At 42.7% G+C, this 288,358-nt stretch overlaps 4 protein-coding genes across 19 annotated transcripts; all 4 read left to right on the top strand.

Moving 5' to 3' along the window:
• The first annotated feature begins 42,003 nt into the window (after positions 1–42,003).
• On the top strand, positions 42,004–86,937 carry BDNF (brain derived neurotrophic factor). Of its 4 annotated transcripts, none has more exons than XM_009461407.2 (2): positions 42,004–42,182; positions 83,008–86,937. In XM_009461407.2, the coding sequence occupies exons 1-2, from the start codon at positions 42,180–42,182 to the stop codon at positions 83,767–83,769; spliced, it is 765 nt and encodes a 254-aa protein (XP_009459682.1). In that variant the 5' UTR covers positions 42,004–42,179; the 3' UTR covers positions 83,770–86,937. The 4 variants fall into 4 exon arrangements, with proteins under 4 accessions (XP_009459682.1, XP_087599649.1, XP_087599658.1 ...); XM_087743523.1 differs by lacking the exon at positions 42,004–42,182 and adding an exon at positions 42,964–43,082; XM_087743532.1 differs by lacking the exon at positions 42,004–42,182 and adding an exon at positions 43,831–43,842.
• A 35,696-nt stretch (positions 86,938–122,633) lies between these two features.
• LIN7C (lin-7 cell polarity scaffold C) lies at positions 122,634–144,089 on the top strand. 5 transcript variants are annotated; one of them, XR_015701287.1, is made up of 6 exons: positions 122,638–122,700; positions 128,087–128,205; positions 129,372–129,443; positions 129,793–130,002; positions 130,819–131,182; positions 131,666–131,724. XR_015701287.1 is itself a non-coding variant. In XM_087743491.1 (5 exons), exons 1-5 carry the CDS (start codon positions 122,664–122,666, stop codon positions 132,725–132,727), a joined length of 594 nt encoding a protein of 197 aa, XP_087599617.1. In that variant the 5' UTR covers positions 122,634–122,663; the 3' UTR covers positions 132,728–136,170. The 5 variants fall into 5 exon arrangements, 3 of the variants coding, with proteins under 3 accessions (XP_087599617.1, XP_087599605.1, XP_087599591.1); XR_015701288.1 differs by having other exon boundaries at positions 130,819–131,002; positions 131,666–131,693; XM_087743491.1 differs by lacking the exons at positions 130,819–131,182; positions 131,666–131,724 and adding an exon at positions 132,572–136,170 and having other exon boundaries at positions 122,634–122,700.
• A 206-nt stretch (positions 144,090–144,295) lies between these two features.
• LGR4 (leucine rich repeat containing G protein-coupled receptor 4) lies at positions 144,296–229,150 on the top strand. Of its 6 annotated transcripts, none has more exons than XM_087743424.1 (20): positions 148,962–149,097; positions 160,961–161,097; positions 163,153–163,302; positions 183,683–183,754; positions 198,556–198,627; positions 200,267–200,338; positions 211,977–212,192; positions 212,968–213,039; positions 214,787–214,855; positions 215,445–215,516; positions 215,603–215,674; positions 216,362–216,430; positions 216,843–216,914; positions 218,527–218,592; positions 219,688–219,759; positions 220,721–220,792; positions 220,984–221,109; positions 222,499–222,620; positions 223,098–223,172; positions 226,192–229,150. In XM_087743424.1, exons 4-20 carry the CDS (start codon positions 183,693–183,695, stop codon positions 227,466–227,468), a joined length of 2,658 nt encoding a protein of 885 aa, XP_087599550.1. In that variant the 5' UTR covers positions 148,962–149,097; positions 160,961–161,097; positions 163,153–163,302; positions 183,683–183,692; the 3' UTR covers positions 227,469–229,150. The 6 variants fall into 6 exon arrangements, with proteins under 6 accessions (XP_087599561.1, XP_087599531.1, XP_087599550.1 ...); XM_087743413.1 differs by having other exon boundaries at positions 163,150–163,302; XM_087743452.1 differs by lacking the exons at positions 160,961–161,097; positions 163,153–163,302 and adding exons at positions 184,296–184,504; positions 185,873–186,006 and having other exon boundaries at positions 149,066–149,097.
• Positions 229,151–236,118: 6,968 nt separating this feature from the next.
• On the top strand, positions 236,119–288,038 carry CCDC34 (coiled-coil domain containing 34). 4 transcript variants are annotated; one of them, XR_015701279.1, is made up of 14 exons: positions 236,119–236,424; positions 240,823–240,955; positions 244,543–244,650; positions 257,907–258,065; positions 259,746–259,887; positions 261,524–261,678; positions 263,281–263,428; positions 266,393–266,571; positions 268,299–268,476; positions 269,099–269,200; positions 269,685–269,738; positions 272,752–272,838; positions 278,389–278,521; positions 284,823–288,038. XR_015701279.1 is itself a non-coding variant. In XM_087743390.1 (6 exons), exons 1-6 carry the CDS (start codon positions 236,222–236,224, stop codon positions 261,736–261,738), a joined length of 960 nt encoding a protein of 319 aa, XP_087599516.1. In that variant the 5' UTR covers positions 236,119–236,221; the 3' UTR covers positions 261,739–262,021. The 4 variants fall into 4 exon arrangements, 1 of the variants encoding a protein (XP_087599516.1); XR_015701277.1 differs by lacking the exon at positions 268,299–268,476; XR_015701280.1 differs by lacking the exons at positions 266,393–266,571; positions 268,299–268,476.
• Positions 288,039–288,358: the final 320 nt, after the last annotated feature.

Genomic DNA, 288,358 nt, shown 5'->3' with positions numbered 1-288,358 from the left:
ACTGAAACATTTATGTGTTCTCGGAGATTACAACTCTATGCCAGGAAATAGGCTGAGACAACATAAGAGGTATTTCATGTGACCTTTGACATTAGAAAATGATGGTTCCGGATCCTACATGTAAAATGTTTTGCTTTTATGTTGTTAAATTAGCTGGAACGCAGTTATATGTTCTTGTACCCCTGTGTTGGGGGAAGGGAAAAACCTGTGCTTTGATCTGGTTTGCTCAATAGATTATCTCACTGGATATCATGGCGATAGGTAAGGGATAAAAATCTGAAAATAATGGAACTACTTTGGTGTAAAATTCGAAGAAGTGAAAGTCCGGTGTACACAGCATCCAAGGAGAAGCGTATTTGCTTAATGCACAGCCTCAATTCCACAACATTTGCCAGGAAATAAATACAGAAGGTGAAGAGAGAAAAGGAGATGGAAGGAGGCAAATGTGCTGTTGCTTTGAAACTGCAGTGGAGAGAAGGATGTCTTTCTCCTTCACCATGGTTTGGGAGATGCTCCTTTGAGCTCTGATGCTTCTTATTTGGTTAAAATGTGGGAAGCCACTGCTGAACCTCGTAAGCAGGTGGGGAAGAAATTTGTGTAAGAAATAGGCTTATTTCCATTCATCTTAATGGCCTAGTCATCTAATGACCTAGGACGGTGTGCCTTCTTTTCTTTTCTTTTCTTTAACGATTGCTCTGTGTCAGCGCTATTACTGGCTCTGCCTTTTCTGGTGCTACTGCTGGCGCTGCGTGAGGAGCGGGGACTCCACCTCTGGGCAGCTTAACCCTGGGAGGTGGGAATGAACCTGGGTACCAGGCTGCAGACGCCGGGTGGGCTGGGGGGCTTCTCCCCTGCGCTGTTATTCCTATGCTGAACTGTAACGTTAATGAGCAAGGAGTGACTAAGGCTTGGCAGTCTTCTGAAAATCTCCGGAATAAGCAGCTAATTTTTCCTCTTATATTTGAACACTGGAGCAACATGACTATGTATCTCCTAAATTTAATCAGAGAATAGATTGCCCAAGAGGACTGCAGGTTGAGCAAGACTGTGCCAAAGAGAAGACACGCTTAGGGAAAATGTTTTGGCGTCCATCTTCAGAGCCCTCACCTGACCCCAAAGCATTTGCATAGTCTGCAAAGGCACATATGCAGGTGTTTTTGTGTGTATTTTTACCTGAGGTAAAAAAAAAATATTGCTTTTAGGTCACTTAGACAATCTGGGAACACTTGCTTTACATCTTCTCTGCCTTGCACATCCCCTTGGAAAAGATAAGTTGTACCTTGAGGAGGTTGGTTCTGGAGTTGCTGGCCCCCTAAAAAAAAATAAAATAAAAATCAAAGGACCGCAAAGTTAATACGTTTCATACTGGACAGAATATTTCTCTCAACAAGAAACTTTTCATTTTGATGTTGAGCTTTTTAAAGCCTCTACAAATAAAATTTTCTGACCCTGGAATGGTTTCTTTTGAACTTGGATGAAAAATCTGGCAAAAGTGAGAGTCATCTGAGAGCATTTTGGGAACACAGCTCTGCAGTTTTCGCTGATACAAGTTTTAACCCGAAATGTCACCCAGCCTTTCTCGGGAGGGTGTGGTAGGTGGCCACGTCGTCCATATCCAGATGTTGTCATTGAAAATGTTGCAGAAACATAGAGTGTTGAAACCTGCCCAGAAAAACTCTTAGCAAGATGATGCTGTGCCTGTAGGCACCCGGAAAAATGTGTTCAACATGCACTCACACTGTGTGGTATCACTTCTAGCTCTTTGGGAAAGTCAGCCAATGCCAATATGAAATGCAACTGTTTGGGGGTAGAAAAAAGTTTTGCCTGTTGGGGGAAAAAAAATCAGTTACTAACTAAAATCTCCATGTTATTTAAAATACTGTTCATCAAAATACTTTGGTTTTGATCAAAACAAGAAAATATCACAGGATCATTTCTTCAGCACATCTCGACGTCTTTGTTTTCATCCAGTTTTCTGACCTGTTCTTCAGGTAGCTGAAGTTATGTACTCATTGTTGAGGCAGATATCCAGCATATTTTGGGGAATCCATAAACTAGGGAAGACTACTTTCTTTCACAGGAATATGTGAGACCTCAGGAGTTATTGTTGATCATAGAGAATGGGGACTTTCTGAAGGAGCAAGTATGAAGTTGTTACATCTTTGTTTGCAGATATGTCCTACTCGTTGTGACAAAATGTTTGTAATATGTTGAAACTGAGAAGAAGTGTTGAGCCTGCCCCATCTTATGAGAAACTGCAGGCAAAGACCTAGCAGACCGTCTACTCCTAAAACCACAGGGCAAAAGGTTTCAGGCCCCAGCTCACCTCCCATGACACTCCTCAGTTTTGGACTGTAAAATATAAAGAGCTCAATGATTAATAACTAGGACTGACCTTTCCCAGAGGTAGTGTCAGATTGATTTATTATGGCAACTACTGGTCTTTTTGTGGTGAAAACACAGTAATGTATATGAGGGGTCCAGGGCAAAAGACAGAAGTTAGTCTGATATATATTTCAGACACCTGTGAAGCAAAATGTGAGGGTAATGGAAGTTAAACACTAAAAAATCAGTAAAACTTGTCCACTTGTGTTAATTAACAATGATATCTAATTTGGACTCGGTGTTAAGTATAGCTGGATATGCATATAGAAAGTTTTTGTTCTGCTTTCTTGCCTATTCAAATATCCTACTTTCAGTACCATTATGAGGTTTTGTTGTTATATCAGTTTGAAATCCGGAATTATTATTAAATATAGCACGCAGCGTAGTTACCTCCAAGCCATGAACATCAGGGCTCTTACCTAGGGCATCATTCAGTCACAGGAGAATTCGGAGCAAAACCGCGTTGCAGCCTTGCTCTCAGATTGCATGGACAGTGTGGTGCATAGAGAGTTTAGCAAGGTGTAAGAACCATATACCAAATACATTGGTATTTACATTATTCACTTCTTCAATTAGGCATTTCACTTATGACCTTATCCAGCCCAGCCCTCAGAGGTTGTGGTAGTCGCTGCTTGCAGGTACCGCATCGCAGTGGAGCAGGTGACAGGGTCAGCCTGTTGCCATCTCTTTGTCAATACTGAATTTTGCCCTTTTTAAATGAATGGCCTCTTCCTTCTGCTTTTCAGAGCTGTGGCAATGTGGCAGTGCTAAAATGCAAAGAGGAGGGACTAGCTTGTGAGAACACGCGCCTGACTGAAACTCACTGGGAGCTCCTGGTAAACAAAATGCAAATGAAATATTCAAACTAAAAGTTCTTTTGCAAAACAGCTAAAGCAATCTACTTTACTTTTTTGTTTAATTGGTCTTACAAGCCAGCATAGCTTCCTCATAAATTCACTGCGCTCCATGACCTGAATTCATACTACTTGCATGTGAAGTATCCAGAAATTATATGATTCACTGTTTTGTGTTTATTTGGGTATTATTCACATAAGGTCCTTGAAGCAATGCGAAAAATGTATTCACATTGCAATAATATTAAAAATAGGCAACAGGGATTCTAACACTGGGAATTAAGAGGGCTCAGGGACTCCTAATAAACACACCAAGTACAATAGAAATTTTAATTACTAAAAAAGCATATGTAATTCTCCATTTCTGTAATCTCACATCCAGTGATGCCAGCATGTGTATACATGATTTAGACTACTTAGGCACCAATCCAAAGAAGCAAATACCACCAAATCTACCATTATTCACTGACCTACTCACATTTTCCATGCCACTTACACACAGAAGAAAACAATGTGATTTAAAACAAAACAAAACAAACTCAAAACAAAACAAAAAAAAACAAAACAAAACTACTTTTATTTATATCTATTGTAAAAAGTCCCAAAGACTGTGCCTTTTCGAAAGCTTTCACCTGAATGTTTATTTACAGTAAACCTCATTTCATCCTTTCACAAAGTAAAGGGGCTTTATAATAGCCATAATTTCTATTTACAGCTACCTGAAGACCTAGTTTAGATGACAACTAAGACCCAAAGGGCTGTGACTGATAAGCAGGGATGACTTAATCTATGATGAATAGTGATTCCTCAGGCAGAGGTCCGTGCTGCTCTTCTTCCCACCCATGTTAGGGCGGTGTCTCATCTCTCGGTGTGGCAACTACTGACAGTCTGGAGTTTATGTTGAGGTAAACCAGGACCAAGTGTAGGTTCCTTGCGTACACTGAACTCCAAACTGGCGACTCAGCAGCTATGTTGTGAATAGCTGAGGTATCTCTGCAGAGAGATGCTTGAAGGACAGCTGGAGGCAGCAGCCACAAAAGGCATCACAAGATAAATCACTCCCTCTTGTCATTCAGACCCCTAAGCGTATTTTAGGGAGTATTTGTTGCGTAGACAAACAGGGCTACAAATACATTACAGTGTTTTAAGTACTAGCCCAAACATGTGAAAAGGTTTTTTTGTTACATAAGGCCATTAAAATGGGTAGAAGTTATGTGGCTGAAATCCTGTGTATAGAAAAACTTTAAAAAGCAGCAACCACAGTTTATTACCTTGTGATTTTTCTTTCTTTTTTTTACCAGCCTGCCGGATGGTCATCACCAAAAAGCCCGTACAATGCTGTACAGTTTACTCTAATATCATCAGAACACAGCAAAAATACTTCAAATTAAATATATCTGAAAAGAGACACACTAATGAAATTACAGAGCATTCAACTACTATAACGGCTCTTACACTGTTGGGATTGATCTGAAGCCTTTGTGAATCAGAAAGAGAGCATTTATTTAAATTTGAGCTTTTGTAAAGTTTTGGGAGCGTGAAGCTAGTAGCAGTGAAACAGTCCATGTTTCAGTTCAATTTAGTTCATTATTAGCTTTGAGTACCTGTGTAGAGGTCTCACTGAAAAGCATTTCTGTCACCGTGCTCAAGCTCCAGGATAAAAGGAAGCTCCCTGTGGGATGTAGCATCCAGTTCTCCATCCTGCTAAACACCGCTGGTGTGAGCTAGAAACACGGGCTGGCCCCCCTCACCCACAGACGTTTGTGGTCTCGTTCCCCCAGGAGGGTGGCCAGCTGGTAGTTTTGCTCAAACCAGCAAGTTTAAGCGAAGAAGCACAAACAGAGATTCTTCTTACTAAGAAAGTAAATAAACCAGTGCTTGTGAAACAGAAGTGGAGACTTGGCCAGAGTGCTAGCTGGTGTAAATCACACCACGCTCCAGGAGTCAGTGGAGTGCCCTGCTGGCAAGCTCTCCGAACTTTTGTTTTTCTGTTTCAATTTTTTTGTGGAGGAATTTCAAACAGAGCTAGGACCATAACCCAGGGGTCACAGCTCCTTGTTTCTTGCTGTAATCATTAGATGAGCTCTTCTAAAGGTGAAGTGCTGCAGTGGGATCAGTGCTACATATGGTATACATGCAGAACGATGAAGAATTATTTGATCTGAGGTGTAACAAGCTGAGTATTTTCTGCTCTGTTGGGTTTAATTTCAAAATAAACAAAAACCTGTGGATATGTTTTGAGTTCCCTCTGGTGCATGGTGCTCTGTGACTCCTGAGCCCCTGGCTGGGCTGCAGTGCCTCCGGAGGGTCCTGCCTCTCACTTGGCCACTGATCTCCTGCAGAAGTGGAACAGTCAGAAACTGCTGGGTCTAAAGCTGCTGCAGTTCAGCTCACTTTTATGTTAGCCCTTATTTTCTCCTTATGTGCATTTTATGGATGTGTGGAAGAAAAAGCTAACTCTGAGGTTAGAGGCTGTTGTGTAAATCAGAGACAGGTGGTTTTTAACTGGGACACTATAGTACATGCAAATAACAATAAAATCAGTGGCACAGAGATCACTTTGCAGCTTTGAGTCCAGATTTTCCTCTATTATTGTGATGTAAATCTGGAATAATTGGGAACTACTTGGTACTTTTGAATATTTTGATCTTATACTGAACTTTAGGACAGAATGTTAAACATGAGAGAAACCAGGTCCCCGGAACAGGTAAAGTGAAAAGGTTCTGAAATAGTAGTTTAAAGGCAAAACTTAAAAATAGGAATAGGAAACCTAGATTCTTTATCTAACTTGGACAGAAATGCTGACTGAGTTTGAAAAAAAAGCTTATCTTTTATACTGGAGTTACTCTGCTGATTGGATGGAGGGGAGGAAGGGGTGGAGAATGGATAAGAGGAGAGAAAGAGGTATTTTTTAAGGTAAACTATTGCTGCAGACTGAGTTGGGCTCTTTGAAAGGAACATGCCATGGGAGGAAAAAAGAGCTGTTAGGTGGATGGCACATAGAGAAAAGATGTTGGAATCCCACCACTGGCTACGAAAACAGAGAGCGGGTGACTCAGGTCAGTTCAAGAGAGGATTTGAATCAAGAAGGAAACTAATATGCTCTTAAGGGGAAAAAAAAAGTGATGGAAGAATGGAAGAAAGTGGCATGTTTGTTAAGAACATCTCCTTTTGGCGAGGGTGAACTTGTGCTGCAAAAATCAGTCCTGAGTATGGATCCTCAAGAAAATGATGCTGACTGAAGTTCACTGACAGCTTCTGATGATTGCTACCTGCAACTGCAGCTGAAGGCTAACACGGGGATGAAAGAGTGTGTATTTTATGGCCACTCTTCTGAACTGCCTGCAATATGTATTTGTAGGAGTTAATCAAAAAATAGCCAATCTGGAAGAGATTTTTTTCTTTTGGACTCCTCTGAAGTTCATTCCTGAAACCTGTTAGTCACCAAGACAGAAAGAAAGCAGGAGGGAGAGAGTGGCTAAGACAAGTCTGAGGAAGGAGAAATTATGACTAAGAAGAAAAAAAGGAAGAGAATATTTTCAAGATGGAAAAGTTAACAGCTTTCAGTAAGAGATTTATTTTCTTTTAAAAGATTCTATTTGATTTCCAATTACCCAAAACAAACAAAAAAATTGCTATAAGTCAGTGTGTGCATATGTGGGTGTGTACAGTGATGATAACAACACGGTCTTAAAAATTCTGAATTATTTGTGGTTTCCACTTGCTCCAGTCATGGATCTGGATCCCTACAGGTCCTGGCCCTTGTCTTTAACCAGTGACTCACTTTCCAAACCAAAGACAGATATATATAACTTCACAAGATTTATAGTATATGCATTTTATATGAACTTAATAGGCAGGCATATTTTGCTTGGTTTTGCCTTGTATGTGCCATACCTAGCACAGCTTGTAGTCGTATCAGCAACCAGCTTCCACCAAGCTCAACTATCAATTGTTCCTAATACCAGCTACAGAGATTAATATTATTTTTCATCATCTTTCTCTTATAAAGTTATTTATAAGGAATGTTCTTATACATAGCAGTATTCTGGAAAACACCTTTCCAAAGCTTCCCACAATGTGAGTTAAGCATGCTCTAGTTTATACCACACTTCATATATCTGCACTGATTGGGGAAGGAGATTAAAGTGGTCTTTCATGTGCCTCTCAGTCTCTTCTGTCTGGAGATGTTTGTTTTTAAGCAGGATAAATAGAAACACATTAAAACTTGAATATGGGTCTGTATATGAATGGCTGGATGGTTCACTGGAAAACTTTACCCAGAAAAATTCCCAGTGATAGAATTGCTAATGTTTGTTATGGAACATAATTTGGAATAATAGCATATAATTATATGAATATATAAATACATGTCTAAATAAATCTGTCCCATTACGGAAAATACAAGCCACACAAGATAACTAGGAAAAAAGTATTATCAAAACATGAGAAGGGTTTTTTCTCGTTTTTAATACACTGTATTAACATACTTTATTCTTTCCATAATGACACAAGGTTAGAGAGACAAACAAGGCAGTAGCCCAACAAGAAAACAAATATGTATTTACTGCATCTGGATGTATAAGCTTTTTTCAAAAAAAATCTGTGTTTTTTTCTTTATTATCTTCCCATTCTAGATCAAAATAGACCAGCCACTACATTTCATATCAGAGGAAGTGTGACGGGGCTAAATTCTGACACGTACACAAGTGATTTAAGGTATAATAAACTCTGTTACACTCTCTGTTAGATCATCAAGAGCCTAGAGTATTTCACCATTATAGACAGTTTAGTTCAAACCCTTTCATGTATAGAGGTAACATCTACTTTTTAAGTTATGCTTAGAATTCTATTAGATATTATCCTTTAAAAATATGATAATTATTTCAATATGACAAACTTATTTGTTTTGCTAAACGGGTTATAAATTATGGCTAGCTAGTGCATTGGCTCGTTTGACAGCTTCAGTCTACATGTATTGCAGAGTTCAAGCCCGGACAGCATTGATTAATTTTTCTGTTCTAGCAACAGTAAAGGATAAAGTAATTTGATTAGTGGCTTTTATTTTGAAGAACTATTTTATTTTGTTCATATCATGTTTTATAGGCATGTTGCTTGATATGCACATTTTGTATCTCTTAAACAGAGTTTTATCAACTTTTATTTTAAAAGAAGTTGAATTTTTAAGCGATTCTTTCCACCAAAGTTAGTAGATCTTTACTGTGTATTTTACTATAACCACAGCAAAACCTTTACACTCTACCTTCAGAGAAACAAAGCTTCTAATCAGGATTAGGATTTTGCTTTTTTTAGTACAGTTCATGATATTTAATTTCTCTGGCAGCAGTTTTCCATAAGTCATGTCATCTGAAGATTCAGTCCCTCTCCTGCAGGTACTAAACCCACCAGGCAGAGTGATGCGTCTCTCCTCAAACAGTGGCAGTGGCCATTGCTAACCAGAAAAGCAGCGAACCAAAGATCTGTTCCTTTTTCTTCATATAAAATCAGATAAGCATCCTGAAGGCTGATGGGATTGGGAATGTTGTTTGACCACAAGTACGAGATCAAGCTACAAAAATGTTACTGAGCAAAAGCTTTTAAATAAAAGCAAATTATATCTACTTTACCTCTGATGAGACTTGTGTGTGTTAGTAGCAGCCATAGCATGGCTGCTATCATCCATCAGCACCATGATTAATTAGAAAATCCTTGGAAAAAACATCAGACGAAAAGCAAAAATACCGTACCAAGAATGTTTCCCTAGCGAAGAAATGTGCTGCTGAACACCACAATCTGTTTCAGTTTTGACAGAAAGATGTTTCTTGAGAGTTTGCATCTGTAGAATGAAAAAAAAAGTGTTTTACAGCTATTTTTATAACAGTCTCTTTTATGCATTTCCTTTGCAGTTTAATAATATATTTGTAGGTCTCCATATATTCCAACTGCTGCGCAAAGATTTCCAATGATATGCGGGGTGGGGGTGTGTGGGAGGGGGAAATTCCTCGTTTGATTTTTGGTTTCCCTTGATTCTTAAAAGAGAAGGGAGGCCTGAAAACTTTTCAGAAAGGAAATTTTTAAGGGTGTATTCAACATTTGGCATTCAGGTTGTCTAGCCATTTTTTTTTTCCTGGAAGACTCTATGGATCACTGGAGAGCTATTAGGCTTATGACATCAAAGGTGCCATGGAAACAAAACCTGATTAAGAGTGATTTTGGTTAGACTGTTTTAAGCTCTTTTTTTTTTTTTTTTATGCTAACTCAAATGTTTGAATGAACATCTGGATGAAAAAAACCTAGAAGGGTTTCCTTCTCTTGTTATAGATTCAGTTCTGTTTGTCTTCCTCATCAGAGGATGTAAGTTCCATCCCTCTACATCTTACGAGGAACGCCTCCAGAAACCAAACAACAACAAGCTTCCCCAGTATTTCTCAAGTAAGGGAGAACAAGCGCACAAAACAGCACCATTGCTGTGGCCCAAAACTGTCACTTTTTTTTCTGATTCAACCAGAAGGAAGACCAGTTTTGCTCTCTCTGACTCCCTAGAATGGATGGGCTAAATTAGCTCTAGGGAGAGATGCCCATTCATCACTTCCTGACATGAAACCCAAGTCCTGCTTCTTACGTGGAGTCTCAGGCCAAGACAAATAGCCTGAGTGCCTACTCCACCGAAATCAGTGGGTGCTCTGCAAGTACCTTGGGAAAAATGCAGATTTAACTTGTAATGAAGTCTTCTTTTGCCTTCATATAGTTTTGGATTTCCTAAAGATTTTTCTAATATTTTTATGCTTTGTGCATACTCAATTGGAAGATTTGTTATTATTTTTGGTCTGAAAACTAGCATCAAGCTTCAGTGATATCTGATTATGGCTTGGTATTTAACAGCTATTTGTCATTCCTTATGCCTTAGTTTCAGTCACTCTCCGGCTTTTCCCAAACCCTCCTTACGGAGTCATTATAACCACATCTCTTCTCAAGCCAGAGATCTGTTTCCCACATACCTGAAACTGATTTTCCTCTGAGCTTTAGGTGGTTCACAGCTCCCTCTTTCCATTGTGAATATCTTTGTTTGTTTATTTTCTCTCTTTTCTTATGGAATATTCTACATTACCCTGATGCCAGCTTCAGCTATCCCTCATGCCCTTCCTTTTGAATAAAACACTGAGTTGGTTAAATTCCAGTTTGTTGTTCAAGTATTTACTTTAAGCTTACAATCCCCAAATACAAGCCCTCGTCCTTGTGCTCCACTAGTGTCCTATAGGCTCTCAATAATGCTCCTCCAGGTTGTTTAAATGGGTGGTTGAGTATTTGCACTTTCGCATACATTTCTGATTTGCATGACATGAGACACACGCATTGAAAGGACTCTGTTGCATGTTCCTGTTCTGCTGGAAAGAGACAATGCTCTTCACAGCCTTGCCCAAAGCACTGACCAAAGCCAGCAAACAGTAATGAAGATCCAGTCCCAGTTCAGGTTCCATCGTCATTAAGGGTGTAAGTCTGGAGACTGTAAGTCTCACACTGAGGTGAGAAGAGTTATACCTGTACAAATTCTGTATTTACTAGTATTTCACTCTGTTTTCCTGCTACGGACAGAAGGACTTGCTCCATTGGCCAAGAGCAGCTCTGGAAACACACTGTCCAAGAAAGAGCCACCAAAAATCTGGCCTGAGAAATGTGTGATATGAAGACTGAAAATTTGGAGAAATTTGTTCTCCTGCGAAAGTACCTTAAAGCATTGTCCCATCCTACCATTACAGTAGCTACATTTTAGCCACTTTGCTCTCAAATGCATGAGAAAAGTTTGCTTCATTAGTTTTGTCAACTTGACCATGCTTATCCCCGAGCTTTGCGCTCATCTACTACTGCATCTCCTGTAGCATCTAGCAAAGAGCAGGTTTATTTGGACTCATCGTCACAATCAATTTTCTTCTCTCCCCTCTCAGCCAAAACCATTGTGTTGCTTTATTATTTTTTTTATGATGAATGGAAGGGGTTGTATGACTCCAACCCTGTTAGCAACCATGGGGCTGAAGCCTGGAGCAGGCAGCTGACCCTGAAGAGGTGGAAACAAGAGTGAGATGATGGTGTTAACATGCTACTCGATTCCTTCCCACACTGTTAGGTGGGCACTGGCTAGTCAGAGTGATGTCTGAAGCATAACAGGTGAGGACCTGAGGATGCAAGGACTATTCCTAGTTATGGCTCATATAGGGCCAGCTGATCTCTAATCTGCTTGACTATAGAAGTGTGTGAGCACAACCACCAGCTTTACAGGAACCAGGTGTGAGTGCTTACAGGGAAAAGGCTCAACTGTGCACTGTTGACAAGAGTAAATGAGCACTGGTGGTGAGAGCATTCATGGGTATAAGCAGATAGAGCAATACCCTACCAGGAATGCTCTTTTCTGCAGGAGATGAACCTTCAGGCTTTTAGCGTAACCACCAGCAGGTATGTCGAGTGTTGCCCTACCTCCTCATCTCTGTCAGTGCTTGACTTTCTTTCTTAAGTATTAGTTTAAGCAATGAGCCAAAAACTGCAACTTTCACTGTTGGGAGTCTTTTGCCTTGACTCCACTCTATTTTACCTGCTCTATTTTATATCCTTAGGATTTTTTTTTTTTTCTTTTAAAACTACTTTAGTTTCCTCTGTGTTTCTGTGTTCAGCTGTTGCTTGCGTGTGCTTCCCTCAGCTTAGCATTGCAAACCAGTCCTGGTTCTTTTGAAAGCTGTCACTTCTGAAATGGCAGCAGCAGCAGCGTGAGCTGAGTGGTTGGACTAGCCTGTATGGAGGAAGGATGAGAGGATATTTTTCTCTCTAAATTTCATTCAGGCTAATCTTTCCTCTATCCATATTGATTATTCTAACAAAGTCTGACTGTCCTATCTTTTTTACTGCTTTGTTTTTTTGAGGTTTTAGCTGTTGAGTAGTGCTTTGACTGGAAGGGAACAAACAAATAACTCCACCTTGTTCTGTGCCTAGCGCCTTTTCACTGAACAAAATGAGAAATTAAGGTGTTACCTGTCTTCCACATTCTTCTCCATTCACAGGTCAAAAGTAGGTATTGGTTATGACTCTAGTCTGCAGTACAGGGTTGCAAAAGAAAGGAGGCAGAAAAAGGAAATCTCTGAAGCCTATTGCGTAGCTCTCATTGCTCTGGTCCCTGAAGAAAATTAATGTAGGAGAAGGTGCAAAGTGGCTGAGGCAGTACATGTTAAATCCGTGGCTCAACTCCGAGGATCTTAGAGATGTGACGTCTGTAGTGACAACTTCTGCTTGTGTGATTGTTTTTGTGAAATCTCTTCACCTTTTGCCTGTGCGCTTTTGTAACGGTCTTCACAATTCACAAGAAACAATGAAGTTGCGCTGTTACATGTTCCTAAAAAATGTCTCCCTGAGACTGGGCTATCAAACGATGCGAGCAGAAAAGGGAAGGAGAAGCAGCAGTTACAGAATTAAGCTCAGCTCCCAGCCAGAGGTAATTTAAGTCACTAGCACTGCTTGAGGTTCAAGGATGTAGAGGCTGTTTTTCTTGACTCTTCTGGTTCAGCTTTGATCAAGAAGGCTTCCTGTGATGTTAGAGATGTGTGGCCAGACTCTTTCTTGTATAAACTGCTTGCGTAATCCACACGCAAAGCTTGTGTGAGGCTTTCTTGGGTAAAGCAGGAGTTGCTTTAAATGGCACTTAAACCCATCTGTTTCACTGGAAGAGCCTTTCTTTTATAGGGTACGAGATACATAAGTACATCTGTTTCCACTACCTTTAGCTAATTTGTTTCCCTCCCTTCTCTAAGAAGAAGCAGAGAAGACCTCTGCTCTCTGGTGCCCTTATGCTCAAGTCTTCCTCCCTGCACAGGGCTATCCAAGTGACAACATCCCCGGAGGGTTTGGCTGGTTGCACATAGTCCCGATGCTTGGTGCATTCTGGGTTGCTCTTGTGAAGCCAGGCAGGATATAAGCGGCAGAAGGGCTTTGCCCACGTGTGCATCTCAAACACATGCGCAGGGGCTTGCCTTAATTTTGACCACACGCACGCAAGCGCTCGGGTGAGCTGTGTGCCAGCAGCGCCCTTCCCACACTAGCCAGCACCGGAGGAGGAGCTCCTGCAGACATGCAGTGCAGCTGAGATATTTGGCTTCGTGATTTGTGGTGGGAGAAAGAGCCTCAGCACAGTCGCCTACTCATTCAGAGGCTCTAAAAACTGCCAGTTCTGATGCCCAAAAAGCGTCTGCCCCCACACCCTCTGCTGCTGGTGTGACTCTTTTTCTGCTGGGGGGACAAACAGCCCGCTCTGGGGAGTCACATATCAAGGGCAGGGGGGAAGAAAGCCTTCTTGGTGACCATAAAAGGCAACAGTAATACAGCAAAAAATAGGGGGACGGAGTGGCTGTTCAGTCCAGGTCTTGGTTTGGGTTTCCAAGGACGTGGGCACAACTCCTCTTCCAGCCGCAGGCTTTCAGCTTGAACCCAAGCCTGGATGCAGTCCTGAGCCAGTAACTCAAACCTGGATTAACCCTACTTAACTAACACATCTAAACCAGGAGGGTCATTGCTATAAGGAGTTATGTAGGAGTTATATAGGCTCATCTGGAATTGACTGGATGGTCGCGCTCAAAGAGTTGCGGTCAATGGTTTGATGTCCAAGGGAGACCAGTGACAAGTGGCGTTCCTCAGTGGTAGGTATTAGGACCGGCGTTGTTTAACATCTTTGTTGGCAACATGGACAGTGGGATTGAGTGCACCCTCAGCAAGTTTGCCGATGACACCAAGCTGCGTGGTGCGGTTGACGCGCTGGAGGGAAGGGATACCATCCAGAGGGACCTTGACAGGCTTGAGAGGTGGGCCCGTGCGAACCTCATGAAATTCAACGAGGCCAAGTGCAAGGTCCTGCACATGGGTCAGGGCAATCCCAAGCACAAATACAGGCTGGGCAGAGAATGGGTTGAGAGCTGCCCTGCGGAGAAGGACTTAGGGGTATTGGTTGATGAGAAGCTCAACATGACCTGGCAATGTGCACTTGCAGTCTGGAAAGCCAACTGTATCCTGGGCTGCATCAAAAGAAGCGTGACCAGCAGGTTGAGGGAGGTAATTATCCCCCTCTCCTCTACTCTCACGAGACCCCACCTGGAGTACTGCGTTCAGCTCTGGGGCCCCGAACATAAGAAAGACATGGACCTGTTGAAGCGAGTCCAGAGGAGGGCCATGAAGATGATCAGTGGCCTGGAGCACCTCTCCTATGAGGACAGGCTGAGACAGTTGGGGTTGTTCAGCCTGAAGAAGAGAAGGCTCCAGAGAGACCTTATAGCAGCTTTCCAGTACCTGAAGGGGGCCTACAAGAAAGCTGGAGAGGGACTTTTGACAAGGGCACATAGTGATAGGACAAGGGGTAACAGCTTTAAACTGAAAGAGGGTAGATGTAAATTAGATACAAGGAAGAAGTTCTTCACTATGAGGGGGTGAGGCACTGGAACAGGTTGCCCAGAGAAGCTGTGAATGCCCCATCCCTGGAAGTGTTCAAGGTCAGGCTGGATGGGGCTTTCAGCAACCTGGTCTAGTGGAAGGTGTCTCTGCCCATGGCAGGGGGGTTGGAACCAGATGATTTTTAAGGTCCCTTCCAACCCAAACCATTCTATGATTCTGTCATCTCCAGGGCATTTAGTCCATCTTGGTTTGGATCACCCTAGAGGTATCTGTATTTCCCTATTGACCAAAAGGAGCTGGAGGCAATTAAATAAAATTAACCAGGATCTTAATCTTCCTACATAATGAGGACATAAATATTTTCTTTGCCTGGCTTGTCTCCCCAGGCTATGAGCTCTTTGCGTCGTTGCTGTCCCTCACTATGTACTTGTGGGGCTCTAATGTGACACATTCCCCAGCAAGCCAGAGTGCCTCAGTGCCATGGCAGCATAACTATGGCCACTTACCCTGAGCCTCCAGAGAAACTCCTCTAGGATCAAAATTAATAAACATAGTGGAGTTTTTGGCTTAGGGAAGTGTAAAACAAACAAAGTAAAGAGGAAAAAGGAATAATAAAAATAGGTTAGTTTTCCTAGACGTGGGCACAGGGACCCCTTCCAATGTTCCCGGACCTGGGGGACGTGAGGAGATGCAGCCTCGTCCCAGCCTGAGCTCTGTGTTATGGGAGCAAAGAGACGCTGCTGACAACATGGGCTCAGGGCTTGCTGCCATCCATGCCTACCTGTTCACTTGGGTTTGTCTGACCATGGTCTTGTAAGGTGCCTCTGGCTCCATCTGCTCTTCATCATGTGTATGCCCCAAACAGGATAGGGAAAATACTTTTTTTTTCACTGGGGTACAGTAATTTTGCAGGAAACGAGCAACTCTACCTGCACTGATGGCTTTTTTTCCACCAGGCTTCTGGCCTGAAATCCTTCCTAAGAAAAATGTCTCATAGGTCCCTGGGACTCACCAGCCACTTGTCCCCAAGGGTGGGCTGTGCTGGCAGCACCGCGGGGTGCAGTAGGCTGGGGAGCCAGGCTGCGAAGGCACCAGACCTGTTGGGGAGCTGTCTGCCAGTGCTGTGCACCATTCCTGACCTCCCAAAAGATGTGGCAATTATTTTTCTAGCTTTTTCCCCCCTCTCTGAAAGCTGGAGGTGATTGATTTTGCATGATTGTTCAAAGTTTCTCCTGAAGCCTGTTTCCCAAAGCCCCGGAGAAAGGGGCAGGGGTAAGAGGAATTAAAAGGGATATATATTTCTTTGGGTTTTCTTGACATCAATCATATATTTTCTGAATGAAAACTGCTGTATGGTGACATTTATGGCATCGGCATTATGTGTCTGACATCCTACAGAGTAGCAATTCCCTTAGAAAAGGCTTGTGTGTCTGGAAAGCATTTCCTCCCCTTAAACTCTTTAATAGGCAGTGTTTGTTCGACACTTGGGCGCACAGATTGAATCCTTTACAATGTCATTCACCAGGGAGCTCTCAGAGGCACCAAATAACTTTGAGAGGTGCCTCCTAAGCTCCTGGCACACCAGGTCTCGTGTGCTTTCCCACTAAATGGAAGGATTAGCAAAGCCCAAGCAGGTCTGGATCTTTCTCCCTGAAAGAGGGGTGTTTTGTAGTGGGGAAACCAAATCTTTCTGAATCCGTGAGTTTCAGAGGCTTGAAGAGGAAGCTGTGACTCTGAGCTGTCTCTCTTCCCAGCAGAAACTCCTTCTTGCACAGCACACCTCCTTTCATTGTGTAATGCTGGTAGACTAGTCTAGATGTGACTCCTCTCTGGCAGAATTTGTCTTAGCTCCCAATATACGGGGTGAAGGGATAACTGGAGACTCGGCTCAAGTTAGAGAAGCCTTAGCTTCACTCCCTCTAAACAGAGTTCAGGAGGAACCTGGCACTTTTGGAGGGGGGGGGAGGGGGGAGAAATCTGAATTTCTAGAGGACTGTCAGGCATAATTAGAACTTGGCATATATTTGCAGACATCAAATGGATGTTGAGACAGCATGTGAGCAGCGTCCCGGGCCTGACTGCTGGTGAGGGCGAGTACTGGGAGGAGCAGAGCTGCTCAACAGGAGTCCGCATTTGCCAGCTCTTGGGAGTCTGGTTTCTGCTTAAATGATCCCTCTCGGGGTATATGAGCAATGAGGACTGCAGCCGGGTGAAAATTTCAATGATAGAGGTTTCTTAGTGAAAATGCCAGTATAGCAAAAATCAAAATATCAGATAAATTCATAGGGATTTTGCTGCCTGTGTCAGTTTATGGGGTTATGAACTAGGGAAGAAAATAAATCTCTGTTTCATTCTGACAATTAAAAATAAATGTGCCAAGTTTATTTTAAAATAAATGTGTCGTTGTTCTTTTATACTTTTTTTTTTTAAATACAGTCACATCTTAGCCAGCTGAAGGTTTCATTATTGAGCTGAAATACATACTATAGGCCAATTTAAAACTGATTATGTGGGCTTAACCTGATCTGCAAGCCATATCTTGGGTGACTGCTTGATAAAGAAAGAATTTGAGTCTCATGCGCCACTTCAGTCAGTTGTACATTTCTGTTGGTTTCTGATTAAGCAAATGTGTGAAATTCAAAACAGGAGTGCTGACAGCTATTGTACCGATTGGGGAATAGTGAGACACACAGGCTCTGAAAATAACAATATAACGTCTTTCTGCACTTGTTTAGGTGGAGGCTGCCAATTGACAGCCTGTGGCCCAGACGCAGCCTGTTCTTGAACGTTTTTCTGCTGTTATATCGTAGTATAAGGTTTTTTTGTTGTTTTGGGGTTTTTTTTTTGTCCATTAAAGTAGTCAATAAGTTGAGCATCCTGGCTTGGTTGGTTAGAAGTAAATCCAAACTTCTGTATACTCTTTGGTATGTAACACAGCTTCTGTAAGTATTGGAATATGTCAACGTTTTCTGGCAAACAGTGTTTTCAAATGGAAGTTATTCTTGCAATTGCAGTAAAAACATCTTAACACAGAAGAAAAATATAAAACTGTAAAATATTAAAAAAATACTGTGCATTAAGATTTTTTTCTTATAAAGGAAAGCCCAAGAAACTTGGATAAAACAGGAATGTAAAGGATTTAAAGGAGTATAAAGCAGAGGTCTGCCCTACCTCTGTTTCTGGGTGGTAAGACTCTGCCCTAGCCAGGGTGGCTGGTTGCCTGTGCCTCCAGAAGCGGTGGTCCCCATCACAGGCGATCCACTTGTTTGTGCGCACACACATGACATCTGTCCCACTCTTGTGCTGCTGCCCACCTGCCAGCATTTCTGACCCTTTCTTAACGCATTTTAAGAAAGATCCAATGGATCTAAAGTGCTAATGTGTAAAATTTGCCACTGCACTATCATCTCTCCCAGGGAGAGCGTGGTCTCTCCCTGGTCCCCTCCCTGGCATTGCCCTGACATGCCTGGGCAGCAGGAGAGATGGTAGCGGCTGACTTTTTGTTGGCTGATGTCTTTCCTGGATGCTGATAACTCCCAGAATTCCCAGAACAGATATTGTCTAGTGTTTTGCACAGGGTAAAAGCCCAAGAAGGTGACCGTATTTACTGACCAGTTATCCCTTGTACAATGCGCCTGGAGCTGTAAAGTGAACTCTTGATCCTGGCCTCTCCAAATGCTATTTTGGAAAAGATCCCTATATTTTAGAGGTGCCCCAGCCTGAGTGCTCTGCTGGGCAGCTCGCTCACCCTTTGCAGATGGCTGTGCACATCGCACAGCATGCAAACCACGGGCACACCAGTAAGCATCAATAACCTAAATAAATCCCTGTTGGGGTGAGTTTGCAGTGCCACAGGGCTCAGGACACAGCCTGCCTCATTGGGGTCTGGATCCTGGGCAGGTTTTGCCGGGACCCCAAAGGGTGTTTGCAGCACATGGCTGCTGCAAGGTATCTCCACCACAGATGAGGGAGTAGGGTGGCCAAGCAGGCACTGCCTTGCCTCCTTGGAGGGGTGAGACCTGCCGCCTCTGCCCGGGACCCCTCTTCTCCCGCAGGTTAGGGACACCCCTCCCAACATAACCACTGAGTCTGGGAAGAAACTCCAGTCCACGGCACTGGAGTGAGCCGAGCTGGCCCAGAGAGAGGAGTAAAAGCTCTAAACACAGGACTTTCCAACCTTCAGTCTGCCTTAAGTACTGGCAGGATGATCAAACAAGGAATTGTTTGGGTTTTGGTTTTTAAGTATAAAATATGCCTACGTCTAGAATTACATTTTTAAGACATTAAAAAGTGATGCTGTCAAATCCTATAATTTGCCTCTGTTGAGACAAACAGTGCACCTTCCCATCTTAGAGTTGCTATTTTTTGCTTTTACTACTGACACTTAAGCCTCCTTGTTTGTAAACTGTGCCCCTTTATTTCCTGGTATCCTGTTTCCTTTCCCCACTAGCCAGCTAGCCCCTCTCCCCTTGCCGGTGTTCCAGCTGTGGTGGGTGCCCTTGCACAGGGCAACCATGGCCAGCTCCTGCTCCTCTGCTCTTCTGTCCTGCTCAAGGAGGTCACGGCTTCAAGACCCCACTCTACTTCAGAGAGGAACCTTTGGGAAATCTGGTTTCACTGAATTAAAACACTATGAGCAAAACATCCTTTAAGAAGGAGAGTACTCTGTGTAAATCTAAGATTTTCTGATAACTAGAACCTTTTAAGGTGTCTTACGTATTAAAACTTGTATGGAACTTGAAGGGGCTGTGTATTAGCTTCTCGGCTGATGCTAGATGGCTGTGCTGCACTGACATGGCTGAAGCTAAACTGCTTTCCACCAGCTGAAGGTCTGGGAGGTTTCTGTGCAGGAATGTAATGGTCTCACCTAGAGCCCCGTGCGGAAACACAGCCCTCTCCAGCAGAAGTGGGAAGGGGAGCCCAATTGATGTAGCTGCAGCGACGAGCAGCCCTTCCCTCCTGAAAGGCTGCCTCGTACCCTTAATTACAAGCAATTGGAGCTCATACTACAAAGTTGTTAGAAGCAAACTTTGTAAATGTGCATTGTCATGGAGACAGTATAGATCAGCTGAAGGAGCATATGGTTCTTTACTCCTTCGAGCTATCACTGGAAGGAGTAGACTGAGGAATATATTTAGTGTTTTCTTTTCAACAGATGACTAAAGATAAGGAAATAAAATTAGTTTGAGAAAATCCTCCTCCTTTTCTATGGGAAGTTGGCTGCTCTTCACTCTGCATTAGAAAAATATTACTGAGATCTCTTGTTTTATAGCTGATCATTGACAGGCATTTTGGAAAGGTCATATCTGAGAGACTCTCTTCACAAGTGCACAAAGAAAAACACGAGTACTTTTTTCTTTAAAATTATATGAATTTGCTGCTCTTAAAAGAAGGGTCTGTGTGTGATTTTTCAGAGATAGAAGACAATTCTTCCTTAAAAGAAGACTCTTTTGATCATAACTATATGCTCACATCCACTTTAAGACCACTTCATCGCCTCAGGGACAATGAGAGCCTGGCTCAAAAGTCCTTCAGCAGCCACAGACGAGCTAACGCTGGCATCGGTGGAACGTGTAGTTCCCTGCAGCCCTGTGGACTTGCCTCTTCCCTGGCCTGGAAAAGCCCTTGGCTGCCCCTCTGCCCTTCTATCGAGAATGCCAGTTGCTTTAATAGTGGGGTTTGTAACGTGATTAAAGCCATGGTGGAAATAAGGAAGCCCTTTGTCTCACGGGGTTGGAGAGAGATGCATTCAGCTAAAAAAAGACAGTGAAATTGTTGATGATATCACCATTTCTCAAGAAAAGCTTTGTTTTAAGGGAAAAAAGACACTTTTGTTCAAGAAACAAACAAAAGCATCGTGCAAAAATATTTGACCAGCTTTATGGTCTCTATTCACTAGCAACTGGACCACTGCAGTTCATATGAGTTGGACAACAGATGCAAATAACTAATTACACTTCTTTAGCAGCCGGTCTTTAGACAGGAACAGCATTAGTATAATTCCTCAATTAACGGTTCAGGCGAACAGTGGATTGTTCTATGCCTTTATGATACTTGTGCTCAGAAAGGGCGGCCTGACTGTGGTGTCCCAGCTGGAATTACTTGAGGGAAAATGTTCCCCTTGCCATGGTGAACCTCATGTCTCCTCCCAGAGTCCAGGTGGAAGAGGAAGATAGGAAATTCTTTCCACCTGGTTGTGGTCTGCTTGGGGAATACTTATAATCTTCCCCATAATGTATTAGTTAGCATGGTATCTTAGGAATTTTGGGGTTGATGCTATTGGGTGTCTCTGGAGGCAAGAGCACAGGCAAAGATGAAAGGGACATCAGCTGGGTGAGCAGCCTGGTGGGAACACAGGAGGTATCACGTTGCTTGGGCCCCTTGATCCCCTGCTGCCATGGCCAAGGATGGGCTGGCTGAAAAGGCTTCAACACTTGGTTCTTGGGTGACAGAAGTGCCTTTTAATTCTTTCCGTATTATTTATGTTCAGCAAGACAGCAAGTTGCCTCCTAAAGGGAGCAGTGTCAGTCACGTGGTGGTAGGAGGTTGCGTTAATATTTGAGAATTTAATTGGCAGCTGTGCCAGGCAGCGTAAGCAGAAAGGGGGTCGGCTGCAGCTTTTCAGCCATTGGGAGGCTTTGTTTCTTTGATGTTTCTGCTGTTTCTCTGGCAGGTAGGTGACCTGGGGTCCAGGGGAAGGGGATCAGAACAAAGTTGCTCAGACTTGCTTTCTGCTTCCTTCCTCTGGGTCCATGGTCCTGAGTGAGCTACTTCTCAGGGCAAGATCTTGTTTCCCTGTCTGAGCATGGGTCTGTCAGACTGGAGGGGGGAAAAAAGACACACCACACCACCCCCCAAAAAAAAAAAAAATTGGCCATGATTGAGCACATGCAAATTTGACTTTGCTGGTACTAAATGTTGGGGTGAATTGTGATCACCTTCTGCCTCAAAACTGTATCCATTTTGTACTTGGTAGAGGGTTTTTTAACACAAAACTGTCTATTTTGTTTTAAATTGTGCTATGGAGTGCTAAACCAGAACCCTAAATGGGACATTCATAAGCCTGCAAAGTTGAGCAACCAAATGAGGGGAGATGTTTGAATTAAGACGGCCAAACAGTTGAAGTTTGGCAAAATTTCTAGCGCCTGAAAGCTAGTGTTTTTAATGGGACACACTGAACAGCTTCATAATGGGGGATGCTATATGCCAAACAAAATGCGCATACTACGCGACATATAATGTAACTTGACAGTTTTAACCATGTGTATAATTAGTGATATTGACTCGGTAACGCCAAGAACGACTTTTTGCTGGCACTTCATCCCATAAATTGAATCTTTCCCAAGGAGGAAAATCTATGAGGCACTAGTCAGTCACTGACTCACTATCAGCTGCCTCCTTGCTAAAGCCTGAATGTATTCCATAGTAAGTTATTTGTCACAGTGACTCAGCATTGTAGGCTCCTTTTTAATTTCTCTCTCTCACCACAGAGCCAAGAAAATCTCCCACCTCCCCATGCCGTATGCTACTGAGATAGCAGTTTGTATCATCGGCCAAAGGATAACACATTTAAATGTGTGCAAGGAGCCTTATAAGGGCATTAACACTTGCCTCCAGGTTGGACGTCACGACGGCGAGCCAAGGAGAGGCGCCAATAATAGATTCCTTGTGTTTGTACATGCCGCGGTGACTATTTGTGCCGTTCGTGGGAAACGGAGTGATATGCCAGACGGCAAAGTGTTTCATTTATCCAGAGTCACGGGGGTTGATCCTGAGTGAGTCTTCACTCAGACATGCAGCCCCGTTCCTGGAAAGGTCAGCAAGCGGATCCTGCCAGCCCAGGGGCCGGCTGCAGGAGGGGAGCTGGGGATCAACCCCATAGCCTCTCCCTTCGGTGGGTAGCTCCCCTTCAGCCCAGAAAAATCAAGACTAAATGATAGTAACTCTGAGCTGCGGCAATACGTGTGCCTTGACTTGCACATCTATACCTCGGCTTCCCCTGTGCAAATCAGGGATGAAGAGATTTACCATCCTCTGCAAACCGCCCTGTGTTCTCTATATCAAAATGCTGGTCCCGTTAATTGCAGGTGTTCCCCAGCTGGTGCCTCAAAGCGGTGGGGGAAAAGCTGTCGAGCCCAAATTCCTGCTCTGATTACGTCATTCCCTAAAACACCGCTTCACCCATAGGGGATGGGGGAGGACAGTTGTATGAAGTGAAAAATGGCTGGTGGTGCCCACCTTGACGAAGAAACAGAGAAAAACAGAATAACGCTGCTGTTTCTCTCTGCCGCCTGGTGAGCCGAACCCTTCCTCATGGCATTATCTCATGTTTACTCAACTAATGACCTGCTTTCGTATTGCTTTATCCCTCAGGCCCTATTGGCCACAGGTGTAATCTGTGGAGAATTTATAATTCGGGCAAAAAAGTCACTCGCTTTTGTACTAACTAAGAAACACTATTTATTTCGCTAGGAATTGATCTGTGTTTAGCCAGCATGAGCAGTGTGGGAACCAGACCAAGTAACCAAGAGCTGCAGGGGGAAAAGGTGGGTCTTATCTGCGAAGTTCTCCAAACAAACTGAATGGGGAATGCGTTGCATAGATCACTTCTTTTATTTTAGTCTAAACTAATATAAAGCACTTGAAGCTCAGTCAAAGGATGCTTTAGTGATGTTTGAAGCAAATCCATCTGTCTTCTTGGTGTAAGAGCATGGCTTTCAATTAAAAATTAACGCTGCTGAGATCCAAAGGCAGGCAAAAACCATTTCCACTTTGCACCCTATGAGATGGGCGACAGTCGAAAGGGGAGGAAAAAAAAAAAAGATGAATTGGATTACAGTAGTATTTGAATGCCTACAAAGGGAAGTCTAAACAACACTGACCTCATTTCCAAGCTGTTTTATGAAATCAGTCATTCTCGCAGGTAGGAATGCACTGTACTCCCACAACTGTAAGAAGCAGCATCACCCCCTCTGACCGGTTTGCTGCCAGGTAGGAAGAGCCCTGCACACGAGGAGTTTGGGAGCCCCTGTATACAGATGTACTTGTCAGTACAAATAGGAGTGCCACACAGTAAGCCAGGCACCGGCTGCTACTTCATGGCCAAGAGTTTTGCACAAACAAAACGATTGTGACGTGCTCATCATTTGGGCTCCTGCGCCGGCCAAGCGGGTGGGTGGATGGCTGTGTTCCTCTCCCTGACGGATGGCAGGGCTTCAGCTGCTGGAATTTTAAGGACCTCTTTCTGTGCTGGCAACTACAGACAGAGCTCTTGCGAATGACATGTCATCCATCACAAAACCTCCCCAATCACCTTTGTGTCAGGATGCAATGACCAGACAGCTCAATCGAGTTTTGCGTATGCTATTTTTCCCCTGAATCCTTCCGTCTCCTCCTTCCTCGTTACTCGAAAATTTATTTATGAAGATATTTGCAGTGGGTGCAAAGGTCAAGTGGAACCCTAGGGGTTAAAAGCTGATGTTTACTTAACATCAGCTGGAAAGGGAGGTGAGCTGGAGGCTGTGGGAAGAGACTCAAGGTGGGTGCATTCCCCAGCCTGAGCCCTCTCAGAGGAGGGCAGGTTACAAGCTCCATGAAAAATCTTCCAAGGCTGGGAAAAGGGTAAATAACATGTCAGCCCAGAAAATCCAGGCTGCCTGTGCTCACCTGAATGGCAGACTGTGTGTGTATATATAGCTATAGACGTGCATGTGTCACTACCGCATTTTTTCCATTGCATATGCAGCACTCTTTTGGTGCCTGTCCGTGACGCTGCATATTGCAAGCGTCTGGCTATGCTGTACCGCCTTTGAGGTTAAGAAGTGAAGCAAAACATCTGAGGCATGTTACTGAAATACTAACCAAACCAAAACAAAAAAATGTCTGGCTCCCAGGTCATTAAAATATTAGAAATACTCGTATGGCAGATCTTGGAATCTGCTGTTTTCCAAAGCTGCTTACTTGTCCCCTTCTGGAGAGCAGGGAAATAAGTGAAAAGTCAGAGTTTCTCCAGGATGGAAGTGCTAAGCTGATAGATAGTTTGGAGCATCACAGCCCACAGCATCACTGGCGTCCTTGTATCTTTGCAAAACTCTCCTCAAGCCACCAAGTCACCAGGCAATACCTTGACAACATCAGGTTTTTTTCTCTCTTTCAAAGGTTCAGTCATCTTACCCCAGGAACCACTGTCATTACTAAGAATCTTCTGTGTTCAAAAATCCCAACGGAGGTGACATTTTTGAACTTGTCCATTTTTTCTCATCTTTCAGTTGGAAATGTATAGAGCTTAGGAATTAGCTGTGTAAACAGGCATCTTGCACATATAGAGGCAACACTGCAGGAAATTCTTTTTTGCAGGAAAACAGTAGAATAATGTTTCACATCACTGTAGGAAATTCAAAGATACTGTTGGCTTGTTATTTTTACTTTCTCCTAATTTCTAAGCATTTGTTTGATACTGTTCTGTTTTATATAGGTGCCAAAATATTTCTAGTGTTTTTCTCTGGTAACTGACTATGGCCACAGTAATGATTTGGAAGATAGTTCTCGTCTCTTCCATCAGTGATGGGAAAAAATCGCATCCCTGGGGTAACATCCTCAGAAGTAACACTCAGTCTTGCTTATGTGGCAAGTGGAAGTGACCTATTGCAGAAGTGAATGTAGAAGTAATGTTACGCCAACACTATAAGCTCCAGTAATGCTCATGTCTGGGACTTTTCTCTGTGAGGATGCTTCCATACAGAAATTTCAGTGGTGGTTCTGGCTGCTGATGCTGCCTCTCCAAATGATTAGAGCTCAAGAAAAAATAGCAGTATTTCCTAATGAAATGGTAAATGTATGTCATGAGGATTCAACAAAATCTCAAGTGGTTGATCAGTCTCTCTTTCCCCCTGCCCCTGCAAATTTCAAATTTCTGATCACCCTTGAAAGCAAATGAAGACTAGTAGGAGAGTGTTATTACAAATGACCCCAAAGCTCTGAGCTGGTTGCCCTTTCTCGGAAGGAGGCAGGGTTGTTGCTTGATCTCCTGCCAATTAACGATAGCCCTGTCAATTATCACTGAGTGAGAAGTGGCAGCCTCCAGCAGCTCTGGGAGCGGTGACCCTCCTCTTCCCAAGCCTTCCTCAGAGACAGCAACGCAGGCGCTGCAGGAGCATAATGGGCTTCGTGTAGGATTTCACGTCCTCGCCTCTGAAGAAAAACGTCTTGGCGTTGCCTTTGCAGCACTAGGTGACCCTTATCCTGTATCAGCACTCAGCTCCACAGATAGATAGTATCTCTAAATTAAATGTGTTGTCCGTATGGTTCGTGATGACAAAATGGGCATCGGCTTGTGAACGCAACCTTACTTTTGACTTCACTTTCTGCAAAGAACTGCAGGATGTGCAGTCAGAAAGCAACCATTTGAGCTCTTTTTTGTTTGTTTGGTTTTTTTTCCTTTGATTATTTGTGCTGTTTTTACAGCTACTGAAAACTGAAATCAAACAGACAAATCAACCAGCCCTAAACTACCCTGATGGGACACTGTAACGGCCACCTCAGCAGCCGTGTGGCTCAGTCCTCGCAGCAGGTATGGGCTGACACATCTTGATTAATCGAGTGTTTGTGGGCTGGAAAGGCTCGCAGCTTTAAGTGATTCAAACAGGGCTGGAAAAGGGGCACAATTCCTGTAGAAATTTCTTTGATGCTAGAAGGCAGGTATCGCCTTTGCTGGAGCAGTTCAGTCTGGGAGTGGGCTCTGCAAAAGGGTCCGTTGTGCCTCTCCACCACGCGGCAGCAGCTGCAGGGCAGGTCCCTCCACTAAAATAAAGTACATTTCTTGGCTTTTACAGAATGTTGTCTGGTAGGTGATATAAAAGCATGCAGTATGTCCGCCTTTTAGTTCTTTCTTTGTATTTCTAGGTGTAAGCAGGCCACAGCTGCTGCCCGTACTAGCGCTTCGCACTTTTATGTCTCCACCCGGCTGAAAGCCTCAAATCCCTTTTTGTGAATAAACACTCCAGAGAGGCAGCTTTTCCATTTCAGAGATGGAGAAACCGAGTCACACAGATAAGGAAACTATTCACCTGCACCTGTGAGTGTTGTAAGGGACAATAGAGCCCAGCTCTCTTAATTTCTAGTTATCTGCTCCAGCTGCAAGTTCTGAAGGGAAGCTTTCATTTTTGCATGACCTGTAGGGATTGCTGCTTTTAGAGAGGACCCAGCTGTTTGTGGTAGAGGAGAAGTGCGGCTGCGGAGGGAGCATCAGTCTGTTATGTAAAACATGATGTGGACACTGAACTGTTCATCTAAAACAGCAGAGGGGGTGTAAAAAGGTCTCTGTGAAGGTGGAGCAGGGAAACACAGTGGCCATGCAGGGATGGCAGCGGGGCTGGGGGATGCTCCACGGCTAATCGCTGTTTACAAGGTACCAGCACTAAACTCTACGCTGCTTCGTGTCTGTGATAAAACGGGCAGCTCAACACTCTGAAAGGCAAGATTACCTTAGCTAGGGATGAGCTTACAGATGGATCCTTAGGCCATCGAAAAGCTTTCAGTTCAGATTGATTTTTCTGTGGGTGAAGCAGGGTTGCTCTCTCACGTGGCAGCTTTGTTCTGGGGGGCGGTTGGTTGCTCAACCCTTCACCATTAATGCTGTCACTTTCTAATAAAAGCATTGATTTGTAGATTTGGGTTGGAATACCTGGGACAGCTGTCACTCTGCCCCAAAGTCATAAATCCTCATGGTGTTCCTCATCTGCCAGTCCTCTGTGATTAAAGCAAGAGCTCCTTGGAACGATGAATCACCGAGGCTCATAGGTATTCGCTTGGCGCGTTACCGCTGCAGCCCACTCTGTGTGTTGTCCAGGCACTGTTTGCCTGACATAAACAATAGATAAGATGTCAAACATGCGGAATTGCTCTGGAAGGAAACAGCAATGATCTCCAGAGCTCCGGGTTTCTTATTTCCTTTTAAGCTTGGATATTAAATGTGGAGGTTCTCTAAAACTAACACAAACACTGGGGTGGTTGGCAGTCTCCTTTATTTGTGCATATAAAATATGTTTTGGTGCAGCAGGGAGAGAGATGCCATTAATACCTAATACCAAGCATGCAAATTACTACTGGATTTTGTGTAAGTAATTTAGATCCCCCTGGTTTTTTTCCATAGCGTTCTCTTCTATTTATGAATTTCTTCCCTGTATCTCCCGGTTTGCCCGCGTCTTCATTCATCATTCATTTACAAAGCCATTCAGAGCATCAGAAACCAATTTCCTCCCTGAACCTGGTCCTGTAACAAAACAAGGCTACCCCGCATGAAAGTGATGTTAGGAAGATGTGCGCTGTTTTGAACAGCGGAGTGTGTAGCAGGAGGTGGATTAAGACTAAAAAGAAGCCAAAACTGGGTTTCACAAACTAAGTCTTGTCTTCAGCTCAGCATCTCTCCACAACATAAAAATAATGCTTGCCGCTTTGTTCTCTTGCACAGGTCTGTAAACTGTCATGAAATCACACATCAAGCTAACGGACACTGAAGTTTGATTTGCACTTTTTTCTCTTTTCCTTCCTGAATCCTTGATTCCTTTCTCCAACCAGACAGCTTAATTAGCCCAAGCCCACCCAACAAGTAGCTGGCTAGCAGCTACCCATCCCGCGCGTGCTGCTCTGCCTCTGAATCACCGCCTTGACTGAGATCCAAGGGCTCTGCTTTACTCTCCCTCCGGGGTGTGCATGTACGAGCGTGCAAGTGCACTGCAGGCAACCCGCGTTTCATCCCTATCTGCAGATAGCAAATGTAAATCACCGGGGCTGTTACACAACCGCTACCTTACATCGGTACAAATTTGTTGGTCTGTTCACTCACACAAGTGTTTGCTCCAGTGCCTCTGCCTGGTGAATCCCCACGCCAGCAGGACCCGCGTGCACTGCGGACGGAGGATTGCATCCTCCCAACATCTCCAGAAGGTAAGGAGCTCAGGCGGCTCTTTGTGTTTTCTCAGAGGTAGGATCAGGTGGTGGGTGGCTTGTCCGGGAGGGCATGGGGAACTGTGAAGTAAGTTGAGTTTAGAGTAGAGTTTTCCCAGGGTGTCCGGGCTTGCATTGCATGCTCCTGCCTATCTCACCAATACCTGCGTCCTCCATAGACCATGCGTGTGTACAAGGCGAAGGTGAGGGAGCCTGAGATTTGCACAGCTGCGATGGCTCTGACACCCTGCACTGCTCTAAGTTTATTGGGAGAAGCATTGTAACTTCTTAGTACTTGGCCATTGAACTGCGTATTGCCCATGAGAGTGGTTAAGTAAGAACGCTTTCGACAATCTAGCCATAAATTATGTGTGGGAAATAACGGTTACGTATTAAAATTATTTCTGTCAGCTTCAGTATTTTGATGTTGCTTCACTTTTGATAAGACTGAGGAAAAATACTGCCCACACATTTCAGATCCTGCTCTCACAGTCTCACTTACTCCTGTAAACCAAGGAGAGCCATCCACGCGAAAGGGTCGCATCCGTAGGAAAGCATGCCACAGACATGAAGTCCTCCTGACTTTTTTTACCCTATCTCATACAAATAATCTTCCCAGCCATGTTCTCACTGTAGCACCCCTGATGGCACCCTTCCTCCAGTGTACCTCCAGGGAAAAGGCTTCAGATAGCTTGTTCCAACTTACAGGGCCTCAGGAGCTGAGGAAGACCATTTCTTGTGCTGTTGCTCTCAGTCATTCTCTAATCTCTAGTTTTTTATTCTATAAATTGCCATATTTCCATTCTGGTTTATAGTCAGTCTTTGTGCGCATGTAAATGCATACAGGTGCATGTAAATATGTGTTACTCATATACGCGTATGTGTACGGAAAGGTTGGGAAGCAGTAGGTCAATACGATGCCCAAGCTTTTACTCTGGGACACGACATCGCTGCTGTACGTAGCCACAGTCCTCAGATCAATAAAAGCCTTTTCACTTGCCAGAGCTCTTTTGCCATCTCTGCAGATGTTAGCCCATCCTCTCCTCTGCCCAGCGTCCCTGGCATTGATGGGGGTGCACAGTGGTGAAGGGTGGCCACGCTCTGACTGCCTCCCCTCCCGCGAGCGGGCTGTAGGACTCACCAGAGCACGGTGCACGACCACCAGCCGTGTCTCCATAAGGTAAACTTGGAAAGTCTTGTCTGAACCCCAGCCTTGACTGCTCTGGGAGGAGAAGGGGATGAGATCCAAGCAAGAGGCTCTGATTTTAATCTCTTCCTAAGAATTTCAGCCTGTACTGGAGGCAACACCTGGAGACGCCTCCTCTTGCCTGCAGCCCAGATGCACCTGGGATATCTGAGCTCTGGTGCCTTTGTGGCACCAGCATCTCCCTAGGTGCTTCTGTACTGGACTGGCATGGCACTTCCCACTGGGGCCTTCTTGGTGTCATCTCTCCTGGGCCCCATCACTGCTCTCTCTGCTGCTGAACCCCAACAAATAACTCCTCGCCTATTAGCAATTCCTGCCTTCCACCCAGAAACCTGCAGAGCAGGTGCTGCCTGTATCTAATCCCTCCTGGCTCCATGTGCTCCAACCCTACCCTGTTTCCTCTGGAGAAGCTAGAGAGAGCCTGTGTGCTCCCACCAGCTCCTCTGGTTGGCCCAGGAAGAGCAGGTTTTCTACCTTCCTCCATAAAACACAGCAGAATAAAAGGCAGCATCTCCACTGCCAGCCCATGCTCCAGGACAGGCACTGCCTCCCCGGGCTTAGCGTGTGCCCTGACATCAAGGCACGCTTGTCGCTGCCTGCTTATCTCAGGTGCTGCTTCTTTTGATGGTGCCTATGTAGCTGCAATGGGAAGAATCACTTAAGACATCAAACGTACAAAATGGCGCATATAAGGATGGTGAATGTTAGTGAAGGAGGTTAGAATATCGTAGTTATTTACTGCACGTGACTACGAGCATAGACCTCTCCATACTGCTGGATTTCAGTCTGTGGGTTATTCATCAGCACTTTTTGGCTATTTATATTGGTAAATGTAAATGACAGGGAATAAGCTGTACTAATGAGTTTGCACAACAAAAAGCCTTTATCATAATAAAGAATTAGGTGGGAAAAAAGTTTTTAATTAGCTTCATTTAGTTATTAATATACACAAGCAATCGTTAGAGTGATTTGAAAAGTTTTTGGTTGGTTTTCTTCTTTACTGTTTCTGTAAGGGGCCCAAGGCATGGGAGACAGATCCTGGTCTGATGCAAGGTGGCTCAGCTACACAAAACCATGGAGCTATGTCAATTTAAGCAGCTAGGAATCCAGCCTGCACTTTTCAAATTGCATTCAGGGTTTTTTAGGTAGCTTTATGTTGTTAATTAACTATATAAATTTTGTTTCAATTGTTTCATCTTACCATCATTTTTGCTTCTGTTGCTCTACTCGCTGAGAACACTCTTTAGGCCAATATCCAAAATACATTTTTTGAGAGAGGCTTAGGGGTACAGGAAGGTGTCATGTTAAGATACGGTGATTTATATGCTGCTGATTACATTTAAATAATTGAGAAGTACTGGTATTCTAAGACTTTCTTCTTACCTACTTACTTGTGATGAATCATTTGTTTTTCAGCCTATGGTTTTCCTTCTAGATTTTACTCCCAGATTTTTTTCCTTCAGAGTACCACCACATACTTTAGATTTAGTGGGGATTACTCCCAAGCAAGGAATGCTGAAAGATTTGTGAGAAACCTGAGAATAAGATAAATGCGAGATTATGAGAGACAGCATCTTCACAGCAACTGCATCTTTAAGCCAACAGTGAAACCCACTGAAAGGCAGGGAAACCTTAGGCCAAGTTTCATTTCAGTCTCACGTAACTGTGCAAACATCAGAGACTGAAATTATTAATGATAGTCATCTTGAGTTTTCCCGACAAATAATTTGGAATTATCTTTATTGTAGTTATCTGAATCTTCACACCTCCCTTCCCTGGTAGTATCTGGGTTGCCTTCTCCTCCTCATGGAAAACAGGCTGCACAAAAAAAATGAGTCACTAATAAAAGATCGGAAAATATTGGCATATATCATCTGCTCTTCAGGCCCATGCTTTGTCTCAAGTGCTGATTGATTAAAAGGCTGATTAAAGAGGGAAGACTGGCAGTGCAGCATGGGACAGCTGGCGCGGCACGGAGGGCCCCCTGCATCACGGGGCGTGCAGGTGAGGCTCGCTGCCAGCACCCGCCTGGGCACGCGTGCTTCCAGCCGCCCCGGCACGGCACACCCCGGCACGGTGGGGGCTCAGGGCATGAGCCACACGTTCGTCTTGCTACCCAGCTCCTCTAGCTCTGAGGCAAGGTAGGGCTCAGAAGGGTACCCAGCCACAAACAGAGAGCAGGCACCAGGTGAGTAGCACAATCACTGTAGGCTCACAAACAGTGACATCCCCTGCCTCCATGGCCAAGTGCTCCCAGAGCATTTAACTTCATCTCCTTCTATGACAAGATGACCCACTTAGTGGATGAGGGAAAGGCTGTGGGTGTTATCTACCTGGACTTTAGTAAAGCCTTTGACACCGTTTCCCACACCATTCTCCTGGAGAAATTGGCTACTCATGGCTTGGACGGGTGTATGCTTCGCTGGGTAAAAAACTGGCTGGGTGGCTGGGCCCAAAGAGTGGTGGTGAATGGAGTTAAATCCAGCTGGTGGCCGGTCACAAGTGGTGTTCCCCAGGGCACAGTACTGGGGCCAGTTCTGTTTAATATCTTTATCAATGATCTGGACAAGGGGATCGAGTGCACCCTCAGTAAGTTTGCAGATGACACCAAGTTGGGTGGGAGTGTCGATCTGCTGGAGGGTAGGAAGGCCCTACAGAGGGATCTGGACAAGCTGGATCGACAGGCCGAGGCCAACTGTATGAGGTTCAACACGGCTCAGTGCCGGGTCCTGCACTTGGGTCACAACAACCCCATGCAACGCTACAGGCTTGGGGAAGAGTGGCTGGAGAGCCGCCTGGCGGAAAAGGACCTGGGGGTGTTGGTCGACAGCCGGCTGAACATGAGCCAGTAGTGTGCCCAGGTGGCCAAGAGGGCCAATAGCATCCTGGCTTGTATCAGGAATAGTGTGGCCAGCAGGACTAGGGAAGTGATCGTCTCCCTGTACTCGGCACTGGTGAGGCCGCACCTCGAGTACTGTGTTCAGTTTTGGGCCCCTCACTACAAGAAGGACATGGAGGTGCTGGAGCGTGTCCAGAGAAGGGCAACGAAGTTGGTGAAGGGTCTGGAGCACAAGTCTTAGGAGGAGCGGCTGAGGGAGCTGGGGCTGTTTAGCTTGGAGAAGAGGCGGCTGAGGGGAGACCTTATTGCTCTCTGCAACTACCTGAAAGGAGGCTGTAGCGAGGTGGGGGTCGGTCTCTTCTCCCAAGTAACAAGGGATAGGACGAGAGGAAACGTCCTCAAGTTGCAGCCGGGGAGGTTTACATTGGATATTAGGAAAAATTTCTTCACTGAAAGGGTAGTCAGGCACTGGAACCAGCTGCCCAGGGAGGTGGCTGAGTCCCCATCCCTGGAGGTATTTAAAAGATGGGTAGATGTGGTGCTTAGGGACATGGTTTAGTGGTGGGCTTGGCAGTGCTAGGTTAACAGCTGGACTCAATGATCTTAAGCATCTTTTCCAATCTAAATGATTCTATGATTCTATTCTATGATTTCACAGCTCTGCCATAAAACCTCTTCCAAATTTACTATCCCAGGGTGCAGGCCACGGAGTAAATGCACAAGAAACATGTTGTAACCCACAGGTGAATATTAACTTTTAGGGCAGACGGTGCGAGTCCAAGAAGGCTTAAGAGCTGAAAAATCTGATTGCTGTTCTCTTGCTGTTTGCCTAAGTCCTCTGCTTTTTCTTGTGATTTATGTACAAATTGAACAACTGAAGTAATTTTACCCCCAAATTAATAATTGCTCCTCACCAGTGTTTTGCTGTTAGACGATATGAATGAATGCATATCCTTGATATTATGATACAAATATTTTTATGTGGATCTTTTCCCAGTGTCAAAGTAATATACCCAGCGGGCACAGGAGAAGAGTCATTATATACTTCTTAGAAAAAAAGTGTTGGGACTGCCAAATCTTGACCGGCATTATTATTGTGGGCAAACTGCTTAGGGACCGAGCTGCAATATCAGTCATTTACTGGCAGTTTAAATGCTCTCTGCCTCAGTTTTTCTTTTTGTAAAATGGACACAAAAATGTCCCTCAAAGCTGTAAAGATTAACTCAGGTTTCTGAAAGATTTGAGATCTTTGCCTGAAACAAAATAATTGAATGTGATGTTTCTGCTGATGACGGGTATATGCTGTACAGACCCAGGGATAAGTTATTTGCATAGTTTTGTGGAATTAGGTTTAGCAGTGTTATTACCCACCAGTAATCAGACTGGTAAACTAAACTAGGACATGATCTAACCCATACCAAGAGAGAGGCTCATTAAATCAGGGAGATTTGTTTTGTGTTTTTCCTATATTTCTGTAGTTATACAATTTTCATTGAAAAGATCTCAATTTGCAGTTATGCTTCAAAGTATTTGTTCTTAACTATAGAAGCTGTACTGTTCTGCGTTTTATCTTTGTTTCTCCAAGAAAGCTGGTATATGGTAGTTTCTGACATTTCCATTGTGAAAGATCCTTAACATTAAACAGTTATTTAGAACCAAAAGCCCTTGCCCTAAGATACATATGGTTGTACTTAAGCTGAAATCACCACTTTATGTTAGAAAATACTGTTTTCATCATAAAAGGTAAGTGTTCCCAGAAGTGTATTAAAATGCTCAGAGATACAAAAGAGAAATATTGGAATTCAATCTTGGGTACCAATGTAAAAATATTTAAATACACTATAAATTGTGCAGATCCAGCACTGTTCATGGAAGAATCTTTCAGGTTATTAAAATACTTTCTGTTCAATAAGAGACACTAAAAGTAATCATGCAGTTTGTGTGCTGTTCAGTGTTAGAAACACTTCTAGATATACTTATTCAATAAAGTTCCCTCAGTCACAAACAAAAGTTACTTCGGCTCCTATGAGGAGCAAATAGAATAGGAGAGTGCATCAGAAAAGAAAGTGGAAGGGAAAATGCGTAGATTATATTTAGTTCAACTCCAGTAGAGGTGATGAAAGACAGAAAGGACTTAGGTGGCTGAAGTGGATTAATTCACAATGATATCTGCACACCTAAAGGCTTCGTATATACGTTGCATGTAAGGAAGGTACTGACTCACAGAGCCCATGCAGAAGAACATCTTTAAGGTAAGCGGGCAGCATTACAGGGGGCACTAAATGAAAATAATGGCCCTTCTTTGCCATTCTAGTTCCAAGTCTTGGAAAAACAAAAGCCAGTTTTGTCATCTCTGCTGGAACAGAAGACTTGCTAATTGCCGCTCAGGGGAGGTTTTGCTAACCTTTTTGACGGGTTAACAGGTAGAGCAAAAGGAAGGATGCTACAGCAGTATGTGGGCTGCAAATGGAACAAACCCAACTTCAAATCTATGATGCAAATAGTAGGAGTAGCAATAATATTTTTACCAACAACCTCTAACACTGCTGAGTTTGATGCACTTACTTACAATAAAATCCTAAATAAGCCTCCACAAAATCTTCCTCTAGACTTGCCCCTATCTTTGGACAGCTTGATTTTGGAAAGGCATCTCAGCTCTACCACTTCAGATTGATTAAGAACAACGGATCTAATTCACTTTAATGAACAGTGCATCTAAAGAGATCTATTTTGTTAAGTGTGTAACTGCTCTCATTAACAGCAACGAATGACCCTATCTAAAAGTTAAGCAGGAGTAATAGCACCACCTGAGGCAGAAAACATCATGCAAATCGTCTTAAGACAATGCACGTAGTTAAAGCTGCGTACGTGTCAACACCCCTTAGCTCAAAACCATGCTCATAACTCCCCAAAATATTTTTTTTCCATGGAAATTCATCTGTGCTCTAACTGAAAGGTCTACCAGTCAAATTCAGGACCTTCTAATTTGGCATCAGAAGTCTTACCCTGAGTACCGCTGTTTTCTTCAGCAGTGTATTTATAAAGCTCTCAGCCTCGCTTGCCAAATTGGGATAGTGAGACCATAGTGTCTAGCAGGTTGTTTGTCCCCCAGGGTTTTATATGCATTTTGCAGTAAATGTTTTCAAAGTACCTTGTGTTAAAGGATCCTTGCAGGAATTCTTCTGCAGGAGAAGCTTTATTTATTTAGGTCAACATTAGCACTATTTCCTGGCTGTTGTGAATACCGTCTCAGGGGAGAATTTGTTTGTCATTTTAGTCAGAAAATGACAGGATAAAAATATACCGGACAGTTGCAAACATAGCTGGTATAGGTTTTTTTCAGTTAACTCAATGCAAGAGCCTGGATGGAGGTTATTATTTTACTAAATGCCCTTAGTTCGGTGGTAGCCTCATAAGAGTTTCTCTGTATTTCTACTTTCCTTCAGTGTTTTTCTCCTCCATTACTATTACCCTGTTCCCCTCTTCTTCTGTTGTCATCTCACCTTCTTCTCTTTTTACCCAGGGGACTTAAAAAGAACACAGTTATATTTGAAAGAGTTGATCATAAAAATGCCGAGACAAAATCAAGGGTCGCTCTTACTCATAGGTCACCAGCATCCCTTAATAATCTTTACATTATATGCACTCGGTTCCTCTTGCTCTCTGCTAACTCAGTGTATAATTTCTCCAACAGATATTTTGTTCTTAACAATAACACGTTTCCATCATGCTCAATGAGGTTCAAATACGCAGCTGTTAGTGAGAACTCCCATGGAAGCTGATAGGGTATTTGAGTGCTGAGAAGTAGATTAATATGGCTTGGGAGATAGTTTCCTTTTAAACATTAACTTAGAAAGGAACTAAAGTATGTGTTTACTTTTCACTCATAAGTACAATTAAGGCTAATCCTCTTTAGTTTTTTTATAAGGGTATTTCTGTACTGGAAGTGCTGGAGGTCTTTACCAACTCAGGACTGTACAGACCAGCATTTCAAAATGTGATGAGGTGGTGGTGTAGCTTATTTTGTTCACGGTCAGGTAGTATGTTTGCTCTTTTTAAAGGAAACTGAAGAAATAATCCATTTTAAAAGTTGACGTGTCCGCAAACACTTTCCCTGTGGTTACATGAAGCAAGACGTATTCTTCATTGCCAAAAGAAAGGCTCCCTCGCCATGCCAATGAATCCCATAATCAGGTTGCAATAGTAACAGATTATTGGCTGTCGTGTTTCTTTTTTCTCCAGGTTCTGATTTCTCTCCCTATCTCTGGTTTTATTCTAGTAAGAGATACCCGGTGGCTCATTTTGCTCAGGTCATCCAGGAGAACTTACATGGGCCAATAGTTTCCATTACATTTATCTCATCTCCTGTCTTTTGCAGCTAGCCTAAATGAGTGCCACACAAGCAGATAAGATATAGTCTGAACTACATTTGCATCAGTGGTAGTTTGAGAAAAGCAAAACCTTAATTCTAGAAGTTTTCCTGAAACATGTCTTTTCCATAAATAATCAAAATAGTTTAAGCAGAACTTTTTACAATGGTTGACGGCAAATAAATACTTAATGCAAAACTCTCAGACTGGTTCTTAAACCCTCGCTACAGCCCCAGTGTTCTGTGAGAGCGACGTAGGGGGAGCTAGAGCCAACCAAAAGTGCAGAGCAAAGGATTTCCCCAGCATGAGCAAATCAGTGGCTGACACAACGCTGGTAGACCCAGTCTTACCTCTGCCACGTTTCCTCCCACTCTAGCCTGCGCTGTTGCTTCTACAGCGAGGAACACTGGCCAAGGTGCCCGTCTCAAGGTGTTTTCTCCAAACACCTTGGATGATGGAAACCCTGATGTTATCCTGACTTATATCAGGTCTGGGTTTCCTTGGGCATACTGAGCTTGAGCTGCCCTTAGGTCTCTCTCCTGGTTTTACCAAGCGTGAACATGAGCTTGGCACAATTTGTGATTTTTAAAAGAAGTCAATGTGCAAAATTCCTCCCGTTGATGCTGAAGCCCCTCTCCTTGGCGCTGAGCTGAGGTGGGCAGGAGCCAAGGCTCTGTGCTGGCTATGGACTCACCACTCCACCTCAGGGGTCTCGCCCTCTCTTCCCTTCAAATGCATGCTTGGAGGCGAGTCTGGGCCGAGCTGTTCTCTGAGGTACAAACACAGCAAGCACACTTGCTGCTGCCTGCCTACTCCAGAGGATTTCCTGGTGCTTTCAAGAGACTGAAAGCAAGCTGAAATGTTCTAGCACTTTAAAGGAGGACTAGGCATTGGTGGGAGGCTTGTTTAGTATCTGAGTGGGATCATGACTACGATGTTCATCTGCATGTTACCAGCATGGAATATACGCAGTTGGGAGCAGTTTGAAGATGAGTAGGCTTGGAAAGAAAGGAAAACTCCTCCAGGGAGGGAGGAGGCAGAGTGAAAGACTGCTAATACTTGCAGCATGAAGATCCGGGAAAAGATGGAGATATCAGAGCGGGATAATCTCCAGGAGGAGATCAGGCACAGAAAATCAACACTTGATGGGAGGCTACCCTAAATATGTACTGGAAGGATTGTATTTACCCTGCGGGCAGTAGCAGGTGAGGTGCCAAATTTGCCTGTTGAAGAAGCAGGAGATTACCAGCCAAACTAGCACACAATGACCCTGAGGGACCTTTCTTTCAAACACACCATTAGATTGCTGGCATGGAGAGAAGCTGGCAGCCCCATTTCACACCAGCAATGATGTAATATAGCTCTTATTTCAGAAGCATCTCCATAAAGTTAACAGCTAGTGTTACCGTCTGATTCTGCTCGGATTGCTAACGCTGGTGTTTCAGGCGGGTTTTCAGTGATCTCTGAAGGAGCAACCCGTGCATAATGGATGTAAGGTGTCTCTTAGCATGTGCTTAGCAGTCATCCACACATTTTGGTAGCCTTTCAAGCATGTGAAAAAGCCAACCAGTAACAGCTCATTGTTTTCAATGATGTTTTAGGGCAGGGAACCAACGTTTGCAGCTCACTTAGAATTTGGGGGGGGTTGGCAGGTTGGTCCAAGGCACTGTGACTTTCTAGCAATGCTCCTGCAGTATTCTTCGCATTCTTTTGTCTAAGAGAGGGAAAAATGTATGACTGATTCTGGCTTAATTAGGCCTCATCTGCTAAACAGTTATGTCACTATTTACATCTGAGTAGTCCTACTGAAGTCAAGTCCTACAGCTGTATACTTCATCTGGTAACAATGTAAATCCAAGATAAACAGACTTGGAACAAGAGATGTACATTGCCTTATATGTATGAACTACCTGAATATAGCAAATGCTGTGCCGCTCTGGCAAAAGCTAACAGCTATCTTGTTTCAACACCCTGTAAACAGATCACCTGATTATTAGCTTTAAACGGTGGATCAAACTCTACTCAATAGTCCCAACTTTTACTGAAGTAACTTGTCAAATGAGTAACTTTGAATCAGTTGTGCCCCTCTACGGTAAATAGAAAAAAAAAAATCCTCCACACCTACTCACATGAAGTGATTTTTCATGGCCGGGTCTCCCATGGCCGAGCGATCAGCCCCTCTAGAGATAAAAACCATAGTCGGAAACAAGACATAGGGAAAGGAAATGGCTGGAACCTCAAAAGATATCTGGGTTTAATTCTACTCCATCCCCTTTCTAATGCCTTTCTTGCAGGAATCCCTCTCAGCCATCTGTCAGTGACTCTCCTCCATCACTTTTGTGCATTGACTGATGCCCCATCTTCAGCTCTGGTCCATCAGAACGACTTAGGCTGTTCTTTCACCAGTGAATGGCAGTACAAGGAAAGGACTGTGATTGCTTTATACTACCTCCTCCTCTTCTGCCAGATAATTCCCATGCACTATAGCATCCCGTATTACCCTACCAATGACCTTTTGTTCTTCCAAACACTTTGGTGCCATTCTCTTGATTATTGTGCCTGTTTTTTCATAAGTTACTTCAGACTGACATGGTTGAAGCAACGTAAAACAAACTATCGCCTCAGCAAACGTGCTTAATTTGGTCTAACAAGCATGAGGTGGGTTATCAGCGGTCGCCTATCCCCAGTGAAGTGGGTGGGGTCATGTTGTTATCTTAAGCAGAAGACTTGGCTCTTCTAGTTCTTTAAAGGAGTATCTTTGCTTGTGGTTCTGTCAGCATGAACCTGCCTTAGTGTTACTGGCAAACCCCATCGATATGCTCCGCAAAATGCAGCTGGACAGGACTGAAATGATAGCATGTCCAGTTCCTGCTGTGAATCTCCTGGGAAGCTTCTGTGGAAGTTTTTTTCGTAAGTTTAACATGACTACATTGAGGTAATACTATGACCTGGCAAAGGTTTCCTCTGGACATCTCTAATGACCGAGATCTTAATCAGAAAAGGAAAATATCTAGAAGTTAATGAGGTGAGAAGTAGGGGAGGAACAGTGCTATAGGTAAGATATTTTCTTACAAGTGATATAGCTGGAATTACTTCCTCAATGAAAGACTGTGTTTCTTGAGCTATGAAATAAGTATGTAGAAATATTTTTTTTCACTGATATTGCATCTTTATAAAGGTCTCTCTACCCAAAACCACTGAGGACTCCATGGAGTCAGAAACTTTTAAGACTTGGATACAGATTTGTGTAGTCAAAATATGAATCATGTGACTTACTACCCAAAGTAGATACTACCATAGTTATTTTACTCCCCTGAGGGAGAGGCAGGAGCTATTTGCTTAGAGGACTTGGAGAAAGCAGAACCCACTGCAAGCCCACGTATTGGAACACTTGTGCTTTTTTTTTTTTTCGTTTAATGTAATTTTAAAAGTAGTATTCCCGACTACTATTAACACTAACTATGAGTACTTCCAACTGTTGGAAGAAAATTTCAGCTTCCTGATTGAAGATCAGTACTTAAGGATGGGGATGGGGTGACAACTGATGGGGTGATCTGTTGGGTGCAGCCTTACATCAGCAACAGCCTTTCTGAAGGGCTCTGCCTGTTACATGTCATACAGCAAGTATGTGATGCCGGCGAAGGGATTCAGCAGTGCTCCTCGGGGCAGCTTTGCTGAAGACCACTTGACTTTTCTTCTAACACCTTGCCCCCAGGACAGGCGAGGCAGGAAAGTACCAGCTGTACCAGTCTTAGGGCAGCATCTGCTGGTTATTGCATGGATCAACATAGATGGTTGTCATGGAAGAGGCTGCTTGCTTTGGCTCCCAGGCAGAGGTACCTGGGACTCAGCGGGGCGGGGGAAAACAGGGGTGCTCTGGAGAGAAACGACCGGTAAATGCAATTGTAAGAGTCAATCAGGAGCGAAGGGGAGCGGGCAAGGAGCTTCTGGGTCTTGGTCTGGCTTTTTCCTATTCTCAGAGGCAGCACCCACAAACTTTGGAGAGTCCGGGTTCAGTTGGCTGCAGTTCGCCCCCAAAGGCGGAGACCCGCACCGCCATCGCCCTCCTCCCCGCCCCACACACGCTCTTCGCGCCGGGGATAAATAAATTCGAGATACGGAGACAAAACGGGGGAAGGAGGACTTTGGGAGACTTGGCAGGAATCGTACCGGGGCTCGACCACCTCTTTGGGGGAAAGAGAGCGCAGCGGTGCCCAGGCGGGTGGTTTCGCACCGCAAGCGGGGCGAAACGGATCAAGCGACAGAAATAACGCCCGGGAGGCGGGCGGGCGGGCGGCGGGGTCGGGGGCAGGGGAGAGGGGGAAGGCAGGTCCCCGGGATGCGGCCCCCCTCCCCTCCTCCTTCTCCTCCTCCTCCTCCTCGGCGCGGGGCTGGCGGGGCAGCCCGCCCCCGGGCTGCGCCTCCCGGCGAGGGCAGAGCGGGGAGGGGGAGGAAAAGTGTGCTGGGAAGTTGCGGCTCGGGAAGAGGCAGGGGTTTCCGAGGGAGCTCGCTCGTCTTGGCAACTGTGCCATGTTCCTCTTGTGGCAGGAGCTTGTATGCAACAAGTCCCTGGAGCACTTCCCGCGTGAGCGAGAGTGAACGTGACATTTAAAAAAAAAAAAAAGCCAAATGTTTACTTACCTGTCACCAATGCAAATCTCCAGAGCCGGCTCGTCTTGCACGGCCCCAGGTGCGAGCCGGGAGGTGGAAGGAGAGCGGCCGGGAGTCAGGGCTCATTACCCAGCGCGCCCGGCCGGGAGGACTTTCCTCGGGAACTTTCTGTCCCGCTCCGGTTTCCTGGGAGGCGGCTGCGATCACGTTTTATACCGTGTTAGTTGGTAACCCCTCTCATTCATTAAGATCACGTAAGAACTCAAAGGGAAACGTGACTCTGAGCTAAGGCGTTTGCGTAAATCTATAGGTTTTTAAAACTCCCTGCCAGTTGCTTTCTGTCTTCTGTAGGCACCAAGGTGGTGGAGAGTTTAAGCTTGCGGATATTGCAAAGGGTTATTAGATTCATAAGTCACACCAAGTGGTGGGCGATCCACTGAGCAAAGCAGAAGTTCTCACATGATGACTTCAAACAAGACACATTACCTTCCAGCATCTGTTGGAGAGACTGGATTTTAAGACACTTCTGTCTCCAGGACAGCAAAGAAACAATGGTGAGTACCAATAAAAAAGCCTATTTTTATAACTGGAGAGAGGGGGAAAAAAAAAAAGCAACAAAAAAAAAAAAAGCTTGAGATGTTGCTTAACGACAGTATCTAATATCACGGGCTCGGCTTTCTAGTACTTAATATACCGAAGCACGTAACCCGCGGAGGCCGGAAGAATTGTGCTTCAGACAGTGTAACTTTAATTGCAACGCTCTTTGATTTAGGGCTGCGATGGAAACACCGCGTTTGAGAAACTTGGAGCTGCCGGCGACTTGGCTGCAGCCGCCCGCCCGCCGCTGCCGGCTCTCCCCGGCGGCACGGCAGGCGGCTGACGGCCGCCGTCGGGGGGGGTGCGGGGGGTGCGTGCAGCTCCGCGCCCCGCCGCGGAGCCCGGGCCGGTTGGGTGCGGAGCGGCGCGGCCGCGGCACGTGACGGGGGCCGGGGGCGCGGAGCGGGGCGCGGCGGCGGAGCGGCGGCGGCGGCGGCAGCACCTTGGACAGAGGCGGGGACGGGGCGGGGGGCGGCCCGCGGGGGGGGCGGCGGAGGCCCCGCACCGCTCCGCGCCCCGCTCCGCGCCCCTGCGGGCTCGGGGAGCCGCTGGCACTTGGTACCGGCTGCCCCCCCCCCCCCTCCCGCCATCCCGGTCCTTCCCTTCCCTTCCCCTCCCCTCCCCGCCCGCCGCCCTCTCGCCCCAGCTGGAGCTGGGCGAAGTTGAATTCCTAGCGGTGCGGGCTGGAATAGGAAAAGGAGGAAAAGAAAAAAAAAAAAAAAACCCACAACCAAAAAACAACAAACCACCCAGAGTCTTGCAAGCTCCGGGGGTTGGTTTGACGGTGTCAACTTTGGGAAATGCCAGTGTTTATCTCCGCGATCTAGCCACTGCCCGTGGTGTTAGCTGTGACTAAGGTAAGCGGAGGGGCGACCCCCCCGGCGGCCCCCTCCGGCTCCTGCCTCTCTCGCTGTGGCGCGGGGATGGGTGCCTGCTCCTTGCCTAGTTTTGTTACCTTGCTGGCTGCTCGGTGTGTTGGAGGCTAGAAAAGGTAGGAGAAGCTTGATGAGATTGCACTACGAGTTGAGTTAAGTTGCGACTGATTTAATCTGGGAATCTCGTCTCTCTATGTGCGTGTGCATGCTTTGGGCAGAGATGCAACTGATCTTTACCTAGATAAGCAGATGCGACGGCGTTTTTTTTCCTAGCTAAGGATGCAAGTTGATTTTGAATAGCTAAAGAGATGCAGCTGAGCTCTAGCTGGCACTGTGCACAACTGATTTTACATAGATAAAGAGACGCAGCTGATCTTTACCTACATGGAGATTAGCTGGTCCCCAGCTTGAGGGATCACTGATGGCCCCTCTGTGTACGCAACCTACGACTGAACGGGAGAGCCGTGCATGTATTGCTGATGATCCAATATCCGCATCTACTTTGCTATAATTAAAAGGGGGGGGGGGAGGTGTTTGACAAGCCTGAAGCCCAAACGCAGCCCCCCCACCTGGAGATCATTCGGATAAGCTTTCTGCTCCTCTCCCTCTCTCTAGTGCCTCCCCCCCTTCCGATCCTTCCTACGTAGAAATGTAGCTAATAATATTTAGTCTGCGGGCTAAAAATAAGCTGTGGAAAGTCAGCAGTTTGGCGGAGCAGCGGCGGGAGCAGCAGTGCTCGCAGGTAGAGAAGCTCTGGGGGTCTCCGGCTCTGCACGGAGACTGTGCATGGATCCCCCCCGCGCTGCCGGGGAGGGCTGCGCTCCCGCGGAGGAGGGGTCCGCACGCAGCCGCGCTGCCTCCGCCGCCCCGCTCCAGCCAGCGTGCGCCTCCCCGCCCGGGGCGGGGGGGATCCCGGCCGCCGGGAGCCACCCCTCCTCCCCGCCCCGGGGGAGCCGAGGGGCCGCCAGCCGAGCCGGCCGGCTCCGGCGCCCCCCACCCCGCCAGGGCGCGGGGGCGGCGGGCGCTCCCTGCGGCAGAGCCGGCGGCGCCCCGCGGCCGGCCCCGCTGCAGCGCCGGGCCCCGGCGGGAGGGAGCGGGCGAGGGAGGGAGGGAGGGAGGGAGGGAGGATCCCGCGGCCCCGCCGCCCCCGCCTCCCGCCGGGCTCCCGCTCCGGCTCGCACGTAGCGGCGGCGAGGAGGGAAACCCCCCGGCAGGCGGGGGGCTGGCACCGCCGGGGCCGCCCGCCGCGGGGGAGGGGGCGGCATCCCCACCGCGCAGCCGGGCGGAGCCGCCGCGCAGGGCGCTGCGCGCCCCGGCCGGGCCGGAGCCGACCCAACCGGGTGCCGGGCTCCCCCCGCCGGTGTGGGTCCCCCCCGCCGCCGTTGCTACGGCGACCGCCTCCCCCCGGGGGGCACCGTCCTGCGGAGATGGGGGGGGGGGAGCGGGGATGCCGCCCCTCTCCCGCCCGCTCCGTCCCCGTCCCCCCCCCCCCGGGGGAGGGACGGCGTCCACAGCCCCCGGACGGTGCCGCTGGCAGCACCGGAGCCGGGCCGGGCAGCGGCACCGGCGCGCACAGCCAAAATGGAGGTGCTGCAGGACGGCACCGGAGGGGTGCCGCCGCGGAGCTCCCCCGAAAGTCGGTCACCTGGAGTCTCTTCTGCGTTAGTATCTATTTCTGGGGAGGTTTGGGGTTTTTATCATTAAAGACAAGACAACCGTCCTCCTCTCCCGGCGATGCGCTAACCCCGGCCTGGGCTCCCCGCCGGCCCCCCCGCCCGCGGGCCCGGCCGCGCCGCTGGGTGGGAGCCCGGAGAAGGGGCCGGGCAGGATCCCGCCCTGTATTTTTCCATTTCCACTTGGAACTCTTGCGTTTGCTGGGGATGCCTGCCTGGGCGCGATGAGAGGCGTTTCTCGGGAGCTCTAAGGCGAGGAGAATCCAGCCCGGGAAGAGATGGGTCTCGGAAGCATCCCCCATCGGCAGGCTGGATAAAACTCAAACACACCTAGTTTGCAGTACCGGTTTCATTAAATTCATACTGAAACGTCCTCTGACCTTTTTTCACTTGGGAAAAAGTCAGGTGGTAGAGCTAATATTTGAATACATCTACTGTGGTCTAGTGGTGATGAGCCCTACTAAAACCCATCCCCTTCCCAAAATAAGTGCTTCTGTTATATAGGAGGTTGCCAAGGAGCTTCTATTTATATGAATTTTCCACTCCATGGATAATTTTGTATATCTTCCTATATTTTAATTTTACACCCATTACTTTCTTACCAGCTCTTAAAAAACTCTTGGTTCCGATATTTCCCTTTCTGCCTCTGTTGCCGTGTTTGTGTTGAATTCTAATCGTTCTCTGCAGAGGCGCATGGGACGGACGGCTGCTAACAAATGACACTGGGCCATATTTGGTCACATTTGCTCACGGTGACTCATACCTTAATCTGCAAGTAGCTTTATTATTTTAGTATCTACTATTTCTCCAAGAGCTGTCACCGCTTTGGTGGTGGTTCGTCACCACCTTTCATCTCTTATGGTTACGACACTGTAAAATGTCCGATCTCCTTCGAATATCTCTTCATCCTGCAAAGTTTTGATGTGGCAGTCTTTCATGCTCCTTTTTTATAGTTTTATTTTACCTGATACCACGAGTGTCGTCTTCAGTGGTTTGGTGGCTGTCAGGTGTCTGTGTCCAGCATGAGATGTTTTTTTAATGTGGTATTTGACGTAGGCACGGTCTCTCTCCAAGTTTGTCATTCTCAGCACCTCTCCATTTAGATAACTGCTTGATTTTCAGCATCGTTCAATAATTTCCTATTTCAAATGGTCTGACAGTTCTCACAATTTATTTTTAGTGGCCACCATTCACAGGCATGTATACTGGAGGATTATGTCTAGCATTTCATTAATCTGAGGTGGCTGGATGCACGCGTTTGCCTTGGTACGGCAAGTCCTTTATGCTGTTTCTTTATCACACCGATATTGTTGAGCTCTCAGAAATGCCCAAAGAAAATGCAGACTGGCTGCCATTTAGTAACCATACGTTGCTTCCTAAATACAGTGGCATACGATTGCCCTGCCATGAGAAATTCTGGAAAGGTGGATGAATCCCGAGGGACAAATTTTCCTCAGAGCTGTAAGTCTTACCATGAATCACTGTAGTAAATCACCGCTCAGCACTCGAAGATGTAGCTGCTAGAATTTTTTTAATCAGATACGCAAACAAAGAGAGCATCCATAAAATTTTGGGAGATCTAGTTCATTCCTCTAGCAAAAAATAGTCATGTCAAGTGCTGTAAACAGCATCTGTAAGAAACAGTACCTCTCAAAGTTGTTGAAAATTAGTAGGTTCCCTAGAGCTGGGAAAGAGACAGGTAGCATAAGGTAAAATACAGATGGATAGACACTTTCACAGCTCCCTCCCCTTTGAGCTAACATTAGATTGGGGCTAAGAAACTGGGGCTAGCAAAACCAGGCTTGTCAAAGTGGCCCTTAAAATGGAGATGATGGCTTTTGGGGCATGAAGAACTAGAAAGAAGGAACTGAGAAACACGGGACTGGTTTTGTAATCCTCATTGCCATTCGTGGTCAGCAAGTCCAGCTGGTAATAGGGACCACAGAATATGGGAAGATGATATGTGAAAAAAAGGTAATACTTGTATGCCTGGAAGTTAAGAGCTTGAAACAAGTGTGAGTATGCCATGTTTCCCTCGTGTTTGGGTTTCCAAACGTTTTTACACCTCCTTTCTGCGTCTCTCCCACCACAACATTAGGAGTACTAAAATGCCCCGGCAGGGAAACGTCAGGGGACGTCCCGCAGCGCCTGGGGCGCGTGATGAGCAGTTTTGCGTACAAACCACTCGCCAACTTCAGTGAATCCCTACGCCCACACGCCAGCAAGGTGCAGGGCAGGGCACCGACTTCTCCGATTAACTGAAAATATCTCTGAGACATACTCCTGCAAAATTATAGCCAGGAAAACATATCGACTGACATGGAGTTCATATAACAACTGCCCACCCATATCATTATTTCACAAATGTGTGATTCGTGCTTGTGAGCTGTCACCGTTAACATTTCCATCTGTCTCAATATTGCTTCTATTCTTAGTTGCTATGTGATAGATGTAGGTGTATGAAAAGGATTTTTCCCCCCCTCCCTGTGTCATGAAACAAAATAAATGAAAGCCACATATATGTATCCACGCATTTCATGCAGGCAGCAAGAAATCCAGGCACCTTCATGGCACTCCTATTACTAGAAGTAGAGGTGGAGTAAGAAGCACGTGCCTGTGGCCTCTCAGTGCTGCTAGAACATGTACTCCATGGGGAAAAACATAAATAAGTCAAAATCTAACCGCAAAAGAACAATATTGCTTTGATCTCCTTTTGAACGTGCAGTTTGAGAGACCTATTTTCCTAATCATGTAAGTATGGGAGTAATTTTACTTAACACGTAATCCTAATTGGTCTTTTCCTGAGGCAATCTCAAAGGGAAAATAGCTGCGACACGCTTTGGTGTTCAAAGGATCGGGCCCTCAGCTGTGTAGGTATTTCCAAACTCGGAGCTTTCAAGGTACTCATCGCTTGGACAAACAGAAAACTCTTTGCATAACACAGGCAAAACCCGCATTTCTTAGTACCTCTATGCCAAAACTCGATTCGATGGGATACCTGTAGAAGTGAACAGACATTTCACAACAGCCTCCAGCAAAAGCAAAATCTGGCTCCAGTCACTTTATTCCCGTTGTCATTTGAACTTCATGGCAGAGTGCAAACTCATAGTCTCCTGATGAAAAATGTCTTTTGAAGTCGCTAATGGATGTGACTGATTTTCACCCCTGGCGCAGCTCGATGCTTCCCTGGGAGGCAGGGATTAGTTGGGTCCGGTCCATGGCGTAAGCTGGGCTGCGGGGGGTTGGCCCCTGCTCCACCTTGGCTAGCGGAGAGCCTCGGGGCCGGGGCATTCGCCATAGAGCCAACTCTGCTGCCGGTAAGTGGTTTCCCCACTGTTGTATGATTTCCCACAGGGAATATTAGCGGTGGGACTGTAATGGATCAAGGTCTTGCCGTAAGCGGCCAAGTGTCTACTTTCTCTTTCCCCTACCTTTTCGTGGTCTGGTCTGTCTGTCAGGTTTTTTTTCCTTCCCAAAATAGCACACAAAACCCCAATTTAACAAGCGTAAACCGTACACTCTGGCCTCCAATTTATTTTGACATTTGGCAAGAATGATTACGCAACATGTTCATTAAGTCATAACATTTTCGCTACTTTCCCATTTTAGATCCTTATTGACTGTAGCACATGCAAAAATAATGAAGTTATTTATTCTCCAAACGGACAGTAGACCCCAAACCTCCCAAGAAAATGCATTGTTTAGGGATGCAATGTATGCAGAGACTTTTAAAGCCCTAGGTCTCACCTGACTGTAAAAAATTAAGGGTTCATTTCTGAAAGGGGTGAGGAGGGGTTTATCATCCACTAAAATGTTTAGAGGGTTGTGCAGCTAGGGAGGTCTCATCAGACAAGTTGTTTCCTTTTTCTTAAACAGAGCCCCTTCCTCCTTTGTGGGACTCAGGAATCAGGCAGTAAGCAGCTACGGTAATAGACAATTAGGTGGACCAGCTAAAAGCAATATGAAAGGGGGCTGGTAGCACAAGGATTACAGAAGGTGTGTGGGCATTTTGACATCCAGAAAACATTATAGATCTGGTCTCAGCTACCTCAGTCTCATGATGATAATTAAGAAATGTGGGTGTAGAAAAGCTCTTTGCATGGTTTGGTTGGATTATTGCTGCAGTTCAAAATACAATTGGCACAGACACCCACATTGGACATGATTGCCCTTTGATGAGGCAGATACTGACTTTTTAAAGCTGACACAGTTAAAATTATGTCTAAAGTTTATGGGGCCACAAGCTTCTGACTAGGCTCCATTATTATAACAAATGGTAAAATAAAAGTTGAAGCAGTTTAAAAAAAAAAGGTTGAGGCATGTTGAGGGGGAAGGGACCCTGGCAGTGGGAAGGCTTCAGGATTAACCCTTCTCTCATCTGTTTGGCAAGAGTAGAAGAATACGGGCAGTGTCCAGGGGGTTTGCTTTGTACGCGTGGTCGTACATCCTCTTTAAAGACAAACTGGAGGGAAGACCAGCGAGGCTCGTTCCTCAGCTGCTCCCATCAATAACTTGCAGAGAGCCAAGTCTAGTTCCTCTACAGCTTGTGTCTTGCATGGCAGATCTTCCCAGGTTTTTTGCCTCTGTTTGTCCATCAATAATACAGGTGTTACTGAACTCCCCTCTAAGACTGCATAAGGTGAAAAATACTATAGATTTAAAAAAAGAAATTATGTTCAACCTGCTTTATAAGTGGAATTTTTTTAAGAAGCACTTGTGAATGGTAGGAGAGTGATGGAGGCTGTCTAGATGGGGACTGCTCGTGCCTAAGATAAGACATAACAGTAGAGCTTAACGTACTCACTTTTGCAGCATGTTATTCTAATATTAGAGACACTAAACCTGTACAGCTATGGAAATGTCAAAGTATCGACTTCAGGCCTGATCCTGCGTTCAGGTTTATTTATTCTTTTACACATTTGACTCCTTAAAACAACAGCAATGGGGAGAAGGCTGTATGGTGGCCCAGTGGTCACTCTATATTTATCACAGCTCCCATTCAGGTTTTCCCTGAGAAACCAGAAAAGGCCACATGTTGACAAGGTAGACAGATTTGCAAAAGTATTTGACATTTCAAAATTATCTTTTTTTTTTTTCCAATATTTTCAATACAAACTCCGTTCTGTATTATTCTACAGAGTGTTCAAAAAGGCTTTCAGTATTTCCCTCTAAAGCTATCATCAAAAGTCCGACAATGACATTTGATAAAATATTCAGATTCAAAACAAAATAGATCATGAAAAGACAAAGGATTTCAGGGAAACAGGTGGTTACCAAAAGAAAGAAAAAAAAAAAAAGGGGGAGCTGATTTCTGACAGCAAATACCTTTTAAAGCCTGACCAACTCTACGGAGAATGGGATGCAGTGAGAGTCATGAGCAGGGGTCAAGAGACTGGAGCTGCTTAGGCGCTTAATTGGCTCTGTGAAATACGTGTTCATTCACATCTGCCGAAAGTTTATAAAGCCGTCTGAGAGGATATTTGGCTGAATTTTGTAAACAGATATCTGATAAAATAGTATTGGCCAAGAAAACAAAAAGCCCTGGCAGTTTTTAAGTGAGGTTAATTCTGGGTTTGGAATTTTCCAGTGGATGACACTGACAATACATTTCAAATGTTTTTTGCTTCTGTACGTGTCACTTGATGTAGCTTAAAGTGTGATACCTCTTATTCTATTGCTGAAAATTTATTGCATCAGAGAAAAAAAAAAAGAATAATGTATCTATTGGTTATGGAAAGAGTCATCCATACAAGGAGTGAATCTCTCAGAATTTCCCATATGAATTTCTTTTTGCGTCCCAAATTTGGTTTATTGACTAAGTTATTCTAAGTCCTTATACCACACTCATCATTCATCGTGGTATTTGAACACCTTTCTAAGTGACATGAGTAATATCTGTCACATGTTTTGCTCTCGTCCTCTTCCGAGGGAACAAGCACTTGAAGTCTAGGGTTTTTCCTTAGTTGTTGTTTTTTTATTCTGAGTAAGTCTTTCACAAAGGCCTTGGTGGCACAAAAGGTAAGAGTTTAATCATAGATTCACCTGATTCTTCTCTTTCTCCATGGTATTCGCTCCTGCATCAGCAGTCGGTCACTCTATCCACCACCTATTCCCCAGGCAGATCTGATTCTTGTGCTTTTTTCCGCCCACCACCTGTTGTTTTCCTCTTCCCAAATCCTTCACCTAGACTCAGTCGTCAGCTGCCCAACCATGGTCCGAGCCCAGGATACCCACTGCTTTTCTTGCCTCTATTTTTTGAACTCTTTCAAAGACTGGAACATGTCTGACTTCAGAGGGGCTTTTAATCCCCAGCCTACTGCCTTTAGTACCAAATAGTTATTTTTATCATCTACTTTCCCATCACAGATTTCCTGCAGCATTCCCTAAAGAAAATTCTGCTGGCTCCCAAATTTTAAGGAAACAAAAATAGCTGACAAGAAGGCTAAGCCCTTTTTAAGGCAGAGCTAGAAAGTTAATTTGAAATGGTCAGAATTTCATATTAATTCATCTCTAGGGATTTTGCAGACAAAGCAGGGAAGAAATTCAGACTAGTGCAAGGCATGCACTTCAGGACAGGAGAAAAGCCAAAGATGATGGACCATTTAAAATTGTTTTCTTTTGGGTCTGTACCGTCCCCTGGCAAGTCAGCCTGTCCAGGAGCAATAGGGCAAGACCAAGGCAATGTACTGACTCGCCTCCTTGACCACCAGAGGCCATTTCACCAGCTGCTGCTTGTGTGTGACACCTGCCTGGGGCTCTGATTAGCAGCAGAACTTCGCAGCTCGCCTCTGCCAGGGCTGCAAACACGATGATGATGATGTGCATTATGCCAGCTCCCTCTTGGAAACAGAGAGTCGGGCAGACTTCGGTGCCCAACTCTCCCCAGGACATACTGGGGATGGTACAGCCACAGAGCCAAGTCTCGTTTGGATCAGTTTGTCTTTCTACCTCTCTCAGTTTGGGTTTTCAATGTGAATTCCAGGCTGGGGTAACCCCCGAGACCCTGCACATAGGATCAGCCATCCTCACGAAGCCATGAATTGCCTTCAGCTCACGGAGCTGATCGTGGGTGGATATTAATACCTCCCTGCCTAGCAATAGCTTCCCGCTTGCCCTCGCTGCAGACCTGTAAGGGGTAACGAGCCATGCGCTGTTCCCGCAGCCAGAGAAATGGAGAGAAGAGGGATGGGGGATTGTGCAAGAAGGTGGTGTGGAGGGCGTAGAGCCCCTGATCCGAGCAAGCATGAGGAAAGGGTGGGAAAGACATGGAGAGCCCCTGGAAGAGGAGGTGGGTTGTGTGGCCTGAAGGAAGGAGGCCCATGGAGGGGTCTCTGGGGGGAGAAGTGAGGCAGGTGCCTGGCATGGTCCAGGTGCTCGGCCTGAACGCTCATCATCGCTGCGGGTTTTGTCAACCTCTTCTCAAGCCTTGTCCAACCCCACCTTTGACTCCTCCTAGAAAAAGGCAATGTAGTCTCTCAGACACAGGCTCTCAGAGACTTTGGGCCAGGACACAGCACCACTGCTGTGGTGGGATCTAGCCGTGGCCACGAGTCCTCCCCGCACCCCCAAGTACCGCTCCCACGGTGACAGCCCAGTTGTACCCTCGGAGAGGAGGCACCTGGGCTGTGGCTGAGTTAGTTTTCCATTGTCCATTCTCATGGGCACTGTCACCGCTTGGCAAGGCAGAGACTACATGGAGGTATGGTAACATAGATAGGCAAGTGATAGGGAAGTAAAATTACAGGGTTGCGTGGTTCAAGCATGTACGGAAGGGATGTGCTTTAGGTACCTGAGAATACTCCCAAAGCTCTGTTTATTACACTAACACAAAAAAATGTGATGGGAGGCTGTGTTTATCTGAAGACTCTAGCAGGTTATTTATAAAGATTAATTTTAACGTACCTCTCTCTTTGGGAAATGAGGAGAGAGAAAGCACTGGATCAGAAAGCAGCCCAGATCAGGAGCCTACAACACACTTACACAGGCACTTTAAACCATCATAAATGCTTATCCCTGTCCCTGCTGGGTTAGCACTGGGCTGGAGCAGGTCCCTGGGCTGACCGGTTGTGTGGCCGGAGGGTGGCCCCACGGGGCTCCTGGGGACCACCACAGAGCCCCTGCCAGCGAGGAGGTGTGGGAGCACCAGGAGATGATGGATGAGCAGAAATGACGGATGGCGCTGGAGCCCTGGCAGCTCCAGGCTGGCCCACGTCAGGGAGCAGTGCTCGGGTGGAAAAGAAATAGCAATGCATCTTGCCCAGTATGGGGGAACGTGGGATGAAAGGTCCATCTGCCTGGCTATGGGGGAACACGGGATGACAGGTCCATCTTCCTGGCAAGCTGGCTTAGCCATCCCTCGGCCACCTGTGAGCGTGTCCTGCCTGGCTGGATCTGAAACCTTGATGGGGGAAGCTGTCCGCCTTCTTCTGAGTCCGTGCTTTTTGTGGGATGTTAGTCAAGATCAATGGTTAGCTAAAAATCAATCCACTAAATTCAGATGGAGGTCTAGGACCAGTTTGTCAAACAGACAGTGAGAATGTGTTTTTTGTACGCTTGTCTTTCATTTGTGTTAGTACTTGGGCTCAGCCTTTTTTCCTGAGTCTCTCGAAGCCCATCAGTACATGGAATTGACACAACGTTCACTTACTGCGAGGGTGAGGGCCTGACAAAAGCGCCGCAAACCCCAAACTGCAAAATAAACTGTTATCAGTTATGCTTCCCCAAGTCTGGTAGCTGGTGCAATTTTCTGGCAGTTAACAGGGTCTAAATTAAGAAACTAATCAGAAATAAGCGTCTAAATTATACCGGTTCTTATTTACTTTCTTTTATCTTGATACAACTTCTTAAAAGAATATTTTTAACAGATCTTTTAAACATTTCTAGTAAGAGGCAATAGACAAAATGTCATAATTTCCATATGAAGGAGTTTCTCGCAGTGCAATTCCTATCTAAAAAGCCATTTTACCCTAATATGGTACCAGAGTCTAAGTAACATATTCTGTCGCAATGACTTTTGCATCAAAACAATTTTTCTGTTTCATATCTGAGAAAAAATGTTGAATATTTAAATTCCATATCCTTTTTGATCTTAATTCCCATCACAGAAGAGCTCTTTAGGCCTCATCAATGTGCTCTAGGTGCAATAGCAGAGTATTTTTTTCACATTATGGGATCTAACCCAAATTAAGAAACCAAAGGGGAAGAAGCTATACATGCCTGGAAGGGAAAGGGATTCTGCTCGGAGCACATAGCGGGGTAAAGCATCAAACAGAAACGTAATGAAAGTCTAAAATAATGGTTTAGATGCCTTGCTGCAGAGTCGTTGCTGAAAATCTAGCACTCAGCTCTCTTCTGATTTAAATACTTTGCATTCCTGTTGACTTCAGTGGTGTTTATATTCAAATAAGGCACTATAAGGCCATATAGTACAACTGCGGGTTGCAATAAATTACAGCAGATTAAACAGGCTAACTAATGAAATACAAAGATGTGTTTAAAGCCACCGCTCCCTTGTAAGCATTTACGTTTCAGCTGTATAAACTACATGAAAAATAAACAGTGTCCAGGAAATAAATGTAGATAATGTTGTTTATGAATTTATATTCTAATGGCACGAGTCCTGAACCACCAAGAGGAGGCCCCACTAAATGTCTCGCCAAACCAGGGGCAGATGTTACTTGAGTAGTCTTTGAGTCGCATCCAACCCTAAAAATAGAGAGGCCTTGGGCATGTTGGGTAGAAGGAAAAGACAGGAGAGGAGGCAGCACTAAGGCATCGTGGGTCAGCCCATTCGTGAGATGTTGGATGGTGGGAGCAGGCTGCCGTGCTTTGGGAACACGTATTGGATGTGAGCGATTGCTTCCCTCCTGCTTGCTGTTCTGGTCAGGTGGGTTTTGTGGTGGCAGCCGTGTCCCTGCTGGCGGATGCTCCTGCCATGCCACCACCCCTTCAGAGCCACCCCATCCTTGCACAGGATGGCTTCTTCCTGGGACAGAGAAATCGATATGTTTTCCCATTTGAGAAATGGTGTAGAATTAGAGGCAAGCTATTTTAAAATATCTTAGAATTTCTATTGATTTTCTGAATCAATATTTCAGGATTTTTGAATTCCGGAGTAGCCGTACATCCGCCCCATGTTTCGTTCCCATCTCTCTGCATCTATAAATGACAGTCCAAGCACGTCACGTGCTGCAGAGAGAACTGGCTGCGCATCCAATTACTCCCGTACTGTACTTGCAAGGAGGAAAATAATATTTTTTAATAGGAGCATCACAACTACAACTATACCAGTACTAATTACTATTTAAAGCAATTCTGCAGCGCAGGTGAATTAAATAATTTCATCTGGCCAATGCAGAGAAATCAAGGCCCCTGTGCAGATCCCGCTCCCTGGGGCTGGGCTGGGCGTGAGGGTGGAAGGAAAGAGGGAGCGGGGACCGCACCCTCTTTGTTGGCAACGTGCCCCGGGGACTGGGTGGGCACATAACCTGATGGTGGCCCAAAGCTTGACTCTTTTGCCGCCGTCAGTGCTCGCACACCGCCCGGGCGCTCCTCCGCCATGGATAAACAGACGATTCGTTTTATCCGGAGAAGTCAAAACTGCCGGACTGACACATGGCTGCCTATTAATCTCCAAAGTGGAATGTAGTAACGTTTATACTCAACGTGGTTCCAGTCATTAAATTAGTGGAAGATTAAGAATCCCAAGTGTTCAATAAACAGAAAAGACAGCAAACAAATGAAATGTGTTAGTCAAGGGAAATTTTGGCTTTAATGAGACTAATCCAGTACCTGTTTCTTGAGCCACAAGTCACAGTAACTGGAGGAGGAGAACATAATGTGGTCTGGGTTTCATTTTGAGGACTCTATTTAATTTTTATTGCTGCACTGCTAATTTTAGTTTGCAATTACCAAAAATATCTACTGTTCCTCAGATACTTCTCTCTTTAACACGTTAGGTTGTTAATGTGGAAAATGTTTTGAACTCTAGAGTTACTTCTTAGGTAAAATAGCTCAATACCCTATTTAAAAAAAAGTATCTTGAGTTCATCTTTAAACACATTGGCTCATTAAAAGTATTGACGTGGCTGTGCTTTAAAGAGGGACGGAACCAAAGCACCTTAACCTCTTTGGGAAGATGAAGGCAGCGATCTAAGTGCAGCGTAAAATGCCTTAATATGAAAGTAGCACTGGGCAGGAGAGCTAGAAGAACTATTTAATGTTTACACATGCTTTTCATTCCCAAGGATCTCCGCGTACCCAAGGAGGATCCCTCCTGCCAGCTCCGGGTCGGAGCGGGGCCTCGCGGGCAGTGGGCACCCTGGCACAGCTACCGGTCCCCGGCGCCAAACGCCATCCTCCATCTCCCCTCCCTGACTGTTTGCTTTAGATCTCTTATCACCCATCACCCTCCGGGCAATATCACTGAGCGGCCGCACCTGGCGAACGGAGTGCTTGAGCTTGATGTCAGAGGAGATTTTAGTTGCTTAAATAGAAATAAACTACGAAGGAGCATTCGCAGGGCTGCAAACCTGGGGGTTGGGGGCTTGCTTATTTTTAGGACATACCCAAAATAGGCTCACCACAGTTATGCACTGAGGAGAGTTTGGTAAAGCACATACCTACTTTGACAAGGTGCCTGGCTAAGTTTATTAAACCCCTGGAATCTGATCCCTTTAAATATTAAAAATAATCCACTGTATTGCATTTAATTGAAACCCACTGAATACTTAGAGGAAAGGAGAGATGAGTCAATCCCAACACCTTTCACCCACAAGTGCACCAACAGTTTTCTGATCTTCTTTAATCATAGAGCTCCAATGGCCGGATTCGTCACAGGAGTGCATCTCTAGCCATCTAATCTTTCCCCACTCGGCTCAGGTTTCCCCATCCCGAGGAATCACACACAACCTCTTTGGGGGAGAGGGGATTGTCTTTTCCCTTCCCATGTCTGCGGCTCACTCGGAGCCTGCTTTTTTGTTGTTGTTGTTTCATGCCCTCTTTTCTGTCTGCTGCGACGGAGCCATGGCCGGGCTGTTAGCGGGGAGGTCAGGGGCGAGCGGGGAAGGGCTCGGACACTGTACGCCAGACAGCCGGTACACTGGATACTCTCAGGCACAACCCAGATACTTTGCTTTTTGCCCAGACGCCGGGTGTTTAATGCCTCCAAAACTACAGCAGTAAGGCAGAGATACTTGGGAGATGAATTCCCAGTTTTAGCCAGTGTGGAAGCATCAGGGAATGATAAACCCAACTTTTAATTTTGCTGCTGGGTTGGATTCATTCTCTCCTTTCTTTTCTCTGGTTCTCACCTTTTCGGCTGTGCTACAGTGCTCAATAGCCACCCTCCACCCAGCAGTGCCTGGTTGGCCTTGCACGGCTGCGCACTGGCCATGGGACCGAGCGGTCAGGACGAAGGGTGAATTATCCTCCCGGCTACCCCTAGCCCTTCTGCACGGGGAAGAGGGATTTCATGTCTGGTTTAGGAGTCCCGCTGTCCAAGCAGCGTGTGGACTTCATGCAAAACCCCAAAAGGGAAGCCTAGAGATTTGGATGGGGAGGAGCGTGTGTGTGTGTGTGTGTGCGTGTGTGTGTGTGTGTGTGTTCATCACTCGATCTATGTGGTAATTGTCACGTATGACTCATATTCCACCTCTGTGACAGTTGATGCCAGTAGAGACAACTACACGAGTGGTGGCAAGGAACAAACACAGAAGGGGCGTGCTCGCTGAACAAGTATGTTCATGAGCAGCTTAATAAATTTATATATAATAAACACATGCATTTCCTCGTTTGCAAAAGACTAATCTGCACCTACCACAGAGCTCTGTTATATAGAAGCAGTTCCATGCACATAAATTGTGCTGAAATCCCTGACTAGAAGGCATGGGACAAGATCCAGGGTGCAGATCCCCCCATGTGACGGAAAGCTGGCATACCTCTAGCAGACATGAGAAGAGACCAATTATTTTAATTGTTTGTTGGAGTTTTAAATTCACTTTTGCTGTAGCTGCAGGGTGACAATTCTGAGCTATTAGGTGATATTTTCTTCAGCAAAAATGTTGTGGTTTTGGTGCCTGTGATTGAAAGGGTAGGTCTCACCGCTTTATCCTCTACACATGCAGCCTACAAACTATGTCTAATGAAAGATCTTTGGGTGTGTATTCCCATCTTTGCTGTTTCACATAATACTTTCCCTGCTAAAATGAGGCTGAAAGGCCTCTCGGCAGACGTTCACTGAAGGCGAAATTATGCTCGATATTAAGAGCAAGTACCCTGTGCTATTTAAGGCACAGGGTATATTCTGGCCACCCAGCAAGCTTCTTGCAGGCCAGAACCACAGCAACTATTTGCGGGCTGGACGCAAGGTAAACCTGGAGGGTGCGAGATCCAAGTGACTCCAACCCCAGGGCATTAACACGCAACCCAGACGCCTGGGAGAGGCCGTGGCTACAGTTTGGCCAATGCCTGGGTGCAAGGGGTGGGCTGGGGAAGCGCTCGCCACCCTCCTTCTCTCTTCGTCTTGCTCAGCCACAGCCTGGCCGATTACGAAGACTTTACGTAGTTGAGCAGAATTTGGGTTTGGTCCTCGAAGATGCTGAGGGTTTTCTAGTCGCGCTGATGTTAGTGTGGAGCATCAGTGGTTCCGCTGTATGTGCTGCGATCGCTGAATCATCGGAGAGTGGCGTCACAGCCCAGTCATCTTCTTACAAATGCGATGTGCCTGCAGCCTCCAATTGTGTTTATAATCCATTGCAATTTTTAGCATTACTTGAGTTGGAAAAGTTTATTTCCATGAACTTTCCAGCCCTTTAATGTGAAAAAATAGCAAAGATAGGTAACTAGGAAACATGAATAAACATAATTAAATATAAAATGCTTGTAGTGATATAAGAACTGACCTCAGCCAATTAAAATTATTAATAGAAAAAATACTCTAGTGTCAAAACCCGAGTACATCAACAGCGTTCTCATTTGTGTAATCAGGGTTAGTTTATATTTCCTGACAACCGAGTGAGAGGTAGTCCAAATTGTAGCTTCTTGACCTTTTTCTCGTTCAAAAACAGGTCGAGATACTACGTGAATAAAATGGGGAGTGTAAAGATACATTTGTGGGGGGAGACTGAATCACCAGTTATGTATTGACTAACTATGGACCTTTTAAGAATGTTACTCTTTTCAAATATTGACTTTTTTATTGCTTCTCTTACAATGGCAATGGGGGAATTTAAGAGCCCCACAAACTACTTTATCATATAATTAGTTTATCAGTAAATTTGGACCTTGTACATCAATCACTATAATGCATAACCTCCACCGAGACAGAAACCAGATGTGCGTGCTTCTGCTTTCTTCTTTATAGTATCTACAGCATCATTAGTGCCTATGCTACAGTTTAAATTGAATTCAGCAAAAAGCAATGGTCTTACCCCCCTGCAAGCAGTCTGATATTGCTGCAGGAATAAATCAACATTACGTTGATTGACAGCTCGGCCTCTTTCTTACTCCTTCCCTGTCGCTGTACAGAAAAGAGTGAAGTGTAATTTGTGTATGCAAAAAAGAATTTTAACTAGTTAGGTATAGGAAAAAGATACTCAGTTTCAAGGTGAATGCTGTAAGGCGGGCATCCACCTGGGAATCCATGGGAACCATCAGGACATCTGATGATTGCATCCTACGTATCCCACAAATTTTGAAGGCGAGGGTGTATGTACGTCTTGTGGACAAAGGAGTGGAGCTCTGACCAGGGCAGCGTCTCCATGTGATGACTATCGGTTTCTTCACAAACTGATACCTTGTGGGCCCAATCTTTTGGGGCTCATTCATACAAAATTCTCCTTGAAGTCAGAGTCTGATTGAAGAATAAGGAGCCCGGCTTGTATGTGTATTAAAAATCCAAACAGATCATTATTTACACTATTTTTTCATTTTCCCAGTAATCAAGCACTGGCTGGTAAAAATCCCCAAAGGGCTGATTATACCGGCTAGATACAGCAGCTCTCTGATCACACCTCTTCCGCGGGAAAACCTCTATACTGGGGCAAAAGGCAGAGTGTTTGCAGCGGAGCAAAATGGGAATTTCGGCGCACGGTTGCCTGGAACTGATGGTTCTCACGTTCTTAGCAGAGCCGAGCTGAAAGCGCGTACCACAGAGCGAGGACTTGTCAGGCGGTCTGTAACACGCTTCCTTTCCAAAATTAAAAAACTTATTCTGATTGCAAGCAGACTTTTTCAGAATATGTGCCTTCTCCTTCGCTCCTGAGAAGAAGCCAGCAGATGCTTCAGTGTCTCTAAAGCATGATACTCGCTGCTGCTCATCTGCATGTCTAGTGTACCAGGAGAGGAGTCCTTCCTCCAGGAATAACATGTGTGTAATGTATTACGTTACAGCTAATTAAAGTAGCCTCTGCTGCTGCTGTTACACTTGACTGATAGATCATCCAAATATTTGCAGGCATCATCTTATGAACACAGAATATTAAAACTGTGCTGTCTTCTCACTGTGCAAAAAGGCCGCTGAAAACGTGTTGCCCTGGTGAAATCAGGCAGCCACACCAATGCTGTCGTACCTGGAAAGCTGAATGGCACCGTGGAGAGAAGTCCAAAACTGTAAAATAAAAGGCACACGTTAGCTTAGCAAGTTCCAGTTACGATCCCCATGTCTGAAATCGCACTCAAACATCCACCTGGCAGTGTCGCTGAGAGATACAAGGTTATACCGGTATATTAGAGTGGGAAAAGAAATGTCTGATGTATTCCTAATGGCAGAATTTGAATATTCCAGGAACAGCCAAGCAGGACTCGGCCTGAAGAGCTACCTTTATTAGTGACTACGCATCAGGCAGCAAGAGCTGGGCGTGATTCCTCGGGCCCAGGCTGTTAGCAAGGACTTTGAAAAACCATCTCCTTTCTTGTAAGTTGAGTAGATTTGGACTGGAAATCACTGGGACAAAAGAGGTGGAACTGTCTTCACAGCTCAGTGACGCTTTTAGTTCAAACATGCGAAACCAAACCCCCAAGTGCAAGAAGGATGGTAATGTGGTGCTGGAACACAATTTTTAAAGAAGTTCTTAAAGCTGCAAAGGATATTAACCACCAGGATTGTTTCCCTTAATATATATTAAAAGCTGTTTTATATGGAAGGCCTTAGGTGTACTCAAATTTCAAACGCCTGGGATATTTTATTACTTTACTGATCTAATAAATGCAGGTGTTTCATAGCAAAAGCACACAGGCAATCAGACTGTCTGAAGGCAGCAATGAGTTGCACACATTTCTGCTAGTATAAATAAACATCCACGAGCGCGCTGAAGCGGACGGGCCTTTGGCGTTAATTGCAATTAGATGGCAGTCAGGCTTTGAGGTGTAGAAAGATGCTTGTTTTAACCGATTCATAAAAGAGATGGGGTATCTTCTTCTGAAAATCGACCGCCTCCAGTTTTACCAGTGAGGGGACAGGGAGGGCGGAGGCGAGGCCAGGACGGCCTGTGCCAGGCTGGGGGCAAAGCGGGCACCTCTGCCACGCTGGCTCTCGCCGCGGGACGTGGACGTGGACGTGGCGCAAGGCGCCCGCCGCTGTGCCCCACCGGCACACGCGTCCGCTCCCGCTCGCCGCAGCCAGCCCGGCCGGGGAGCGTGCCATCTCTCTGTCTTTACCAAGATCAAATGGAGCTACTCAATCAGGGGATGCCATTATTGCCTCCACCATGCAATTTCCACTATCAATAATTTACTGTATTTGCTGCACGGGCAGAAGGGGGAAAAGGCAAGACAGATTTTTGACGGGAGGGAAGGAGAACCCAGCCCGCGGGCGCCGGGCAGAGCCGAGCGGGGCCTTTCGCCCGGGGTCCCGCGGGCACCGCGGCCGCCCCCGGCTTCTCCGGCGAGCGGCGGCGGGACGGGCGGCCCCGGCGGTCGGGCCCGGTCCCCGGCCCGGTCCCCGGCCGGGCAGAGCCGCCTCCGGGCCGCCTGGATTGAGCACCCGCGCCCGCTGCGCGCCTCCAGAAAGTCACCGGTGTAACGTTACCTGGGGCGCTCATTAATAAGCAATGCCTGCTATTATCTTGATTGCATTCTTAATAGGCAAACTACGGAGAGGTCAGCGCGGGAGCGATATTTAAATGGATCGGGCTTGCTTAATACCCGGCGGAGTAAACCAATATCCCGCGGCGGGCGGGCGGACCGATCCCCCCCCCCCGCCCGCCCCGCTCCCCGCCCGGCCCGGCCCCTCCGCGCCCTGCCCGCCGCTCGGGGGGCGCCGGGGGAGCGGGGGCCGGGCCGGGCGGGCGGGGCGGGGGCGGCGGCGGCGGGGCCAGGGAGGCGGCGCGGAGGCTTTAAGCGGGGCAGCGCGGGGCGGCGCGGTGCCTGCGGCCGCCGCAGCCGCTGGCCGGAGGCGCCCGGGCGGGGGACGAAGCCGCTCCGCGGGGAGGCGGCGGGGCCGGGCCGGGCCGGGCCGGGCCGGGAGGCTCCCGTTGGGCGGCGGGGGTGTGGGATCCGGCTCCGCTGCCCTCCCGCCCCTCATAAAGCTTTGATGAGACACTTGAGCCGCCGCCCGTGTTGCCGGGGCGGCGGGAGGCGGCCGGTGGGACTGGGCGCCCGGGAGAGGATGTGACTTCCCGGAGGGGACCCGGACAGGCTTTGTGTGGACGAGGAGGTACGCGGCGCCCCGCCGGGAAACTTGAGGGCCCGGGGGCGGGCGGGCGCGGGCCGGTGCGGGGCGCCCGGGGAGCGGGAAGGGCGGCGGCGGGGCGGGGAGGGGGGGGCCGGGGCAGCCCCGCGCCCCTTTGTTCCCGCACCTGTCGGCCCGGCCGGCGCCCGGCGGGGCGGGCGGCCCGGCGGGGCTGTTGCGGGGCCCGGCCCCGCCGCGGCGGGGGCAGCGGCGCCCTCCCGCCGGCCTGAGGGGAGCGCGGGGCCGGCCGAGGCGGGGCCGGGCGCGGGGCGCGCTGCCCGCGTGGCGGCGCCCTGCGCGGGGCGCGGCCGTTGGGCGGCGCCCCCTGGCGGCGGGCGCGCGGCGGGGCGGCGGCCCCGGGCCCTCGCTCCCCTCGGCGGCGGCGGCGGCGGCGGCGTCCCGGGGCCGGGGCGGGCGGGGAGACCCCGCCGCGGGGCGGGCGGGCCGCGGCGGCCGCCAGGGCAGCGGTGGGCGGGGAGGGACGGGGCCGGGCGGGCGCCGCCCCGGCGCTGGCGGGCGAGGTGCCGTCAGGGAGGGGAGCGATGCACTTGTCGGAGCGCAGCCGTCGCCGGAATGTGAAGCACGCCGGGCGCCCTCACCGGGATTCCGGTGCCGTGGGGGCTTTGTCCTCCGCCTCTCCCGCCGGCCGCCGGGCGTGGGGAGCCCGCCGTGCGCGGCGGGGAGGGCGGGAAGGCGGCGCGGAGAGGGAGCCGAGCGGCTGCGGGTCCGCGCCCGCGCCCGGCGGTGCGCGGGGAGGCGGAGCGGCGGGGGCCGGTCCTGCCCTGCTTCGGCTTCCCACCGGGGCGGACAGCGCCTTCCCTCCAGCCAGAGAGGAGCTGGCGTTAGACGGTAAATTGGGTTGGCGGAGGTTTAATTAATACTTCGGAAGCCTTGCGCTATCCCACTGATTTTTATCTTTTTTTTTCTTGTATAGGATTAAAAGCATAAGGTGTTACAACTGTGGGCCGCGCTGGCTTTGCTTGTTTTTTTTTAAGAGCTGCTGTTGGTATCTTGGTTTGTACGTTACGGTTAAAACATGAACTTTTCCGTTCAGTTTATTGTAGTTTGCTGTTCTGAGGTTATGACTATTGTGAGATCAATAGTCATTACTTATTTATGTTTCTAGTAACACAGTGCTAATGAATGCAAAGAGTCTATCCTGGCGATACATTTTTCTTCAGCGACTATTTCTGTAATCTTTAATTCATGGTGTGATAAGTACATAAAATGAATTTCCTTGGTCGTCTTTAGATCCGAGCAAAGGGCCGGGCAGCGAGCCGCCTGCTTGCGGACAGGAGCGGCTTTCGCGTCGCTAAGTTTGAGCGGCTGTTGGGCAGCAGAAGTGAAGGGTTTGCTCTGTGCGTGGTCCCGAGCGAGAAGTCGTCATATCGTCCTGCTCGGTTGCGTCAGGTAGTGCCTTGGCGCGAGTCCATGGCTCTGCTTGCAGAGCAGGAGCGCTGCCTGCGAGCGCTTGGGTGAAGACTTGACCGCAGTGATGGCCCAGAGTAGGTCTAGGTACGGAAGAACGTAAACAGAGGGGACACTCTTGGCTCTCTCCGAGCTGTGAATCCCGTGGTTTGGCACACGAGAGGAGGTGGCAGCTGTCAGGGGGATGCTACAGCTCCCTGCGTGCGGAGCGGCAGGGCACTGGCTGTGTAAACAAACCCGGGGCGAGGGGACGGGAGAAGGCAAACTGCGACGTTCTCCTGCCTGCTCTGGGAGCAGCAGGACGGAGTGCTCTCCCTCACCGGGGTCTCAGGGCAAAGCAACGGCTCCATTTCAACTCTAAAATACCTTGAAGGAGCTGGTAGACATTTCAGCTATTTACTTAATGTAACTAGATGCAGGAGCCTTTCTGCAGGGCTCTGTAACTCTCAACAATTTTCTGCTGTAGTACTACCACTTAATGTTCAGCTTCACTGAACCTCGGCTGGGAAAACCCATTTGTAAGCAGCGTGCCTTCTGTTCATGTCACCAGTGCTCTCTGCTTTCCGGAGCTGCAAGGTAGATCCTGTCGTTATATGGCTACGAAATCAGGGTAAACCAGGTCACAAGCATCAAGAACACTTTATCTGAATAATCCAGGTATAACAGTGGAGGAAAATGGGAAAGGACTTTTATCGTGGAGGGAGTAAGGCTAACTGAAAAATGTTTAATTTCAAGCAGTGTGCTTTTAAACACGAAGGCATTATGTTGTAGTGTACTGCTCTGGGAGTACTACAATATGCTGGAATACTACGAAACGTAGTGCACAGATGCAAAGGATTTTAAAGACTCATTAAAATGTGAAAGAATGTAGTGGAAAATAAGGATCTGGGCTTTTGCCTGAAAGCTCTGCATACAGTGACAGTGCTGAGCTGAAAGTAGCTGCAGTTAAGAGTCCTTGCAGTACCTGTAGCACTTTCTGCAACTGTTAGTCTGCTGTCACAGTGAGGAGAACACAAGAAGCTGCATGTTTAGCTCAGATAATTGTTCTCTGCTGGGTGCAAGTATAAAAGCAGGTCACAGAAGCTCGTAGTAGGAGTGGGAGACCCTCTCATCCCTCTATGGGTAAGCCTGCATGAAGATGAGGAACAATTCACTCTGAGTGAATTGTGTAATAAGTGCGGCCCCATTAAAAAAAAAAAAATCCCATATCTGCCTTCCTGGTTTATATAAAAGGCTAAAATGTTGTTCTAAGAATGTGCCCCATGCCTACGCTAGAAATCTCACGTTAGGCATTGTGTGAACTGGTGGAGGCTCCACTAGAACAGGATATATGCTTTTAATAGGTTAATTACCAACTTGCCTTGACCTGTTTTCAAGCATATGTTGCGCGCACTTCGTTCCTCCTAAATAGCTAAAACGCTGCTTAATTAGGAAGCTCTCAATCATTTCTTAGATCACTTCATACACTGGCATTCTTGGTAACACTTAGCTGTGAAAAGCTTTAAAACGAAGCTTTTAAAAGCACTGAAGCTAAGCTATTTTTGCGTATTGCCAAAATGAAGTGGTAACTCAATAACCTCCTGTCTTCAGTTCCAGCTGGGAAGGTGCCGTGCGTAACAACTCTTTTGTTCCCTGCAGTACACCGTGAGGAAGCAGTACAGGTGTGTACTGAGCAAACTGCCTGATGCACAAGCTGGGATGGGGCTGGTAGGCTGTGCCTGCTGTCTGGCAGCTCACCAATCTTACTGGTTCCCTTCTTTATCCGTACCTATTATTCAGTCTTATCTTTGACTGTAAGTTGTTTGGGGCTGAGATCGTCTTGCCTGTCATCTATTCTTGGGACCTGACAAGGACTCCTCAGCGCTTTTCTAATACAAACAATAAATAACAGATTTTGCTACGCAGTGCATACTGGCAACTCTGCTATGGTGCCTTAAACTTATGTGTTATCAACATAAATCCTCATGCTGCTTGATTTGGAAACACTAGAATATACAATAACAGAAGAATAAAATGCTTTAGTTTTGGAGATACACGGGTGAGTTAACAGGGTAGCCATCATACTGTGGCCTACGTCCTCTGAGGATACAATCGTATGTTGGCCGTGTTGCTCACAATTCCAGGCTCTGAGCAGTCCGATGTGGAACGCTGGTTGCAGGAGCTGTTCATGAAGAACAGGACAGCCACATGCATAAAGGGTAGGTTATCCGTAGGGTCAGGCTTATATTTTCCTCCTTTGCAACATTCAGGATGTAATTATCGGGCAACTGTAGGCCAGTGGAGTTCAACTGCTACACCCAACAGTAACAGTCAGCATGGAACAGTCTGAAATACTGAAGATGCTGTGGACTTGACTGAGTAGGCAACAGTTTTACCAAAAAAAAAAAAAAGCCAGCCTCGTCTCAGGCACATTTTCTGCCCTTTATGAACAGAGGATTGGCTGGGATGATGCTGATTTGACGTGATTGTAATCCTTCAGTAACACCGATACTAGTGGTAGCAGAACGTCCCATTACAGCATAATTTAGGCATCACAAATGGCTACAGCTGTCTGAAGATGAGTCCCATGGACAACCAGAAGAAGCAAAAGGAAACTTCATTTAGTGAATTTTCATGCCCTGGTGACAGCTGCCATAAGGCTGTAGCAGTTGTATACTTTCCTCGGTAAGAATATTGTGTCTTTCAGAGAACTCATTTTCTGAAACCAGTTAATTAGGACAGTTATTTCTGGCCATGGCATTTGTAGAGAACAGAAGGCACGATTGTTCTTATGTTTGTTTCTCTGAGTCCTTTGATCGACCAGAATCTCTCAATGCTTTACGCTATAAAATACCTCAATGCTTCGGCAGTTCGTTTCTTTTCTTGCCTACTTGGTTAGGAAAATGCAGAAATCCTTGTGACTCAGCTTCAGACTACTATAAATTATGAAGAAATGGGGGAGGGGGTCACATTTCAAATTAGGAAAGGCAATTCTAGGAGGATGGGAGGAATACTGGTTGCTAAATTTGAGATAAGCATCTCTTGGTATCTCAAAATCTGAGCAGCTACCGCCACCTAGAGATGCACGAACCACACACGCTGCTATGGCTGGCTCTTGCAAGCGAAGCTGGGCAATTAAAATGAGCGAGGCTGCTGATCCCAGTCATTCCTACTGGCAGCTGTAAGTTTAGTGTATGCATGCGGGCTTTTGTTAACCCTGTAACTGAGGTGGTACCTGTGAATCCTGTTCCAGCGGTGCAGGTAACTAATCTTCATACAGTCTTCCTCGTGTGGCTCAAATAGGTAAACAAGAAGGATCACTTCCAGTAAATCATTTGCTGACTGAACTTTAGACTACACCTAAAGAAGTATTTGCAAGTCAAATTTATACTGGCTTGTTACAGCTGTCGGTGAGACTTGATAGTGCGTTCAAAGCTTGCACCAAAGAAGTGCAATGTAGAACCAGTCCCTTAAGGATCTGAGTTGGTTTGGGGGGAGAGGGGGGTTTCTTCCCCCACCCCATCATTGAAGTCTACTTGGCAGGGGGTGTCCTTTAGCAGATATTTGGTGGAATAGAAAAAAATCCTCATTTTCTTAATGTATCAACTCAGCAGCCTTTAGCTTGGTTTCACTAGATCCAGGGTTTTCCCAATTTCAAAATTAAGTATCAAAGTTAAACTGGGTATGTGGGTATTTGTTGCTGCCTAACAACACAGAATACACTTTTTATAACTGCCCCTTGGTTCTTAGGATCTAGTTTCCTGGTTTGATTTGAGCTCACAACTTCTGATTTCGATGTTTTGTACATCAGTCTTTGGCTGTAGCAGGTTCTTCCTCTGCATTTGGGGGAGAAGAATAAGCACTGTTCCCTATTTAATTTGTGAGGAACTGCTTATAAAGAGAGACAATGTGCCTTTTTTACCCACTGAACTCATAATCTCATGTGCAATTATTTCTGTTTGACTCTTACAGACACAGTATGTTTTGGGGGCTTTTATATTAACTGCTAGCTGATGGCTATCAAATGCCTGGTGGAATTAGAAAGCCAACACAACTGAACCTCAGTGGGAGTTGAGAACTTCCAGGTCTCAGAGCCTCGAAAAAGCAAGCTGCTAGTTGGTGGCATGTACTGCATATCTTTCCAAGTGATGGTTTTGATAATTTCTTAAGATACTTGAAATCTGTCAGTGTAAAGTATATCGGGATAAGTGCTTAGTGTATCGCTTCTGAGGGAACAGAGTTTTCCTGGGAGAAACTGAGGAGCTGTGACACAGGGGCATTTGCCGTTCAAGTCGGGAGGCAACTGCGGACTGTTTATACCATACGAGGGTGTATGAGGAGAGAGCCATTGTACCAAACTAGTGTTTGAAAAACTACCCTTGCCTTAGGTGGAGTTCCACATCCAGCCTCTGCCTCTCCAGTACAAGTAGGCTTGTAGTCCTTTGCATGCATGTAGCATAGCAGGAGGAGTCTGGAAAAAGATGGAACTAGGCGAAGTCTCGAGCAAAATGCTGTTATATGCTCTTTAGTAACTCAGCATGCAAAAGACTTGGAGCATGTTGCTGCAGTTAAGGCTGTAACAACAAGAACAGGACTAGATTCTCTCCGCTCCCTCCCCCAATCCTGTAGTACCTATCTTATAAAAGAGAGTTAAGCATAATCTTGTGCCAATTCTAGCACATGTTATGCCTTATCTAATGTGATCAAAACACTGCTTTCTTTAAACCTAACAGCTTCTGGAGAAATGCAGCTTTGTCTAGATCAAGGAATTAAAGGTTGTGATCTCTGGATTCCTTAGTCTGTTATGCCATTTACTTTCTAAGCTTGGTGCAATGTTTAGTATCCATATGGTTTAGTTTACCCTTCTTTACGCTGGCCGTGGCGCTCTCAATGAGTGCTCAGTACTTGATATACTGAGATGAAAAGAAATGAAATCTAAACTTTATTCAAGGGTTGGATTAGTAAGTAAACCAACCTCCCCTTAGTTATAGCTGTCACTGTACTACAGAAGTGTATGGGCACTGTTGGGATGAGCGACAGGACTTGTTTTGCGGTATTTCTAGATAATTGTGCCTGCTGGCTGCCTGCATTAAGACTTGGATCTTCGCTTGCTATTTACATTCCTTTTGAGTTGATAATCCAGTTTGACTGAGCCGTAAATGCCAAGAGAGAAATGCTATTTGATAGAATTTGTACTGAAAGCCAGTGTGAGTCCAAGGGGGAAGCAAAGCCACTAACAAGTTCAAGCTGGCAAGGGTAACTTAACCAGCACCCGTGCCAGGAAACTGTGGTGAAGTACAAATTTGCTGCTGAACATCATGACTGCCCTTTATCTTTTTAATGGGTTGAACCAAAACTGGAAATAAACACATCTGAAGTTCTCCATTTTTGCTTTTCCAGATATAAACATCACAGTTTATGTCAATGTCATGATTTTTTTTTTTGTTGGCAGCTAATGTCCTGCAGACTGGTGAAGGATTGTTTTTATTTTATGGGGGGCAAAAAAGGATGTTTCATGTCTCATTACAACAGCAGGGTACTTACTGGTATGGCGTCTGCAGGTTGCTGCCAATGAAATGGTGCAAAGAGAGGATAAGCAGGTGCTTTTTTAAATCTCACAGAAATACAAATTTTGTGTAATGACAAGCAAAAGAAAGTCTGAAAATGAGTTTTCCCCTTAAAAGCTAATGATTCGTACCTGAATTTAAAACAAAGAACAACGCTGCCTTCCTTGGAAGACTAATGATTAATTTCTGCTGCCCCCTGTGTGAAACTTTTCTGTCATTGAAACTGCAAAAGTAGCAGAAGCATTAATGATGAGCAGGGATGTTGCAAAAGGAAAGTGAGTCAAAAAAAACAAACAACAAAAAACCAACAGCAAAAAAACCCCAACAACCTCATCAGAAATAAGATTTAAGAAACTACTTAGAGGTCTAAATCTCCAAAGAAGTCTACCTCTGAGGCTGACAAACCTAAATGCAACATCTTGAATTCCTTAATCCGCAAGCATGGAGTCATATCACCTGGTTCTTAATCAGTTTTGTTCAACATAGATATTGTTGTACATTTTTTTTTTCCTTGCTCTGATTCCTGTAACTGCTATGAAAATTATAGAATCATAGAATGCTTTTGGATGGAAGGGACCTTTAAAGGTCATCTAGTCCATCCCCCTTGCAATTGGCAGGGACATCAACAACTAGATCAGGTTGCTCAGAGCCCCATTCAGCCTGGCCTTGAATGTTTCCAAGGATGGGGCATCTACAACCTCTCTGGGCGGTAACCCGTTCCAGTGTTTCACTGCCCTCATCATTGTAAAAAATTTCTTCCTTATATCCAGTCTGAATCTATCCTCTTTTAGTTTAAAACCATTACCCCTTATCTTATCGCTACTGGCCCTGCTACAAAGTCTGTCCCCATCTTTCTTATAAGCCTCCTTTAAGTACTGAAAGGCTGCAATAAGGTTTCCCCGCAGCCTTCTCTTCTCCAGGCTGAACAGCCCCAGCTCTTTCAGCCTTTCCTCATAAAAGAGGTGCTCCATCATCCCTTTGATAATTTTTGTGGCCCTCCTCTGGACCCTCTCCAACAGGTCTACGTCCTTCTTGTACTGAGGACCACAGAGCTGGATGCAGTACTCCAGGTGGGGTCTCACCAGAGCAGAGTAGAGGGGCAGAATCACCTCTCTCGACCTGCTGGCCACACTTCTTTTGATGCAGCCCAGGATACGGTTGGCCATTGCTGCCTCATGTCCTATCATCTGTCAGTTCCCCCAAGTCCTTCTTGGCAGGGCTGCACACAATCCCTTCATCCTCCAGCCTGTACTGATACCAGGGATTACCCCGACCCAAGTGCAGGACCCTGTACTTGTCCTTGTTGAACCTCATGAGGTTCACACAGGCCCATTTCTCCAGCCTGTCCAGATCCCTCTGGATGGCATCCCGTCCTTCAGGTGTGTCGACTGCACCACTCCGCTTGGTGTCATCTGCAAACTTGCTGAGGGTGCACTCGATCCTGCTGTCTGTGTCACTGATGAAGATATTGAACAGCACTGGCCCCAGAATGGACCCCTGAGGGACACCACTCGCAACTGTTCTCCATCTGGACACTGAGCCATTGACCATTACCCTTTGGATGCGACCATCCAGCCAATTCCTTATCCACCGAACAGTCCATCCATCAAATCTATATATTTCCAATTTAGAGAGAAGGATATTGTGGGGGACTGTGTCAAAGGCCTTACAGAAGTCCAGATAGATGACATCCGTAGCTCTTCCCTCATCCACTGATGTAGTTACTCCATCATAGAAGGCCACTAGGTTGGTCAGGCAGGACTTCCCCTTGGTGAAGCTGTGCTGATTGTCCCGAATCACTTCCCTGTCCTCCATGTGCCTTAGCATAGATTCCAGGAGGATCTGTTCCATGATCTCCAGGCACAGAGGTGAGGCTGACAGATCGGTAGTTCCCAGGGTCCTCCTTTTTACCCTTTTTAAAAATGGCTGCAATATTTCCCTTTTTCCAGTCCCCAGGGACTTTGCTTGACTGCCATGACTTTTCAAGTATCATGGTGAGTGGCTTAGCAACTACATCAGCCAATTCCCTCAGGACTGTGGGATGCATCTCATTGGGACCCATAGACTTATATACGTTCAGGTTCCTCAGGTGGTCACAAACCTGATTTTCTCTTGCAGTGGGAGGACCTCTGTCCTCCCGATCCCCATCAAGTGGCCCGTTGACTTGGGAGGTGTGAGGAGAGAAATTGCCAGTGAAGACTGAGGCAAAAAAGTTGTTGAGTACCTCAGCCTTCTCCTCGTCTGTTGTTATAAGCTTGCCACTACTGCTCATCAGAGGGGGTACGCTTTCCTTAACCTCCCTTTTCTGGTTAATGTACCTGTAGAAGCCCTTACTACTTTTCGCATCCCTCACCAGGTTCAGCTCCAGCCGAGCCTTGGCCTTCCTGATCCCATCCTTACACAACTGGGCAGCGTCCCTGTACTCTTCCCAAGATACCAGTCCCTTCTTCCACTGCCTGTGCAATCTCTTTTTGGCCTTTAGTTTGACCCCCAGGTCGTGGCTCAGCCATGCCTGCCTCTTCCCTTCCTTGCCTGAATTCCTGCACCTGGGGATCGAGAGCTTTTGTGCCCTATGCAAAGCATCCTTGAAGACCTGCCAGCTCTGTTCTGCTCCCTTGTCCCTGAGAGCCATTTCCCAGGGAGTCCTGTTGATTAACTCCTTGAAGAGCTGGAAGTTTGCTTTCCTAAAATTCAGGGTTCTGACTAAACTCTTCACCCGACCCTTACCTCTCTAGACTGTGAACTCAAGAATCTTATGCTTGGAAATACCAGAAATCATTTCCCCTGCCTCTAGCTAATGGAAGGACAGGTATGCAATGAGAGCTAGAAAACACAATAAATAACTTTCATGTCTACTCTAAATTAAACACTTTGGAGCAAGTCTTCAGTTGGTAAGGACCACAAGACCTGTTAGTATTCAAGTTGTACTCACTAGAAAATGACTGCAGGGGAACTGCTCATACTCTCCGTATCTTGTAGTTAGTCATGTTCAGGCATACTTCAAAACATGACTCGTAGTTTTGTTGAGGACAGTCCTGAGCCATTTGTATTTTTAACAAAAAGATACATCTGTGGAGATGCATTGGAAAAAAAAAAAAAAAAAGATGACTAGAACTCAGTCATCTTTTTTCCTTTCATTGTTTCGATGGGGATGGTGCTGCTACCCTGGCTTCATCCCCTGTAAGGGCTCAGCACCCATGTTATGAGTAGGCATAGCCTTGCTCTTCTCCATTTTATACACGTTAAGGCTGACCTTTGGTCCCTGGCAAGCTGCCTGGTTTGCATTTATAGGGCTGGTGAATACCTACTTGTGCAGTAGTAGTGCTCCATGGGAATAGGTCTTTCCTGACTTTTGTAGCAAATTTGCTGTGGGTAAAAGCAGCCTCTGGATGAGATGGGAAGTTGTGTTGCATTTCAAATCCAACCTCTTAGAGCTTTTAATGGTGAAGAATGGTTCTATTTTAACACTAGTTTTGCTTTTCTTATTGTTCTTTGTTATATAATGGTTGAGCCCACAAATTAGAAGCATGAGGCTAAAAGCTGAAGAATGAAGGAAGAAACAGAAAGCCATATGGCAATAGCAGGAGGTCCTGCCACCCCACCTTAGGCTCATGACAACATGCCCTACATTTAACCTACAGTCAGAAACTAATTAACGACACAGATGGAAGTGAGCTAGCATATGTATTCAAAATAATACCCCTAAGGTTTTAATCAGCTGCCCTGCCTCTTTCTGGGTTAGACATCTAAGTTACCATAGAGAGATTTGCAAAATATGTGAACGATACATATGGTTAAGGCAGCTTTGTGTAGTGGCTGAAGCGAGGGATTGGGAGCGGGGGCTCCCCTCTTCTCCTCTGGTTCAGCAGCGACTTGCTGTGCAGTCCAGGGTGAGTTGCTTAAACGTCTTTATGGGCTTCAGCCTACCCAGAAGGAAAATAGGATTTCTGATGCTGTTTCTCCTCACCTACGGATGTTGAGATTCAGTGGTTGCAAAGCACTTTGGAAGCTTTGATAGTGTGTCCTCCAAGAAATGTTGTGCAAGTGGAGAGTCACAGCGGCATAAGTACCAGGTCTCTCTGCTCTTGCAACTTCTAAGTGTTTTTTTTCCTCTCTAGAACTACTAATTAGCTCTGATAAGGCAGCTCTGCTTTTGATTTTGAATAGGATGGTGACTTCTAGATAATGTATCATGTTGTGTGGAGATTTGAGAGAGGGAGAACACTTAGCTGTTTTCAACAGACTAATTGGGTAATTCAATGTTTCTTGCTTTAACTTTCTCTTTCCTCCGCCCACCCCCAGCTAGCTGAAGAGAGGCTCTCTTTCCCTCCAGGGCAGTAGGATCTGCTTATGTAAAGGGACAGGTATTGAAGTTTTTCTAGAGAAGTGTTTATTTAATGACCAAAGTCCCATATATAAACCTTCCCTTTGGAGCTTAAGGGCTCTTAGAGTGCGAACAGGACGCTGGCAGCAAAGCCACTTTCTTCAACGGGGATGTCTGCGCATGAAACAAGACACCCAAGCGCCGAGCGGAGGAAAGTCAGGTGGTGTTGGGCTGGATTTTGCATACTTCTGTTTATAGGCATGTCTGGGCTATTTATGTGCTTATATCGGTGGGGGAAGGGAGGAGCTAGTCTGCACACCTAGAAAGCTTTTTTTTTTCCTTCCTCTTTACAGTTGTAAGTATTACCAAATATGCATGTATCCCTCAGGAGTCCTGAGTGTGAGGACTGTTTTGCTGAAACCTGTCATGTTTTGTTCTGATACAGCTATTAGCTATAGCTTAGGTGTTGGCCCCATCTGATTTTTATGACCACATAAGTACTGGGCCACCTTCAGAGCTGGTATAAATCCATGAACAGAGCACTATGGATTTACACCAGGCGGTGACTGTGTACACCAGAATGGGGTCTGCTGGAACATACTGCTTCAATGAACCTCAGCGGTTTTTGTGGAAATAATTTCCCATGATCCCACAATCTGTAGTTCTATCTGGTGGCAAGTATGAAAAGTCAGGAACCAGGTAAACTGCATTTTTAATTGGGGAGGGGGAGGACCCAATGTCCATGTAATTCACAGGAATCACAGTGTAATACTGTGAAAGAAAGTACACCATTGTATGACTAGGAGAAGGCAGGAGCCTGATAAATTAATTGTTTCTGCAAGGCTGCAAGTTTTTCTTTATGTTCCATTAAACGTTTGTACCTTGAGCAGTACAACTAATGAAGCTTGTTTTCAGACACTTGCATCTTTGCCAGACGTACCTCTTCACCCCTTCTAGTCATTCCAAACCCTTTTCCTCTGTGGAGCTTGTGAAATGAAAGCAACACTACAGTGTTTTAGGTCTGTAAGTGGGTAAGCCCGTACACTGGTGTTTGCCTGACTGAGGATGGAGGATGGGGGGAGCTTATTTGGGTGGGTCTCAGCTACTCGCATGCCAGTTACAACACGCGACCGTTGAAATAGTGGTGTCTGTGAAACTTGGATCCCTCTATTGAATCCAGTTGAAGTTGGCCCCCAAATTGTTAAGATAGATTAGGGATAGAGACCCAGGCGTAGCAATTGCAAAGGTCTTGTTTCAACATGAAACCACTTAGAAGGTGGGAAAAAAGCTGAAGACTATCATGCTTTGAAATCTGTGGTGTGCTGCGTTGTCATAGTAGAATACCAGTGGTGAAAGACACTTCTTGCCAAAGTGTTTTCAATACAGTTATGTTAACATATTAACATAATTTTCCACCAGTGTTATCTCCAAAGATAAAGCCATTGTCACAGCAGGACACATGCAGGGCTAGCTGCCCAGTGAGGTGGGTTAGATTCCGAATGAGTACATCCTTGTTAAATGCAAATTCCTCATTATTCCATTAATGTAGGTGGCTTTGCAAATTTACAAACTTCTGCTCCTGGTCTGGTTGTTCCCATGTAACTTTGGACTTGAGTACTCCGAGAAGCTGCTCTGGTACCTCAGTGTAAGCTTTTATCCCTTGCCCCTCTACGGAAAGTATTTCCATGGAGATGCCGTGCTAACAACTGGCCGGAGCGTGTGTTGAGAGAAATTTGCACACGAGGGCGGGCAGCCGAGATGACTGATAACACCACTGGCAAATGCAGGCATATTGTTAATACCTGTCAGGGCTCTGACAACAGGCATTTCCAGTTTCTGGTTCACGCACATCACAACCTACTGATCTGCTTTGTTTCAAGGACTGACTATGGCTAAAAGCGAGGTATTCTCTTACAGCAATGCCACACAGAGTCAGGGTCCCAGCAAAGGTAAGAGTCTTGCCAACAAATGGGTATAGCCCTTGCTCTCCTCCCTTGCCCTAGAGAAAGCCCTGGCTGCCCAAACCATGGGTAACTGCTCCATCTGATGCTTATGCTTTTTAACCATTGATTTTCCTTGGCTAAGCTTCACTTATGTTCCTGTTGAGTGCATAATGTTCTATAGGTCCTAGGAAGTTTGCCACTTGCAGCAGAACCGATGGGTGCGTGGGATGTTTTACATGCTGTTCGGTAGTTTATAGGCACTCGTAAGATCCACGCTCAACTGGTACAGCAGCTTCTGGGTTGTTCCAGGGCTGCTGGACACATGTCACAGTACAAGGGATCCAACTCACGCTAGTTTGCACGCAACGTGCTCCGTTCTGTTCCAGCTCTCGGGTGCCAATTATCCTTGACTTCAGTGGGAGCTTCATGTGTACTTGGCAGAATAGCTAAGCCCTGTGACGATCCAGTACAGTATTTCGTACCAAAGAGCCCTAGTGAAATGGAAGACAAACCACAGATGCTGCTCAAAGGTCGGAGGTTCTGCCCTAACATTCTTCTGTGCACAGGTTGAATTAGCATTATATAAAGCTCTAGTGGCCATCGAAGCAAATGATTTCGGAGAACTGTAATTATCTGCTCCCAGGGAGGAACCAGATAGCATCTTGGCACGGAGTAATTATTTCATGGAATGGTTTTGTGGTTGTTTTTCTGGTTTTGTGGGGGGTTTTAGGTAGCCTATTCTATAAGTGAACTTTCCTTTCACAGAAGTTGCATAATGTTACTTCTGAATGAACACAGTAATGGCATGAATGTATCTTGACAAATACTCTAAAACAGGTTAATGCAGTTTTCTAAGCCTGAAGTCAATTTTGAAATTGGAATTTGCTGATACTTAGGTTTTAGGCTTGGAAGTTACGTCCTTACTGTACAGTATTTCTGGCATGGCAATAGGAATATGGCATGTTACCCTACCTCTGATACTTCCGAGGAGCAAAAACAAACCTGCAGGTAGCGCGTTTATTTGAGCGGGACTTTCACTGCACACTTTGGTATGTCCACGTGAAATTTTGGCACAAAATGTTGCGGTAAAGCATATTGTGTTTGATATGTGTAGTGGCATGCACACAAGTACCCTTTTGGAGCTGAGTTTCTTTGTTTACAGCAGGGATCGCAAACCCCCGCGCAGTTTGAGTGCCCCGTGTGCAGGATGCTGTACAAACAGCTGGAAAGGCAGTATGTGTGTCACTGGCTCAGCAATCAGTTCCTATTGTAAAAGTATAAAAATAGTGCACATCTGTTCTCTTCCATGGGTGTTGTCCCTCTGAAAGCTCTGATACCATCTGTGAGTCTGGCCTGCCATTCCTTCACTCGCGCATACTGCCAAAACTCATCCTGCCTGTTTCCTGGTATGGGCAGAATGGGTCTGAGCTCTGTCCGACAGAAATCCTACTGGGAACTCTTCGTAGTCCTGCACTTGGCCAATTTAAGTATAAGCATGCTTGTAATGAGGAGACTGTCTGGTCTGTGCCCATTAGAGCAGCTGTATTCTCTTTCCCGGAGCTTAGAAGCGAGCGTGCCCTTTGTATGGCTATTTGAGTGCCCAGAAAGGTATGATGAAAGTTTGTAGGAAACTCTGATATGTAACTCTGTGAAAGATCGGGGATGTAATCTCATGGCATTATTGCTTTGCCATTATTTTGAGTTCTTTCCCACCTCTGGTCGACCGGAGAAGTTCTGATTTTTTTGTACGCATTGGGGAGAGAGTCTGATAAAACCTTGGAACGCCACAAAAACTCCTTGCAGTGCTTCAAACAGATGCATACTTCTCCGGAGCCAGTGTAGGCATTGCTGGAGTTTCTTTGCTCTCAGAAGCTGTACCACAGGCAATATTTAGCAACACAAGATGAAAGCAAATTTCTTATGTTAAAAGTTGTAGTTTACAAACTACTTGTAAATTTGCTTGATATTTATCTTAGTCTTCAAAATGGTTCTTCATCTCTGCTGTCTCTGGCATTATGGCTAAGTAGATTTTATTACCTCAGGGAAAACCAACACGAGAATAAAAATAAAATGGGTTTCTTCCTCCTGACATGAAGAACTGACTTACAAGAATACAAATTGGATGTGGGTGTGCATGTGTATGTATTGGGGGGGAGGGAGCTTTATTTTCAGTAATAAAAAGTAATTATATAGTTTGCTGCATAAATAGCCGCAAGGATAACCAGAGTGCGTCAGACATCCAGTTATGCATGTGTTAAAGGTTAATACTATTTGTTCTCAGTACATTTAGTCTTTGCAAATCATGTGCTGACATGCATCCCATTTTGGTATCTGTTCACACACTCCGGTAATGATGCGTGGAGCAGGGGCTCATGCCTGTGCCATTCAGTAGTATTTAGTAAATTAAACTTTTTTATAAAGGTTTTAGAAAATAGCAAGGCAGAAAATGAATGTCTTCTTGCTGCTAATTTTATCTTCCACTGCACGCTCCTTTCTGGAGATTAAAGCATTATGAATCTATTCACTACGGAAAGTTATTTCAACTTTCATAGCACATATCAGGATGCAGAAAAGCAAGTACCTGTTCACAACTGTTCCTCGGGTCTCCCTGCTGGAAATACAACCTGTTAAGCTGCTGGATTTCTGCCTAAAATAATGAAATAAAACAATTAACTGGTGAATCCTCATTAAATACAAATACTGAAATAAATAGTACAGCTAGGTAATTGACTGCATATGTAAACTAGCTGTAGATAATTGACATGACCTTCATTTAACGAGCCTCCTTCCCATTAGTGGAGACGACTGCCACAATTATGTGCCCTTAGTCTAGCTGTAATTGTATGGACTTTATTGAAGTACAAACTAGGTCACGTCTTCCTGAGATCTGGTCCATGGTGGGTGACCTCTTTTCATTGCTTCAGCTTTGCTATGTTGCATGAGAGAAGGAGGGATGTTCATGGAGCCATGAGAATGGATGTTGTTCAGGAAACCAGTCTCGAATGTAATTTCAACAGAGATGTCTTGTGTGACCTGAGGGAGTAGCTTAAGGCTAGGTCTCCAGGAGGCCAGCATATGACTATTTTAAATAGCTTATATCTATTCTGTACAAGTTAGTAGGTATATACAACAGTCTATGGGACAGCAATTGAATGAAGATTTCCTCTTCTAGAGAAGTCTTTGATCTTTTATGCCTAGTGACATAGCTGAAGAGGGGGAGTGCAAAAGCTGCAGCCTTTAGTTCTTCTTCCTGGGAAGTGGGGAGACCTGAACCTCCTACAGCTGAGAAGGGAGAGGATAGATGCATGACAGGACTACAGACTGTATCATCAGTGATTTTATTTTGTATTTTTCTAGCTGCATGCCTGACTAAAAGTGGCCATGGCTACTCTTCTGTCTGGCATTCAGTTGTATGGATGCCCTCAGAACATGTGGTGTCAGCCAGGTTGCTCCAGTTAAGAAATACTCAGCACTGATGTGCCTCCGATGGAAATAGTTGCTCAGTCTAGCAGGGTAGCGTCAGGCGTGGGCGTACACAGAAGTACTGGGACACCTCCACGCAAGGCCTCGTAGTGGTGGATGAGCCCAGCGTGGAAATGGGCAGTACCTTGCTCAGTAGTAGCATGCTGGGAAACCAGGAAAATTCAGCTTTCTCCCATGTCCCCACCTGGTTCCGCTTCCGTGTGGGGTGGCATGATGACTTGCTCATAATCAGAAGGGTGTACGTAATCTGTTAGCGTTTGAGGTTTACAAGGCACTTATTGTAACAGGACAGGCAGTATCTTTAATCTTTGCAACATAATGAAGGTTTGATAGTTGGGGAGCAGAGGAAAAGCACTGGAAGCTGCCATCCAAAGTGTTTCCAATGACCTTTTTGGTGCTGCGTTGGGATATTAGTCCTGCCTCGCTAAGTAAGAGATGAACCATGCATTCATGAGTCAGTTCAACAGTAGCTGAAATGCTGTGTGTTTCTATCCATGGAGTGAGATTCAAATCTTATTCTGCTACAGCATGATAAATTAGTAGATTTTGAGCAACTGCTACTAGAGATCGCTATGGCCTCTAAAATGAAGAGATTTCCTAGGTGTTAAAGTATTACTTCCTCATACTAAATCACTTGATATCATTTTGCTGCCAAAGACAAGGACTGTGTACATTGCTCAAGTCACTGTCAAGATAGAGAGAGGAGTCTTTTCACATCCTGATTGCATAGTTCGGCTTCATCTGGGTCTTTTATACAAAGAAGTAGATGTTTGATCTGTGTTTGCTTGCTAGCAATATTCCATGTGTCTGTGCTGCTAAAGCTTACTTTGACATACTCTTCTTCTGTTATAAATGGGAGGGAGAGGGGTGGCTTTTAGGGGACCACATTTTCTTGTGTGTTATCAGTATGTTGTGTGGATAATGGCTGTCTTAAAGCTGTTGGTTTTCAGAGCGTAGTTGTACATTGTTTCTTGCTACCCCAGATAATAGCGGCGGTTGTATGTCATCAGATGGGATGTAAATTGATCAAGCTTGACAGCAGTTTCCTTCCTAAATGGAAGGCAAGATTGATTCAGGAAGGATTAGTTTAATGTGAGATATAAAGTACCGTTAGACCTGGTGACCAACCAGCCATTGACAGAGGATGCTGAGGACTTATTCAAGTCAATTGGTGAGGTTTCTCTGCACCTCTCTGTCCTGTCTTCTTCCTTGTAAGAAAAATGCCCATGCAAAGAAAGTTGCACCGCCACTATTCTGTTCGTTTCACGTCCCTCCAAGTTCATTGCTACCATAAGAAGTAAACAGCCCAATGACAGTAGTGAAGGATGTGGCCTGGTCCAGGAATCCTTCTGTCCTTTGTTCACCTACCTAACTTGAAAACCAAATGTTCAGCCTCCAACTGGTGCACTTAGCTGATGGGTGCAAGCTTCTCCTTCTCTGTTTTGTGCTTGTCTTGGTGCCTCTTGTGTTGTGTTCTCTCTCTTTTCCACTGGAAGGCCCTTTGGGGTACTACGTGCTCAGACAGAGTCTGTCCTCCAGAGTCAAGGTATTGGCCGGGACCTCTGGGCACTACTCTAATAAAAATAACAGGAACTTGATTGGGAGCCAGAAGATCTGTGTTCTGTTCACTGCTCTGGTGGTCACAAAGTGTGATTTGGATGTTTGGGCTTTTTTCCCATTTAAGTTTTATATAAAACAATTCTCAGAAGAGGGAGTTTATGAATATTATTATTTTTGTTGCCTGTTCCACTGGCTCTGCATTTGTATGCTAGCTGAACCACCCCTTCTCCCTCTTGTCTTGTCTCTCCTTGTTTGATAAAGGAAGACCAATAACCTTCTTCCTTGTGTTGTAAATCATCTCTGTAGTGTCTCTCTTCCTCCCCTTTGAGGAAGAAATCTGTTAGTACTCCCTGTAGAATGTTTTAAAAGTCCTAGGATGAAAAAAATCTGCAAAATATTAATGTTCTGCATGGTTAGAGCAAACACTATGTTCCTGTGAGTCACAGATGTCAGGTTTGTTTAATCTTAATAAATCTATGCCACAATAACACTTTTACACAGGAAGAGAGATGGAGGGATGAAGGAAGAGTTGTGCCGGGGTAGAGAGGATTCTTAGCCAAAATCTTGTTTAGTGGGGGGCTGGGGGCAAGGGGGGCACGGACACAAACCGAAACGCTCCCCGCCCCCACTTCATTGAGTAAACTTTGAGACCTACATTTTGGGCACTGCCTTTCTAGTACATATTTCACTTTCTTTGTATCTTTTATGATAGATTGTCTTTCCATGTTCGAGTCTTAAGAGTACTAGTTTCCCACAGCATATTTGCAGGAGATGAAGTAAGGCTTTTTACATAGCACCCTGTTGGCAAACAGAAATAGCATTTACTCCAATGAGCGCTGCCAAGTATGAGGTACTTCCGAATGAACTTCAAAAGCTCTGAAACAAGCATTAGCTGCTGCTTCAAAAATGTGAACAATGCCATTGCTTTCTAGCAAGCAGAACTGGTGAGAGCAGGGATCGGAAGGAGGAAAATAACAACGGGATGTGATGGATGTTGTAGTAGCACTTGGGATCAGACAGATAGCATAGCTCTCTGTCACTGCAGGATTTGGGGGGGGGTTCTTGTTGTAATAGCACCTAAAGTGTGTACTCTGCACTTGAGGAGGAAACAGTTTCTACCCTGAGGAACGTACGATCTACGGAGACTTAGTAAAGCCCTTGGGAAGGAGCAGTCGTACAAGCCCAGGCTGTTGGGAGTGCTGATAGGAGTAAGTCGTGCTGATTCCAAGGCTGGTGAGGAGTTTTCTTACTGGCACTCTTTCCTGGTGCTACCCCTCCATGCTCCATGAGGACAGAGCCAAGTGTCCACATAAGCCTCAAAGCATGGCCCATAACATGTGCCAGAACTTGGGGCAGAATGTGAGAGAAACAGGCAAACTGCTGTGTTTCAAGATGGCAGTCAGGCTGGTTGTGCTTCTGGTTTTCATGCTGAGCTCTGGGCTTTAACTGGGTTTAAACAGGTGCTTTGCCCGCTTGAGAACAGGCAGTATGGGGCTCTGGGAAAGCACGGTACAGTGGTTCTGGTACTGTCATTTCAGTATAGCTCTTTATCAGCTCTGTAATCCACCAAGTCCCTTCCATGGCATTCACATGATGCAAGCAATCTTTCCAGCTCAAATTTAGTACGGTAGCAAGCATACTGTCCTGGACCATTTTCTTGTTCTATATTTATGCATACATACCTTCTACTTTTAGATGAGGAACTGACCTGCTGAGACCTCAGAATTTGTATGGCCTCCTCCTGTGTTTTGAAGGTTGCTTTCAAAATACAAATGCAATTTATCCTGGTGCTGTTCAGTTTCTTGTGGAGAGAATGATGAACTATTTTTGGCATAGTGAGATCTTAAAAATCAAATATGTGCATTTGCACTTGAAATGAATTCTTGCCTTCCTCGCTTGCGAAGCAGCCTTTTACTGCTGAAATGTTTCATTGCTAAATAGTGGTTCTGCTTTTGCTGTTACTTGAAATAGGTGTAATCAGTCAATAAATAAGGAGTCCGCATAGTATCTAATCTAATACTTACTACAGAAAGACTTTGGCACGTAAGAACTCTGACTTGCCGGTATCAGTGTTGCTTAAGCTTTGGCATATGCTTTATCTGAAACTCTAAATCAAAGAACACCCTTGTACAAGAGTATGCTTTATCACCAGTAATGAGTTGCAGCTGCATGCAGCAGATCTCTGCAGAAAATGCATAACGTCTCATGACAACTCAGGTGAATTTTTATTATTCTGTCCCTTTTAAGTTAAATCTATTTTTTTTTTTTCTTGTCCTTAACAGTTCCACCAAGTGAGAAGAGTGATGACCATCCTTTTCCTTACTATGGTTATCTCATACTTCAGTTGCATGAAAGCTGCCCCGATGAAAGAAGCTAGTGTAAGAGGACAAGGCAGCTTGGCTTACCCAGGTCTTCGGACCCATGGGACTCTTGAGAGCCTAAATGGGCCCAATGCTGGCTCAAGAGGACTGACATCGCTGGCGGACACTTTTGAACATGTCATAGAGGAGCTTCTAGATGAGGACCAGGACATCCAGCCCAGCGAGGAAAACAAGGATGCAGACTTGTACACATCCCGAGTCATGCTAAGCAGTCAAGTGCCTTTGGAACCCCCGCTGCTCTTTCTGCTCGAGGAGTACAAAAACTACTTGGATGCTGCAAACATGTCCATGAGGGTCCGGCGCCACTCTGACCCAGCTCGCCGCGGGGAACTGAGCGTGTGTGACAGCACGAGCGAGTGGGTGACGGCGGCAGAGAAAAAGACTGCAGTGGACATGTCTGGGGCGACTGTCACGGTCCTGGAAAAAGTCCCAGTACCCAAAGGCCAACTGAAGCAATACTTCTATGAGACCAAATGCAACCCCAAGGGGTACACAAAGGAGGGCTGCAGGGGCATAGACAAGAGGCACTGGAACTCCCAGTGCCGAACTACCCAGTCTTACGTGAGAGCTCTCACCATGGATAATAAAAAGAGAGTTGGCTGGCGCTTTATAAGGATAGACACTTCCTGTGTATGTACATTAACCATTAAAAGGGGAAGATAGTGGATTTGTGTTGTATAGATTATATTGAGACAAAATTATCTATTTGTATATATACATAACAGGGTAAATTATTCAGTAAAAAATAATTTTATGGACTGCATGTATAACTGAAGTTTATACAGTACAGTGGTTCCACAATCTATTTATTGAACATATCCATGACCTGAAGGGGAACAAAAGTCATTTGCGCACAAGTTTAAAAAAAAACAAAACAAAACAAAAAAAAAAGAAAAACAAGCAAACAAAAAAGTCCGCATTACATTCCTCGATAACATTGTGGTTTGTCGCCGTTGCCAAGAATTGAAAATATAAAAAGTTAAAAAAAAAAAAAAAAAAGAATAAAATTGCATGCTGCTTCAATTGTGAATTGATGATAAACTGTCCTCTTTCAGAAAAATAAATTGAACCAAAACATTCCGTTTACATTTTAGACAGTAAGTATCTTTATTCCTGTTAGTATTATATCTGTTTACTGCTTTTAACTTCTGATAGCGTTGGAATTAAAACAATGTCAAGGTGCTGTTGTCATAGTTTTACTGTTTCTCTTTTACTTTTGAACTCCCATCAGATTGAAAAAGAAAAAAATCATTACCTTATTCTGGATTAAAAACAAATTTGGTTTTTGTATGTTGTGAAGGTGTTTGCAATAGCAATCCAACTACTGACAAAAAAATAAAAAAAAAAAAAGAGGCAACTGAAAAAGAATGGTGATGTTCCACTTCACATTGTTGAACTTCAGGCTTAAAGACAGCACTTATTTAACTGTATGGCAACATGCTTTTTTGGGGTTATTTTTCTTTCCTTTTTTTTTTATTTGCTGTCTTTTGAGACCTGCATTTGCTTAGACCATGTTTGTTTGTGTTTGGTTTGTTTTTTTGTTGGTTTTTTTTTTTCCCTTTCCTCGCTCTGGAAAGATGTTGGTTGTCATCTTTAAAATATTTCACTTACCATACAACTGGAGCTTGTCATATAGAAGATATTCTATAGAGTGCTGAGAGCAATGAGTTTCATGTAATAAAAGACTTTGTGCTTTGATCAAGTGTCTTGGTGAAGCACAAGAAGAATGTCACTAGAAAAGGGTCTAGCAAGATGAGAGTGGATCTGAAATCAGGTTGGTCATGGGACTGGGTAGCTCAGCCAGTTCAGGGACAAATGACAGTGGTTTGGGTTGACTGAGGCTACCCGGAGCGTAGTCAGCACTGAATGTGGTCCTGTGCCTCCTCTGAGAGTTGCCTTGTACGCTGATGCAGGTAGCACAGCCTTACCTCCAGAGCTTGTCTAGCAGCCCCAGGCCCGCAAAGCCTTGTGTGCCAACGGCAGTGGCATCCCTGCCCGAAGGAGCCCTGGGAAGGAGCTAGGGAGTGAGGCAGAAAGACGCCTTGCCTCTAGCTGAAAGCAGTTAGCGTTTATGTTCGTGTGGCTCTACCTCTGCTGTCAGCCTTATTTCATGAAACAAATATTGGCATAAATATACTCTTGAAGTAAGTGAAGAGCAAGTGCTGGAGGAGTCGGCTTAACGTTGCTTCGGTTGCAATAGATGTATTTAGCCCTGCGCTACCCCTCTAACTGTCCTGACAGAAGTATTTCTAAAAAGGCAGGTTGTAAGCTGAAGAGCTGTGCATAGCGCTTGCACCGACTACAGTGGGCAGAGAGGCAGAAATAGCTCATTAGTGAGCTCACTGAAGGCAGAAGCTATATTTGCAATTCCTGTAGATGAAGAAAACTAGCTGAACAAAGAGGAAAGTACTGCAAAACATAACTACTTCTGAGTCCTGCAGGATCTGCATTAGTTGGCCTTGCTGTTGAAGTTAAAAACCTGGTCTGGGCAAAGCTTGTTTGAAATATGATCCCCCCACGATAATTCTCTTTGAAGAGTATATTTAACTCTGGGTTTATGCCATTACTCGTAGAAACCCATGCTGGAAGCTAACAGGCACCCCTTCAAAATTAGTGATTTCTTCTCCTTGGTGTAGAAGGGCTTCCCCTTGCCCAGGATAGCGGGCTGTCAAGGGAGAACCATCCCAACTGTGAAATGAAAGCCTTTTGCGTTGGCTATGTGCTTGCTGGACCGTGAATGAGAAGAGAGGGTTGCGTGACCCAGCTGAACTTCAAACTTCAGCCTTCCCAATCAATTGCAGATATTCAGGCTCCCACATAGAAATCAGAAATGAAAAAAAAAAACCTTACTGAAATGTCTCAAAACTTCAACTGAAGTATTCTTTGTGCAAATTGAGCATCAGTGGAATGGAGAATTTCATTTCACTCTGGCCAGTACCTGTATGTGTAGTATAATTCTTTGCATTTAATAACCCAAACATGGCTCAGGAGCTATGCTCAGCAGTATTCCTAAACGAGAGATGGTGTAATGGTGGCTCCCCTCAAAACCAGGGCTGGTTGCTTAGGAAGAGGAAAGGATGATGCTAATGAGTGAATAACAAACAGATCACTCATCTAGACTGGAAAAAGAAATGATAGCTAGGATATGACAGTAACCTAATTCAGATACAGGAATAAAATAATTCCCAGTTCAAATAAATTGAATTTCCAAAAGAGAAGTATTAATGCATAAATCACACTAGTTCCTCGTTTCCCAAAGTTAATTATGGCAATATCCGTAAGTCAGAAGTCCTCACCTGGCAGAGGTAAGGGTGGCACTGGTGTGGCAGAATTAAAACAGCGGGACGGTAGGTTCAGGGGCATAAAGGGCAGCCCACGCGGGTGGGGGACTACGGGATGGAGCTGAGAACCGACAGAAGAACCCTGTCCTGTAACTACATCTAGAGTGATGTTCCCCATAGTGCCCCAGTTCTATGCCGATAGATACAACGTGAAACTGCCCATTAAACTGCAGTCCCATGGCTCTCGCCTGCCTGACCTAATGCATCCATGAGCACAGGCTTGGCAGTTTTAGTTAAAACGGAGACGGGGGGCGGGGGTTGCTTTTCTTTCATGTCACTTAATTAAACTCTTGCTGTGGTCTGTTTGTGACAAAGGTATATCATGCATGTCAGCAGGCCTAGTGCTGTGTTAAAGTAAAGACTCTTGCAACTGTAAGTTAATGTCTGTGGCCTTGTTCTCTATTATTCACCTTGTGTAACATAAATATTTATTGTATATTTATATAATTTTATGTTTTTTGGGAAAAACTGAAATTGGCATTAAAATTTAAAAGCAACTGCGTCATATTGTAAATATAATTAAGCTATATTTAAGTGTACTGATTAACATAATATATGTTTAACTATAGAGTTTTTTATGTTTTTAAATATATTTTCAAAATATATATATAAAACTTGGGGTTTTTTGGGGGACCATGTGACTCTTTTCTCTAATTGTAAAACAAACTTGAGTTTTACTATAAAGATGTGTGTTCTTTGTTTTAAAACAATTTTTACTTTATTTTAGCAATAAAATCTCACTCGGAGGGCAAATAGCCCCCTGTTTCATAGCCGGACAGTTAGCATTGGGAGGGGAGTGGTGGCAAGAATTTACTTTCCATAAAAGTTGGGGATACTCGCAGAATGATGTATTTCCCTTTAATTCTAGCACATAAGTCCTCGTGAAACTAAAAACCCATGAATGACACACATATATGATTTTATTCAGCCGTAAAATAATGAGCGTAATGGAAGTGAGGGGGAGGGGTTGCTAACCTTAGTAACTAAGGAATAAGTGAGACGTAAACTCAATAGCTATAGTCCAGTCATGTACCTGATTTTTAAATGGTGTCATGTATATTTATGTCTCCTGGGCTGAACTTATTTATGACCCCACAGAGTACTAGGAGTGGAATTCCTTGGATTTAACATATTGTTAGCATTTCTAAAAGAATATGCTGTACTATAACTGCCAAGCCTTTGTATATTTAATTATCCCATAGCCCTAGAACAATCAATAAATCTTCATGATGAATAGAAGACTTTCATATAACTTAAGGGGGAAAAAAAAGCACAAACCCAAACTCTTAAAAAATTCCATTGCTGCAAATTTCCCAAGAGCCCAGCGCCAGCGCCGTCTCCACAAGAGCTGAGGAAATGCTGCTTCTGCAGATTATCATTTATATTGAACACACGTGCGTGCACATTGCTTGCTTTATTGTTGTCTTAAATTAAGCTAACGGAAGCAGTAACCGTTGATACTCAAACCGTCGGCGTATGGAAGGATGGGGCCGCGTTATCACTGCGCCATGTGCCTGCTCCTGGCTGTGGCAGCCGGCTCCGCTGGGACCCTGCCTCCTCCCTTAGACAGGACAGAGATGGGCGAGGTTGCTTTAGCTTATTTTACTGTTAAATATGTGGCATAGGTACCTGGGGAATGAAATGGGCACCCTCAAAATACATATTGGAACTACAGAGGAAGATACGGGAGCTAATCATTCATCCATGCGCTCTACTGAATCCTAGCTCTGTAGGGGAAAAGAAAGATATTTCCATAGCTTTTATCACTTGGAGCAGAAATAAAGGCATATAGCTAGACTTTTAAAATTACTCAGCCAGAGAACAAAAGAAGTAAAAGAAGATTTTTGAAGAGAATATCAAGGCTACATTTAAGTGCAATGAGAGGGGGAGGACATTTATTTCAATTTGTCCCAGGTGGATGCAATACACTGCTTCCACAGGCTACTTCTCCTAATTAAGATCTCATTGAGAAGACAGCTTCTGACAGGGCAATTAAAATTAAAAATGAATAAATGCACTTGTTTGGAGTAAATATAAAGAGCACCAAGGCCTCACCTTGTGATGCAATTTTAAAATCAGGAATGTTCTGCAGGGGGTGTTTTGGAAGAAGAGAAGATTTTTCTGAATTTTTTTTGGGGGGTGAGGATTTTGCTTTTTTTTTTAACCACTTGCTACCATTTTGGGAGAAGAAGGCCTGGAGATGGCATGAGTGGGTCCAACTTTTCCAAGCAAGATTTGGATTCACCTGTGGAATTTGAGATGCTTCTGGAAATCAAGTCTTTTAGATCTCATCCTGTTAGATGGCAGCAGAAGGCACTCAGAGGTAAGCTGCTCTTTGCTACACCAACCCTCCATTGAGGGACACAACACATAGCTGCTGGTTTTTGCTTTGCTGTGCAAGAATGAGTCTCTAAAACCTGCCTGTAACCTGGTCACTTCTCTTGGGGGTCCGTACTGAAGTCACAAATATGTATATGTATTTATTTAGATGTAAAACATCTACTGGTACTGCTGGTTGGTCTCTGTTGATCAGGCTGGTGCTGCGGTGTTGACTGCATATGGGATTGCAGCCACCCCACCTGTTGCTGCAGGTCCCCGTCTCCGTAGGAATAACCTGCAGGGGGAACTGAGGACTGGCAGTTCCTGGTAATTCCCAGTGCCCGGGAGGGCTGCACAGGCAGCGAGGGTTTCCCTGCTGCCAGGAGCCCTTAGCTGCATCGGCTTGCAGCAGACACTGCTGATCTCATCAGCCCAACTGTTGCCAGTTTGCTCACGCAGGGATTTTAGGGGATGAGGAGGAGGATTTGGCACAGAGCTGCAAGGCTTCTTGTCTAAATCCCTTCGTTCTGCCTCTACCAGCTGGGCAAAGTACCCGTGTGGCAGTGGGCAGAGGCAGCGAGCTGCAGGGCCAGGGCTATCCGTAACCACCAGGATTTGCACGTGCAGGTTTGCCTTGAGTCCCGCCCGTGGCAAGGGGATGCTGCAGTGTGCTGTCCTGCCCGCCGCCCGGGACTGGCACCACCTCACAACTGCAGAAGGCTGTGACTGGGCTTGGAGGCCCTTCCGATAGGGTCAGGTAGATAGCTAGAATAAACTGGGCTAAAATGTTTGGAGAAGAAAGTTGTTTGTATGTACTGATACCAGTAAGCAGAAACCTGAGTTCCCGGTAGAGGTGTTGCTCTTATCCGTTGGCGCAAGGTGAAATAATATTCTCCCTTAGCTTCCTCTGAACCTGAATAAGCTCCCTTCGTATCACAGTAAAGAATGCCAGAGCAGGAGCTCCAAAAGCATTTGATTTATTTAATGGGAGTAATCTCTCGGGTGATACGCAAAGGGGTGGGTTACACAGAAGGAATATATCCTGCTAGGAGTGCAGTTTTGCACTTTCAGAAACAGCATCTCATGCATCTGCACTCTGAAAATGTTTCCCCGTGCTAAAACAATCCTTTCCTTATACCATCCCCTCCTCCCCTTTATTAAAAAAAGACCCTGAGCAAACAATCTGGTCTAGCTTAAGTCTATAAAGTACTGGAATTTCCAAGTTAAAGCTGCAGTTCATGTATGTAAACCAAGCTGTCTTCTCCTACTGTGTTATGTTGGTTATAATAGCCTTTAAAACTACACAGACTCTAAATAGAGCGTAGGTACTCATGCACTAAATATTCCTTCAACTGCATCTACACTGAGGATTTTAAATTATCCTAATAAGGTTTCCAATTATAATTTTTTCTGACCTTTAACTAAAGACCACTCTGCTGGGAGAGTAATTTTTGCTCTAACCTCAGCGTGGTCCTTCATAGAAGTTTCACTATATTTGGACTCCAGTCTTGAGAATCTGTTATTTAAAGACAACGTAAAGTAGGTGTGGCTATGTTTGTGTTACAAAAATAGTTAGCGCTGCCAACTTTGTCATTTACATCCATGAAACGGCCCAGTGAGGCCATTTCACCCCCGGTTCTACACTCCGCTCATACTCAAACACGTGTAATATATGCACAGATTGGTACAGCTGTAAAATTGAATGGAAGGACGTACGCAAAAGAGCTTTGAGAAACATAAAAAGAACAAATCTAGTGAGCTTTGTCAAAAGTGAAGCACGGATGACGTGACGTGCAACAGTTGCATCTTATGTGCTGCTGCTGCCCCTTTTCATAGCAGGATGGACATCCCCACCTCTGCCAGACAACTCTTTTGGAGCAGGAATAAGCAACAACAAATGCATACCTAAAGTCCTGTTTAGTTACAAGAAGTATGTTTATGTGAACAAACAGCAGGCAGACAAATCTTTTCTTGCCCAAACTATGCAGCTTTTTTTTTTTTTTTTTTGGCCCTCTGGCCTGCTTTATTCTTGGCACAAGCAAAATCACCATCCTTGACATCCCCATGTGGTGCAGCCCACCTGGAAAGCAACAACACTTGTCTCAGCAACAACAGCAGTACATTTATTTAAAAACAAAAAAATAAAATCACTTAACCACCTTGTAAATTAATATTCTTTCTGCCCTGTTGGAGCTACTGCTCCAGAGGGTATGGTCAAGTGGATGGGGTGCTGGTGTAGGTGCAGATCCCTCTGCTGACAGAAGGCGCCTGCCAGTGCTGGGATGCAGCAACACGGTGACTTGTGCTCACTTCATCTAATGGCAAATCACCTCCCAGCTGGTTACATCTTTTGGCCACTATTCCCTTGGATTTGATTGACCTATTAGTCTTGGAGATGCCATAGGCTGCCGATTTAATTCTGAAAGGTGCACAAGAAAGTCTCAGCTTCAGCTGAACTATTTACAACAGCCATGTTATCTTACACTTTTCTTCCTTTAAAATTTCCCCTCCTTGCTGCCAGCTGTGCTGGTGTGGAGTACTCACCTCCCCGTTTCAGGGGATATAAGTTCAGACATGCTCATGCGGTCTCACTAATAGCTGCCAGTACATAACTCCGAGCTGTGCAGGTCTCTGCTGAAGAGCTGTCACAGCAGGAGAGGGGCCGTGGGGATGCGGCTTTGGAAACCAAAGGAGACCCTCCGCTTGGGAAGGCAGGGCACAGCAGCCTGCAGCCAGCCCTCCTTGCCTTGCTACGCAATGTTTGAATAGAGATGTAGTAGGTATAAAACAGGAGTTCTTGTTAGCTCACTGCGAGGCACGACGCAGAGTAGGTGACCCTGTGCTTAAATTCTGACAACTGGTAGTCTCCGCTTAGCGCTTCAGGAGGAATAAGTCACGTTCCTGTTTTCAGAAGTCTTGTTGCGAACGAGCTGCCTAGTGAAATGGAAATTCATCACCTGAAGTGCTAAACAGCAGCCTTGTTTTCCAAGGGGAAACTAGGGCAAGCGCTCAGAAGAGGCTATTGGAGGGAAAGCATCAGTTTGCATGTTCCCTTAGAATATATGTTACCTTTAGCTTCCCAAAAAGCTGAAAATCTTCATGTGACTCTATGAATCGAGGCCTTGATAGTCAGGTATTTTATTCCGGTAAGCCTCGTGAGCACAGGGATCACAGGACCCTGTTTGCCAGCTGTTAAATTCAGCTTGCGCAGCGTGGGACACAGAGGAAAGGCAGATGAGCACGTGAAATCTCTTCATAAATCTGTCAGGTAGGCATCTGCGGTTAGCAGTAGCAGTGCTCTTCTTGTCTTTGCCTCTGCTAAATTAAACCAGAGATTCCAGGCATAACTCTGCATGTCCTTACGGCTTTATAATTGTTGCCTGCATGGCAAGTCAGAGAAATAATGAGGATAAAGTAGTGCAAACAATAGCTATACAAGCTAATTAGCTCTGCTTGTCACTGAAAATAATACATGGATGGGCTGATGATCTAAAGCCTTGCTTGAACTTTCAAGGCAGGAAGTTAGTATGAAGAGATCCTGAAATAAAGCGTTCCTGTAGCCCGAGATGATCTTAGGGGTCTGCAATCCATTACCTACTCAATGGTCACATCATAAATTCCCCTTTAGAACCACAATACTTTCTTATGTGCTTCATAACACAATAGATATCTACGGTTTCTAAGAACTGGTGCAACATCTCTAATAAAGTATGTGTCAGGTATTACGCAGGGCTATAACTATGGTATAATTTACAGTTTGGTGCCAGACTACCAAAACGACCACCTACGCAGTGATGTGTTGGAGCATTTCAGAACAAAGCTGCAAGCCCAGAAACCCCTGCAAATCTTCTTTCTTGAAGCTTTTTTTCTCTCCTTTAAATAGGACAATTTCTCCTTAATCACAGAGCCTAATTCTGCCTTTGAAAAGGACAGCGTCTACTGAATTTAGTGGGAGGATTGAAGAGCAACTCAATAAATCAACAGAGAATAAACCTAGCAAAAGTCATTCTGTACAATATTAGTTTTTAGCTCAGGAGGTCCCTGGGATGAAGACTGGTGGAGGAGTATTCTGAGAGGTAATTGCTGTGAAATTGCCTGGTTTCTACCTCCGTCCTGGGCATCGGCTGTTGGCCACCGCTGGAGGTGAAGCATGAGGGTGGCCAGACCGGTGGTCTCATTTGGTGCGGGCTTTCTCAGAAATGCATCTCTGCACTTGCAGAGTAATGCGAAAACAGCTGCTGCAGCAGGCGGGGCTGGCAGGAGGACCCGGACCCCGCCGCGGCGCACGCCTGCGTGGCTTCCAGCCCTGGTGACCACTGACCCCGGAGGAGGAGTGAGTGGGACCTCGGCTGGTCTGGGAGGCTGCTCCGAGGGCACGGCGGGGTAGAGCCTTCTCCTGGGGCCCTGAAAACAACCACATGCGTAACTTCTTCCTGCTACTTTGGTCTTTATGCTCCTAAATTGTGTGAGTTCGGCTTTCTGGTAAATTAAAGTCAGGCCAGCAGTCTGTTTCAGATTTACATACGTGTATTTGAGATATACAGCTAGCCTAGGGAACTGAGCGAGGATGAGAAACCCGTTGTGTCTCGGTGGTGCCACAGACTTGACATGTGGCCTCAGGCACACTCGAGCTCCCCGGCTCTGCTTTCCCATTGAGTTTTGTCTTTTTTTTGTTGTTGTTGCTCTGAATGTTGTTGATTATATTTTTTTTTAGCAGGTTGTTAGCCACAGAGCCCTGCACCCAGGCATGGGCAGATGTCCCACAGCTGTGGGGCCGGCCAGGAATTCCCACTTTGCTTTGAAGCAAGTGAGCTTGTTCCACCCAGTGGTTTTAATTCCCCACCAAACAGAGCGCAGACCCTCTGCTCTGGTTCAGGGCTGTGGCCGCCATCTATTTCTGCCTCTTCGTGTGCTATAGATCATAGCCAGAGGTTTCAGTCATTACGTGGGAGGGGGTTTTGCTGTGTCTGTCCCTAAGCATCATCAGGTCCCACTAAGGAGTCCCTTAAGGGCTTGCCTTTAGGGTCCTGCAGTGTTTTGCGATGTGTCAGTGTTAGAGCAGTATAATTATTTCCGAGCTGGTCACTGTTTGCTTTGCAGCAGGGGAGGCTGGTGTTTTTTCAGCATCTGGTGTGTGAGTGCAGTTAAAAGCCCATTGGGTGCTGCCTTTGCCCGGCAGCACCCTGATGGAAAGGCAGTGCGTGGCATGCACCCACGCCTCGGGAAAGCCACAGCCATGCAGGCAGCACCCTGCCATCCCCTCCCAACCCACAGCTTGGGGAGCCCCAAAACTTACTGAAAACAAGCATGGTTTTGGGCTGGAGGAGAGCCAAAGCCCAGCTCCTGAGGGAGGAGGAGGACGGGTCACCCAGACCCACTGCAGCAGGCGAGGGCTCCCATCCCGGCTGGCTGTGCCAGGCAGGCACTGCGCTGTGCCGGACCCCACAGGAGCCCATTTCCCCTTGGAGTCCACGCTGCTCAATGGCTACTGCAGGTCTGCGTTCATGCAGAGAGATTTTTAATACTGACTTTTTTTAATCCTAAATCATCAAACCCACACAAGCTATCTTGAGCCCAGAAAGTGTACACAGCAATCCTCTGCAAGCCATATGGGTGCAGAGCTCCACCAGCACCCCACAGCTGGGTGATAGGGAGGCACCCACATGTGTCAGGCTGGCGCGGGTGTCCTGTGGACCTTGCCAAGCCTCCTCCCAGCCTACCCCAAATGCCATGACCCCCATAGATGCCAATCCCACCACAGATTTTGAACTTTGTCTCCAATCCCACCTTTGCACACCAAGAGGCAACTCCCCCAAAGTGCTGCATCCTCAGCAGCACAGCAAACCCCACACTTCAGGATGGGGTGGCTGCTGTACCTTGGGCTTTGTAGGCTTGCTTCTTCGGGTGCACTCGTCCTGTTGCTCAGCTGTTGGGACTGTAAGGGCCCGGTGAGCAGCCTCGCATGGTGCTGGGGCTTGTGGGGAGGCAGCCAGGCACACACCGGGCAGGAGGGTCGTGGGAAAGAGGGTGCTTCAGCACCTGCGAGCCAAATGGCTGTGGGAAAGGTTTGGCATCTGATTCAAAATGCTAGGCACTAAATGCAGTTCAAAGGATCAGGACTGAAAAATAGCGTGCCTTGGAGGCACTGCTAGCAGCTAGCGGGAAGTTGGATTTCCCATGAAGTGCTGCATAAGCTGGCAAATCTTGGTCGTCAGGGAAGTTTTAATTGTCCATCCTTCTGAAGTCTCATGGAAAAAAAATCAGAATGATGTTTTGGAGAATTTTTTCCGTTCTAGTGGCTACCAAATGTTTTGAAGCCCTTTGTGGCTTGGCTTCCCTACAGACTTCTAGAATTTCAGATAACTGGTGCTGTGGTGTCTTCCTGTGTAGATGGAAATGGACACTGTTGAACATGTATATTAAAAAAAAAAAAAAACCCAAAAAACAAAACACAAACCCCAAACTAAACCAACCAAAAAAAAAAAAACCAAAACCCAGAAAAGTCTTTCTGCCAAAGCCGTGATTGCTGCGAGTAGTAACTAGGGAGTTGCAAGAACTTGGATTCAAAATACAACACTGGAAATGCAGCAATAAAACTCTGCCTCCTCTCCTCACATGGCAGGCACACTGATCCGTCTTCGTGGGCCAGCTTGGTCTACAGGGCAGCAAACCTAGTGTTACTTCCGAATAGACCTATTCTAGAAGTAACGAGTGTACCTGGGAGAAGAATTTGGGCCAGGGACACCATTTGGGTTGGGAAGTATAGCAGGATTTGACTAAACATTAATGTGATTGATTAGGAAAAGTGTTTCTTTCAACTACTACCACCATACTTCTGACCTAGAGGTTTTTTCTTTCTTTTGAGATGAGCAATATAAGATGCTAAAAACTTTTTTAGTTTTGAAAAACATATTTCTGAAGACTTCAGCACGTCACTGGACGCAAAACTCTATCCTTTCTATAAATATGTGTTGCGAAATATCGGTTCATTGATGTTAAAATATCTACAATATAAATATTTTGTAATATAAATATAACTCCACATTAAATAACTAAACAAAACCCATGACAGGCTGTGTGAGTCACTAGTGCAGATATATGCTGTATTGATTGCCGATGCAAAGGTCCACTTTGTAGGCTGATTTTATTTATCAGAATACACGCACCGCTCCAAAACTGGAAATACTCCTACCCACAGAGTATTTAAAGGATGTTCAAAATAAAATCCCCCTCTGCAAGTATAAAACTCTGTCAAAGATTTCAGACTCCTCAAGTATACTTCAGGCTTGAAATGACAGAAAATATGGGCTCCAGACTTTTTTTTTTTTTTTTTTTTGCCTGGTGAACAAATGTTGTGACATCTCCTGGTGAGGTCCCTGGATCCGGCCCTCCCCTGCACAGAGCTGGGCACGCACCGCAAAACAGCTCTTGCACTCAGCGTTTGGATGGGTCCAGCTCGGCCAGGATCCAGCGCTTTCTGTGCTTGCTTCCCACAGATACTCGACTCTAATCCGAAGCTGGGGGTATTTACACCAGCCCTCTGAGATGGGTGCACATGAGAGTCCAAGCGTCTGACTCTTGTGAGCCTAGGTAATCAGGGACTGGGAAAAATACCAGGACCTGGTATTACCCATCCGAAAATCCCCAAGGATAATTAACTAGCGCTACTTTGTGATCGCACCATCATTGCTCTCATCCCCTCGATCCTGCTTCCCTCCTGTTGCTTCTCTAACCCCTCACTTGGAGGAGAGCCCAGGGTGAGGACAGGTTTCCGCCAGGGCCAAGGCCACTGCGCAAACCTGGCCCCAGGGATGGGCCATCTTGGGACAAAGCCGCTCTGCCTCCATGAGAGACCTCTGGAGAGCCCATCCCTGTGGATGAAGCAGCCGTGGGACAGCTCACAGGACATTTGGCGGGGGTGGCTGTGTAGGTCTGCACTTCACGGAGCGGGGTAAGACCTCTTAACAACTTCTTGTGAAGAAAAAAAAACGGAACAAACCCATTTCTGGTAGAGGAGGCAGGATTTGCCCCAGGAAGGAGCAGCCTGAGGGATCTCCACAGCCTGGGAAGTGGGTGGGAAGTCTCCTTCCTGGCTTCTCACAGCCTTGGGGAGAAGAGGCTGAGATGTGGCATGTGGAGGTGACTAGATGGAGCAACTGGAAAGAAAAGTCAGAGAAACTAAGGCCAGGGGAAAATGCTGGTATCTGGGTAAGCGTGTTTGCAGGAAGGAGAAAAAGAAATGGGGGCAATGCAGCTGGCTAGGGGGAAAAAAGCTCCTTGAAATACCTGCAGGCCAGGGGATGCTCCTGAGCGCAGCGGGTTAGTGAGAGGCTGGAGGTGCTGGGGCGGCCACAGAGGCCACGAGCTCAACGTGGGGATTCAGACATGAGCAGCCTCCGCTCAGGGCTTGTTCGTGCTTGCGCGCTCTCGGTGTCTGAAACAGAGCAGCTTTGCTAACGAGCAGATGTTTTCTCCGTGTGGCTGTTACAACATCCTTTAGGGTTCCTGCTAGAGATGTGTAACCAGTCCCTCCCCACCCACGCTTCAGCTTTGAATGCAAGCCGTAATACACAGTTGTGCAACAGCATTCACTTCATGCTCCTCCTGACAACCCAAGGTACGTACAGAAACTGGAGCTTTAAAAATAAAAATAATCCTGCTGCTGCTATAAACGACATTTCTGATCTTCAGACACTTGGCAATCTGCCTTACTCAGAAACCCAAATTTGAGGTTCCCAATGTGCCAGCCACCTGCGCTGCCTGCTTTGCAGTTTCTTCTTACCTGGCTCTAGAGCTGCTTAGTAAGGTCACCCCAGTCCGTACCCAAATTGAGTACAGGACACATGGGATACCAGAGCTGCAGTCCCATCCATCTCCTCCAAACTGACCAGCCGTTCAGCATCACACAGCAGCCAGCTCAGTTATGGGGATGCTAAGGGTGTAAAAAACCCATCGGGGTAGCGTAGAGTAACAACTGAAATGTTACTCGCGCAAGCCACAAGCGCTTGCTGCTTTTGTGAACACTAAAATGGGATATCAAAAACTTTTCAGAGAAAACCCCCAGCCATCTGCATGCACCTAATCAATGCAGCAATCAATTAACACCACTGGCAGAGATGGTGTACAAAAGATGTTGTTTATGCCGTGTCCAGCTCTAAAGAGAAAAACCAACCCTGTGGGTTTTAGATAGTGCATACTGTAATTGATGGCTTAATTATAGCCTACCTGAGGCATAAGTCTGATCTCTTCCATTTTTCTGGAAAAGTCTCATTCAGTTTCTCATTTATCACCTGAGAATTAACGTCTCGCACAGACACCACAGAAGGTGGAAGAGTAAGTACTGCTTCAGCGCTAAAGACATTTTCATGGAAATGGAACAAATAACAATAAGTGCTTGTTTGTTTTTCCTAATGGATTAGCTGGCCTTTTAAAAGAGATTACTTTTCTTTACTAATATTATCTTATTTAAATATGCAGTTGTGTGCTTCTCATATTTCGCTCTCTGCATTTGAATGGTATTTCTGAACCTCCCTAATTGCTGCCGTTATTTATGCCTGAGCAGGGTGAGGAGTAAAACTCTGCTTTGATTTAAGCAGATGTGTTTGCATATCGCCTAGGTTACCATTTGCATGGAAGGGAAAAAGATTACAACCACAGCGTCCTCCGTCTTTCCTAGCTGAACCGTGGCCTGTGGAAAATGCTAAATGCCGAAGAAATCATCAGTAAATCATAATGCTCTTCCCTGTTTGAGCAGTTTATCCTGGAGAATCTTAAATTGCAGTTATTTTCAGAATACTGCTGTGAGGTCCGCGGGCGTTTTATGGTCGAGTAAACTCGGCACAGAGTGTTTAAGGGATTCGCTCAAGATCTCGCAGCGAAGTAATGGCAGAATCGCCACATCTCCTTTCTTTTCCAAATTGGCCCATCATCTTTCATTGGAAAGAAAATGAGAAAACCCTTGTGTCTCCCCTCTCCACGCTGCAATGAGGAAACATAGTGTTTTCAGGAACGGGCCTGGTTTCAGGTGTGGAAGCACTTGGTGTTGTGGTCAGGAGGAGGTGAAGGCAGTGCAGGCAGCCTGGCCGGGGTAGGCTGAGCCCTCTGGGCCCACCGCTGCGGGGGACAGGGCGAGGGTGACACTGCCCGGGGACCTGCCGGTACCCCAGGGGCTGCCAGCGGCCATCCACTCTCCTTTCTTCCACTCCCCTTGTGTTTGCCCCGTTTGACGTCCTCGTGGCCATTGGCGGGGGAATGGGCAGCCTTGGGGTGCAAGAGGCACCAGGAAGGACCAGCAGGTAATGGCAGAGCCGGTGGGTGCTGGGGTGGCTCTACTCCACAGCGTAACTTCTGCACCATGCAGGACCGTGTGTTTGTAACTCGTGCTACGAGCACGACACGTGGTGCCCGATGTGCGTACGCTCTGCTGCCTGAGATGCATTTGTAGTCATCTTTCTCCTGATGACGAATTAAGGTTCCCACGCAAAATGTTCAACAAAGATTATCGTTTATGCGAAGCAACGGTATCCTATTTGCAAAGTTTGCCTCTGCCACAATTGCTGTTGACATTATCTTTCAAGCAGCTAAAGTTCAAATGAGAAACAAACTGTCTTGGGAATGGGGCGGGGGAGAACCAGGACTCAGCAAGACGGTGATAAACGGCAGTGATGAGGGCGAGGAGGGAAGCCAGCATCTTCTAGCAAGGTTACAGCCTTGCCTGAAACGTTGGGATTAAAAGGCTATCAGACGCACAAATAAGACTATTGCAGTTCAATTAATCCTAGCTCAATGGAATTGAATCTCTTCTGCAGGCTTCAGCAGCGCTATCACATGGCGTTAAAGCCTAGCTATGTAAAGATACCTGGAGATGCACATCCCCAGGTTTGGGGAGGGATCCCAAAGGTTGGCTGCTCAGGTAAAGGGGGGATGACTGAACCATTTTCCCCCACTCTGTATATAGTTTTCCCACACAGCTACGCTGTCCGTAACACTCATGGTTATAGATGCCCAAAGCGTAGAGCTGAAGCTCTATTATTATGTTTTTTCAACAGTAGATGCACAGGTACCTCTCATTTACTTTAGGAGCCTTTGGAATTGACATTTTCTCTGTAGCCGTCAGGGCTGTAAACCTTTATTCCCCTAATAAAAGCTGAGATTTTCACATAATAACGTGATTCTGGTAACTAGCGCTTTAAGAAAAAGGTCAAATAATGTGACACTTGCAATAAAAGCTCAAGATTTGACAAAGCCGTATTTAGTGCAGTTCCCAGCTGAATGGGGAATTGCCATTATGCATTCAGTTTAAAGTACACTTATATTTATTCCAGGAAAGCTCTAATGCAACCTTTTCCTATTAGCTAAATAAAAGATTAAGTTAATGCTGCCACTTATTTTAAAATTTACTGAAAGTATTGGGGAAAAAAAACCGCAAAGACTTCTGTAGATGAGTCGCTATAGAAATACGCAGTGTAACAAAGCAAAACTTTGCTCGGCATCGTTCATTAATATTCACAGGAGATTTCACTAATTATAGTCTGAAGCAACGCTTCCTAGTATTCTTTTGTACCTTTTTGGTCATTTCACAGAATTTCTGGTGTTGTTTTATTAGTCAGCGAGCATGGGTCTCTTCTTGAAAGCAGGGGCAGGAGAAAGAGTTTTAGGGCACGTACTGCTCAGAGGCAGTGAAGAGGGCGAGGGGGTTGAATGGGGATGACTGCAAGCAGGTGCTGTTGGTCTTTATCCTACCGGGGGTTTGATATCGGGACGGGGTTCTTGTAGAAATTAAGCATCCTCCCTCCTTTCATGTGGAACAATTGCTTTACATGGGACACCTGGCATCAGGTTTTGTCCTCCCAGTAATTTTCAGCACAAGCACATAAAAAGCATGACTACAAATAACAGGAATGCAAATCTGGGCAAGGAACTTACCTTTTCTTTCTAGCACGGCCCAGCTCAGAGTAGGAGAAGATTTTTTCCATTCTTTCTAATGGCTGGCAGGCTTTTGTGTCCACAGCACAGAGTGTTCAGGGGACACATGGGTTTAAATGGCTGAGAAATAATCTTTTTTTAGCTAAGCTGTGTCCTTTCCCCAAAAGAATTTGCAAGGGTACCTATGACTCTTTCTTTAATGAAAAGGATTCCACCACATGATTTTTTTGAGAAAAGCCAAAGAATGTGTCACATTCAGGCAAAAATAAGCTGTGCCAATAACATTCAATATTGTAAATGGAAATGTGAAATGATTTGTGGTGAAATTTGTATGCTTATGTTCATAAAGATTCTTCCAGGAAGGATGTTTTATTCCATTTTCCCTTATTTCAATACTAAGCAACAAGATTTTATTGCTTCTCATATACCCATACTTGCTTTTTACCAGCACTGTTGATGTATAATGTGATTTCACATATTCTTGCCAGTGTTTACCAAAACGCCTTTAAATTATTGAATCCGGTCCTGTATTAGCCTTTTGCCATGGGCCTCATTGGGTACGCATAGCACAGGATCTGTTTCATAGCCTTGCTCCTTCCTTTTCGCTTGTTAATTAATCAGTTTCATACCATTGATCAAATTTTGAGGCCTAAAGACTGTTTTCCTGTATTCTAAAAATACACAAAGAAATGTTGCTGTAAAGGTCTGGCGTTCAGGGAAGGAGCAATTACTGGCTCCAGCGAGCATCTAGAGTAGAGTAGCATCTACTGGAAATTAAATGAAATGACAGCTCAGAAATGAAAAGTACAATAAAACCTTGGCAATACAGAGGAAGTGGCCGCTTCCACTCCTCAGATGCAAACTTTCTGCAGCCTGTGGGACAATGTGATTAGGAGAAGACCAACCTGGATCAATAAATCCATATAGCCACGCTGTTTGGCACATTCCTCAGTTAGGTTTTATCGAGGATCTCAAACAGAGGAGAAGACCTCGCAGGGGACAAGTCAGTGCTTGGTCCCAATTGCGTACCTGTGCCCTCCTCTCTCCACAGGTTTGCAGGGACCAGTGTCCCAAAAGCATCCGTGGGAGGGGAAGGGATGCTGGGGCACAGCCCCCCTTGCCCCCCCACTTCTGCCGGCCGGTCCCTGTGTTGTACTACATCTGGGGACTGGCACCCTCCTCTCCCACAGCAAGGCTTTGACCAAAGATCCTCCACAGGAAAGGAAGAGGGGTTTTGTCAGAGTCGAAAGTTAAATCCTTCAGGATTTTGGCCTGGGATTTCTGTATGGGGCTTACCCCCTGTGCCCCCCAGAGGTAAAGCACAGCTGGCTTCTCTGTTTAGCATCGCTTCGTGTGGGTAGCTCGAACCATGCGTCTGGAGCGAAAGAGGGAAGGTACTTTCACTAAGTGGGCTGCCATTGATTTTCATATGTTCATAGGTATTAGAGAGGAAAAAGACCTATTAAATCATCTAGTCAGTATAATCAGTGCAGAACTATTCCCTGCTGGACATTTACTGGTGGTTTGTCAACTCTAGTTCAGGAAATTGAGTTGTAGTGTTCAATATAATGGATTCTAAATTTCCATTTAATATCAGTTTTCTTTGGTTTCTGCTTTTACATTAATGCATTGATGTGCTTTATATTGATTGACTTTTCTTAGTGTAATGAGAACAAAATGCCACTTATCATTTAAATCATTTAACTCAAACTAGCAAGCTATCAAGCTAGCTCCTCCCAGGGGAAAATCGTAATGGCTATAGCAGAGAGCCATGTCAATACAGAAGTGTTGGTAAGATAGATAATTCTACAAATGTTTTAATTTATTTCAAAACAATGGTAGAGAGTTATACAGCTGAATATACCATCAAAAACTACTCAAACAATGAATTAAATCCTCAGCACTAATCTTGCCAGTCCTACTTGTCTTCCAGCTTCCTAGCAGTCTTATACATCTTATATGCTCAACTGCCTTTTCAAAAATAGAGGAAATTCTTCAAAATCATGTGAAACAAAGCAAACGTAGCATTAACCTTTGAGCCAAATCCCTACTCGGTTATGACCACTGTACCACGGAGATCTGCTTCAGAAGGACTGAAAGAAGAGTAGACCCATTGCTTTCCCTCCCCTCAACTAATAAAACCTGATGCTACTAGTACTGGATTATTCACAGATTTCAACATAGCAGCAGACCTAGCGTGAGAATAGGTGACAGGAGGAGGTTTTGATCCTTATAAATAGGTTGCTGAAAAGATGCTGTGATTACTGTCGTATATATCATTACTTAATATGAAAAATATCATACCCCTCTAGTACCAGGCTCTTATAAACATGTTCTGAGTTTTAACACCCCAACTGTTTCGCAAATGCTGCCAAACTGTTAGTCGACGGAAGAGAGCTCTGGGCTTAAACATCTGTAGAGCGCAGATGTGGTGCAGTGTGAAGTGTAATCTAAAACTGCCGGAAAGCAATTAGAATCTTACTGTTCTTAGTAACACATCACTGGAATTATTTATAGCATTAATTTTGAATATCGGGTAAGAGCCTTCCCTACGTGTTGGGTGAGAAATGATCAAACTGCAGATGATGTACTCCTGTGACATGTTCCTTGTGCTAGATTTTTATGAACTTTTAATAAGTTTGGGGTAAAGAAATAAGGCAGATGATACAAAATTTTCTCTTTGCAGAATGATGCAGTCGTTTTTAATTATGAATTCAGGGGCAGGTATGAGGAGGAAAAAACATCCAGATCCTTTCTTCCTCTCGTGTTGTCTGCCGTCATGTTTACTGTATTGCAGTGGTCTACGTCCTGCCTAGAGCATGCAATTACTGGCAGAAGTTCAGTTTTCACCCAGCATTTCTCTGAGGTGTTCCAATCCAGCCTGAAAATATAAAAGCCTTACAACCACTTCTGACTGTCAGCAGATCTGTTCTCATTCCCTGCCAAAAAAAGTTAATTACAAATAAACTATTTCAAGAGAATCTGAAGTGCACTTAGACCGAGCAGACTGCTGTCAGTGATTCTCTGCAGAAGGTGAAGAATCGGAAAATTTCCCATGACTTCAGGCTGTTTCCCTGGAAAGGTGTCAAAGACTGAACTGAGGAGAAGGTGGTTGGGAGCACAGCTCATTTCCAGAACTAATGATACTATTTACATATGGCTGCTCTCCAAGGAAAACAAATCTATCCATGCTTTCTCCATCCATCTTCATTCCAGAAGCTGCTTTTGATTCATTCTCTACAATCTTATAAACAAAGTCGGAAGGGAACATAAGGGCAGCCAGACTGAAGGTCCCTGCAGCCCCATAGCCCGTCCCCAGCAATGGCATGAGCAGGCTATGGAGAAATACGAACAGAACAAGCAAATATCATCCTTCCCCTACCGGTTTCCCTTTTTGCAGATGAGGGAACTTCTTGAGCTGACACTGGCTGAGCCTCCTGTTGGCCCCCCAGACGTTGCATCCTTGGGCAGGGAGTGCCGGGGGCATTCTGCAAAGGGCCATGTCTGCATGCCTTTTTCAGCTCTGGCTCCTCCTGGATCCCTCCCAGTGCTTGTAGTGGAAGATGTGTTGTGAACGCTTGACCCATCTCTGCTCCCTGCTCCCGTGACTTGGGGCCTCTAGCTTATCTCCTCAGTTATCCTTTCTCCAGATGGAAGAGTCTTAGCCTACCAGCTTGTCCTCACAGGGAAGTTTTTGGTATGTGGTTGTGCTTGTTGCCCATTTTTTACTTCCCCCTGCCCCAGTTCTGCTATAGCTGTTTGACACCAGAACTGCATTCATACTGAGAACATCCAATCCATACTAAGAGAGTAAACTTGTAATAGCAACATTGACCTCAGAACTGAGATAAAACCTGATTTTTCACTTCCCGTTCTTTGTAAAGGGGAGACACCAGACACAAAATCAGAAGCAGCAGCCGGAGCTGTGTACAGCCCCCCAGTGCCGAGAAGCAACCATAACATGTAGTCCTGCCTGTCCGTCACTCGGCTCCTTCTTAAAATAAAAAGGATTTTCTGTTCCCATTCTCCTGGTCTTCATCCCCATCCCTGTTAAGAAACTTTCTCACATCTTTGTTCCTCTTTTTGGGTTTGAAACCTTTTTTTTCCCCTTCATTTTTGGTCTAACTTCATTCATACTCAGATTATATCTCTTGTTCTTGTTATGGGTTTTTCTTTGGCTTATGGATATTTTTCATGTCCTCTCTCAGCTATAGTTTGACTAAGGCAAATGAAACAAGCTCTTCTAACTGCTGCATAGGATAAGCAAATCCTTCTGGGACAGTTCAAGATAAATCACCAAAGCCAAGAGTCTCTCCACTAATCATGATACCTTTGGCTCAGGCAACTGTCCTACAGGTACAGTTTGCCCTCCTTTCAATCAAACAGAAACAGTAATAACATTTAGTATTCAACATTTAAATGATACAAAATTTCAAACACATAAAAGAGCTTGAACTAAACTAAGGAAGTCCCTTAGCCCCTTCATGTCATGTGGGCCTACAAGTCTTTGCCAAAGCATCTAGTTTCACCTTGTGCGATGGTGATGAATCCTTCAGTTGTGGTTGTGGTACAGATTTGATCCAAGTTACTTCACCTGTCATAATTATTACCACCAGTGGACCCTACTGTGTGACGACGAGGGTGGTGAGGCACTGGAACAGCTTGCCCAGAGAAGTTGTAGATTCCCCGTCCCTGGAAGCGTTCAAGGTCAGGCTGGATGAGGCTTTGAGCAACCTGATCTAGTGAAAGATGTCCTTGTTCATTGCAGGAGGGTTGGACTAGATGACCTTTAAACATCCCTTCCAACCCAAAGCACTCTGTGATTCTATGACATTATTAGATGAGCAACGCAGTAGCTCTGGTACACGCAATCACTCATTTATCTATTATATCCACTGGTGAGGCTACCTTAGGGGAATGAGGATGTCTCTTGGAAAAATTCATTGTGAAGAAATATATTCCTATTTTGTTCCAGAGACAATTGTTTTCCTCTTCGGATATGGGTTCTCCTGTTAGACTTGTCCTATATCATAACCACATATATAACGCCCCAGTAATGTTTCTTACTCTGCCAAAACTTTTTAATCTGTTGCCTTTAGTCAGGCTGGTATGTTGAATACAGCTCTGGATTTTGTTCTGCTAGCTAGTGAAAACCTTAGAAAGTATCTGCAGTCATGAAAGTGTTTATAATTTGTGTACCATTTGCACATGGCTGTCTTTTTTTCTGGGGATCTTTCCTTGTAGATATGTCAAGTGCTATTTTTCCATTGACAGTAACATCAGTTTCAGCTATGGCAATCTTCTCAAAAGGTGATATTAAACTTTTTACACCCACGAGCAAAACCCAAAGTTGTCTCCTCTGAACATACTTGCATTTAATATTTTTAGTACACAAAATCTGCTGCCCTGTGGTTTAGATGCTGCTGTTGTTACCCCAATAGTCCTCTTGAACCGCCCCGTGAGGAAATTGAATTCCACCTCTGATCAGAGATGGTCAGAGGGCATCAGGCGCGGGGCCTCGTCAGTTAATTTAATAGAAAATAAGATTTTCACTTAATAATAGGATTTGCATCGCATGAGAAATAGCCATCGTTTTCCTAGTGTCTGTGGTTTGCTACCTGAAGTCCACATTTACCATAGCAAGGAAGGTTTGTGCTGCGTTCTTGTCCCATGGGGTAAGCCCTTCACCACCACCCTCTACTCCTAGCTCAGTGCTTCCTCTGGGCCAGTTGACTTCCTACAGACTTTAGGGTTTAAGTGTTTACTGCCCCTCCGTGCTCAGAGGCGACGATGCCCATGCACGTGGTCTGCTCCCAGCGCTGGGATCTGCTGGGGCTGGGACAGGCGTGCTGTGACCCATGGCCATGCAGGAGGTACGTCACTGCTTGCAGGCTCATTTTCATAGACGATTCTCCCTTTTCCAGCCACTGGCACGGCATGTTCAGTACTTGAAGTAGTTTGTTGCTTCTGACGGCTGCTTGGCTAAACTGCATTTATTATACTGCATCGATGCTCTCCGTGAAGCAACCTCTGAGGTGCAAATCCTACAGCCCTGCCTTGCGTAAAATACAAGTGAAGCCTTTGACTGGTGGAACGTAACAGGAAAAATAAACGGAGACGACTTCCAAGCTAAAAATCTTAACCACCTTAGAAAAATCCAATAAGTGTTTATGCTCTTTCCTTTTAAGCAATTCAATCTGCTTATTTTAAATCCAGAGTTAGTACGGACATGTCCTGTAGGGCCATAAATCAGAGCGGTCTGTCCTTTTGCCAGTACAAGATGGATGCCTGCTTCGTGTAATGACTATTCAAACTGTACTCAGGCTCCGAAAAGCAGCGTTGAAGCGCAGGGCTGTCAAGGCACGGTGCTGAGGGTGCATCATCTGGTTCTCTTCATCTGGCAGACCAGGAATATACCCGCAGCTGCCTCGGCCGTCTGGCCCCGGAGAGGCTCCCAGGCCACTCCGGCGCGGCTCCATAGCTTGTTTAGTGCCTCTTGTCGAGCATCTGCTTGTTACTCGCCCAGTAACTATTCCTTAGTGCTTTCCCTCCAATTATCTCGATTTCCTGGATCCTGTATGATTGCTCACATAAATGTTACTTTCATTATGTGCATAGCCGGGGCAATTTCTGCAGCTCCCTTGTGTAACTGGTCTGCCCTCACCTCTGCCGGCGAGTGTTTCTGGTGGGTTTTTATTGCTGCAAAGCTGGTGCACAGCTGCTGGAGGATGGCCAGAGCATAGGCGAAAGGAGCATGGGAGCATAACCATCTTTGCCCAAAACTGAGCCTTTACTGAAATGCCAGGTATGAGAGCTAAACTTTTCCTGGGGCTGTGAGAGTTCCCTGACATGATCCTGCATAACGTGCTGGATAACGATGTGGGGCAGGCTCGCTCCTCACCTCACAAAATGGAATTTGTGGAGGTTTCACGATGTATAAAATGACAGAGAAAATGTGCCAGTGGGTGGCAGGGAACAGTGCTTAGTCACTGGATATTAAGCAAGGCAGGGCAAGACGAACAAGGATTACAGGCTCTTTGGGGATGCCACGTCAAGTAACCATTTGGAGGCAAGTGGGAGCCCCGGCATGGGAGCCCTCGCCTGACACACGCAGGCACAGGCATCTGTCACCGCAGTTGTGCTCTGGCCCGAGGCAGGGAGGCAAGAAAGGAGAGCTCCTCAAAGCCAAAATGGCTAATTGCACCTCAGCAGGGTCTTGTTACTCACCTGAGGAAGGTAACAGGAAAAGACTAGAAAAGTTTATCTTAAAACAGAGCTAGAAATGCAGCTGGCTATTCCAACAAATCCTGATTTTATTTGTTACTGTAATTTCTTAAAGACATATGTCTTTTACTGAGTAAAAATATTGATTTTGACAAATGTGGAAATGATTTGGTTTTTTAAACCTGATAACGGATACTTTACTGCTAAATTTCAGCGCAGGTATTTAAACACAATCTTTAGTATACCTTCAGCTACATATTTTATTTTTTTGTATTCCCTTCTGAAATACTAATATATTCAGCCATGAACAGAGGATGTCCTCTCCTCAGATGTCCTCATCAGAAAACATCAAAAGCTAAAGGTATGTGGTAATTAACTTGTGCTTAGAGAACCTTCTATGAAGCTGTTGCGTAAATCCAAAGTTATAGCAGCCAGAATTACGTCAGAGTTTATTTCATTACATAAATGTGCTTCACCAGATCCTGACTTTTTACTCCTGTGGACAGAAATAGTCAGAGATTTAGCTAGTATTTCTTATCTGTGGTTTTGGAATAGCGTAGATAGATGCTAGAAATAAGAGAGTCCTTAGTTGCCACAGAAGCCAGGTAGCAGAGAGGCTTGGGGAAAAAAAAAAACACATTCTGAGAAACTGCAAGTGTCAGACTTGTTGTCAGGCTTATGTGGCAAACAGCACCAAGAAGGCTTCTGAAAATAAGGCACAGACAATTTTAGTACGGATTTCTTCAACCTCACACAGCCAGGCTCAGGGCTGAGTAAGAAACTGCACCTGGCTGTGCCCAGCGCGAAATGGGACGTGCAGAGGAAACAGCCGTGATGTGTCCTTTGGAATGCACAACGGTTTACGGAGGCATACAAGGGACTGTAACTATTGCTTTAAATTTAAATGCAATTGGATTATGAAAACCTCTGAAATATAGCCTATTGACATTGGGGCACAGCAGCACTTCCAGGCCCTTAAAACATTATGAGTCAAGTTAAAAGGTGCCCTCGCTTTGTAGCTCTGGATTTTTGGGCACCCTGCTCCTGGGGAACACCCAAACACCCATGTGTGAGATGGCATCGTGCCTCACCTGAACCCCTGAGCAACTCCACTCCACGTGTACCACTCCCAGCTTTCAAAGATTTGGGAAAGCATGCCCTTAAAGAAACACTGTCAATAGAAATACAGAGAATACAATCGTGCTGCTGCCCCACAAACACACTGCTGCGTAAACAGCAATGGGAAGTGATGCCAAAATAAGCAACGGGTCACCACCTCCCCTGCCCAAGCACCCAGTGTGCGGCAGGAGGGAAGAGGGCTCTTTTTCCTGAGCTTTCTCAGCAAGCTCAGCATACTACTCCTTCCTTACCTCTAAAAAAAAAAAAAATCACTTTTTTAAGCCCATAGCAGTGAACGCCTGATACTTTCTTTGAATGGCTTGGTCTTTTTGCCACAATTTAACCCATCTGCTTTTTACCAGTACCCCATACATAACTGAACTCCTTCCTCTGCTTCTGCCTATCTGTTTTGGGTTTGTACCTTTGCATGCAGCTGGTCTGTTTTAACTCACTGGCTTACTGAATTTATTTTTCCTTTAAAAGAGAAACAGTTTGGAAAACACTTTGGTAGGCGTGCCTCTTGGGTCTAGCCAGAAATAGTAGATCAACCTTTTCATGTAAATAAGAAAAGATTAAGTGTTTTATTGACCAAATTTGGAGTAGGCTCCTTAGAAATATGTTTACCACTAAGTTCCTGGGCTTAGGCAAGAACTTCCAGTCAAAACAAGAGGTATGAGAAAGAGGGGAAATGATGGAGCAGTTCCAGAACAGGCAATATCCTCGTGATCACTTTATTCACCTGGAAAGAGGTAGCTTAGGATCCTAATTTGGAACTAGAACTGCGTGATGGGGGCTACAGGTATTTATATGATTTCTATAAGTGATGATATGCTTGCCTCTTTGAATGGAGCTATTTAATTTTGCATACATATGTCAATATACATTGAGCCAAAGCCTTTAAATTACTCGGCTATTTTCACCAAAAAAAATGAAGAAAGAAGTCTGTGATTCTCATAGTTGGTGTTGATCTGCACTGCAATAAAAGCAAGCACTTAAAGGGGTAGGGAAAAATTACAAGAAAGCAATGAATAGTAGAAAAGCCTTAGAAAATACACTAGCCCTGTGGCTAGTGAGCTGACCTCAGACGTGGGTTTGACTCCCTGCTTTGCACCCCATCTCCTAGGGAGCTTCCTAGCCACAAAATTCCTGGATATTCTGGAGTCTCTTTCTCTCATTCTGGCTTATCATTGAAAATTTTAAGCATCTTGGTTTCATCTTGATGCAAATGAAATTAAATTCCAAGCCTTTTTTGTTGTTGTTATTGTTTTTATTTAAATTAAATACCAATTTTTCCGACCAAGCCTGCTCCTTCGCATTCACTTCTAAAGGAAACAGGCTCTTGCTGGAGTGCCAGACACTGGGGCTGGTTTTTCTGGTTTTTCCTCTTCTAGAAAATCCTTTACCCTTGAAGCACTACAAACCTTTTAATCCTTCTCTGGACGTTTGAAACATCTTATGTAACCTTTAATAAAAGCATGGCCATAGAAATACCCAGAATTCTACCTGGACTTGCGGCTGATAGCTTGGACTAGGACTTCTTGTGGGTCTCAGCTACCAGCACATTTTGTAAGTGAGGAGGAGTATCTCAGACTTGGGGCTCTGGAAGGGTGTTCTTCACAGTTCTCTGAGCAGAAGGGATTTGCCCGGGTTGTTTTGGGAACAAAAGGACACAAAACAAAATAGTCTCTCACTGAGTATTTTGGAGCTGAGCCAGGCTCCATACTGCCTTACCACACGCTCTAGGGTTGGTAAACCCAGCCACTGATGGACGCTTATTCCTCTCAGATTTATCCGTCCTCCACCCCATAATAAACTTGTGTTGTTAATGCATCAGAATACCCTTTCACTCTGAGAACATCATAGAATAACATACAGTAACCTGTTTAGGATGATGATTTTGAGGATCATTACACCTGCAGAGATGGGACATTTCATTGGAGCTTTCTGCAAGTTTTAATGTGTGGTGAGTTTTAATGATAAAATTATGTGCTCACTTTAAAAAGTGTGGCTTTTCACTATGAGAACAAAGATAAAACAATAAATCTCACCATTATGATTATGCTTAATATTAAAATTTCTTTCCTCTTCCAGCTAACTCACCTTTTCCTTTTTTTTAAGCCAGAATCTCTGTAGCATCACGACATCTAAGCCATAATCCAAAGCACGATGCTACTGAACATTATTGAAGTCTTTTTAATCGAACTGCTCCTTCTGAAAAGTTCTCTTCAGGAGGAGAAATGCTTTTGAGAGAGGTCTCTGGGCACTGCAAGCAACCTGCAGAAAAGCAGGACTTCTCACATCCACTCCCCTGGAGTCCCTGTGAGCTTCCCAAGCACTTTCTGACAAGTGTAACATAAATAGGAAGCAAGCTTTTGCCTTTATGAGATTCCCACCTGGAAAAGAGAGGAAAACTCAATGGATAAATAAAATGTGTCTGAATTCAAAGATTCTTGCCAATTTGGCAAGATGGTTCATTGGCCAGGTTGTGACTAGATTGTATTATAAAACAAAAAAACCTGAATGAGTCTAGATATATATTGTCTCCAGCTGAACGTTGTAATTTTAAAAACTCTTGTGCTCTAAAACCTATGCTGTCCTTTAGTAGCAGGCGTTATCTTCGCAGCTGTGGAGGAATACTAGCAGCAATTGGACAAGCTTAGCTGGCTTCAAAGTTTAGTGTTCTCTGTTTTCCTTGTGGCTCAGTGCAAAACCCTTTTTCATTTCTTGCTAAACAGAAATGGCAGGGTGTGGAGAAGGGGGGGGTGGTTGCACTCCAGAGGATGGGAGCTGGCTGTACTCCTTTTGAACCACCATAAATTACTAGGAGCACAGGAAAGAGATGAAAGCTACTTATGGTCCTCCCTGCATAGTTGAGAGATGGTTTTGTTGTGTTTTGTTTTGTTTTGTTTTATTTTGGGTTTTTTATTATTTTATTTATTTATTTATTTATTTATTTATTTATTTATTTATTTAATATTAGGGGCCCCAAACTTGTCATCATAAAACTCACAGCACCTGAGTAGAGGGGATGAAGCCTGGATCTCATTAGGGTTTCTATATGTAAATTCAGGGTTTCTGTATGTGTATTTGCTAACACAATCTTAGGGATGTCTTCAGGTCCGAGATCTGTTCAGGGTTCCAGATCAGTTCATCTGCTGATTTTTTTTGCATTTTTATTTTCCTTTGTGTTTTTACACGAAAGCATTTTACTATTACTTGCCTCCTGACTTTTAAGTGTATTTACTCAGTATACAAAGACATTATAGATATTTTCATAAAGTTTACTTTCTAACTCTGTGAGCCAAAAACAGACAACCTGACAAGTTTGAAAGACAAATCCACATAGATCTTTCTGAAGAATAAAAAATACTAATTTCAATATACTCTTATATTTCAAGATCACCTTAAAAAGAAAAGAGATGAAAGACTACTAAAGTAGTAAAGGGTATCATATCATATTGGCTATATTGATGAGACTATGTGGAGCAATAAGAATTGTCAGACTATTTAAATAGTCATATAATTTGCCATAGACAGTTGCATTGTACGCTGTAGAGTGTTACAGCTAGGGTTAGGTAAAGGTACAACATGCAATTTGATGAAAAGGGTAAGACTGAACGACCTCGTGTCCGTTCCCTTGCAGACATCTCTGCCTCGATGGGTGTTGCCATTCCTGTTCTGCCATATTTTTCATGTAGTAAAGCTGAACTACTTGCAGATGAAGATAATCCTTGGTTGTTGGAAAGCTTCTAGAAGAGCTTCTCAGAGGAAGTGATGGAAACTTGCTTGAGAACACTGGGACTGAATGTTGTCATGGCAGCATAAGAGGCTCTAAAATCATAAAAAGTAGAGTTAAAATGCAGACACCAGTCCCGAGGACCTAGCTGTTGGAGGCTTATGTAGCTTAAAAAGCAGGTGTGTTCAAATGAAAATAAACAATACAAGGCAGAACATGGACTTCGGTCTTCTGAGGAGAACAACTATTTTATCTACTGTCCTGCAAGGAGAAAGGGAAACTATGAGTAAAAGTAAAGCTGGTGTTTATGAGCCTTGGAAGTATTAGCTCTGAGGCTTTTTGTCAGGAGGGTAAGATGCCAAAGGGTTAGCTTGCAACAAGCTTTCTTTCAGAAGTTCAATGGGGTTAAGGAAAGTGCTTACACTGAGCTGCAAGCACACCCCTGCTTTGCTATGGGAGAGGTTTGTCTCCCGAGTCACGTCTAGCAGCTGGGGGAGACGGGCACAAAATAATTCCTCCTACAGAAAAAGGGATAGTGTGGTAAATCAAATTTGATTTGCCAGAATTGAGCTTAAGATGAAGGAAGGCAAGCATGTGATTTGCCATTACCGACGCTTTCTGCTCTGCAGATAGGCAAGGGAAGGACCATCACTTGCTAGTGACAGTGACATTGGGATTGCTGCTTTGGAGAGCCCAGCTGTCCTGCTGTGCTACACGCGGGGGCTAAAGAGAGGCAAAAAATGATGCCGAACACAGCTGCCGCAAAAGCACAGCGGTCTTGCAGGAGATCCAGTCTCTCGGTATTTCAGGAACCATGTCATAACCCCTTTCAGAAATGAACTGATCTTCCCTCTAAAGGCATGTTTTGGAGTTTTTTGCCTGTTTCAGCTACAAAGCTTCTTCAGAATCAGATTTCACTAATGGCAGGCAGCTTGTTGATAATTCCCAACTTTACCGCTGGCTAATCTATGTCTGTTTGTTGTCATCTCTCTCTGTTGCCCTCCCTCAATCCCCCCAGCATATATTCCCCAATATACTCAAAGAAAGTAATCCTCTCCTCACCCTTCCTCGTAAGTTAGGCTCTCCCTTCACCTAATCATCCCAGCAGTATTTCTTCCCATCTGTTACAAATCACTGGTTTTAACATGTTTGACAAGAGCAAGAAACAGTATAGGTCTTTTTTTTTTTTTTACAAAGGTTGGAGGAATCTGTTTTTCTTGCAGTCACAGGAACTTGTGTCTCAACTTCTGGTCTTAGAATCTGATTTTGAAGCTTTTTTGTGCTGGGACTCTTCAAATGGGTGTTCCTCAGCAGGCCAGGGATGCCATGCAGAAATACTTTCACTGAATTGCAAGGCTAAAACCTATGGGGCGTGCATCACTGAAACCACAGAACAAATAGGACCTAGGACACACAATTCCAGTCTGTAAATACTAATGCACCGCTCTGATTAAATTATTTACACGCAAATATGCATAAACCCATGTTAAAATGTTTCAGAAGTGCCTAAGTTGCCAAATGTCACTATCTTGCAGCCATACTTAGGTTCTTCTGTCATTTATTTCCTTTTGGCGTTACCTGAAGTTCTAAATTTCGTGAATTTACAAGCTGCCATGGAAATTAATTTTGTCATAGGCTGAAAATAAGGAGCAGTTGCATGTACTCATAAACCCCTTTTATTGGCTTCCTACACAAATTTAATTTCAGTCCTTCAGCTGAAATGTAAAACACAAGGAAGCACACTTCAAGAAAACTAAAACCCCATGTTTCTAAAATGTGCAAATGCAAATAAATAAATGTGTTTCAAATTTCATTCTGTACTGATCACTAAAATATTGCTTGACAAATCATATTATGAATTGAATTGCTTCTTCCATTTTTTTTGGCAAAAAATAATTTTAAATGTCAAATCAGTTGTAATCCTTTATTCTTTGAACACAGAGAACACTTATCGCCAAACTACTACATATTTTCCCATGTGCATCATGCTCCCCATATATGTAACTACAAAACAGATCACAAGGAAACAGGAAAAGATAAAATCAGACAAATAAGACGTATTTCTCCCTTCAAAATACAATCCTAAATGCAGAATCTGGAATAATTAGCAGCCTTCTACACTCAGAAACAATTTTAATATAAATGATATTGTAACCTGGGGCCCAAGCCGGCAAACATTAAAGAATATGAGGTTATTTTATGCATGTGAGTAATTCCTCTTGAGAATATTTGCAAGATTAGAAACCAGAGTAATGTGATAAAATGGTATGGAAGGAGGTTGTATTACATCTGTACAGGCTGTACCATTTAAATACCACTAACGTAGTCTCTTTATTGTTAGTCAAACTGACAAGCTTCATAAAGACAACAAGATCAGATATTTTAACCAAACAAAATTAATCTATCTCTAGCACTATTAGGTTGGCAGCTTTGATGAGGAGAGGAAAGTCTAGCTAAAGACTCCATTTTGGGAAACAATCACTATACATTCTTAATATATAGAATGTAAGCTCTGAGAATCCTTATTGACGTGGAGAAATTAATGGTATATACTGCACCGTACACACAAAGAGGTAGCATACCTATCTGTTAGCTGTTCAGAGTGGTCCAGCCCTACTGCTATTGCAATTAACAGCAAACCTCCTAGGACTGTAGGACCCAAACCCTGCCTATATCGTCATTGCAGCTATAAGGTACCAGTGAGCCAGAGGCTTAGAGACAGCAGCATTGCGTGCATCTGCATCAGCAAGTGATCTGGCCCTACGCAAGTCTACAGGAAGATAATGTTAGTTTTTTATTATTCAATATTTAAAAAGGAAATTTTACATATACACTTTAAATGCCTTGCTCTGAGCTTTAAAAGTGCAGTGATGTGCAACAGAACACTTCCGGAGCTCGTTAAACTTCAGTCATATTACTAAAAACACAGTAAATGTCTTTAAACTTACATTCCTTTCTGTACGAGAGAACCTCATTATGTGGAGATGGAGAATCTGTTGGGGACCCTAAATGGCAGATGCATTTTTGTAAGCATAAGCAGTTCGACAGTAATTTCACTTTAATGTTACGTTAGCAGTTTGTATCTGTCTTGTTACAATCAGACCTTTGAGAAATGGTATTTACAAATAATTTTTGGCCAAAAATGCTGGAGAAAAAAAAGTCTCTTTACAAAGCCAGAAACGTGTTACCCATCATACAGCCAAGTCCATCTGCTCTTCAGCCCTAAATCCTAAATACATTAATTGTATTCAAATTTTCTCACTTGCACCAGAGGAGAGCAAGAACCACCTTACTGATCTTGAATGGTCTTCTGGGGTTGAGTCCAGCTCCCACTTAGGTCAATGGCATACGTTTAATGACTTAAGCAGAGCTTAAACAGAACAATTTCAGATTTTAGCAGTCAAACCAGTGCTTTCTTGAGACTTTTCTGATCCCAGTGAGAAGTCTTCTGAGATAGCTCATCTGAAGGTACACAGAGAAATGGTTCATTGCAGAAGGACTAGCCGAGGAACACTGGAGTCAGTGAAAGACTCAAATGCAGCCTGAGACAGCGGAGAAATTACAACAATGCAGGGAAAAAAGCCAAAAGGTGAAATTAAATTCCAGTCCAAACACGCACAAGGTCCTGAACAGCACAGATGCTTATCCTGTACCGTGACCCTTGCTGATCATCACAGTTCATCTGCTCGGGATAGCTATTCTCAAAAGATGTGAAATAGCAAACTTTGTATTGCCTGATGAAGACATACACTGTAAGGTTTCATATAACTCTGACGAGTTTTGGTTCCTGCTCAGTTGTTTTCTTCCGTAAAGAGGAAAATCTCTCATACTGTAGAAAGAACATATTAAGTCTGGCTAACATAAAGTCTGCTCAGTGTTATAAAACACTGAAATCATTACATATAGCCAGCGGTTGTCTAATCTGTAGTCAAAATATTTTCCTATGATTATTTTTGTAAGTGTGATTTTTTGTGTTTGTAGTAATCAAGATCTGGAAAGTCTTCTTTAAGTCTATTTATGAAAGGCTTTGTGGATATTTCTGTTATATTTCAGGGGGAAACATTCACTCCTTCTGAATTACTCCCTTACAGTGCAGTCTAAACTCAATAAAAGCTGATCTTTGGAGTTCACTGCTAACTCACGCCTGTATTTGTGCAGGACACGTGCTGAATTTGCAGCTTCCCCCCCTTTCCTACTCAGAAAGCCCTGCCGAGTTAAAGTGGGAAGAAGAGCATACTGCAGAGCCAGAGTTTCTTCTTTTGACCACCCTTCCCAGAGGCTGAGGCCGCACGTTGCTGCCAGCGATGAAAGCGGGAGACTCAGCATGTTTGTATTCTTATATCAAAAAGCTGTGCTGCTGTATCTATTTTGGGTAGCTTTAGTTCAGCACTAGTTCTTTTTTAAAGTAAACTCAAACCTTGAAGGGTTCAAATAACTTTTCATAAAGTAAAATGAGAATTTTTTTTTTAATGTTGCCACCTGTTTGCCCATGACTTTGTCTTGTAAGCTACTTTAAAAGGACATTAAGCAAAGCACTTGAAAGGCGTGCAAATGTTGCTAATGCAGTCTTATCTCTGTGACTGTACAGAAAGACACTACTGAACAGCAGTCTTTTCAAAAACATCCCTGTCCCATTCAAGGTGAAATTAAACAACCTGTGTTTCTTCTGAAATTTACCAGTTAACACAATTTCTTTCCCTGAATGATTTCAATTGCGTACCAAGGAAAATGTGCTTATAGGTGAGAATTGTGACAGCTTAATTATTATATTATGACCATTTGCATATGGGAAGTGGTAAATTCTGTCAAATTAGTGTTTGAAAGAAGGTTTTAGTTCTGTAGAGAATACTATATATTCTAGAATTATATATAATATTACATATAATGTAGAATTATATACGATATCTATAATTCTAGAATATATAGTATTCTATACAGTATACTATATAGTATTCTATACAGAATACTATATAATACTACTACTCTGTTTTGTAAACAGAAGTTTGCTGTCCTTCCAAATGTAATGGTGAAGGGGTTGCTGCGAAGCTGTACTACAGAGTGTATGCTTACTACATCGTACAGTAAGGTGAGTCCGTCTCATCTGTATGAGGCCTTTCACAGACATTTTACGTTTCATTAAAAAGGAGCATTTGCAAGATCAAGTATTTTCCTCTGAAAAAAAAAGGAGATGCATTTAATTATTTCTGAGTATTAATTGTAATTAGCATTTAGATGCATCATTGACTTTCCAGTTTGACTTTGCTTCCTCTGTCGGCCTTGTCATCAGTAAACAGCATTTTCATCTACTGAAAAGGCCAGGGAGGGTGGAGGTGGGTGATAATGCAAGATTTCCAAAAAACTGAGTAACAGGCAGGGCTTTCTATGTCTGCTACGTGCTCCCACATTCGCCAGGAGTGACTAGAAACTTTGAAAGACCACTCACACAGTCAAATTTTATGTGGAAAAAATAACTCGCATGGAGATTAGGTGGCACATACCAAAATGCTGGACTTTTTCTACATGTTAATCAACCGGTGTGCGAGAGATTAATCAAAACGCATATTCTGTAACATGTAACAAAGGAAAAATCTATTCTGCCGTATGAAGACAGAAAAAATTGCTAGCACGTGCACGACCAAAAAGGTACCAAGTTCTTCAATAGGTATAAAAGCCTGGAGTTTGACAGGGACAATAGCAATCAATCACAGTGTGTGGCAGACCACGAAACTCACTCTGGACTAGGCCAATGAATCAAAGTATTGCTGAAATTGCAAATACTAATGCAACTGTCAAAGATTTGAAGTGATTAAATTCAGTGGTATTAAAGCAATAAAATTTTACCAACATGGTAGTCCTGAGGCAAAGGGACGTCTTAATAACCTAAAAATTGAATTTGCACTTTCTTCTCTGCCCTGAATCATAAATAAAAATCCTATCATGGTTAATTTGGCCTTTCAGGTTTCCAAGGCAGACATTGTTCTTTCTGGACAGCAGAGATTCCTCTGCAATTTTTATAAGTGTATATTGTGTCCTGATACCCATTTCTAGCCAATTTTTTTTTCTCCACATTGGTGTACTGCGTTACATGATTGCTGTTTCCCCCTTAAAGGTAACTGGATGCATACGTACCTTCTACAGCAATTAGCTAGGTAATTATTTAAGTAAACTTCCTTTCAGTTTGGACGTAACATTTGCCTAATACTGTTAGAAGCACTTTGAGATCATTCTTGACCATATGCATGTGAACACATACATAAATAAATGCTGTGGGTGTGTGATTTGTACTATCTGTGCACTAAAATAATGCACTACTTAGCACTGTTACACTTCTAAAGCTGTTATTGGGATGATGAAATTTTAGAAAACTGTGTTCCAATGTTTTCTATAGCATCTAAAGAATCTTATAGTCCCTCCTTGTGATTAAATTCATGTCAGCTGGATGTGAAGGAAAATACTACCTAGCTACACGACCACTATAGACTGGTCCTGTTAACACAAGAACTCCCATACCCATGTATAGGTCCATACACAGGGAAAGTAATTTTCCAACAGAACTAAGACATAAGTTTACACACTGATAAAATTGTACAGAGACAAAGCTAGCCACAACCCATGTGCATTTTCTTATTCTTCTGATGGCTTTTCGGGTTTAGCACACCCAATAACAAAGTATTTAAGCTAAACCAAATCAAGCTATTCTTGTAAAAAAAAAAAAGTCCACGTGAGAGAGGTTCATGAGAATGACTGCTTGCACAGTTGTAAACAGTGTCTCTTTGCTATGTGAACCTTGAGCCCGAACATTGCACCTGAGCAGAAGCCTGAAGGAAAGTGAACAGAGTTTCTTGAACTGCTCTTCTTCCTGCATTTTGCCGAGCTCATCACAGAGTATATCCTGTCGTATTTGCATTCCCTCCACCTGTGTCTAATGTCTAGAATAAAAGAGCCCCATGTTTGGCTGCCTGTTAAGACACTATCATAAAAATATTACGACCTTATTAATGTGTAAAGAAAGCTTATCCTCTTACTCAGTTATGCATTAACTTCTTACACACCAAGACCTCTCACCTAAAACAAACTCTCCTTTCTTTTTAAGTTAGCTTCCACTGGAGACTGATTTCCATTTTCTCTTGGACTGGTAATGCAACTATTTTCCAATAAAGACATAGGCTATATCACTTGACTATTGATAATCCTTCAACAATAAGTCTAGAGTGTCACCGCACACCCAAAAACCTACAGGATGTGCTCGGTCCCAGAAGGCTTGCTGACATACACTACAGCACACAGCACCAACGTTTCAGGTGGCACTAAAGTGCAGCTGGTAACACCTAGGCTAATTCATTAATGAAGATACAAGTAAAGTAACTGGTAAAAATGTCACAAGCTTGAGTGACACAGACAAATGGGTCTAAACTAATAATTTCATTATAGGTAGCAAAATACATCAATTGAAGTTTAATGCTTAGATCTTTCACGCTTCTCAGCCACTACTGTGCAAATACATTTACCTAGTCATTCAGGAGCATCCCTCACTCTTTGGGAATCGCTTCTGGGACCTGTTTTCCTCCAAACGCTTACCAGGATAGGGATTTCCTGAATAGAATGGCACAAAGTTTGTTGTGTTAATACTGAATCTGTCAGTATCCACCTATGCTTTGAATGTTTCTTGGGAAAAATATAGCATGCTATAGACTTGACAGTTCATTCCCTTCTTTTGGGACAGGATTAGACTTCTGACTTACACAGTGGCTATTTCTTTAATTCAAATACATCTTCTTTTTGAAGACAAAAAATGCACTAAAATACCTCTGCCATAGCAATGCCTAGCTTTGTAACTTAAGACACCACTGGAAAAATCTGGCAGTCCTGAAAAAATATAGCAATGCACTTAAATGCAGTACCTCCGAAAGGAAAAAGCAACTGGGTATTCATACTTTTTCTTTTGCTGTATAATCTGTAGCCTTATTTTCCTTCCCTCCCTGTGGTCCTGCACCGGCATCCCACTTCTTCCACTGAAATATCAAGCCTGTCATTCTTTGGTTCTCCTGGAGGACACAGAAAAGGCGTACATGCCAACGTTTAGCTTTTTTATTAAAATGGACAGCAATGTCAAATTTTATACCAAAGTTTTCCTTCTCTCAGATATTTTTCAGTTGGTTGAGTTCCATAGGTATTACAAAAAAGCAACACCAAACAGAATAAGCGGTCACTTCAACTGCTTCTTTTCCATTCTTTTGTAAGATTATAACACCACTAGTTTTTCTGCTATCCATGGAACTTCTGGTGTAAAAAGACCTAGCTTTCTCAAGTAAAAGATAATCAGAGAAAGTAAGTTCCCTTTTGGAAACAAAGAGCAAACCAAAAAAAAAGAACTATTACATTATCAACATTCTTCACAGATCACAAATTAGAAACGCAAACTTTGTTGTTGGGGTTTTTTCTGCAGGTATAAATCAGTGCAAATTCCTGGAACAATATGGTTTAAGTTGGACTCCTTTCCCTCCGCACTAACCGCTTTCACCAATGCTCTTATTTTCAGCCAGGTCGAGCTGGTTTTGCTTTGGTTTTTTGAAGCTATGAAGCAGACACTGGAAGCACTACATAAAATTTGCTTTTCAGATTTTCTTATTCTCATAACATCATTGTCCAGTTCACTGGGTCTACAGGAAAGTCAAAGCAGCTGCTTTAACTTCTGAATCTTTAGTCTTTACTGAAGTCAGAGTAATGCTACTTTAAAGGTATGTTTAAACATGCATTCTTATCACATGTCTTTTGGAAAAATCTTACAATTTATGAAATATTGCTGAACACTCATTTTTCTCCATAGGCTCATGTGTCCAAAGTCAGAGCAGGCTATTTAAAATTTCAATCACTTGTAAGAGAATGGTAGTTCCTGCACCACTGTGATAGAAACATCTGGATTTTATTCCAGAAACATTCCACGGTTCCAGCTGCTAAAACACTTTTTCTCGCTGGAAACTAGTCTGTGAGAATTTAATTTTGTTCACCTGCAAATTCCATTCATATGACCCTTTCATTGCAATGCATACGCAGCATCCTTCAAACTGAGAGGGACTGGCATTAAAATGAATCACAGAAAGGAGAGAGTACATCACTGTCACATTAGCAGACACTTTGAGACCTGTTGAGAAGTATTCTCTTTCAAAGCAAAAAATACAAAACGCAGACAAAATCAAAGCCGAACATGGAGAGTTATACCCTTTGAACGAATGAAGAATATAGAAATACGTGTCCTGAAGTAGCCTCCTTTTCCAGAAAAAGCCTCACAGAGTGAGTATGTCATACTTGCACTGACATTGATTTAATACAGAAGGTAAATGCAATACATTAGCCCCGCAGATAGGTTAAATTTATGCCGAACAAGAACCATAAAGCACATGCTTCATGTTTCCCACAGGCAGAACAGCAGCGTTTATATATGCATTCCATCTCTGGGGGCACTCAGGGTGCACAGAGACATATCCACTCCCTGCATGGCGTTTTTAGCGTGTAAAGTCCTCAGTAATGTTAAGGGGTGGAGGGGGTGCGGGGCGAAAAATAAAAGAGAGGGCATTTTCTGGTGAACTTGCCATAATTTTGGCTGGCACCTGGGCAAGGCAGAGCCCAGAGGCACCGTGCCCGTTACACCGACGGGCGGGCGGCTGCCCGCCTCTGCAGGGACCCGCTGCTGGCCTGCCCTGTCCACACGCCTTCGCACGTCCCCGGTGAACGCTGCGATGGCTCCCCGCAAGTAAGCCGCAGGCTGCTGCCGTGACTAACACCCCTGTCGCGACCAGAGCCGCCACATCGCCCCCTGTCGGCGCCAGCCCCGCCCCCCCCGCCCTTCCGGCAGACGCTGCGTCACTTCCCGTGCGGGCCGCGGCGAGGAGAAGATGGCGGCGCTGGGCGAGCCGGTGCGGCTGGAGCGAGGTGAGCGCGGCTCCGGCCGAGGGACGGGCGCTCCCGACCGCCTTCCGCCGCGGGCGAGCCGGGCCGGTGCAGCTGCTGGTCCACCCGCTGCCCGGGCCCAGCCCTGGGGCGCGTTGCAGGGGGTCCGGCCCGGGCCCCGGGGACGGTCCTCCTCGTCCGTCCTCCCCCGGCCTGAGGCCTCGGGCAGCGGCGCGCCGCCGTGCCGCGGCCGCGGGGGGAGGCGAGAGCGGGCAGCCATGGCGGTACTGCCCGCCCCGGCCCGCCGCAGGGCGCCGGGCGGCCCCTCTGTCCCGCAGGCACAGCAGCCATGCGGGAGCTGCTTTGGGAACGTCTCCCTTCGCTGCTGGTTCTGGAAGAACTGCTGCTGGTGGGACTCGCTCCTTCGCTTTTCCTTATGCGGCCCCCCAGGGCTTTTCTCGCGTTTCATTTGGTGGCTGGGTTTCCATGGATGCGCCCGCCCCAGGCCTTCTGTAGATGTGTCTGCTGTGCCTGCGCTAGTGTCAACACTTCTGCCAGCTCGTAACTCGGCCTGCCAACTCCTTGTTTCTGTGTCTCTCCTGGGAAACCTTACTCTTGAACACAGCTGAAGTTCAATCTGTTAGGCGGTGTCTTAGCAATAATAACGCACTTGTTTTTAGAGAAGACAAGCGACACATGCAGGAGTCCCTCTACGCTTCTTCGTGGTTCAGCTCAACTCTATTATCCTCTCACATTTATATTTTCATCCCGATTTTCCAGTTTATAGTCTTAATTTGTATTGTTAATACTGTGCAGTGTGTCACTAGATTTAGTAGGGAAGCAGGTAAAATACAAAACCTAGTTGTGTATTTTTTCTGTAGTACGTTTGTGTCTTTTGTCCACGGCTTTTAAGAAACAACGATAAACTTCCTTCAGGGGGCTTCTTCAGAACTGTGCAAGATCCACAGTAACTCAGTGGACACGTGCTTATATAACAATGTATATGGTTGGTTTATGTATATGTTATATATACATATAACAATGTATATGGTGTGTCTTTGGGGAAATAGGCATGGGAAAATGGAATTTAAATGGGAAAAGAATAGTGAGAGTGAGAAATCCTATTCTTGACAAGGAAAGCAATTAAGTGGAGTGTAGGTGATTGGATGAACTGTTTGCCCACTGTCATTCCCATTTGGACCACCACCTTTGCTCACAGTCCTAGATGCTTTTTTGTAGGCGTATAACACCCTGTGTATACCCACTTCATTGTGTTTGGTATTATCACGTGTTACCTACCACAGAATTCAGTTTTTCTATTTGCCTAACCCTCCTTCCCATTCCACAAGTGAAGCACTTGTAACGTGTGAGAGAAGGCCTGTAAATAGTGACTTATGTAAGAACTTTGCTTCCTGCTCCGCAGATCATCTACCCTCCCTACTCCAAAGCTTGTTAATTAGGGCAGCTGCTTTGGCAGTGGATTAGTTGCTCTTGGTAGGTCTGCTCAGTTAAACCTCAGGCAGCATCCTCCTCCACCTCATTACCCTGCCACTATGCTCTGTCCATGAAAACAAACAAATCTGCAGAGTCACTTAGGGATCAGTGGAACAAAGGAGCTATTTAGTCTTCTGGCATATTGGTCTTTTAAAGAAAAGAAGAAAAAGGGAGCACAGTATAATGGATGTACAAAAGCAAGAGCTTTATTTACAGAAATAAATAACCTCTGTTAATTGTATGGGATTGACTGCAGATAACCTGATGATGAATCATCATCAGCTTGAAAGCCAGCATCAGTAATGTTGTTGACATATAGCATAAGAAAAGAGAACAGTGTAGAAAATTAGCTGATTTAGAATGGTTACCTTGTGCTTACTATCCGGGCCATTGAAAATTCTCCCTGTCTGTTGTCTCCTCTAAGCTGTATTGCAAACACCACTACCCAAATTCACTGGAGTGCAGGAATGAAAAAACATTTAATGTTTCAAAGTTACTCTTATGGTTTGGTGGTGATATGCGATAACTACATACATCTTAGGCATCCAGGCTATTTGAACATAAGCAGCAGAGGAGGTTAATCAGGAGTATCTATGAGGATGCTGCATTTTTCCACTTTCTGTGTTTTGTTCACACATATGCTTGGAGTGGTGGCATCTTGCTGGCTTTTTTTTCCACATTCTTTTAGTTTAAATGTATCTTTTTTTCAGAACTTCAATCTAGTATCCTGTGATCACAAAAAATGAGTTGTGAAGAACAGGCGGCTGATTCAAAAAGGACGAAAAGGTTAAAAGAAAATATTTTTTTTAATTATGTCCGGATTCCATTTTACAATGAGTTTTATGGTTTTTTAATCACCTGCCTCCGGAGTTATTTCTACATCGTTCCTTGCTGAAATCCATCGTGGAAACAATTATGTAGTGTTCATTTCAGTCTCTGGTTGTGAACAGTTGGCCAAACTATAGTGTTAATATTGCAAGGAAGACAGCTTTCAGCTGATCATACCCCGAGCAGGAGTTCAGGAGGAAGCAAACTACATCAGCAGAGCAGTCAACAGTCTTTTCTTCTCCAGGCGCAGCTGTAAGAAGGTGTGTTTTGCCACCCGTTCCCAGCCAAACTAGTTCCTTTCCAGAGCAGTATTGCTGGGAGGGATTGAATCTTCAGCTTTTGACTAATAGTGCCTAATGCAGTTCTGTATGAGAAAGTTATGCTCTTTCACTTTCAGACTGGTATAATGGGGTCCTGTCAACAGGGTAAAACAAAACAACTGTTGGGGAAAAAGCGTCCTGGTAATGGGATCGATTGCCTCGTATCTACCTGAGCAAGAGGTGCAGTGTGATAAAAGGAGATCTGTAGAGTCCTGAGGACCCAACTTTTACACTGTGTCTGTCTGTTTTGGGTTTTTACTTTACAGCAGCAGCTTGGTCCTTTGATCTGAAAGCCCTTTTTTGTTGAAGTGCATCTTCTGCTTTCGTTTCATCTAAAAGGAATCCAGTTCAGTGTCTCCCAGTCACTTTTTGACAAGCTGATTCTGTGCTCTTAGTCTATGCTTTATGAAAGACACAGCTGGTTCCCATACTAGCCAATTTTACCTTAGGGTATAAAATGCTATGCAATTAAACATTTCGGCTCTTAGGAGATCCAGGTAGGAAATGTATCTAGTTTATTGATGAAACATGGAGGTCAAAAAAGAGGAGAAATTAACAAATGGAGTTCTGAAGTCTTGATTTCTGCAGCTGCTCTGTGGATCAGTAGATTGCTGTCACCCTTTAAAATTTCTTGCAATATCCTAATCAAACTGTTAGATAACAGGTTCATGCACCTGACAGCTTAACATGGTTCATGGACCACAGACTGGAGAACGGCCACGTGCAAGTGTACTCTTCATGTGCATGAAATAGTCATTTGTCTGCAAACATCTGCAAGTATGTAAACGATAGCTGTATTGTAATTTACATACTCAACTAGACTGTTTTCATGAATGTATGGAGTGTTGCAGGATTAGAAGTGCTGCTGTTGCCATTTGTTGATCATTCTACTTCAAGCTGTTCAGTGCAAGACTTCATGAAATTAAGATAATTTGTACTGCAGTTGCTGAACACAAAGATTGCTAAGAATGCTGGTGATTTTGCATCATAAAAAGATTGAAAGATTAATAAACAATCACATCTAGAATCTCCTCAATTTCATCAAATATTTTTTCATGTTAAATAAAATACAAAATGTGCGTTAGGAAACGAAAAGCTTTAGAAGCATTTTTTTTTTGTTTTGTAATTGTTGTACAAATAGCAAATATGCATGCCTGTGTGAAATGAGTTCTCTGTAGACTTGGGATTAGTAATAGCTAAAGTTTAGGTTTTGATATTTCTTTGCTTTAGATACCTGATGCTTGTAAAGCTTGAAAATGCTTGCCAAAAAATGCCAAGTTCTCATGGCACGTAGAAACGTTAACTCTCATCTGAAATAATTTGTGTCTTGTGACTGTAGTGATAATACTTGGATGTTCTTCCATGAAGGGTTTGTTTCCAGTCCGTGATACAGACACAGCTTTAACTGTGCTAGTGGATGACCAGTCTGTGAGGTTAAGTTGTACCTTGTTTAACTGGCTGCACTGCCTGATCTCAGTGTAGTAGTCGGTAAGATGTGTCTCACTGATAATTTATGAAAGTGGACAGAACATAACTGTGGGTTGTCTCTTGCCAGTGCACTTCACCTTAATTTCAGAACACGCACCCCATGGGTTTTTCATCCTGTTACGTAAATTCTCTTTTCTTACGCTTGGCCTTTAGGAGAAGTTAGTGGCTCTTGCACATCTTCCGTGCTGACGTGATGGCATTGAGTAGACGTGCGTTCACATGAAAAATGATTGCCTAAAGGTTAATTACTGAAAAAAGGAAGTAATGCATTTGGGATATAGCAGTCGCCCGGACTTCATCCTTTTCTAAAATAACCTGTGCCTTATTTGTATAATAGATTAATCACTGCTGCTTTGCCTTTGTGATAATGAAGGTAATCCTTTCTATGTGCTTTTCTGAGAGACTGTTCTACTTCTATTGAAGGACTTGTGTGATTCAGAATCATCACTGATGTAACACTTTGGAAATACAAGTGAGGGATATTAATGTATTTTACTCTTGTAGAGCTGCCAGGAGCATGTCACATAGCGTTTGATGCCCGTCTTGAGTTGTACTGGTCTGGCATCAAATCCTTCACAGGGAGTTCAGTTCACAAAGCAGCATCTGCATTTATGAGAATATGGACAATGTGGATTCTTAGGAACAAATTTCTAGGAACTGGAACAAAGGTTTGGGGTTGAGGATTCCAGACTACAGAGAGATTCTCTCTCAACTGAGAATATCAAAAGGAGTTTGGTTGATTTTCTGAGCACTTTAAAAAAAAAAAAAAATAGGCCAGATAGTTCTCAGCCCTGCTGTAGGGACAGCATCTAGTGTACTCTTGTTGAACTGATTTTTTGAATATAAAAGAAATGTTAGCATATTTGACAGTATTCTAGCTGGTTTTAACAAAATGTTATCTGTGCAGTAGATAAATTATGAAGTTATGCATATGAAATGTTGATAAGTGTACATATCGATGAAATACTTCAGCCTGATTTAAACTTCAAGGAAAAATCAGATTGTCTTTAAAATATACATATGGCAGTGACACTTCCAGATATGTTACAGGGTTGGATTGCTGTGGTTGGTTTAAAAATAGTGGGAAAATATGGTGCTTTATTGTAATGTTTTGTAGATACATAGTTTTATGGGACAAATGAAACTAATATGTAGTTTTAAGGTGTATACAAGTGCACACACAGACTGCTCCGTTAACTTAATTTAAAACAAACAAACAAAAAACACCACAAAACCCCCCAAAAACCTCTTGAATTTCCTCAGGCATTCCTCATTACTAGTGCTTTATTTTTCTGTAGACATCTGCAGAGCAATTGAGTTGCTGGAAAAACTACAGAGAAGTGGAGAAGTGCCACCACAAAAGCTACAGGCTTTGCAGAGGGTCCTTCAAAGTGAATTCTGTAATGCCGTAAGGGAGGTAAGTTAACTTGACATAAGTAGTTACGTTGACTGAAAAAAACAGTATGTTATGCTTTTTCCTTTTTGTGTTCAGTGCAATAATCTGATTTTATTCTTTCTAAAAGCTGAATTTGACTTACACAGCTTAACAGGAGAAGACTTATTTTTAAAAGTTCAAAAGAAGATAGTTTGGGATAGCATAGGTGTATTAAATAATGGCTCAGGAGCAAATCACTTTTTACAGTTTATTTTGAGAATCTGTCCTTACTGGCAGCTAGCAGGCTGTTATCCTGTTGGAATGTAAGAATGGACAAAGTACGAATTGCCCCTGTACGAATCTTTTAAGTCATACAAAAGTACGACTCTTTTTAAGCCAAATCCATGTCACCTTGCTCATCACCTTGAGGTGGAGCCTTGTACCACCTCATCTTCATTCCAGATACTCTTTTGGAGATTTTTAAGTGATTGAATGTACCCTGCTATTGCTGTTGGTGCTACCTCTGATGATAACACCTGGAATGATTTAAAAGATCTGCTTGTAGACACAAGTGTCATCTTGATGTTTTCATCGTATTGAGAACAGTGTGTTTATTGCTTAGCAAGTCCAAATGATTGGCAGGTAGATGTGAGGATGTGGGTTAGCTCTCAGTGTAAGCACCTCCTTAGCATTAGTATTTTTACTGCATCTGTGTTTTCAATACCCTTTTTTTCCTTAAGATATTCAGTCAGTTGCATCAGTTGAAGGAACATACAGGGTTTTGGGGGGAGGGCTGGGTTGTTGGGAGAGCTTTGAAAAGCTGTCCTTAAGTGGTTTTGCATGCATCCTTATTGAAGAGTTCCAGCTCGAATCAAACAAGAGAAGGTAGTCATTCATGTCTCCAGTCAGGTGTGTTAGACTAGCCATAAGCACTTGTAAATTAATGGTGAGGTCTGAATGCTGTGGAAGGAGGAAAGATTTAGATTGAGACCTAGGTATTCATGGATTAACTGAGCAATTAAGATGCTGAGAGAGTTGCTTCTTGGTAGCTTGTCACTTGACCCTTGTAGTGAATCAGAGAGTAACTTCTTATTAGAGGTGTGTACTTTGTAATTTACACATTTTTAAGTTGTACCTGATATTTTGTTATATTATCTAAGCAGAAAAATATCTGTTTTCCCCATACTTAAACTGTTTTGTCTCTAAAGGTGTATGAACACGTATACGAAACTGTGGATATCAGCAGTAGTCCAGAAGTTAGAGCTAATGCAACAGCAAAGGTAAAAGCGAAATGATAACTAGTGTAAAATACAGTAGTTTGTTACTTTAGAAGCAGAAGAAAATTATTTAAAATTCAGAAGGATATTATCTAGATGTCTGATATAATGGATAAGCTTAACGGGTTATTAAAAGATATAACAAAAGACTTATTTTTAAGTTTCTTCTGTTTTAATTTTATTCTTGGAGTTCTAAATTTTTCATGCTAGTGTTGGTATCTAGGGAACTCATCTCATTTGTCTTAATATTTAAGTACTTTGAGACAAAAATACTTTTTCAGCCTGTTCACTGTGTCTAGCTGAGGGGTTTATATTTAATTTCTTATGAATAGGAAAATCTTATTTCTTACAGGCCACTGTAGCTGCATTTGCTGCTAGCGAAGGTCATTCCCATCCCAGAGTGGTTGAACTACCCAAAACCGAAGAAGGCCTTGGATTCAACATTATGGGAGGGAAAGAACAAAATTCTCCAATCTATATCTCTCGAATTATCCCTGGCGGCATAGCTGATAGGCATGGAGGCCTGAAACGTGGAGACCAGCTGCTTTCTGTAAATGGAGTGGTAGGAACTCGTTTTCACTTTATGTAGCAGTAACTACTTGTTTCCACTTGGGGGCATACAGAGAATATACATGGCACAAGCTTGATGTCGCCTTTTAATCTTGGCAAAATAGTTTTTTTGTCCTTGCAAGAACAACTTGCTTAGGTTTCTGTAGAGTTGTGTGCATTGAGAGTTCTAGGATTATATTTTGGTTATCTGTTTCAACAGGGAACTGTGCTATTTGTGTCAGTATTTCAGATTCTGAGGGGTTGTATAGATCTAGTCAAAGTATTGTTTTGTGAAATAGTATTAAACTGCCATTATGGCTTCCTCTTTCATCCAAGTTTCATGATGCAGATTTTAATTAATATAGTTTTCTGCACCTTCTAAGGTAAGTAGCAAATTATGCTATGTTGCGTTAGACTGACCAGATTCTCATTATCCCAATAAAAATGCTACTGCGTAATGAAAGCTGTAATAAGATGGAACTACAAGGTGGTGTTATCTTCAGTTGTGTGGTATTTTTTTTCCTTCCTCTTAAGTGTACTGAGCTTCAAAAACTGAGGCTTTCTAGCATATTTTAAGGGGTATATGCCTGAAGTGCTGTTGTGGATATTTATTTTTAATAAGTATCCTCTTCTAAAGAGTACAATACAAAAAGCAAAACGCAGAGTGACTGGAAAGAGGAGGCTATGGACAGGCTTTGACTTAAGGCAGCTGCTAGTCAAATGCCTGTAAATATCTCTCAAACTCTTGCTTTTATTTACAGAGAAGCTGTATGCTAGCTTAAAATTAATGTTCTCATAATTACATCTGGAAACCCAATTTTATTTTAAGACTGAAGGTCCTGTGCTCTTCAACCTGAGTCGGGTTTTTTGACACATGAAAGGAATACAGACCTACTGGGTGTCTCTGATCTGGGACGTCCCTGCTAGCCCAGATCTCTGACATACTTGGCTCCTGACTACTACCTGCGAGTCCTGACTACTACCTGGGAGTCCAACTATTCTTTGCAGGAGATGTAAGAGAAATCATGGCCATAGTGATGCAACTGTCCTTGGCCTTGCCTTCCTGTTATTTTGAAGCATTGAGGGACAGGTATAGCATTGTCTTCAGATGAGGCCTTCCTCACCCACAGACCCTCTTAAAGAAAACAAAACCACCACTCCACCCCAAACTGAACCCGATCATCAGACAGTTGGTACAGCTAACAGTGATTGCGTGTGTGTGCATGCACATGTATAAATATATATAGCCATTGTAAGAATACAGTGAGTGAGTGTGTAAAATACGGTTGAGAATGCTAATGTGGTCTCAGAAGAAGAATCTTCTGATGTTTAGAGATGGAATCCTGTCATCATAATACATATGACAGGCATTTTCTTGTAATTTCTAATTTAATACTTAAAAAAAAAAATTGCCACTGCCAAGACTGCAGTGAATGTGCCTTAAAACAAGTTTATTAGTTTTCAGTTGGGAGATTTTGAGTGTACTCCAGAATTTTAGGTGTTTTGCTATAATTAAATGTAGAACTTTACAAACTTTTTATTAGCAGTTTTAAACAGAACAGCCTACACATCCACTTGAATAACAAAAATGAAAACATTCAAATGTATGTGTTGTCTAAGTCTGATAGAAGAGAAATAACTTGGGTTTTTTTAACTGTTGTCTTTCTTTCTGTAAGTAACTTTATAGTAACGGGGAAACCCTCCAATCAACAGGTACATCACCTGCCTTCTAGCTTCTAATAGCACCAGTGGGAGGTAGGCTTGGGGTAGTCCCATCGTTGTGTTTAATAAGTTTGGGAGAAATAAGTTTTGCTGATAAAAATGTATGCTGTCCAGGAATGTGTATTTGGATGCTGTTGTTGAGAATTGTTGCTTGAAATTTGTAATTAGATGAATCCAATATAACCCTAGTAAATTCTGAGAGTTGTTTTAGGAAAGTATTTTTATTCTGTTCTTACTGAGTTGCGTTAGGCTGTTCTTATTCAGTTTAGAGGAAATTAGCTTCAATACCTTGCATTTACTGAAGGAAGTGTGGAGCGCTAAGATAAGCAACACATTGCACGTTAGCTGCTCTGTTGCAGGTGCCCAGCATGCACTGTTTTGCCTTGTTGTAACACAGGGTAACATCAAGAAGGCAGCTATCTTGCAGTTGTCTGTGGCAACTTATTAGGCAAATTAAGGATGACTACTGAATTTAAAATGCATGCTGAAAGAAGATAAACAATCTTGAATTTTAAATAAGTGTCCTCCTGAAGTTGTCGATTTTTAAGTGTAATTTCATAATTGCCTAATGTTATCCTTATTTCACTTACCGTATGTAAATACAGAATTTAATTGTTCGGCGTAAACCTAACCAAAAGTTTTGCGCTACTCTTTTGTTAATACTAATTAGTATATTTATCATCACCTCTTACTGATTTGCTGAAGCATAAATCCTGAACTTGGGTGACATTGTCCTTGAGCGGTCTTCAAACTAGAGTACTTCAATATTTGATTATATAGAAGTTGTACAAAAAATGAAAAAAATCTGTTTTCAGTGTGCGTCTTTACTAATATTGTGCTTAATGGTTTATGCTTTGCAGAGTGTCGAAGGTGAACACCATGAAAAAGCAGTAGAACTGCTGAAGGCAGCTCAAGGAAAGGTTAAATTAGTTGTGCGATACACGCCAAAGGTCCTGGAAGAAATGGAGTCGAGATTTGAAAAAATGAGATCGGCAAAACGCAGGCAGCAAAATTAACATTGTATGCAATAACTTAAAGAGAAAATATATTCCAATTACATTTTATAGTTTGCTTTGTGACTCAGTTGATCCAATGCCTGGGCTACGAAAGACACTGTCCTTTTCATAGAATCGCAGAATGACTGAGGTTGGAGGGGCTCCTGGAGATCATCTAGTCCGACCTCCCTGCTCAGAGGAGGGTTAGCTAGGACAGGTTGCTCAGGACTGTGACAAGCTGGGTTTTGGAGCATCTCCGAAGATGGAGAGGCCAGAAGACCTCTGGGCAACCTATTCTAGTGTTTTGATCTCCCTCACACTACGAAGGTCCATTCTGATCTTTAAATGGAGTTTCCTGTATTGCCATTTGTGCCCATTGCCTCTTGTCCAGTCACTGGATGCTACCGAGAAGGGTCTGGCTCTTTTTATGCACTATCGGGCATTAACACACATTGGTACGATCAGCCCTGAGCCTTCTCTTCTCCAGGCTAGACAATCCCAGTTCTCTTGGCCTCTCCCTGACTGTCAGATGCTCCAATCACGTAATCATCTTTATGGCCCTTCACTGGGCTTGCTCTTGTATGCCCATGTCTGTATTGAACTGGGGAGCCCAAAACTGGACCCACCGCTTGAGGGGAGGAATCGCCTCCCTCAGCTTGCTGGCAGTGCTCTTCCTAGCGCAGACCAGGAGGCTGCTGGGCTGCTTTGCCGCAAGGGTGCGTCAGTGGCTCACCGTCAGCTTGGCATCATTCTCCGCAAGGCCGCTTTGCGGCCGGTCAGCCCCGCAGCCTGTACTGGTGCATGGGGTTATTCCTCCCCAGGTGTAGGACTTTGCACTTCCCTTTGCTGAATTTTGAGACTCCTGTTTCCCCTTTTCTCCAGCCTGCCGAGGTCCCTCTGAAGGCCTCGCTGAGAGCGTACTCTGTCCCATCAGCCATGTTATTAATGAAAATGTTAAACAGCACGGAGCCCAGTGCAGACCCCTGGGGTGCATCAGTAGTGACTGGCATCCAGCAGGACTTTGTGCCGCTGATCGCAACAACCCTTGGCAGTTCAGGCATTTTTAGAATGTTTTCAATCTCCGTGTGTTTCACAGCTCAAGAGGAATGTGTACTTTTAAAATGGCCTAAGATACCCTGAAAAAAGCATATATATTGATACTTTTATTGATTTCTTTTTTTAATAAGTCTCTTTCATGTCAGACCTTTAAGCATGAAAGTGAATTTACGGATTTTTCAAAGGCATTGAATAAGACATATTTCTACAATTGACATCCTTTTTTTCCTGTTTTCTTTTGGCATTACTTAACATAAAATCTGCACGGTTTTTTGCTGAATGATTTTGGAAAAAAAGATTCTTATGTAGCAGTATTTTGGCACTTTTCTTAAGAATATATGTTGTATATCAACTACAAAACCTAATCATGATCTACTGTGTAGCTGATAATGATACCAGATTTTGTAATGTTTCGGTGAGTACATTATTTTTACACTTCTGCTAAATCGTAATTCGTTACTCTGGAAATTGTATTACCTCACCTGTAAATAATTTACAGTTGGTGTTCTCACAATGATTTTGTAATAGCTGACATTTACAAATTTGCAACAATCATTCCTGTAACTTATATTATTTTGTACTTATTTTAAAGCAGTAAGGGGAAAAATGTAATTGCTTATGCATTTCTGGGTTGACTCTCTAGGTGTATTTTTATGTTCAGAAACAGAAGGTATGTTAATGCAGTGCAAAAGAATTCCAGATATTTCCCTGACTTTCTGCTGTTGAAAAGAAATATTCATCTTAACTGTCATACCTTTTGTGGTTTTTAGTATGTTCTGTTGTAGTCTTATCTACAGACTGACTGTATCGGTCTTGGAATAGTACCTAAATTATTGATTATTACATTTATAAGAGTAAATGTTCTGAGGCTTATATGCTAGGTTACTATGTCATGTGAACTTGTCTGGGGTTTTATTACTGACTGCTTCTGACTTGGAGGGTTCTCGTTTGTGCTACAGAAGTACTACATCACCATTGCTATAACACTTTATGTGGAGTGGTGCTGTGGTGGTAATAAGGAAATCTCCAGGTATAAGCGATTAATATCTTATCTCAAGCGTGGTTGATGGTGGCACGGTTTTTGTGTGCTGTTGTGAAGAAACTTTTTTTGGACAGAGGTCCGCTTCTTGGAATCTACCAAGTTTGAAGCTGTACTTGTGTAGTTTATGTTTTGGGTTGTTCGGGTTTTTGGGTTTTGATTTATTTTTTTTTTTTAAAGCTTCACCTTTTGGTATATACCTAGAATTAACTTAATTGTCTGCTGGGTGTCTGTTCACTTGTATGGCAGCTATGAGTGCATCCTAATCGACTGTTAGTAATTTGATTCTTAGGGGCTTAAACTGAAAAGTGCAGTTCTTACTGTGTGGCTAATCCCTAGTCTTTTCACATGGAGCAGTGTGATCCACTGTGAAATAATTCAGTATGTGAAAGAAAGGAAAAGGTTAACGATCTAATAATGACGGCATGACGTTTGTGCTTTGTCAGTTGATCTATTGGAAAAGAGGAAAATGCGATTGCTACAGGCAAGTGGGAAATGTGATTGCTTTCTGCATGTTTGTAAGCATGGTAAGCCTGCAAAGAGACATTTGGATTTTAAAGATACTGATAGTTTGAAAATGCAGTATAAATATTTATCAGTTAGATGACATTGAGCACTGAATTGCGTGGTTGATACCTGTCATAGGCCTCTCCGAAAGGCCTCGTGTTGCTGATACAACCATGTTGCAGAATTGTATATTTTTATGGAACAACTAATGTTTAAAGTATTGAGACCAAAATCACTAGTTAGACCAATTGTGGATGTGTTTTAATTTAATTGTAAAATAGTAGAGACTTGTTTTAGAGCTATATATAAATATATATATTAAAGAAAGGTATGGATACAAGATAGAAATGTGCGTTTTAAAACCTGTATCCCTTGTGTTACTGAACAAAGAGGCGTGTTTTGTTACTCCGGAAATATTTACTCTGGTGCAGCTAGAGCTGCTAAATGCAGTAGCATTTTCATTCTGAAATGTAGCATTTGGATACAGTTTGTCAACTACTACAAAATGTGGGGAGGCGTATCTGGGCATATAAATTGTACGCGTAGAATTTAATAAAGTTTTTAAATTGCAACAACCAAAAAAAAAAATCCAATAAACAGACAACTCATTAACAGTCACCTTTAATACTATAAAAACCCTATAATATTAAGGAAAGAACGGATTTAAATATGCCAAGAAACTTGATCTCTGTTACTACTGAGCAGTGCCTGTACTGTGTTAATATGCAGTCCCTATACACTTGGCATACGTGGGTATGCAAACATTAAGAAGAGGTATCATTCCTGCAGATAACTTCTGCATCTATTGCTGCTGTGAGGGATCTTGGGGTTTTATCAACAGAAAAATAAAAGTTAAATTTCATGTGCATTGTGTTCGTGCGTTTTTCTTCTGACTTTCCATTTTGAGTACTGTTTTCAGACTGCTGTAATTGGGTGTTTATAATCTCTAGGGCACAACATAAACACCCTGCATGTGTGTGGGCCTCCGAAGAGAAAAACTCTAGATCTTTTGTTACGTTGTTCTCTGGATTGCTTACGGATCTTCCCTTTCCTACCCCAATGTTTTGTGATTTGCTGGAGAAGAAAATTAGAATGCTATAAAGTATAATATATATATCTATCATACCTTGGACCTCTTGGGTTTTTGAGACCTCCTTAGTCTCGGGTGCGTAAACTGACATGATGCGTATTGTTCTGAGTCAGATACTATCTTTTAATTGTTTGAAGCAAGTATCTCAAGTAATGAGATGTTGAATTTCTGTAATTCCTTGTTTAAAGACCTTGTAAGGTTGTCAGCTCCTCAGAAAAATGTGCCTGGAGTTATGAACTGAGATAAAGGTAGGAGAAAATGCTTCAGTTCTGAGTGTAAAAAGACTTTTTTTTTTTTTTTTTCATGTAGGTAGGCTGGGCTGCGAATGGAAAATATATGCAAAAATCTTTATGTGAATATTTTTATTTGATGTAGAGGACTGATAACACATGAACTGGAAATAAAAACACTTTTTTATTTTAAAATCAGGTAATTTCTATGATCTGGCTTACACAGTGGCTCTGTTCTGCTAAATATGATTCAGACTTATAAACTGTGAATTTCAACGTAAGGCTTGTAACACTGAACCAAAGACTGAAGTTAATGTAATTTTATAACTTAAAAAAACAGTAGTTTATCTACCTCATGTATTTCATTGCAATTACAGGCTTAGCTGATTTTAAAACACCTGGAAAGGTTGGTGGAACGTACTTTATTTCCGACGTCGGATTTCAACTGTGATCCAGCAGTCAGCATGCAAACAAGCTGGAAAGGTTTTGTCCAAGCTAGTATCCCATGTTAAACGTGCATGGACTCGGCAGAACCAAACTTACTCTTAAACTAAATAAAAGAAGCAACTTCAGTGTTTTACTGCAAGACTATTTTCCTCTCTTCTGATCATTTCTTCTGGAGGCTGATGCTGGATGCAAAAAAGTGTTTTCGTCTTAATTTAAACCCAAAAATGCTAACGTGGAAAAGCAAAGCTGCTGTGTGTCTGAGGCTGCCTACATACTGGCATAAAGTGATGAAACTTGGCATTCCTGGCACCCTCTTGTCCTCCATTACGAGTACTTGCTTGTGCTGGCATTTGCTGGTGTTTTGACCGTGTCTGGAGCCGTTTCAGTTCAGTAAGCTAGCAGAAACCAGTGAATTGTGCATCAGGTTTTTTGAGTCTATCTCCATTGATGTGAGCGGACTCAAAAAGCAAAGTGCATGGTCAGAGGAATTGCACTGGTGCAAGGAAAGGGTGAGACCCTGGCAGGCAGACAAACTGACTGGAATCACGGGGCAGCCCAAGATGCGGAGCAGTCTGCGTTCCTCTGATCCTTTGTCTTGTAAAATCCTGATTAGGAGCTGGTTTTTGAGAAGAGCCTGGGTTGCAGTGCTCACTTTTATAGGGGAAGTTGTCCTTTGCCTGGAGGGTCTGAGGCTAAGAGCACAGTCAACAAAAGACATCGGAAATTCAGAAATGTGCCTCGGGATAAAATTGGTAGCTAGCTCTAATAGTAAAAAAAAAAACCAAACCAAGAAAACTCAACAAAAGTTCCAGGGAAACCTTTTAAAATTAAATTAGCATTGAATTTGAAGTCTTGATGTACTATTTCTTGTGGTTTTAGAGGCCCATCTTGGGTCTAGAGTGATAAAATCATGAAAAGCAAAACAAACTTTGCATCCCTCACCTTTGTGTTTTGCATTTTGTTGGGTTTCTTTTTTTGTTTGTGTTGGTTTTCTTTTTTTTTTAAGTAAATTGGGTATTTTATTGGTAACAAAGGCTTAAAAGCTTTAAAATAGTCTTCTGCTCAGATACATGCTAATCGTTTCTTCCCCACTCCTCAAAGAAAAACGAAGAAGCCTCGTTGCACATTGCAAGACTTCGGAAACTGGATCTATTAATCCCAAACTGAACAATCCTCAGATACCTGTATGACCTTTCCATCTGTTTAATTGTATAGTTCGATGTATTGATAAATCTTGCTTATATAGAAAGGCTTCTGTTAATATAGAAGCTGGAGTAAGATGGACACATTCCAATATTGCTGGGCATTCGTGTTCAGTCTTATAAAACCAGACATTGAAATGTTGTGTGCTGTTGGGAAATGGTGGTATTTAAACAGTTGTTTTCTCCCTCTCAAGTAAATTCCCACCCACCCACCCCCCTTCACCAGGTTTTAAAAAATAGTATTTTCCTGGCTGGTTAATCTGATTTGATAGCATAGAAGCAAACGTGGCTAAGAGTTACCCGGGTTTTTGTATGAAGTGACTGGATTTTTTCCATCATATCACCTGTTACAGGCACTCAGACATACGTTCTGCCATGTTTCTTTCTGATTTCTTCTTGGCTATCTAGAAAATAGATCTGTAGAGAGGAAAAAAAAACCCAAACACCCCACCACTAACAACAAAAAAGTCATCTTCCCGAACAGTGCCAGACTTTAGAGTTGTGGGCTTCCAAAGGTCAGTAAAACCACCTGTAGACGGCTCTTATCTAATCTCGGCTCAGCTTCTCTGCCCGAGCAGCCCAGCAGCATTGTCTGAATAAAATCTAATCTGTGCTGGAGCCTGGACGGCTAACAGGGAAATAACTCATCAGGCTTTCACCTGCTTCAAGTAGCTGTAAGTAAAAGGCAAAAGGTAGTGATTTATTGTACTACCGGCATTGCAGTAGCGCCTACAAGTCCCGGGTTTGAATCGGGATCCTATTGTATTTTGCAGTGTACAAACAGAGAACAAATAGTTTGGCTCCAGAGAGCCTCCATCTATTGCTAAGAAAGTGCAGGTTTTGTGGCTGGTATTGTAAGATAGGTGTTTCTGAGAAGTGGGGAAAAAATACAGTAAAAAAAGAAATAAGACTTTTCACAGTTTCCTCTCTGATTTCATTTGGGGCAATTTTTTTTTCCCCCTCCGAGGAGTACAAAAGTGAGCCTGTCCCTCCGCACGAGCAGGCAGCTCGACACGCAGACACCTACTCTGGTGTATGTTTTAAAACTTGCTATTTTTTGGCAGGCTCCTGACCAGCTCTCTGCTGAAGCCGAGAGCCTGCAGTAGCCATGCTTTTCTTTCAGTCATCCCCACGATAAACGTGGAGTCCCCAAGACATTGTATTTGCGTTGCTGCGTCGTGAAAGTATTAAATGCGTATAACGTGTCTGTCTGAGCTGCTGCTGGCGTTAGACGTGGGTCACGCTGCAATGTAACCACGCACAGCAACAGCTTTCCCTAAATGTCAGGACATATTCAAATGAAATAGCAAGAGTAATTCTAATGAGGCAAGCAGAATGCAACGAGGTAAGTAAAAAAAAAAAAAATGGATCATGATGATAAAGGATTGCAGTTACTTATGAAAAGTGGTGGTTGTGTCTTTCAAGTTTCTGTCATCGGTTAAGCATTGCCAAATAGGTTTGTTGCTTCGTCCTAGGTGTCCCCCGAAGTTTTCACATTAATTTCCATGCTCTGTCTGGCGTGCGAGGCATTAGCATCGTGTTGTGAGGTCATCCTTGGTATAGCGGCCAGTGGATATATGTCCCAGGTAGCGATTCATCAGTTGCTGGTATGTTTGCTCCTCTCCACCAAAAGTATCTTTGAAAAGTGCCTGGAGAGCATCAGCGTTCGCGCGTGTCGGTTCTTGAATCGGCACCAGCCCCTCTGCAGAGGAAATACTTACTGCCAGCTTTAGCCTTGCTTGTGATTTCAAAACCTAAAGAATTAGTTTCAGCTTTTATATACCCTTCTCAATATCTGATGGCAGAGAACACGACATTAAAATATTTCCAAAAATGAGCTGGCTGCCTCTGAAGAAGCTGATCCCTGAGGTGGAGAAACGTTCGTGGCTGCTAAAGGATTTATTTGTCCGGATTTTGTTCAGCGGCATACACCCCCTCCACAAATACTGAAGGCAAGCTCTGGGTTAAGCCCGGCTTGGCGAGGGGTGCCACCTGGCAGCAGAGCTGTAACGACCCCTCTTCTGCCAGCCGACAGCAGGCCTGCTCTCCGGGCGAGCGACAGCGCGCTGGCATGTGCAGCTTTCCGGTTCGTTTTGCAGGTGCAGTCATTTTTGCATCAGCCTCACGCTGCAGAACAAAACTTGAACCTCTCTGCACGGCAAGCCAGGCAGAAATTACGGGAAATGACTTAGTGGTGAGCAAAAAAGGCGAGGATGAAAAGCTGGGAGGGACGATAAACTAGGATAAAATAGGCCCAAAATGACTAGTGTACACTTAATGCCCCAAATTTTGAAGATAGCTTAGTATCTGATAGCTCAGCTTGGTGGTAAATCTTAATTACTTAGCAGTTCGCTTCCCTTCCTCCCCGCAAGACACAAACTACTTAAAATAAGGCTGGGATTCCTCAGTTACGCTGGTAACAAGGACTTTGCCGAAGCCGGTTGGGTCAGTTGCCTTGTAACTGCAGGAGCTTCTCAAAAGGACAATCTAAAGTCAAGCCTACAGGAACTAAGGCACCCACAGACTAGTAATGTTTATACTGCTTCAAAACATGGGTAAAAGTTAAATTTTTCTTCCACTGTTTGAATGAGAGACAAAGAACAATCCAGACAAGGCGTTAGATAGCGATGAGGAGCCGCCTGCTGTAACAAAACCGAACCAACGCTTCTGGTCATCTTCAAGGCTCTGCACACAGAAAGAAATCAGTCTCGTGCAGTGACCTGGTCGTTCAGAGAAGATGCCAAAATAAGGTATCTGGCATGTGCGCAACATGATTTAAATCTATGCACTGCATCCGGCAATGTTATTGGGCTAATTTATACTAGCAGCAAATTCGACTCGAAACCTATGGGGGGTGTATCCCCTCGGTCTTCTTCAGGGATATTCTCGTATCTATGACTTAAGAAGAAATCATTTGTTAGCACTGCACTGAAAAAAGTTCATTACCAAATGATTACATTATGATTAATCGTTCCCTTATAAGATCCATGTATTTCTTCACATGTATTTTTTCTTCCGGAGCGTTTGGGTTATTCTGTGGTGACGGTAGATAATTTATCAACTTGAGTTTTCTTTGATAAAGAACTTAAACAAAAGGATTTTATTCACTCTAACACAGGCGCTTTAATAATATTTTGCTGAACAGCTCAGGATCGTGGGCATATTCTGGGAACAGTTTATCATCAAAGTCAAGTTTACTCCTTTACATTACTTGGGCTCCACTATAATTCTTCAAAATAGGGTTTAAGTAGGATTTAAAGCCACATAATCCTTAAGCTGGTCCTCTGCAAAGGCAGATTTCACCCTTAAAGCACTGCTTTGTTTAGGTTTTTTAATTCCTAGTATAATGTCGTGCCTTAAATTTTATACTGGCCAGCGCTTCAGTGGCTTATAAAAAAGGTTAAAAACAGGTTGCGGGACTTAAAAACTCAAGTTCTTGTCGTTCCCTACGGAGGGCAAAGGGGCACGGGCAGGGCAGCGGCTGCTCCCCGAGCGGCGAGGCGGCTGGGCGAGCGCTCGCCCCCGCTAGGTGCTGCCGGAGAGCCGCCGCCGGGCCCCTGCCCGCCCCTGCCCGCCCCTGCCCGCCCCTGCCCGCTCCTGCCCGCCTGCTCACCTAAAGTGCGCTTCTCACTGCTTCTCAGTTGGCCACGTACCGTGCAATATGCCAAAATGCTTAAAATACGTATCAGTGGACACGTACGTTGCCTTTTTAGCAATTGAATCAGCGGGCAGGCTTGGCTTCGAGCTATCAGGCTTTGTTCTCGCAGGCTGTTTCCCTCTAACAGCAGCCCTGTCTTCACTGAATTACATGGGCTTCTTTGTAACCTCTTCTCTGCAAAGCATTTCCTTGTCATATATAAGCCTTCTGGTCATGAGCTGATTTCACTTTGGCTATCATTTGATTTCTCTTAATGTTAAAAGTATTTCATGCCAGCATGTCTGTAGAACATCTTAGAATCATAGAATTGTTTAGGTTGGAAAAGACCCTTAAGATCACGGAGTCCAACCGTTAACCCAGCACTGCCAAGTCCACCACTAAACCATGTCCTCAAGCACCACGTCTACCCGTCTTTTAAATTCCTCCGGGGATGGGGACTCAACCGCTTCCCTGGGCAGCCTGTGCCAGTGCCTCACCACCCTTTCGGTGAAGAAGTTGATTGTGCCGTGCTTGTAATGAGTATTTTATAGAGGAAGATTAACTTCTAAAGCTAGGACCCCCCTGCATGTCAGCACAGATCATTCCCATTTCTTTGAAATGAGCGAGGGTCCACAGGCTCAGTGTAACTCAGAAACTTGTTGAATGACCGCAAAGCACGTACAAAGTCAAGCGATGCTCAGATGTAAAGCGGCGTACCAGGGAGGAGGCAAGCGGCCGGACAGAGAGGCGAGGCGCGCAGTGCCTGCCCATCCGCGGGGCTCTGCCGAAGGCCTGCAGGCCGCGGGGATTCATCCGAAAGCGGGAGAAGCTGGGACGCTGCCGGGGGGATCAGACTGCCCATCGCTACTCTCGCTTGGGTGGAGGGGAAGGTGCCAGAGGGACGGGTACTCGACGCGTCCTGCCTTACGCCTGCTCTCAGGCAGTAAGACAAAGATGTGCTGCGCTCTACTCACGGTGGAATATCATTGCTGCCTTTACAATAAGATGCATAATAGGCATTAAAGCCTGTTTTAGCATCTTTTAGTACAACAATTTCTAGATGGAATACAGATTGGCATGAATATTGGGCTAAAACCTAACCTTACATACTAGTTATTTTGCCCTAAATCACTTTTTCATTCCTGTGTAGTTTCCTATTTTCAGTTGATGATTGGGTTAGAGTGCTAAGATAAAATTAGTTATGTTATGATGCTATTACATTATAGTGGGAGCTGGTCTTCCTTTTATTTAAAAGGGAATACATAGTACTGGAGAATGTCCAGAGCTAATTCTAGACAGCAGAGTTGCTGACACTTCTAGGCTAAAAAAAAAAAAAAAACCAAACCAAACCAAACACCAACAGCAAAACCCCCCACTCTCTCGGCTGTCCTCTCTTTTAGCTTTGCTCTATTCAATTTACTGAAGGTGTTGGAGTGAACTGTCTGGTGTTATTCTCTTGTCCTTATGGTGTAACATCCCTTTTCCATTCACAGCCCAGCTCACTGGATTCCAGAGGCAGCTTTTGGGACAACTGAGCAAGGGCAGCTTCACCAGGCCAGCCTGCAGAGCACGTTACGCCCTGGACCATGGAGGCAATCCATACACAGACATAGTGTTAGAGGCACTGTACCATTGCAAGTTAAGTATTGTTTACATGCAGAGGTAATCTTTAATTATGAGCGTTTTTAAAATTAATTTTCTCTCCCGTTTTTATTCAATTTTTAAGTTGTGTATTTCTTTCCTTTACTCTCCATGTGCTGTTTTTAAACTACGGATCTTAGTGGTCTTGCTTGTCTTCGTTAGTTTGTCTTGTGTTATAGAGATGTAAAATAGGTATTGACAAAGTCATTTTCTGGGCAAGCTTTTGGCCCTACCAAAACAATTCTCAACTTTTTTTCCCCCCAATCTAATAATTTTTTCTGAAGTCTTAAATTGTTTCTGTGTTTCTGCTATATCAAGGTTTGGATCTTTGTAGTCATTTTCTTAACAAAACTCTGAACTCCGTTTGGCCTCTCTCTTTCATTTGACACTTGTTTCCTGAGACGATTTTCAGTTCTACTTCAATTGAGTAAAAGTTTCGGCCTCCTTTCTGGGAAGGATTATACTTTAATTTTTAAGAGAACTTGCTTTGTCAGTGCAGATATTCCAGACTTTGCTACTTTCTACTCACAGCAGCTCTATGCGATGTTCTCTGGCATACCGTTAACCTCCTTGGAACTGGAATCAAAGCGTTAATTAATTTCTCAACAATATGGGACTCAAACAGGGCGATGGAGCAGCTCGCAACGCAGGGCCAACACACCAACAACAGCGTGTCGGTCCCTGCCCGCCTCTACCAGACCTCTCACCCCCTTCGGGCCAATATTAGCATTAACCATTTGCACAGTTCTGTCCTAAATCAGCACTGCTTTCATGGCATCAATTGGCAAAAACAATGCTGGAGAAGAAAAATCCGAGGATGATGTTGCTGGTCCAATACTGGTGAGCTAACTGTTTTATAAAGTTTAATTATTTCTTAAAGCAAAAAGAAGTTTTTATCGTGACTATGAGCTTTACATTCGCCTTCACCTGCCATCCGCCCATGGCACAGCTCCAGCCTCGAGGAGCTCTGCTGCTCCAGTCAAACTTCAAATTGTATTTATTTTTGGGTCTGCGCTTTGGGTCTTAATCTGCATGCTCTTTCCCATCGAATTCCCATCAAATCCAAATGCATTCCTGTCTCTGAAGTGTTGCTGGACAGTTTTGTGACAATAGCAGAAAAAATCCTATGTCCAGATTTTTGTAATTTTTCCCTACATCTTTCAAGCTTTCCTAATGTCTTTTCAGCAAACGCCTGACAAAAGCTTTACGAACACCTGCCTATACGTTGGGCTTTAAATTCTGAAGATCTTATACAGCGATAGACCAATTTATGGTGCTTTCCAGTTTCACTGAAGAGAGCTGAGCATAGTTTCTCCACAGCTCAACCGAAGCAAATCTTTAATTTATTTTTTTTAATTGACTTTGTTGTTAGATCCTCATCTCCTTCACCTGATTTAAAGCATACCTTGGGGTTTTTTTTCTCCTTTGCAGGTTTTTTTTTTCTATTAAACAAGCTGATTGCCGCCTTATGCTGTATTTTGGAGGATGCTGCTTGGAATTTGTGGCATTGAGGATTGTTTCAGACTAGATTTTTTAACCATGATAATTTCAAAGTCCATGGGTACAATTTTTAGTTAAATAGGTCATTTAATAAAATGTACCCGTTATTTTTTTCCAGCTTAAAAATACCTTAGCATGTAGATCTTTAGTACATAAATAAACCAGCCTCGCAATAAACATTAGGGTTTTCCTTATAAAGGAAAATAAAACCAAGAAGTGCCTGCAAGCAGGTGGCTGCATAAGAAGAAAGAGAGAGAACTGTGGGAGGTTGATGGAGAGGAGAGAGCCGTGCTCCAACAGTGCTTGTGAGGGAGAGGCAGAGGTTGAAAGAATACGGAAAAGATTGAAGATCATTTGCCAGAATGAGTTACGCATTAACTGGAAGAAGCAAAGCAATATTGTCTGAATGGAAAGGACAAGTGCATTGCTCCTAGGACAGGAGTTTGGAAGATGGAGACTCGAGATAGCTCCACTAAGGAAAAAACACCTGAAGCAATGCTGGGAAAAGACATCAAAAGATTGAAACCAGGCAAGGACTGGGAGGAAAAGCTAAACTATTCCAGTGTTTCAAAGGATGAAAAACAGTGCTTTGTTATTCTGCTTTTACTAGAAATCTCTTGTCCTTTTTTTCCATAAGAGAAGTTCTGCGGGCGTTGCAAGTTGCCCGTGCTGCAGTACAAAGTCTGCTCCACGCATATTCCAAACGCCGTGCAGCCACCGAGGGCTGCTTCTGCTCCCATTATTTTTGGTTAGTGAAGTGAGACTATTTGCGTAGTGAGTATAAGCACTTTGCTATTTTTCTTTTCCAGTTGGGAAAAAAAGGTCACTTTTTCTTATCTGCATTGGTTTGGGTCTGTTTTGTAGAAGTATGTCTAGAAAATAATTCCTTTCAAAATTTTTTTTCCCTGCTATTCTGGTTGCTACACCTCCGTCACTGTCCCTGAGCGTGGACACAGAGAGGGTGACATGAATGCGTGGTCTCTTTGGCCCCAGCAGTTGTTAGAACAACACGGGTTTGACTTGATGCGTTTCCCTTGCCACGACCAACCAGGGAGAAGGACAAGACATAACCATGTGTGTCTATATACCTATGGCAAAGCTTTATCCTACGTCAGTAAATTCAGTTTTGGTGAGAACATTGTACTGCTTACAAGGTATAGGACAAGCACACAGCAAATTATTAAAATGCCCTTATTTTTGCTGTGATGAATGATGATGTTCATAAAAAATCAGTGCACCAGGAACAGGATTCCCAATATGGAAGAAAATAATATTTTTAGTAACTAGGTAAAATAGCGTTAGCATTTTTAGAAGGGAATTAACAGTTGAAAAAACAATTGGCAGAAATGTAGGAGGTGGAGGCGATGGCTGGAAGATCTATATTTCTATGGTCCGCAGTGTGTACTCTACCTTCTTGAGCACAGCTGATTTAAAATCTTCAGGTCTCCACTACCTAAATGCCTGATTTTTAAATTTCGCCAAATGACCGCTTTTAGGCCAACAACATTCTTCTTTTCCCCCGCCTCAGTCAGTGCAAGGAAGGCGTGGTTAGCCCAGACCTCAGCCCGGCGTGGAGGGCATCCTCTGCGATGTCCGTGTCGGTAAGGGCGGCCCGTGGTAAGGTAAGGTGGAAGGTGTGGGCCCTCAACTCCTGCCCCACCTGCACGTGCGTCCGAGCACCGGTGCCGGGCCAGGGTTGCTGTGAACACTGCGTCTTCACTGTGTGTTTGCCGAGAGCAAGCGTGCCTCATCCCCCATGCATTCGACTCGCTGTGCATGTGTGGGTATTTGGGATTTTTTGGATGCGATTGCAGCAATTTGAACTAAAAGTGCCGCCGTGTCGTGTGAAACCCTTGCACGGTTGCTCTTGCTTTGGACTGAGGGTTCAGTCACCATTGCAGATCCGCTCCTGGCTTCGGGGATGTCGGCAGAGCTCGGTGTGCGCACGGCGGTGTGGTTCGTCCCATTTCCCTGCTACAGCAGAGGCAGGCTGTCAGTCGCTTAGCTGTTTCTGTGCTCCTCCATCATCCATCCATGCCATGAACAGAACGATACCTACCTGCCTACGTAGAGGCAGAAGGGCTTAGGAAACCCCTGCTCTTCCGTGGGCTCTCTGGGTGTCTGGGCTGTTGAGGCTGGGCTGCGCAGGCACCTGCCGGGCTGCGATCCAGGCTGCAGCCGGGGGCTGTGCCGGTGGCGGAGCCGGGCAGGTGCCTCCCCAGGCATGTTCAGAGCACCCAAACCAGACATGTAAAGCAGATGGTGCCAGTGTTTGCCATCAGGGCAGGCTCCGGTGCCTTCGCAGCACTCGCTTCAGCCCGGACCGTCTGCTCACAGCCCATTCCGGGCTCTGGGCCGGAGGGAGCCGACAGTGAGAGGTCCCAGCTGGTGTCACCCGAACGCGGCTGCGACACCCCCAGTAAGGTACGGTGATCGCACGGAGCCCGGTGCGTGGGTGAGCTGAGCTGGACATGTAGCAGGCTCGTTCCTGGTGGTGGCTGCAGGTTAGAAGCATCCAAAAAAAAGCATGTTAAAAAAAAATAAATTGGTTAAAGAGAAAAGCAGCACAGGCATGGTGATGGAGGGACCTAACCACAAGGACAGATGTGTCTTCAGTTTTGTTTGTTTAGTTTTTTAAGGCAGTAAGGAAAAGAGGACACAGACTGGCTGCCAGCACGTACAGGTTTTGCAAAAGCCAGACACCGTCGGTGGCGTTCTGCGCGCCAGGGAAACAGCTCTAACGGAAAAGGAGTTTGGGGAGAGTTTGTGGTGCGGTCGCGCCTGCTTTGGTAACGGGAGGAGCGAATGCCCACGGTCTGCCGGGAGGAGAGAGGGCACCGTGTCCCGCTCCAAGATGGACGTGCAACGCCAGCCGGGACCCTCCGGTACTGGCCCCGCACGGGCACGGGAGCCGGCGGCTGCCTTTGTCACCTCTCCCTGCAAGCCCGAGGGCTGCTGCATACCGGCGCTGCAGGGCGGCGGCGTGGGATGCGGGTCCGGGAGCGGGCAGGGCTCCCGCCGCGGCAAAGGTCGGCCCGTCGCAGGGGGAAACGGTGTCCCGGGGCGGCCGGGGCCCGTCGCTGCCCTCCTTCGAAGGGCCAGCCCGGCGCCGGGCCCGCGCCCCAAGCCGCCTCCGGTCCCTCGGCCACGCTGCCGCGGCCAAGCGCAGCCCCACGGGCACCGCGGCGAGGGCCCGGGGTGCCGGGGTGCGGGGCGTCCCGGGGGCGCGGCGGCAGCGCGGGGCGGTGTCGGCCCCGCCCCCGCCGCCGGTCAGCCCCGCCCCCCGCGCCCGTTGGCCGCGGCCGCGCTGCGCTTTGCATATTCATCAGCCCCGCGCCCGCTCTGCGCCAATAGGGGCGCGGGGGCGGGCGCTCATTAGCATACGCACCTCGGCGCTGGGCGCAGAGCAGCCGCCGCCGCGGCTCGCAGCGAGCGAGGGCCGGGAGCCGAGGGCAGCCCCGCCGCAGGCAGCCGCAGGGGTCGGGGCGCTCCCGGGGACCGCCACCCGCCGGCAGCAGCGGCGCGGGCGAGCCGGCCGTGGCCGCCCCCGCGCGGTACCTGCTGGGCTGAGATGAGCGGCGGCGACGGGCGCTGCGGGCGTTGGATGGGGCGGGCGGGCGGCGGAGGGCTGGCTTCCCGGGCGCGCCGCTGAGGCAGCCCCAGGGCCGCGCCGCGCCGGCCGGAGGCGCCTGTTTATTTTTGGTTTTTTGGTTGCTGTTGTTATTTTTTGATAAATTTTTCCGCCAGCCGGTGGGGGGGCTCGGTGCGCGGAGGGCGCCGGCGGAGAGCGGCAGGCCGAGCCGAGCCGAGCCGAGCCGAGCCGGGGGAGGCTGGCCGGCGGCCGGCGGGGGCCGGCGATGCGGTGCCTCGCTCTGCTCGGCCTCGTCGCCTGGGGCCTGGGGAGCTGGGCCGGGCCCAGCGGCGGAGCGTCCCCCCCGCCCTGCCCGGCCTCCTGCAGCTGCGACGGCGACCGCGGCGTGGACTGCTCCGGGCGGGGGCTGGCCGCCGTGCCCCCGGGACTCAGCGCCTTCACGCACGCCCTGTGAGTCGGGGTGGGGGCCGGGGCCGGGGCGGGCAGGTAGCCGCGGTGGGTCCGGGCGCTTTGTCCCCCTTTTATTTAAGGAGAAACCCCAATAATCGTGTGTTTATGTATCTGCTGGCGTCGCTGCTGCGGGTGTAAGGCGGCCGGGCTCCCCGCCGGGCCGGCCCGCGGGGGGCGGCCTGTGGGCAGCGGCGGGGCCCGCCGGGCCGCAGGCAGGGCCCGGCCCCGCCGCCCCGCTGGGGCAGGTGAGGGCGGCCCGGGGCCTGAGCCGGCACCTGGCCCCGGGCCCGGCCGCCGCCCTGCTCCTCGGAGCCCCGCAGGTGGCCCGGCCCGGCCCGGCGGGCGCCCCTGGGCTCCGGCGGGGGGAGGTGAGGCGGCCGGGCCGACCCCTCCGAAGCCCCCAAGGGATCGGCCTCGGAGACTTAAAAGGCCGGGAGGGTGAGCGGGGCGAGGCGGGGGGAGCTGCTGGGGTCCTGTGGGAGCGAGGGGGGGATCGCGGTGGGGTTTGGCGGGTCCGGGTCGGTCCTGGCCCCGTCCCCAGGCGGGGGGGTCGCTGCCTGTGCATGTGTCTGCCTCTACGCGACGTCCTCGCACCGAAGCGCCTTTCTCTTCAGTTTTCTGCAGAAACCATTTCCTAAGCTAGCCGATCTTCCCCCGAAAGTCAAGGCATTTTCAGTCCGCAGCATGCGTACATCCCCTTAACTAAGGATGCCTTCGCTTTTACAAAATCTCTCAGTATGGGATGCACAGCCGGACCTTGAACAGCTAGCATAAATAAGGCTCAGGAGCTTTGTCGAGTTTTGCTTGTGGATGGAGAAAAATATAAACTCTCAAAACAGTTTCTCCAGTGTCCAATGCTATTGTAAACTAGGCACAACCTGGTGGATCTTGTGTTGAATTTTGGTAACTTCAATAATAAAATTTTAATTGAGGAATGAACCCTCTCTTCTGTAGAGACATGACCGAAGAGGGATTTGCAGCTTTCCATATGGTAGTTTTGCTAATCCCCAAACCTGTTAAGTTTCACAATAAAACCTGTCAGTCTCGCCCCACTTCTCAGCAAAGATTTCACAGGCTGCAGTGAGGTCTTGTATGGGCCAGTGGTCAGGTCTGCTGTTGCCAAAGCTTCGCTGTGTTTACAGCGTATAATACAGAGCACACTACGGCAAATGACGGCGCCTGGTTTCGGATCGGTACTGAACTGCTGTGTTGTCAAAGTACAGTAGTAGTGTATGCCATCGAAAAATGCCACTTTTTTTTCCCCTCCTCTTTGTTTGCCTACGCTTACTTAATATGCAAAGGGAGTCTGATTCTTAGTTACTGGAGGTTTTGTTTACTGAGCAGGTTTCCAATGTCTCCTACCTGTTCGGACTTTTTTTCTTTTAATTGTTCAAGCTGGGTGGAGAAAGATTACTGGGCCTTTTGCTTGTGTAGTACTTGATGAATGGCAAAAGTTGCAGGTCTCGGTTGTTACCTGCGCTTCAATATTTTGTTCCTTTTTGTGCTCGTATGGTGTTAGTGGGAGCTGACTTCGTGGTGGTTTTTCTGCAGCAGAAACGGTGTTTTGTGAGTGTTTGGGGTAGGGAGTCAGGAGCTGCTGTTGTGAAGCCTTGGACTCGCTGGGAAACTGTCTTTCCTCCACAGATAAAACAGGGATGTTACCCAATTTCATAAAGTACTTGAAGCCTATCTGGTAAAAGCCACATTTAAGCGCAAGGTTTTACGGCAACTACCTTGTCTGGCTGTCTTGTAAAATGGGCTCGGTACATCCCTGCGTGTCTGCAACATGGCATTCGTTGTCTAATGGGTACAAGTCGTCACAGCCAACACCCATGAGAGATAAGGTTGCCAAAGAGTTTCAGTTTGTAAGTTCCTGCTTTACTGTGCGGGTAAATTTCCAGAAGCCGACTGGCGCTCGCAGCAAAAGTGAGAGGAGACCTGCACGCACTTCTGCGTGTTTTGGGATGAGTTTGTGTTGCTGTTGGTTTTGCATTCTTTAAACTCGAGGAGAAACTTCTTAGCTATCTCGTTCTGTGGCAGTGGAGGGTACTCTCGGTCCCCATTTGTGTTTAGTTCCTGTCTCCTTATTTACAGAAGAAAAAAAATGGGTAACTTCTTGGCACTTCTGAACTTGAATAGTCTCTGTGGTAGCGAGGCCACTGGAAGTTTAGGGTATGTAGAGAACAGTTTTGTAGGCGACAGAAGACTCATTTCTGACCTGCTTGGGCTGTGCAATGTATAGTTTTGCCAGGGAAGCTGAGTTGGCTTGTGTGGAGGGGGAAAAAAAAAAAAAAAAAATCACACCCCCTAGGTGACATGTTTGTGTCGTGGCAAAGCGTCTTCGCTACGTGAAGAGGAGAAAGCTTTCTTTGCATTGATTTTAATAATTTAACATAACTTGGAAGGTGTATTTTTAAAATACGGCCATGTTTCTTGGGCTGCCACGAATGGTCAGGCAGTGATTTCTATAGAGCCTCAAAAGCATACCCTTTCGGATTCCCCTTCTCTTCCTTACTTCTCTTTCTTTGGCTCTTGACTGATCCGCTGCTCATTCCTTGCTTATTGTGGTGGTTAGAAAGCTCCTCCAAAAACAGCGGATTATTTTTTTTTGCGGAATATGCATTGAGTAGACGCTCCACTGCATTCATACCTGGCTAAACGCATTGTAACCGTAGTGCTGGGGTGCAGGGAGAGGAGGACTGGGGCCATGGCGGGGGGGGGGTTATATGGTTATATGGTTACCGAAGTACGGCGTGGTCACGTGAGGGTAGTTGCATCAGACCGACCAGCTTGGAAGGACAGAGTATCTGCTCATTACTTTTGAGTCATCGGTGTGCTTTGAGAGATGGAATTTGACTAAAGAAAGGTGAGTACGTCGTTCCAACCGCAGTCATCTTGGTGAAGAGATTTTTGGGAGATATACGAGTGCTCGCAGAAGACAGAGGTGGCAGTACTAGGTCCAAACTCTCCGAGGGGCTGGAGGGGATGGGATGGGTGGAAAGGAACGCAGAGGGAGTCAGGAGGACACGACCAGGGATAATTACTTGATGCTTTTACTGTAGGCAGCCATTTGTTCTGTATAATTTAGGTAGGTGTTTATGTAACTCCTAATTACCAGCTGCCTGTTTTTCTGTTTATGAAGGTTGTGATTTTGCTTTGTTGCAAAATAACTGTCGTCTAGCAAGTTGAGATGCCTATGCAAGAATGTGAAAATGTTGGTCGTTTGGGTTTTTTAATCAATGCAGTATGCTCCTCGTCTTTGCTATGATCTTTCACGTGCCATGTGCTAGAAAACATCCATGTTAGTGGAAGAAAGTTATGGTAGGGCACACTTGTACTTGTTTTTCTCGTGAGTGTCAGTTTGAGACCTCAAATTCCAGTTTCGGGGTTTAATACTTCTGTGAGTCTTGTGCAGGAGGTGAAAAGCAGATAATTCTAGATAATGACTTTGGGGATATCTTACATGGGCCTGGCTGTTTTAGGGGCCTGCCTGACAACCGTGAGGAATGTAGTCCCTTCTCAGTGCCTGCTATTATATTTTGGTCACTTGAAATAAGAAAACAGTACAGATAATTTTCCTCCTAGTGCTTCTTGCTTGTATTTTTAGGGAATGGCAGGGTCCCTTGCTTTAATTTTACTTTCTTTGAGTTTTGAAGGGAGGGCTTCCGAGCCCCGGCTGCGCTAGAGAATAGGCCTTCAGGTCATCTTGGTCTTTTGGTTTTTTATTACTCATTTAACCTAATACTGTCCATCTTTCTGTGTGCTGTGTTATGCACTAGCTTTGAGATCAACATGTCACGGTTGAGAAGGATCCTTTTTTTACTTGTTTCATACCACAGGTTGCTTCAGCAATTGCAGGGAGTTGATTATTTGCTTTTCAGTATGCAGACTACCTGGAAGTACCTACACCGTCTCATGTTTAAGTTCATTTCCTACTCCGTTTATGTGTAAACGGCAAAATGATACGGTTCTGTTTGGATTCAGCAGAGTTTGCACTTTTTTCTTTTCATCTGGCACTTTTATTTTCTATAGAATGGCGATGAAAAGCAGTAGGTAGATGTGAGATGTCGTCTTCTAACACGTCCGGTACTGACATGCAGATATTGAGCATCCTGCTATGGTCAGATAAGCACAGTAAGGACCTGGCTGAGGTTTTGTGAATGCTGTCTAGCAGAGTTGTTATGGTGAAAAGTAAAGATGTCCAGACATGACCTTGAGTCTGGAAAATGTAGCATAATTGCAGTCCTCCTGAGATAGAAAAGCCTTATCTAATTAGAGGTTTGAAGGTTTTACAGTTACACTGTTTAGTTTTTCACTTGCCTATGCCATATGCTGGTGATGTGATGGCAAGTAATAAAAGGCTTATTCTGTCTTTTTAAAAACATGCTTTCCATACTCTTTTTGGAAAGACACGATCATGTCATTTGAATATGAATATTCCTATTTAGTTGGCGGAAATGTCGTCACGTTTGTACAGGCCTGTGAAATCCCATGGGCAGGAGGGGGACTGGAGTTTGCCAGTGCAGTGTCCGGTGCTTGATGGTGGGCAGAGCCTGGCGACTGGACCAGAGCCCAGTGGCTCCAGTGGCAGTCTCTCCAGTGGATTTCACCCAAGGATTGGAGTCTTTATGATTCATTTTAAACTGGCTGATTTGTCTGTTGGTCATGTAAAAAAAAGTAGACACTCTTAGGCAGGGCACAGAAAAGTGAAGCTGTTGTTTCAGAGTTTGTTAAATATTTTTTAACCCTTTTTTGTGTTCTCTTTTGGCAGCAAATTTGGTGTTTTCTGCTTTTCCTTTTATCCCCCCCCCCCCCCCCCCCCCCCCAAAACAACGCCAAAACCAGTGCCCTGCAATAGCACGTAATTTGTCAGGTATTTGGCATTTATTGTGTATGTTGAGCTCATTTGTATCAGCAATATGTCATTTCTTGTTTGCTGCTTACTGGCAAAGGCTTGTAAGTGTGACTCTGGGGAATAAATACCAAGATAAGTCTGCAGCATGGAAAAAAGTTGGACTTTAGTGTAAGTAAGTTTATGCTAGTGAATAATTACCTTTTCAGTTCTTGAGAGGAATTTACTAGTAACTATCTGCTTGAGATGGAAAATATGGAAGCTGTAATATAAGGACTGAAAAACAAAACAAAACCCAAAGAAACCTCCTCCGCAAGGATCTTTATTTGTTTTATATTCTACATCTAAGCCAGCAATTTTTGCAGAACACAAGCTCTTATTTACCCAGAGAAAATTACTGGCCTAGATTTCAGAAGGGCTGAGCACCCATATCTCATTTTAGAGAGCATGGGAGCTGCGGGGCTCTGGGGGCGTCTGAGCGTCACAGACCCTCCTCTCGGCCACCCTTGTGCTTCTCCTAAAACCTTGTTCCTAAAGATGGTCCTCTTGTTGGGAATGGGCATGAGCTGATGTTGTGTTTGTGTTCTGGAGGATTTGCCAACAACTCAGGTTTGCCTGCTTCTTGTTTTGCAAATAAGCAAGGGAGCGAAGTGGATGGGGCTGGTTAGCTCCAGCACGGCCGCATGGGACTTCATGGCCAGCAGTTACTCTATTAAGGGATGAATGTGTTGCAGGCTGCAGCTCTGTGCTGCCAAGCTGTGGTTTTGGGGTTCTTTACAGAAGAAGCAGACAGTCAAAAATAGCTTGAGGAAGAATTAGAGAGATCTGTATGATCCTAGAAATACGAGACAAAGGTGGGAGAGGGTACGGAAGAGAGGATAAGAGGAGAAGAAGCCATCCCTAGTTGAAGAAACCTGTAAATTGAGGCAACAGAGATTTAAATGTTACGAGACCTTTGTTAACAGACGTATCAACAGCATTTCCCGGGTTAGAGGTCCCTGGCCATCCTCCGCACCTGGTGGACTCACCCTCTGCTGGAGTGGCGACCTAGGATTTTGCCACAGGGAAATATTCTTCTGTAGTTTTTCATACCTGCCTTTCAGGTACCGCTGCAGTTTTCCGATAAGATGTTCTCAAACTTTGGTCTGAAAAGAGATTTCTGGTCATGTGATGTTGGTTCTTAATGCTCTCCCACCGCCAGGCTGCCCTGCACAACCCTTTTGGAAACGGGGAGGTAGCTGTCGATATTTGCTTTGCCGGTAGACAGGCGACCAGTTCAGTTGATGTAGAATTGCACGCAGCGACGGGCGTCACAGTAGCTCACGCAGAGGAGAGGAAGGTCTTGGTGTTACTATATAAATACTGTCCTCACTATAAACCTCTTGGCAAGCCTTTGTTTCAGAATCAGGCCTAGATCTATTAAATTTTGTGTTCCAAATAAAGCTGATATGTCCGAATCAGAAACATCTAACATTAGATGTATGGGTGCCTGGAAAGCGTAATTAAATCATGCAGAAACGGCATGTGATCTACCTGGCAAAACAGCTGACCTTTTTGGTGTTTTTTTTTTAAAGAGCTGAGTTACTGCAGCTGTCAGTGAGTTTCACTGAAGTTGAAAGTTTCCAATATTTTCAAATCGATGTCATTTATTTTAAAATACATAGTTGAAATAGCAGAATGCATTTTATTTTGCTGTTGAATGATTTAACTGTTACGGGATTGTGACAAGGTCAGAACTTTCCACTTCCCAGAAACATATTACTGTCACTGAAAGATCAGGGGAAATCTGTATTTTAGCTTCACCCTGAATTTGAAAGCACATTCTGCATACAGCCAGTCAACTTACATTATTAATGCTATACATCTTTTACAAAACAGAGGACTGTAGTGATCTCAAAAGTAACAGTTTAAAGTAGGTGTCTGAAAACTATTGTTGAATTTGAATATATAATGTAACCGATGGCGTTATGTATAATGTTAGTCAATACAATAACATGTTGTAAAAAAAAAAAAAAAAAGGCAGCTAGCTGTTTTTGAACAGGTGATATCGAGATATATTCCCTGGTGGACTGGGATCTGACATCTGAGAGAGATGTTTGTTGTTGGGAAGTAAGAATATCACTTCATGAATTTTTGTCAGCCTCGTTTTCCTAGCGTGTTTTTTATATTTGCTGTTTACACTTATTCAGTTATAGGGAAGTCATATTTTTCTTAGGTGGCCTGTTTCAGTCATACAGTGTGTTTTGGAGTTAGTAAAACTTTGTTGGCTAAGCTTTTGACATTAATTTTTTTAAAACCTATTAAAAAGCGTATCATCCAATATATCTTGTTTAATTCAATGTCTTCTCAAAGGAAGAATGGTCTTCATGGTGTGGCAGAAATAAAAATGAATTCCTTACAGGCTTCCTTTGTGTGCTTTTTGCATTTCTATTTGATGAATACAATTCATTAAGGACACCTGAGAACTAATGAGCATATGGAAGATAAGAGCAACACATTTTTCACTATGGAAAAAAGTTTCTTGTGTTTCTCAAGTTTTAAGTGTAGCCAGATGTTTGTTGGTATAACATGAGAACTCTAAAACGTGTGAGGTCTGTTGCTGAAATTTGATGCTCAGTGTGCATCAATGTTGGTTTTTTGGTTGATGTTGTTCAAATCTAATATCGATAAATACACATGTAATTAAAAATCTTGTTTTATAACTTTGTTACCTGTAAGTAATTCAGACAATGGCTGGTGATTTTTGACAACTCAACCGCAAGATTTTGGCACAGTGAAGATATAATTGAAGTAATTTTTGAGTCTGAAATTTTTTTTGGTATTTTTTTGATCTGAAGTTAAGAAAATATTAAAGTTAATTCTTTTCTTCAGGGGTAGGAAAACTATTATGAAGCTTAAGAACTCTTATCACTTTTTAAAAGATATAGTAACTAATTCCTGTAAGCTTCGCATTAAAAATGCGGGAGGAGCCTCAAACCATCAGCGTGGTCTGGAAGAAGGGATAGAAGTGACGCAGAAGGTGCTGTCTTTGGGACAGAAAAAAAGATTTTTTTTTTTTTTTTTTTTCTCTCCAAGAGAGCAAGTGCTAATATCTCAAGAAAAAGATGAATAAAAATGCAGTCAGGTGAAGTTGTTGAGAGCACTCTAAAGAGCGCCCTGAGCAGTCAGGCCCTTGGAGAGTAAACAGCCGTCTTTGCAGGTCTGTTGAGCATTTTCTCACTAAAATATAAAGAGTTTTTTTAAGTGGTGTAACTCCTCCTTTTCTCTCCTGAATCAATCCTGGAGGAATGCTAGGGTCTTGCAAGGACTTTTTTCACCCTAAAATTTTTGAGCAAATGTGTTTGGACTTTTAATGGTACACAATTACCAATGAATCATAAATGGATGTGCAATTTCAGAGGTATGCAGGGGAGGCCTAAACCTGTTTAATTTAGCTTAATAATGCTGCAAATGCAGTTGTGTATTTTATAACCTTGTTCTGTGAAAATGTCTTTTTGTTTGGGAGTTTTCCCATTACCTTCTTGACATCTGCATGGTTACAGATGAATAGCCTGACCCAGTGCCCCAGCGGGGAGAGCGGCGTGGCTGTGCTTTCAATAGGCATGTCCCTGACAAAGGAAACATATGGAATATTTCATTCCTGTCTTTGCAAGCGGTGTACGGGTCTCTAAGGGCAGAGGGCTGGGGGCTTCAAACTTCATGGTGGATCTGTAAGCTAGCCACAAGGTTTGCTGTGAGCCATCAAAATGCTCTTGCCAAAGGCATTGTACTTTGCGTGATGCTGTGTTTGGCTGTGGGACCAGAACTCCAGATGTAGAGCAAAGCCATTTTGGCAACGCAATATTAATAACGTGACCATGCAGTTGAGTTCACTGTGGTCGTGTTTCATTCTTCCTGCTACGTGATAGTAAGCAACGTTTTTTTCTGAACCATTTGGGCACTGTGGTGGTTGGTATTTGGTGTTCTGCAGATGCGAGGGTCCCACTGGAACATGCCTTGGGGTCCGTCTCTCCCTACAACCATTACCTTGCCTTTCAGAGCACAAAATGGAACCAATGGTTCCCTGTCATCCAAACAGGACACCACGGTGTGTTAGCTTGTAAAGCGAGAGTTTGTTTTCCTTGCACTCAGGGCTTCAGGCTTGTGGCAGGAGAGCAGGGACGGTTTGCTCCTGTTGCAGCACCGCCTGGGATGAGAAGATGGTATGAGTCAGGAGAGGACAACTGGGGAAGCTTGATGCTCCGTGCCTGTTAAAAGGACTTGGTGGTATATAGCTTCAATCCTTTATTGATTACTAAAATTTCATGTAAGGCATGTCCTGGCTATCCTTTTTAAAATCCTCTTTCATATGTTTTTAAAAATAGCTCTTACTTCAGAAGTTTCCTTGCTGTTTTTCTAAAAGCTGATCCAGAACAGTAGCAAATACAGTTGATACATCTGGAAAAGTGAAGGGACACTGAAACCTGTGACTTTGGTGTGCGGGCCCCTCTCTTTGGGGCAGCGGGTCTTTCTGTGTGGAGACCTGTCTGCTGTTCTCCACTTGGCAGAACTGGTGGATCTGGCCTTCACTCAATTCTTGCACATAAAGGCTGTGAAGGAGCCATCTTCTTTTCCAGGTGCTATGGTTGAAATTCCTAGAAGTGTGTTGGGTTTTTAACTAGGGTAAACCTTGCCCGGACTGGGAAATGTGCTTGTGGTGCTCTCAGCAGTCCTCTGAGCTTTTCCTCCAAATTAGATGCCCTTGAACCTACTGAAGGGAGCCCTGCGCTGTTTGGAAGATTGATGTGTTTAGGCCCGGACTTAATGTGTTCTTTAAGAGAATTTTGCAAAGCTGCCACCAGCAGCCATCTGCAAACTCCTTGTTCATCTCTCTTAGTTGCAGTTTCACTCAAGCGGCTGCCCTCTTGAGGCACTAAATGCTCACCCTGCTATGTTTCTTCTGGGCCTGTCCTTGCGGTCTGGGTGGTCTTCATGGAATTGGACGGGGAAAAGCTGAGCTGGGGAGAGAAGGATATGGTCCTGTGTAAGGGGCCCTACTCTGAGAGAAGGATATGGTCCTGTGTAAGGGGCCCTACTCTGAGAATGTAGTTGCTGGTGGTTTGGACCTGGACAGGCTTATGCCTTTTGGGACTTTTTTACTGCTGTTGGTTTTAATACTTGGGTTTAAAAAAAAAAAAGGGGGGGGGGGGGAAGAAAAATAGAAAAAGAAATAAAATGTGTGCTAATATTGACCAAACTGTTAATATTTTACAGAACTAGTGTGAGTTTTGCTAGGTGTAGAAAATCCATGTCTTTTCCAAGGGCAAATCTGCTGGCTGTGTGCCAAGAGTTTAGTGGAGGCATTATTAAATCTCTTCAATATCCAGGTCAATTAATCATTTATTTAGAATTGACTTGCTCTTGCTTGACATCTCATTTTCAAAAATTTCAACTAGTTTGTTTATGTGCTGGGGTTTTTTAACCTGCTTCCTGCAAAAACAGGTCTCTAGTTTCCAGACCAAAAATGTGTGCAGTATCTCAACGTTTAGGAGTTTTAGGCAGGGTTTTGATTTGTTTTGAGGGTAATAAATGGCAGTCACTTATTGCTTCAGCAGAAGCCTCTGCAATTGTGCAGCAATGCCAGTTTTTCCTCTTTCATAAAAAATCTTTTTCAACTCTCCTAAGTAATTGTGCCAGTAAAATAAATCTACAATGTGCTCAAAAGAGAGGGCTACTGTTTAAACAATAATGTATCAGAAATCCTGCTTACGAGTAGGACTGCTTGCACTGTCATTGTCTCTTCACTCACATAAGATAAATTTTTTTGCCCTAATAGCTGACTGCGTCAATGGGAGAAATCCTGTAACGCACATCAGATTGATGCATATTTCCAAATACCCTGGATATTTGTCTTGCCAAATATATTCCTCATTTCCTTCAGGCATAGTGCATTACCTGGTGTGAGCTGATTGAGTGCCATCAGGAATAGAGAATAGTGAGAACAGAGAATAAACATAAAAAAATATGCCTTCCAAATGCTGTTTTTCAGTGATTTGAGCTCTCAGAATTTGGTGGCCGGTCTGATTTATTTTACTGTAAAAGGGTCAGATTGGTCCTGTAGGCCACTTTGCTGTGCAAATTGCTCTGCCCACCAGTTTGTCCTTTGGCATCTTCAGTGGGACGAGACAGCTTCTGTTTCATCTCTGTCCTGTGAGTGCCCGGCAGGAGACAGGGCTCGGGGCTTGCTCTTCGCTCGTAGTTTGTATGGAGCCGCTGAGGCCCTTCGGGCTTTTCTGTGTAAGGTATTTGGGAGGGCTGGGGGAGCTTTGTAGGGTTTGATCCTTGACTGCTTGTTGTCTTAATGTCCATGCCAGACTAATAACTTTTTGCCCATGTAAGCTTTGTTACCATAATAAATATAATAGAAACAAATGCTTCAAACTGTAAGGAATGTAATGTGCAAGTAATCACAAAGTTGAGAAATTCTGCCTTACCATGGCAATAAGAAATCTTCCTCCTTGAACGTCAGTTGTGCCGGAGGAGAATACATAGCTATAAATGTCCCACGGGATGGAAGGGCAACGTTTAGTTCACTTGCTTTGTTTCCCGGTGACTGCAAGATGTGTACTTGAACGCTTGGGCATCGCGCCTGTACTGTCCGACAGCCTGCTTGGCCAGAATGTGCATTCTGCCATCGGTTCCCGTTGCCCTTCTGGTTTGGGGCTGTGTTATAGAATACCATGCAAATTGGCAAACATTTGCGGATGGCTCTGTTTTGCTGTGTCTGACAAAACCGTGTTACGCTCACTGGAGCCCCCCCGTTTGCTGAGAGTACAGCTGGACTTTGATTCTTTTTTTTCTACAATCTTGGAGTAGTAAATATTAGTCATGGCAAAAATGGGTATGGAGTCACCTACATGGAGCTGGATCTGTTGAATGGCGAAACAAGCAACAGGTACTATTCTGAACTTCAGCTGGCTTTTTAAAGTAAAAGCTTGTGCCTTTTTCTCCTGCCCTGTTTGTGTATTGCAGCACTTGGGACTGACAGCATCCCTGAGGAGTTATCCCAGTTCCAGAGTACTTCTCTTCAACAGGCCCTGGTTGAACGTGGGAGTTTCTCTGATAGCTCCTGCACGACCAGTCCCTGCGTGGTTTTTCACACTTTAGAGGTACTGGGGAAACTGAGGATTCTACTTGGTGTTTATGATATATGTACATTTTTTGAAAAAAAACCTGCTTCTTTCAAAAGATGATACATTAGTTACATTGTGCTGTGATGGAGAAAAAGGATAACAAGTATGTAGTGCCTCTAATCACTCATCTCATCTGTTAATTAAGTTTTAATTGTTGGTGCCCTTCTTTAAACTACTGTGTCAAATTGAAAAATAGCTTCTGATTTTAAGGGAAGAGGTGAATCACAGTGTGAATCAACAGTGAAAATGCATATGTATTTTTACCTGTGACCATTTTCAGTATTATGAAAGTCCTCTTGATCTCTGATTTGAAGAAAGAAAAGCCATTGAGTAGTGGCACCCTGCTTCAGGATTTGAGCCCTGCCTGTATGTTTGCGTTGCAGTGCAAGCCTTGTGTATGATAGTGGTGAGGTTCCCTGCCCAGGTGCCGTTCTGTTTAGCTCTGTTATACATCGATGGGAATCTGTTGGTACGTAGAGATACCCAGCTTTGAAAGTTAATCTAAGGGCTTTGCTAAAAGGGTTAAGAAGTAAGTGATTGTAAAGTTTTGAAGTTTGGTGAAGGAGGCAGAAGGGCTCTCGCAGCAGACCAGTGCTGGCAGACGCTGCTTTGGAGGCTGGTAGCAGATCACTTAACAATGCGTATCTGCAAAATCACTGAGAAAGCCTTAAGGTCTGTCTACGTTATATATTTTGCTTCTCTCCTTTTGGAGCTCAAACATGCAAGCAAGGCCTTAAATGGGATTGCTTCTGAACCTGTCATTATGAAGTTGTCTCTTTTTGGTTCAGATCTCCCCGAAGTGTATAGGATGTTAGAAATAGAGTATTGCTCTGTATTTTCTTTATATTTTAAAAGCAGTTAGCGCATAGTTTATTTTCTCAGAATATATGCGGATCATCCAGGAAGCCTCAGCAAATAACAACCAAGAGTTAGTGTAATTAAAGACACAAACAACCCCTATTCTGCTGCCATCTTGTCAGCAGCAGCAGTGTGTTGCTGATGCCTTAGACAGGCTCTTTGCCCCAGATACGCAACTCAGACGCTCAGGAGGAGATTCTGTTACAGCTTTTCTTCACCAGCTTTTCAGGGTTGTGCAAATGACTTTCATTAAGTTTTCACACAATAGCCCAAGGCTTTTGAGGAAAGACTAGACTAGAAACTCATCGCACTTATTCCCATATGTTGCATTCATTTAGACAAGGCAGTTTCCAAAACACTGTGGAGGTCGAAGCAGAAGAGGCATCTTAAACATTGAAAATCTTGGTCATATTGTAAGCATTTTTAACTGTTAAAAAGATACTATCTGCGGAGAGATTAATGAGCAATAAGGAAACTATGTTGTATGCAGGCTTGCAGAATGCAGTTTAAGTGCTTTAGATTTCAGCATACTCATTTAATTACTGGGTTACTGAATGTTTTCTCCGCTGTGGGGGGGTATGCACACGTGTGTATGGGAAGTGTGTACTTTTATACAAAGAACTATGGATGAAGTTTGGGGATACTGCCTTCGTGTCGCCTAAACAATCCTGCTTTAGCTTACCCCCGCCTTAATTTCCTTTCAAGAAGGTTGTAGATAGGTCTTGCTGTCGCTTACACTCGATTACTTCAGCGTTCACTTCCCCTATGTGATTTAACATGCACAAGCTTAATTATTCTTTTCTGGCCTAGGGAGAGATTTCCTTCCAATAATTACCTTCACTGCCCTTTACCCTTCTGCACATTAGTTTGTTTGGAGAAACGTAGTTGCTCGGTAAGCAACTCCAAACAAGGCAGTGCCTGGAGCTGTCTTGGAAACGTAATTTATACCTTTTACATAGCGTGTTAAGCTTTAGTTTGCTGAAACCCAGCTGCTAGATGTACTGAGTTAGCAAGCTCTGAACATTTCTCTCATAAAGGCGGTATGAGTTAAGCAGAAAAGTGCCAGTTTATGCTGCGCTTCGATACTGTAGTGGGGTGATACAGGTAAAAAGGAAAGGACGTTTAAGTTAGCAAATAACATCCATTAATTCAACCATTTCTTTTTACTAGCAGCTGTTGTTTAGTCATCCACTATTTAAATGTCAAAAGAGAGTGACTCCTTATGAGATGAATGTGATGCAACGCTGCCAGACTGATTGCTCCTGTGATAGCAAAGAAATACATATTTAATCTTGTGGAAACTTCTCAGACTTCTTAGAGGAGGTATGACCGATAATTTCTTGGAATGGGTGGTACAGAATTAGTTCTGAAAGCTTTATCTTCTGCAACTTATATTAGTCTGTATGTTACACAAAATAACACTCTGATATGTCAAAGGGATGGGGATGCTTCTTTCTCTACCGTGTTTGCTGTTAATAATCCTTACATTATTATAACTATTTTGTGGTAAATATAATCAAAAGTAGTAAAAGGTTCCATTTGTCTTGAACCCCATAATATCTAGTGCTCTTATTAAGGTAGAGTAATTATTTAAGTCTCCTATTAATTACACAGTAAGTCAATACATTTGTAAAATGGACTGTTTTTGTGTGTGTGGAAAAAATAAACTGTTTTGAACATGACAAAGCTATGTATGTTTTTACATTACACTGCCTTCTTCATTATATCCTGACGTTTGTTTAAAAACAGACAAAAAGAGATCATGTTCTGAATGTTTTCTCGCCTTTTATTTTAAGGTAATCTCTTAAAACTCTAATCTCTGATCTGTTGCAGAATTACTTGTCCCTCAACTGCAAGTTAAATTACTACATCTGCTTTATACTTTTCAGACTTGGTAGTGAATGTAAGATGTGTTGGTATTTATTGTGGGATCTGACACCATAATTGCAGAGCACTACTTCATTTCTGGTAGCTTAAATATTGATGTTAATAGGTGTATTGTTATTAAAAATGAAAAGAGGATATGGTTTGCCAGTTCTAATAAAAACCTTTTCACCCTCTCAACTTTAAGGGGGTTATTTTTTTTTTTCAATGGTATCTTCACAATGTTGCTGGTGATAGATTGGAAAAATCAATGTGTTGATGGTAGTAAATGATGAAATTGGTAATGGGGAAAACAGGGTGTCAGTAGCACTAAGGTGTCCATATTAGGGACAGGTTTCAAGCTGCATAGCAAGTTTTACTGGGCCTAATTTACTGATTCAGTAAACCCCATAGTCTTTCAAGGCAAAAGAAACCAGACTTCTTTGAAATAAGTGAGAACAAGAAAAACCAGCTCTCTTTATTAATGGAGCTTGGGAGGGGTATTCTTTGTCCACCTTGCATCTTCACTGTAACATAGGTTTATACATCAAAAAGGAATTTGCATTGACCAGTGGCTTTTAGGTAAGAGCTAGAGTGTATTTCCTTGCCTATAGGATAGCGATGATGAAGTAAAAATATGTCCGTGTTTGTTGTGTGGAGACAAGGGTTCACAAGCCCAGTTTTCTTCTTGGAGTTCATCTGTAAAACACATATTGCCGGAAAGATGCATGTGCTATTTCTGTCTACAAGCAGGCTAGAAATACAGGTGGATTACTTGATTGCCTTTTGTGGGTCTCTTGCTTTTCCATCATACATGTGCATTAGATGTGTTTTTATATAAAAAAATTGATCCTATGTACATGATCAAACTTGACAAGCCTTAATCTCAGTTACTAAGAGTGTGGGCTGGATAGTTAATGTGGTAGGTCTTTGTTTTTCATGTAAATACTTGTAATGTTCTGTTTGCATTAAGTATGCTGTTTTTTTCTTGACAGTTTAGTGATTAAAATCTACTCAGTTTTAAACAGGTGTAGTCATGTGAATACTGAGAATGGAGTTGAACTGAAGAGAGAACTTAACCTTTTCAAGAAGATTCCTAGTAATAAGTGCTTCTTTGACCTCTTTTATAATGGCAAGCGATGGCTATCAGGTTTTTTTGGCTGAGGGTTTCTGTGAAAAGTTTCATTTGCTTGTGTACATTTTCCTTAAAAATTAGAAAATATGCTAATTTTTTATTGATTTGTATTCTTGGGTCAGCAATGGTAAGTATTATTGTTTTTATTCATGTTAGGGCAGAATCCAGAAGTCCAGAGCTGTACTACTAAATTTGGTTAGCACAACTATCCATTTTGGGATGCCGTTCTTAACCAACAAAGTCCTGCTGGCGAGCACCGCTGATGCCTGGATAGGGTTTTTTTGGGGGGGTTGTTGTTTAGTTTTTTTTAAGACTATAGCAGTTTAGGTACTGACATTCCTCTGTCCCAGATGCTGAGCCATGCAACTAGTGAGAGGCAAGCCTTACCCTTTGCGTGTGCTACCTGGAGCTGTGTCTGGGGCTTTGGGGGGCATGGGAAGGGCTGGGTCTTGTTTTGCTTTTTTACATTGTATTGCAGTGGCGTATTTTCATATTATATTGCAGTTTTATCAGACTGTGAGATTTTTATCAGCACAGTATGAATTTGGATTGTAGCTGATGCATTGGATGCAATTAGGGTGATATTTCATGCTCGTTTTCAGAATTTAAATTACTTTTTTTGCTCTTTGCTGCTGGAGAGGAGCCCATCTTGAACTGCTGTGGTAAATAATCACAGAAATTGTCAATAATATAACAGAACTTGAGAGCAAACTCCTGCTCGATCGATGTTGAAGCTCTGTCAAGGTCAGTGATACAACACGTCCTGATAAAGGCTTGTGAACAGGCTTTCCAAAAATGTGTGCTTGGAGTTGGGCCTGCAAAACAAAGTCATGCAGACATTGCCTTTTTTCTTACCTTTTTAGTACAGTTACATCATATTTTCTTGTAGGAGGAGGAAAGAACAACACCATGTAGGACAGGTGATAGTCATGTATTATTTGTTGGGGCCTTAATTCAGTGGTCTAAGGTAAGACTAGAAGAGATTTTTGGTGTATAATGCCTAAATAGGCAGTCTGATTTTTGAAAAGCAGAATCACTGGGTACTGCCTCTAGATTACCGTTTCTGAAAGGCAAGTTACTTCCTTGACTATGTCAATACAGACACAAGCAGCTAACTCTTTGATATATTTAAAAAAAAATATAAAAAGTCTAAGCTGGTTTATACCCAGTTGCATTTTGCCTAGATGCATGAAGTGTTTATAGCAAGTGGTGCTTGTTAAAGAATGCCTGCTGGATACGTAGGTAGTGTAGAGAGGAGGATTTTAAACCGTTGCTCTTCATGTTCGCTCAGATTAGTGTTAGTCATAAAAACGTCTTTGTTCTGTTCCCTCTTCATGTTGTGTGGGGTTTCTGTCAGTCATAAAAAGGCTATTCCCATTTTCTTGCAGGGGAGAGTATGTTTTGGAGATGATCAGAACCTCAGCCTGTGGTTCTTTGACTTGAAAAAACCCTCTGCTAATGATTTTGGTAGTTTTTGGCTGCACTTTCTATTGCTGTGCCGCTCTCCTGTGAGGAGGCTGCCCATATGCCGCCTTTGACAGGAGGCGGCCATTTACAAGGCAATGGAGAGAGGCAGCAGGTCGGAGGGCCGGGCCGTGGCTGGCCGGCGGTGGCTGTGTGAGGGCCGGGCCGTGGCTGGCCGGCGGTGGCTGTGTGAGGGCCGGGCCGTGGCTGGCCGGCGGTGGCTGTGCCGGCTGCTCCCGCTCACCCTGCTCCTCCACCGCGCACTGCGTGCCCCGCAAAAACCCGTGGCCGCGTACGCCGGCCGCTCAGGCTGGTTTGGAGTGGGAAGGGGCTGGACAACGAGGTCTCCCCAAACTAGCCTGCACCTACCAGCGTGATATTCCAATGGTGTTTTCTTAAAACTGTTTTGTTCCCTATTTGTGGCTGGGGGAGAAGTCCTTCAAGGAAAGAGCTGCTGTTCGCTCAAATATTGGAAGTTTCTATAGTGTTTCTGTTAAGCAGAGACTGCCTATGCTGCTGAAAAGCAGAGGTAGTCCTCAAATGGCCTGTTTAATACACAAACATCAGTATTACATCAGTTTGGTCGTAAATAATGGAGTACAGATTACCTTCATGTATATTAAATGCAAGCAGATATTTAATTGTAGGCAAGGCCACTAAACCCAGCAGGGTATATACCTTAGCCTTCACAAGCTCTGATTTTCAGACAATGCCGGTGGGTCATGTGCAGTCTCAACAAATTAGTTCCCTGTGTTACCCAGTCCTTTCTCAGCTGTCTGCTTCAGGATGCTCGGGGATGTTTCATCAACATGCGGTGTTCCACTTGCCTTCGTTTTGGGAGCTGCTGGCTTGTGATGGATTTGGGCAAGCTGCTGGCAGTTATGCCAGATTTATGACTGCCGGTATTTTTTTTTTTTTTTTCTTGATGTAGCAAAGGACGTACAGCAAAGAGCGGGCATAGTAAACTTGAACTTCTTTTTATTGACAGTAATATTTAAAAGCTAAAATGTAACAGTATTTCAGTTGTGAATACATGGAAATTGTGTGTACTGCTTAATGTGTTTCAGAAATCCCTGTTACTTTTCTTCCTTAAATACAAGAAAACAGGCGTGTAATGCCTCATTGAAAGAAGCCTGTAGGGGTGCTTTGTGAGGGTCTTAATTAAGGGCTTTGAAAGACTAAACAAAAGGAAAAAGAAAATGCTACAGGGTTATTGTTATTCCAGCCCATTGGCTCAGCGAGCTGACCATCCATTGGTGCCTTCTGTCCATTTGGGAGCTGAATGACACTTTTGTTCGTGGTTAACAGAGGTGAAAGAAGCCAATTATTGGCTGTCTTTTCCACGGGGCAGCTGCAGACGGATTTCACTGCAGGCAAATATGGACTTTTCTGCCACAAGGATGGTTGTGATGACAGTTATTTTTGTGGAATTGTATGAAAGAAAACAGATTTGTTCTTTTTTTTTTTTTTTTTCCCCCCCTCCAGTGACTTGTGTAGATGTTTATTGAAAACTACTGTGAATATGCTGGTGTGGAATGGGAGTGTGTAAAGGGCTGGATTTGCCACTAACAGTGCTGACAGTATACTCGGCTTTTTCTTGGGGCGTGTGAGAGTGGGTTTTCTTGGGTTTCTTTTTCTCCTCTTATTTTCTTTTTTTTCTTTGCAATTGCAGTTAATTTTAACTATAGGGTTTTTCTAATTGGTGTGCAGTGTGCATTAACTCTGATTGTGCTGGCTGCTTTGTGTGCTGTGGTCACGGAGGGACAACATCTGCAGGTTAGCAGGAAGTCCTACAACGGCAAAATAAATGTCTGCATGCCATTAGGGACCTCAGAAAGTGTCTCTGTGCCTGAAACTTCCCACCCCTTCTCCCACATCTCTATCAGTTGGTCCATTTTCCAATCTTTTCCCACAACCCTTGCTTTTATAATTCAAAATATATTCCTTTCCCCCCAGATTTTCTTTGTTTGAGCCTCTAGTTGTAGTTTAAATGTGTGAAAAGACTTGGTTCATGAAGAACCAACTTCGACTGTTTTCATTCTGGAGAAGTCTCCTCCAGTTTGGGGCAAGTTTTGAGTAAGGACCCACATCTCAGGCAGAATTGATCCATCTTAGTTTGTTATGCTGAAAAACTCAGTATGTTAGAAGCTCAGGAGGCCTGTCAGTCGTTGTGGTAGGTTACTTGTGGTGGCCTCTTGCATAGCCATTGAAAAAAATCTGCATTTAGGCATAGTTTATAATAATAGTATAAAAAACAAGAGAAGAAAAAGGCAGTGTTCCTCATCTTATGTGGCTTTCTGCTGCAGGTGAAAGGAGAGTCTGCCTTTCGCCCTCCGACCTGCGGAGGTGGAAGTGCTATGAGGACATTCCTCCTTCATCTCTTGGTGCATACAGAGGAGTTTTTGTGCTTTCAGTTGGTTTCTCTTTATCCAGATTATTTTCCTTTACAGATTTTTTTTTTTTTTACTGGATGGCTTGTTACCTGTAGATGGGATTGTTTTTGCCAGTTTCCACTATGATGACAACCCACATTGATTGAAGTTAGTTGTGCCCCCCTTGGGCTTAGCATGGCACAGGCAGCCTCTCCAACCGTCGGAGGACGTGGCTCTTGTCATCTGTTGGCCACTGTCAGCGGTAGGCCCGTCCCTCTGCCAAGTTCCCGAGAACATAAGAGATGCGTACGTGCACAGTGCTGTGGAGTTGCCTGCACAACGCTGGCAGTGATGGCTGTGCACGCAGATGCATCGGCAATGACAAGGGCGACTGTCTCCTGGGCGCGGGGCCTGGCTCGCCTGTCGGAGGGAGCGAGCGAGCAGCCCGGCTCTTGGACAAGCAACGTCCCGCGAGCTGATGCTCCAGCAAAGGGAGGTTTTTAGGAGCGAGACCCTGCTCTGTCTGGTGGGAGGCTGGGGGAGAAGGCTTTGTTCAGGGGTTACTTGCAGAAGTAGAACTAGTTCGTCCATCTTCTGGGAGAGAGGAACAGTTGGTGGCCAAATGCTCGTAACACTAGCTGGTTTTTACTGCAGACTTTGGGGGAGAAAAATCCACCATTATGTACGTGAACACCACAGGTACTGCTGTGTTCTGTAGGTCCACTGTAGGTCCTGGACTTTGATGCATATCAAGACGTACCAAGACATATCAAGACAGCAAACGCAGGTTGAAAAAAATTAGTAAAAGCTATACAACTTCAACTACCAAGGAAAGAGTTGTGTTTTTTCACAAGGCAAAGCATACATGAAGTTTTGCTTTTTGAAATGAAATGTTACCTCTGTGATTAGATAAGAATGAGATAATTCCTGACGCTCTAATAATACAAGAAAAAATAAAATTGAATTCAAGTACGTCCTTGATGTCCCTTGTATAATCCTGTACTGTTGAAGTAGAAGCTTTAAACCTGTGGCTCTTCTTTAAGAGTGACCCGGCAGACGTTTTGTGTAGCTTTCGTTTCAGTTCATGTCTAAGGTTCATTGGAAGGCAAGGTGGATGCTCAGCCCATGTCTTCGTGCATGTAAGGGGCTTGGCCATACATCTCAGATAAATCAGAGGAACGTAGCTGAAACCAGTATAACTCAAAAGGGTGGGAAGCTCATATGAAGCTAGTGAGGCTGTTTGGATTCTTGTATTTAGCTACGTGTCTTGTCAATAGGCAACAACCCTCGCTTTACCATTTGTTGAAGGTAGCATTTCCCTGGGTGAAACGCAAGGGTTGTATGTTAGCACGCATGAACGCTGCCACGCGGGAGACTTCGGGAGACTTCAGGCAGACTTTAATCCTTCAAATGTCATAAAGTGGAAATTACTCTTCTGTTAAAGTACTGTGTGATAATTGACAGTCAAGAATTTCCAAAACCTAAGTTTTGCATCTTATCAAAACTGCTCGTGCTATGTCAGCTACTTTAAGATGCCTTGAAAATTGCTATGTAAAAGCATGTTTGGTTCTATAAAGGCCATTCCAGGTGCTGCCATGAAATCTATTTTGACACTAGAAAGCTGTACTGTGTGCTTTTAGTTTTCCCACAGTATATAGATAATTATAGTGCTGTATTGCAGAAGAAGATTTTTTTGCCAGAAATAATTTTTAGTTACATCCAAGTTACATGTTGTGTGTAAGTGGAAAAAAAACCCACTCTTAAATGCAAAGCTGTTGTATATAGGTTTGGACTGATTGAAATGTTTACATTTTGTCTTCTGGCTTAATGGTATCAGTGACTGTGTTCATACACGAATTTTGTTTTGCTTTTTTGCTTTTAGCCTTCTGAAAATGTAGGGCTTACCCAGACTTTTGAGGCTCTGGTTGCTTTCTAAACATTGGGTGGGACGGACTAGGAGACCAAAATAAACCAGAAGAAAATGAATAAAATTCAAAGTACTTAGAGTTACTAAAGTTGGCACTTCTATAAAATTGGATTTGTAGCTGTTTGTGTTCTCTTTTTGCAACAGAGCAAAAACACAGAGTGAAAATACAACAGAAGATTTTTGTATGAATATACGTGTATAATGATAGCACTGCTTTTCTATCAGTGTAAACAGATTTAAGTGCCGGGCTCTGTCTGGACAGCTCAGAAACATCGGTAGCTTTATCCTCCCCCTTCCTCTCAGAGATGCAGAAAAGATTATTCTCCTTTGAACCCGGGGTTTGGGAAGGGGAAGCAACCTGTCCAAACCCACAAAATGAGTCTCTGCTGGGGCAAGGAATTGAACCTCGACGGGTCTGTGTCCGGAGTTGTAACGGGGAGCTTTTGGTGTGCAATGTTTGTTGTAGCAAATACTGTGTTGCTAGGTGGAGCGAGATGTGGTGTCCTTGGAGTCCAAAGGGTGAGCGTGGCTCCCTACGCTCCTGTTGAGGCGGTTTAAGTTTTACGGAATTGCCCTTGAAGCTGTTAAATGGAACAAAATGTGCCTTGTAGGTGTTTGTGGGTATGCAGCAGGGACCTGAGACTGGAGGGGGGGAACGCAGATCTCATTAAACTGGTTAGATTACATAGTTTGGTGATGTTCCTGGTGTTCCAGCAATGGTTGTTCACAGAAGTTTTCGATAAGGGAAAAAATGCTTGAGAACTTCTTCAGTAGTAATGAACAAAACCTTGGCTTGGTCATGTGTGAAGTGTCTGTGTTGGGTTTAGCAGTGTGTGCTTTAAATTAAAACTCGGATATGCCTCTAACCTGGGGCTGACTTAACTCATTAAAGAAAAAACAAAGCTATAGAGTCATTAAAAAATGACATAGTTACCTTCATGGTTGATGGTTCAATATCACTCCGCGATGGTAAGGACAATTGTTGCAACTGGCAATTCTGCTGTATTTTAACTTGGTCGCAAACATATTGTTAAACTTTATTTACTTAAAATGTGACAAATACCTTTCTGTAAAACTCCTTTAGGGAATCTGGTGTTGATTTCATTGCAGGCGTAGCTATATGTTACGTTTTCTTTCAGTGTGAAGTTCCCAGTGCCTTTCCTCTTTCCCACTGCTGTAGGAGTCTGCTGCTCCATAGTTTTGCTGATACAGCTCTCTCTGAGGCCGTGCTATATGGAAGACAGCTAACCCCATCTGATTTAAAAAAAAAAAAGGCCAAAACCCAGAAATGTTTTGTTTAAATCCAGATTGTTATAATGATCTGATTACAGAATGCTGCCCATAAACAGTTCCACCGTGGAGGTGGAAAGCAATGGGAATATAAGCCAATTTCCTTCATGAGAAAGAAAACACATCATGCAACTACACCCTGGAGGTTGAAGCTTTAAGCATGTAAGTTGTTGCTGTGTTCTCCTTTTTGCTTTATGTGTGGAGACCTATGGATTAAAAAAAAAATTCTTCTGCTTAGCTTTACTGGCTTTTACAAATAATCTCAAGTCTTGCCAAAAACAATGGTTGTAATGAATGCTTTAGACGCACGCATGTTGGGCTAAGATGATTCCAGGTTCAAGCCCCTTGCCTGGAGAGTTGTTACTCCAGCCGCTTTACTGGGACTATTGTTAAAGGAGATGAAGGCATTAAAATATTCCTCAGTTTTCCCTATCTGGAAGATGTGTCAGTGAAATACAAAAGCATTGCTAATAGGAGGACAGTATTTTGAACACTTGCACCCGAAGGCTTCACTGCCAGGTTTACAACTTGCCTTGGCTTCATGTGCAGACCGAGCTGTGCTGTCTGGAGACAGGAGACAAGCTGGATGAAGTGCAGAAGACATGCAACTGGCATGAAATAATTACATTGCTTCAGTAACTGCTGTGCTAGTTGCAGGGCGTGATGAGTCTGCCTGGCAAAGATACTTTGCAGTGGTCCCTAGAAAAAAGTTGGTCGTTACAGATTTTAACTGCTCCGCTGCTCTCCTGAAGTCCCCCTGTAGCCTGTGTTACCTCAAGTGGCTGTAAATCCAAGGGAATTATCACCAAATACTTATAATGAATTTTCCAACATTTTAATCTGTAGTTTCTCTTGGAGTAATGGGTAACCATGTTACTTTTTATAAATGATTTTTAACAACTTTCAAGTCAAGAGGGTAGCTGTGAGGTAACCATGCGGAGAGCTTCCCTACCAGGAGTTTGGGTGGTAGCAGGACACACGAGGTTGGTTACAGATTAGGGGCGTGGGTGATCCGAATTCCCGCTCTGTTTTGTCCATGGACTTACTCATGGTCTTGCCCAGGTTGGTTATCCACATTTTGTGATGGATACTGATAGGCGTAGGAGGAGGATCTCTGCACAGGCTTGGCCTCAGACTGGTTGACTAACGTGCCTGTCGTACTCGCGGCCTGATTTTTTTTTTGTACTTAATTCCCTGGCGTTACTGTATTCCGGAGAGTAAATAATTATAAAACCATGAATAATGCATAATTTTACTCTCTGCTATAAATAACGTCTTGACTATGTAAGGGAAATACACTTGCACTGAAAGACATTTTGTTTCCTCCTCAGTTTACAATAATCCCTTCCTTCAGCCCATAATCCGCACCAAATGTGTGGCTCTTAAAAATTAACCAAAAAGCATGTTAACTTGTGCTATATTCCTATTCCAGGATACAATCTCTTTCATAATAATGCAGTGGAATTTTTTTTCTGGGTTAATTCCCCACCATGTGTCAACATAGACCATTAACCGTATGTGTGATTGCTTAATGGCTGGCCTGCAGTGACTCAAATACCAGTTCAAAATAGGTCTTTGCATACAAGTATTGTTCTCTTTAAGATCTTGATGATGGCTTGATTGGCACATGAATAGGGTACATTAGAGCTAGTTACTGTGTCTGAAAGAAAAAAAAACCCAACAGGTTGATGTGACGTGGGAAGGAGGAGGCAGGAGAAATAACTTACAAATATGGTGGGGGAAAGAGGGGGATGTTACTTCTCTTGCAGGAACAGACCTGTCTGAAATTTTTCAGCCTTTCTGTGGCTGTCAGTGAAAATGTTGTAGGTCCGGCTTTAGCAAAATGCTAAAAGCTTACTGGAATCAGCAGGATTTGTGTGGGTTTTTTTGTATTTGTACTGAAAAGGGGCTCCATGTATGCCTATTTTCTAAAACTTCTGAATACCTCAATCCCGTCTAATAGCCAGGGTTGGTGGGTAGTCTGAAGTTTGATTGCTTCCATGAAAAAGCAGGTTAAATTCTTCATCCCCAAGTGAGCGGTCACACAAACATTCCGGTTAGTTAGAGCCACAAAAAAGTGGATGGAAACATTGCATAGAAGCTGCTTGCATAGCTGTTAGAGCGTAATTTCTTTCCGCTGCTACCAAATGGAGTGAACCTACACATCTAGCAAAGGGAAACTGTCAAAACAGTCTCCTGTCCTGTTTCCCTGCTTTTTTTTTAAAAAAAAGGTAGTTCATTTGTTTTGAAAAGGACATGGTGGATAGTAGCTGAGCATAGCACGAGATCAGCATTGGGCAACTGGAGGGGGCTCCAGGCTCTGCTGGTGACTTGGGGCAGGTTCCTTCGCCTCTGGGTGCCCGTTTTCCCTCCCATGCTGTTTGTCTTGTCCAGTTAAGCAGCAGACTCTTCTGGGTGAGGAGTGTCTCCAACTGTGTATTTGTACAGCGCCAATCACGTTGACATGTTGAACTAAGGCCCTTAGCTTCTTGTTGCAGTGCAAACAACAGATGATAAGATGTTGTGCTCATTAGAGAGATAGCATGGGTACTTAGGAAATGGCAAGTGTATTTGCTGGGTGGGAATGCAACCCGTGTCTTATTGAGCCAGTTACAGCAGATGTTGACTAAGGCTTTAAGTATTTGGATGTTTCCTTTCTTGCAAGAATGTTTCCTAGAAGAGGTGGAAAGGGAAACGTGCTCATAAATGAAAAAATGGCATGGCTGATAGGCTTTTTGTCACTGCAAAATGGGCTGTGAATGCAGCACAGGTTTCTGTGCTTTTTAAGTGTTGGAGGTCTCTGTGATCGTGTCAGAGGCAGTAGGACCATGCTTCAGATTGTTGGGGAGAGATGGAATCACAAGGAGAAAAATCTACATTAATCCAAAAATTGGTTTCAAATCTTCCATTTTGTTTTATCATTAACAACTTTGTCCATGTTAAAAGGAACAGTAGATGAAGGTCAGAAGGAGAAAAATGTGTTGGGGCGTGGCAGTAAGGATTGGAGGATATGGGATAGTTAATACTGCAGAGTCCTGGCTGTTGGCATACCTGGAGGTGCCCTCGAGCTGGGCCCTTACCACTGGGAGATGGGCACTGGTAGTTGTGCAGACCTTGTCAGGAACTGGGAGAACATAAATTTTAAATACAATACCAGTCTAACATATTGGGGCATCGGAGTGCTATTACTATATAAATGTTAGCTAATAGATTACCATATAAATGTTAGCTAATAGATTACCATATAAATGTTAGCTAATAGTATAGTCTGAGGTAGCCAAACCTTGCAGTAATAGATGTAGGCAGTATATAAAAGGTAAGAAATTAATTACTCAGTGTATTACTTTTAACTTCTTTTAAACTCAAACACCGTGGCAAGCTCAAACACTTACCAAGTGTAGGCTCCTCTGTAAACATCATCTTTCCTTTGCCTGTTTTTTGTTTGCCCTCCTGTTCATGATTTCTAGCTGCTGGGGTTGGCATGTCTGCATGTAACACATATCCTTGAATTTTAGCTGCACTCATTGGAGTCACAGTGCAGGCAGTTACTGTTCAAAGGAGCAGTTGTGAGGTGGTGCTTCTGGAAGAGAATTGTTCACTTGTTATCAAGAAGATACAGTAAAACAAAATAAAAAAAAAAAACTTTTTTCTTTTTAATTGAATGAATTTAACTAGAATTTCCTTGCTGATTCTCTAGGCTCTCTGTGTTTTCATTACATACCGAATACAATTAAAACATGGGACAGTATTAATGCGAACTCATTTACTCTGTCCCTTCAGTGGTTTTATGTTCATCTTGAAGGAACTAGGTAAATGGGAAAGTAGGTCTAAACCAGGGATGTAATTCAGTTCCTTGTCTCCCCTGGGACTGGCTGCTGAGGTTTATGATTTGGTTGAAAATGAGGTTGGTTTTTATCATGTGAGCGTGTTCCTACAAGGAGTTCGGCACCGAATGTATTTCTTCAGGACTGTAGCACTGCAGTACAACTTAGATTGGTCTAACCTTGAGTTTCCCTGATTTCTCCTCTCCCCCCTGCCCACCCTGTGCTCCAGCTCCCCTGCCTCTCCCTGCTGCCGCAACACCAGGCAGGTCTCCTGCTTAATGCAGATGTGACCTGGACCGAATTCGAAGCACTGACCATCGCCATAGAGCTACATATACTTCTGTCCGCCGCGCCCCCCCCCCCTTTTTTTTTTTGATAACTGTCAAAGAATTGTTGGTCTGGTATACTAAGAAAAATACCTTTCTCTTGTTGACCTACACTGATGCCAATGTAATCGGGACATTATCCATGTATCAATGGGCCCAGTGGTAATGGGTGGCTAATTGTTACTGAATATTTTCCAGTGTCATGTTGACTTGCATTTGTAATAACCTGGCTTATTGAATGTAGTTTCTAAAAATATTAACAGCTTCAGCTTTTCCTAGTAGTACTGAAGGTGGATCAGGGTTACTACCTGGGGAATTTTACATAAGATTAAGACCTTTTACCTAATGGTTTTGTACAAGTAGGTAGGAGGGCTTTATTCAAATATGGGTAGCTCTGCCTAAATAATTTTGTAAGTGTTATAATTAAATAACTCAGTGGCAGAGGGCCCAGACCTTGGAAAAGACTGAATGGAGCCTACAGTATTACATGCTATTATCTATCAGCAAACAGGTTAAGCTTGCTCAGAGGGAGTATTTTATAGGATTTTAAAGGTGCCTTGTTGAAACATGATCTTCTTTCCTTCAAGAAACACTCCTCTTTCTCTGTCTCCCCCTGCTTCCCTCTCCCTCTTCCCTTCTAAACTTCGCAAAAGATAGAGGTTAGGTGGAGAGCCAAAAAGAAGTTAGCTATTAATGAAGTGCAGGGGAGCACAGGGGAGTATTTTGATTTTTATTTTTTAAGTGACCAGTCTCGATTGGGTTTGGCTGAGATCTAATTTTCCTTTTCTGTAGCTAGATATTTCATGTTTTTCCGGCTTAAGACCTTTTTTACAAAGTAGAGTATTTTAGGTCATTGGCATTCTTTCAGATGCGGTGCACGAATGTGGTGGGAAGGTGCCTGTGCCCCCAGTTCAGTGCAGGTCCAAATGTTGACAACCGAGGCTGCAACACAGGATAGAAAGCGTCGCACTGGCATCTCCTGTGAGTTTTAGGGGACATGCCAGCACACTAGAGCTCAGAAGCGAGGAAGGTTTCTTTCCCTAAAATGTGCGCACCTTTTGGCTGGGGAGGTGCGGTGAAGAACGGTAGGTATCGTCATTTAAAAAAAAAAAAAGGCTGTTTCTGCTAAATGTCCCTCAGTCCAGAGAGACCAGCATCGGTTTCCTTTTCAATGCCCATCAGTTACTGTGGGTCATTAGCTTTCGTTTTCTGCCTATACCTTGGGCTAATTTATTTATCATTTTTGCCCGTCCTTTCTGTAGCCCTCTACAGGAAATCTCTGTTTCCCGTTTTGTGGTCCCTCTTTGTTGTTGCAGCTGTTCTTCTTGTGCAAGAATTACTGTCCCCCTCCTCCGTTTCCCTCGTCTCTAGTCAGCGGTCCTTTCTAGCCATAATCCTGCTCTGGCAATCGGTAAGAAGGATGCTTAGGATAAATCTAACAAGGGTCAGGCTACTTCATGGTAGAGGCAGTACTTTAAAATGAGAGGGGAAAACGATCTGTGCCCTGCAGGAGATGCTCTGACATGCGGTGCGTTTTATCTAATTCTCTTTTGCGTGATACCACTGATGAAAGCTGTGACTGAAGCCACTTTCTAAAGATACGAAAGAGTTTATTTTTTTAAAATGTGAGACAATTAGTAAGTTGCCATTCAAGATATGAAGTATTTCTGCTCATCCTGAAGCCTGGGGAAGTTTGACTTTGGTTAGTGGTAGAATAAAGAACCCTTAAAAAAAACACAAACAAACAAAACTTTCCATCGGAACTGGAATTCTTGGACAGAAGGAGTATAATAAAAAAAAGTGCCTTATACTGCCTGGTTCAGGTTTCTGAATCTCCACTGCTGGTTGCTTTAAGAGTAGTTTAAATCTGCTTTGTGCAGAGAGGAGATGTGGTGCTGTGTGTTTTTACTGTGTCCAGCAAAGGTGCTTTCCTCTGCCAAGGTAATTTATCTCATTTGATGCCTATTTTCAACAGAGGGAGGTTTTCATAGCTTCTAGCATCCTTGCTGGTTGGTATACGTACAAGTATTTTTAAAGACGTTAAACTGTTTCAGTGTTAGGTGAAAGCAGGGGACTTTGCTAAACTAAGCTGAAAATAAAGATTAAAGTAGTTGTCAGAATAACCTGAAGGGATCTACTGAAGCAGGCTGAAGACAGCAAATGATTGCTGCAGTACCGTGGCTTGATTTTTCACCTTTGGCTTGTAAAAGTAAGTCTCTGCAGTACCTGGGATGGCGAAATAAAATTTTCAGTAGATTTCTTCAAGCTACTTGTTTTAGTTGTTTGTGTGTTTTGGTTTTTTTTTTTTTTCCTCTTTTCTGTAGTACCTTCCTGGAAGAAGGACAAAACTTCTGACGGAGCGTGAGAGCCTTACTTATTGTTCAAAACTGCAGCCACGGCAGCAATAGCACTGTAGGAGGGAGCACGGTTGTGTTTATATTCTGGCGTTACATCTCTCCTACCTGAAATGGCGAAACTAATTGTACCTATAAGGCTGTGATTCATGTTATCCCCGAGATGCAGCCTCTTCTTGCTAAAGAGGTTACCACCTTCGGCTGCTCATCATTTTAGTTTCGATGCCAGCTCCTTGCCTGATCACGCCTGGACCTGCCTTGGTTAAAGTTGGTTAGCGAACGAAGATTTAGCCTGACTGCTTAGTACAGATAAGCCCGGTTAATGGCTAACTGCTGAAAGGTGCAGGTCTACCCCGGCTTCTCCTTCATTTTCCTGACAGATCTACAGTGTAAAACCATGGCATCGCTGTCCTTATCTTTTCCCTCTTAAAGCTGTTGTGTCTGTTTTGTGCTTCCCAGGGAAAACGTCCCAAATATAAGTGTGGGGCTGAGCTTAATTTCAAGACAGAGCTGTAGGTTGCTGGGGCTGACAGATCATACTGCAGAGTGATGAAAGAACAAGAAATTTAAGATAAGCCTTTCGGATACTGAGTCTGAACTTCAGTGTACCAGTAAAATTTAGGGCAAGTGTGGGGGTGTTTTGGTTTTTTGTTTGTTGTTTTTTTGGTTTTGGTAGCGATTGAAAGGTTTGTAAGTGTTGTGCTGTTTTTAGGCAACTTATGTCTGGGTGTAATAACCTGGTCCAGAATGGGACCTTCAGCATAGCCCTGCTGAAATGGGGCATCAGGCAACTGCTGACGTGATCCTTCTGTTGTGTGGTAGCATCATTCCCGTGGACACTGCTAGAGGTCTCTTAGGTATTCGTATTGTTTGTTCTTAGAACTTTATTTTATATGTTATGGCCTTAAATGAGCTCTGGGCTCATAGGCCTGAGGTATTTCTGGTGGAGGTGGAGGAACATGTGGAGTAGGGCAGCTTCTCGGTGGAGATTTCTTTTGATGTATCCAACGCCTGTAGTAATATTTTTATCTTCATTATGTGGACAGCCTCCTTGATTCTGTATGCACTGATTTGTTTTTTGTAGATTGTAGAAATAGTAAAATGAATATTTTCTAAAATAAAAGCAGTAGAAACTTGGCAAAGGCTATTTTTGTTTAGGGCAGTGTTTTTTGGGGAGTATTTGCCTTTATTTTGCCATAATATATGGTGCTAGTCCATTTTTGTTGTAGTTCTATAAAGCATGTTATTAAAAGTATCTTCCAAATTGACTACGCAGGCTTTTTTAGAGAGGATTATTAATTCATCTAATTTTAGTGATATGGGTATCTGTTTGCTAATACTGTTTGTAAATGCTTGCATTGAAGCTCGTGAACGACTTAATATTTTAGTACCAGCAAATACTTCCCATGAACTCATTGTTTGACTAAGGATATTCTGTAGACTGGAAAAAAATATTAATTTTATATATATATTAAAAAAAAAAAAACACACACCAAAAAAAACCCAACCAAGTTTCTCATTTTGGCTTCTACAATTCTTTGTGTTTATTTCCTTCTGTTTCGGTTGTTCCCTTCTGTATTGCTTGTTCCTTTGCTGACAGTGTACTTCAGATAAAATTAGTGTGTTTTGACCTTCTCATCCCTTACATTGAAACTTAATTTTTTCTAGCAGTTTTTTGAAGTGTGTCCTACCTAAGCCTGTTGATTGGTGAGGCATTGACAATCAGTTTGTGATTTCTGCAACAAAACTGCTTTTACATAAAGTTTTTAATTAAACAAAAATTGCTTTAAAACTTGCATGGTGGTCATTAAGAAACTTTCAAAGTTGGTGTCTTGATGTTCCCCAAAGTCTGCAAATCAGTGCTATAAAGATCGGCTTATTTACTGAGTAGGAGTTACTGTCACGTGTAATACTGAAACTTTGTAATAATTCCAGCTTTTTAGCAAGACATTATGATCAGCAGTCCCTGAAGATTCACATCATAATGCTAAAGACAGAATTGCAAAGCATCTTTGTGCCTGTTTTTGTTATAAATGCAGTTTCGCTGAAAATAAATTTCAGTAGAATTTGTGGATATTGATGATGCTTCTCAGGTCTTTATTATTAAGGTGTTCTGTTTTGTGCTTACACCCAAAGAGTCTACTCCCCATATTAAAATAGAAGACGCTAACAGTTGGAGCTACAGGCAAAAAACATTCTTTGCTAATTTCCAATCCCAGAGACAGCCCAAAATACGTAGAATTTGCATGTCAGCCATGCCATATATCTACATGATTTCCATTGACTTTGTTTAGGATTGCATGTGACACTTCTGAAAATCAGGCATCTATAGCTCTGGAAACTTCAAAACCGTTGCTTTCAGATGGATGTGATTTCTTACTTCTTCTGTCCTAAAGAGTTATCACATAGTGCAACAAATGTGGTTGCAGTCAAAATCCTTGACAAAGTGATGTGTAGCCATTCATAAAGCACTTTCTGATGATATATACTGTTGACCTGTTTTTACTAGCACCATTTAACACGGTACATATGATAATAGGGTTTTCTATCACCTGGACAGTCCTTAAGAGTTGGGATTTTCTTGCACAGGTTACTATTTCTTAGGCTTCATGTAGGGTCTCCACTCCCTTCTTACCCTTCTGTCCTCTTCATAAATGCTTCCCAGTTGATACTGGAAGGGGATGTGTAGTCATCTGGAAAGGAGAGGACTAGCCTGGATGTGTGGAGCGTGTGTATTCATGACAATTTGAAAAATGTATATGGGGAGTAGGGAGAATAAAAGTTGCAGTCTCCCATGGAGCAGACAGCTGACGATTCCTGTATCTGATACTTTTATTTCCTTCTCTGCATAAGAAGAAAAACGTCCCCCGCAGCAACTGCAGCATCTCACGGTACCCAAGCTGCCGCTGAGATACAAAGCACCTCTTAAAACACGCAGGCTGCAGAGTTCAGAAATAAATCATCTCCAGTTCAGCTCCTTCTGGAGCTTAGTGAAGGAGGCTGCTGTGCTGCAGTGGATTTTCTTGGTCATCTCTCACACCTGGGTTTGTTTTGTATGTGCTGAACCTTATTTTGATCTCCATTGCTCTTGAGTTATGTTAGTATACTCTTAACAGCTGCTGAGGAATAACCCTCTTGGTTTACACTGGGGTATGAGAAATGGAGTTTTGGGCTGCTATTTAATAAACATCTAGTTTACAGAAACTATTGCATCTAGATTTAATGTAAGAGTGCAGTGTTCACGTCTGTGGTGGCTGGGGGCCTGTGCTGCTCGGTCGAGGGCAGCAGACCAGTTGCCAGTTACTTGTTAATGTCAACATAAATTCACTGACATCAGTTGACATTGTCAACTGCTGTGGGGAAAAAATACTTTTTTTTTCCCAGTAACTATGGTGTTTTTTTATATAGTGCATTCTGTTGTCAGTATAAATAAGGAAACTTTTTTTAATGAGCTGTGTCAGACATTATGGTCTGGCAACTGGAGGAATAATGTGGGCACTCTGCAAAAAAAAGTGGTTTAATTAGCTGCTGCAACATTTTTGGCAGGTTATATGGTACTGACATGGCATTTGGTTCGTCACAGCGTGCAAGAAGGCACAAATGTCCTTAGACACCATTTCCTCAGAAATGGCACCAACCCCTCCGCGTGCTCCTTGCTCCCCTTAGGGGCCTGGCTCTGAACCTCCCACGGTCAGCACCAAGTCCTGTAGTGGGTGGGAGCCATGGAAGATAGCCTGAGCGTGGAACTTTTTAATTTCTCAAGGGGGCCGTTTTTGCTGCTGCGAAATGGTTCTTCAGGGATTTGTGCCCTTCCAGTATAGCAGGGAGAGTCTAAATTGACCTTTCTCTGCCTCATCAGAAGAAGTGATAATTCCAGTTGAGGCAGATGTTTGAATCACAGGGGTGGCTATGGATGGGCTGAGAACATCTGCCCCAGCAGTAGGCAAGGGCTGGTACTTGATGCCGAGGTTGAGCTTTTTAGGTGGCAAACGAAATCTGCTGTCCTGCATGCAGTCACCAGCCCCTCAGATCTGCATGCAGGAGCTTCAGCGGTACTTGTTGACTATTATTGAGATGGGAGGGGTGCTTTGGTTTTCTTTGGTTGCTTTTTACATGAAATACGTGGGGAGGTGGCACATAGATGCTAGAGAACAACATGTGGCAAACAGCAAGCAGAAGGAAGCTGGGAGGGCTGTACTAATGAGTCTCACTGATTGCTCATTAAATGACATTAAAAAAAAGCAATAAGCAAGTGGAAGGTAAGAATTTGGGTTATGTCGTGAATTGTTAGGCAGTTACTAGTTTAATTATCAAACTGAATTGTTTTCGTGCTGCTTTTACTCACGTTGAGTAATAACTTGCTTTAGGACTGGATTATCTGTGATGGTTATGTAGGTGTGAACTGAGGTGATGGCACCAAGTTTGCCACTTACTGCTCCTTTGGAAAGAAAAAAGCTGAACAGGTCTGCATACCTATCATGTAAGCACTTGCTGCCGGCCTGTCTCTGCTCACAGACTGTGAATGAAATCTGCTTAAAACTATTACCTCGAGGACTTCTATAGCTTTTGTAGGAAAAAAAAAAAAAAAAGATGACTGTGGTAGAGCTAGGACATGTTTCTGCTATTCTTGTCAGTTGTTCCAGAAGCCATGTTTGCCAGAAGCTCTTTATTAAGTCCCAATGCATGTATTCTTCTTCTTTTTTAAAGACATTGTGGGATGAAAATTTGCATGGTGGGTGGTCACAATTTTTTATATATTCATATGCTGTGGTTTTAGAGCAGTCTTAATCATCTGTGTTAAAATTGTATACATGTGTAAGTTGGTAAAAATTTGTACTGGGGATAACAGTACTGTAGAGCCTCTTCCATACATGAGTACCCCGTAGTTTCACAGTAATTTTTTTTACTTAGAGGTGTTGGAAAACTTTTTTTATCAAGTTCCCATTATGTAGGTCTTTGCTGCGACTGGCTTCTCAAATTACTGTGCATTGAAAGTTTAGCATGCAAGTTTCTAGAAAGAGATATTACTGTGTGATGCTAGAATATTTTTTCTGTTATCATAACATCTGGTTAGGCTTTCTTTTTCTCTTCCTAGAGTGTAAAAATCCTTTACTGTTTATTGATAAATCTGTATTTCTTCTTCTCCAGAGATATCAGCATGAATAACATCACAAGGCTACCAGAGGATGCATTCAAGAACTTTCCCTACTTGGAAGAGCTGTAAGTATTTCACACACGTTAAAGTTTTGCTACAATATCAGATGGCTGCGTAAAGTGGAAGGTGGGTGGGGAAAGAAATAGTGTTGAGTTGAGCTGCGAACAGAGAAAGCAATTATACTTTAAAAAAAAAAATCCTTTACGTGTTTGGAAACCGGAACAGTAAATGCTACTTACAAGGGACTTTTTATGGTAATTATTTTAATCGCGGCTAGAGTGATGACACATACTTATTACAGTGTTATTCAAAGATAACAGAGGGGTGTGTAATTACCATTGTTTCTGAAGGACCTACAGTATAGCTGTTGCATAAATTACATAAAATATATGTTGTTTCATTTACTGAGCACCTTGCTCCCCTTGCCCCTGTAGGCTGCAGATGCAGCGCTCGCAAGCCTATCCTGACCTGCATCAGAAATTCAAGTTCTGTGGTATGGGGCTCCTTGTTCTTAGGTTCTCTGGCAGAAATTCTCTCTCCAGTTCCCATCTCCCTCTTGTCCCACTCTTTTTTTTTTTTTTTTTTTTTTTTTTTTTTTTTTTTTAGCTTTTCTTTATGTTTTAGTTAGGTGATACTTGGACTTCTGAATCCTTGACCTGTGTGAAGACTCCTGTGCCCAGTATTTTGCTGAACTGGAGTCTTAACGGAGATGCGTTTGCAAAGTTGAGGCACCCTTTCACAGCATAGCCCTGGATTAGGTTGGGTTTCAGAGTCAATAAACAGGGAGAAGGCTTTGAATTTCAGTAACTACTTTAGTAAGTACTATTATGTGACAAGTGACTTGTGTGCCTTAGTTTTCTTATCTATGGAGAGAGGGTAATGGCTCAACCTTTGCCAGAGAGCGTTGAGAACTTCCAGTAATAAGCAATAGATAAGACGATACCACTGCAACTTGTTTTGCTTCTCTTGCATTTTCACAGTGTCAAAGTAGCATTTCTCATATCAAGGAGCATTTAAAGTACAAAGTAAGGCTGTCCTTATTTGTGACGTGGTTAGACTGGAACTATGAATGCTGTGTTGAGAGACTTTTCAATAAATGCACCTTAGGGAAAGAACAGCTCATTTGCCCAAAGAGACAAACCCTTATGAAGTAGGGAGGTATTGTTGCAGAACTACAGGTTCTGGTTTATTCCCTTCTATTTCAGGTATTGCTTAAATTTGCAATATAGTTGAGAATACCTCAGGAAGGAAAATAGATTTACCAGGATTTCAGATGGTGCATGTAACTGACAGAATTTGAGAGGCTCTATGGCATGAGTACTCAATTAAGAGGCCTGGGGAGGCTCGCTTGGCTCAGAATATGTACTAGCCAACATTCCTCGTGTGCTTTATAATATGCACTGCTATGTGTCTGTACGTTGTTTTGTTAGACTATATTTGTAGTCCAGTTTTTTCCAAATGCTTTATAGTCATATTTCACACCAAAAGTTGAAAAACAAACAATTCTGTTTTCCCAACTTAAGATGACTGTGGGAGACTTCATTTTTTCCCCATAAGTAACAAAGCAATAAAACCGAACTGGTGGGTGTGCATATTGTGTAACTTCCATAAACCCTGGGGTGTGTCAGGAGGTAAAGAGAAAAGGCAGAGCCTTCAGCCATCATCTATTGTGCTTATTGCCTAAGAGCCATTTGCTACGTGTACCTCATTGTCCCCCTAAATTCCAGCATTTCAGTTTGCAAAAAAATAGGCTAGCGTTAAGCTCAGCATTATATGTGAACACCCAGAAGCTTTAAATCATTCCTAGCGTGCTTGCTTGATATGTTAAAGCAACTTCTGAAAAAAAAAAACCAACACCAAAAAACAAAACCCCAAAACAACTTTACAGTAAAAATGATACTTGCCAAATGTTCAGACATATTCAAATCAATCATAATTCCTTAGTACAATAGAAAAAAATACAATTTTCATTTTATGTTCGCGTTGCCTCCTACAGCTGCAGAGGTAGGAGAGTCTCCAGAAAGATTAAAAAGAAACTCTCTCCAATTCAACAGCTATCACAGATGCAGAAGGACAGGAAAAGGACCGTGAGAGCAGAGCCATAAGTAGGCAGTATCTATGTACAGCACTTCTCAGTTGAAAACCAATAACCGAGACCTGTGAGTCGTTATAATGTTTTGCAGCAGCAGCCTGCTTTGAATTTGAAGCCTGTTTGCAGAAGCTCTGGCCATGCCCACCGGCACTGAAATGAGGGAGGTTTCTTCCTTCTCTGTAAAGACGACCTCGTTATGGTCATCCATGCACAAGCTAACTACAGGTTCGCTTGCTTCAGTTCGTGTGATTCCTAGAGGGAATATAATAAAGTAGATGCAAACAAAAGCAGCTTGCTTTCTTGATAAAAATGTCCAGCCCCAGACTTGGCACGTTTTTGCTTCATTCTGCCCATTCCTTTTTCTCTCTGGGACAGGGTACAGAATTTTTTGGTCTTTATTTTTGATGGTTGTGGACAGAAAAAAACAAACTGTTGTACTTGCCACTGTACAACCACAATTTTCCCTCTCCACTTTAAGATGATTTTCAGACTTTCTTCCTGGCTTTTATTTATAGTTGAGCAGATCCAAATTCTGACTGCCAGGCTGTAGGGAAGTTGCTTTTTCAGCACAGAAACCTGGGTGTTCTGCGCCAAAGAAAAAGAGAGAGAGTTAAAGCAAAGGGGTGTTGAAATCTGTGCTAGAAGTGACTTTTCCATCTAGAACTTTACCCAAGAATTATACGCCTAAAGCAAATGAAAATCCCACAAACTTAATGGGAATTCAGTAAGTACCCACACCACCACGGACTCTAGTAGCTCTTCATCCAGGAGACAGCCCCAGACATCTTTCTCTTTATGCCGTGCTTTACCCCTGCCATTTGTCAAATGCTCCGGGCAATTAGCCCCTGACAGACTTCATTAATTAATATTGCAAAATAGTATCACAGAATTTAATTGAATGTAAATGGGAGGCAATTAGATGTATTATGTAGGCAACTGAGTCTTACGCAGTGCACGTATGGGGAGTATGGGATTAAAAAATGCAGTAGGAGCCATTCAAAATGGGGGTTGTCACTTCCTTAATGCAATGAATTGTTCGGTAGTCTGGAGAGGCTTCAGAGGATCGTTTTCTGAATCCTAAAATGAACACTAGCGAATAAGAGTGAAAGCAGCAGCGTACCAGCCTTGTAAAAGCTGGCTGCTCGATTCAAAGGTGCCTTCTGTGTCACCGAAGGGGGAGCGACCTGGGTGCTTCAACGTATGCATCCCATGCGGTTTTTAGATGTGCTGGGTTATCCGAGACACCCGCACAAGACTGGAAACTCTGACGCAGACGGGAGACCAACGGCTGCCTGGAATGGCAGTTGGGGCCAGGTGGAAGAGGGCATCTGAAATGGCACTAAACGGCCGTCTTTAGGGAACTGACTCCCCTGCAAAGTATCAAATTTGCAGGTATAATCCGAGTTTTTGTACCTTTGAGATAGTGTCCTACCTGACTGTTACTCGCAGATACAAGCAAAGGGATTCCAGCTTGTCCGCGGGCAGAATCCACCCGTTGTGTTATGTGCTCCACGTGCCCCTCTTCGCAGCCTTGTCATGCGTGTCACTGCATAGCACACTTATCATATGTCTGTAGGATTCTTGCACTATTTATAAATATTGTAAAAATTCTCCATCTCTGTGTAACTGATACCCATCTGGAAGTAATTTGCAAATGATTGAAACGGCAATGGTCAAGAGTCGGCGAGGAGGAGACCACCAAGGGTTTTGCCACAGCAGTTAATGAAGTGTATTCTCCAGAAAATGTTAACATAAATATGCTGCAGCCCTGAACTTGATATGGAAACTAAAAATCCTTGAAGAACTTGGCCACAGTTTTCTAACCACACCTTAAAGTATTTATAGAAAGCTAGAAGAGGGAAATATAGTTAGATAATGCAGTGTTTTTAGAAAGCAGAAGCCATTTTCCAGTGTGAATTTTGAACTAGAAGAGCCAGCCTGTTATGATTTGATGTTCTTCTAAATGGTTGCAGTTCCTTCTAATATTTAGAGTTATCTAAAGTAGTTTGAAGGATTTTAACTATGTGATTTCCATTCGCTATATTTGTGAATGATCTGCTAGATTAATTAAAAAGGCACTCTCTCATCAAGGAAGGCAAATCAAAATGGTATTTATTCTTGGCCAGTTTTCCAGTCTGCCTTCAGAAGCTCGAACCTCTCGAATAAAGCAAAAGCCTCCTCAACTTGATGACCTTTCACCCTTGTTTTGATTTCCACTCTTAACCCTTTAAAATGTTGTTGTCTTATTTGCCCTGCACAGATGGGTGATAAGGTTTAGGCTGTCTGGCTGTGGGTCCACGTGAGAGTCGGTAGGAAGGCAGAGGACAGCAAGCTGTCCTGCTGTCCGTCTGCAGGTTGCCCGTGACACAAGCACGTGGTTGTCCGAAGGGGAGCACTGGTCACCTCCCAACCAGTCAGCCTTGGGACAGGGCTCTGACCTTCTCCAACAAGGGTTAGGGAGGATGCTCTCTCACTGTTGGGGTTTTGAAGACCATATTGTGCCCGGTAATCCTGCAAGGAAAATAATCACTCCTGAAGGCACCAAGAGACAGCAGTGCTCAATTACCTTCCCGATGCATGCCGATGCCAGGGTCTGTTTTGTTTCTGGTTTTTGTTCATGTATGATATGAAACAGTCTCTCTTCTGTGACACTGCCCTCAGATATTTTTTTAAGGTTTTTACTTAATAGCTGGTGAAAACAGTTAGGGAAATGAAGTGATAAAAGGAAGATTTAGATCAGGGAAAGGTTTTTTGTTTTTTTTTTTCTCTTTTCTGAAATACAATGCTAATCTGCTTTTTCAGAGATGAATAAACAGCAAGTGAGAGACAGCACATGTGCAACTGTAATTTTTCAGGAAAAGAGGTAGTACAACTGAGAATTTGCTTGACTAGTTAATTATATCTGTGCTGATTACAGCACTGAGAGATGTGCTTAAACATCTCAAATGCACCCCCTTCTCCCCCCCCCCGTCTCTGATCATGGCTTTTAATTGACAAAGTATATTTTAAGAACATAAGGATTAATTAAAATGCATACTGGCAGTGAAAATGAGGTGTTTTTGCCATAAGGTTGTAATCAGGAAGTATCTGCAAGGGAAATGTCTAGAGTTATTTTTCCTCTTGACTGCAGCTGAAGATGACCACCTGGCTGAAATGTCACAGCTGCTTGCTTTTGTAGTATCTATTTCAGTGTGTAATTTAGATGGTCCCCTTCCTTCTAATTTCTGCATCAGCACCAAGTTGTATTATCCTTGGGGAGGGAGGGGGAGTGTCTGTCTTTTTTATTACTTTGGTTTTATGAATAAGGCATGTCTTGGAGTTCTGCCAAGGCCACCAAGGCTGAGCTGTTCGTTTGGGATGCAGTGTCTTTCCTCACCTGGCTGTGGAGCATTTGGTGGAAGCAGTTTTTTTGTCCTTCAGTGCTAGGTCTTTTAAAATAGTATTTTCAAGGTAGCGTGCAAACGTTGATGAGATGGTGCAATTCCTCTCCCTTTCATAAACATGAGTAGTCGCAGGATTTGTAGTGGGAAGCTGGAGACAAAGGGCTTGTTTCGAGTAGAAAAGGTAAGGATGAATCTTCATGAGAAAAGTTGTCCTGATACCTTGTGTTAGCCAACATGTGGTAACTGAGGCTGTGGTTAAACATCCTCTTGTGAAACTAGCTGGTACGATTACCGCCCCAGATCTGTCCATTCAGCCCCACCAGCAGAGCTCGAGGAGCAAGCCAAGAGCTCTCTTCAGCTGCTTTGTTAGAAAGGCAGCCAGCATAGACATCCTCTGTTAGTATTTCAAAAATAGCCGGCTGACGTTGGGTTAGAAGCCGATGAGTGCTCTTCATCAGTCTGCCAGCTCCGAATATTTGAACAGCTGGAGGAGGTAATTTCCTCAGTTGCTCCAGCTTGAATTCAAGAGGTGAAGTTGTAATGAAGAAAATGCAAGGTGTAGGTTTCGCGTGTGGTAGCAAGTTAAGAGCCTAAGCTTTGACTTGACCAGCTAGCATACATTAGAAACATTTGCTGCCTTGTGTGTGCTGGAGCTTTAGAAAGCGCGTTGGCATGTTGTAACTTGCACCTTCAAATTCTAGTCAAGACAAACCTTTAGGCAAAGACTCCCAAGTAGAATTAACCACAGTCAGCTAAGATATTTTTAAACATCATCTACTTGGTCTGCGCTAGATGCTAAATGGTGTTTAAAAACATGTTGGCCAACCTGTGTTTAATTAATGTTTTCTTATCTATGTGAGTCCTAAATTAGTTCGATTCTGGATGAGTTTTGATCCTGCTGATACAAGAATAATATTTCTGTAGCTTAGAAGGTTCTTGCTGTGCTTAACAGGTACATATTTATCCTGTTTGTGGGGACAGATGCTAGTAGATTGAGTGAATTCCATTGTTTTTAGATGATCAGGAAGCTTCTTTCCAGTTTCTGTTTCTACATGTTAATTTCAAAAGTTGGCATGGCTATGTATAAGGATCTGGAGACTGGTTATTCTGCTGCAAGTACATTTAGAGGGAAACAAAACTTTTTCCTTCTCTGTTGTCTCCGAGTTCCAGTGTTCAGCATTATTTTCACATGCGCACGCACACAGAAGCTGGCTTAGCTAAATGGCCTGGAGGCTGAACTGTTCGGTGTTAGGCTTCAAGACCCATCTTACGAGCCTGAATTTATTATACTGCCTGAGCTGCCAGGTTGGGGCTGTCTGAACATATAAACCAGATAAGAAGCTTCTGGAGGCCTAGTGGTAGCCTCAGAAGCTCTCAGGCTGGGTCTCTCCAGGTAGAGTCCCCCGAACTGCTCGTACCGTGCAGTCCACCTCCTCTTTTCGGTTTCAGGAATGGGAGTGTGGGACAAAAGATGTACATGCGCAAGTGAGCAGTCAGCCGGTTCCAGGCTCAAGCCTCAAGAAGAGTTGCAAAAGCCTTAGGTATTCAGACAGAAAAGCAGAAAAAACAAATCCTGTATATTGGAGGTAAATGCATTATCCTCGTACCCTGAAAAAGTAATTGAGTGCATTCTGTCATCACAGTGTCTCGGCATGATGCTGTGTTACCATAAGAAGACATGGTGAGGAATTAAGTCATTCTTTTATCTCCTTTCTTCCCCTCCTCTTGGGTGGTTGTATTTTGGTATTATTTTTTGTGAGTACTGAGGTACTCTTGCCTAATGAGCATTGGCAGATTTTATCCTGGCACAGGAGTAGTAACCTGTACTCATGTGAAGTTCTATTCCTGGCCTTCCTATAGAAAAGTAAAGTTCTAGATGATTCTGATAAAATATTTGCTTTTTTTCGTCTAGAGGAAAGTTAACAGTTGACCTAAATCTGAAACAAGGAATCATGCTGAAAATTACTCCCATTTCTCCAAGGTCATTCATTGTGGAGGTGTCTACAAAACCTGGGTCTTGTATTTACCCAGTATGTATCTGAAGTGGCTAGAAAACTGGTAACACAGGTCTAATTGCCAAATATGTGTAGATGTAATCCACTTCCACACTATGTAGCGTCACTTGCTAGATGCATGGTCATTCAAAAGATCCCATGCCTGGAAAGCCAGTAAGTGCCAGGGCAAGAGACAGACTGTATGGACAGATCAAAGCAACTTTGAGAATTTACTATCTCAACAGTCATTTTTTTCCACTGTCCCATGTCTAACCATCAGTATATTTCATGATCTTGGAAACCTTCTGAGCATCCAAATAGCGCTATGCTAAAAGCACAAATCTGTAGTTGACTCAATGGTTGCATCCCAGTTAATCAAAACCAAGCTTGGTGACTTTCATCTCTGTGTCTCTGCTTTACAGACTAGGTAAGTGAAACATATTTATAGCTCGAAAGGAGCGTATTGATGCTGGAAGAGCTTCTGTCGGTGTAGCAGCCCATCTGCTGATCCGCACGGGCAGCAGAGAGCCCATCTCCCTCATGTGCCGCTCTCTGCGCTGGCCAGTGATGAAGTTGGTATCAAATCCACAGATCCCTCTAAGAGTGTCGGAGTTCTCTGAACTGGAGCTGTCAGCCACAATTCCCCCTCTGCTTTCTCAGCAGCTGTCTCACCGCTGTGGAAGTCATTCCCATAGCACAGCTAAGTGCCCTCGATCTCTCAGCATCCACAGCGAAAAGGATAAGTTAATGTTAGACATGGCTTTTTGGGGGGACAGGAAGAAGAAATAAAATACTGAAAGCCACCCAGCTCCCCCCTACTCTGCCACTGGAGTATTTAAGTTTGTGCATCACGGTGAGGCACATGGAATATTTGTCTCGGGTAGCTCCTTCTCCAGTAAACTCGATGGTGTCTGTAATGATTGCTATTTGTGCAATGAGAAAAGAGAGGGAAATAGAAATCCAGAGTGGCAGAACGTAGACCAGCATATGCGGACTCGCCTGGGTGCCTTGAGATCACCATTGAGGGAAAGGCCTACCTGGCCTATGGCAGAGCAAAGGAAGGTTATCACAACACAGTGCAAGATGTGCAAAGGCAATTAGGGAGAAGACATGCATTTTATAAATGTATTCTGCTTTGGAGGTAAGAGGAATCAGAGTTGCATACTGCAACAGCCTGTCATTACTGCTATAGACTAGGTGTTACAAATTTTCAAGACAACATGATATTGTTGCTTATTTTTAAGACACGTCCACGTTAGAAAATTTGTGCAAAATTCTGTTTTTTTTTTTCTGGAGAGTACTAGTTGGGACTACAAAGACAGCTTGCTTCAACAGCTCATACTGTATGTATTTTCTTCAGTGCATATGTGTTGTAGCCTGTGGGCTCTACTTCAAGGCAGTCTTGCCCCAATACAGATACTGCTTGCAAACTGAATGATAAAGCATACTTTGCGTGGATGGGAATGCTTGCTTTCTTCCAAATCCATCATAATTTGTTTTCCTGTTAACAAGAAAAAGATATAATTAAATATTCTTTGATAGTCCATGAAAAGGAGTATCGTCGAGTCATATTTTGCCTTGCAGCGGGTGCTGGTGACTCTTGCTGACAATTCAACAGTAGAACTTACAGACAGGCTTTAGACTTCTTTTAATCAATCAGCTCAGTTTACTTAGACATTTTAAATTTTTAGACCAGGAATGCATTTTGAAAACAAACTATTACCTCGAAGTTCAGTATAATTTTGAGAAAGCTGTAACGCGAGGGAAGTCTCGGGTTGAGAAGTGCCTACTCAGCTGGATGGAGTCGGTGCAGTTTCAGTGCTGGTTGTAGTTACAGACGTCCTCTTTCAGTCCTGGTGTGTCTTGGCTTACATACTCAAGATTTTATAAATAGTGGTTGAGGTTGTATAATACTGAAACTACTGCAAGAAAAGAAGGGGACAAATGCGTTTTCCGTTAGCAGCAGCAGAATAAAGTATCCATTTAGTTATGCTAAATTGGTGTGGAAGAATTGGGCGTAATCTGTAGGTTATTGATCAGCTTCACAGCCGTGCAGCAGGCTGCAGCTGACAAAAGTCCCAAAGGGGCTGTTTGCTAATCACAGATAAGCAAAGCGAAGTTTAGCCTGGTGATACGGCTTCCATTTACCAGCCGTCCCCTTCTGCAGCTGCCCAGCGTGGGCAGGAGCTGTCCGCACAGGCGCGTGCCCTCGCCAGGCAGGGGATCTCTGCACGGGGGAGGCAGCGAGCCCCTGGTGCTTTCCTGCAAATGGCTGTGCCTCTTGTGTAAAGCTTCAAACCTCGATGAATAAATTGTAGCACGTAGCTATGCAGCATCTGTTAAGAAAACTGAATTCTGTTCCAAAGTGGCTGCTGTTATGGAATAAGTGGCACCTGAAGCTCTTTTCTTAAGTGTGAGAAAATTTAATCCATGATACCCAGCAAGTCTGTCTATAAGGCATTTTCAAAGGTTACTTCTGTTGCCGGAGAACATGAAGTAAAATTCAAGTTTGTGTGGGAAGCACAAAGAACCCGGAAAAACTTGATGTTAGGGACAGGCATGTAAGGATGGCAATATAGTTTGATGTCAGGCAGCAAAAAAGTAAAGAAATTGCAAAAGTGCAAGTGGGAAAGCAATGGAATATTTTCCAATGGGATGAAAATAGGTAGGTAAAAGTTGGAAAGCTAAAAGGAGATGTTGCATGGGCAGACAGCCAGTGGCGGATGGTCTGAAGGCGACTGTGGAATGTTCAGCCTTGACTAGGTCTTGGATCTTACTCATGTAGAAATAAAAATAATACGTCAGGTGATTTATTATGATATGTCAGGATTGCAGTCTGTGTCAGTATTTGAATTTTCAGTGAGGAAGTAAGATTACAGTTGACCCATGGAAAAAGTAGCCAATGTATTGTTATCAGAGACAAGGTGGACTGATAAGGTTAGGATGATCCCAGGATACCACCAAAGGAAAAAAAAACAAAAACAAACAAAAAAAAAACACAAAACCACAGCAAAACCACTTCGTGCATGTGCATGAGATCTTCAGAAGAACAGAATGAGACCTAATTCTTTGCTCAGGTAACCTGAGGTTCACCACCATCTGGGATGCAAGGGAAGCAGAGAGGTTTCCAAGAAGTTTGTATTGCGTCCTGTCAAAATGAGAGTGATGGTTTTAATTGTTACGGACAAAAATGTATCCCTGGGACATCCTCCCTGATTTTGGAGTGACACCAGTGATTAATTGGCTCAGTTAACATGCAGCCAGGTTGCCAGACTCATAATTGCAGGAGTTTTAATTTCCCAAAAGAGAGAAAACAGTCTTTGCTGCTTTCAGAAGAGTTTCGGTACAAGAAGCTATGCTTGCTGTGTAGTCTGGGAATGAAGTACCGTGGAATATTATTCTCCAGCCAGATTGTATCCTGATTTCTGTAATAACAACAAGGTGTCCTCTACATCTGGAGATCATTTACTGTGTCACTTAAAATAATGATTAGAGGGTATTGCTCACCTATGTATGACAGGATAGCAGAAGTATTTTGTCCTTCTTATGTCCTACTCTATTATCCCGCTATCCTGAAATTGATTTTGTCTATTTGGATTTGTCCAAATTTGCAGAAATCTTGTCCCATTGAAACACTCCTTTTTTTTTTTTTTTTAATAGAGGACTACAATTTTCAATACCAAGCAATTACCAGGAGATTGCCAACCTGGAAGAAAGATATTAACGTGGTCACACATTACAACTGTGATTGCACTGCAGAAGCCTCCAAGGTGTAACTCGGCTGGGCTAATTCACGATACCTGCAGTCCAGGGCAGAGTTTCCAAACATGGGGAGTAGCGATCGAGTTATCACGCTGACCGAGAGTTTTCCTGATACACGTTTACACCTCACTTGAGATGATGCCTGCTGCTGTGTCTGTGTACCTTGAAAGTAAAAGACAGCAAATTAAGTTTTTGTGGCCTATAGCATAGCAGGGCACTTCACAATCGCCTATTAAATTGAGTCTTTACTGCCTTTGTGGGTGTATCTGTTTTACTGTCCTCTGCCTTTTGGAAGAAGAGCTCTAGCTAATGGTGATGCGCCTTCACTCAGTAACTACAGGTGAACTTCCAGACAAGGTCTCCGAGACACTTTCCACTGAAAATGAAGGGAAGGATGGGTGCTCAACTCTTGATAGCGTAAATGTAGGGCTGCCGTCGGTAGTTCTGTAGCAGTGTGGAGTTGTCACACCAGGGGCTGGTCCCGAGCAGGTTAGTGAGCCTTGTTGCAAGGAGGTGAAGCTTCCTTCCTTTCTGTTGCGTTGGAGTTTGGGGCTTGGTAAAGCTGCGTGTGTGAGAGAGAAAGAGAAATAGAAGTGCTTTTTAAATATTTAATTGTTTTAAACATTATATTTGGAAATCTGAATGTGACTATTTTTGAGACATGCTGAAAGGAGGTAACGTAGAAAACCTGACTGGACAATTTCAGCGACGTCTTAATTTATATGCTGTACATGCGCTATATTATATGCTATTAATTTTTCGTTTCTCTCTTTAAAATGAACCTGGTTATGTAAAGAGAAATCTTTCCATCCTCCCAGCTGCTGCATGCTGCAGCAGAGGGAAGCGTGTCGAGAGCGGTGTACGATACGTTGGTCTTTGCCTGCTGGAGAGCTGCAGTTGAAGCCTAACGAGCAGCCGCGCTCCCCAAGGCTAGGACGCGAATGATAAATGTATATTTGGCAAACTGATTAGTAAAGCCTTTGCACACTTGGCTAGTTGTATCCTGTTTCCTGGAAGGTTGCCAGATGGAGGAGAAACGGAAATGTAATGGATTGCAGGTTGTTTTTTTCTGTTGGTTGGTTGCAAAAAGGCTGAATAAACAGGAGTTGCCTTGAGGCAGGCGAAGTCTTGCTATTTGAAGTCACGCAAGCCTTGCTCTGGCTTAGCTGTATTTTGTTTCCAGTGCTCTGTAGGTTGTGTTAGTGACACTTGGTGAGATTTGGGGAGGCTATTCAACTGGCTTTAGTTTAGCTTTTTTAAAACAAATCATAATCCCCAGCCTCTTTGGGGGGAGGGAGAAGTTACAGCAGATGCCTGACAAGCCGCACACCAGCCCATTTAACAGGGAACCCCGGCCTGACACACGTTTACCAGGGCTGCTGCTTCTTGAGGCGTGTGGTAGGTAATCAACATCAACTCGTAGTGTTTGAGTGCCAAAACAATTTGGTGCTATAGCCTCAGTTAAGTTTCTCTTGATTTAAGGATTTCTATTTTGATGTTTTGAACACTTTTTAAAATAAACATGTGTTTTGCAGATCACTGGCTCTCTGGTGTAGAGACCCAGCATGTTTCATCAACATTTCTTTCTGTTTACAGTGAACTTCTTAGGAAATTGTTAAAAAGAAAGCCATGAAATATTGCAAACCTCCCTGCACGTCAGTACAGTTGATTTGGGCAGCTCCTGACAACAAAATGAATTTTAGGCGAGTGTTTAGTTGCCATTTAGAATTTTTCATTCATGTTAAAAATTCCAAGTATTTGAAAAATCACGTCACAGCTCTGAAATCCTGAGGCTGTTTGCAGACAGGAGATTTCAAGACTAGGTATACGTTGATTCTTTTTATTTTTCTTCTGGTTTCAGAGCTGTTCAGCTATACACGAGCCACGCAGACAAACTTTTATCAGCAGTCAGATGTTCTCTCTCTCTCTTTTTTTTTTTTTTTTTTTTTAAGACAGAAGAAGCTGAGATTTAAGCATGCTTGTAAGATGTCAGAGCCATGGCTATGGTGATTGGTGTGTGTGTGAAAATACAAGGACTAAATACCAAGGTCTACTTTAACAAACAATAGTAACGCAGTTTTCTAAAACTGAGTAGTATCTGCTGCTACCATCACCTTCCTGCTCATATGAAGCTATCCTCTTCTCCCTTGGTTTATAAATAAAGCCATCTACCTTTGACCAACGGATTTGATAAGCATAGCTAGCATCCTCTCTATCAGGCAGCATTTTATTAAGTCATTAATTCTGTTGCAAGCAGATTTATGTAGGCATCAAATGCTTTGGGTGATCTCTTTTATATAGTTAGAAATAGAGACTAAGATAAAAATGTAATAACATTGCTATGTTCTGGCAAGCTGATACTTTAGATGATGCTCTTGTTATTTCCTTCATTTGCCTCTCTGAAATAATATTTCCCCCTTAGTGTGGCTGGCTTGCTTCACAGTGCCCTGTAACAGCAGAGGTGGGTTTTGATATTGTAAGCTTTCTTAAAGCACGTGGACTGTTTCTTAATTATTAACACTTACTGCACTGTACGTAGTATTTCCACTGGATGATTTTTTTTGTACAACCTTCTCCAACATTGCTTTTGCTTAGCTTGGATATGAAACCAAGTCTGAAAGCAAATACTTTGGCTGAAGTGATGGCATCTTTTGGCAGCTATGGATTACCAGGTGTTCTGCATTATTGTCTTGCCCTTAATAAAATACCTCGTGTCACAACTATTAGCAGCTCAGCAAAGGTTGGACCACACAGGGTCTGCTGGTCAGGATAGAGGTAAAAAGGTTGAAGGAAAAAAGGAGCAGGGGAAGGGGGAATGAGCTATTTGAAAGCAGCTGTTTTGGCTCCTGTTTCTGCTTTCCTGCTTTGTCTTCTGCAGTGTCTCCTGTATTTATTGCTTTTAATATCATGGTGGTTTTCACAATTTACTTTGTGTTAGTATCTTGCGGTCCAAGTTTGAAACCGGCCACATCTTGAGAGAGAGTGAGTACGGCTGAGAATCCCGTTCCCTTTCTCCCTCCCCCAAAACAGTTTTATTTTCCGAAAAGTTTGTCCAAATAGCAGACCATAAAGATGAAAGATTACCAAGATTATGTCTTGGTAGTGTGAGCAGACATCCCGTCAATTGTCAGCACCATGAACGTGTACCGCCTGCTTGCAAATGTCTTCTTCACATTCGGGATTCTCATAGAAACTTTTTTGTGTCGCGCTAGCATCTAGCTATTTTTACTTAACAGCATAGTTTCTTTAGAAACTGCTGTATAGATTAAAAACACATGGGTACCAGAGCATGTGTTTCAGCAGAGCAATGCTGAAAGCCGGAGGATCACGTTAATAGTGGGTAAATGCACTTTTCAAACCTGGTACCATAAGAAGATTCTTTATCATTCCGGGGTGTGTTTTTTCTAGCATGTTTGCAGAAGTATACCCATGAGGTTGAGTAATGCATTCTCATCGTTAAACATGTGCGATGACTGAAATAACTGATGCAAACTTGGAAGATCATGAATATGGCATAACCAGATGCAAAATGCATAACTGCTTGCAAGATTTGATGTATTGGTGATTTTCCTGGTTAGATGATTGTAGAAGTACTGTATTCTGTGGCTGAAATTATTATTGCAATTTTTTTCCAGGCGACTGGCTGGCAATGACCTTTCTTTTATCCATCCGAAGGCCCTGTCTGGGTTGAAAGAACTCAAAGTTCTGTAAGTAATTGGGTTTTAGAGCTTCATAGCTAGCTGTATGCTTTCTTAGTGCACAGCCAGCCTGTTGACTGGTAGGCTGGATTAAATTTTTTTTTTTTCCCTTTCTCTGCTGCTCCTGCTCCCCCCACCCCCGAAATGACAGCTCTCCTAGACTTTTTTTTTTTTAAAAATAAAGCCTGCTGTAAGCAGTGATGATGAGCAGTGGTGAATTTGACTAAACTCTAATTACTTCATTTAATTAGAACACTTGCTTCTGAACTGTATCTTGTAGCAGAAGAATCCTAAGAAGGAAAAATTCTAAAAAGGACACGTAAAGCTTTTTGTTGTTCTCCACCCCCTCAGCTTACTCCATCAGGTGCCCTGACATTATCAGGTAGCACTAGTACTTAGAGATTTAAAACACTGTTTTACATTTGAATCGTTCCCTGCCGGTGATAGAAATAATTTCCATAGTTTGATGCTTCTTTAGGTGAAAATGACTTACTATTAGAGAGAAAGGTTTAATTGGAAAAAAAAAAAAAATAGAATGGTATGCCCTGTTTCCCATATCCTGTTTTCCTTTCTGAGATAAGAATATTCATTTCAACCCGTTTCCCTTAGTTAAGGGTAAAAAGAGCTTTCTGTTGTTTGGGGTTTTAAAAACCTGTATCCAGAAATTGTAGCATTTGTGCTAATGTAAATATTTTCAATTGCTGGTAGGGTAATAGTTAGTTAATCAAACAGATATTTAAAAAACCTAGTGGAAAAGGACCCCAAGGTTGTAAAGAAAGAAGCATAAACAAACAGCATAAGCAGGGTACAGATTAGGAAACTGCCCATCTGCAATACCACTTAATGATGTTTTGTAAATTGAATGCAGTGTGTCAAGGTTCTTGAAGGTGTCTCCATCAGGATACTTAACACTGGAGGTGCCTGAAATTCTAGTGGTTCTTGAAAAATTTGGGACTTGGATATTAATTAACAGTTAACTTACTTGTTGGCTTGCATATTACCCCAGTATTCACCAAAATCTAATAATATTTTATAGTGTGTGAGGTCTCAGTTACTTACGTTGTCTTTATAAAAGAACTCATCATGCAATAATATGTTGTCCCATAAGAGAAGTTCTTAAAAAAACCCCGGTATAACTTAATTCAACTTGGCTCTAGTTTCATTCTGTGTCTTTTTAATGTTATGCCCAGAGGTGCTTTGTTGTGAACACACTTTGTAAATTAGATTGTTAATGCATTGTGTATTGATGCGGCTTTAAGAAAAATTAGAGGTTTGTGTATTCTGTAGCATGTATAGGATGGTTTCACAAGAAAATAATAAAATATCATTCATTGTAGCAAATTTGTACTACTATTAAGTTGCTCAACCTCTTCAGTGAGTTCCCAGGGGAATTTCAGTGTATTATGTCAGAGGCTTGTTCTCTGCAAATTAATGCCGGTAATTAATGAGTTGTAAATAAAACTGAAATAGACCATTTTCTTGTTTCATTGTTGCTTTTGGGTGTCTGGTCTTGATAATTCTACATGCTTTTTTATGTGTACTAGAAATTGGTGAAACCATTAACAGCATCATGGGCTCTTCTGTCATCTCTGCTGTTGATAAAGATTATTGTCAAATTCTACTTTACTAACACAGTGGATTTTTACAGAACCCTACAGAACAATCAGCTGAAGACTATACCTAACGAGGCCATCAGAGGATTAAGCGGTTTGCAGTCCTTGTAAGTTTTCTTACTTTGCTTTTATTCTTGCATTGTTCTCCAAGTTCTGCTTGCGGTCACTTGGTGCTCATTTGCTTCATTCTATAGAGTTTTGAAGTGTAATCGTGTATGTGTATTAACGTACCTGGACTTCCTGATATTGCAATTTCAGCTGGAGCAAAGTTTCCCAAGTAAAGTTCATAAGGAATTTTATTTCATCATCTTTGGTGGGGTGACCCAAATCCAAACTCTTTCAAAACACAAACCAAGGTACAAGATTGCTGTATAAATGCAGTGGTGGTGGAGTTAAACATTTATCATCCTTCTTGCATGTCCTAAGGTGTTTAAGCAACTTTAAAACATTGTGCAAAAATGAATCATGCCCCAGTCTTTTGTATCTGGAGGAGGGAAAGGGGTTTCTGGGAAGGAGTATTGCTTGAGATGTGCATAGTATTGGTTTTACTGGAAGGTGTTGAAATCACACAGACAGTTACGAACACCTCAGCCATTATTGCTAGTTGCTCATAAGATATTTCATATGTGCTTATACTATCTCGTGGCTTATTATGTTTTATAAAGCATCTTAATCAGACCTTAATAGTTAGTTACAGCTCTCTAGGTGGTAGATGCTTATCACTGTGATGAGGAGGTGGAAGGGGGAAGGGCGTCAGCGTTTTTTCTCCTTTCTGCTTGCCTACAGAGAGAGAGGGCAGATTATCTATTCCCTCTGTGCCAAAATTCAGGTTTCTGGCCTAAGATCCTGTTTCTTTCAGTGTTGCATCAGATTATGGAATGGCTTTGGAGGAAAAAAAAAAAAAAATTAGCTTTGCAAACTATTGCGCAACTTTTGCAAAGGTGCTTTCTCCATTCCCTAAACTTGGATCTTGGCCACTACCTTCTCACAGTTGCTCAGGTATTCCCGCCTTTTCCATCTGAAGAAAGCGCAGTAAGCAGCACGGGGCAGAACAAGATTGGCTGCAGATTATCCCGCTGGGGAGCAGGAGTCTGCGCAGTGCCGGGACGTGCCGCCTCCCGCTGCAGCCGCGGACCTGCTTCTGTTGGGCTGCGTACCAGCGAGGATCTCCCGCACGCGACGGCGAGCGTGGGAAGCACACAGCTCCTAGCAGGAGAGAGTGGCGAGTTCTGATGCTACTAGTTGGCACAGGTTGTCCAGGTTTTTGGATCCGAGAGTACGACGGATGCAGGCTTCCATTTGCAGCCATTTTGCAAATTTAACGTCCACGTTTTGCTCTTGTTTTAGTGTGTGCGTAGAAGAGGAGAACGCCTTGGTCTGAGGGCCACGGTCTGCTTTGTGCAAGTGCTATGCATTGTAATAAAAATCCTTCAAATTACATGATGTGAATAACCCTTTAGTAATTATTTAAAAAAACAAAACAAAACTCCTTCCTGGCTTCCAGCATTTCTGTGCTGCCAAAAAAAACCTGCTTTAGTAAATACTTTAGTTGTCTACGAATCATCCGTTTCATTTTTGATGAATGCGCTTTTTTCTCTGCTTATTTGCAGTAATGTTTGTTTTCTAATTAAAGTTTAAAACATTAGATCTCCAGTTGCAGATGATAGTTTTATGTGCAAAAGGGAAGGGACACAATTAAGGGAAAAATAATGAATGTATAAATTAAGCCAGCATCTCTCTTTTTTTAAATTCATATAGTATTAATACAATTGGAAACACAATTACGTTAGAGCCGTTTAAAGAAAGCAGACATTCTAGTTGTTGGAAAAAATCATGGAATGATTACATAATCTTGTATAATGTAACTGGTATCATCACTTGACATAATATCATTGTAATTAAATATAATAGTAACAATTTAAAGTGTGGTGAGGTTTCCCTTTCTGGGAGCTTCATTGTTCATAGGCAAATGATAAACTGTATCAATTTTAGGAAGGTGGAAAAGGAGGAAATTGGGTTAATAAGTAGCAAGGTACTTGCCACTTCTTTTTCTGAGGAAAACCAGATTGAGTTTTCAGAATAGCTGTTAGCAGTATGGTGGGCAAATCCAGTCTGCAAGCCATCAGTGTCAGAAGCTCAGAAAGAATTTTTTTTTGTCCCACTTGTGTGGATCATGCCTTGGGTTGTCCCTCTCTCTGTTCCCAAGGGTTCCCAATCTGTCTGCATTGCGAGATCACCGTAATTTGTTAGAATCGGCAGCAATTAATAAATGGGTTTTTGAGACAATTGTAGTGAGAAATGTATAGCACTTCTCCTATGCAGTTTGTTTACTTCACCAGAATGCATTTCTGTCATTTTAGTGAATTTCAGGAAAACTTTCAGTTTATTGCATTGCTCATAAAATTAGTGTACTTATTCATATCCCCTACTAATGCAGAGAGCACCTTGTGGCAAAGGAATGTAGGGCTGGTCCTCTGAATTTTGTGTGTGAACATGGAAACATAAGTGCCAGCATGCTACTTTAGCAATTTTAAAAAAAGAAAATTAAAAAAAAAAAAAAAAAAGGAAAAAAGTTATTTCCCCCCCAAAGGAATTTGTGTCAAAAATGGATTTAAAGCTCCTGAGCTGCTGTGACCTTCTTCTAAAACAAATAACTCTTTGCATAATATATGTTAGAAAACCTGTTTCTACCTTTTTGGTATATAATCTCCATCCAAAACCTACAAGTTTAAACAACACTTAACTGACTCTCTTTTGGCAGTTTCCCAGTTTGCTCTGAAGTAGGCTTTAGGGGGATTTTTTCTTGGTGAAGACACAAATTACTTGCTCATAAAAGTTTATAGTCTATTGATAATCATTTGGTTTGCAACTCCTGTCGAACTATCCAGTTTCTCTCTTAATGCGCTCCAATTTCTAGCTGCGTAGGAAGACGGTTGCCACACTGTATGTATTACTGAGCCCAGTAAACATACCTGGGTGGAAATAAAGATGGTTACAGGAGCTTCATGATCTCTAATGTTTATATTATAGCTGGCGAGTAGCCAGCCTGGTTCAGAATACTAAACAACAGCTCTTTATTTTCTGTTTACATTGGATATTTTCCCAGCTCTGGCCTCCAAAAGAGAGTTAGAATTAGAGTCCTTTATTTATGAAAGTGAAATTTAGTAAAATGTAAGAGTTTTATTAAGTGGAAACTCGCCGTCTAGCACCCCAGAAAAGTTCATCTGGCAGGACGTATTCTCCCATTGCAACATGCCGTGCTCTCTGGGACCGTGGGACTGTACTACCGAGGCAGAAGGCACTGGTTGCCCAGCTTGCGCCTGTGGCTTTTGGTAGCAGAAAAACCTGACAAATAAGGAGCTTCACAAATGTAAACAGTAGTCTTGATGCATTTCAACTACTGCAAAGCATCAACAGTGTATTTTTGTTATCAAAAGGTATGGAGTACTTTAGATCTGGAAGTGGTGTCGGTGAGGTTTATTGGGGATCCAAGGGTCGTATGGAGAGCCAGAGGTAGCAGAGCAGCGTGCTGCTCCAGCAGCGTGTGCAGAGCCTGAAAGGACCAGGACGCCATTTCAGAGGGTCACTTGTTCAGGTGCCTCAGCGTAACAAGTGTATTTGACTGCCATGACTTCTTTTTTGTAACACTGCTCATTCTCAGCTTTGACTCAGAATGTGGGAATTTGTAAAGTGGTTCTGTAAATTACAGCAACTTCTAGGGTTGCTCTAATTCACCCCAGAAACCCAGCTACATAATGAATTCAAGTCATAGCACAAAACACTCTAGTACAATCCTCAGTGTGTGACAAATACTGGAACTATGTTATTTAAACAGACTTTCAGATGCTTTGGAAAGGAGAACTGTGTTCCATTTAAACTCAAAAACCGAATTGCTGCTAATTTTAATGGACGTTTGCTATCAAATCCAGGAGTCATTTTTGAAAGCTTGTCAATAGCTGCTAGCGTATCTGAGACAATTTATTATAATTGTAGTTCAGGAATCGCCAGGTTACTGTCCCTGCACATGTGCGCACATGCCCACATGCAGGGAACATTAGAGCGTTCTGCAGCAGTAGTTCAAAGCGCTGCAGCTACGCTGTTATGCCAGATTCCCAAATTGTGGGTATTGGGACCGTGCCAGCGTGGTACTCGACTGTGATAGCTCCTGCCTTTCTCTTTGTGTGGGTGTTCACCTGAGCTGCAGGGTAAGTGTCTTCGCGCGTGTGGTCAGCAGTAATTCTCTGCGGTAGCCGGGAGCAGTCCTGGCTCCGTAGCCTAGTCTGCTTGCAGCCTCCGCTGCAGGACCATAACCAGTTTTGCAGTCTGCCTTACTATCTGGGAAGGCTGGAGCAGGCTTGAGGCAGGATGCGGCAGGAGGCATGAACGTGCTGAACTGGAATGTGATTATATTTTCTGGGAGAGGGAATTGGCTTGGCCCAGGCAGGAAAGACTGGGGTCCTAGTGTGGGATTGAGAGAAATGAGACCAGGATCTTGCTTTGCAGGGCAAAAATGTACAGGGGGGAAAAAGGATGGGGAGAGAGGACGGAAGAGTATTTCAGTCAGTCAGGTCATGTTTTACATGTGCTATAGCACATATCTGCTATAACCTTATTTTCTTCTATTAGGAAAAATATTTTCTTATTTTAGGAGGGATGGCTTATACAGATCAAGTTACATCTGTATTTATAAAAGAACGAAGACGCAAATCAAATCTAAAACGTTCTGCTTGTACCATAATGAAACCGCAAAGCTTTAAGTGGTAGTTCACATTGGTGACAACAATTTTAGTAATGTAAACCATAAGCACATTGAAAGATGTCAGAAGGGAAGATCCCTGAATTTGTAGAGGACAATGCAAATGCTGTCTTGTATCAAAAAATACGCAGTTCTCATTCTGCTAATTTTTTCTTGAAGTGTGTTTTATGGCTTCTGTTAATAATTTTGTGATTCTGGATTACAGAGTTTTGAAGGACAGGGCTACCTGTAAGCATAATCTTGTCTGGGAGACTGTGGAAAATGTTCATTAACAGCAATGACTAGGTGAAGTTAAGAAGCATTGTGCGTTCTTGTATCTGGTATGCACCTTTAACAGTGGCAGGCAGTTTTTCACCTAACCAACTTCTAATGGGTTGTCTTCTCCAGAGGTTTTTTAGTTCCCTACTTCACTATTATTAAAGAGTTAAAGAGGAGCAGCCCTCAAGTGAGCCTGTATTAAGCTATAGGATTAAACTATGGGAAAGGGAGAAATTCACACACGTTTTCTTTGTAACCTGCAAAACCAATACAAACTTAACTATGCTGAACATGCTTTTCTCCCTTGCATTTTTTTGTAGAGTAAAGAATGTATAAGTGCATGTTTGATTGTGCTGAAAAATCTTTAAATATGGGTAGTTTAAATATACTGCTTTGTGAAGTTTACCCACTTGCTGAATGACAAGAATCTCATTTTCCTATGCCATGTTCACTTTTAGAAGCTGTTCTGGTTTTCTTGAAAGTGAGGTACGGGTATTTCTTGCGAGCTTCAGGAATCTCTGGGATTTTTGTAACCTGATTTTTTTTAACTGTCTGGGCTTGCTTAAGGAATTGCTAATGTTTAAATAAAAATGGGGAAATGATTTAGAAACTGAGTGATCAGAAACTTAATTGGGATGGTGGAAGTTACACAGCACGTAGGTAAAGGTCAGCTGAATCCTCTATGGGTGATGTGCAGCAAACTGTGATCTCTGAGCGGTAGCATCTTAAACATTTAAATGGAAGAATAGGTGTGCTGGCACATCAGTACTGGTGGTTGAAATAGCTTTGGCATGTATCACTAGTTTCTGAGAGCTGCTGTAAATTTGTCTTTGCATAAAGCAAATCCTTGTATTGATGTTCTCAACACATAAGGTACAGAGAGCTGCCGCTTGATACAGTGAGAAAATGCGCTGAGTATTTTAAAGTACTTCTGTTAACATGGTGGGTTTATAGCCTTACATTGTAGCAGAATTTCCTAGGTACCAGGCTTATCAGTACTCAACTTCAAAACCTAAAAATCTACTCCAGTGTAATTTGAGTGATTTCTTTGTGGTTTTTGAAGGAGCACTTTAAAGAGCAAAGTTCTTTAATGATTGCCATTGAGCAGAAGTGGTTTAACACAAGAGTCAGAGTGAATTTCCTTTTATTAACATCAATGTTAAACTCTTGCTATTAGTACAAGGCTGTTAAAATTTCCCAGTCGCTGAAGCTTGGAAGACCAAGTGTGGCCACAGATGAGAGCTAGTGAGGCTGGGATAGTAGCGGCAAACAAATCTGTGATGGTCTCCTCTTCCGAGTCAAATAGTGTTAACAAAATGTGTGGCAGTATTTTCATAATGAATATTATTACTAAGATGACATTTATGAGATGTGTCTTGCAGCCGCAACACCCAGGTGGACTTTGTGGCGAGGAGCGTGGCCGGCTCCTCGGGGAGCATCTATGGCGATGGCCACTGGCATGCTGTTGATGGTTTGCCCCGGCAGAGTGAGGGTTGACCATAACATGCCTGGAGAGACTACAGGACGAGAGCAAAACACAGGATTTATTTTTCTCCCCCTACTGAGGTTTGTGCCCAGCTCTCCCCCTCGTGTTTCTGCTCCCTCCAGACCGGCTGGGATCACGCAAAGCTGCCGGTTTCGCAGCCCGGCTGCGGCGTGACCCTGCCTGTGCAGCCAAGGGATGCTCTGCCTTGCCTCTCCCCGGTCTGATGGGGAGGAACCCTCACTGCCTAGCTCCTGGTGTCTTTTGGAGGATGGGAAAAGAATAAACCAGAGAAGCGGCACCGGAGGGACTGGGCAGCCGCAGGAGACGTGCGAGTGTGGTCCTGGAGGCCTCCTCAATGCTGCCCATGAGGGTTGTGGGCTGGAGGGAGCCTGCTCTAAGCAGTGCTGCTGGCCAGCCCAAATAGGGCCATGAGTATGCTTTCTTTTTAGCCTTTTTAACCCTGTAAGTAGACGCTGTGCCCAGTAACAGTGCTGCTGTGCCCGCTTCATTGGCGAACACCTGCTTTTGCGCAGGTGTCTGGCACAGCAGTTTGTGCTGCGGTTTGGTGTGGTGCAGAGGTGCTTCGGAGACCAGGGGAGGAGGGGGCTTGGCTGGCTCCTGGGACATCCCGAGGAAACACTGAGGAGATCTGGTGAATTTTTTTTTTTCTTAAGCTCCCAATGCTTCAGAAATGAATAAATTCATCAAAGTTTTTTTCCTGCCTTCCCCCTGCCCCATAAGGTATTAAAAAAGCTGGATGCCATGCTGTGCCGCCTCCCAGGTATCTGCTTTCCATACACCAACGTACTCCTGGCAGGCCTGGGCTGAGATTTGTAGTGAAAAGCTTCATGAAAATTTGAAATATACTGGGGTCAAAATTGTAATTTTGTGTGTGTTTATATTGCTATATAAATATACAAAATTCATATATACGCATGTGTTAGACTTTGGAAGTTGTATGCATTTGAATTGAGGTAGGAGTTCATATTAGTTTTACAGTTTCCTTAAAGCTGAGTTAATTGTTTGAAGACCTTTAAGTTGCTATGTTCTTTACTTGTTTTAACAATATGTCAAATACTGATATAAGAGCTGCTGAATGTATAGGTTTCTATCATCTTCCTGTTCTTTCGTCTTGTGGAGCTGGAGTTTGTGTGAGGAGGGAACGTGACAGGTAATAAAAGTGAAGATGACAGCTCCACAAGTGAACTCGGAATTTATAGACTAAAAGTAAAGGCCTCTCACAAGCCAGTGCCTATAGGGAAGCTGGAATTGGAGTAGCTTCTGAAAGATTAAGGAATTTAAGTATATGCTGCAAGTTCTAATTTAAAGAACATAGTCTTATCTTTAACACTTTAATGGAAAAGGACAGTCTTTGTAAAAGTTCAGTCCAAGTGAAGAATATTACTTGTACTTCGCTAGTTATTGGAGCTAGTGAATACTCCCTTATCCCATCTTAAAGAAAAGGTGTGGTCCTTAATTGTAATATTTTGTGGAAGTTGTCAAATATTTTAGGTTTGCTTTTCAGTTGTTTCACAAAGTACTCCATTATGTGCATTTCACATTAAATAGTAGCATTTCAGCTGTGTTTTGTGCATTGAAGATAATGTGGTTAAGCTTTGACTGTTTGGAAGAGAGGAAAAAAAAAAAACCACACAACTGTGGCACATCAGGCTTACACTAAGAGGCATGGAGGGACACAAAAAAGTGGATGAGATGGAAATGGCCAAATTAGTTAAAAATAAGTCTTGAGGTATGACAACTGATAACAGAAATCCAGCACCAATAAGGATTATTTTGTGTAATCATAATAATACCTGCTTTGGTTCTTTTGATGCTGTGCTTGTTCCTGTAACATTTATAAATCGCAGTTTTTTTCCCTTTAAACCTGTAAATGCAGCTCAATGAAAACTCTGGGCAAACCGTCCGTTTTCAGCTATTTTATTGATATCCCCATTGGCCTCTGGGAAAGCCTTGGACTATCACAGTGATCTTCAGACTTAGAGATGGGGAAGTTGCCATGTAGATGGGGAGTGAGAGAAACAAATAATCACAGCAAGATGTCCTGTCTTTCTGCTTGACTTGGGCTTTGTGATTTGGTATCACCGATTACTTCCAGGTCTATTCAGATGCTGCATTTGTTAAGATGATGCCAAATGTTTGCAAAGAAGTGACAGAGCCAGAAAGGTGCCCTCTTTCACCTCTCGAACCTCCCTGCTCAGTGACAACGGTGGGTGGTGGTCTTTGCCCCCCTCAGTTTTACTGCTGCGGGCAGGAGAAGATGAACACGACAGACTGGATGGCTGTGGAGAGCCGTCAGTTTAAGATGCGGAGTTACTTGGGTGCTCAATCCATGCGCGCTGGGGGACGGAGGTCTTGGCAAAGCCAGCTGGGGATGAAGGGTCCGTCATCTTCTCCATGACCCTTTTTGTTCTCCCCGGTGGAGAGTTCGACTGCCTTGTTGCATGTGTCCGTCCTTCCTCTGGTCATCTTCTGCTTTAACTGTGGGAGAGGAGGAGCAGGGCTTGGGGCTTCGGGGTGTGTGTTTGTTTTCCAAAGTCTGCTCGAGTAAATGGAATTTAGCAAAGAGCACAGTGAAAGTACGAACATAGGTGTAGACAAGTTAGTCACAAGGACTGAGGCCTGCCTCTTGAGTATGCTGCTTTGCTTAAAAAAAAAAAAGAAGGGGGAGAGGGGAGGCAGGGAGAAATTAGTTGAAGAGAAGACTCAGATATGTTTATTCCACTGGAAAATAATTCTTTTGATCTTCAGGGAGGTGTGTGAATTTAGGAGAGGGAAGAAAGGCAGGTAATTTCTAGGTGTGTTGTTTTTTTTTTTTTTCTGAAGCAGAGCTGCAGGCTTCTTTCCTTAACCCCCCCCCCCTTATTTTTTTTTCCTTTATTATCATCAGACAGTTAATTTCTCTGAACCGTTCCAGTCTCAGTGCAGCCTAAAAGCATTCAAACAGAATAGTGTACACACCTGTCAGACCATGGGGCAAATAAGGGGATGCCAGTATATGAACCATAGGAATTAGCTCTTTGATGTACAGCTTTAGAGCTAATGGCACCTCACTCATCTTAGGAAAGAGCCTTTGACTGCGGACAGTTTTGTAAGTTCCCACTTATATTGGTGTATTTGTTACTTAATTTGATGTGTTTCTTGACTTTTTATTACGTGAAAATTCAGCTGCCTTTTTCCCCTAATGATTTGGAATATTTAAACCATGTACATCACAACACCACCACCACTCTCTCTCACAGAAATAGATCAAGTGCGTTAATTCTTGATCAAGCTTGTCTTCTCCCTTTGAATTCAGCACAGCCTTTAAGTGCTGGGGTCCAGAAGCACTTTCCCTGCCACTTAAGCTGTCGTGACTGTGCCCGGGGACAAATGTAGAGCAGTCGCTTGGTCCATCTGCCAGTCTGGAGAGGGACGGGATGAACAGCTGGAGGCAATGACTTCTTAAACTAACCCAGCTAGACTTTCAAGAGCATGTCTGATCATGGCTTTAGAAACACAGTGAATTCTTAATATAACTCAAAACCTGTGCTGATTTGTATTGTAATGAATATTGATGCAAATGGAGAAGCATACATGTGTTTTGTCTCCCCAGACAGCAGCACACATACTGTGGCTGGTATACCAGTCATTTCAGAGCAGTTGTGCAAGGTGTTTTCTTCCATGTTTGCAGTGAAGTCACCATAGTTCAGCTGTGTGTTGACATACAGAAGACAGCCTCGAGATCAGAGGACAGTCAAACATTGCCTGTTGCTCTCATCCCTGTGCTGGCTCGGATCTGTTACAGTCCATTTTTTTCATCTCGTGGACTATCGCTGCTGACCATTCCTCTCATTGCCTTCGGAAGAATAGCGCTTTATTCGTGTTTTGCTGCTTCTTGGGTCATCCCTTGCCGCTGCCCATTCCTGGGGCTTCTGTCTGTGTGAATCCAAGCTTAAGCTTTTAGCATGGGTGGTTTTCCACTTTCACCTCCAACGCATCTGGTTATGTGGTATAGTGTAGACGAACTGGTCCCTGTCTGTGCCTTTTGCCTGCCCTGGTTGCCAGTGGGGCTACCCAGGTAGCTTCGCTGCTAATGTGGGAAGATGAAAAGAGAAATTGGTTCAGAGTGTATTGCACGAGGAAGAAGCGTGTGTCATTTTGCACGAGAGTTTTTGTTGTCGTTGCCAAAGCCATCGGACAAGGAGCGCAGTGTCAGGTTTGTCGGTTGTCATGGATCGGGATTCTGGGTGAGACTCTGACAGTAACACCTGCACCTCCGTCGTGAGGGCTTCGCATCTGGAGTCGGAATGGAGGACATGCATTTTAGCCTCCTAGGTTTCCAGGTGTGGAGTGGTTTGTTTTTTTTTTTTAATGCTTTGAAACCTGAAGAAGCTGTGAAACCCAATAGCATAGGTGAGCCGGTAACTGTACCAGAAGTAATTGTCACATGTGGTTTGACTCTCTGTGTATGAAAGGTAGCTAAGTCGCTTTCCATATGTGTTACTACTGCTAATGTTTGCAATCAGAGTTTATTTGGGGAAAAAGTGTGACGGTAAATCCAATACTGTACAATAGTCAACAGTGCTAATGTGCTATTTTGCATTTATTTTGTGGAGCATGCTAGAAAGGATCAGGTGCAAGAGTGAGAGAAATTTCTCAGTTTCAGTTGATAATATAATGTTTTATTTGCTAGGATGACTCATAACTGACTTTATTCAATGACTGCTTTTAATAATCTTGTTCTCTAAAGTAATCGCTTAAGGTATATAGTAGTACCACAAAACAAAACATGTAACAGTATACGATGCTGTCGACAACATAGCTATAGGGAGAATCAGTTCAAATGAGTAAATGCCTCTGTAATGTTTGATACGCTATCAAGCTATTATTTTAAAGACTTGTTCCAGTATTGATAGCTGGGAGGTTTGTGGGGGAGAGGTGTCTATAGAGTTACCACTTTAATTTGTTAAGCCGATTATAAGCATATGAATTCGTTAAAGTGTTTTCTTAAAAAAAAGTCCGAGAAGAAATTTTTATGAAGCTTTCTTTTACGGGCTCTTCATTTGCCTTGAAAGGGTGGTCATGCATCATTCAGTAAACCTTCAAACTTTCTGATATTAAATTATTTCAGTAAAACATATTTAAGCTTAAAAAAAATGTTCAGGAGCAATAGGACTTTAATGAACATTTTTCTTTATCTGTAGTTTGTGAGTTTACTATGTGAATTCTTTCTGTTTTAATGTAGGCGTTTAGATGCTAACCATATTACTGCCATACCAGAAGACAGTTTTGAGGGCCTGGTGCAGTTGCGTCACCTTTGGTTGGATGACAACAGTTTGACAGAAGTTCCCATCTATCCGCTCAGCAATCTCCCCTCTCTGCAGGCGTTAACACTGGCTCTTAACAAAATAACACACATTCCTGACTATGCATTTACAAACCTTTCAAGTCTTGTTGTTCTGTGAGTATTTGTAACTGTATTTCATAGGTCACTTTGATTCTGTCCTCAGTTACAGTTTTGATTAAGCTGGGATGGCACTGAAAATGGTATTTTGTTACGTTTTAGCTCAGTTGTCTAGTAACAGCCTATACTACCAACATAGAATCATAGAATCGTTTATGTTGGAAAAGACCTTTAAGATCATAAAGTCCAACCGTTAACCTAGCACTGTGAAGTCTACCACATCTACCACATGAGGTGATACCATGTATACTTAGACAACCCGGTGAAGGTTTGCTAAAGACCTTCTCCTAAACAGAAGGTGAAATGGGCTATGGATAGTAAGATTGCCGTATATTTTCCTGATGTCTCATTTTACTAACTAGTATTTCAAACCAATGGTTGTTAGAGGAAGCTGTCAGAGATACTAAAAGAAGAAAATATCTGCCCCAGACCTGTTTCTGTGTAGTCTTAAATATCTCCAAGGATTAATACAAAAAATTACTTTGATTTATATGTTTAAACAGTTGTTGTTTTTTTTTTTTTTTTCCACACTTCTGGATAGTGAGTAAAGGTTTAAAATAGGTTGTCTTGACTGTGGGCAATCTATTCTGTTCCCATATGAAGATGAAATATTTCTGTCTAGAAGTAAAAGATATTCTTCTGTATAATCCACCCTATATAATGTGTTTTTTTAAACTGTTTAACTCTTGATTTCATAGAAATATCTGCTAATTTGTTAACTTAAATGAAATCATTCACTTATTTGCATACTTGTTTTGGTTTTGTTTTTTAGACATCTTCATAATAATAAAATAAAAACTATAGGAAAACACTGCTTTGATGGATTAGACAACCTTGAAACCTTGTAAGTATGCTTCTTAAAGTAATTCATTGTTCAGTGTTTGCCTCATTCCCAGTTTAATCAAGGTTGCTTTACTGGTATGGTAAAGATTTTGCAAATAAGGCATGTGTGCACGGCACAACACATACCACCGACATAGGTCCAGCTCAGGTTTTAGAACTGAAGGCTAGTATCAGTGCAGCGCTCCAGCAAAACTAATTAACTATGTTGAGAAGCAGGTAAATATTAGCCTGGGTGAAATGTCAGGCTGGGTGATGTGGCTCTAATGGTCCTAGCCCTGATCTAGCTGGTGTATCTTTGCATAGCACTCCACTGAGTCAGGTGGATGTATCAGAAGTGTTTCAAGTGGCCCTGTGGGTGATAAGGGACAAATATTTGTTTCTCAGATTTACTGTAGGATTAAACGTATTTGAGATACACTGCCAAAACCGTTGTGTGACAGTAGAGGTTTCTCAGAGATCCCCAGCGGGCTGCTTCTCCACTGCTCCTCCATTCCTGGACGGGCACCACTGCCTGCCAAGGAGGCCGTCACTCACGCGTCCCTGCAGCTCTCTGCAGGCTGGTAGAAAACAGCCCAGCTCCTGGTTCCCAGCCTCTCATACAAGAGGTTCACGTAAAATACTGGCAAATATTAAGATGGTGGACTGGTTTATCTGAAACAGTGAGCCTTATGTTCCTTCAGACAGAAACAAGGGATGGGGGCAGGAAGCATCACCTTCCCCTTGCCCCGTGTCTGTCATCCCTGCTGACAGTTCATACACCCCCCAGAGCTGGGTGTCCATAGTGGCCAGATCCTAGCTCCACAGCACTCCTCGACCTCCAGAGCATCTCCTTGGTGAGGAATGGCCTTCAGCTGCTTGGGTTACACTCCCCATTTCCCTCAACTTGCTCGGTGAATGCAGTGTTTCCTTCAGTGGTGCATTTTGTTATGCTTAGGAGAATGCTAAATAAATAAATGAAGGAGGGTAAGGGCATGTTAAAGCCAGTGACAACCTCTGTTAACATGAGGAGTTTGGGTGAATCCAGGAATGCTGCTTACTCCCAACTATCTTGTCATTCTCTTAGAACCTCAATTAAGTCATAATTAGATGCTATGTAAATATACACAGCTGATGTAAGACTCTCAAAATGTTTTTCCCTCTCATAAGGAATCCCTTTTGCAGAAAAAAGACTGTAGCTGGTCCTGACATTACTGCTGGAATGGTGACAGGTTAACTTAGATATCAGCAGATCCCTGTCACTGATGTGTAGTGATTCAGTGTGATGAGATTTTCTTCTGCTTCTGTTCAATATTTATAATTAGTTTTGCTACAAGGTCTGCTATTACCTAATGGCTTATTTACTGTTTATTTTATAAAACCTGAAAGAAAAGCTAATAAAAAGTAGTCATTTATATCTACTTTAAAAAAAAAAACAACTTTGAAACCTTAGTTCATTTCCATGTAAATTCTGTTAAAGAAAAATCTGAGTTGTTGAAAAATACTGAGCTTTGCTGTAAGGAAAAGTCATTTGACTTAATATGAATAATCCTCTGGATAATATGAAATATCTTACCCAGGTTATTAGCTAGTTATAAAGCATGTACAACATCAGAAGACTAAATCTAAGTTAAAAATCACGTTATTCTATGGTCTAGTTAAAGATGTTCTGAGAATTTTCTGCTTTCATTCAATTGTGTTAAATAAAAATTATTTTAACAATTCATGATCACTGTTAAGAATTTTATAATTTCCTGCTTTGTTTCTTCTAGGGATTTAAATTATAATAACATGGTAGAGTTCCCTGAAGCTATAAAAGCACTCCCAAGTCTAAAGGAGTTGTGAGTACTACTTTTTCTCCCTTTTTAGCAGTTTTCTTTCTCCTTTCCATAAATAAAAAGGGAAAAGAAATTCCCAGATTTAAGAATGCTTGTCTCATTATGCAGCAACCTAGATCAGATTAAGTTATGCTAAGTGATGCTATAATTAAAGGAAAATATAATCATCAGCTAGAGAGGGAACCTGTTGAAAACTATTTTGGAGTTACATAAGCAAGCAATTTATTCAGGAGAGCCATTAGCATAGATCTTAATCATGAGCTGGTTTTGGCCGCCAGTAGCAGAATTAAGTATTTGTGGATCACACGTTTTCCTTGTCCCCTCCTTAAGAGGGAAGGAAGAAGAGAGAAGGCACAAGATCATGCTTCGGACAGAAAGGTTTCTTTCTAATGAAATATTTTCAGTTTAGCTGATGTGCAGTAGACAGAAATCATGCCTTCAAAGTTACTCCTACAGTATGACTTACTCCTATTCTACAATCCTATTTTTGGCAGGATTGGGAATTGAGTAGGTGTGAAGACAATGACTATTGGTTGAATCTACTGGCAGTATATTTTTAAATGTTGGTTTTCTTCTTTGGTAACATCTTTAGGGGATTTCACAGTAACTACATTTCCATAATTCCTGATGGTGCATTTGCAGGAAACCCCCTTCTAAGAACGATGTGAGTAATTTTCATGCATCTATTTTTAGTCTTTAGCAGACAGTGACTGTAAGAACAGCGATTGAAACATGTTTTTCATTTCCCAGACATTTGTATGATAATCCTTTGTCTTTTGTGGGGAACTCAGCATTTCAGAATCTGTCAGATCTGCATTCCCTGTAAGTATCATGTCAACTATATAGTGCAATAAATGGATATGAAATGTTGTGGCTAAGAACTCAAAATAATTAAATTTTCTGACTGCCTCTTACCTTATAATTTTTTTATAGTAAGCTTTTGTTAACATTGTTATTGTTGGGAATATCCAGTTTCTTAAGAAGCTCTAGTAAATATGCTCTACAACCTTTTTTTTTTTTTTCTTTAAAAATCTTCATTACCTTGCATAAGACACATAGCCTCAGGCCAAATGCTCAGGTTCTTACTTAAACAAACTGCAATATGTCCTAGGTGGTTTTTGAACAGGGATGTACATTGTGAGAATGTTTTGCAGGTTAGTGCATGCATGCTCTCAAAAGATACCAGGTTCAGGGGGCGACGAGAAAGCAAAATGGAGTGAAACTTTGAACTATGAACTACCTAAGAGTTTGCGCCCTTTTCAAACGTGTATTGATTTGACTCTTCCCAGCTTGATGAATTCCAGTTGTTTGCTAATGGAGGAGTAATCTATTAAGCAAATTACTAGTATAAGAAGCAGTGAAAAGACTATCTTCATGTGTAAAATTTAAACAAAAGCAATAAGGATGTTAGAATGTCTCCTTAGCGAAAATATCCACCTGATAGCAGGACTGAATGTCACAATTCTTTGCGTAACAGTTTACAGCTAATTTTCATGGGGATCTTTTTAGGGTCATTCGGGGTGCCAGCATGGTGCAGTGGTTTCCTAATTTGACAGGAACTGTTAATCTGGAGAGTTTGTAAGTATCTTCTACAGAAATGATTTCCAGTAATTTCTTGGGTTTGCCTCTTGTGAAGTGATTGAAATATAAGTGGATCTGGAGAGAAACTGGATGTATGTTCTCTTCCTGTCAATAAAAGTAACTATATAGCTTTCCTTACTGTGATACCGGGGTGCCTCTTAATTTTGTTTTTAATAGGATAATCTGACAACAGCCTATGAAAAGGCCACTGATACTAACCCCCCCTCTCACAGACCTGAAAAACAGAAAAGTTGACCTCTTACAAAACAAACATACAAAAATTTTGGTGGGTGAATCTAGCACCCCGATAGCTGAGACACCATCCTTATTCTGCTCTTACCATTCGTTATGCCATCTACCATCAACTATGCAAACATTTATATGTTGTGGTTTTTTTTTTTTTCCACAGAACTCTAACAGGGACCAAGATAGACAGTATTCCTGTTAATTTATGCCAAGAGCAAAAGGTGCTACGAACTCTGTAAGTATACACATTGTGCTCCTATTTTCATCTGCATCAAAATGTTTTAAAAGAAACTTAAATCTAATTTAAAGCACAAGTATTGCTTCGAATTGCTCATCCTAGTAGTTCTATCGAAGTTGGAAATCTGATTCTGGTTTTTTGATTCTTCAAATCAAGACTCATGGCAGAGTTGATGTTAATGCCTTATATTCCTGAAACAGGGTCCCCTTTACAGGGATGCACTGTATTTCTTTCCTATTTTACAAAAGATTTGTGAGGTGGTGCTGCAGAACAGTCTTTGCATCTTTAAATTTACTGTGCCACCATTCATTCTTAACACAACAGTAATCATCTACATTCAGAGGTTAAGGAAGAGTTTAGTTATAGTGCTTTGACTTTTTGTGTTCAGGAACACAGGAGAGAGCGTCAGGAACCAAGAGAAATGGAGATGAGGATTAGGAAGAGGATAGCAATAGAGAGGCAAGACAGAAAAAGAAGTAAGGATGTGTTAAAACAAATGCAAAAAAAACAAACTGGAAAATGAAACCATTGGGTGGGGGAGAGGCAAAGCCATATTTACAGAGGATACACGCAGGAAGACTTGGAACAAAAGCAAGTGCTGACAAATGGAGGAGAAAAATGTCTTCTGTTTTACAGAAGAAGAACTAGGGAAAAAGAATGGTGAGGTAGGATTTATTTTCAAATGGCAGTTTGGAACAGGAATTTGAAGATTGCTTGCAAGTTTCTAGTCTTTTTGCTGCATAGTTTCACAGGAAAATCTGAACTTTCCTAGCTCTGCTTAGGGAGGTACCAACACACTAAATAAAAATTTGCACGAAATTCCTGCATTGCATACCATCTGTCCAGTTTATTCTAAAAAAGTAGATTATCAATAAACCTTTTTAGATTATGACTCAGAATTCAGGGAATTTGTACAGTATGGTTTTGGGGTATGCGTATATCCAGATGCAGAGCTGAAAGCAGTGCCTATAGAATCAAAATGTCAGTTGGGAGGGATCTCATGAGTTGTTGAAGCCACTACAAAGGCACGGCCTGTTTCTCCATTACTTTTCAGTTACAGAACACTAGTTTCAGTTGTTAATGCTTGTGAAATAGAGAGTTTTGGGATGAATTTTTTCACTCTTGCTTGCTTTAAATCACCGTTGAATATTTTGGGAAAGTTTTAAAAAAAAAACAACAAAAAAAAACCAAAAAATTGTTCACCAAATTCAGAGACAAAGAGGGTGAGAGATATAGAAATGTAGTTTTTGAAAGGGTTACATGGATAGAGTGAATAAAAGGCAATGAATCAATGTTTTACAGAGTTATATAGACAGCCTTATTTCTGCTAGTTGCTGACTGTTGCAAGCTTGACATAGCAGTTATGTCTTTCTGCGTTTTTGGGTGTATATAATATGTATAATCGAAGTGGGGCTAGTTAGGATGACTGTGAAGAGGTCACACTTGTGATTCCATTCAAGATTTTTCTCTAAACTGCACCTAGTTTTTCTGCAGAATGTTACTAACAGGAAGACTTTTCTGCCAATCCATTTAACGGGTACAAGTGATGAGATGTTTCAAGTAGAAGAGAGTTGAACTAAGCACCTTTCTCCCATTTTCTGTTTTGAAGGGACTTGTCTTATAACAGTATAAAGGACCTCCCAAGTTTTAAGGGCTGCCAGTCCTTGGAAGAAATGTAAGTAGAAATACATGTTGTTTTTCTTTATTACCTCCTTAGTATGCCGAGTCGAATTCTCTAGAAATTTTTTTTGCATCATGTTTGATCATAAGTTTCTAAGATTAACAACAGAGAGAGATAATATGACCACCTCATGTGAGGAGCGTGCTGGACAGAATTTAACCACTTGTGTTTTTCCTCAATTAGCTAAGGTTTAGTTGTTCTTATGGCACAATAAAGAATGAAGGACACCTTAATCCTGCATTTAGTACTAGTATTGGTGTATGCATAAATGGAATCAGCATTTATGTGTTTTCCTTCCTGCTTCTTATCTCTTCCACTCTTCTTCAGTTCCCTCCAACCATTAGCCTGTGCTTGTGTAAAATGTTTTTTCCTCTGCTCCCTGTAAGGCACACTCAAGACCCATCTTTGGTTTTCCTTACTTCATTGCTTTAAAGATTAAGCATAATTTCCAGACCCTACACAAGTTTTCTGCCTGCCTATGTTCCTACTTCTCCTTCTACCTTTACTGCGCTCAAGCTTCTTTCCCCTTAACCAGAGTGTGGCTAATAGACTTCTCACAGGCCTCTGCTGTTACACTTTTGACATCTTCGGGCTCATTGTATGCATGGTTCATTGTAAAGGGAGCTAGTGAACTGGAAGTATAATTTGCCCATTAGCTCTTCTCAACATTTTCCTTTCATAAGTCCTTATTTTGAGAAGTGAAAGTGCACCCAGGGTAAGAATATAGCCTAAACATTCCTTCAGAATTAAGTAGACTTGTTTGAAATCTCAGTGTGACTCTTGAAAGTTCACAAAGCGTTACTTTTAGCTTGGAAATAATTCAGTCCACACTTAACAGTGTCTTCTAAATTAAATGAGTTGTGAATCGGGATTGGGCAGAAGCACCATGAAAGAGCTTCACGGTTGTATTAATGTGGCTAATGTGAAGTGCAGAGCAGATGCTTAAACAGTTTGCCTGCAAGGGGAAACGAGAAAAATCTTGCCATTGGTAAGGCTACATCTGTCTATTAGCAGGCACTGAGCTATCGCTTGGTTTGAAGTCAGCCCAGTTTGCCAATAAAGTTCTGTTTCTACTTCTTCACTTTGCAGTTCGTTACAGCACAATCAAATCCGTGAAATCACAGAGGATACCTTTCAAGGACTGTCCTCCCTTCGTATCCTGTAAGTGCACATAGCTGCATACTGAGTAAAACAAGCTAATGATTTTGATTCCCATGTAACCTGATGTCAGGGTTTGGTGTTACAAATCTAACTGGTGGCAAAAGGCCAGGTATGCTGGATCCTAAGGTGAAACAAACCATGTACAAGAGATACTAGCAGCAGCCAGTTTCAGTCCCATTCTTTTTATTCTCCATTTTGCTTTTCTAGCCTGTAAAGATATTTTTACATATGTAAATATGGGGATTAAAAAAGGAGATTTTTTTCGGTAGTCCACTCTTTTGCATTACATTATTACTACGTTGTTCGATTTTATAGTATTTACTGGAGAGATCGTATCTGTTTTCCTCAGGAGGAGCAGACCAGTAAACAAAATTATCCCCTCCCCTTACACCTCTAGCTATATGAAGATTATATAGGAACATTGAAGTTATCAGAAAAAAAAAAATCCACGAATTTGACAGGTGTTCTAAAAGGAATGTCATAATATAAGTCACGGTGGTCCAACAGGACCTGGATCTGGGTTTGGAAATCCAACAAAGCAGATGCCCTTCTGCTTGTTCTTTTGTTGCCTTCCCCCACCCCTGCCGACGTGCCCCGCTGCAGGTGCGGTTGTCACCGAAGGGATCGTCCTGGCACCTTCAGCCTGGGAATGGGTGGTGCCAGAGCTGGCCTCTGCCATGGGAGCGCAGGCTGAGCTGCTAGCAGAAGGAAGGGGAAGGGGGCAGGAATGGGAGATGGATTCTACTTTGGGGATGAGGTGAAGCAGGATACAGCTGCCTTACCAAGGGATTTGGCTGCTACTGCACCTGGCTGACTGGGGGGAGAGGGGAAATGGGAGTGTTGTTCGGCTTTTCTGTCAAAGGCATCATGTATTTGTCACCTCAGCTTTTTTCTCAGTACAGTGACTGTTACAAAGTTTTGATGAAACTGCTAAAATAATCTCATTTGGCATTCGTTGCAGCGACCTCAGTAGAAACCGGATCCATCAGATCCACAAGGAAGCTTTCACCGCTGTTGGAGCTATTGTTAACCTGTAAGTACCCATGGATCACGAAACCTTTTACTAGCTGAATGTATGCAGGGCAGACTTCTCTAAAGTGCCTGCTGCACTGACAGGCAGCCTCAGTGTGAGACTTTAAAAAGCCTTCCTACTCCAATGAAGTGTATGCTATAGGATCTTCAAACTTACTTTGTTGTAACACTGTCTTAATATTCACATTTCAGAGACCTAAGTTTCAATGAACTCACTTCCGTTCCAACTGAAGGATTGAGTGGACTGAACCAGCTTAAACTTGCAGGCAATTCTGAGTTGAAAGAAGCTTTGGCAGCAAAGAACTTTGCAAAGCTCCGGTACGTTGGTAAATAACGCTACAGAATGCCTTATTTTGACAGTAACAAGCAATATGACAATAAATGAAGCCAGTTTAGATAATACTCATGACAAATGGTCTGCTGAGTCCTGTAGGGCCTTAATGTTGGCATATATAAAAGGGCATCTGACTATTCTGGTATAGAAAGCCTTTTGCAGGCAATTTTCTCGGAACCTTTTATGTTTTTCCTCCACCACTTTTCAGGCAGATATCATCTGACTTTGGAGCAGTGGTTTGGGTGGATTCCATTTGTTATTGAACTGAGCACATCTGTCTTTCAGAGTGTGGAAAACAGGAGCAGACACGCAGGTGTCTGATTCCGTAATCACCACACTTTATACGTACGCTGTTTATTCTTGGAGGCAAACGATAAGAGTAACAGTAATCATTCAAATGGAAACCTGGTACTGATTTCAGTGGGAGGTGGATCAGACAGTGATTAACTGCTTTACGTTTTCAAAGATCTTTTTGCACATTAATACTCAATCCTCAAGAAGCAGTTAGAAATTGTTTCCCATATTGTCCGATGGACAAAATGGAAGTGAAGATACTGTTAATTTGTCTAAGGCCAGCAAAGGAATCTGTGTCAGGTCTCAGCAGTGCCGTGGAAACAGCAGATTGGTTTTTAGGTTTTGATCTGTGTTTGAGAACTAATACATTGTGGGATCCTTTAGACCTCAGTTCCTTTAGTTCCTCCTAAATATTTACAGGAACAGAATTCAGAAACAATATTGCAGATAGTTGATACTGTAGCCTTGAGTCAGAAAAATTAGCTTCTGGTCTGCTATTATTGTTTATGTGGACTCTTTAAAACTCTGTATGCAGCTGTACTTCTTCTCTACCAGGATTAATAGTATGCACCATTTCTGTCAAACACACCAAAAGACAATAGCAAAAAAAAAAAAAAGTCGTATTTCGGGGCCACAAAATAAGAGTGAGAAGGAAAGATACATTTTTAACACTGTGGTCATCTGGGAATTAACTTTCCTAGAAAACAGTTACTCTTTAATTAACTTGCTTAATTAGTTTCCAGTTTAGTTTATGCCACATTGATCAGAATTTGTTTTTTTATATGGAGTAGAATGAATAGTAAAGAGAGCTAAACATCACAGAATTTTCTTCGTACTGTTTGCAGCAGACAAGACTTGGATGCATCACCTGTCCTTTATCTCAGTGCAAAAGTTCATCTTTTTGGTTACAGAAATGGTTACAGCTGATCCAATTTAAATAGTTTTTTATTAGCAACTGTGACAAAAAGAAGCTTCTGTTTTTAGCACTGAAGTGTGCCACTTTAAATATTTTTAATAGATGGTAATCTTAACTCAGATTACAGTGGGTAACACTCTTTGTTGTTCTGCCTGTATTTCAGGTCACTCTCTGTACCATATGCTTACCAGTGCTGTGCATTTTGGGGTTGTGATTCTTATTTAAACTCTAATGCTGAAGATTCCAGCCACCAAGATCAAGGTGCCTTGATGGGTCGTGAGAAGGGTAAGTGTTTCATTGTACTAAACTGGCAGTATTATTTTGGGCCAGACTAGACTGAATAACAGTGTATGTTGTCTTTGAATAAGGAAATTTGGAAAGTGTAAATCTTCATAGGGATACAAAAGCTGTCTCTGAAAGTGCTCGGTGGCTGCGTACAGATAGGCAGTGCCATGTTCTTTCTAAATGTGTACAATTTGCCTGTTTAAGGAAAAAAAAAATTGATTTTTTTTTTTTGAATACCAAAGTGCCAGTATTGTTCCTGTCATTTTCTGCCAGAACAAAAATGTTTTATGGTTCTCAGTATTTTGACCTTCCTGTTCAGAAAGGGTTTGTCCTTCCACTGTCTACTTCAAGGCCCATAGATCCTCCCCCGGTGATGAAAGATGTTGCTGCTTTGTAATAATGCATTGTGAGTAGCTGCGACAGGCAGTAGTAATTCAAACTACATCTAACCTGTTTCTCATTTTTACTTGGATACAGCTGATGCAGATGTTCTAAGAAATGAGGAAAATGAGGAACTGGGACAGACTATTATTCACTGTACACCAGCAACAGGTAAATCTTATAATGTGCTTTAGCCCCACTGTGAACTTCAGGCATGGTGTTATGCAAATGACTGCCTGCAGAATTACAGGTTTCATTCCTCGTAGTCATTCTGTACACAGAAGGTTAAATTCTACAATGCTTGGGTGAAACTTCATTGGATGTCAGTGTTGTTTTGGATGAGCAATCACAAAGATTTGCCTCAGCTTTAGACACACAGCACTGTATTGGAGAAGTAAGCATAAGCAGAACATACAAGACTCTAGTACTTTCATTTGGAGCTTGCTGTGTTTAATGCACCGCCCCGTAATTCTGCGTTGCTCTTGCCAGAGAGATGTCTGTGGAGCAGACTGTATGCATGCTCATCTGTTTCAGTGAGAAGTCAGCCTGTGCTTTAAAAGCTTAACTCAAACTGCTGCCGGTGGTGGTTTTAACTAACCCTGACATCTCTGCAGGAGAGAGGATGAGGAACACTCATGTGCTCTGTTCCCCAGCCCTGCTCTAGCTGCATTAACTGACAGCAGAGGGTTGTTACAAGTAGCTGGAGCAGGCAGTAGCACCTTAAACTGCTACAGACATTTGTGCAATGAGTAGTCTTATTGGCATACCAGAACTACCCCAATTCAGGCTTGAACAGTCCAGGAGTGCTGAAAGTCTTTGATCTTGCAAACAAGTTTTTTCATTCTAGGCAGCTTCACTGCTGCCCTTCTGCTTATCTTCTTGGTACCGTGAGTTTCCACACACGGTTCCACTCAGCTCCTAAAGTGCTTGCTGCGGTGGTGCCTCCTACTTCCTTGCCCTTGCCACGGGCTCTCCAGAGGATTCTTTCTTATATGTCTTGTACCCTCCTGTTTGCATAAACAGGAACACGTAGATGGGGGGAACAGAATGCTTCCAATGAAGTTACTTCTGGATGAACAGCGGTTTTCTAAGTCTTCTTTTGTTCTCTTCTCCTAAACTGGTATTTTACATCCATTATGAAAAATCTGTTCGCACTTCATCTTTTGGGCTAGCTCCAGCTTTAGTATATAGAATATCACAAGGATTTCTTGATCACAGCCGAAAAAAATTGTGGTCAGAAAGTCATATATTATTAATGTAACTGTATGTGATCTGCGTATTTATTTGACCAATGCTGCTTATTTGCTTTTGATCTCCTGCTCACAGAATGAGAATTCAGATAGTGTTACATGGGTTAAATCTTTAAAGCCTTTAGCTCTCTCTTTTTGCCCATGCCAGAGATGCTGTAGCTCTGAAAGGAACGAAGAGCTTGTTTTACAAGTTCACAATTTGCCTTGTTTTTCACCAGTCCCTCCCATACTAACAACTTGTTTTCTATGCCGTGCTGTCATCTGGTCACTCCACCCACCATCTAAGTTCTGAATCATTGCTCATCTCGTAGATCCACTTTCCGCTTTGCCTAATGGCAGGAATGGATTGCCGAACAGTGGCCCTCACGTAGCATAGCACTGAAAGCTGTGAAGCTCATCCTTCCAAGCATCAATTTCCCTCGGTGGGCAGGGAGTATTAGCAAGAGAGGAGGGTAGCTTTTAACAATAAGGATACTTAGACCTTGGGAGAAGGACAGGAAAGCGTGGTGGGTTTTGTTTATCTAAAGATACCTCACTGTACAGCTACTAGAAAACAGACTTCAAATTGATTTGGAAGCACAGCATTGACATTTTAAAATTTCCTAAGTAGGAAGTTCTTGTTTTTAATTAGATGCAGCTTAGCAGGTGGTGTTGTGTCATGTGAATGTACTGTAAAAATAATTACTCGAGCAAGGATGTCTTACTCAGGAATACCTGCAAAAAAAGGGATTTTATTGCTGATTTTACTGGTCTGATAATCCAGTTAGCACCATTATTTCTTGCCCAGAAATGAAGCTTGCTCGTTTAAACAAACAGATTCTTTTTTGACTTGTCAGTTCAGTAATTTCTGGAAGTTGCTTTAGGCCTTGGGAGATTTTTGCACTGACAGTTAATCGTTCTCCACAGTTGCTCCAGCCCATGGTAGGGATGGGTTGTACTTACCTTTCACCTGCCTAAAGGGAGGGCAGGAGCTGTGCTGAGCTGGGAATCGCGGGCTGAATCCGGCTCAGAAGCTCCAGGCGGAGGTGGCCGCACCGTTTGGTATTTTTCTGCTCTGCCTTCAGCTCCCAGAGTGCCTGACTACAGGGAGAGATCCCCAGCTATTGTGTTTTGGACAATTAGCGGTGTGTAATGGGGATGTAGGAGAGGTTAAACTCTTCTAATTGTTGCTTAAAATCAGTAGGATTTCCCTATAGAATAAATAGCAATTAGAAGGATTAGAAGGGTAAGCAGAAGTAGTGACCTTTTTTTCCTTGTTTCGCCTCATACTGTTTTGCTTATTGGATGTTGTTTATTATTTAAGCTTTTTTAAGTGGCAAAAGAAGAAGAAAAAAGTTCATTTTCCCTATATGACTTTAAGCTCACAGTGCCTTTCAGTGACTAGGGGGGGAGAGGGCTTGTGATGAATTCCTGTCCCTATGAAAGCTGATAAATTGAATTTGTTGGCTGCTTTACAGATGTTTCCTTGTGACCAAAAGTTACTCTGGAAGGCATGTTTGTGAATCATTTTTTGAGAGAACATGTTACTTCTAAAAAATTCTTTCTCCTTATAAGTCAGTTGTGGACACTTGCTTTTATTTTATTACCAACTTTTTTATGACATATGAAATCTAAAGAAAAAAGTATTTAGGTGGCACTAATAAAAGCTGTTTTGTGTAACTAAAAGGTAATTGTTTGTTTAGCTAGCTTGTTTATACAAAGTATTCTCAAGTGACCATTCATCGCAGTAATTATTATTTCAGGCATAATTAATTAGTAAATAGCTCCAGCAGAATAGTTTACTTTCAGCTGACCTATTTAGCAGTTCAGCTGTGTACTCTATTCATGAATTAATGAGGAGTGCTCTTGTAATACCTTTTAAAAATCTTGCTTATTAAAGCCCAATTTTTTTTCCTAAATTGGTTGTCCTTCTGTTTTGTTTTGTTTTTTTTTTCTTCTAGGTGCTTTTAAGCCTTGTGAATATTTATTGGGCAGCTGGATGATTCGACTTACTGTCTGGTTTATTTTTTTAGTTGCTTTGTTCTTCAACCTGCTTGTCATGTTAACAATATTTGCATCCTGTACTCCATTGCCGTCTTCCAAACTGTTTATCGGCCTGATTTCTGTCTCTAACTTATTTATGGGAGTCTATACTGGTATTTTAACTTTCTTGGATGCTGTCTCTTGGGGAAGATTTGCTGAATTTGGCATATGGTGGGAGACTGGCAGTGGTTGCAGAGTTGCTGGGTTTCTTGCAGTCTTTTCGTCAGAAAGTGCCATTTTTTTCCTGATGTTGGCAGCTGTTGAACGGAGCTTCTCTGCGAAGGAGATCATTAAAAAGGGGAAAAGCAATCGCCAAAAACAATTTCAAATTGCGGCAGTTTTTGCTTTCCTGTGCGCTGTGGTAGCGGGATGCTTACCACTTTTTTATAAAGCGGAGTACTCGGCATCGCCCCTTTGCTTGCCCTTCCCCACTGGAGAAACACCGTCATTAGGTTTCACAGTAACTTTAGTGCTCCTGAATTCATTAGCGTTTTTGCTAATGGCTATTATCTACACTAAACTGTATTGCAACTTGGAAAAAGAGGACCTCTCCGAAAACTCGCAGTCCAGCATGATTAAGCATGTCGCTTGGCTAATCTTCACGAACTGCATCTTTTTCTGCCCTGTTGCGTTTTTCTCATTTGCACCGTTGATCACTGCGATTTCTATCAGCCCTGAAATCATGAAGTCTGTCACTTTGATATTTTTCCCGTTACCTGCTTGCCTGAATCCAGTTCTGTACGTCTTCTTCAACCCAAAGTTCAAGGAAGACTGGAAGTTGCTCAGGCGCCATATGACCAGGAAGAACGGAGCGGTAGCAATCGCCGTCAACGCTCAAGGGGGCTGCGTGACACAGGATTTTTACTACGACTGCGGCATGTACACCCATTTGCAGGGTAACATTGCCGTGTGTGAATGTTGCGAATCGCTCCTTTTATCCAAGCCCATGCCCTGTAAACATTTGATAAAATCACACAGCTGCCCCGCGCTGGCAGTGGTGCCTTGCCAAAGGCCGGATGGCTACTGGTCGGACTGCGGCACCCAGTCAGCCCACTCGGACTACGCGGACGAGGACGACTCCTTCGTGTCGGACAGCTCAGACCAAGTGCAGGCCTGCGGCCGTGCGTGTTTCTACCAAAGCCGAGGATTCCCTTTGGTTCGTTATGCCTACAACATACCGAGAATTAAAGACTGAAAAGGCTTTTTGCCATCAGCTGTTCTAATAAAGAGGTATAATGCTTGGTAGACTGTTGCCTGTTTTGACCTTTCGAGCAGGAAGCACTTTTGTAATCATCCTTTAGTGTCATTTGTAAAGAAGGGAAGCAGGCAGTAACTTCTTGAGCCATACATTTAAAAATAACTAAACAAATAAATCAGTTGCCCTGTCTGTAAATAATTGGTAAACCAAATTTGTTGCCCAGTATTTTTACTCTTTCCATGCAACAGCCGTGTCTTCTATACAGTTTTTTACATGCTAATGGTGTGTTTCCATGTTGTACGCCAGTTGTACTTTGCTTCTGCTGTTGGCAAGGTAAGTTCTGTTGATTTTTTTCTGCCAAAGCACAATATAAAGGACAGCTGTTTAATATTAAAGAAATTATTTTTAAATGTGACTTTTCTATAATTAAGCAAAAAAACTCTCTTGCTAGCTTTGTGTAGTGTATTCAGCATTGAATCTCAGGATGAATTTTACTGCAGGGCCAAAAAAGGGATTAATTCTCCCATACATAACTGTGACAGCAATATAGGAATACCATGTTTGCTTCGTATTTCAAGCCAAGGTTCAATTTTAAAAAAAGGTTTTGTTACAATAAAGCACTTGTAATCCACAATATCTGTAGCCTATGAGATAAGTATATTAACAGCTGTCAGGAATAATAGGGTTGAACACATTTTTCCAGTGATGATGCATTGCTTCAGGTGAACCACAGCAACGTTATTCAGTATTACGCAGTCGGGTCACACTGTTGGAAGGAATGTCGATGCATCGGGGGGTGTTAGCAGTGCTGTCGATGTATACAGCTCATGTCTTCGCAGAAAGACCAGCTAGTACTCTGCAGCCTGTTGAATGTTACAGCACCCCAGTAATATCTACCGCTAGACAAAACAGAAAGCGATTTTGCAATAAAAGAAAAGCGTTTTTGCCAATTATTTTACTGAGAGTGAAGTACACTGTGCAAAGTCACCGATTTTCATGTAAATCGGTGCATTATTTTTAAACCATTCGAGTCCTGAGACCCAAATGATTTAAGTACAATCAGTGATCCTTTTATATATATATTTAGTTTGAAATCTGATCGTTATAAAGTTATGAATGCATGGTTAAGTAATTACGTATGTTTCTTGAACAATACGCTAAATCAAGAGCAAATCCACTGCCATCCCAGTTACTCTGGAGACATTCTCATTAAGATTTAAAGCTAGATTGCTGTTTTGAGAATTAAACTGTATATACTGTTCATACAATGAATTTTTATCTTTGTATTGTAAATTATTTGATAGAACACATGATGGGAAATGTGGCTTCAGTTCATTTTGTTAATTAAAGCTACCTCCTAAACAATAGTGGCTGCCAGTAGCAGAATGTTTAAAATGTGGTTTATATACTTTTTGCATTGTAAATAGACATGGTTGTATATTGTCACTGTAATAAAAACCAGAATCCTTGTATATCAAATTCATGTAGTTTGTACAAAGTATGGGAGGATTATTTACTGTATGCTGTTAATTTTGTAAGCCAAAATATTCACCTGTAAAAAGAAAAGAGAAGAAAACCAACCCAGAGTTGTTGATTCTTATATTTACACTCATGAATATTACATCTGCAATTAGCATGGAATGTTACACTGAAAGCAAATAAAGGGTACATGAATACTGGTTGTTATTTATCTCTGTTTTTCAAAAGTTAAGGCTGAAAATGGTGCACACGTAAAATTATTGAGCATAAATAAAGTGTCATCTGCTCTCTACTACATGTGGTGAGAGTTTTGGGGAAGAATTGCCCGAAGAAGTAAGGAAGTTGCCAGTTTACAATTGGATTTATGATCTCGGACTAACGTTGACTCTTGGCATGCGAAAGGCTAAAACCTTCAGAGAAGTGGTTGCCCTCTTATAAAGCATTCTCTAATAACGACATTATTACATATTGTATTTGAGTTGAAATGTTTTTAGTATGGCTTGGAAAACCATACAGATGATGATTTTGGTTTTGATACTATTTCCATGTTGAGAGTTCTGGGTTGTTTTTTTTTTTTTAGCCATAGTTTTGTAAGAGTCCCAGTCTGTTCCACACTCCCTCTGTTGGCCAACAAATCACAAGTAATGAGAATACTTCTAACAAGAATACTTCTCAAAAAGGACAATAAATGTCAGATGCCATTTCATAATCGGTAGGGAAGGAAATCCAACTATCAATTTCAAACAGTGTTCTTGAGTATGGATTTATTTCTTCTTCTGTCCTACAAATGAGTCTTCACTGAAATGCTATTAAAAGTCAGATGCGATCCACTTGGAGATAAGTTACAGTATTTAATTTATACATCAATATGTTTTTGAAGTTACAGTTATGCTAACGGTTAACTTTTAATGCAGTCAGCCCAGTGTCTTCCAACAGACAGGTTTTATGTGCTGGTAGAGGTGAAAGAATACAGGCACGGGGCTACCAAATCAACCTGTCAAGAAGCAGTGCTGCAAGACTTGCCTGTCTCAACACCACCATGTGCCCAACACCTACGGACGATCACATAAGGAGAATGCAGAGAAATCCAGCCAGCAGGTACTTAATGCCTCCTTTCTTGTGTCTTTGCTGGAGAAGCTGATCCACGGTAGCAGGTCTTAATGTTCAGATGTTCCCAGCTGCAATAGGAAAGCCATCCGCTGAGAACCCCACTCCAAAAGCGGTATCAAACATGAGGGGACAACTTGCCTTAAAGCTGTGCTGTGTAAGTAATGCGTGCGGTTTTTCGGTGACCTCTGTACAAGTGGCTTTCAGAGGTGTCACTCGGGTAGCCATCTCCTTGCTAGGCAAAGCTTCCTAATTTCAGGCTTGATACTCAAACAACTGAAACTTCACAAGTTACGCCCCTCTGGGGTGTCCGCAGGAGATAAATCCTCTGATGTCCTCAAGTCTAAAGCTAGCTGAAACTGTTCTTATAGTGGCAAGCAATGTCACCTACCTTGCTTCTGACCCCCTCTAACCAGCTGTTGTACTGAGCTTCAACACTGGCTTTAGCAGACAAAAAGAATTTGCTGTTGACTTTAAATAAAGGAAAACTTATGGCAAGGGGAATGTTTGTTTGTTTGTTCATTTTCCTTCCTTATCATCTGCTGTGGTGAGGAAGCAGCTTTCTGGAGGGGGACAGAGTCACAAATAAGAGTTGCCGAAGTTGTTGCTAAGGTATTCCCTGCCTTTCCCCCAATTAAGAGTAATTTCTTACGGACAGCTATGGGCCTGCTCTCTGGCAGTATGCTGGTGAGACCTCATAATTTGAAATGGGAGCCTTTTTATTCTCTTATAAAAATAATGCACCTACTTAGCAACTTTTTGGTCTAGATCCCTTTTGCCCTTTTTCATTTCTTTCCAGTAGAATTTCCTGTGTTTAATCCTAAATTTACTCAGAACTTTCAAAGTTGTACAAAGATACTTTTCTCCAATAACTCTTTTGACCTTGATTACTATTTTTAAGCCTTCAGTTTTAATTTACAGGGTAATATTTTTAATTAAAAGCACAATGCAGGGTTTGTTTCAAATGTACTCTCAATTTAATAATTTTTAATTACATAGATGCTTTTGATCTTTTACTGCTAGCATAGTAAATTTATTTTTAGCAAGAAATTTTTTAATATTACCTTTCACATATTGTGCAGTAGAATCTGACCGATTTACTCTGCACTAGTGTTCAGTTGAAGATGATTCAGTAAATAAGGAAATTCATTAAATCTGAAATGGGATAATATGTCACAAATTACCATTTCCTTTACTGTTGTATACTGTAAGAACTTGGAGGGTGAATGGACACATTTTCATATGTTGCCTTCATGGCACTAAACTACCATAACATATCTTCAGTTAGGTGTTACCTAAGAAATACTAGTTAATGGTCACGGAAATTATTTAGATTTGAGGGTAATAAAATATGACAAAGGTGTAGCCTCTAAGTGTCTTTTGAAAATTTCAGCCCCAAAATGAACAACTGCATCTGTTAATAACTGAAGCTTTGAAAGAGAGAGAGACTTTGTGCAGAAGCGTAAACTGGCTGAACAAGCAAAGGCTGTTCCAAAGCAGCAGGGCTAACGTAAAGCTGAGTGGAGGAGATCCTGCTGTTGATTCAGAAGATGGGATTTGAATATAAACGTGTTTATTCATAGAGTTCTTGCACATTCCCCTAACCGAGAGGGAAATTCTCACCTTCTCAAGGCTGCGCTGCTTGAAAGCAGATGGCTCCACATCTGCAATCAGCAGAACCTGGACTGGGACCAGCGGTGGGTACAGCGTATTGCAGAGATGGGAATGCACTGTGCAGGAGAGGAAGCCTGAAGCAATCCAAGGCCTCGCAGATTTCACAGCCTCTAGTCAAGCAGCACTACCAAGGCAGGCACAAAAATAGCCGCTAGATGAGTATAGGCAGTGCTCGTTCAGCTCTGGCACCGAGCATGGAGCCACGTGGCTTTCTTCCTCGCTGCCGTGCTTGCTGCACCGTTTTTCCCCACACTGGAAAATCTGAAGACTCGGGAAGACTTCTGAAATTTGATTACATTTGATTCCAATTTTCTATTTTTTTTTTTTCCAGGTTGCAAGTAAAATTAAGATATGCATTCTTTTCTTCATAAATGTATGCTTAGACAACAAACTTAAGGCATGTTGTCTAAGCTTTAGTTTGTGCCTAAATTTAGTAAGAGGATTTTTTTTTTTCAGTAGGATTATTTTTGTGCTTTTTCTGTTGTCCTGAATGCAAGTGTGGAACTAGACATTACATCTGAAAGCAATCTTATCTGATTCTTTTTATTAAATCTGGCTAGCATTCACCACGGTGAACTGAGAGATTTCCTTTTGATGGCTTTCATGTTTTCGGAGGCCAGGTTCATCAGATTACAGTTGAATTTCTAAAATGCAACTATTTTGTAAAGAAGACTTGGCAAGTTCAAATACTTAAGAGAGTTGTCAAATCAGGGTAGTTAGTGATTCAGGGTAGTTGATCTATGCCTATAATTTAATTAATTTCTACGGGATTGCTTGTGAGCAATTTGTCAGGAGCATTTGGATGTTCAGACACGCTGATTGGCATGACTGAACAAACAAACTATAGATCTGCAAATGTATTGCTCTGTGTTTATTCTGAATTTAACTCCCTGTTGCTACGGAGCTTAAAGTACTTACTCCACAGCCTATGGTGGTGTGGATTCAGTTAGCACTGAAAGAGTGAATGCAGTTTTTGTCCTTTCGTTGGTGAGAAATTAGGCTGATTTTTCACAGTGGTAACAACCATAGGGGTGTGTGTATATGTATGTATTCACTACACTCAGTTGTTTGCGGCAACTTTTGTGCTTCATCGTGTCAGTTTGATTTTGCCCATAGGCTGTAGCAATGTTGGCACTTAATGCCTGCTACAGCAGATGCTTTTTAGAGGTAGTCTTTCCTATCATGGCACTAAGTTCACAGAATTAAGGTTTTGCCATGAAGCATATCCTTATAACGTGCCATTTGTCTGCTTCTCTGTCCTTCTGTGGCCATAGGAGTTGTATACCTGAACCTGCAGGATTGTTGTTTCAATCGTTACTATTTTACAAAATGACATTGTTTGGGCTCTTGCCTTGCCTGTATTAAGGAGGGTGCAGTGACTGTGGAGCTGGCTTGACAAGTTGGGCAGAACAGTAAGAAGAGGGATAACGGCGATATTATTTTATACTTCCACTTGTCTTCAAAGTTGGATTCTTCTGCCTTTCCACTAACAATGCTTTAATTCCCTGAAAGGTCAGCTGGCTTTTGCCACCCTCTGTATAGGCAGTCTCAATGCATAAACTCTGATACCTTGTCCAGTTCTAAGGGTTGTTAATAGATGCTATTTGCCCAATTCCTGTTCTCGAATCGCCAGGGAATTACCTTATTCTGTATAATAACACAGGGAGGGAAGAGAAAAGCTCAAACGATTGTGTCTTTGGCCGGAGTGCAGCTGGCTGCTGCCTCGCCTTGAGACATCCATTTCATAGTTTGTGGCCATCCTGGATGAGCAGCTGTGGGGCTTCATCAGAAGCAAGAGGTGCCCCGTGCTGTGAGCTCCAGAATTCCTCAATTCAGTGAGACGGGACTTTTTTTTTTTTTCTTTTTTTCTATTCATGTAAGACTGTTGCTAGTTTTTGCTATGAAATGGACTCTAAGGTCAGGGGAGGTTTTCAAGCCTTCATAAGATGTTTTGAAATTACCTTGGTCTGCAGCCTGTTAAATACCTGAAGTTTTCATGCCCGCCATGACGTGAAGCTTTGCTCACAGTGCTTGTTTAGCCATGTGCTAAACAACTTTTATACTTCTTTTACTTCTCAGCTGCCTACAGCACATACACAGACATTCATGTAGAACCATAGATGGTTTGTGTTTAACAAAGCCGAGGCGTTGCGTTGTGCACCTTGTATCCTAAGAATTCGGTCCGATTTGAAATTTTCTTGTTGTTGTAACTTTATTTGGCGTGAAATTTAGGTTCTGGTGATATTCTGCTGTTTCCAATACCTGAATCGTCAGCTTAAATTATTTTAACAGGTGTAATTTGTTGCCTGTTAGAGACTATAGCTAGTAATAATTGAGTATTTATTTGATGATGATCAGCTCAACAATTTACCACAAGCAGCTGAGTTATTTTAACGTGAATAGCAATTTGCTGCATAGCAATGTAGTCAATATTATAGGAGTGCTTAGATCAGAGATGCATTCAGGCCTTTTTTTGTATTTTTCAGCTTGCTGGAGAACCGTTCCAGATGATCAGCTGGTTATCAGCACGTATTATCAGCTATAGGATAACGTTTGTTTTTTTCCATACAGGAGCCATAATGATATTTCTCCAAGCTGCTAAAACTGCAGTTCCCATGAGAACGTAAGCCAAATGAAGAAGCTCCACCATCGAAAGGGGGAAATCCCTCACACCTCACCTCTGCCTCTCCCTTCCTTCCGCTTCGTGGCCGTGCACTCCTGGCGCTTGCCGTGTTTTGGCCTCAGCGCTTTAACTTGCTCAGACCACAAGCTGCTTGGCCAAAGAGTTGGATGGTTTTCTACTACGTTAGTAAGGTAATATGGCTCAGCGAAGGGTCTGGTGAGGAAGAGGGAGGGAGAAGTATGTGCTCCTGCGAGACAGGAGAGATGCAGCCTTCTCGGTAGAGAAATGATGGGCTCGGGTGCCCGAATCTGCAGCCCAAGCCCCAAAGAGCCCATCTTAACATTCCCCAAGTATGATCATTTGGGAATTCTTTAGGACTGTTAATGGTGGCGTTGAACCGTCTCCTACCCCATGGCACTCATTTTTGGTGGTGTTTAGGGACACATAATGGTTGTGTAGGTTTGATGGCCTTTTTATATTATTGAGCCAGTGAAATTCCGTTTCTACGGCAAGTCAATTGCCTCAAATGACACAAATTACTTTCCCGTTATAGACAAAGCATTTTTAATACTGTTGCTTATTTTTCAACTTGCCTATCCAACTAAAAATATGTTTCTCGTTAAACTCACCTACCCGGAGAATCTTGGCAAGAACAATTATATCAATACAGCAACCAAATTTGCAATCACTTTCAAGCTTTTCTGTCTCACGTTAATATCGGTACTGCTTCTGCTTAGTCAGCCACAGTAAAATGACTCAGTGAAGGTATAAAAAGCTACCCACTGCTAGTCAGTGGTGATCTCCTTGGTAGAAGAGATTTGAAGGCAATGAAAACCTTTGGTGATACGTATGATTGTTGCTGATCCTGCTTAAGGATTTGGCTAAAAAGGCGGTCAAGGTGGCCCGACATTGGCAGTGAGGAGCGACTGTGTTCCCAGGATTTGGAACCACGATGGAATATTGACAGAGTGTATCTAGTGGCAAACAAGAAAGGGCAGGAACGTATACAAAAAAATAATCTGTTTTGTTTAGAACAAACAGTTGTAGACTCAGTGGAGAATTAACTGAATTAACATTAAGGGAATGTATTTCATACACCATTAGCCTAGCAGAGGTGTATGAAAAACAAAAGTCTTTAGAACCTTAAATCAGAAACAAGATTCTAATTGTGGGGACTGAAATGGGATGTTGCAGTTTAATATAAAGATAGATTACAAACTGGCTGTTAGAAAATGCTGAGCTACCTTCTACAGATGTATTGGAATCGTCATCTGCGGATGAGGTTGCTGGTTCCTGTTTATTGAACTGGTAAGTGTGCAAAAACGTTATTAAGAAAGAACAGCTGTAAAGAGTTGATATAGATTAGCATACGAGAGTGTTCGTGGTCCCTGTGGAGGCGAGCAGGGCCCGGCAGGCAGGCGGTTGCCCTGGGCCGGGTTCCGCCCGCCTGCTGGGGGAGCGTGCGCTGGGCGGCCTTCGCTGGTCGACACAAAGCCGGGGGCCGCCGGTTCCGACCCCGCGTTCTCCCGGTGTCTGTTCCCAGGCGCTGCCTCAGCCCTCGCCGCGAAGGAAGGCGGCTGCAGACGCGGCGGGGAGCCGAGCCGAGCCGGGGAGCGGCGGCGGGGAGCCGAGCCGAGCCGCGGGGCGGTCGGGCCCGCTCCTCCCTCAGGCGGGGAGGCGGCCGCGGCGTCCCGGTTGCCATGGCGGCGGGGGGGGGGGGGGGAAGCCGCGGGGGCCGCCGGGAGCGCGCGCGGTGCGGTGCCCTCTGCGCCTGCCGGAGGCCGCCGCTCTGTGGTGACGGGCGGGCGGGAGGCGGCCGTTAACGGCCGTTAACCGCCGCTCTCTTCCGCAGGTGCCACGCGCCGCCATGAGCAGCGGCGCCCGGACCCGCGGCAGGAGGAGGAGGAGGAGGGCCGCCCGCCTCAGCCCGCCGTCCTCCGCCAGCTCCGAGGGCGAGGAGCCCCTCAGCCCCTCCGGCTGCTCCCCGCTCTCCCCCGCGTCCCGCCCCAGCTCCCCGAGCGGCGAGGAGGAGGAGCGGGCGGCGGCCTCCCGGAGCCGGCGAGGCGATAGGTAACCCCTGCGTCTGGGCCCAGGTTCGAGCGGGGAGCTCGGGGCCGCCCCTTGCCTGAGGAGCCGGACTCCCCTGCTTGCCTCCCTCCACCTGAGGCCTTGGTTGGGGACGGAAGATTATTTCACATAAACATAGATTGCTTGTATAGATAAGCGCTTTAGGTATCTCGTTCCCTTTTTATGATATCTTGGGAAGTCACAGGTTACGGCAGTCTCTTCTATGGGCAATTGAGTATTTTCGTGGGTTTGTAAAAGATCTGTAAGCTGTTGACCTGAGCCTCAGGGTCTTTGCAAGTTAAAAAGTTACAGCCGTCATCCTTTTAAATGTTCTTAGAGACTAAAGGGCTGTTTTGCCTAGTGTATATAGCTATATCCAGGGTCAGTTTTGTGTGTATGCATTGCACAGTGCTTGTTCCCATGGCTTAATTTCATTCCCTTTTAATTATATGCAAACTTAATATGTCTTCTTTCCCTTGGGATCTCCTCTGCTTGACAGGAGAATAAATAATTCGTATTCCTCCCTTTAAAATAGAAGGGGGAAGAGCAGGGAGTGCCTGTCTCATTCTGGAATGCGACCTTTGCAATGGAGACTTTGCAGGTCTGTGCAGTGACCGATGTTGGATGTAACTAGCAAGACTGAGCTGAGCTAGGAGTGCCGGTGGGGTAAGGGAAGGGCAGCTGAGCTTCACAAGGGTGCAGGGTTCTAGTGTGGTTCTCAGACGTCCATGGAGAACAGGGAAGGAATACGGACCACGTTGAACTTTTCTTAGAAGCATTTCTTGAAAAAGGTGCTAAAAGTCCAGGGAAAGTGTTCAAATGTAGTCAGAAATAGAAGCTTCAGAGTGAAAAGGATGTTAGCCAGTTTATGGTCCCTCCTGTTTCAGGCTTTCTGTTACCTCTCCTTTTTACTTCTCAATAAGCAGTTTTGTTAATGTACCTTGAAGTTCTGTAGCACTCAGTTCGAACTACTACGTGTCTTTGCCGCTTGAGATGCTACTTGAAACAGCTCTCAGTTTTTGGGCCTGTTGCTGCTGTATTCCCTGGCAGTGGTAAGATGCAACTGAAAACGATTTCTGTTAGGGCCTGAGTTGGAACAGTCTCATGAAACTCTGCGGACACAATATATTCTTCACTCATGCAGACACTGCATCTGAATAATACTGCTGCTGTGTTGTAATAAGTGTCTACCAAATGTTCAAATAGCAGCTTCCGTGTATAACTGCCAAGATCTCAAAAGAATCGTAATAAAAAACACTTCTTCTTACACAGCTGCTACCCCCCCACATGTGCACACGCTCTCTCAGAGTCTTTGTTGTTGTTGTCCTCTTGCAACTACACAAAAATTAGCCGGAGGCAGACATTTAACGTGGGAAATGCAATATTTGCAAAAGAGAAAGGCTGAAAACAAGGCCTTGTGAAATGGTGTTAGGCATTTTCATACTTTCATTATGGATCAGTGTTATGTTTGATGGCGTGAGTTAAGTGAATATATGGTAAATGATAATCACAGTGTTTTCTGTTAATCAGACTTCAGGACTGATGCCAAATGTATCTAATTTGATTTAAGATACTTATTTAAAAACAAACGTGCACTTGAGAATGTGGTACTTTAAGATGTCTGTTATTTTAGTTATTCTGAGGAAGGTCATAGCAGTGAACATGCTAGCATTTCGGAAAATGGTCCCGTGAAATTCAAGACCTGTGTGGCTCAAAATACATAACCTGTGTGCTGGGGGGGTGGGGGTGTGCGACCAGTGGCTGGGATGCGCACTGACAAGGACTGGGGTTCCAGCTCCGGTGCGATCTGAGAGCTTTAGGCACAGTACTGAAAAAGAGGGGAAATGTTTCTCCTAACAGCTCTTTATATTGAGGTTGTGTTTGCCTCTGTTTAAACTTCATTTTCTGTTATTTCTTACTTGTATACAATAAGTTTTTAATTTATTACTGTGAATTTTTTTTTTTTGAGAAGTTAACAGCTTAACTTTATAATTAATGATACAAGAAAACACATAGTAAATATTCTTTTTCTTGTTTCATTCCTTCTACTAGTACTTTTTCTCAGGTTGGTCTAATACGTCAGCAATATTCTAGTACAAGGTGCCATAATGCAAATCGTGCACAGCAAAAGAATGTATTGAGGAAGTATCTCTGCCCAAAATGTCAAGTCCAGACAAAGTTGCATTGGCTTCCTGAATTTCAATGCATAATACTTTTATCCTTATCTTTAATAAACTTTCAGAGAGTTATTTTCTAACAAAATGTATTATTATGCATTCTTAAGTTGCATCCCTTATTATATGTACCTGTTTAAAAACTGTCTCTGTTAAATTTTTGGTCTTTAACGCTGTAGCACAAAAGCCCCAGGGTGCAGCAGAAAGTGTGGGACACCGCTGGGCTTAGGAGTGCTTGGCCTGTGCTGCTTCTGTCTGTGCACTCTCTGTGTGTCGGGGTGTCCTGTCAGTCCCGTTGTGCTACGCCTCTGTGGCAGCACAGTATACAGAGGGTTGGGGGCTTATTCTGTGTGGGGAAAACAACCCTCTTCCAGGTTAGTTTCAGTGTGAATCAGTTCCCCTGGACTCGTCACGGCTTGACCAGCGAACGGTTGTGTTATCCACACACGTGGATAACAACAATGGAGAAGAGTAGGACAAAACTCCTTAGCACTGACACTGTCCCCAAATGCTTTGTATCACAGAAATATATTCTAAAGATTACTGGGATGTAAAATGTTTTGCAACAGAGTATTGCTGTTCCCTGCGAATACATAATATTTTTGTGTTGATAAAAGCCAGATATCTTATGCTTAAAAGATTTATTTCAGGAGCATTAACATCATACGCTTGTTTGGATGCCTCTTCTGTAGCTTAAATTCAGCAAAGAGAATTACTCACTGTAGTGAAGTATGTACGTAGATAGGTATTTCCGGAGCCCATAAGTCCATATAAAATACTGAAGTGAAATCTAGTTTCACTGTTCTGTTGTTAAGAAAAAATTCTGTATAAGACACAAGAAATCTTACAAAGAAATCTATTGGCGTGTTTTCAATTTCCATTGACTTGGAGCCTAATATACTGTTTTACTTATGAGACAGTACATGTATAGAATATTATAAAAGATATTTCTGGCCTGGGGCTAGGATTGCTGCATTATTCATAAGTAAAGTTGTTATGAGTGAGTTATGCAAGGTATCTTATTAAAACTCTAATAGAACCTTGTATAATATCATCAAGTATTGTATGTAAGCCATATTTCGTAAGTGTGTTTCCTCTTGTCCTGATTTCAGCTGGGATAGAGTTAATTTTCTTCCTAGTAGCTGGTATAGTGCTGTGTTTTGGATTTAGGATGAGAATAATGTTGATAACACACGGATGGTTTAGCTGTTGCTAAGTAGTGCTTACACCAGTCAAGGACTTTTCAGCTTCCCATGCTCTGCCTGGTGCACAAGCAGCTGGGAGGAGGCACAGCCAGGACAGCTGACCCAGACTGGCCCCAGGGCTATTCCATACCCTATGACGTCATGCCCAGTATAGAAACTGGGGGAGTTGGCCCGGAGGGCAGCAATCACTGCTCGGGGACGGGCTGGGCATTGGTCGGCTGGTGGTGAGCAATTGCATTGTGCATTGCTTGCTTTGTATTATTATTGTATTATTATTATATTATTATTATTATTGCTACTATTACTACTATTCCATGTTATTTTTCTTCAATTATTAACCTGTTCTTATCTCAACACACGAGTTTTCTCACTTTTACCCTTCCAATTCTGGCCCCCATCCCACCGGGAAGGGGAGTGTGAGCGAGCGGCTGTGTGGTGCTTAGTTGCTGGCTGGGGTTAAACCACAACACCTCTGAAAGCTTTTTAAGCTGGAAAACTTTACCTATTAGAGTGAATGGATTCTTAATGCTGAGGTTGCTTGATCTCATGAATCCAATTCTCTATAGGACTTGAAAGAAGAAAAAATATTCTTTATTATCCTTTCCTTGTGCTAAAGGGCACTTGATACCTGGAGCCTCTCTGTGACCGAGGACAGGATGTTAATGTTAAATATCTGATTTACCTTGGTTTCCATATGTGAGAAGGAAGGTGACACTTCTCTGTTTCTGGTGTTAGTTCTTGTTTAGTTCATAAAAGGTAATGCTTGAATCTGTTCCACGATTTGGAACAGGGGGAAAAAAAATCACTAATAAGCTAGAATTTAATGAGTAGAACATAAGGGGGGATGGTCAGAGGTGCACTATAAATGCCATTTATCCATTCTGGAGATTACTAAGCAAGTAGAAAAATGATGTCATTGTCACAACATGCCATAAAAGAAATGTCATTTTTCAAGGTAGTAGCACTGCTTAACTTTTCAATCAAATATATTACAGATAATATTCTTCTACATTCTCTTTCAGGAAGGCTGAAGACTCTGAAATAGCAGGGAGGAAAAAAGAGTCACCTTTGAAAGATACTCTTTCACCATGGGAAGAATGGTTCATTGGCAAAGAGAAGGAACTACGTGCCCGCTTACAAGCTAGAGCTGCAGAGGTGAATACATCCAATTGGCTTGATGTTAAGTCTGGTAGAAGATAGCAAGCAGAGGATTTTTTTTTTCTTTTGGTTATGGAAACACAAGTAGTTTTGTCCATTATTTTTTAGTGTCTTGGGCCTCTATAGTGTTTGTGTTTTTGACGATGCTGACATGATTCATGCTCTGTGCATTCTCTTTTGCTAAATCCTATGCTTCATTGAAGTGGTGCTGTATAATATTTTGCTTATCCAGTTGTCAGGTAATGGTTGAAGTTTAAAGGATTAAAACATATTTATATAATTGGTGCCTTGATTTCCATCATGGGTACATACACCTGCATGTAGGTAATAAAGCACGACAGGGCGTGTGCTGGGTGTAAGTATGCCAAGCTACTTGGTTAGATATGAGGCACAGTGTTGTTACCCATTTAGTGTGTAATTATGCAACTGTTTGGTGTCCTTTCCCAGGATAGGATTCCCTGTCCCAGCATTTTTTTTTTCCCTCCTTCAATCTTTTGCCCCCTTGCAGATGAACAGTTCTTGAATACTGGAGCAGAATTAAGTGAGAGTGCTATATCTTTTCTTGATTAATATGTGTGGTGGGTTGACCTTGGCTGGATGCCAGGTGCCCATGAAAGCCTCTATCAGTCCCCCTCCTCAACTGGACAGGGGGGAGAAAAGGCTCATAGGTCGAGATAAGGACAGGGAGAGATCACTCACCAATTACCATCATGGGGAAAACAGGCTCGACTTGGGGAAATGAGTTTAATTTATTACCAATCAAATCAGAATAGGATAATGAGAAAATAAGAACTAAATCTTAAAACACTTCCCCTTACCCTTCCCTTCTTCCCAGGCTAAACTTTTCTCCCAATTTTCTCTACCTCTTTCCCACCAGTGATGCAAGGGGATGAGGAATAGGGGTTGCGGTCAGTTCATCACACGCTGTCTCTGCCGCTCCTTCCTCCTCAGGGGGAGGACTCCTCATGCTCTTCCCCTGCTCCAGCGTGGAGTCTCTCCTATGGCACACAGTCCTGCATGAACTTCTCCAACATGAGTCCTTCCCACGGGCTGCAGTTCTTCACGAACTGCTCCAGCGTGGGTCACTTCTGCGGGGTGCAGTCCTTCAGATTGCTCCAGTGTGCAGTCCTGCCAGCAAACCTGCTCCAGTGTGGGCTCCTCTCCCCACAGGTCTGCAGGTCCTGCCACGAGCCTGTTCCAGTGTGGGCTTCCCACGGGGTCACAGCCTCCTTCAGGCATCCCCCTGCTCTGGTGTGGGGTCCTCCATGGGCTGCAGGTGGAGATCTGCTCCAGCATGGACCTCCATGGGCTGCAGGGGACAGCCTGCCTCACCGTGGTCTTTCCCAGGGGCTGCAGGGGAATCTCTGCCCTGGCACCTGGAGCACCTCCTCCCCCTCCTTCTTCACTGACCTTGGTGACTGCAGAGTTATTTCTCTCACATATTCTCGCTCCTCTCTCCAGCTGCAGTTGCACAGTTGTTTCCACCCCCACACCCAAATATGTTATCCCAGAGGTGCTACCACCATTGCTGACAGGCTTGGCCTTGACCAGTGGCAGGGTCCGTCTTGGAGTCAGGTGGCATTGGCTCTATTGGACATGGGGGAAGCTTCTAGCAGCTTCTCACAGAAGCCACCCCTGTAGCCCCCCCACTACCAAAACCTGGCCCCACAAACCCAATACAATATGTTTGTAGTTGCAGTTGATTAAATGATACTGTTTTTTAAAGCCAAATTGGAAGTATTGGGTAGTGGTTAGAACAAAGTTAGATCATTTCTCACTTTAGTTACTGATTTACTATTTGACCTTGAGCAATGTCCTAACCTTTCTGTGATTCACTTTATCTGTAAAGTGAATATAACATACAGCAGTTTTATGTGGGCTACCTCATGTTGTTTATAAAACACCCGCCACTGGAAGGTTCTGGAACAGTCTTTTAGAGGTCAGCATAACACCAAAATAGTTTAAGCTTGAGGAGTATGTTCTGATCCATTAATATTCACCACATGTTTCATGACTTCCCCTTTCAATTCCAGTTTGATAATTGTCTCTCCCTATTTTGATTTTTAAGTACAAAAAACAAGCCAAAATAATTTCTGGTGTCATGTAGAAAATGTGGTTTGTGTATGGACTTCTCATGTGGTCTTGATGAGGAACCAAAGCAATTTATTCTTGTGTATCACACAATAGCATTTATACAGTACTAAATGTAATCTAGAAGGTGTGTCTCAACTATATATTAAGAGCAGTCATGAGGCAAGCATTACTTAAAGCAGTGTAAAAATCGGTAGAATAGGTAAATGTTTTATTTTTAATTTGTAAGATTTTGAAAACATTAGATGTTAAACTGCAGCGTAGGCAACTCGGATAGCTTATATCAGGGGAAAAAATACAATCAACCTTTCTGTAAGATGCCAGAAGAGAACAAAGTATGTGATCGTGATATAAAAATGTATTACATTTGCATATAAAAAGTATTCTAAACTGATATCCTAAGAAACAACTGTGAAGTCCCAGATCTTTTGCTGACAGCAGCACCGAGTCCGCCCTGAATGTCGGAAATGTGGGTAAACGTTTGGAGTGGATGGGGTCTTCTAAGGTACTTACAGTGCCGTCACCTTTTACAGAAACCAGGATCCCTGCAATATAGATGTCTTAGAACTCAAAGGAGGTGTTAGTTGCTGTAACTTTGCCTCAGTACAGCAACAACTATATTTTCAAACTATGTCTGTGTTGTGTTTTCTTTGAGTTCTCTGTAGGCTCCTATTTTTTCTTGATGTCTTACTAAATTGAAATTCAATGTCCTAAGAAGAGGGGGTTCTCTTTGAAACTGACTGCAGTGTAGGGACCATAAGATCAGTTTCATGGAAATAATTCCATCTATCTATGAAGGTGTGAATTTTCATTGAAAAACAGCACTTTGTGCTAATGCTACTGTTAGAGAAGCTGGACATCTCAAATTGTCATCTTAGTCATGTTTTTTCTTTATCAGTTCATTTCCTTGGAGAGATATAAGTGATTGCATATATACTGTATGTCCTGTAAAGATACTTTGGAATTTCTTCTCTCACCTTCAGAATAAAGCTCCTGTTTCAAAGTTTGCTAAAATCTGTAATAATTTTGTCTTTAGTAAGTTTAGGGTTAAGCCCTAAGCTTTCTGTAGTTCTGGTACTAAAAATCACAAGTGAGTAATATTTCACTTAGCTTTTGATGCCTTACTGAATGCAGAGCAGTACACCATGTAAATTTTAAGTATTGTAGAAAGGTACTGCTGCAAATTAAGATTCCACTGACTGAAAGGACATTTGAAGAAGCTGAGTGATTTGTTATGTTGAATAGTTTCCAAAGCCTAATTAAAATATGCATTTCCAGTTCATATTCTAAAAGTTACACATTTCCATTGATTGTATTTCATAATATTTCTGTGTTGACTGTCGTCTGTCTTTTCCAAAATCTTAATGAAGGAAAAATTTCAAAATCTAATGCTTACATTTTTGTAAGCATCTAATGCATACTATTTCCAGTATTGAGTGTATTGGTGTAGGTGGTCACCATAGATTGAAGATGTATACTTTTTCTTTAATTAGGAAATGAATATACAGCTTGAGAAGATGAAGCAAAAGCAAGAATGTGAAAGGAGGAAAAGGATAGCTGAAGAGAAGCACAAGGAATGGGTCCAAAAAAAAAGAGAAGAGGTAAATATTGCTTTGGCTGCAAGTATTCTAGCACATACCATGCTTAAGTAAACCTATGTAAAATTTACTTAGCCTGCTTGGACAACTATGTTTTTAGTTTGCTGAATGAATGACTGTTTTAATTGAAAATTATAAAACCATGCTAGCAGAGTTAAACATTTTTCCAAGACTGATTTCTTTTTTTTTTTTTTTTTCCCCGTAAGGTATAAAGAGATTTGTTTTCTGAGTAGTCAGATAACGGACAATTGGTCTGCATCTTGTGCAGCAGCCTTTTACTTATAGCTGGGGTTCTGGTCTTCAGTATACCCTACTCTGTCTGACTTCCTAGGTTCAGTGCCCAAGCATTTTGGGTAAAGTGTATGTCTTGACTGTCTGCATGTCTTGTACACCAAGTAGAGCCAGAAGAAGGATTTAGTTAAGCACCATTGTGGACAGGCAAATAGTATGGTAGAGTTTAGAGGGATAATTGAGGTGTGAGGCCAGATTCAGGAAATTCTTCGTAGACCACAGTTAGCAATTGGGAATTCCTTTATCCAAAAAGTCATTTCTGAGTGGGATCAAAAAATTTTTTAAGTTCTTCTGAGAGGCGTGCCTAAGTCCAGGGTCAGAAGCAGACAGAATCCTGATCTCAATGGGGCACTGTACAGCTCTGTGTCACACAAAGCAAGCATGTGTACTGGGTGGCAAAAATGGGAACGTTTGGGAGGCTTGGGCTTGTTCAGCCCCTGGTAGTTCATGGGCAAATGCGTTCATTGTCTTACAGTGTGTAGCAATACTAGTTGCTTACCGTTCTGTACTTCTGGTTCTGAATAAAATCAGATGAAAATTGATTAAAAATATCACAATGGCACTAGCTGACCTAGATATCCGACCTCAGACATTTGTTTTCACTGTTTCAGAACTCCTTTTTCAGACTCAGTCTAGAACCACTAGAATAACCTGTGTTTGGATCTAACCTAATGACTCTTAGTCTCAGTGCTGACTGGGTGATTGGCATAAACCCACCCCAAAACCAATCCTGCTTTAAGCATTTATTATGATGTAGAAAGGATCCTTCCTTATTGAAGTACACAGCAAAAAGTAGAAGATTTATTATTCAGCACAAACAATGCCATTTTCCTCTTCTAAAATGCAAATTAAATTATAGGTGTCTGTAACTAGTCATTGGCTTGAAAGAGTTTGGGCTGCCTGTTAAAATTGTTTACAGTTGAAAACAGTGAAAGTTCTCGTTCTCTCTCCCCCCTACACCCGCCCCCACCTCCCCAGCTTCTGTAAACCTCTACCTGTTTGGGTCCTCCTTGGACCTTTGTGGATTTACTGATTAACAACTTCTTATCTATTGTCAATGGGAACAGGAGGTCTTTTTTATGGTAATTACATCAGCCCAGAGGACAGGGGAAAAAACATATTTGCGTCTGGACTTTATCATGTTATATTTCGGAAGGATAAGGTCATCCTTAGGCCATGTCCCAAGCTTTTACCAAAAGTAATCTGATTTTCATTTAAATCAGATGATTCATTGGCTAGTCTTTTCTGTAAACCACACTCAAATCAAGAACAAACCGAACTTAAAAGCTTAGCTGTCTTTATGATATTAACATTTGTGCTGCATAGACCTTACCACTTCAAGTTTCGATAAGATTATTTGTGGATCTGGACACAGACTGAAGGATAAATATGTCAATTTAGTGACTAAGAAGGTGTTTAAAATTGCGTGAAGATTTCACATGAAGTTGAAGGTTAGATTCATGAGCACAGACAGTTGCTATGATTTTCTTGGGGACCATGTATACATCACATATTTGGGAAAGCTCACTTCATTTCCTCCTAGAAGCATCAAAAGGTGCTTCTTGAGGTAAAACTCACAGTATTCTTCACTGAAATATGCATTAAGCACTCACCTTTTTCATATCCAATTACTGATTCTGAGCCCCTGTGTACAGACTGCAGAAAATGCTTTACTTGACAGGAGGCAGGACTTTTGGGGATGTTACCTCTAGGATCTCCACAAGTCTGTATCCTTTCCCACTGCTGAATACTGTACTGACGAAGGAAGTAAGGGATGGTTGAGCGTACATGAAACTTTTTCCTTCATCTTGAGCATCCAGCACCAGGAGACACTGCTTCAAAAGTCTTCGTACCGTGAATATGAGAGACACTTATGTCAGAAGTAGAATGTTTGTATGCGCATAAAAGAATTTTGCTGTTTTTCCATATGCCAAGCCAGTTTTCTTGCATTTTGTTGCATGGCAATGTCAGTTGTGATGCTCTGACTGTTAAATATAGTCCTTTAGGGTCAGGTTAGGAAGCAAAATGTGAGCACTATTTTTGATCATTGGCAGTTTCGGTTTTTTATTGTTTAATACATATTTAAAACTATATGCTGTGAAGTTTTTTATGCTTCCAATCATTTTGCATAAACTATTTTTGAAAATAAAGGAATCATAACCACTTAATATTCTTCTATCTAAATAGCTTTTGTGATTTTAAAGGTTGTAAATGAACTAGAAGTAATGTATTGAAATATGAGCTATCAAAGAACATTCTAAGTTGTGAAATATGTTTATGCAAATATGGCAGAATTTTGCAGCTCACTAGGAGTTAAAGGCTTAATAAAATCAACTGTCAGGCGCTATCCTGGTTCTACTAATACCTTTACAGTTTTCAGTAAGATACTAGATCTCTGCTGGACAAAAATAGTCTTACTTTCTCTCTCTTCTAAGGCTGAATCATTTGTGGGCAAACAGTAAATTGTCTGTTTGACTTGTTTTGTTTCAGATATAATAAAGCTCTGTTTTTTAACAAGTCACAGGAATATCAATCAAAATATTTTAACTCTAAAATATCTTCAAACATGCTTTTGATTCCAGAAGAAAATTTGCTTGAACCCAACATGATTTTGTATGTAACTAAAACTTTAATTTTGAGTTACTGTTAGATTTAGTGGTAAAAATGAGGTGGGCATGATTATAAATGCTGAGCAAGCAAAGTTGGTGTTCAGTGTCATGTTCTCATTATTAAAGTAGCCTTGATTTGAGTGGTATGCAGAACTGGACATAGATGAGCAAAGCCATTAGAATCTGTCTTAATCTTTTTGGAATGTTAAAATATTTGATTGTTAATTGCTATATTTAGACTCCAGTTTGGTAAGGAGCTCTGTGTAGGCAACTCATAGCTGAACTGTGGAGTTTAAAAAGAAAGGAATTGACGTCCTCGATCCCCATCTCATCATAGAACTAAATCTTGAATAGGTATTGAAAACTAACTGCTGTTTCATTTCTTCGGGTTAGAATTAATGCTTGTGAAAGTTTATTTTCTCTGTATCTGTTCATTCTGGTGCTTTATGTGTTTTTTCCTTTTTGGGCCAAGAAAGGACCCAATGGAATGAAGTTTTTTATTGAAAATAAAGCCAAGAGGTAAAGGATGTCTGCCCCTCCTCTTCCTCTTGTGAGGAAGCTGTAGACTGCAATGAGGTCTCCCCTCAGTCTCCTCTTCTCCAGGCTGAACAGACCAAGTGACTTCAGCCATTCTTCATACGGCTTCCCCTCTAAACCCTTCACCATCTTCGTGGCTCTACTCTGGACACTCTCTAGTACCTTTGTATCCTTTTTGTACTGTGGCACCCAAAACTGCACACAGTGCTCAAGATGAGGCCGCACCAGTTCGGAGTAGAGCGGGACCGTCACCTCCCTCGACCGGCTGGCAATACAGTGCTTGATGCACCCCAGGACATGGTTAGCTCTCCTGGCTGCCAGGGCACGCTGTTGGCTCATGTTCAACTTGCCGTCGACCAGAACCCCCAGATCCCTCTCCATGGGGCTGCTCTCCAGCCTCTTGTTCCCCAGTCTGTAGGTACATCCAGGGCTGCCCTGCCCCAGGTGCAAAATCCAGCACTTGCCCTTATTAAACTTCATACGGCTGGTGATTGCCCAGCTCTCTAATTTGTCCAGATCTCTCTGCAGGGCCTCTCTGCCCTCGAGAGTGTCAATGGCTTCTCTCAGTTTTGTGTCATCAGCAAACTTAGTAGTCCTTCAAGTCCTGCATCCAAGTAATTTATGAAGATATTAACTCTAACGACTTACTTCCTAATGTTTTGCCATAGAATAGGAAGCCGCTTGTTGACAGTAGCAAGTTTTTTTCTTTTCCTGTTTTACATGAACTTCTGATTCTGAGATGTGGAGTCTCTTTCATTCCTATCAACAGCTATGGGATTGAACACTTAAGTAAGGTATATGTAATTGCTGAATTACTGATTAATTGCCTCCAAAGCAAAGTACCAAAGGCTTTGAGAAATGCATTGTGGATGCATAAACTGTGAAGTGTCTGTAAACTGATGTCACCGTTTAATTCTTTAGAACATTATCATAACAGTCAGAACCTCTTATGAATTAATGCTGAATAGAATATTAGGATTAAAAGTCAGACCTGATGACAATAGTTTTTTGATTAAATATTTAAAAAATTAACACTGACTCAGTGCACTCTACGCTCTATTTAATATGGTATCTTCCAATCATATTTAATCCACCTTTATTGACTCTGCAAAGCTAGTTCATTCTTAGAATGCCAATAAAATATGAATTTAGAAATATATAGAGTATTCAATTCATGTATATGCATATGTGTACATATAAATATTTATATTATATATTGTGGGTTAGGCCCAGCCGGCAGCTAAGCCCCACACAGCTGCTCGCTCACTCCCCCACAGTGGGATGGGGGAGAGAATCGGAAGGGTAAAAGTGATAAAACTCATGAGCTGAGATAAAGACAGTTTAATAAGTAAAGAAAAGCTGTGCGCGTAGGCAAAGCAAAATAAGGAATTCATTCACAACTTCCCATCAGCAAGCAGGTGTTCAGCCTTTTCCAGAAAGCAGGGCTTCATCTCCCAGAATGGTTACTTGGGGAAACAAATGCTATAACTCCTAATGTCCCCCCCCTTCCTCCTTTCCCCCAGAAGAAAATTAACGCCATCCCAGCCAAAAAACAGTACATATATGGAATACGTATATTTGCAACAATAATTGAAGTCTCAAAAGCGGAATGCTTACATCCTAAAATAACTGTAATTCTGAAACTCATGTTGCAAACATCCTTGTCTTTAACTTACATATAATACTTTATGCTATATTAATGTGATATCTAGTAAAGTTTAAGAGCACAAGCAGTGAAGTTATGCATTTTACATTGGAAAAACTAATTATTCTAATACCAATCTTAATTTGATTGTAGCATTTCAAATAATTTCTGCATTGTTGAATAGAGAATAATTTATTGCTTTTTATTTTTTCTTAAAAGTAAGTATGAGCAAAGCAGGTGTTAATCATAGAACTTTGGTGTTCAGCTTCTTTGTTGTTCATTTTTTCTTTCAGTAAGCCCCTATTACTTACTGAAAAAAATAATTTTAACGGAAAACAGGTACAAGATGGGAAAATTCTGTTTCGATGCTTTTTCAGTGAAGATTTGGTCTTATAATTTACTTTGCTACTGGCTGATAGTCTTTATAAGAAGGAAAAAGCAGTAAGAAATATGAAAGCCTAGAACCAGCACACTATAAAATAATGAATGTCAGTGTTCTTGGAGCTGACTTCCCTTTCTTGGTGTGCTGCATGATTCCTCCCAGAAGAGAGACTTAGGTTCCAACCCTTACTCCAAAGACTTCTTGTTTAATGCATACTTTGTCTCACCATTGTTAATACAGAGCACAGTCTGTTCAGCAGCTTGAGCATGACTTTCAAGTTAAGAAGTCATGTTCACTGATGCTCTCTTTCTTTCATCCGATGAATTGTTGATTATTTTGTGAGGAGTGGTACTGCTTCAACAGAAGGGGTGGAGGATCCTGTCATCCCAGCCTGCAGCCTGGTAGATGGAGTCTTCTCCCCACAGTAGGACATGTTAGTTTGAATCCCCTCAGGCAGAGAGGTAAGGAAATCCAGATCTTCCCTCTCCTAGGTTGATGTTCTAACAGCTGAGCTATTGTTCTGAGTCAAAGCAGTGGTTGCTGCTACAGTTTATGTAGAGCTTGATGTGCTGTTTTTTGCTGACAGTTTAGACTTGAAAGAGATGCTGAGATGTTCACCTTTTTCAAGACTGAACACTTTCAAGAAATGTATTTGTGAGGGAAGCTTAAATATTTAGCATAAACACCTTCCAACCTTGAGAACCAATGTCATTTAAGAATTTAAATTTTCTGTTTACGTGCCCAAGTCTGTCTTTACATATCTAAACTTTATTTTATAACTCTGGGCTTAATTTCTTAATTTTTTTTTTTTCTGCATATTGTGGGTTTTTCAGTGTCTAGACCTGAGTACTTTACAAAACAGTCCTTTTTTTTTTTTTTTTTTAAGCACAGTCTTGATGTGTCTTTACACAGAACTTTTCTGTGAGGTCGTGCATGGCCACTGCCACGGGTATTGTGTCCACACTTACCTTTAGATTTCTGTAAGTAGAATGAACTAGTTTTTCATGGTTAGTGTTAGAATGAGTTTTAGATTTGTGGAGGAGGAATTCAGGGTGGTAGATGATTAAAATACGAGTGCTCGTGTATTTCAGCAGCATTCGTGGAATCTGCATTCTTCTGAAGACCCTGAGAGTGTTCAGGAAGCAAGTACACTAAGATGTTCTGCTTGTCACATATCTTGAGTACCCACATGAAAGGAACACAGTCTGGGAGAAAGATCCATGTATGTAACCATCTTACAGTTTTCCAATTACTAGCCCGCAGTGGGGTCTGCGTTGACTTCATGTGAACTTGAGCAGTAGATCATTGTAAACCTGCCTGTCAGTAGACGACTGCAGCTCAGTGTTGTTTCACTGACCTCCTTTCTAGCCTCTTCTTCTTTTCACATGCCGATTCTGGAGAGATTAAAGAAGTATTTCTGTGGGCTGGGCTTGGTGACTGAGCTCTGTAACAGGGCTAAATTGAAAAGATAATAACAACTCGCTGAACAACGCAGATTTCTGAGGCTGTTAAATGTGATTGACGTTCAGGATAATTATGAGGATAAATGAGGAAATTTGGATGTATGTTCTGATGTTGGCAGTGTGGCCTTTTTGTATGTTTCGCCATCAGTCAGCATAAAATGATGCTAGAATATGGTAGCTAAGATGTCAGAGCAAACAGCTGTGAGATAGAGCCATCAGTTATGTATGAAAAGAAAAAGTCACATTCTACAGACCAGAAAATGGGAAAGGATTGCTGTGAGAAGTATCTTAAAAATATAAACCATAACATTAATTTCTGGAAATATTTCTATTCAGTGACACTCTACATAGAAAATGCAGAACAGAAAGCAGCTTTGCAGTTGACCCTTTCCAGCTTCTCATTTAATCATTGATATGAAAGTACAGAAATATGTATTTTATTCATTTTCTTCCGGTTGGACATAGTGTCTCTGTTTTGATGGCAATTGGGCCATTTTCTGCCTGGGAAATTATTTAATATTTCTATCTTCTGTCAGGAAGAAAGTGGGATGCTTCTTCAAATTTTAAATTCCTTTGACAATTCTCCACATATGCATAGGTCTGATTTTTCTTGAAAAGTTACTAGTTCTGCTGATGAGACACCAGTTTGGTACTGACTCAGTGAGAGACATGCTGCCTACTGAGTCACCATCGCTGCTTTGTGGGACGGCTGGATTTGGTTTGGGTGGGGGATTTCCAAGTACTGACCTAGCCCAGGCTTCATTAGGTTCCGAGGCTTGATAGGATCACAGCCCAGAGCAGTGAACCCGCAGGCCAGATTTGTATCCTTTCTCCTTAATAATGTGCTTGTGTGGCATGGCAGGAGAACAAGCCTTTCTTGCAATGAGTAATTGGATGTTTTACAATCAATACCTTAATTTATGTAATACCTGTAATCATATTTTAAAGTGTATGTAAATTTGCTAGTGGTTTAGTGAATAGATCGTGCCTGTTTTGAACACAAGATCAAAGAGAATTTTTAAAACCCAATCTGACAACACCAAGCATAAACAAATTATATAATTTCCCTCCCCCTGTATATATGTGGAAGGAGAGTGAAGGGAGGATTGAAGAACATGTACATTAATATGCACATTCTTAGCATTTTTGATAGACTTGTATAAGGGAAAATAATGAGGATGGGGGGAAGCTGGGAACGCCAGGGTGACAGGAGCTTGACATGAAACAGGTTATTAAAGCAGCTGGGAATGTGGTGTACACTAACTTTATGAACGAAAAGCTGTTCTGTGCATGAGAGAAAGAGGAAGCATTTCTGATTTGTCTGCAGAATAATTTCTAGGCAGCTGCAAAGTCTGCAATTCTGCAGGGACTCTCCCCGTCTTAAGGATGTCTCACTGGAAGCAAAACTTAGCCATAGTTGTGGCTTTCATGGTCGTGCGCATGGCATATCGTTGTTTACATAGGACCTAATTTAACTTTGGGTCAGCCTAGATAGTGGCTAAATTCATCTGAAGTATTGTGATTAAAGATACATAATTTAAGAAGCTTCCCTGCCTTTTAATTACAGTCTTTAGAAAGGTTTTTAGTCTATTTTCTGCTTATAATTGTTGTCCATTATTGAGCAACACCCCCAGGTATGGAAGGACCCCATTTTTTTAAAATTTTCTCCTATATTTATTTTCATGCTTTTTATATGACAAGACCCTTAGCTAAAGACTGTAGCTTTGAAAGATCCTTACTTTTGTAACTTACTTACATGTACAATAGAGATAAGCTAGCAAACAACAAAAGATTTTAAATCTTTGTAAGCCTTCTTCACCAATGGTTTTAACTCACTGTTTTAGCAAAAATCTCTCATCTACATTAATGCTTTTTATGTATCCCAGACTATCATTGTCTCAAAACAGGATTTGTTGAGAGATGCGTGTGGGGGATACTTGGTAATGAAGGGACAGAGGAACAGCTCTGAATAAAAGCGATTAAGATGAATTTTAGATGAAGAAGGAGGAAAAGCTTAGACAATTGGTTATTTGTTTTTCATGCAAGTGATACTTAGGATCTGCATAATTTGCCAAATATAGATTATTTTTCCTTTTTAACTTTAAGCATGGAAGGGTTTGTTTTGTGTTAAGAAAGATCTTGTTTCCATTCTTCACTAGTACAAAAACATTTCAGACTGTCAACTTTTTTTTTTCCAGAATGAAATTCTTTTTTTCATTGGTCTTAGTTGTAAATAATAATCTTATCACATGTACAGGCCTTACAAACAGTGTTGTGAAATCATATTAATAAGACTTCCATTATTTTGTAGTTCTATGGAGTTTTATGTTCCAGAATATGCAGTGAAGTTGGAGTGTATTCATATCTGACTGTTTTCCCTACACTGCAGAACAGATTCAGCTGATGTTCACTAAAATGTATTAAAAGTGAAATGAAAAAAAAAACCAAATCAAGGAAAAAATATATAGTTAATAGCTAACTGTTCTGTGAAATTGCGTGCAGTGTGTACACAAATAACTTTTTGTTGTCAGATTAGAATATTTGACAAGAGTATACCAAAACAGTAGTACTGAATGTATCGTCATGGTTTAGGTGAAGAAACATCCACCACAAAGGTTGTGGTAAGTACAGTTAATAAGGCATAGCTTGTAAAAGAGGGGAAAAAAAACCCAGAGTTAATGCATAATTTAGCTGCTGATGTTAAAATTGTAGTAATGCTTCTAGTGTTGGCAAACACAGAGAGGGGCACACTAACTCAAGCAGTTCTGTAAACTGGCGGCTTCTGATAAGAAGGCTGCAGTTTAGCATTATGACATGCTCAGAAAAAGTGAATGCTAAGAGTAAGCTAAGATTATGCTTAGAATGATTTCTTTATTGAGACATTTTCATGTAGCATGGATAAGGATTCAAACATGAAAGTGTTTATTATCCAGTACTATGTCTTACAAAAAATTGGCAAATGTTTCAACCTGAAAGCAATGCATTTTCTCTTTATTGGCACTGGTTTTGCACCTTATCATAGAATCATAGAATGGCTTGGGCTGGAAGGGACCTTAAAGATCATCTAACTCCAGCCCCCCTGCCATGGGCAGGGACGCCACCCACTAGACCAGGTTGCTCAGGGCCCCGTCCAGCCTGGCCTTGAACGCTGCCAGGGACGGGGCATCCACAGCCTCTCTGGGCACCTGTTCCAGTGCCTCACCACCCTCTGAGTAAAGAATTTTTTCCTAATGTCTAATCTAAATTTCCCCTCTTTCAGTCTGAAACCATTCCCCCTTGTCCTGTCACTATCTGCCCTTATAAAGAGTCTCTCCCCCTCTTTTATATAAGCCCCCTTTAAGTATTGGAAGGCCACTATAAGGTCTCCCTGGAACCTTTTCTTCTCCATGCTGAACAACCCCAACTCCCTCAGCCTGTCTTCATAGCAGAGGTGCTCCAGCCCTCTGATCATCTTAGTGGCCCTCCTCTGGACCTGTTCTAAAAGGTCCACATCTTTCCTGTGCTGAGGGCTCCAGAGGTGGATGCAGTACTCTAGGTGGGGTCTCACGAGGGCAGAGTAGAGGGGGAGAATCTGCTCCCTCAACCTGCTGGCCATGCCTCTTCTGATGCAGCCCAGGATACGGTTGGCTTTCTGGGCTGCTAGTGCACATTGCTGGCTCATATCCAGCTTTTCGTCCGTCAGGACCCCCAAGTCCTTCTCTGCGTGGCTGCTCTCAATGAGTTCTTCTCCCAGTCTGTACTCATGTCTGGGATTGCCTCGACCCGGGGGCAGGACCTTACGCTTGGACTTGTTGAACCTCATTTGGTTCACATGGGCCCACTTCTCAAGCTTGTCCCCCTGGATGGCATCCCATCCTTCAGGTGTGTAAACTGCACCACTCAGCTTCGTGTTATCCACAGACTTGCTGGGGGTGCACTGTATCCCACTCTCTATATCATTGATGAAGATATTGAAAAGCACCGGTCCCAAGACAGAGCCTTGAGGGACACCACTCGTCACCAGTTTCCACGTGGATATAGAGCCATTGACCGCAACTCTCTGGATGCATCCATCCAGCCAATTTCTTACCCGTGAAATAGTCCACCCTTCAAATCCGTATCTCTCTAATTTAGAAATAAGGATATTGTGTAGGACTGTGTCAAAGGCTTTACAGAAGTCTAGGTAGATGGCATCAATCGGTCTTCCCTTGTCGACTGTTGCAGTGACTCCATCATAGAAGGCCACCAGATTGGACAGGCACGATTTGCCCTTGGTGAATCCGTGCTGGCTTACTCAGATCATCTCCTTGTCTTGCATGTGCCTTAACATTGCTTCCGTGAGGATCCATTCCGTGATCTTCCCAGGCACAGAGGTGAGGCTCACCGGTCTGTAATTCCCCAGGTCCTACTTCCTACCCTTTTTAAAAATAGGGGTGATGTTACCCTTTTTCCAGTCATCTGGGACCTCACCTGGCTGCCGTGACTTTTCAGGTATGATGGAGAGTGGTCTTACAACTACATCAGCCAGTTCCCTTAGGACCCTGGGATGTATGTCATCAGGTCCCATAGACTTCTGTGTGTTCAGTTTTATCAGGTGCTCTCGAACTTGCTCTTTGCTTACAGTCGGAGGGCCTTCACTCCCCCAGCCCTCTCCTAGAGGTTCTCGTACTTGGTAGGTGAAGGAAGCCTGGCTGCCAGTGAAGACTGAGATGAAGTCATCTCATCCAATAAATGGCAGAAATGAGTTAGTGTTTTGCAGGGCAACATAAGCTAAAGTTTTTATTCTATATGATGCTACTGTATTGAATTACTGGTAAATTTTGGTATGTCAGACAAGGATTGAACCAGCAGATACCCGGTTTAGACCAGACTGAGAGAATTGTGCTGATCCCCAGCTCCAGTATTATGGCTTCTGCTTCTTTATGCATAACTGGATTTTCCAAAAGTGCAATAAATCTGGAAAAAAGCAGGGGAGGGGTTCATGGGGGGAACAGTGTGGAGCTCTAGCTTTCTGCCTTTTTGTGCTTATAAGAGGTAAAATGACAAGGGAAGTATATTCCTGCTCTTCTTGTAAATGTGTTTTCCTCTTTTCCATGAAGGCGACAGATCCAGTTTATTACACTTTGCAGTTGTAGTTCTGAGCGTTTGACGTCCATGCTGCCAACTATAATAATTCTGAGTCAGCATAAGTTCCTGCTAAACTACACATCTCCTTTGTTCAAGAGGAGTGTGCAGGGGAGCATACAAGAAAAAGATTTCTTATAAGAAAAACAACATTTTTATTCAGCAGTTCTTTTCTATGAAGTGGAAACTGTTTGATACCAAGTCTTCTGCCTCTCTTCCAAGTCATGTACACAGCTTGTCTGGTAAAGATTTTTGCCTCTACGTGTGTATGCAGGTATTCAGAGCTAAGCAAGCTAAGCAGAAGCAGTACTGAATCAGTATAATCCCAGACATTTCATAAAGGTTACAGGGAAGGAAAGAGAGAGCTATTGTTAGTCTTGAAATGAAAATACCTCCCTCTCCAGATCAAGAAAAGGCCGTTAATATGTGCTTGTTAGCTTAGAGAATGGTCCCCAAAACATTGTTGTGCACCATTATATACACACACACTGAAAAGACGTAGAAGTGAATGACACCTCTGTGTATTGTATCTTCCAAATTATACAGGTAAAAATTTCACTTCACACGCAGTTACCACTTTTTGCCTACCCTGGAATGTTTTTTCTCATTTTCTCTTTCATCGTTTGAAGAGGAGAAATGTGTAGACTGATTCATAGAAGTGCACATGTGAATAAACTAAAGAATATAAAAAATGTGGAGAATGCCACAAAACATGAACTAGATTCTCATGTGAACTTCTTATTTTCATATCCATTTATGCTTAATTGTGCTGAACAATCTGCATATCAATGACTCTTAGAAGGGGGCAGTTTGCCTGACTTCCATTTGGAACTGTAGTTTGCTCTGGATTCACTGAAAAGTAAAACTAACACACCATTGTCAAGAACTGCAATATATATTTCTTTTCCAGAAGTATTGAGAAGTGTCTGAAGTGTTTCAGAAAAATGTCTGAACAAATAAAACAGAGTAGTAAACATGATAGCATAAGGAGTGCTGAAAGTAAATTTTTTATCATGTTTTCTGACAAGTTGGTGTGTTTAAAACTGTTTTGTCTGGCACCTAGAGATGAGTAGGTTCTGTCTTCAAAGATCTTGCAATATGATATTTTTTTCAGGGTTATGATAATTTTATTTGTAATTATGTAATAAAATTAACTGTATCCCTAGAGAATTGCCCATTGAAATATACCAAAAAGTTTCTACTCTGTTTATTTGTTGTGTTTCATGTAGGAAAGAAGGGAAAGGGAACGAAAGCTGAGCAAAGAAATGGCAGAAAAAGCCACAAAGGAACTAGAAAAAATGCAGTTACAAGAAAAGGCTGAAGTAAAATATAAAGAATGGTTAAAGAAGAAGAGAGCTGAAGAGGCAGAAAAGAAGAAGAGAGAGAAGGTATTAATCAACTAATTATTTATTTGGATGGAGTAACCTAATCTGTAACTTATATTCAATATATTGGTTGATTGAATTGATTAGAATTTATCAAATGGCAGTGTTGTACATGAAAAAAACTTTCAAGAGTTGTAATGTTAGTGCATTGAAGACACTGAGGTATGGTCAGCAAAGCAAAATGCATATTAATGCGTTTTTGTTAGTAGTCTTTGCAAACCCACTCCAATTGTGAGATGATAAGGCAAAGAGAAATGCAAGCAACACAGTGTACCTTTATTACTCAGTCCTTTGCAGGGTGACCCAGGCAGAAAATAGGGGGCATTCTGGGTATTTTTCTCCCAGCACCTCAATTATCATTCTATTATCATTATACTTGCACGTATTTCTAATTAAAAGCATATTTCTTCCTATCTATCTGTACCAATCTGATGCTAGGAGTTCTAATTTTAATGTTATTTCATATTAATTAATCACCTATGTATTTTTATAGTGAGCTTCAGAAGACCTCTTACTTGTAAGCTTCCTAAAGTATGGGCTTTGAGGTCCTCTGGTTCACTAGAACAAATACTCTAAGGCTAGCTTGCAGGAATCATCCAGAATTCCGCTGAAATATCACATATTGGCAATGATTATGCCTGAAAACTGAGAGATGTGTGACCAGTTGTCTTATCTATGAAGTTGATTGATTGTATTTTAATTGAATTAACATTACAGTATAATTTTTCAGTAGAATATGTAATATTATAGGAGTACTACACTACTGTTGTGGCTAAGTGGGGGGGGGATTGTGGTGATAAGAATTTATCTATATTCCTCCTGTAATTACAGTAGGTGTTCTTAAAGTGCAGAACACACCTTGTAAGTATTTCACAGGTACATATAATAATTTTTTTGGATTAACTTTAAAATACCATAAGCTGTATCAGATCAATTTTCAGGCCTTAATGACCTTAATTTTGCAGTCTTTCAAAAACACTTTTAAATGTTCGGTACTGGTGGTGTTTATTTCGTGCTTAACAAACTGGTTCTGTGTTTCTGCTGAGCCTCTAAAATGCACAGCACAAGGACCTTGAAACTCAAGAAAATGAAAGTCATCAGACAGATTTAAACCACATGCATTCTTTTAGTCATGTCTTCATTACGTAGGTTCTTATAAGCCATGTTCACAGTATCAATTAAACTTAGTTTAAATCCAAATGCCATGCCTAAACATACTGTTTTTAGTCTTAGTTCTGATAAATGGTTCCCCAAGCTTGCTCCAGGCTTGGAAGCAACCCAATTGTGGCTGATAGAGGGCTGTACAAATATGGGTAAATGAGAAGAGTGGATGGCTGTCCCGGATGCCGTAGCCTTTTTAGGCTAACTGCAGCACAGCAGGCCCTGGTCATCTTCCTGTTATGTTCAGAATATCTTCTACATGTAGTCTTCCAAAAGGTTTCTGGGAGCTTTTTCTCAGAGAAACACTGGATTAATGCAGAGGTTGATTCCCCACCCCCACCCTCCCCCAACTTAAAGGAAAAAAAAAATGCAACTTTTCTATTGTCATAAAAGCATATTTGTATTTGAAAACACATTTGAAATATATTCAGCAGTCTGGGAATCTGCAAAAGATTTATTTACCATTTTGTGTATATTGTACAAGGCCTGGTCTGTAAGTATCTTAGATTTTTTTATTTTTAGGAAAAAGAAAAAGAAAGGGAAGCCGAACTACAGGAGAAGAAAGCAAGATCAGAGAAGATCTTTAAGGAATGGCTACATAATGCTAGAAATAAACCACGCCCTGTTTTAAATGGTTATGGCTTCCAACATGGGAAGTCTGCAGGTTTGTATTTCTACTACACATATGTAGTGACTTAGGTTTGTGGTTCATTCCCTCTAATCTTTTAATGTAAAATGAAGCCTGTTTAAGATTTTCATCCAGTAATCTAATTTTGGCACATAGGAATGAATATCTCATATGGTGTAAGTCAGAGAAGCTTTTACTCTGAGACTCTTTGTGTATTTGCCATAGCCTTTCATGTTATTTGGGAGGAAAATATTATTTGAGAGAATAATGTGGCATACCAAATTATAACTGATTTTGATCTCATTTTCCTTATCAAGCATAGGAATCACTAGAGCCAATTACTGGTTCCTGTGAAGCAAATCAGTTATGTTAGCATCCTTGTAAAGGTAGTGTTTATGTTACAGAAGGTGTGTGCCACCTTATCACACCTGAATCCCCCTTAGAAAAGAAGTGGTTTTTTGAGACGGAAAGATTAATTAGAGGCTGACAGAAGTTCTGTCTGAAGAAGGAGACATGGGAATCAGCCTGTGTTCTGATCTAAGATTTCCTTTCCATTTAGCTTTACACCTGCATCGCACGTTCTTGGCTTCTGTAATCCTATTCCTTTTTTGTTTTAAAAGGAAGTGTTAAAGAGAATGCTGCTTATAGCGTGGTGTTTTGTGAGTCTCACTTTATTTTTGTATTTTTTGTCATCCCATGTGGTACAAAAGCAGAAGAGCAGTAAGAAATAGTATTGCATTTTGTGTTTGAGAACTTAATTAAGTTTTCTTTAAAAACATATATATACTTTTGCCTTTATTTTTTCATAGAATTAAAATCATTGTTATTATTTGAATTTGCAACAGAAAATATTTTAGGACCTAAATTCCAGGCTCTGAATTTTTAAGAAAATGTATGAAGCAGGTGAATGACCTTTGCTCTTTTGCTTACATCTGTTTATAGATGGTGAAACACTTTGCCTTCATGTTTTGTTTTGGACCTTCATCACTTCCCCACAGCTGCAATCACTTGTTTAAGTCATCTTTGAAAAATATTTCTCTACTCAGTTGTGGTCATGCAATAGAATATATTACAGGCTTTGTTTTCCCCAGCCACATGATGTATGCGTTGAAATTTCACTACAGACAAATGACTGAAATGGCAACATGTTCCTTCTGTTGCATTTATGTTTTCTGATATTGCTTTATGGGCCCTGGGTTATTAATTGCAGATTATTAATGTATATGTGGATATTTAGTGTATTTTTCTCCTCAATAAAATGAAGAATAACAGTTAAGCAAAGGTGGAAATTATATGAGCGTTGCATATGTGGTGACAGGAGGTTTTATTTATAAATGCTTTGAAATAATGCAAAGTAGCCAATTCATAGACATTTACAGCTTTTAAGTATACAAAGAACTGAGCATTCTGAATGTTATGCAGCATTCGATCTGCTTATTATTTTAAATAGAGATGAAGAATATGCCAGTTATTTGTAAAAAAAAAAAAAAAAAAAAAAAGCGGAAGATTCATTACTTTGAATCATTTATATTATGTGATGTGCCTATGCTGTCTTCCTCTGAAGACGCTGTTGTGTCTTTGTTAGTCCAGATCATTGTTATAACTGCTTGCATTGTAAAGCTTGTAGTGTAAATATTCCTTTTCAGTTACGTGTGTTTTCTGAACATTTTAGGGTATGCTGATGGAAATTCGTATCCAGCTCCAGCATATTGTAACCCCATTCCTTGGAAACCTGTACATGTGCCTCCTCCAAAGGAAGACAATGTACTTACCATGAAGAAGAGTAAGAGACCTGTATCTTGTCAGTCACATGCATCTTCACCTATGGTAATTTATAAGCCCAAGAACAGCCCTTGTATTGGATCCTTGTGCAGAAAGCAGTTATAGTACAGAAAACAAAACTATTCTTATGATCTTGAGTGAACTGGGCCATAAATATGAAGTTATATGTAGTTATATGTCCAAAACAGGCTGCTTTTTTGTAATTATTTTTGTGAACAGGTTTTGTATTTACAGCTAACTGACCTATCAGGTTTTTATATGGTTTTTTTATATGTTGCATTTTAGTAAGAAAAAAAAAAAGGCAAACAAATTCATATTTAGCCAATTGTAATGGGACTGTACCTCAACACCAATAAAACGCACAGGATTGTTTCTTCCTTTCCTCCTCTTTTGTTGTTGAAGGAGTTCTTTTGTGTATGTGATTATTCTTTTCGGCAACAGTATTACTGGGTTATTTTAAAGATGGTAATTATAACAGACTTTAAAACAATTCTTGGATTAACATGGAAGGAATTCAAGGCCTGCATGCAGTTGCAGGGCTATGATGTAATTGGGATCGCAGAGATGTAGTGGAATAGCTTACATCGCCGGAGAGCTGCAATGGATGGATCCGGGCTCTTTAGGAAGCACAGGCTGGGGTAGCGAGGAGGGGAGAGAGCAGGAGGAACACATGAAGTTTTGCCCAAGAACTGATGATGAGCCAGATGAGACCTAATGAGTTAAGATTAAAGGGAGACCAAGGTGGGCAATGTTGTGGTGGGCATCTGCTACAGACCACCTGATCAGGAGGAAGTGTGTGATGTTCCTCAGGCAGTTGGAAGAAGCCTTATGCTTGCAGGCCCTGGTCTCATAGGGAGACTTGAACCACCCTGCAATCTGCTGGAAGGACAACACAGCAGAGCACAAACAGTCAAGGGAATTTCTGGAGAGCATTGGTAACTTCCTGAACTTCCTGAGACAGCCGGTAGAGGAGCTGACAAGGGGAGGCTCTTTGCCGGACCCGATATGTACAAACGAGGGAGAACTGGTCGGGGACGTGAAAGCTGGGGGCAGCCTTGCCTGCAATGACCATGGGATGGTGGAGTTCAGGGTCCTGAGAGGAGGAAACAAATAGCAGGATCACAACTCTGAACTTCAGGAGAGCAAATTTTGTCCTGCTCAGGAACTTGCTTGGAAAAATCCCATAAAATACGGTCCTGGAGAGGAGGGGTGCAGGAGAGCTGGTGATTTTCAAGGATTGCTTCCTCCAAGCTGAAGGATGGTCCATCCCAATGAGCAGAAAGTCAAGCAGGAGTGGCAGAAAGCCTGCATAGATGAACAAGGAACGCCTGACTAAAATTAAATATAAAAAGGAAGCATACAAGAGGGGGAAGCAGGAACAGGTGACCCTGGTGGAATACAGAAACACGGTGCAAGTATGCAGGGGTGGGATTAGGAAAGCCAAAGCCTATCTGGAGTTGAAGATAGCAAGGGATGTGAAGTGGAACAAGAAAAGCATCAGCAAACGGGAAATTAAGACAAATGTCGGCCCACTGCCACATGAGCCAAGGGCTTGGTGACAGCGGACGCAGAAAAGGACAAGGTACTTGATGCCTTCTTCACTTCTTTTTTTTTTTTTTTTCCTGGCAATCTGCTAATTGACCTCAGCAATCACAGGTTCCAGAGTCCAGTGGGAAAGTCCGGAGCAAGGAAGACAATCTTGGTGGGAGAGGATCAGCTTAGGGGATATCTAAACACACTGGATGTACACGAGTCTATGGGGTCTGATAGGGTGCACCTGTGAATGCTGAGGGAGGTAAGGGCAACTGTAATTATCTTTGTCATTATAAGGGCACTCTTAATTATCTTTGAGGGGTCATGGCAATCAGGGGAGGTTCCTGAGGACAAGAAGGAAGCAAATGTCAATCCTATCTTCAAGAAGGGCAAGAAAGGTAGATCTGGAGAACTACAGGCCAGTCAGCCTCACCTCAGTCACCTAGAAAGGTGATGGATGTGGCAAAAGTGGCCAGCAGCCTCCTGGGCTGCATTAGAAAGAGCATTGGCCAGCAAGGTGAGGGAAGCGATCCTTCTCCTGTACTCAGCACTGGTGAAAAATACTGAGCTACCTCCTGTCAAGCCTATACGTAAAACGTTACTTGTACCCTTACTTGGAGTGAATCAGTTTGTACAATATGCCTACGACTGTTCTTTCTAGATAATGCCAAATGCTAACAGGACTGCAACAGCTTACAGTAGTTAATAGATTATTTGGTTTGTGTTTGTCAGTAATTTATGATATGAATTAGTATGAAGTCTCACATATTTAGACTTTCACAAAGTACTTCACGTTCACCTATTATTAAAGCAGTGCAAAGGATATTATGCAATCGAGTTTAATTTTTCATTTTACACCTTGAAGTCATGAATATAAAACTATTCATCATCAGAATGAAAAGCAAGAAAAAAAATGCTCTAAAGAGCAATGTATGAATCTTCTTTAAGTCAATTCTATCATTTTATTATAGTAGTGGCTAAAAATAACTAAAATTGGGACCACTATGTACTACAGATTCAAATACAAGTGGAAGCCCATTTTAGTACTTGAAGGTGCGTCATTTAATCTGACAAAACAGACAAAAGCCAGTATGAGTACATGAGTGAATTCATCAGTTTATCACATACGGTGGGTGCCCAAGCTGATCTGATGCATTTCACTTCTGCTGTCACTAAGATATCCAGGCTCCACAGTGTCCGTGACGGGTCTGTTCTTGTTACTTCTGGAACAGTGTGTGAATCAAGTGCCAAACGTTTATGAATATGTAATATACAGCGTGGGTTATCATAGTAGTTAATGGATGTCTCTTAAGAGTACCTGACTTCCTGCAGGCTAGTATTTGTCATAGGGCATGCAGAGTAAAAACTGTTTCTTTTTAACGCTGTATTTATTTAGTAGTTTATTTTCCTATTTATTCTAATACGTAAATGAAACAAAGACACCTAACACAGCTCTCATGAAAGACAATAGAAACTCCTAGAAAGACCACTGCCATGACTTACTACAGTGTTCTCTTCATGCTGTTAATAGGTTATTTCCATATTCTAAAGTATGCAAAGCTTTTGGTTCACTGCAGGTTGGGTTTTTTTTTTTAAAGGCAGAAAATAATAGTTCATGTGCTATTCTCTTCTGTGTGTTTATTTGATATTAATTTTACTATACACACTTAGGAGAAGTCTGGACTCCATAAAATACGTGGAGTGTCAAACTGTGTTTCTGTTAAGTGGGAGAACACGGGCTTCACAGAAGAAGTCTGCACGTTATCTTTGGGATGTAGAACTCTGTGCCCGGCTTTTTCTATAAGGACCTCCGCGATGGATTGCTGTGAAACTAGTGGATTAATGGATTAGTTGTTAATCTCTCCATCTGACCTTGCCATGTGGAGAAGTCTTATGAGAGTCAGAAGTCTGACAATTGTGTAAGCTACCAGAAGCTCATTAGTATTTAGATGAAGGGAGAGCATTTTACTGTAATGTAAATGATTAATTTTGGATTAGCTTACAGAGGTTTCTTGGGACTCTGATTTAGTTGGAGAGCCATATATGATCATCTTTGTATTTTCTCGAATAGTTTTTCTGAAATAGCATGTGGCCACCAGTAAGGTGTGTTGACGTAATTACCTGAGTGTATATTTACGACTTTGTATTTGTTTTAGCATTTATGTCCTTGTAGTGGCATAAAATGGCCTATCGTATGAAGACAGGCATTGATAGCATTTATATTAACAGAGTATGAAAGAATCTGTGGCTCGGTTCTGCTGTAACACATTGTTGACAAGATTTCTGTTGGCTTGAACAGTGACAAATGGCAATTTAACAGGGGTTCCTGTGCTAACCCAAATAGAGTTGTCCTTCAGGATTGCATGCCTGCACCCAGGGTGAAGGGCTAAATAAATCTTATGTGTGTTTGGTTCAGGAATGGGTATATGGCAGTAAATGTTGAAGTCTAGTAGTTTTCTTTCAGATGGCTCAACCAGAATAATCGAACTGAGTACTTACTGGAATTCTGGTTTACAGATTTTAGAAGATGCTAACAAATATCTAAAGCCATTATTCTTTTTTTCTCCCAACCAAAGATAGTGTTATTTTTTCCTCCACCAAATTTTCTGCGGAAAGGTTCATCCTGTCTTCAGAATCAGAACAACGTTTCATTTGGAGACAGCCAGCTTTAAGTGGACTTACAACCCCTAAAATAGCAACTTTAAGATGAGGCTCTTGCTGTAGCTTATCTATAGCATTGTAAATGCAGTTCTGTCCTAACTAAATTACAAAGAAGGTTAAGGCAAGATAGCTCATGACTGTACATATTGGCTCCGATTCAATCAACATAATGGTTTTGCTGACCAAAGAAGAGAAATATTGTTTGGATTTTTTCCAACAAGATATCAACCACACAATAAAATGGTCTGGCCTTGTAGCATAATTTAAAATTGTATGCTACAGAAAGCTATAATGTCATGCTGTTGTGGCAAATAATTAATTTACACCATTCTTTCTCAGATGTTAGAAAGATAAACTCTTAGCACTTTGTTGTAGCTTAAACAGCATTCTGTAGTCTCTTACTGAGTTCTCTCCTGGATTTCTCTGCTCATGAAATTTCTCAGTAGATCAAATTGCAGAATCTCGAATTACTAGAAACAATCCAAGATCTTGCATCTTGGTGTCTATGCTGCTAAAATAATATGAGACTCAACCTCATCTTATTTTCATCCTCTTGTTTTTGCAGAACGTCTGGTTGTAAGAATTAGAACTCATAGAACACTTCAAAATCCTGGCTGCTGCATCCTTCTACGATTCACAGCCTTTCCTCCTCTCCATCTGTCAGTCGTAAACAGAGTGCCACATCAAGCTTGCTGTGAAGGATTACATCTCCTATGAGCTTTTACTGGTTTTGAAAATTACTGTGTAGGTGCTCCATAAAGTAGCATGGCTTTCCAGTCATTGCCAGTGGATCTTCACACAGATGTTTCAGGGTTGAAAGTCTACAAGCAGTAAAGTGGATTAAAAGCAGTCATAGAGAAGCATATGACGAGTAAGAGGTCACTGTTGTTGTGGGCAGCCTTGCGTTCTTAGGAAGGAGTCTGGTTAATGTAACATAATGCAATTGCACTGTTGGAAGTTTTGTTACTGGTTCCAGTGTGGAGCCAAGGCTTCACCTGAACTCAATAATTGCATCAGATTCTATTAATGTCCTTGCCAGTGTAATGTTTAATTGTAAAATTAATTTCTTAATTTATCATTTTGAAAACCAGATTGAAGAGCAGTCAGTAGTCCTAATATAATTTTCACTGGGAGGTTTTTGTGAGTAAATACGGAAGATTTCACACTTTATTGCTGTGGTCAAAAGGTGAGCGTTCCCAACTGCTGTCCCCTGGGCAACGTCATGAGCTGTGTTTGAACCCAGGAATGAAAAGGAAATCTGAGCACCCTGATCTAGTAAAGCGTATAAACACTTGATTAACCTGAAATGTGTTCGGGAGATCGTTGATAAAGCAGGGCTAAAGCGGTCACGCTTTCCTGGATTTGAGGCCTAGGACCTAAAGCCTATTCAGTTAGCATAGCCTCCATTTCATATGTAATGTTACGTCCATGTTTTTACACATGTAACTCATTTTATAATGACCTATTAGACAATTCTCTAAAACTTTAGTTAAGTGAGAGTAAATTTTTGCAAAATGTGAAGCTTTTTCTTACTATGTGGACTTAAATGTTTGCTTGGTCTAATTTAGTGACTCAAGCAGGGATTGCAAATATTTAATTCACAGGCAGAATTTACAGAATTCTGAATTTACAGAAAATTGGTAGGGCGGGTCATCTGAAAAGTGAGATACTTGAAGCTCTTAATGTCGAAATCTATGCTGTGGCCAGATGTAGGGGTGGATTCAATTATGTTAATGATAATGACATTGTTACAATGGACTTGGACTTTGATTTCTTTTACTGAAGTCACAACTGAAATGATTTCAGTATTATTAGTGCTAAACAATGATAAGTGAGTTAACCCAGCTAGATGAATATCGTAATAGGTGCTTTTGTGTATAGGTTTTGTGGAAGATGGGTCTTTGACTTTCACAGGTAATTCGTTTAAGCAATGCAAGGTTGTGTGTTTTGGGATTAAGGCAACAAGTTGTTAATAAGTAAACCAGTAATGCCAAAATGTTAATAGATGCTAGAATGTTTTCTCTGTAGCTTGATTCTGACTAAAACCAAAACCCCCTTTAAGTTTTTTTTATACAATGCCACCATATATGGTTGTACAGGTATGAAATCCATAATGTGTAAGTCCTTTCTGTTAAGATTTTGATCCAGGGTAAGAAGAAAGCTCTTCAGTTTCCCCTTTACATTGACACGTGTGCACCCATCTTTAAATAACGGTTACTGAAAGCTATGTACAATATTTGTCAGTACCCAGGAGGAAAGCGAGATGACTGGTATGCCTGAGTTCAAAGAGCCCTTCAAAGATACCGATATAAATCCACACTTCAGCCTTCACTAACAAAATTGTGATCAAGTTCTAGAGGATGGGTCCCAGGAATTCCTGTGTTGTTCCTGCTAAGTGAGTGCCCTGGTTTAAAGGGCTAACACCAATGGTTTTATTTCCACTGTTCAGAAGTGATTTCTCTCTCTGTTAGGATGTCTGTTCCAGTTGAGCATAGCTCACAGCATGTTGAGTTGGGCAACGACAAATGTATGAAAAGACATGTGAAGTTTGCAAAACTAATTTCCACACCAGATGCAACCAGGGTTGCAGGAAACAAAGACGAAAGGCAGATGGCAACTAAGGCTGCAGCTGTGAATGGGCAGAATATGGTACCCATGTTGCATTATTTATTTCACATGACATAGAAATGTACACAATGTTGAACTGGAACAAGTGAGTTATTGCGCTCATCCAGCACTTTTTTCTATGCCACCCTATGCACAGAGGTGTATCAAAATTATCCCAAGCCAAGTGTGAATGACAACAGCTTGAAGTACCCTCATCAGCAGAATCTAAGGGGTGTGATATTCATTAAGTGCCAAAGGTGCTGCATTGATATAGGGTTGAACATTAAAGCTTTTGGCTAGCACTTGTTTATAATGTTCCAGGCTATTGCAGCTGACGTAAACTGTCCAAAACTTCCTTGTTTCCTTGTGTCTACTTCAACCTCAAATGGCTTTCCAGAATTTAGTACTGTTTCATATCCAAATTCTTGCATTCCTCAGGAAGGAAAATGGGAGGGTAAGCCTGTTTAACTGTACCAAGATTCTTGGTGTAGGGGAAGTGGGTAATATGACCCCAATGAATTTAGCAAGGAAAGTATTCTCATACTGGTTTAATCTGCTAGTAATACAAAAAGTTACAGGAGCTATAAATGGAAGGAACTCTAGGATCCAGGTACTGTTGATGGGTTTTTTCTCTTTTTTCTTTTTTTTTTTCCTTGTTTTTTAGGCCAAAGTTGTTACTGAACTATTTGTAAAGTCCACGCTTAAATGCTGACCATGGAATTATTTTCACTTCTGTATTGGTTAAGCTGAACGGCTTTGAAAATCGGTAAGATTTTATGTAATCTCCTGAATGTAGTGGATGTGCTGGTTGTGTTTCATGAGATTCCAACACAAACAAATCTTTGAAAAAAAACTCCTTACTTTTTTGTTATTTCAGGTGGTCTGGGTGTGTTGCTCATAAATAAAATTGTTAAGGTTCTTCTAAGACTGCTTCAGAGGTATAATACTTCAGGATTAAAGTGCTTAAACAGGAATAAGGCAACTAAGCTTCAACGATATGCCTTTTAAAACTATTGAAAAGTGGCATTGCACCTTCCAACTTACCCTTAAGCCTTTGATACTTTTAAAGCATAATCTTCTTGTAGAGCAGTTCAAATGTTTGGTGTAGTAACTTAAAATATTAATCTACTTCATGCCTAGTTCAGTGTTTTGAATGGTGATTTATCATTAGTTTTCTGTCCTTGCCAATAAATTTACAGAATTTGACCTCCCTCAGGCATTGCTGTTGAAACTGTTGTGTTTTTTTCTAGAATAACTTACAAGTAATAATGATTCCAGAGCCACTGGCCTAGAAAATAAGATAGGTGAGTTTCAGTCTCTGATCCATGAACTTTTATATGTGAAGTAAAATACTTCCAGCAGAAGGGATTAAACATCTCCGGGTCATATATTCTCATTTGGCCAGCAGGTCACTCACCTGAATGCCCATGGGAGAAAGGAATGGAAATCGCTGGTAAATGTTGACTATTGGGAAATAAAGTGTTTTGATTTTTTTCACAAGTTTTGTGAAAAATCTCTTTTAATCATCTTATTTTCTTTATAGTAACAAACAAAAATTGTTTTATGTCAAAAGTTTAATGTTGCGTGAACAATATTTTAGGCTTTTGATCTTGGGCTTGGATGCAGTTTGAACGATATTTTGGGAAAAGGATTGAGGTGGGAAAATGTAGTTCCTCTACTGATGCTAAAACCCTAATTATTTTTACAACTGTGTCCCTTAGCATCTAAGTTGCAGTTAAGGTTTTGCTGCACACAGCTGGTTGGCAGGATTCGGGTGGTGACTCATATTTGTGCACTGCAACTTGTGTTTCCCTGTGTGGTCAACAGAGAGGCTGGCTAGGAAGAGAAATAGGATTAATTAGCATTTTGACTTTGTTTGCAATACAAGTATTGCTGTAGTGTGCTACTGTTCCCTCTTAATTTTGCACATATTCAATCATAAATTATGTTTAAGTCCTATATAAAAAGAGTTTGCAAACTAGACTTTCTAGACCAAATCACTGGTAAACAAAAGACACACCTCACAAGTTAATGATACGATCTACTAAGTGTATCAAGGGGTTGGTTTGTTGTCTTCTTCCTTCTAATACTATGAAGCATTTTTGTTCTTTTTTATCTTGGGACTTTTTCAAGAGTAGAGACATATATGAAATTATATTTTTATTTGCATAAATATTTCAAATGTACTTCTCTCGGAGTCTTAATATATATAATATGTGTATTTTTATATATATGGAAAACATTTGGCTAAGTTTTAGTGTTGCTTCAGTTTCTTAACACAAAAGGGAAGTAAAATGAATAATCATAAGCTTTTGAATCACGATCTCAAAAAATAATTCTTGTCTAGCTGTTTATAGTTCGTAGAATTGCACAGTATACTCTTTAATTAACATTGAGACAATATATAGTGGGTAAAGAATGCCGTCTTGTGATGAAATCAAAGAACTTGATTTAAAGCTCCCGAGTTATATATCTGGGACTCTTTGTTAGATCTAGGACAAGCTAAGTAGCTTCTCCCTGCCAAAGTTAGAGCATGTCTGAAAGCTACTAGCTTTCATAAATTATCACTTTTGATTGCCAGGTAAAAACACACGTATGAAACAGGGTGTAGGAGGCTCGGTTACACTGAATAGCTGAGTGATAAGGGAGGCTTTCAATTGTCTGGCTTTTTTGTAATGGCTAGCATGTTCAGTATTACTTTAACTGCACTGACGATCCATTGCTATAAGAGGCACTGCCTCAAACAGATGCAATTAAATATTATCTAGAAACCAGATCACTACATGTTTTCCATGACTTTGTTTTAGTTTTGTTTCTATCTTTGCTGCCACGTTGTTGTTCTTGATTATGAGTTAAAGGCATGCTCTGCTAGGCAACTAAATGCACTTTGGCAATATGAACTTTTTTAAAAGCTAAAAAATATAATAAAAGCTTACTGGTAGAGCATAAACCAAGCTCAAAGAATGTCTGGAACTAACATTATAAGCCAGAAATGCTTGCCCTTTCAAAAAAAAAAAACAAACCAAAAAAAAAAAACCCAAACCTTTGGCAATGAAGGAAATTATAAGCAATTGTAATGCCCAATACTGCACAAATAAGTAGTCTGTACAGAGCAGTTATTACCTAGTAAAAGTTCTCCTCTCTCTTACCATTATAAAACATGGTAACTTTTCTACACTTTTAAGTCCACCCCAAATCCCTTTGGTAGTTCTTTAGAGGAAGAAAAAACAAAAACCACAAGGCAAAAAAGAAACAACCGCTCAACAATCCCATATGAAACCTTGACTCACTGCAGCCTGAGGCATAGTTTAGAATCCAGCTTTTTGGAAAGACGAGTTCTTCCTGTTGCTGGAGAAGGGGGGGGGAGGGATGAAAGTCTGTGTCATGGATTTCAAATGCAACTTGATTTGCAACACCAAGAATTGGTCGCAGTGCTGTGTACTTTCAAGAGTGGTTTTAAGTGCTATTTTTTTCCTTCGGTGATCAACTTTTGATATGCCTCAAAGTGGGTGAATTTTGAGAAATTGCTCGTCGGTTTAAATCAGATATACCTTTCCTAAAATTTATCTCAAATAATTGGAAACAAAGGAAAAGTGAAAATCACTTGGGTTCAGTTTCATCTCACCTAACTTTAGACACCTACCTTGTAAACGACTCCCACCACGTTCTTTTATATCAACAAATACATATTGGCATGCTCAGGGTGCAGCAATGGTCTTTGAGAAAGGCAAATTAAACTCTAGAAGTGTGTGTTTCTTTCCACTGTATATAACTGCTATCTTGGAGGGTATCTACCATGCAGGTCTCTGCTGCTTGGTCAGGTTTATCCGATCTGTGCCATTTCAGTTCACAGCTTTTTGTGTTTTTTGGTGAGCAACACTACTGGTCAATCCAAACTAAATTTCTATTTGTTTGGGTTTCAGTTCCTCCCAGACCTCTCTATCAGATTTTAGCTGTTACCGTGTCTCATAGCTAACTTCATTTCCACCATCAGATGGAGAAAATCAAGAAGCAGGTCTTAGAAGTATACAGACAAAATTTGCCTATATGGTTGTGTAGATTTCTGGTAGGACAGAAGAGTTACTAGCAGCCTGTATATCCTACGTCCTTGCGGAGTTTCCAGCATCACTTTGAGCAGGACCTGAATGTATCACAAATAAATGAAGAATATGGGTTATGCATCTGGTGCCTAGCAGCATTATATGTTGCAAGAAAAGCAACATAAAAAAGAAAAGCAAACAACAAAACTGCTATTTTCTTATTTTATTTACTTACTATTTTGCTTACTTACCTTATTTAAAATTGAACACCCTGCAGATGTCTGTAAGATGAGTCTGGAAGATGATTTTTGTGAAGAAACCTACATGAGACTTCTGAAGCTTGTGTGGTTGTGACAGCGATGAGGTAGGTAGCTGATGATATGCATAAATTCTCAGTATACAGTTTAGTAATGCTATTGCAGTATCGAAAATTGTGATACAAGAAAAAACATAAGGGTTTTTATGAAACCTAATTAACCTACTTTCAAAAAAATTCTTTGACAGCAACAGTAAAATATCCAGTATATAACCCTTAATTTTGTGTTTACTATCGTTAGGACTGTTACTCACCAATTCTTCTAGCTTACCTAACTATCCATGCTTTCCAGAAGCTGTGTGAACACCTTTAAAAATCCAGACATGCTGAAACTAGTGAAATGATTGGAAATTTCTGAGAAACCCTGGTTTAGGAGCCTCTGGCTGGATTGTGGTAAAAGAGATTTGTCAAAAGTCATTTGATATGTAACCGTAACTAATGATGGAATCCTAATCAATGTGAAGAAGAAACTCTCACAGATAACTAAAGTCAGTCTGAACTCAAGATTTATGGGATTCCCTTTTCTTCAATCCAAAATTTTCTCACAACATCACAAAAAGCAAAGTTCACATACCAAAACCATCTGACAATACCAGGTCAAACATCAGCAATTAAACCTAAGCAATTAAAACTTAAGCAGTTTAGTAGGTCAAGGATGTCTGACCCAGCAAAAGGGCCAGCCAATGGGTAATACAAAGTCTGTCTCCATCTCAGCAGACTGCTGCATAAAATGTAGGAGTAAAGATGGAGGGGTCTGTTTTCAAGGGGTTCTGACAAACAGAAATTCCCACTAAGCCTTTCCTGCCCTACTAACACAATCAGTCTCAAACGTAACAGGGATTGTGATAGTGTGGTTGGAAAATACTTTTTTTTCTCAAGTTCTTGAGGGGGAAAAAAAAAAAAAATCATCTCCTACTGCTCTGTTTTAAACAATATTTTTTCTTTATGGAAGATATGTAGGGATACAAATGTAGGTGTGGTGTGTACCCAATCTATGCTATTTATCGAGTATAAAGGTGAATGTGAATTTGCTTAGATTAAATTTAAAAAAAAAGGAATTGATAAAGAAAATTACGTAAATAAGAGAACCTTACCTAATTTCGAATTTCAAGGAATTTGGATGTTTTTCGTCATTACCAACCCTTGCAATTTATAGTAAACCTGTTACAATACATTGATTTTTTTTTTTTTTAAAATCTCCATTTTTGGTTATGATTATTTGATAATTTCAACTTTTGAAAGAGTACCTTCTGTTTTTCAAACGTGATTCATGTGTTGGCGTTACATCTTTCCTACATATTCTTCCATACATGGTTTCCTGGCAGAATGTCAGGGGTTCTGCTCTCTGAACTAATTTGCTTGCTCTTTTTTTTACGAGCCCCAAGAAGCAGTTCTGATGTATTTGAAGCTGATGACGGTAGATTGCTTGAACTGTGTTTGCCAGGCCCATAGGGAAAATAATTAGCTTGATCTTTTTATTGATTCAGGAATTAAGTCATTGCAGGTTTTTGTCATGCTTCTTTATGTCAATCCAGTTGTGGAAAACTCATGTTTTCTTTCAAAAGAAAGGAGGGTTCAGGCCTTCTGTGCCATGTGCTTCTTCACAGTTTCTGAATTTTATTTTAAATAAATCTGGTCTATAGTGATAAATATGCCAGGTATCTGTTTAATGGGTAGGACTTAATGCCAAACCTGCACTATTGGCAAAACCAGTAAACATTATTTCTCTGAGTTCTTCTGGTACTACATCTTTATGAAAGCAAGAACCTGATAAAAGACGAGAGCATTGCAATGCTAAAAGCCCTCAAGATAAGAAAAATTACTAAATAAAACTTTAAAAAACATTCAGAGGCACAGATTAAAGGATTTGCCTCAGCCAGTATAGGGGAAGTGGGAAATGGCAGTTGCAAAAGCATCGGTGGAGGTAGGCCTTTCCTAGTCGAGCTTGAGTTTTTCCTTTCATTGCTGAGACTGGAATGCAGTATATGAATACAGTTGGCTGTCAGAGATCCCACACAGGCTGGTTTTGACGGAGCATCTTTCCACTCATTTCTTTTCCTGGGAACTTTAAGGATTGTAAGTGTACAGTAAAAAAATCATATAGTTATGATACTCCTCTAGCAATGCTCCCACAAGACTTCTTGTATCTAATAACTAAACCCAACATTGTTTAGTTTACATAATATAAAGTAATTTTACTTGCAATATATTTTTCACTCACTAGATGTCTTGGTGCTCTGTAATATTCTGGACATAGTGTGATTCTTGGTAAACTGAGTCTTGAAAACAACCCTGAGACATAACTGGATTCTTGAGTTTTTGGAACCATACTTGTTGGCAGAAAAATGTTCCCATGCATTTGAGAGTCTTTTCTGGATTTTAGTATCTAGAATATATGTTCCTCATTGCCTTCCATGTGATGAGGATATGATTACACAATATGCCATATAGCACCAATTTTGATTTTTAAGAAGGAATGGGTACTTTTTGAATCTGAAAATAATTCTGTCAAACCGAACAATCCTCGTATCAATGAAAAGTTTGCAAAGTTTGTTCAGTCCTTAACCCAGTGGAAAATGAATATTACTGCTTCCATTATCTTTAGTTTTTTATAATATGTGATTGTTCAGCTTGTTTTAAATAATAAAAAGATTGCAAAGCAAATAATTCAAAGAAAATATCAGTTGATCAGTGCATTAGGCAAATGGTGAGGAGTTTGACTCGAAAGATGTTTTCAATATATTCTGTTTAGATGGAAGTGCTGATAGAAATGAGTGGGATTTTTCTTTCGTCTAGTTGAACTCTAGGTCCTAATGGATCTCTAGGTTCTCTTGTCATTGTTGGAAACTCATTCACCTCAGCTGCTTTGAAAAGCAAATGTTTCATCTTTAGGACGCAGCACATTGCATGCCTTGCAGGCCTTCTCTTGTGAGGTTGACTTCTTAACCTCTTAATCATATTTTCTTTATCTCTAATTTCTCCTCCTCCAAATAAGTCTTGATAGCGCAGGCAGGTTACAGGAAGGTAAGGGAATGTAGGGACTTACTTTTCTCCTTGTATCACCAGACCAGTATAAGGGAGGGGTGCAAAAATTAATGTATAGTCAGTCATGAGATATGAACTCGTTTGGTATCGTCTTAACTATATATGTAACTAATACAGTTATGGATTTCCTTTTGATTTATTCAGGAAGGTAGTATGCTTTTCGGAGACATTACATATGAACTTCTCATTTGGCGTGTGTGCTTTCAGCAAAACTTTTCCAGACTTCTTCATACTAAGGAGGCAACTCCTCAACATTGCATGAGTTTCCTTTCATCGCTTGCATAAATCTGTGTGTTTTAATCTAAAAAAAGCAGACAAAGAGTTGATATTTAATTAGGTTGTCAGATGCTTGATTTTCACAAAATATTTCATTAAATGTGGAAAAAGTAAACTGTTACAGAAAGCAAGAATTTGACCTTACTGTTCTTCATAATGCTGAGTATTTATGACTGGCTAAAGTATTTACAAAAGAGCTAATCTGCACATTTAAAGAGGTTCCAAAAATTAAAAGCAGCTGAGGAGAGCAGTTCAATATCTAGCAAAGAATCTGGCTGTATTTTCCGAAGTATATCTCACATATATGATATACGTGTAAAATACAAGAACTTAAATTCTATGCATTAGATCTATGTGATGAAGATAAAATGTCAAGTTCCATGTCTAAATTTTTACATTTGTCATTAGATTACAAATATTCAGGCTCCAGCTTGTAAAAACTTGAACACGTTAACATAGGCATTAATTGTTCATCCTGTTTTTAAAGACGTAAATCCTCATCTTGCGTTGGCCTCCCTTGGAAGGACGCTCACTGTGAAAACCAGAGGGCAAGAGCCTGTTATGCCACTCAGCATTTCAGGGTGAGCTGATGCTCTGCAGCATCCTTGGCTAGCGTAGCTATTCGCTGTAGCTTCCTGGAAGAGCTCAATGGTTACGAAGCTCAGGAAACCCAGGTTAATGGAAACTCTTGAAAATGTTCTCTGGGTGCTTGCCTAGTTGATAGAACAAGCAAGAGGAAGCGGACTCTGTCAGCCCTCAGCATTGCCTGTGGCTTGCTTTGTGCGTTTCTCACTCTTTTCTGGTTGTTTTTATGAACTAGGTATAAAAATCTGTAAAAGAACATGCTATTACTGAGAAGATTAATTGTCTAAGTGAAAGGAAGGATTTTTGTCTTTGACATCTAGGCTGTTAGCACATCTTTATATTCGATATCTGTAGGAAGAATTAACGTGCATGATTTCTGAGATCCAAGGACCTCAGCAAAAGAGATTCGTTTAAGAGACTGCAGGGGTCTGTTATGACATTTTGCGTTTTAGGGGAACCAGTTGTTCTGCCACAGGCTCTTTCATTGCAGTTCTGCATTGCAGGTTCCCACTTGGGTCTGTTCTTGACAAGCTAATTAGGATGCTACAGGGAAAAAAAGCCTCATTCTGGGTGATTCGGGTCTGAACAGCTGGACAGTTCTACCAAGTTACATGAAAACAGGCACACCAGTAGGGCAAGAGAAAGCTAGCTGTGAAAGGAGAGGACTGAGATACTGTTGTATGTATGAGCCAATATTATTCCAGTATAGTTTCTGTAATCACAAAGCTGTCTTCAAATGCAGTTAACAGAGCCAAATGTTGACACAATATCATGTGTTTCTGCTCTGAGGAGTGCTGTATCTATTAGGAAAAAGCACAACTGTGTCCAATTTCAATAAATGTTTCTTGACCAGGCTAAACCTGATTTGTCTTCCCTTCCCTGATCCATCTTGTTTAGCAATGTCCCGTCCTGGATGTGTACAGAGGTAGCATGTGTTGTTTGCTAATAGGGTACGTTGTATGACTCTGATCTGCATTATTGTTAATTTTTAGTTCATAGGATACCGATATAATCAAAATTATTACCAAGAGTGGCACTATTATTTGTTGCCTTCTAGCACTTATGAAAGTATCAGATGAATAGAGGAAAAATTTTCCAAATCATCCTCTTTCTGTGACTGAAGACAGACCGGTTTTTAAGACAGGAAACTAAGACTATTTTTAGAAAGAGGGCACGGTATACAGAAGAACTAAAATATTTTTACTGAAATCAGAAATTACAGCTTTTAAAATCTTGTGTAGATAACAATTCAGAGCTCTGGAGTAAGACCCCTTTGCTTGAGCTACTTTGAAGTAAGCTATAAATGAAACTTGAATGTTAAGAATTAAGGTTAAGCAGAACTTTTGTGTGTTGTTATGTTTTGTACTTCATCAGGACTCAAAAGGGAGCAAATGATACAGCACAAGGGAGCTACCTCATTTTTGGAGATGAGGATGTTAGCGTCAGTTCAGTTTCCTCTTCCCATTTGTACAAGTGTTTGAGAATAGCTCAGTGGTTTGATGGGATGGGAGAAGAGGCAGATGAAGAGATGTTTTTGGAAAGATCAGGATCATCCTTCATGTCATAGGACTGGGAGGATGTCAGAGCTGAAGGATTTCTGTCCTGATCATATTAAATAATTGGACTTTCCATTATAATTACTGACTTTAGAAGAAAGACATTGCAGCAGCTGTTCTTTTTTTTTCCTTGCAGGGTCACGTTTCTGCAAAATAACATTTTGCAATGTTATACTGAAAGCATTATGAAGGCTGCCAGCAGAAGATACAGTAGAAGACAGTGGAACAGTGTATGGGTACTAACTGTCATCATCTAGAGTCAGCCTGCCGTAAGTCCTACGCCTTCTTGTGTGAGCCACTGTTAGCTCTGTGTACTCATCTTCTCTCTTGAGGTTGTAACCAACAGAGAAGAAAGAAGTCAGTGTTCTGGATGGATGATACTAAAACCCAAACCCAAAACGTGGAAGTATCCCTGTTAACAGTTAGAAGCATCCAGTTTACTGACTTCCATGGATTTTAAATAACGTCCTACAAAGAAGGTGTATCTTTATGGTGAACCTGTTTTTGTTTTCTGAGGCCTGTAGGAAGTGGTGGTTTATATTTTTAACCCCTTCTCTACAGTTCAGTTTGAATGGTCTCTGCTTGTGCTCGGTGATTCTGGTCAGATGAAAGTCTGGATTCTGCCCAGCAATATTTCTGGCAGGAGTTCACCTGAAGGAAGTAGTACAGCAAAGTATGATCCTGTGCCAAAACCAACAGTTGTAACAGTTCGTCCTCTGGCCACTCTACCCTATCTGTGTACAAGAAGTGCTTCCATTTTTATGCTTGCATTCTTCATGCATTAAGAGACATTTTACTGTTCTCCTTTCCTCTGTGGTCTGGCTGCCACATCTCACCTTTATTGTCAAAACTGTTTATTCGGGATAACTGCCTGTCAAGCAGAGCATTGCAAATTGCACACAGTTTCGGTATCTTTTACCTATTGATTTGCCCACCTCTGCCAGGATCTTTGGTAGCTTCTGCTGCAAGAGTTCTGTAAGCGTGGGAATGCAGATATATATGTACTCAAGACCTAGAAGGGAGGGAAAGTCAAAACTGTCTTACGTAGTTCTTGTAATGCTTTTCTCTTTATTCATATGAAACTTTTTAGTGAAGTAAAGGTATGCTTAAAAAGAAAATCTTGTCTATGTTGCTGCCAGCAGTAGAAGGACTTTCAACTAGAATGGCATCAGGATTTCATTGTAGGTGTGTAGCATAAAGGCTGTAGGTAGCACCAGTGGTGTTAGTTGGCAACAAAGTTTACTCTTCTGACTGCATGCCTGTCTGGAAGGCCAAGGGCTTTATAAGTTTTTCCTGCATGTAAGGAAGCATGGCTGTGGATTGAGGAGTCTCTAAAATGATCCTGTTCATTTACAAAGAAAGTAGGACAATCAGTTTCCCTGAAAACAGGATAGGAATAATAACAAAACTGTTACTAGCTGTCACCCTCATTCAGCTAGCACCAGACCCAGCAACTTTCTCAAAGTTTTTCCCTTTTATTCACGCTACCAAGACTTCAGCACCTGCCTGGATGTCGTCATCTTTGATGCATCTGTCCTTTTCCCCAGTGCTTTTTCCTTTCCTGGTGTCACAGTTGCACATCCTGTTAAAAATATTTCCCAGGAAACACCTTTACTAATTCCTGAGCAAACCTGAATATGCTTTCTTTGGGGTGCAGGTGATGTGTCTGCGGTTTGGTTTTGTGTCTGGCCACCTCGAACATTTAGGTTGGATAGAGGGTAGCGTTTACACTCGTAGTTTGTACAGAGATTTAACTCAGCTCCTAACAGTAACAGGTACTGAACGTCCTGACTGACTGTATATGTAACGTGGATAGCCGTGGCCGTTATCCCCACACTGCTATAGCTTTGTTGCCTGAAGTTACTGTTTATTGACATATCATTGCTTCTTTATTTGTCTTCACAAAGATTGCTGTTTCTTGTCAGTAAGTATCCTGGTGGCATTATGGTCTGCATATGGATGTATATGAAGGGCTCCAGTCATCTTTGTCTGCAGCAACATAATCTGCATTTTAGATTACTGGGATTACATATGCTCAGTTTCTACAGGGATGATCTGAGTGTAATTGGTAGACATTATCACTTGAGTTAAGGGCTGGATGCAGATCTGAACAGGCTGATAACGTCTCTATAAGAAACTCCTTGTTGAAGTTGTGTTGCCTGTATACTTTAAACAAAATTTTTTGAACTGCTAGTTTCAGGCCAGCCGGAATAACTCCATATTTCAAAGATGTTTTGAACAGAAAATCTGCTAAAGCACCTTTCTTTTTGAGGTGGAAACATGATAGGAGAAAGAGGGAATGCCTGCAGCCATTGCAACTGCCTGCTGAACTGATTTTGACCATATAAGCTAATAAAGTTCAACTGTGACCTTGTTTAAGCTTATTCCAAAAGTGAAGTCATTTCTGGCATCTAAAGCGAGTCCTTGAAGCTTTAAAATCATGGCTCTGTAAACTGGGTTCTTCTACATTACAAATAAACTATTAGGATGCACCATTTAAGACGTGAATATGGGCTGTTTTGCTTCAACCCATATGCACAGTTCAGAAGGTCAGGCATTACCGCAGTATCTCTCCTGTTATTTTAGGGCTCTCGTGTGTTATGGTTGGCCCTGATCACATGGCATTTGGTTTCAGTTATTTTTCCATGGGTTTGGCTTTTAAGAATAGACACATTTCAAGAAAAATCCAACAAGTTGTAAAGTTCACAAAGGCTGAGGACTGTGATCGCTTTTAGACTGGAGCAGTTGAAAGGAGATAAGCATCTTGTTCTAAGGACTGTGACTGTTTAATCTAAATATAATGTATCTAAGCTACGGGTAATGGAGAGAGCAAAACTTGGTGTGGGTTATGGGCTAGGGAAGAGGCAAAAAGAAAATAGAGGCAGTTCGTGTTGTAGTAGCCCTCAGCAGCTTTCTTACTTTGACCAACTGTTGCTAAAGTACTCAAAATTTAGAGGCAAAGGGAGCCAAAAGTGGAGAAACAGTGCTCTTTGTTGAAGAAAAGTCCAGTAATTAGTTTGATAAATAATACAAGGAGTGGAAGAGGGATTCCCTTCTGGTGAAAATGCTGACCCTTTGATCCCCAGCTGTGGCTCATCATTTAAACTGGTGTTTTTCTTGTTGCTGTGGTTTTTACTGTAAGAAGTTTTTCCTAGCCTCTGTGTAAAGACCTGTACAGCAAATGTAGGCACCCTTTGTTTAAAGAGTGCCTGGGGGGTAGAGAAAAAATTCCAAGGACTGCATTACAAAATGTATACGGCTGTTTAAATGATCAAATACTAGTAGTATTAAAAAGAGTGTGTGTCTCCTCTGTTGTCTCAGTACTGAAAATTTGCCTCGGGGCTTATAAGACTGGCCGTCTAAACGATGTGGTAAGATTTTTCAAACCCAGGAACTGCTTAATACTTTAGAAAATTTGTTTGCCTCAGACTCATTCCTAAAAATGCTTTTGAAAATAGAATGAAATGCCAGCATGAAAGAAGTGCATTTTGTGTAGCTGTGGATTGGTAGAGACTCTAGCTGCTGATGTAGAAATATTAGAAGGCAAGGGAAACCTGAAGGAATGTGTGCTTACGTCTTTCAGTCATAAAGAACAGTGTTATATACACATAAATCCAGAGAACACACAATTGTACAAGGAACTGTGGATGTGGAGTCCTGAAAGACTGGTGAATGTGGCAGGGTTTATTCAAGCTTTTCAAACTCTGCAAACAAACGACTCAACGTAAGTTTGATGCTGCAGTCCTAACACTTGTGGTTGGTTTGTGTCTCATAAGAACATGCCCAAAGGTCGATGAAAGACTGTAACACTTCATGAGAAGCTACAGAATGCAACGATAGGAAGGGTCTGTCTCTCCAGTGTCTCCTACACCTCCTAGAGTACTTGTTGCTCATGCTCCAGGAAAGGCATGTTCTTAGCTTACTTTGACTGTTTTGGTGTAACTAAATTTGTTTAAATACACATGACAATATCAAGAGCCGAGATTCTGGTTTGTTGCAAAATCCACCTCCTTTGTCACAGTTATGCTAATCCAAATTAAAACTTGATTCAAGAATGCACTATTTCAGTAATGTAGATTTATCATGCTTGCAGGAGTTTGGATGTGTGAAGATTGAGGTTTATGATACTAATAACATAAGTTTTTGAAGACATCTTGCATCTTCTGTACTTTTTCTACGCACTTGTCTTGAAATTGCTAGAGTAGCCATACAGTTAAACGTAATATAACTTCTGCACCAGAGAAAAGCTCAACAGAGATAAAGTAATACATCTACTGTAATATCTCAGGCTTCTCTCACTGCAGCATCAGACTGAAATGAGAGATTAGAAAGTTGATGTTCTGGTGGAATGCAGAGACATATTTTTACTTTCTTTTTACATTAAAAACAACTTTGATGTGTTCCTTACCAGTTCTCAGTTCTCACTGTTGCTCACTGGACTTGTGTCACCATCAAAGGGAATTATTGAGTGCAAATCAGAAGCATGTGTTGAATAGTTCAGTGGAGTAACAGGACCTCATCTGCTATGGCACTGGAGGAGTACTACCACGAAACCAAATGCACCACTGTTTAATGAACAGTAGCTGCACTATTTGAATAACGCTGGTTAGCTCTGTGAAGTGAAGTGAGGATTAAAAAAAAACTGGGAACATAAATATTTCCTTGCTGTCAAAGGAAAGGAAAGTAAAAACCAAGTCTCCAAAAAGAAACAAGAATGTCTTTTTCTAATTATTTTTTTTATTTCTGCATAGTGTTGCCTAGTTCAACAAGGACTCAGTGGACTGATTTAACCAAGGCCCCATTAAAATGGATTTTACTCTGGGTCACCTAGAGTTTAAGAAGTTCAGGAAGAGAGCAGAAGAAATATTTTTCTGTGTGCTTTCAGCGTGCCTCTGCAGGGGCTCTGCAGCAAGTGAGCTATTGTGTGCGAAGGGCCAGATCTCTTGGACAGACCCGGTTAACCTGGGAGGGGAGAGGGAACCTTGTCGTTAGTGGCAGGAAACCTATTATTTATTATCAGTCAAAACTAAAAAGTATGTGCAAGTCCCTAGAGAGAACAGGGATGTAAAAGTAGCATCACGTTCATTAAAAAGTATCTATCCTCTGCTTCTTTCCTGCTTAACAGTATGAAAGTATTAAGATCCTTTCTCTTGTTTTCTCCAGTGTATTTTGCTAACCCGCACAGCTTCCAAATGATTTCTTTCCTCTTGCCTCATGATTCTTCTTCACTTTAAGAAAACTCCACCAAAAATTGAATACAAAAAGACAAAAGGAGAAAAGAAATACCATCCTATCTTCTCACAGCCTTCTCCAATTTCTGGAAGAATATGTACTTATGTAATGAGCTTCCTTAAACTGAAGGGAACTTTTATTTGTTCAGTGTATATTTGCAGTGGGTGAGTATTCTGTGGCTGCTGGTCTCCAGAATGAAATATGAGGAATAAAGGCAACTTGAATTCATATAGAAGAAGTCATTGAGTTTTAGACTTTGCTCCTGTCTGGGAACCACTTAGAATCTGTTCTTTTTCTAATATGGTTGAGGCGCAAGGTGTTTTTGCTGGAGGTTTTACTTAAGCCTCAGTAAGGTAGTGAGCTTATTCAGACAGAAATAAGCATCAGTCACAAGTACAGAGCACCAGCTCTTGCAGTGTGGTTCAGCTGGTCTTGGAAAATCTGGAATTTGGATAACTAATAGAGAGTCTCAGTTCTGGTCTCCTTCAGGATGTTGGTTGTAGATATTGCAATAGAGAGAATGTTTGAAATACCTGAATATTGGGATTTTAAAGGTCAATTTTACCATAGATATTGAGTCTCTATCCAAAGATTCAGGTTTTTAGGTATTTAAGATTGTAGGTATTTTAAGATTTAGTGTGAGGTATTCTATAGACACAATCATCTTTTGAGTGGCATTCAGAAAAGAAAAGAATTTTCCCTTTTCTCTGTACAGAAGAGAAAATATTAGGGCTAAATATAATTGGCCAGGTTATGAATTAGGTCTAAATTTCTGGTGTTTTGGGATTCTCGGGTTAACAAGGGGCCAGCAGGCACCAGTGCATTTCAGAGCAATCTGAAGATGGCTCTGAAATACGCTGGAAAAAGTACAAATTCAGTGTTAAAATTTGGAATGATTCATTTAATTTCTAGACATTGTGTTGTACGGCTGCTCAGGTTGGGTAACTTTAAGGGCTCGTCTAACATGGGAATCAGTGCTCAGAGCGAGTGCCTTCCGCGACTCAGGCTTTGTTTAGGTCTGGTATGGCAAGGGACGAAGAAATGCTACCACAGAGCACGGTGCCTGCCATGCCAGGCCCGAACAGAGTCCCCTGTGCTAGAAATAGAGTCATGGGAATGGCAGTGTTGTTTTATTCTTTTGTCCTGTATGAACCACGGACTGTTGCTGGTCAGAAATTTTCTGACAAAATGAGTCAATTCACTGAACTGGAATTGTTGCCAAGAAGATTCAGCTAGCTGAGTCTCCTGGTTAGAGGTTTTTTGGGTTAAAAAAAAAAAAAAAAAGAAAAAGGCCCTTTGACATTCCCATTCTGACATTTCCTCTTTTTTCTATTCCAGTGTTGAAATGCTGCTTTCGCTCAGAAAAAGGAGGTCAAAATCTGAAGGAAACATTTCAAAAGCGTGGAAACCAAAGCTGCTCTCTCCAGCCAATCTGTTCTTCTGCATATGCTTATTCTGTGGACATTTTTCCCTCCAAATTTTCAAATCCTTTTGTGGCAAGGAAAAATGTTTGAGTTCTTAAACGCTGACAGGTTAGGAAAACTGTTTCCCTTGCTGCTCCCCCTGTAACTGTGCAGCCCTTGTTCCAGGGCTGATAGCGCTGGGACGGCAGCCAGGACTGAGGGGATTCGGAGGGGCTCCGCTGGGAGCAGCGCTGACCAAGGAGCTGCTCTGAGATGCCTTTGTTTTGCTGTCATCAATGTCCCATTGTTTGCCAGGATAATTGCCCTGTTAATCCTAACTGGTAGGATAATTATATAAAGCTCATGTCCAGTGTAAACAGGAAACAATATACTTTCCTTATCTTTGCCAGGCATTAAGTTCCCTGGACTCCTATCAGCCTTCCAGGATTTGCCCTCAATTGTTTATTGCTAGGCAATATAGGGTGACAAATTAACATCAGGGACATGGGATCAAATCCTAATCTCCCTTATTATTCAGGTGAACTCCCTGATTTTAGGGCTTAATTTTACTGGATCTAGGGATTACCCCTAGTTAGATTGTGTCCTATATCTATAGCCGTCCAGCTGTTTTTTCCAGCTTTGAAACAAATAGTTCCAAAAGTTCATGCTTTAACAAGCCTTTTCTCAGTCCTAATAGTAGTTCTGCTACTGTGAAAAGGTAAAGTGTAATTTTTTTTATACCTACAATAAAGAGGACAATTACTGAGTAGTAATACAGCTCACCGTATAAGAATTCTACTGTTACTATAGCAAATTCTTGAACACTTGGTTCAATAATGATTTTAAACCAGTCACTTAACTGATTACAATTATGAGAAGCAGTTCTAAAAGAAACGTGTCTCATAGTAACTGAAAAATCATGTTTAGTTTTTCTCCTATTTTAACCCTTGAGATTTAGGAAAAGGTTTTGCTTTGCATTCTCACGTTGAATATTGGTGCCTTACAGCAGGAGTGGGGCTGTTTGCTTCAGCAGGACTGTTTCTAGTGGTGGGCATATCAACATGTGGCTCATGGTAATAACTGTTTCAACAGTTACTATCTGCAAACTGGTAAAATATTGGTGAAAAATTGGACTGGAAAGACAAAAAAGTCTCACTTTTGATTTCAAAGTCATGAGTAGCACAGAACCACATGAGTACATATTGTACGGTCAGTTATTGACCTAAATCTTAGGAGCTAAGGGGATGCAGTGAATGCTGCCTGTGTACCTTTCCTGCTGCCAGTTGCTTTGCTCCATGAAATCTCGTTTCCTAGGCTTGCTAACCTCCAGGTAACCATGCTGGAAGTACTAGTGGTAAATCAGGCTCTGAACAATAACAGTCCACCCCTGGGCTGACTAGCCTTGAGCACCAGACCCCTGCGCACTCTGATTTAGGTGCTCGTAGTGTGCACAGGGTCACTGGTGCTTTCTGCACTCCAGTTCTCCCACTACAGGTTTTGTGGTGGGTGGAGTTGAGCCAGTGGTGGAAGTGGCAGGAACATTCCCTACAATGGCCCAAGGGGATTATTTTAATTTGCCTGCATTTACCACTTACCTTAATGGGAAAGGCATGTCAAAACCAGCTGAAGACGAGACATTTTAAAGGGGTATGTAAAACTTCCTAAATGACCTGGTATGTTAGGAAAGACTTTTGTGAGTAGTACAGAAATATATCCTTCTGTCCTTCTCCTTTCCCTTCCAGATAACATCTTGCAGGTCCACAGAGAGAACTCCACTGTTTTAACATTTATTAGTTTTGATTTTTGTTAACTGTATTATCCCCTGTTCCATCTGAATTCCCAGCTGGAAGCTCTGTGTGGTGCTTCCTACAGTGCAGCTTGCTTGTTCCTGTAAACCTTTCTGCCACCTTTTAACCATCAAAATTTTGATTTGTCGAGTCACGTTACAAAATTCCAAAAGTGCGTCCAGGAAAATCAGTGAATCCATGTTCCTCTCATCCATCTTTTTGAGGGTTTTGCTTTACATGACAAACGGCTTTTGAAATTTGTAGTGCTGGGCAGGCCAACAAATCAGATCAACACCTTTTGTCATTTGGCTCATTCCCAATCACTGTTGAGCAAACAAGAGTGTGAACTGCTACATGTTTGATAACTTTCTGGAATAACATGGATTTTGGAAGAAATGAAGGGTTTTTTTTAACCAGCAGCACAACTCCAGTGAAACACCGCCTGTCAGGCAGGTTTCTAATGGACTCTGGCCTCGTTCTCTTTATCTGGCCAGCTTCTCCGTGCCCAGGTCACTCTGAATGGTGACCTTCCCCGAGCTGTAGAAGTTGCACCTCCAGGGATGTCCAGGAGACAAGAGCTCAGAAGCCCATGGCCTGAGCTGGGCGAAGGGTCCCAGCTGAAGCAGTAAGGGAATGGGGAGGGGTCCAGAAACCTCTAGCGGCCACTGAGCTGCTCTGAAATGCCATTTTGTTAAAGCATCTGGGGTCCTAGGCCAGCAGGCAACAAAGCTGCATGTGCAGTAACAATTTTGTTTCAGAAGACAAACACTGTGTCACCATATGTATGTACTTTATCAGATTTCTGGAAAATTTCAAAAAAAAAGTGGTGTAAATTGAAAGTCTTGAATTTCAGAGACATGCAGCAATGACTAAGTGGGGAAAAATAGTGCAAGATGCACTTTAACTTAAATTTCTGAAGTAGAATTTGCTGTGCTAGTTTATGGTTAATACTAGGATTTGTGCTATTAGTCAGCCCACATACTTTTTCTCATTCAAATCTGTGAATAAATGAAATTAAATGTTTTGTTACCATAACTTCTGAGAAGGATACACAGTAAATTAAGGCTATCAGTTTCACAGTATCTGTTGCTATCGGTTTCATTGCTTTTCCTTTTCTGCTCTTTGTCTTTCCTGTTACTGTGCTTGTTCTGTGAACTGGCAACCTGCTCTGTACAAGCTCAACATGAGTCGACAGACATTAGCTCTGACAATCCTATAGCTGCAAACCTTCCCCACGACTGTCGTGGTGTTCTGGGAAAGAACAAGTAATTTCTGAAGACCTTATTTAGGGCTCCTCAATGAAAACAAAGATATTAGCAGTGAACAGGAACCAGCAGATATGTTGAACAATACCCTGAGCTATGTCCAGCTCTTCCTGCCAGTAGGGGTAGGCTGAATTTGCATCCCCTGGCACCGGGTTCACACCTGAATGGCGCAATGATACAGCAGGAAAAGAAGCTTTGCCGTTTTGCCTCATGGATGGCTTTCAAACCTGCCTCAGAAAGATGCCTCTTAGAAGATGCGATGTGGAGCCTTATAAATAGAGCTAGGCTGTGTCTGACTGCAGTCACCGGTGGAACAACTGCTTTCTCCTGGTCTGCAGGCATAGTTGGAATTTTTGACTACTGAATGCTGATGGAATTGCTTTCTCAATGCGACTGTTTAAGGCTTGTTTTCCATGCTG

The sequence above is a fragment of the Nipponia nippon genome, unplaced genomic scaffold (genome assembly GCF_047370975.1).
Source record: "Nipponia nippon isolate SJK-2023a ecotype South Korea unplaced genomic scaffold, ASM4737097v1 scaffold_10, whole genome shotgun sequence".
Taxonomy (NCBI): domain Eukaryota; kingdom Metazoa; phylum Chordata; class Aves; order Pelecaniformes; family Threskiornithidae; genus Nipponia; species Nipponia nippon.
The sequence above is the reverse complement of the archived record's forward strand: the minus strand, read 5'-3'. Positions and strand labels throughout refer to the sequence as shown.

Bases quoted from the DNA above. Each gene is read 5' to 3' on its own strand.
- LIN7C (XM_087743491.1), top strand. From the start codon at position 122,664: ATGGCGGCGCTGGGCGAGCCGGTGCGGCTGGAGCGAG. The intron at 122,701-128,086 runs GTGAGCGCGGCT...ATTTTTCTGTAG, and splicing joins GCCGGTGCGGCTGGAGCGAG to ACATCTGCAGAGCAATTGAG. The intron at 130,003-132,571 runs GTAGGAACTCGT...TATGCTTTGCAG, and splicing joins TGCTTTCTGTAAATGGAGTG to AGTGTCGAAGGTGAACACCA.
- LGR4 (XM_087743405.1), top strand. From the start codon at position 148,913: ATGCGGTGCCTCGCTCTGCTCGGCCTCGTCGCCTGGGGCCTGGGGAGC. The intron at 198,628-200,266 runs GTAAGTAATTGG...GGATTTTTACAG, and splicing joins TTGAAAGAACTCAAAGTTCT to AACCCTACAGAACAATCAGC. The intron at 216,915-218,526 runs GTAAGTATACAC...TCTGTTTTGAAG, and splicing joins CAAAAGGTGCTACGAACTCT to GGACTTGTCTTATAACAGTA.
- CCDC34 (XM_087743390.1), top strand. From the start codon at position 236,222: ATGAGCAGCGGCGCCCGGACCCGCGGCAGGAGGAGGAGGAGGAGGGCC. The intron at 236,425-240,822 runs GTAACCCCTGCG...ATTCTCTTTCAG, and splicing joins CGGAGCCGGCGAGGCGATAG to GAAGGCTGAAGACTCTGAAA. The intron at 258,066-259,745 runs GTATTAATCAAC...TTTTATTTTTAG, and splicing joins AAAAGAAGAAGAGAGAGAAG to GAAAAAGAAAAAGAAAGGGA.